Genomic DNA, 288,358 nt, shown 5'->3' on the forward strand with positions numbered 1-288,358 from the left:
ATTGGTTTATTCAGGCTTTCTGCTTTTTTTTATTCAGTTTTTGGAAGATTGTATGTTTCCAGAAATTTTCCATTTCACTCAGGTTGTCAAATTTCTTGTCATGTAGTTGTTCATAATAATTCCTTACAATCCTTTCTATTTCTGTGGTATTGGTTGTGATTTCTCCTTTTTCATTTCTGATTTATTTATTTGGGTCTTCTCTCTATTTTTCTTGATGAATCTGGTTAAAGGCTTGTCAGTTTTGTTTATCTTTTCAAAGAACCAGCTCCTGGTTTTACCGATCCTTTGAATTGTTCTTTTAGTGTCTATGTCATTTACTTCTGCTTTGATCTTGATTATTTCTTTCCCTGCACTTGCTCTGGGCTTTGTTTGTTATTGTTCCTCTAGTTATTGTAGATGTACGGTTAAGTTTAGTTGAGATTCTTCTATTTTTTAATGTAGGCCTGTATTGCTATGAACTTTCCTCTCAGGACTGCCGTCACTGTGTTTCATAGGTTTTGGGCTGTTGTATGTTCATTATCATTTGTTTCCAGAAACTTTGATTTCTTCCTTTATCTCGTCGTTAACCCATTCATTATTTAATAGCATGTTATTTAGTCTCCATGAATTTGAATGTTTTTGGGTTTTTTTTTCCTGGAGATTGGTTTCCAGTTTCAAGCCACTGTGATCTGAGAAGATTCTTGATATAATTTCAATTTTCTTGAATATGTTGAGGCTTGTTTTGTGTCCTAACATGTGGTTTATCTCTGGAAATGTTCCACATGCATTTGAAAAGAATGTGTATTTTTCTTCTTTGGGGTGAAAGGTTCTGTATATGTTAATTAAATCCATTTGATCTAGAGTGTTGTTCAGTACCACAATATCCTTGGTGTTTCTTTGCTTGGAATATCTGTCCATTGTTTACAATGGGGTTTTAAAGTCCCCTACTATAAGTATGTTGCTGTCGATATCCTTCTTGAAATCTTCCAAGATTTTTCACATATATTTGGGTGCTCTTATGTTGGGTGCAAATATGTTTACAAGGGTTACATCTTCTTGATGGATTGTTCTCTTAAGTATTATGAAATGTCCTTCTTTGTCTCTTCTTATGCCCTTTGTTGTGAAATCTGTTTTGTCTGATATAAGTATTGCTAACCCAGCTTTTTTTTTCATGTCTGTTTGCTTGAAATATTTTTTTCTATCTCTTCATTTTCAGTCTGTGTAGATCTTTTGTTCTGAGGTGGGATCTCTTGTAGTCAGCATATATGTGAGTCATGCTTTGTAATCCATTCAGCTACCCTATGTCTTTTGATTGGTGCTTTTAATCCATTTACATTTAAGGTTATTATTGATAGATACTTATTTGTTGCTATTTTTTCCCTTTGTACCTGTATTCCTCTCTGTCTTTCTCTGTTTATTCATCTTCTTAAAGCAGACCCTTTAGCATCTATCGCAATGCTGGGTTGGTGGAGGTGTATTCTTTTAGCCTTTTTTTTTTTTTTTTTGGTCTGGGAAACTCCTTATTTCCCCTTACATTTTGAATAAGAGCCTTGCTGGGTAGAGTAGTCTTGAGTGTAGGCCTTTGTTTTTCAATGCTTGGAATATTTTTTGCCATTCCTTTCTTGCCTGTAGTGTTTCTGTTCGGAAATCTGATGATAGGCTCATCAGAGTTCCCTTCTATGTTATTAGCTGTTTCTCTTTTGCTGCTTTTATGATTCTCTCTTTGTCTTTGAGTTTTGCCATTTTAATTATGATGTGTCTTGGAGTGGGTATGTTTGGGTTCATCTTCTCTGGGACTCTGTGCTTCCTGGACTTGCATGACATTTTCCTCTCATCAAGTTAGGGAAGTTTTCTGTCATTACTTTTTCAATCAGGTTTTCTATCCCTTGCTCCTCTTCTTCTCTTTCTAGTATTCCTATGATACGGATATTATTATGTTTCATGTTGTCCTGTAGCTCTCTTAATTCGTTTTCATTCTTTTTCAGTCTTTTTTTCATTTTGTTTCACTGTCTGCGAATCTTTTTCTACGTTGCCCTCCAGCTCACTGAGCCAAACTTCCGCTTCATCTAGCCTGCTTTTGTTTCCTTCTACTGTGTTCTTCAGTTCAGAAATTTTATTCTTGATTTCTTCCTGGCTCTTGTTGATCGTTTTCATGTCCTTTTTAATGCTTTTTAGTTCTCAGTAAGTTCCTTCTAGCTTCCCTGGAGTTCTTCATAGTTCACCTTGGGTTCTTTGAGTTTTCTTTGAGCTTGCTGAGCTCATTGAGCTTCCCTATAGTCATTATTTTGAATTCCATGTCTGATAGTTTGCTTACCTCTATTTCATTTAGCACTCTTTCTGGGGATTCTTCCTTTCCTTATGATGAAGCATTGTTTCTTTTTCTTTCCATTTTTTTGTGACTCTTTTTGTTTGTTTCTGCTTCTTAAATAGATCTCATTTGACTTCCGGTCTTTGTGTTGTGACCTTCTGTGGTAGGAGACCTGTGGGATTCAGTGGTGCTTTCTCCTTGATCTACTGAACTTTATGCTCTTGGGATGCCCTATATGCTGTTTATTTGGGCTGTCTGGTAGTACTTGGGTTTTAGTTGTTGTGTTGCTCTTTGGTGGGTCCTTCCCTCCAGCTAGCTGACTAAGAGTCACTCCTCCCACCATATCTTTTATACTGTTATAGAGGTGCACTTTCTTTACTTCCTGGATATGCCCCTGGTGGCATCAGATTGTGTCCCAGTCTGGGCCTAGGCAGCCTGTTTGTGTCTACCAGAGATCTACTGCCTTTGTCTGTCTCCTTTAGTTGTTAATCTATGCAATCTGTGATCAGCCATCAGGCTTAAGTACCGATTGTGGGGCAGATTAACCTCTGAAGGTGGGGCTATTCCTTCCCCGCAGGCTGACACCACTTGGATGGGAGTGGTCTGCCTGCATTATGGGGTATGAGTCAGCACTGGGACCCAGTTGGCTGCTCCCTCAGTTCTCTCCTCAAAGGCACTGCTCCAAATTCTCAAGTGTCTCTAGTCCACTCTGCCCTCCTTCTGCTGGAGCCCAGGGTAAGTAGGTGCCAATATATTTTCGTACATGGTCCATTTAAGAGCTCTTTGTCTCCAGCTATTTCTTTCAACTGCAAAAACCCCATGGCTTTTTGCTTTTCACAGCTGGGTGTTATTTTACTTTCCACTCTGTCACTGTGGCTCAGAAGCCTAGCTGGCTGGGGTTTTAGACTCCACCCTTCTCAGTGGTCCCTTTAGCTACCACTTCTGGGAGCCCAGCCAGCACTCTCATGTCTGTGCAATTAAGTTGTAATTCCAGACTGGTCTTGGGAGAAGGTTAGTGTAGCTTCCACTTAACTCCTCTACCATCTTGGATCTCCCTCCATGATAATGTTTTAAAAGGAAGTTCAGTATTCCCTCACTTATCGCAGGTATTACATTCTAGACACCCCTGCGATCGGTGAAAATCTGCGAATTAGGAACCTTACATTTGTTTTAGTATTTATATATATTTTAAGGTTTTATAAACCCTTCCCACACACTTATAACCGTTCCCAGTCCCTTATTAACCTTTTCCACACTTTTATAAACACTACTTATGCTCTTAAACATATTCTACACTCCTAAATCTATGTAACTTTAACAACATACATCACAGCACCACAATCTCCCACGGTATAGCGAAAAATCCGCAGTAAATAATTAAATATAATATTTTTAAAAATCCCGCAATATAGTGAGGCTGCAATAAGTAAATCGCGATATAGAGAGGGACTACTGTATACCATCTATAGCAGCATGATTCTCTAATACTGCTTCTCTAACTTGTCCTAGTTCTTGACTAATGGCAGTGATGGCTTGTGATGTGGCATTCAAAGCTTTTGCCATAGCACGGGCCAGTCTAGTTATTTCTACATTCAAACAGGTTACCATGGCTGGCATTACAAATATAGTCAAAGACACATACTCAGTGGGGCTAAAAAAGTGTAAATCACTGTTACAATCAGGTGCAAGAGAGTTCCCTTTAAGTCCAGGTGGGATGGGGCTTCTGAGGCATAAACACTGTCAGTCTTCCCAGAGAGCATGGTCCCCCAGAACTGTTTGCTGGAACATAGGAATAAGCAGTTCTTCCAGATATTAGAAACCATCCTGCAGGCCATTTAACATGAGCAAAAGCATAAGATACATTTAGGGGTGGTGGTCCAGTTCATCTTCACATCTGCTAAAAGCACAAAAGAATTTGTAGTACAGTTGTCAAAAGTTGCACACTCTCTAGCTGGGGCTACATTAGTGACTGTAAAGGAAAACATTTCCCTGTCCTTTAAAGTTGCCATGGGTCTCCAATTATAAATATCAGAGTAGATCATTTTATTACTGATATGCTCAAACACAGTATAATTTTGAAGGCTTTCCAAGGGAGTACAAACACTACAAGACATTAAGTGAAAGCTTGTTCAACATAAGTTCCTCCTGCAATACAAAAGTCAGAAACATTTAGAACATATTTTGTTAAATATACCCAAACACTTTCATCTTGTTTGAAAGGGAAAGTTGTTCATTACATGGAATTAAAAAAAAAATAATGAAAAGAATATAAGTCATTGTTTTCAAAAAATGACTTTCGGGTCTTCTTGAGGCTCGGTGGTCCATTGCTCCTTCAGTGCTTTCTTTTTTTTTTTTTTTTTTAAGTATATTTTATTGATTATGTTGTTACAGTAGTTCTAACTTTCCCCCCCTTTGCTTCCCTCTGCCCAGTATCCCCCTTCCCTCCAGCAATCTCACCCCCCTTAGTTCATGTCCATGGGTCGTGCATATAAGTTCTTTGGCTTCACCCTTTCCTATATTATTCTTAACATCCCCTTGTCTATTTTGTACCAACCAATTATGCTTCTTAATCCCTGCACTGTTTCCCCACCTATCCCTGCTCCCCCTCCCAGCTGACAACCCTCCAAATCATCCCCATTCTTATGATTCTGTTCCCATTCTGGTTTACTTAGTTGGATTTTGTTCTTATTTTTTAGATTCAGTTGTTGATAGTTGTGAGTTTGTTGTCATTTCAGTGTTCATAATTTTGATCTTCTTTCTCTTAAGTAAGTCCCTTTGACATTTCATATAATAATGGCTTGGTGATGATGAACTCTTTTAGCTTTACCTTGTCTTGGAAGCACTTCATCTGCCCTTCCATTCTAAATGATAGTTTTGCTGGATAGAGTAATCTTTGTTATAGGTCCTTGCTTTTCATCGCATTGAATACTGCTTGCCAGCCAGTCCCTACTTGCCTGCAAATATTCTTTGGAGAGATCATCTGATAGGCTTATAGGCATCTCTTTGTAGGCAACTCTCTGCTTCTCCTCTTGCTGCTTTTAGGATTCTCTCTTTATCTTTCACATTTGGCATTTTAATCATGATGTGTCTTGGTGTGGTCCCCTCTGGGTCCAGCTGCCTGGAACTCTCCATGCTTCCTGGATTTGTATGTCCATTCCCTTCACAAAATTTGGGAAGTTTTCCTCCATTATTTTTACACATGAGTTCCCAATTTCTTGCTCTTCCTCTTCTTCTGTCATCCCTATGATTCGGATGTTGGCACGTTTAGAGTTGTCCCAGAGGTTCCCAAGCCTTTCCTCATTTTTTTCCAATTCCTGTCTCCTCACTCTGCACTGGTTGACTGTTTTTTTCTTCCTTATGTTCCAAATCATTGATTTGAACCCCGGTTTTCTTCCCTTCACCATTGGTTTTGTGTGGATTTTCCTTCATTTCACTTAGCATAGCCTTTACTTCTTCTCTTATGCGTTTGCCGTACTCAAGTATATCTATCAAGCCTGTGAGCATCTTTATCACCAGTGTTTGAAATTCTGCATCTGTTAGGTTGGCTATCTCCTCATCACTCAGTTCTTCCGCTGGAACCCTGATCTGCTCCCTCCTTTGGGCCATACTTCTCTGTCTCCCCAAGCTCCTGTGTTTGTTTGCCTCCATGTCCCAGGTAGAGCTGTCACTCCTATTACATTGCAAGGGGCAGAGCCTTAGGGATTCATCACTACAGGGCAACCTGTTTCACCACGTTCTGGCACTGTATGTGGGGGAGGGGTCTGAGAGGAAACAATGCCGCTTGCCCAGCACTTGCCCCCTTTCCAGGCACTTCTCTCACTTCTGTATGGGACTGGTGCCTCTCTAGCTGCTGCCTTGGCTATTGTTTCCAGAGTGGGTGGGTCTGCATACATTCTAGGACCATGGGGGCCCTTTCAGCAAGTGGACTCTGCTGAGAAACTGGACGTTTTTGCCTCTGCCCCAACCCCCACTGGTTTGCACAGTCAGAAGCAATGAGGTTTGATTTTCCCTGGTGCTGGGACCTTGAACTCTGTGGTCTGGTGAGGAGCTGGGAACGCTCCCCAGCTGTCCCTCCTGACTTTTGAAAACGTGCAATTGTGCTTTCCGCCGGCCTGCTGCTGCTGCCACCGCTGCTGGCACCACCACACCGCATCCTCTCCGCCCCGGCTCGGCCCCTCCTACCTGCCTGGATGAGTATTTCCTTCTTATATCTCTGTTTGCTGGACTTCCATGCAGTTTGATTTTTTGGAACTTCTGGTTGTTTCTAGTTTTGAGTTAGTTGTATTCCTTCTCAGTTGTGGAGGGAGATGCAGCATGTGTCTATGCCTCCATCTTTGCCGGAAGTCTCCCTTCAGTGCTTTCTTTACTCTGGTGTGATGAATTCAAGGTTTTATGTCTTCCAACTTCACCATGATGGTGGTGGTGAGGAGTACATCTCAGGGTTCAGTCCACTTTTCTTCTAGTTGGTTTTCTGATGATCCTGTCTCCAGGTCTTGAGTAGCACCTTATCTTCAGGCTCAAAGGAATGTAGCAAACCTGTAGGGGAGGGGTCTCTAATATAAGCAAGGTTGTTAATTATAGCTAAGGTCTGAGTTTCATGTTGTACATTTTCATTACCTTCACTTCTTGATCTGTATACATATCTCCCACCCCAATCATATCCTGAAATGGTTACCTGTATACAGTTTCATAACTGTTAGATAGCTGAGGTGGCTAAGAAAGGACTGGAGCCAGAAAAGCCCAATTTAAGGGCTTATATTAGAACAGAGAGACCCTGCGATCAGGTGGGCTGAGTCTGAATGGACTGCAACACCAAAGGAAGGGGTGGAGGGATTTTAAGGGTGTGGAGTAGATCCCTAAGGGGCGTGAGTCATCCTGCAGATGTCCAGGGTATAGGTGTTTGCGAAACAACAATGTCCCCTGATTAGGGATGGCTGCCAGATTTATGGTCCTTGTTTCTGGGAAATACTCAAGGGGGAGGGGAAGGGGGAATGGGGGCATAACCCTCTTTGTTTCAGCATAGGCAGTGGCTTAAGTTCTCCAAGTCCCAGTACATTCTAACAATAAGGAATCAAATGAATCCCACTTCAAGGAGCCACCCTTATCCTGAGCAGGGCAATAGGTAAAGCTTGAACACAATGGAGATGAGTTTTTTGGCACAGTTTGGCCAAGATGTGTGTGCTTTGTGCTTTATTCCTTGAAAGGTATACTCATGCCTGCCCCTTTCCTTTCTTCCTCTCTGTTTGGCTGGAACAAGAATCCAGTGGCAAGAGCTGGGCAGCCATTTTGGGCTGTGGGTTGGAAACCTCATGCTCCAGACTGCAGGTTCAGGAGAGTGAAAGATGGAAAGAGAAGGAAGTGGGCTGCCTCCTCCCTTCCAGCCTCCATCTTGGTCATGGCTGTGTCCCCTATCTGAAGCCCCAGCCTGACAAGTGCTGCCCCCGCACAGGGCAGTGCTCTCCGTGTTCCAGTGACATGCCCTCCAGCTATGGCTCCCCTTGTGACCTGAGACAGATAGTTAGAAGCTAAGAAAATTCCTTGGCAAGTGGAACAGGGAAACTGAGCTAGCTGAACACAATGGTCGAGCAATTTTCAGCCAGATATAAGAGGTTACATCCCTAGAGTTAACATTTAGGCCTCAGTTGTGTTTCAGCTCCAGACCCAGAAAAGCAGCAAAACCAGGTGGGCAAAGCAAGAACCAACTGCAAAGCCTAAAGACCCCCGGCCGCTGACCAATCAAAGGAGACCAGGAACCTGAAAGGGCACACCTGGAGAAACTGATGAATATTCTGCTGAAACCCTCCCCTGAGAGACCTCCCCTAAGATTTCTGCCTGAAAATAGAGATTAAAAAACTCAAGACAAAGGACCCAGTTTGCGTGCATGTGCTCTCTCTCTGGGTAGCAGCTGAAGCCATTCCCTTTTCTTTATCCCCCTTCTTCCCCTAATTCTTTCTTCACAAGACAACAGGCAGCTGGCAGGCTTATCCCCTGAACCTGTCCCTAAGGCCCCTTTTCTCTAACTTCCCAGCGAGCTAAGGCAGCCCAGCCTAGGCTCTCTTGTTGCTTCTTCTATGCTAAGCCCTTTTCACCCACCCTCAGCAGACCTGAGAGAATACAGTAGTCCCTCTCTATATCGTGGTTCACTTATCGCGGGATTTTTAAAAATAGTATATTTAATTATTTATAGCAGACTTTTGGCTATGTCGCAGGATTTTGCAGTACTGTATACATATGTTGTTAAAGTTACATAGGTTTAAGAGTATAGAATATTTTTAAGAACATAAGTAGTGTTTATAAAAGTGTGGGAAATGTTAAGGGAGTGGGAAAGGTTAATCAGAGACTGGGATTGGTTTATAAGTGTGTGGGAAGAGTTTATAAAGCCTTAAAATATATATAAATACTAAAATGTAACGTTCCTATTTCGCGGATTTTCACCTATGGTGGGCGTCGGGTGTGTGTGTGTGTGTCCTAGAACGTAATACCCGGAGTGAGAGAATACTGTATATTAATAAAACTCTTACTTATCCACTTTCCTCTCACTGATCTGTAATTCTTTACTGCATCAGTGAGAAGAACCAAGCTTCCAGTAACATATCTGCCCCATGGGTTCCTTTCACCATACTATCCTTGTTTGGGTGCTGCTGGGGGTAACCTAGGTTTCCTCCACCCATCCTGGAAGTCCCAGTTCTGGGACCAACCTCCACCCCCAAGTCTTGCCTTGAGCCCGCTTGAGCTCCCCACTCCCACTTATCTCCCTGCTGCCCCACAGGGCCGCCTCTGGAGAACATGCTAGCCTGCTGGGCTGGCCCCACTGTGTGCTCGGTCTCATTTCTGGACCCTCCGCTCTTAGGTGCTGGAGTGACAGGTTTGTGTCACTCTGTCTTCATTCTGTGGGGGCAGGTATAGTGCCCTGCAGACACATCACGGGTGCTCAGGTGGGAGCTTTTGATAGTTCCAAATGCTCACATGAGGCAGGGAGGCGACATCTGACTCAGGCACAGGGTAGAATTTGGTTAGGTGTAAGTAGAAAGGGAGGACCTGGGGGGATCAGACTCTCTGTTTCAGGTCTACAACCATTGGAGGGGCCTCTGTACAGAGGGCAGGGCGAGCTCCAGCCATGCCCACAGGACCTGCTCCATGTGTGTAGAACCCAGTGGAGAACAAATATGTGGGGACTTTGTCCAGAAATGATTGAGAATTTTAAGACAGCAATAGCAGAGCAATAAACAAAATATGGGGCCCTTCTATTGTGGGCCCCCGAGTAGCTGATTGCATAGATTGTACATGCTTGAGATTGGCCCCAGTGCCAAGCTCAGTTCCTGTCCCAGAGATGGCATTTGTCCCTTTCTCCTTCCCCCCTTCTTCCCTCCCCCATACCCCTTTTCTTATTCACTCACTTTTTCCCTCCCTCCCACCTTCCCTCCCACACTCACTGGTCAGGCATTTTATTAGGAATCCCCTGGAAATCAGACAGAGAGCTAATGCAAGGACACACACACTCCTGCAGCTCATTCCAGTGGGGGGTGGGGGGGAGCAGAGAGCTACTGAGAAGACAAGCAGAACATGTGGTACGTAATCAGCTTGCTGGAGGAGGAGAAGGCAGGGCAGTTCCTGGAGTGGTGGGGTGACTTTAGACAGGGTGGTTGGGAAAGGCTTCATGAATAATGTGGCAGTGGACGTGGGAGAAAGGGCAAAGGCAGGGTGGCCAGCTATGGGGCCAGAGGGAAGTAGAAGCAGAGGTGACAGGATTTACTGCTGGGCCAAGTGCAAATATGGGACCAAGAGAGTGGAGGACGCTGTCCAGCGCTTTGGCCTGAGCAGTAGGAAGGTTGGAGTACCCTGTACTGAGATGAATGAGGCCCAGATGGAGTCAGTGTGGTGGTAGAGATCAGAGCTTGTTTCTAGACGTCAGGTATCCATGTGGCACTGTGGAGGAAGTGGTTAGTTTTCTGGTATGCAGAGTGGCCAAGTATGCAATGTAACAGAATGCATGCACAATCTGCTGCTGGGGCAGAAGTTCCTGAGTGTGTAGGATGGAAAGTCCACAAACATGGGTTTGTATCAGATGACTGGCTCAGCACAGGCTGTTAATGCTGCTCTCTCTGTAGGGCCTGATGTAGTCTTGGATCAGGCAGACAGACAGATGACACCATTCAAAAACATCTGGTTTATTAGGATTAGCTGTGGCGTATTGGTTCCTTTAATAGTTCTCAACTGATACACATTTCCCCTATAACAGCATACATGTAGGTGTATATTGAGTTGCAGTGACAATAGCAAACAGGTGAATTGCTTAGAAAATCTTGTGATCCTAATGGGTTTATGTTAGCAATGGTGAGAGATAGAAAAGGTAGCTCAGAGCCTTGCCACAGGGTGCTGAGCAGAGCCAGGTGGGTGTCCAGACCACCTTTTTGTGCTCTTGCCATGAGCCCCTGTGCCCCCCGAAACTGGGGGAAGCTGGGGTCTCTGCTGGGTGGAAGGGAGGCTGCCCATTCCCTGCAAGGGAATGGGGTCCTTTGGGAGTGGTACCCCCCACACTGGCTGCAAGTGACATCTTTGCCTAGAAAGATTTTCAGGCATGAAACCCATTTCTGTATGGACCAGCATGACCTCTGGGTTATAGGGAGAAGTGTGTTCACATCAGCACTTGGGTTTAGTGCCCTGATGTGCCCATCCCTCCAGGTGGGTTTGGATTGGCTGAGTCTCTGGGGTCTCCTCCCTGGCCAGCCTTTCCCCTCCTCGCACCTCTTCAAGGCCAGGCTGTGTGTGAGACCTAGCGTCCCTTCCAAACCCAGCTCCTCTGCCCTGCTGCCATGGCACCACTTTGAAGCTCCAAATGTCAGTGCAAAGCTTTCAATGTTGAGAATGAACACAATTGTTCATTCACAGTTTTTCTGGAGTACCTCACGTGAGATTCCAGACACAGCTGATGTCTGGCTCCTGTGCTCACTCCTCATTCATTAAAAAAAACTTTTTTCTTTTTAATATAGGCGAGCCTTTAACCACAAGTGTAAATGCGACTGAATTTGTCTCTAGACGTCAGGTATCCATGTGGCACTGTGGAGGAAGTGGTTAGTTTTCTGGTATGCAGAGTGGCCAAGTATGCAATGTAACAGAATAAGAACTTTCATATAAATAAATTCATGCATTTAAAAGATTCCCAGTCAAACCGTGTGCCTGATATTTAATTTGGGAAATGGTATTGCAGTCACCTGCTTATGGGAGAGGTAGGACAGGGATAGGGTGAGTGGGAGGTGTGGGGACTTCGTGTGACATGAGCTATCACAGCTCTGGCAAGAATTCCAGGTCTGGGCTCACGGGGGTCTTGTGGGTTGGGAGTTTGCAGTGTAGTTTCTGCTCTTCTCCAGCTGAGGAGCACAAACATTCACATGGCTGCCCAGCTGCCCACCTTGTCTCTCAGCGCATTTCTTACATTTTTCTTCCTCAAAGAGAAGCCAGAGAAATAAGATGGGGCAATGGAAGTGACTCTCTGTGGGGCACTTGGGGCCCTGCCCCTTAGGGATGGCTGCCTGGGTACTTTGTCTCTCCTGAGGGGCAGGGGCATGAGAACACAAACCCAGGCCCTGGGCAAACAAGCGTGATTGAACTGCCTGTTGGAAGGGGACCAATCCTAGTTCTGCCATGGTGTAGGCAGGTCCCTGGAGGGAGCGCAGAGGTGGGTCCTCTCTCCAAGGACTAGAAAAAGCCCTAGAACAGGGCAGCAGTTCTTCTAGAGGAAGAGGGGTGGGAGACCCAACTCCTAGAGTCAGACGCCCCAGCAGGGCATCTGCTGCCTCTTCTGTAGCCTGGGACTCCTGCCTGCACATCCCACGGGGTTCAGCACTAAGCAACTGCTCCCCAGTGGCTTCCCCCCCGACCAGGTGGTCATAGTTACACTAAGGAGCCTCCTGAGGTTACAGCAAGTCTGATTGAGGGTGAAGATATTCCCACAGTGGTTAGCGATCCTTGTTTATTGCTAGCTAACTGAGGGCCTCAGGTGGAGTTGGCACCTGAGAAAGGCTGGTCATGCACTGTGGGGCCTCAGCAAGGAAAGGTTAGCCCTATCAAGTTAGCCTCACCTGCCCACCCAGCTGCGGGGTCACTGAGTTGGGACTCCCTTCTCCCGCCACCAGAGGTAGCTGTGCTGCCAGCACTGAGCTCCCGGGACAGCTGTGGGCCCAGACAGAGGAGGACCAGGGAAAAACCTGCCACTGCTACTGCTGGTGCTCAGGGGCCTGCCTCTGGGGGCTGTGTCTCGATGCTTTTAGCACAGAGGCCCCAGGCCAGATCTCCCCACTCCTGTATGGAAGGGTTAGACTCTTGTGTCTCCAAGCCCCCTTGGTCCCACCACCCACTCACCCACTTACCAAAATAGTCTCTGCTTTAGAATACACATTATATATTAGACATTCCCTCTTCAATATAATCATCCTCTCATAGTGTCAGGTAAAAATGAGTCATGGAAAGAAAGGCAGCCCCTGAATACACAGCTTTCAGTGGGCAGCCAAAGGCTCCCTGAAGGGGAGGAAGGAGGAGTAGGGTCTCATGCCAATTTATCTCTCTGGGCTAAGTTTCATGCCACCTTAAAGCCCAATACCCACTTACAAGGAGTTGACAAGGGTTGGGGTTGGGGGTGGAGGAATATGCATTCTGAGGAAGTTCCAGGCATTTTCTGGGTCTCAGAGAGGGCATGTGAGTCTTCCCTGGGAAGCTGACACCAATTACCTCATCACACCACAGCCAGAGAAAGGCCAGACTGAGACAAGTGGGAGTGGAGGGGTTGGGGGACTGGAGGGGTGGGCAGGAGGGGGAATTCCTCCAATTATTGCAGTCAGGTGTCCCAGAACACCAGGAATTCCTGGGAGCTAGGAGAGACAGAGCAGAGGCTCTGCTGTGTTTTAAGGACATTCCAACACATTCCATCTCAGGAAAACTGCCTGTGACCCTTCCCTGTTTTTCCATAAAGTATCTACCACTTAAGGTAGATCCAGGGATGGATAACCAAACATATGACAAGAATGTCTTTTTTTTCTTTAGTAAATTATGCTAGGGATTCTTCCAATTTGTGATTATTATTATTGTTTTTTTGCAAGCCACATCTGAGAGGTCAGCTTCGGCCTTTCCTCTGCCCACTTTCCCAACTGTGGGACTGCCTGTTTGGACAGTGCACTCAGGGTGGGGATCCTGTTCTCGCCGCCGCTGTCCTTTGAGAGACCCACATGTTTATTTCATGGAACACAGAGTTGGTTACTTCAGGAAGCTCTTTGTGGAGAACGTGGTAGGCACCTTCGTAAATCTGGAATTAGGAGAGAGAGGAAATCAAGGCTATAGGAAGCTACAGGTGCAGGGAGGGAGGCCATGGGCAGCAGCCAGAGTCCTCCAGACTCTCCCTGTGTCCCCAGGACTCCTGTCATTATGGTACGAATGCCTTTTGATCACATGATGGTTCAAATAAATTAAAATGTCCCAACATGTTCTAGTGCTTCTTTTCTTAAATCAACACATACCTTCCCTTTACTCTGCTTCTCTCTCCAGCTATGGGCCTGGGCTGTGCCTCCATCTCAAAACCATGATTTCCATTTCCTATCTTCACTTACTTGTCTTCCACTTGGGTGTCAGCTGGTCCCAGTCTATTTTTACTTCCACCAACCCACAGCAACTGTTCTTGGCAGGAGCTCCAATGACCTTCATTCGCCGTAGCCAGGGACCATTTGCTCTCATATTATTTGTCTTCCCAACATCATTAGAAAGCTGTTAACCTTCTAGAAATACTTTCCTCTTGTGGTTTCTTTCAATTCTTTCCCCAAATTTCCAACAGACTCTCTAATACATATCTCAAAATAGAACTCTTTGTGTCACCCACCTCAGGGTAGGGGTCACAGTCTCCTCACTGGTGCAGGCCTGAGCTCAGCATTCATTTTTTTTTTTTTTAACTATGCTTTATTGTTTATGCTAGTACAGTTGTCGCAATTTCTTTTCCCTTTGTTCCCCTCCATCCAATGACCCTCCCTCCCTCCAGTTGTCCCCCCGCTTAGCCCATGCCCATTGGTTGTGCATATAGTTCTTCTCAACATCTTCCTATCTACTCCACTCCCTCCTACTATGCTTCTTAATTCCTGTACCATCTCCCTCCCTTTTCCCCATTCCCCATCCCCGCTGACCTCCCCACAAAATGTTCCCCATACCTATAATTCTTTTCCCACTCTTTTGCCTACTTAGTCTGCCTTTGTTTCGGTACCCTAGCTTCTGTTGTTGGTTGTTGTGATACAGTTTTCATTTTAATGTTCATAGTTTTGATCTTCCTTCTCCTAAACAAGTCCCTTTAACATTTCATATAGCAGTGGTTTGGATCTGATGAACTCCTTCTGTTTTACTTTGTCCTGAAAGCACTTTCTCTGCCCTTCTATTCTGAATGACAGCTTTGCTGGATAGAGTAATCATGGTTGTAGGTTTTTGCTTTTCATTACTTTGAATATTTCTTGCCAGTCCCTTCTTGCCTGCAGAGTTTCTTTTGAGAAATCAACTGATAGTCTTATTGGGTTCTCTTTGTACGTAAATCTCTTCTTCTCTGTTGTTGCATTTAAGATTCTCTTTTTATCCTTAATTTTTGACATTTTGATTATAATGTGTCTTGGTGTGGTTCTCCCTGGGTCCAGTTTTTTTGGAACTCTCTGTGCTTCCTGGACCTGTAAGTCTATTTCCTTCCCCAAGTTTGGGAAGTTCTGCTTCATTATTTTTTCACGTAATTTTTCAACTTCTAGTTCTTCTTCTTCACCTTCTGGCAGCCCTGTGATTCGGATGTTGGCCTGCTTATAGCTGTCCAATAAGTTTCTGAGCCTCTCCTCATTTTCGTCACTTCTCATTTACTTTTTCTGCACTGGTTGACTGTTCCTTCCCTGTGTTCCGACTTGTTGATTTGATTCCTGGTTTCTTTTCCCTCGCCACCAGTTTCTTATGTGTTTTCATTCATTTCAGCAGGACAAGCCTTCATTCCTTCCCCGTCTTATTTAAGATCTGCTGTTAGGTCTGTAAGCATTTTTATAACCAAAGCTCTGAACTGAGCTTCAGAAAGATTTCCTATCTGCTGAGCCGTTAGATTAGATATTTGCTGTCTGGTTAGCTGCATCACTGGGATCTCTATCATGATCTGTGCCATCCTGACCATTTTGTGTTTACCTTTGCTTCCTGGGCAAGGCTGTCACACCTCCTATGCTATAGTGGGCGGAGCCCCATGCACTTGTCACAACCGGGCAACCCGTCTCACCACGTTCTGGCATTTTCTGCAGGGGTGGGGGTCCAAGATGGATTCCTGCCATTCACTCTCCTCTGAGAGACCAGGAGCCTCCTCCTCTGTCCCCACCCCCTCCGGGCCTCACAGTCCAAGGCAATGGAGGTCTGCCTTCCCCGGCTTTGGAATTGCAAGCTGACGGGTCTGGTCTGCAGCTGGGGGTACTCCCCAGGTGATTCTCGCCTCCTTCTAAATACAGGTGCCTGTGCTACTGCTGTCCTGCCTCCGTCGCTGCTGCTGCCACGGACAGCACAGCTTGAACTCTCCTCCCCAGATTTGTCCCTCCTACCTGTCTGGATGAGCACCACTTCTTTATAACTTCATACGTTGGACTTCCACTTATTTTCTGGAACTTCTGGTTATTTCTGGTTTTGTGGTAGTTGTATTCCTTCTTAGTTGTGGAGGGAGATGAAGCGTGTCAGTCTAGGCCTCCATCTTGGCTGGAAGTCTCCTCAGCATTCATTCTTAATCACTTGGTCACTATAGTCATGCTCTCTCCAGGTCCGGCCAGGCTGTCCCCAGCCTTTACTGCCACTACCTTATGCCAAGCCCATCCTCTTGGCCTGGGTGACACCACCATTTTCCCATCTGGTGTCTTTGTCTCCATTCTTGTCTCCACATGGCAGCTGAGAGATGCTTTGAGAACTGGATCCAGAGCATGTTGCTCTCCAGCTCAGAATGCTCTGGTGGCTTTTTCATTGCACTAAGAGAAAAATCCCAGACTCTTCCTCTGCAGCCAGGTCCCTCCTCTGTCACATACTACCCCTCACCCTGTTCAGCACACTTCCACCACACTGGTCTCCTGGTTGTGTACACCGATATTTTTGCAATTCAGGTCTTTGCAGTTGCCCTTCCCTTGGTCTGTAATGTTCTTCCACCTTAGGCCTGCCTGTCCATCTGAAGTAGGTGCTTCACCTCTTATCTAGGTCCCCCTGTCCCCATCTCTTGCTTAATTTCCTTTAGGATACTAACACTCTTCATCATCATCATCCTGTCTGGCTTTTTGTTTGTTGCTCATCTGCTAGGACAGACTGCTTGGGAGGGTTGAGACTTTGCCTGTCTTGTTCTCTGGGCTTGGCACAAAGTCAATGCCCAGTCAACACTTGGATCAAATAAATGAATGAATAGAGAGTGAATGAACAAATGAGTGCTCTGCAGGGCCTCCTTTTGTAGGGTCACCAGGGTTCCATTTTGGCAAAGGGAATGATCTGTGAGGTGCCTTTACCTGAACTGCAAAGTGCTCATGGCATTTATACTTTCTAGCATTATAAGGGCCAGTCTTCCTTTTTCTCCTTCTTTCTGTTCATCCAGGAGTCTATATCTGGTAGTTGGTGTGGGCCAGGGTCTGCAATGTGTAATGGTGTGAGGGGAGCAGTTGACAATTTGCAAAGACATGAGAGTCTCTGTCAGTACAGTACAGAATGGAGAGGGTCAGTGCACACGTCAGAGGCTATGAGTTTGAATCCTGACCCTACCGTTCACTAAGTGTAGTATCTGTAATGAGTTGCATGCTCTCTGTGTAATTTAGCAGGAAATGGCCCTGGACTCAGTGCCTCCATGTGTCCACTGCATAGGCAGTAGGGGCATAGCTTGGGGACACATCCATTCATTCTTACACTGGGGCTGTGGTCTTCCCAGTTGACAGCAAATAGCTGCCTTCAGAGTTAACTGACACTTGATAGGTACACAGTAGGTACTTCTCCTCCTCCCATTCCCCCAGCTGGAGCTCTTCCCAATCATTAAGCCAAACAAAAACAGAAATGTTGGGACCCCCAAATCACATTTTTTATCTCTAAAGGCCCTCTGATTAGTTCATTGCAGTCTGTATGTCTGACAGGCCATGTGGTTAAGACACAGGTCCCATCCCCTGTTGCAGATTCACTTGCAGACCAGACTCTGCCATGTCCTAATGTACTGGTACACCCATAGCTTTTGTCAGTGGTGGCTGGTCCCAAGCTGCTGCAGCAAACCAACCTGCAGGGAGACCAGGTTGCCTCACGCCTTTGGACCTTGGACATGGAAAAGTAGGAAACACACTCTTGGAGACCTTTCTTTGCTCTGTGCCCTGTTGTAGGTTTTTTCTTGACCAGGACATCTCTGAATGCTCTCTCTTTATCCCTTTCAAGCTTGTTCATATGAACAATTGGCTAATGGTTTGTGTTCTTGTTTAGAATTAATAACTGCCTTGTATTTCTGGTACTTATTTCCCAGTGGAGCAAGGCTGTCTTCATTTCAAGATGCTTCTACTGGGGGTGGCCTTGGGGAGCCTAGGCAGATGTGCCCAAAGGAACACCACCTTCCCCACCTTGGGGAAGTGAAGGGATTAGGTGCTCACCTTGAGTGTCTTGTCTTGACTTTTGGCGGACTCCATGAGCAAGTAGGCCCCTTTGCTGTCGCATAGGCGGTCAGCAGAGCCCTGGAGCAGCAGGAAGGGCAAGGTCAGCTTGGGGAGGGCCCGTTCTACCCTTGAGACAGCATTGAGCAGCTGGATGCCAAAGCACACTTTCAGTCCTGCTCGGCAGATAAGGGGGTCTGTGTTATAAAGGTCGACCTGAAGGAAAAAGAGAGAGGGTTCTGTCAATTCATGGGTGGGAGACTTTTCTATTTTCTACAGCTGTTCCTTCTTTTTTTAAATCCTCACCCAAGGATATGTTTATTGATTTTAGAGAGAGAAGGAAGGAGAGAGAGACAGACAGACAGACAGATAGACAGACAGAAAGCATTGATTGGTTGCCTCCTGTATGTGCCCCAACAGGGAATCGAACCTGACTGGGGATTGAACCTGCAACCTTTTCTCTTTTTTTGGTGTATGGATGACACTCCAACCAACTGAGCCCTATCCAGCTAGGGCTTTTAGCTTTTCCTTCTGCTTGGCCTGAAGAGCTGATTCCATTCAGTCAGCCTGTTTGGGGCACAGGTGCCAAGAGTCAGCCGTATGGCCAGCCCTTCCATGACCCAGACCTGCACTATTGATGCCTCTCTTCACAGGCTTTGTTCTATGCATTCCACATTCATACATGTACCCGTAGACAGTTTCAAGTATTAATTTCTATATTTTTATATAGGCAGCATTGTATTGTTTACAGATTATTTCACTAAGATATTTTGGTGTTAGTCATCTGGATTTTTCTTTCTCTAAGTGTGTTTGCCCTTACTTAGTGTCCACCTAGTAGAAGTAGATGAGGGGCATATGCAAAATGCAGGGGCAATGGGAGACATGGTGGAAGGCATGGGGCTGGTTTGAGAAGCACTTTGGCAAGGCACCACCACACAGGCTTCCAGAAGAGCAAAGTCCAGGGCAGATCTGGGCTATGGTGGGCTCTAGCCTCCATGTCTTCTGGGCTGAATAAGGCTGTTTGTCACTCTGACAGGGATGCCTGCTGCTTGTCTAGGGGATATTCCCAGAGGCTAGGTCCTTCCTCCTTAGTCATCAAATTGCTCAGGACCTAACTCTGACACTATTCATGCTTATGGCTCAGAATACAACCCAATTCTTCATGGGTATACCCTTATAGCTTGTCCTTGTTCTCTCTGGCTTCACTCCTCCTGCCTCTAAGACAACAGTGAGTTGTCTGCCTACTGTGGTCCAAGATGGGGCACGGCCTCTACAAAATCTAGGTGAGAAGTCTCTCAGGCCCATATGGGTGTGTGTGAAGCCTCAACCATCCCTTATCTCATTTCCCTTATCTTTGCCAGTGGATTATCAGCTGGTTGCAGAAGTGCCACATGGTTTCAGTACTGGGTAAAGGAGCAGAGGGGCTATGGGGACAAGGAACACAGGGATGGCTGGAAGGAAATGTGCTTCTAGCTGCCCTGTGTGAGGTTCCCAGAGTGTCCACTGTGTTCCAATCTGATTCTGCAAGGGCAGGGGCTACACCCCTCTTCTGTTACTGCCCCTACGGGCCCTGACTAGAATTCCAGATTCATGCCAAAACTCAACAAGCTATTCTGGGTCATCCCTGCCATCCTTGATTCCTCTGATGCTGGGGACAGAGCAGGCAAATCAGACCTTTGTGGAAAGCCAGATGAGATGGTTTAGCCACTTCCTGCAGCTGAGCTGGTGTGAATCCTGCAGGGGCAGGCCATTTTGTTTGGGGGCTGAGAGGACAAGAGACTGACAGAAGTAGTGCACAGGCAGTGCATGGCTATAGCAGTTGCTTGTCCAGGGTTTACATGGAGCCCTGTTTGGGAGGAGAGCCTGGGCTTGGAGTCTGTCAAGAACTTAGACTAACAATGAGAGGAATGCTAAATGCAGCACCACTGACTTAACATATACTTTGTACCCAGCACAGTGCTAGGGCATCATGTGCAAGATCTCATTTAGTGAAAAGAAATAAGGATAGCTAATATTTCTGAGTGCTTCTATGTGTGTGTACTAAGTGTTTACCCTGATTAACCTTCATAAGCACCCTGTCTGAGGACTGGCTCTCATGATCCCTGTTTTGTAAAGGAGGAACCTGCCTATTATTCATTGCCCAGTTCCTATCCTCCCCTATAGAACCCTGAATGTTTCCTTTGGAACACAAGCATCCAAAATATAGACTACATTTCCCAGCCTCCCTTGAAATTAGGTGTGGTCATGTGACCACATTCTGGCCAATAAGAAGTGAGCGATAGTGCTCCACGCACTGTTTTGTCAAATGGTTGTCTTATTTATTTCCCTCCTCCCACCTACCAGAACACAAGCAGAGTAGGGAGGCAGTTGAGGCCACAGGGACGAGAGCTGCACTCCAGAAACAGTGAGCAACAAAACACGTTGGAGCAAATGGTGCTGGTGACACTGAGAAGTCACTCTGCAGAGAAATAAGGTGCTCTCCTATTTAAGTCCCCATTGTTGGGGTCTGGGTCTCTGCAGGCTGGCAGCCCTATTAACAGCACTCCATTCATTGCTACTGGGCTCTGGTTGCAATGTGTCCTTATGAGTGCACAGGGCCAGAGCCCACTAGATCACCACCTTCCTGAAATGGCCTGCCACTTTACCCTGCTGTCCTGAGAAATCTGGGCAACATGAGGCCCCTTGGGGAGTCTGTTCCAGGGTCTAATTGCTCTGTCAGCTCAAGCAGCTTCCTGCTTTTGGCTTCATTTTCTATGTCTTGATCACGTAGTCCCTCTTTATACAATGGCTGATTCTGGGCCTGGGGAAGGAGCTGGCAGATATGTCGGGGAAAGGGCAGGCCCCTGGCGTGAGCCACAGCTGGGGCAGCAGGTGAAGGACAGAGGGAAAGTGAGATTTGGAGCAAAAAGGAGGGCCATACCTCATGGGGAAACTGAGGCTCAGAGGGCCCAAACCCTCCCCTCAAGTAACCATTCTGGCCCCATCATGGTGGTCTCTGCTTTCTTGAAAGCTGAAGATGACAAAATGAGAGAAATGGAGAACAAAAATGTGGTTGCCAGGGGTGTGGTAGGAGGAAGTAGGTATGCTATACAAGGGCAACATGAGGGATCTTTGCAGTGATAGGTCGTTCTGTGGTTTGACTGTACCAATGTCAGTTTCCTCATTGTAATGTTGTCCTATAGTTTTGTAAGATGGCAGCATTGAGGGGAACTGGGTAAATAAAGAGTCCATGAGATTCCTCTTTATTATTTCTCACAACTACATGTGAATCACTATTATATCACAGCAAAATGTTTAATTTAAAAACATATAACAAAGACCCAGTCTTTGGCAACATCCTCCACAACCCCTTTCCCACCATTTTTTTTCATTTTCTTAAAAAAAATTTTTTTTTATTGATTATGTTGTTACAGTAGTTCCAATTTTTTCCCCTTTGCTCCCCTCTGACCAGATCGCCCTTCCTTCCAGCAGTCCCACCCCCCTTAGTTCATGTCCATGGGTCATGCATATAAGTTCTTTGGCTTCACCCTTCCCTATATTATTCTGTTTTTATTTTTATTTTTTACAATTTTATTTATTTATTTATTATTTATAGAGAGAGAGGAAAGGAAAAAGAGAGGGAGAGAAACTTCACTGTGTGGTTGCCTCTCACGTGCCCCCAACTGGGGACCTGACGCGCAACCTAGTTATGTGCCCTGACTGGGAATTGAAACAGTGACATATATTATTCTTAACTTCCCCCTGTCTATTTTGTACCAACTGATTATGCTTCTTTTTTTTTTTTTTTTTGATTATGCTTCTTAATCCCTGCACCATTTCCCCATTACCCCCCTTCCCCCTCCCAGCTGATAACCCTCCAGATGATCCCCATACCTATGATTCTGTTTCTATTCTGGTTTGCTTAGTTGGATTTTGTTTTAATTCTTTAGATTCAGTTGTTGATAGTTGTGAGTTTGTTGTCATTTTAGTGTTCATAGTTTTGATCTTCTTTTTCTTAAGTAAGTCCCTTTGACATTTCATATAATAATGGCTTGATGATGATGAACTCTTTTAGCTTTACCTTGTCTGGGAAGCACTTCATTTGCCCTTCCATTCTAAATGACAGCTTTGCTGGATAGAGTAGTCTTGGTTGTAGGTAGCTTTTCATCACATTGAATACTTCTTGCCAGTCCCTTCTTGCCTGCAAAGTGTCTTTTGAGAAATCAGCTGATAGTCTTATAGACACCCCTTTGTAGGCAACTCTCCGCTTCTCTCTTGCTTCTTTTAGGATTCTCTCTTTATCTTTCATCTTTGGCATTTTAATCATGATGTGTCTTGGTGTGGTCCCCTCTGGGTCTAGCTTGTCTGGGACTCTTCATGCTTCCTGGACTTGTATGTCTATTTTATTCGCCAAATTTGGGAAGTTTTCCTTCATTATTTTTTAACATAAGTTTTCAATTTCTTGCTCTTCCTCTTCTCCTTCTGGCAACCCTATTGTTCGGATGTTGGCACATTTAAAGTTGTCTCAGAGGTTCCCAAGCCTTTCCTCATTTTTTCCAATTCCTGTCTCCTCACTCTGCACTGGTTGACTGATTTTTTTCTTCCTTATGTTCCAAATCATTGATTTGAACCCCAGTTTTCTTCCCTTCACCATCTTCATTTCACTTAGCATAGCCTTCACTTATCTTACACGTTTGCCATACTCAAGCATATCTGTCAAGCCTGTGAGCATCTCTATCACCAGTGTTTGGAATTCTGTGTCTGTTAGGTTGGCTACTTCCTCATCTGTTAGGTTGGCTATCTCCTCGTCGCTTAGTTCTCCCACTGGAACCTTGATCCATTCCCCCTTTCGGGCCATACTTCTCTCTCTCTTCATCTCGATAGGCTCCTGTGTTTGTTTGCCTGTGTCTTAGGTAGAGCTGTTGCTCCTGTTATGTTGTAAGGGGCGGAGCCTTAGGGATTCATCAGTACAGGGCAACCTGTTTCACCACATTGTGGCACTGTATGTGGGGGGAGAGGTCTGAGAGGGAACAATGCCACTTGTTCAGTCCTCCCCCCTTTTTCAGACACCTCTCCCACTTCCGTATGGGACTGGAGCCCCTCTAGCTGTTGCCCTGGCTGTCGTTCCCAGAATGGGTGGGTCTGTGGATGTTCTAGAACTGTGGTGTCCCTTTAAACAAGCGGACTCTGCTGAGAGATGACAGTTTCTGCCTCCACTCCAACCCCCACTGGTTTGCACTGTCAGAAGCAATGAGGCTTGATTTTCCCCAGTGCTGGGACCATGAGCTGCTCAGTCTGGTTAGGAGCTGAGAATGTCCCCCAGGTGTCCCTCCTGACTTTTTAAAACGTGTGACTGTGCTTTCTGCTGGCCTGCTGCTGCCGCCGCTGCTGCCACCACCACACTGTGTCCTCTCTGCCCCCGACTCCGCCCCTCCTACCTGTCTGGGTGAGTATTTCTTCTTTATATCTTTGTTTGCTGGAGTTCCATACAGTTCGATTTTCTGGAACTTCTGGTTGTTTCTAGTTTTGAGGTAGTTGTATTCCTTCTTAGTTGTTGAGGGAGACGCAGCATGTCTGTCTACGCCTCTATCGTGGGCAGAAGTCCCACCATTTCTTTTTCTTATTATAATTGTCCCTGCTAACTGAGAACGTGTCAGCTGGGGAGGCTGTGGGTCCAGGTCCAAGTGACCACATCTTTGCCTCAGATGACTGACCTCTGGGGGTGCCTCTACTGGCTGGGATTTGAAGTCTTTTTTTCTTTGAGGGGGGTGTCAACTGATAATATGAAGGAGACCAGAGGGGTGAGGAGCACTCAGCCCTAATATTTCCCAGCCATGATCTGGGCAAGGGTCTTCTCTTATAGACTCAGTTTGCTAATTTATGAAATGGGAGTGATAGTGGAAATGCCTCAGAGGACTCTAGGGGGAATCAATGAGATGATGTAGATACGGTGCCAAGCCCAGGGTCTGGTCCCATGTTGAGGTTGATGTGTAAGGTGCATCTGAATCCGACTCTGGGAACAAGAGGAGGAGAGCCACTCTATATTGGAAGCTTCTCTGCCTCAGAGATCTTGAGCCACATAACCTTAGGTAAAACCTATTCCTTCTGGGCCTCAGTTTTCCCACCAAGGAGACCTCAAAGGTTCCTCTTGGGTTTAAGTTTCACAGGTCGTGAATAATTTCCTGGCCTCCTGTGTGTTTTTAGCGATCCTCTAGTACTTTCACGGTTTTGGGGGGGCTCTGAGAGCTCCCAGCAAGGTTGAACTTGCCAGGCAGTAACATGCCAAGTAGGGCTTTTGATTTTGAACACTGTCTCTGTGGGAAAGAAACTTTGCCCTAAAGCAAAGTAAATCTACAGCTGGGAGTTTTCTTAAACTTTGTTGAGCAAAATCTAGGCACCATCCCTAGAGTCAAATCCCTTGATCTATTTTTTTAAAAATCTGTTCTGTGATGGAATGCAAAATTACATTTTTAATTAAAATAATATTTAAAATAATGAACACATCAAGCCCTTAATTCTGTTCCAGGTGCTGTGTTAAGCACTTATATTTGATCCCTGAATCTCCATGGGAACTCATTGTAAGGACTACTGTTATTATCCTATTTTATACATGAGAAGAGAGGCTCAGAGAGGCTAGGTTATCCACCCAAGGCAAGCAGTGGAGCTAGAATAAGAACCTAGGCAGTTGGGCTCCACAATCAGCATTCTTAACCACTCAGTATGCCATGCTACCTGTCTGGAGAAGAGAAAGTAAAGGTGAGTCCTGTGGACTCATAGGACAGCCAGGAGCTGTGGAGGTGGCACTCCTTAGAAAAGAAAGGGGTGGGCTCCTGGTGAGGACCATAAACATCTAGGCCTGACAGACCGTGAAATGACTTAGTGGTTCCCACAGGTTTCCACCCTTCACAGAAGGGGATGGGGCACCCTTCTGGACACAGGCAGACATGTGCCCTCCTAACATGACATTGTTTACCACTTCACAGAGAAATGTAGCCCAGCAGGTCTAATCTCCTGCAGTTTCCCTTCAGGTATCTACATGTATCTGCAATTGGGTTTTCCTGACCCTTCTTCCCTCCAATCCCTTCCCTTCTCCTGTGGAAGCCTCACTCTTCTACCTGAGCTTTGGAGCCCATCCCAGCATTCCCATCTCCTTCCTCCATTGATCCAATAGATGGATCTTTCTTTCTTTCTTTTTTTAAAGATTTTATTTATTTTAACTTTTAGAGAGAGGGGAAGGGAGGGAGAAAGAGAGGGAGAGAAACACCAATGTGTAGGAGAAATATCAATTGGTTGACTCTTGCAGGTCCCCGACTGGAAACCTGGTCCCGCAACCCAGGCCTGTGCCCTGACAGGGAGTCAAACCGGTGACCTTTTGATCCTCAGGCTGGCCCTCAATCCACTGAGCCACACCAGTCAGGGCTAGATGGATCTTTCTTAATCCATCTATTTTTATCACAGGGAAATCAGATAGCCTTCTGACATTTTGGAGAGAATGTACAACAATTCTACCCAAGTAATTTCTGTGAAATCTAGAGACCCATGAGAACCCTACAATGAATAGTCATGTCTGCAGAGATAATCTCATTTCTTCCTTTTGTTTTTAATGGCAATTTGCTGTGGAAAGACTTGGATGATAGAAAATCCTCTCCTATATAGAGTGGCCTACATTGCCCATCTGAAGTAGTTTTTCCAGCCCCTTGCTCTTAAATTAATCAACATCTACACCTCTTTTGGTCTTCAGCTCAGACTTCACACCTTAAGTAAGGCCTTCTTGACTCCCAGGCTCTTGTGGCTAGCAGCCCTTCTCTGGTCCTGCACTTATTCTTCAAGCAGGTGTTTTTGGACCTGCCTCTCCACTGCAGTGTCAGCCCCTGGTGCAGGGCTCTGTCCTGCTTTTGCTATGTTCTGGCATAGGAGGCCCTCAATAAATACTGGCCAAATGAATTAATGAGCCAAACTTTCTCTAACCAAGCCCAAGAAGCAAACACCTCTGGGCACTGGGAGCCTGGCACAGATCAGATGACAGCTGGGAACCTCTGTATCAGGCTCACTGGTCAACAGATGGTAAAGGGGCTATTCACATTGGAATGATACCCATGGGCTTTAGAAAAAAGGTCCCTTATTAGTTCACTCACCAAAGAATAATTAGGTTTGAGGAAGTAAAATTCCCCAAAGGTAAGCTCTTTGGAGCTGCTTGGTATTGTTTCCCTGTGGCTCACTGGACTGTACTCTCATGAGTTTCAGGTTTGTGGAATATTCTAAATGCAAATAATAATTTAGCATAGAAATTGGCCTAAATACAAAACATACTGAACACTGGAAATAGTCTTGCCTGTGGTATGGCCAGTGCATGCTCTTCTCTTCATGTGATCCCTCCTCTTGCATCTGAGCAATTCTCCCCACAGCTGGTCTGTCCTTGCACACTGGACTCAGATTCTCCCTAGACACCCCTGCCCCTGGGACCCTGCTATGCTTTCCACACACTGCAGGACCAAGTCCAGACTCTTCCTGTGACTTGCAAGGCCACATGGGTCTCCCCTCTGCTTCCTTCCTCAATACTCCTCCCCCTTGCATAGCTGCCCCCTCAGCCTTGGCTTGTAGACTTTCCCTTCTCTTATGACATTTAGCTGAGCTGCTCCTTCCTCCAGGAAGTCCCCCGCCTTCCCCAGGGACACTGTGTGCCATCCCTGCGGGGCTCCCGCTCCTTTCACGTGTTCAGCTTTTGTCCTACAGACTGGGGGCTGCCCCTGACATTTCTAGTGTCCAGAATGCTCCTTTCCCACCCCCTAACTCCTGTCTTCCCGAAAATCCCTGTCTCCTTTCAAGAATTTCCTCCCATGACAGGTACCCAGACACTAGTAGTGAAACTGGTGCCTGTCTCCCCAGGGCTCCTGTAGCTTCGCAGATACTTATTTAAAAACAGCTGTGATAACAACAGCTCCTATCTACCTAGGGTTGATGCTGTGCCAGGCAGCACCCTAGGCCCCCAAGGGAACTGAGGATCAGTGACACTGAGTGTGGTTTCGAAGGTTACACTGTAGCACAAAGAGACAGAGCTAGAGAACTGGGTCCAGACTCAGGCTTTTTCGCTCTTCCCACAAAGCTCTCTGTCTCTTTGTCCTCTTTAACAGAACTGTTGATGTGCCGTTCTCCCCCTCTGACTTTCACCTCAGAAGACAGAGTGACTTATTGGGTGTCCTCGCCTCCATCTTGGGGCCTTGCCTGAAGTGGGATCTCCATTCAAGTTTGTTGACTTTACATGATGCCTGCAGGATGACAAAAGGGAGATAGGGCCCTCCCTGACTTGGCAGAAAGTCTGCCTGGCTCACTTGAGCAAAGCAAGTCCCATTTACCAGGAGGCCTGAGTTCCCCCTATGATGGCTGGAGCAGGCACCCAACTTGGGTGGCAGAAATTTCCATACCAGACAAGAATCATCAGAAATAAGGATGATGCAATTCCATTTTGGATATAAAGAGGATTCACATATATGAATTGCCACTTAGTAATCAAGGACATGTGATTTACCGAATATTTTTTCCCAAGAATTACTTTTTGCTATTAAGGCTTGAACTCCTGAATATCCTGGTAATCCATAGTCCTGGACACATGGGTACAGGTAGTTTGTGTATACCTACCAGAGGGTGCTGGGGCCTCCTTCTGGGGGGCTAAGGGTCTTCACAACCATAAGTGAGGCAGAAAGCAACCTCACATGCTTCTTTAGGTTGGAGGCTCCTGAAGTGCAACCCTTGATCCAGACATAGCTCCTGAGTGGTCACTGAGGTAAGAGGAAGGCAACCATCATGTTCTCTACCCAATTACACCAGTCACGGCTACCTTTTGACTGGCCCACGGATTGAATAAAAAATAAGAGATACATAAAAGAAAAAATTACTTGTAGGACCACTTTCATAACTGCTGATCACAAACAGTAAGAGTGTATGGTCTCAAGTCTTGAAAGGTGTTGACAACTAAGGAAATCAGAAATATTGGCTAGATAGAAAATGATAGGGATATATTGCTACTTTTCCAAAGTGTGATAATGGTATTAGGTTATATGTATGAAAGTCCTTATTCTGGGTTCTTCCTCCTGGGCAGCACAGGCTGAGTTAAGAATCATGGTATCTGCAACTTATTTCCAAAAGGTTCTGCCCTGGCTGGTGTGGCTCAGTGGATTGAGCACTGGCCTGTGCACCAAAGGGTTGCTGGTTGGATTCCTGGTCAGGGTACATGTCTGGGTTGCAGGCCAGGCTCCCTGTTAGGGGTGTGTGAGAGGCAAACGATAGATGTTCCTCTTCCTCTATTTTTCCCTCCCTGCCCCTCTCTCTAAAAAAATAAAATAAAAAATCTTAAAAAAAAAGATTCAGCCAAAACAATGCATCCATTTAATGACATTGAATTAAGCAACAAAAGAAAAAAAAAATTGGATCATATCAAAATGAAAACATTTTGCACATCAAAGAATACTGTCAACAGAGTGAAAAAGCAACCTGCATAATGGGGAAAATATTTACAAATCATATCTCTTATAAGGAGTTTATGTCCAGAATATATAAAGAATTTCCACAACCCAATAACAAAAAAATCAAACAACCCGATTAAAAAATAGACAAAGTACTTGATAGACATTTTTCCAATGAAGATATATGAATGGCCAATAAGCAAATGAAAAGATGCTCAATATCAGTAATCATTAGGAAAATGCAAATCAAAACGATCAGGCAATCCCACTTCTGTGTATAAACTCAAGAGAATTGAAAGCAGGGTCTTGAAGAGATATTACACACCCATGTTCATAGAATCATTATTCATAATTGCCAAGAGGTGGAAACATCCCAGGTGTCCATCAACAGGATGAATGGATAAACAATGTATTCTAGCTTTACGATAGAATATTATTTAGCCTTGAAAAGAAGGGCAACACAGGCTGAGTTAAGAATCATGGTGTCTGCAACTTATAACATGGATGATCTTAGAGGACACTATGCTTAAAGATTTAAAAAAAACAAATACTGTATGATTATACTTATATGAGGTACCTAGAATCGTCAAATTCATAGAAACAGAAAGCAAAATTGTGGTTGTCAGAGGCTGGAGAAGGGGTGGTGGGAAGACCATGTTTAATGGGCACAGAGTTGCATTTTGGGAAGATGAAAAAGTTCTGAAGATGGATGGTGGTGAGGGCTGCACAACAATGTAAATATACTTAATGTCACTGAACTGTACACCTAAAAATGACTAAGATGGCAAATTTTATGTTCTTTATCTTACCACAATACATTTTAAAAGATTTGAAATCAATATCCATATTGATATTTTCATTTTTAAGTATAAATAAAGCATGGCAGAACACTTCCAACTGGTGAATCTTGAAAGGAGTATATGGGTGTGCATTGTACTATTATGTCAACTTATCTATAGATTTGAAAATTTCCATAATTAAATTGGAGGGAAAAGCTGGTGACTGACTTTGACCTCTCCTTTACTGACAATCTCAATTTTTTCATTCTTTATTTTGATTTCCTTTGCCAGGAGGAGCCATGCATCCCTTCGGCAGGCTTGTGGCAGGGAGATCCTGTGGTCAGAGGCCTGTTAGGGGCTTGAATCTGGCTTGGCCACATATTAAAGCCTTGGCAAGTCAGTTGCATTGGATCCTCATGCAAATGGGGGTTTAATTCAATGACACCTTTAAGAGAGCTTTGCCCAGGCTGTGTTCCCACATGAACCTAACCAAGTGCATAGCCTCCTTCTTCTTCAACCATGTGAAGGTATTTGGATGAAAAGCTTAGGTCAGCCTGTGGGGCAGGGAGAATACCTCATTCTGTCTTGGGTGAGGCTGGCAGTCCAGAGAGACTGCCAAGAGTAATCCCAGCTGTCAGCCTGACCCCAAGACCCCTTTCTGCTGCTATTTAAAGTTACTGACTTCAGAGACCTGCCTCTCATTTGGGGGGCTAGGAGCAGGAAACATCTGGAGGAAAGGGCATAAGACCAAGGCAGACCCATTAGTCAGTTGTCCCATATGGAGTTATACCCTCCAAGAAACATTCTAATGATTTGTTATTTTTTTAAGGCATAAGACACACAAGTCTTATGTGGGGAATATGAGATACTGAAACCAAAAGTCAATATTAAAGATGTTTATGTATTAGATCATAGAATCTATAGGTATAGGCTTTAACTAAATGTCTTAATTGCTTTGGTTGTCACATACCCTATACAGCAGTCCCTGTCTATATCGTGGTTCACTTATTGCGGCCTCACTGTATCGTGGCATTGTTTAAAACATTATATTTAATTATTTATTGTGGATTTTTCGTTATATCGTGGGATTTTGTGGTACTGTATACATATGTCGTTAAAGTTACGTAGGTTTAAGAGTGTAGGATGTTTAAGAACATAAGTAGTATTTATAAAAGTGTGGAAAAGGTTAATAAGGGAGCGGGAAAGGTTAATAAGGGACTGGGAATGGTTTATAAGTGTGTGGGAAGGGTTTATAAAGCCTTAAAATATATATAAATACTAACATAAATGTAAGGTTCCTACTTTGCGGATTTTCACCTATTGCCGGGGGTTTGGGGGGTCTAGAATGTAATACCCGCGATAAGTGAGGGAATACTGTAGTCAAACATTAAGAAAGTATGTTAGCCATGTTCTGAAGGGCTGCCGAAAGCAAGTTCTAGGAGAAGTGTTTAAAAGTACACTTTGCTTGATATAATAGAAAAATATAGTTAGTTAAGAACAAAACAATGATAACTTAATAGTGATAGTCACAAGATGTTTAGTTTCTGCTTTTTGCTTTAAAGATAATGTTACTGATGTACAATTATGAGATATTTTGGAGAATCTTGGTTCTTCAATCTGGTACTCTTTGTTCTCACAATATAATTTTGTGTTTTTGATATAATGTTTCTTTGTCAGCAGGAGGAGATAATTCCAGGGCCACAAGGAGAATTTATGAGTTTGTTTTGCAGAAGGAAAGAATGTCTCCAAGGTAGCTGCGACCAGCTGCCGCCGCCCAGAAGTCTGGCTGCACAAAATGTTATCTGTGAATGAAGAAACACAGACTTCTCTCTCAGTTCCCTGAAACTCCCCCTTCCCGACTCCCTAGCTGCATAAAAACTCCCTACTTAAGCTTTTTTGAGGTAGACAGATTTGAAAAATCTTGCTCTCTCGTCCTCTGGCTTTGGCCAGATTGAACAAACCTTTCTCTATCTCCAGCCACTGGTGTCTCAATGTTTTGGCTTACTAGTGCAACAGATATACAACCCTGAATTTTGGGAGATTGATGGAGAGTAACAAAATAAAATCAGCTAATCAAACCAGGAACACTGGAAAGTTAATAACCAGTTCTTGGCAGGGTCTGCTATGGGAGGCTATGTCCTGGGGACAGGGGAAGCTGAGGCCGATCTTTAGTTGTGGTTATAATTAATGAAGAGCCTCAGTGTGGCTGAGCTTTCCAAGTTTGAGGGCCATGGGCAGAGGTGGCCTACTGGCATATGGGTGGAGCCCTGCAGGGAACAGGGGTGCAGGGGGCCTAATCCTTGATACTGTCATATCACAAACACTGGGTGGTGTCTGGAGTGGCACCCTCCTATAGAAATGAAATAAAGTGGCGTTGGCCACTCCTCACAGTTCTCACCATATGGCCTGCCAGCGTGATATAAACACAAGCTAGCATACTCCTGATGGGCATCCTAGATTATTTATAGAGAATAGAGACTTGGTTCTAGAAGACAAAGTACCTCAATATACAAACAGTGCGTTGTTCCCAGTGGAACGGGTGCTCAGAATCACAGCATCTCTTCCTCCCAGCTCACAGGCCAAAGGGCAGAGATTGGAAAGAGAGCAATGCATTCTTTCATGAGTATCTGCGTGGTTAGCAATGGTGTGGTGTGAGGGCAGGAGAGACTCTGAGCAACTCCCCAATCCCTCTGCCCCGCATCCTTGGCTGGACAACTATTAAGACTATCCAAGGCTTTTCAGAGTGGGAGGGATTCATCACATTCCGAGGATGGAATGATTAATATGTCAGTATCCAGTGTTCTGACTAGGGACTCTAAATGTGTAGACAAACAAAAAATGCCTGAGTAGCAATTTTTTTGTTGCCAGGATTTTAGTGCCAAAAGCACTTGGATCAGAGCAGGAGAGCTGGCTCAAATCCTTACTTAGTAGCTGTGTGACCTCAGGTAAGTGACCTGCCTTGTCTGGGCCCAAGCTTCCACAAAAACAAATACTGGTAATAAGAGTGCCTTCTTAGAGTCGTGGGAGACAAGAGGGCTAGTCTGACACGGAAGGGTGAAACCACTGTGCATTGGATTGTGCTGAGACGGTTACTCCTGGGGGCTGCACAGGCCAGGAGAATGTACATCTGAGGGCTGGCAGCTGTGTAGTGATGCTAGCGAAGGGGATCATGCCAACAGTCCTGGGACAGTTATGAGAGCACTTGCCACAGCCAACCCCAAACAAACATCCTGCTTTTGACATTGGAACAGCAGAACCAGCCTGCTTCCCCAGAGACAGCCTTCCAAAGAGTCTACCATCTTCCACCCCCTCAGCCTACACACTCTACCTCCAAGGGCCTGCTTTAGTAAGCTTGTTAGGCAAACATTTTTCTTTTTGTGGCTTTTATAGCTGCAGGGTTCCATGGGAAATATTTTTGCTAAAAGATGTGCCTAAAGACACCCCACATTAAAACATTAGATGGGGAGGTGCCTTTTCTGAGGACATTTCCCTTTGTGTATTTCTCTTTTTAAAGCTCAGCACAAGGATCAAAGGGAGACTCAGAGCTGGACATGTGAGGGGTGAATTCTCTCTGCTGAGCAATGGAAACACTTCCTCCTATTCATTCCGACCAGACTTCAGCCTTTTTGCTGACCAGCCACCAACCACCTTCCTCAAAGTCTTCCTAGCAAGGACATTTATTAGTGTTTATAAAGAATCACTCCATTTACCTGACCACTCAGAAACCTGATACATGAGGGCATGAACCCAGGACCCCAAGAGAGCCTGTGTGCTTTATATTCACACCAGACTCTTATGTGTGTTTAAAGCCTTCAGTGAAATTTTCAAAAATGAGAGAAAACATTTGAGAGTTGCAACTTTTAAACAAAGAGGTTTTGTAATATTTTATTATCTCTTTTTTTCCCTTTCTTTTTGCCCAAGTACTTTCAGATGGTGAGATAAATGATTCAGATTTGCACATGGATGTTTCCTCGAAAATATCTCAAAGGGAGGTCCTTCTCGCTCTATTAACCCATTGTTGTCCAGCACAGCTGCTGCAAAAATAATTGGTTTTGCTAGAGATTGCATATTTGAGCCAGAGCCATTATGGGGGATGCCGGCAGGCGGAGAAGCCTCTGCCCTACAGTGACTCCCATCACAAAGTGAATCCTGCACACAGAGCAATGGCCCCCAGCCACAGGCTGCATGTACCAGTAATTATAAAACAGGAAAAAGAGCTTAATGATCATAAATAATAGTTGGAAGCAGGCACCCAACCATGAACTTCTGAATCAAATGGGGTCAAATCCCAGTTCTGCCTTTGACTGATTGTGCAACTATGGACATTATTTAACCTCTGAGCCTCAGTTTACTAATCTGTGAAATGGGGTTAATGTTGATCTCATTCATGTCAGACTTAAACTAAATAGCATATGTTTGCCTTTGGTTTTTCTGGGTCCTGAAGTTGTACAATTTTTTTCCTTTACTCAAATATTCTTTGACCCTGGTGGGTCAAATTTGGCTCCAAGATGTGAATTTGGGAGGCGCTGTGGATATTAAAAATTAGATTAAACTAAAATTAAATGCAGATGACTTGGGTGGCTATGATACCCTCTGGCTCCCCATAGGCCCCACCACTCCCTAGAGTCTCTCACCAGCCCAATTCATAAGGAGCTGCTGGCCCTGGAAGCCTGGGAGTTTTAATCCCTCATAAAAAATGTCTCTTTTCTACACATTAGGGATGGTTTGCATTTAGTTGCTCACTCTCTGAGTGATTCAGAGTGCTAGGAGATCAAATTAAAGTTTTATTTAATGTTTTGTTTTTTTTTTTGAGAGAGAGAGAAAAACATTGACCTGTTGCTCTACCTATCTAAGCACCTCATTCCACTGTACAGGATCCTTAGGAAGCCACTGCTTTCATGATTTCAAATTTCTAAGGCAAGATGGGAAACCGAGGCAGGTGAGTGGCAAAATGATCTGCTTAATCCTGAAGATAATTCCAGTGTTTCCCAGGTACCCAGGGTTGCTGCCTGTTCACTGTTCACTGATTTGTAAGTCTTCAGGGGGTTGTTGCCCCCACAGACAGAGCAGAGCTGGAAACCACACCCACCCACTTGTGGATGACCCAGACAAGTCGCCTCATCTTCCAGAGCCTCAGTCTGCTCATCTGGGGCTCTTTTGTGTGGGTGAGCGTGCAGCACCCACCTGGCACAGAGCATAATGGCCCAATCAAAAGCAGAGACGGGTGCTGGCCTTTTGATAAACAGGAGGTAGGTTGGTTCACTGAGCAGCATTTTAACAGATGAATCACAATTTCTGGGGGTTTGGACTCTGCTCAGACCCAGTATCTCAGGTACATTGTTGGCCTTGACCTTTTGTCATGCTGACCTTTGTGCTTGGTCCCAGAGGCGATGACATTGACCAATGGCACAACCTCTCAGCTTATCTCCCCCAAAGCCACCTTGCCTCTTCTAAGGTTCTGGTTTTTATTTTTTAATTTATTTTTCTTTTCCTGATTTTGTTTTTATAGAAGGCAATACCATTCTGCTTGGGGACACCGCAACATACTCCTGGCAGGGCAGTGGCTCCTAAGAGATGTGGTTCATGGATTACCTCATGATCTGACCTCAGTTTAGCCCTCACCACTTACCTGCTGCCCTGCATGTGGTCAAAACTAAGTATTGGTGTTCTGCAAGTGAGCTGTCCTCTCTCCACGCCAGGGCTCTTTACTCGTGTAGTCTTCTCCACCCAAACCCTTTTCCTCTGATCCCCCTTCAGCCTGGCACACTCCCACAACCCATGGGACATTTGGCCTGGCCTAAACCCATTCTTCTGTCCTCTGCTACACTATCCTAATTGTGCCCCTCTTCTTGCACTCTCAGTCCATGAGGTTGGGTGGGGTTGACACTGATCCCTTTCCTGGACGAATAACCCAGGCTTGGACAATCAGCCAATAAGAATCAGCCCTGGGAGCTTTCTTGGAAAGAGGTGCTATTTTCCCACTGGGGTTTTTCATGTAAAGCTGCCAGTGGCCATCCTTGTCTCCACTTGGGCAAAGTTTGGTCAGGAATGAAGCTGAACCAGAAGATATGAGATCTGGGGAGAATGAATGGTGAAAAAGATTTTTGAGGCCCTGGATCCACCCATGCCCTAGGCCTTTAGTATATCCACCAATAAATTTGTTTGCTTAATTTCACTTTTAAATATGTTTAAATCATTTTGAGTTAAGTTTCTGTCACAACCAAAAGACTTGGCTGCTATACATACAACTTTATCTGGTTAGCTCCACTGCATGTCTGGAACACAGCTCAGGCACCACCACCACACATCCCTTCCCTCCCCATCCTGAAGCCTGAGGGACAGCTCATGAATCTTCATGTCCCCATCACTTCATGCAGGGCCTCAGCAACAGGGCAGCAAAATGCCAGACAGATCTAAAACTTGGATTTCTCATTAGGGCTGCTGCCTTCACTCCCTCACCAGCCCCAGCTAAACCCACCACACCCCCTAACCCCAGGTTTCAAAAAGACTCTCACCTCTGTCTTATTCCGAGAGAGTACGCTGGCATCAATTGGGCCCAGGGACATGTTTGGCAGGACAAGGTTGAGAACTTTCGCGGCAAGGACCTAGCCAGGGAGGGAAAACAAGGGTATGAATGCAGTGGGATCCATGCCTGGCTCTGCCCACGGGATAGTTTACAGTAAATTAAGAAAAGCGACCCCCAAATTGAACATCAGCAAGGTTTGTTTCCCAAGGCTGAATGTCCCAGAACTCTCCCTGATCTGACTCAGACAGCCTTGAGTTAGTCTGATGCAGATCCCTGTGGGGATTGGGTGAGAGGTGGCTGCCAGGGCTGACAGAGGGAATGCATGTCTATTTTTCTTCTGCTTTGGATTCTGTTTAACAGCTCTCCCCACAATCACTCATCAGTCATGATTTTGAATTATTTTCAGGAGCTGCCTGGCTGAGCTCTTCTGCATGAGCCACTTAGCAGGGAATCCTAAAAAATGACACCACAGGAGCAGAATCACCTACGTCACCTGAGAGTGAAGCCAGACAGCTAAGAAGGCACCAAAGGAAACTGCTCTAATCAGAAAGAATCTGTTGATCATCATGGTTTCCCTTGGAGGGGGAACAAGAACAGTCACCAAACCTGAATAGGAGATGTGTAGCACAGGGAATGAGGTCTGACTTGATTCCTGGCTATGCTGCCTCATGCACATGGACTCGAGAGATGACCATGACCTGTTCCTTTAGCTGCCAAAGGGGACCACTGTATGCAAAAGCACCAGACACAGAGTAGGTGCTTAATATGTGCTCCTTGAACTTGAACCTGACTTTGGTACAGGCCTTCTGCCCCATCCTGTGCCATTTCTCCTGCTGGATCTGGTGTTTACCCAGGAAAAGCATGAACCTGGATCTCATACTTCTGCCTGTAGAGGGGGACTGTTCTCATTGCTGCACTGTGCTTAGACACTCTGGGATGAAAGATGCTATTACAAAAGTGAGCTGTGAAATGCTGAAATTAGAATCACATAGAAGCGGCAAACAGTGAATTCTCAGTGCAGGTTGAGGGTAAATGTCATGGAGCTAAGTGATGTCCCTTCAGTACCCCTGGCAGGGAGGCGGGGCACTAACATCTACTGAGTAACAATCTTTTGAAGCATCGGGCACGGTTGTAGGTGCCCAGTCTTTTAATCTCTACACAATTGCTATGAGGTGAAGGTTTATCCTGATTTAACAGACGAGAAAACAGAGGCTTAGCACCACACCATTTGCTCATCTGGCAAGGGGGCAAGGGTTTGAGTGAGGCTACTCTTTCCCTTTATGCTACCAGCCTTCATTATTCTTTCTCTCCTCTAATATACTCACAAATACAACCAAGATGATCAAGAACAGTTGACACCGATACTCTCCATGGTGACACAATTGCTATACTGCTCAACTTCCCTTTACACTCAGGGCTGTAAAACGTCCTACTTCTTAGGCTGCACAAGCATGATGTAACTCCATACTGCCATGGATCAGACAGAACTTTGCTCACATGCATGCACCTATTCTGAAATTCACATGGTCAGCTCTCCGTTTCTCAGTGCAAGGATGGCAGCCTCCTCCATCTAAGACTATAGTAGGTCATTGCACTCCAAGCCTGATGTCCAGACAAGTAAACCACATGCATATTGATTTGCTGCTATCAATGTGCCAGGCACTATTGCCAAGTTCTGAGCTGACCTGTGATAGCCTAACATAGAAATATAAGGAAATCCAACCTGACCACTAAGTTAGCACTTTAGTTGGTCCACACAATCTGAAACCTCATGGAATGGACATGATCTCAAGAGCCAAGGTAGGCTTATCAACAGCGGGTGGTGAAGGGGACTAGATAGCTGGGAAGGGACTCTTCCTCCAGGAAACAACTACAGGAGAAAAACTTGTTCTGTCCTTTCCCTGAGCCAGTGGTCTTTTCTTCCTCTTAACAGGGTAACTTTCTGCAGCTAAATTACTCTTTTAGGAAAAGAGCTTCATATGTAAAAAGCTTCATATGTAAAAAGAGGAGGATTTCTGGAGAAGTATTTGCTTTGCACAAAATGAACAGTGCAAGGGTTTGATCCCCAGAAGAAACACAACAATTGTTGACCACCTTACTCCCCCTTCCAAGTACTACAAGTCCTGGTAAGGACTCCTATAACTGCCAATGACCTACTGCCAAAGGCACAAACAGGAGCATACATGCATGACAGGAACACATCGTGCTTAGGACTGGAGGTGGCAGGTGGCTGGGCCAGTGGATGTGTGCAGCTGTATGCTTCCCACCACAAAAACTCTCAGCAGGGGGGCCTGGGGCAGCAGCTGTTCTCACACCCTAGAGGAGCTGATGCTGGTGGATTCAGAATGGGTGAATGCCCCTAAAAGGACCAGCTCATGACAACACAATTCCAGTGGCTGAGTGTAATAGAAGATACTGGTGTCCTAGCAATGAGAACTGGTTGTTCAATTACAAATATAGATGAGGGGCCAGTGTGCAGATGTTACTGTCTGCTCTCCATTGTACATAGTTGGGTCCTGTCACTAAACCCTGCAGGATGTCAATACAAGAACAGAAAAGTCTCAGCCCAGAGATGATTACTAAAACCTGTGTGTGAGTTAACACTTGGGAGAATGTGTGCAGAGGCCCCAGGCAGACGTACCCCTCACAGGAGAGGCACCATGAGAAAAAATAATGAAGAAAGTATCTTGAGTCAGGTTGTCCCTTAAAGTGACCTGTGGCTCCCTGTCCTCCCAGTAAGATAGCCCTTTGTTTTGAACATTCTTTTTTCCCCATTTGGTTAGGGTACTGATAGGGAGTGCAGCACACCTATCCAGCAGCCTCCCTTTTCTGATGTTCTATGGCTTCCCTGCTCTAACAATGGCCCTTAGAAAAGCAGCCCCATCAGCTCCTGGAGATGTGGGGCCTATCAGATCAGGATCTGCATTTTCACAGGAGCCCCAAAGCTTTAGTGTGTGCTTTGAAGTTTGAGGAACTGGCAGCTGCTGTCTCTCAAAGAAGCATCACAACCACCTCCGCCCAGATCCCAAAGACAGATTCTGATTGAGTTGGGGCCCTGGCATCAGTTTTTTTTTTTTTTTTTAAGCTCCCTATGTGATTCCAAGGTGCAACCAGAGTAGTGTTCCTGACCCACACTGGTTGGAGGGGAGGGGCACAGATGTCTTGGAAGAGATGTTTGGATGGCCCTGACCCTCACCTCTTTTTATAAATCTGCACAGAAAGTTCCAAACCACATTTCTAACAGGACTTAATTGGGGAGTGACAATTAATGTCACAGTTAAAAAAATTAGTTGTTTAGCTTTTCCCACAAAGATCCAAGAAGGATTCGGGGACACAGATGTTTTGAATATTTGCAAAAGAGAACCCTTGTCCCTGCTGTCCTTTGTGGGTTTGTTTATTCTGATGTCTGATAAAGGAGAAAAGGGTGGGCTGGGGGCAGGAAGAACTAAGCAGAAGCAGTGTTCATTGTGGCAATGAAGGAAGACAGAAGGCCGAGAAGGGGGTCTTGAGGTCTGGTAGTAAGGAAGCAGTGGGGGACGGAAAGAACCTGGAAGACTCCACACCCAGAAGGATCAGTTTTGTCCAGGTCACCTGAGTGGCTGCTGTTGCTTCCTGTCATAAACTCCTTCAGCCTACACTGTCAGCCATGAGAGCCCTGTACCTATGTCCAATGGGAGACAAAGGAAGCTATGACACAGGTGAGGGGGAGGTAGAGTGGCTCACCAGTAAAGACGGTGTAATCCAGGGTACTACCATTCTTGATGCCATTTCGACCAAACTCTTCGGATAATCCTGCATGAGTGTGGAGAAAGACTCAGATACAGCTCAGGAGAGGGATGACCCTGAATGGGTCCCCCTTGAAGTGAGAGACCCCGACCATGACCCCAACAGGCTAAGTCAGGTCTGTCCAACCATAGAGATCTCAGTGACATCAACTCAACAGGGACCCCAGGTCTCACTGCCTGAAAGTAATTTGTGGGCTGAGACCCACAATGGATGAACATACAGTCATTGATAACCAGCCCCAGAAAAGGGAGATGATGAAGTATAGCAATCAGACTCAGAGAGAAGGAGCCAGGCAAATTTGTATCAGACCTCCAGTTCTGTATCCCCAAGAAAGTCTCTTACCCTAATTTCTTCATCTGTAAAAAGGGGATAATAAAATGAACCTTGAATGGTTGCTCGGAATGTTACCTGAGTGAGACCTGATTCCCACAGCACTAGTCCCAAACTGCCCTTCAGGCTTCTGGCCCCAGAAGAATCTCTAGAAATAGGTATTAGTTGATGAAGGAATGAGCACATGCTGGTGTTGTTCAGAGTGGAGACTTCAGAAAAAGTCTGCTGAAGCTTTGCAACAAATGTCATATCACAGCTAAAACCCCAAATTATAAAAAAAATTTACAAAAGAGGACAATTCCCCAGAAACAAGGTCTACTTCATGAAGAGCAAGAGACCAGAATGTGTCCTATGTCCTTGAGGTGTCCTGTGGCATTCCTCGGTTAACTGCAGGCCCATCACTTTAAATACTAGCGACTTGTACAAATGCCTTTATTGATGCAAAAGGTTTTAATGGCCCTCTAAGATCATATTAAAGCTTCTGCCCATGAAAGACTTGACATGAGGGAGGCAATTACAATTGCTATCCTCTAAACTGGTTCCAGCAGGTTGACTGGTACAAAAGGAGGCTAGAATTCCACACCTTCTGTGTGGGTGACATCACTGCAAGGCTCAGAGGCCGGCACAGACTGTCTCAGGAGGGAAAGTGTGCCCTCAAGCAGACACAGAATAGAAAGCACTTACTGCGTGCTCTTTCTAGTAAGTTCTGGGAAAGTACCAAACACTTGCTCGCTGCTGAGGCTCCCCAAAGATACGCTGAGGTGATAACCCCTTCCTCGAGTCCTAAGTGTCTAGAAGTCTGAACGCCCAGCTATTAGACAGCAGGTGCCTACAGGACAGAGGTAACAGTGCCTCCTGGTGCATTGCTGCTGCCAAATTCACAAGCACAGCTAAGTCCCTAAGTCCTGGGTCTGTCTGCACTTGAAATTTGAAAGAGTGGCAATCTCCCATGCCCTCGCCCATTTTCTCTCCAGCACCCACTGCTCCAAGGCCCTTCTGGATGCTGGTGACTAAAACAAATAAGTGACATTCAGTTGGAAAGTGGCCTAAGTCAAGGAAACCTGATTTGGGTGGGTTTTGGGGGAAAGTGAGCATCCTTCCACACTCACTAGCTGAGCTGGTGCTCAAGTTGAACTTGAATGAGACAATTGGCCTCATTTCCTTGTCTGAGAGCTGGAAATAATTCTTCCTCCTTACAGGATGGTGATGGAGAGGATGTCAGCCAAGGAGTGCTAGGTTCATAACGGCCACTCACTTCTCCCTATTTGGCCAGGCGCACTTGTTGGTGGAGAGTGAAAGCATCCTGTATCTGACCCTGGACACCAGAGATGACCTCCAAGCAATAGGCAGGAAGGTCATTTAGAAGTCTAGCCTCCCAGCAGGCAGAGTCCCTGGGAACTCTCAGTGAAAGAAGGTGCTCTGCAGCCTGCTACATATTCCTGTGTGTCCTCCTGGGCAGGTGAGGAGACTTCAGTTTAGCTCAGAGTTTGACATCTTCCTACCTGGGCAGCCAAGGGTTTCCCCTCAGTTCCTGTTGTTACTCCTGCCCTGCCTTCCCCAGGGCATAATCTCCATGAAATAATCTCACTAACAGCTGAGACTGGTCTGATGAATTAAGATTTTTGTTTCTAAATTTCTCCTGCTCTCACTTCCCTTGTGCAACTGATACAGAGAGCTCTGATCAGGTCCCTGGGGAGAAGTAGGAGTTTGCCAAGGCAATGGCAAACAGTCTAGGATGGGACTGGCTGAGAAGCTGAATGCCTCTATAGCCCATGGAAATAAAAAGAGGGAGGGCTCTTGGGCTGGCTTGGGCTCTCTTGCTCCTGGGCAGGCTCTCTCTGGCTCTTAGGCTCTTCTTCCTTGAGAATGCCTGGGTGATTGTGCTGCAGCTGTCTGCATTTCCCAACAGATGATATTTTGGATGGGAAGAAACTCTGGGCACAGCCGAGGATTGGGCTGGGATGGCAGAGGGTGGCAGGTTTATTTTTTGGGTGTTCTAGTGGGGAAGAGCTCTGAGGCAGAAGCCTGCCATTCTTCCAAAATTGTATACCTTTTGTATCTTATGTTGTTTTAGTTTGTAAACTAACCCTATAGAAATAAGATAATTAAAAACAGGGGGAAAATATAGGAGAACCCAGGTGTTAGAGTTTAGCCTTAATTGAGAGGCTTAAGTGATTAAAGCTGTAACTAAAGAGTTAAAAGAGTTTAGCCTAGCCCTGGCTGCTGTGGCTCAGTGGATTGAGCATCGGCCTGCGAGCCAAGTGTCGCTGGTTTGATTCCCAGCCAGGGCACATTACTAGGTTGCATGCCAGGTCCCTAATTGGGGGCATGAGTTAGGGGCAACCACACAGTGATGTTTCTCTCCCTCTCTTTCTCCTTTCCCTCTCTCTAAAAATAAATTAAATAAATAATTAAAAAAAAAAAAAAGAGTTTAGCCTTAATTGCTAGGCCTAAATGACTAATTCTTGTGGAAAGCTGTTATTGCAAAATTGTGAAGCTTTCGAATAAAGAGTCCTTTCCTTTATCGCCAAACCTCTGCCTCTGAAATTTTGCCTAGAGGGTGGTGATGGGCAGCAGGACCTCATTTTTCTGTTTGGTAACACAACCACATTCTTACCAGAGTGTTGGGAGGACAGAAGCCCTGTTCAACCTAGCAAGTTGAAAACAGAGAATCCAGGTAAAAAACCTGAGGTGTGTAGGATTGATGGTAGGGGTAAGGGAGGGAGATCTGGCATTCTTACATTTCAGGGTAGGGGGTGTGGACAGAAAGAGGGGTTCTGTGGAAAGTAACCTCACAGGGTGATCTGATCATGAATTCCTAACTGGGAAGTCATGGTGGGTAGCCATATCCTAGACATATACCTTCTTTACAAAAAGGCTTTGCCTTAAGTTAGCCTGTCCATTGCATGTAGGTTAAATACACCTTTGAAATGCCCCCCATTTACACCCCTTTTTCTCAGATAAAACCACCAAGAGTGCAAATAAACTTAACTATCCTGTAATGTGAACCCAGCCTTGCTTTCTTCTACTTCCATGTAATCGTCCTTAAATTCCCTTGTTAATCTCAAATGCATACAAACTGAAAAACTGTTATTTTTTGGAGAATTTGACATCTTGTTCCCCAGTATATGATGTTAGTTTGGCTCTACTAAATTTATAAGAATTCTCTTCAGGTTTGGACATTTCTTGTGTCAACAGTCTTATGTCAACTTCTACATGACCCTCTGTACGAAAAAGCTTGAGATATCACACTGTCTGCTTTAATAATTTCAAGAACCTCGATAGCAGGAACTCCTGGACATGAAATAAACCTTTGAAAAGTTCTGAGCTGAGCTCTGGGTAAGGAGTCATGAGTCAGGAGGACTCAAGAGGCTCTGCATTCTATGGCCCCCTGACAATGCCACTGACTCAGGGAAAGGTCTGAACCTCAGCTTTTTCAGCAAGAGGTAGTCTATAGGAATCTGTCTACCTTTGGGACCATAAGAGCAATCCACTGTAAATAAATGACCTGAAGGTCAGTCAGTAGGGGCATCACCTAATTCAGAGCCCATCCCACACCAGGACCTCACCTAATCCAGAGCCCATTTTGTACTAGGGCCTCGCCTAACCAGAGCCCATGCTATAGTCAGACCTCTCCTAATTCATATACCATTTTTCATCAGGTTCTCAACTAATCCAGAGCTCATCCTACAGTGGCCCTCTTGTTATTTTGACAGGGAGGAGCAGTAGGAGGGACTGCTCTTGAAGCGACCAAATTCAACCCAAAACTCACAAAAGCTAACTTGCCAACCAAGAGAGAACAATGAAACACTAAGTATAGGGAGAATGTTCCATTTGTATAAAACACAGAGCAAATGGACTGTGTGTGTGTCTCCATAGAAGATGCATCTACTCCCTCTGTAATTCTGGCTGTCCACCTCCAACTGGGAAAGGAGCCTTCCCTCATGCAAATGTATTACATTACAATTTTTAAAAATTAAATTAAAAGATTCAGTGAGACTCTTTCTGGAAGGTTATCTCACAGGACCAGATGTGTGCAGATGTGATCAAGTCATCTGGTATGGGTACACAAATGAATCATAGACTCTATGAGTCAAAACTGCCCAAGAGCCAGGGACAGCAACAGAATTCATGGTGGCGAGGACATGCCCTCATGTCTGAGGGCAATGGGAAATCTAATTCATCTTGGTCAATAAGAAGAGACCTATGTCCCCTCAGGGACAGCTAACCCTAGATTTGAGAAGGTGATCAATTAGCAAAGGGCTTTGAAAAGTCACATTAGTGTGGCCTTACCCAGAAATTCTGTCTCCACCAGTGACTCTGGGAGGAACCCTTGCTGGCTCCACCTCACAGTTCAGCTGCCATGACCCTCGTGCACATCAACTGCAAAACCCCACAGTCATGGCTTTTCTCTAAGGGAAAGCATCCAGTGTTGAATACATCCACTTTTTTTCTCTGGGGAAACACCCTAGATGAGGAGTGAACAGCTCTGGATTCAAATCCATCACAAAAGTTGTGTGATCCTGGCAAGTCACTCATCCAGTCTATGCCTCTGTGTTTCATCCATAAAATGCAGCTCGTGACCTCTCCCTAGGTTGATGACAGGAGTGAGATAATGCACGTATAAGCACAGGACATGCCTGATACTCACTGAGCTGAGTAAATTTTCATGACTCCAAGCACATGAACAGCAGAGGGAACCTCCCTCTTCTCTGTGATCCTGGTCTTGCTTATCCTACTTGGACAAGAGCCCTTGACTGATTTGGCTCACATTTTGCAATTATAGTCATGATGGGAGCTGTCTTAGAGGTTGTGTCCCCTCTTGCACATTTAAATGGCCAAGAAGTAGCCACCTGTGACTCTGTTGATGACCTTGTTTCTTTCTGTGGCAGACTGCTGTCCTACATGGCACTGAAATTTACTAATGATAGTTTCAATAAGGCAGTGGTGATTTCGTTAAAACAGAGTAAAATTAAAAAGAGCTAGCATCTCTCTTCTTCCTCAAATTAAGTAAATTGTTGTTAACTATCAGACAGTTCCAAATTTCTCTTTTGCTCAACCTTTCCTGATTTAAAATTGGTGAAAATTTAGATATCTAACTGAAAGACCAGGTACAGGACCTGCCAGTCCATCTCTAGGGATTAAGTATGTGGCTGTGGGCTATAGGAAACATTTGAGGACATTTTGATAAGGTCTCATTCCCTCTCCTGTGCTCCCCTCTCTGGGTCCTCAGGAGAATACCAAAGGCCTCAGAGCCAAGGCAATGATTTAAATGATCCTGCTGTCATTTGGTAGCTGCCCAGTTCCCCCTGCTCCTGTTACTCACCACCTCACCCTTCCTGCTCTTCTGAGAGTTCTCAGAACTGGCTTAGGAGGCAGCAGTCCACCCTCACTTGGGTAAGATGGAGCGTCCCTTGGAGATACACAGGGTGGGGATTCTCTGCACTCATTAGGTTATTATCTCTCTCAAATCTTCTGCTCCTCAAGGACAGGTTCATCATATATCAACAACTCACATTCACAATTAAGCAGCCCTGCTGAGGACCAGTTTCTTATACTACTTATGGTAGTATTATCGGCTTGTTTGCCTTGGTAAAGGTAGTCAAAGCCCCAGAGCCAAGAGGTGTACACATGTGCCATTGTGTAACACGATAACCAGAAAAACAAAATGATGGCTGGGTTAGAATCAGAGAGGAAAGTGTTCTGGGATGGAGGACAGCTATAGTGAGCAAGACTGTGTTGCAATTACTAATAGCCTGTAATTCCACTTACTGTGTACTTTTGGCTGAAGTTGGAAAATATTCAGTGAAAATCAGCTTGAGCCTTGAATGTGACTTGTGAACAAAGGTTACTTTGCTGGAATCCTAACATGTGTAACCCTTTCTCCTTTTAATGTTCACCAATAAAACACGCACAAACAGGAAGTCATTTTTCCTTTGTCTTTGGGGAAAAAGAGCACCTGATTTAGAAATTAGAGAATGTCAGTGCCAATAATGTTTGAAATTTGTCCAAACCTTAACACAATAGTGTGTTAAGCCCAAGAATGGACTTTGGCCCCTTTCCCCAGACTCTGGCCCTAAATGGAGGTCTTGGGGAAGCTGGAGGAGTTTCATAGAATCAGAAGTCCACTCACCTTGAATGTTGTTGCAGACTCAGGATTGGCCAGAACCAAAGGTGAAATGAGAACCATGCCAGAGAAGTGGCCTGGCCTTTCTGCAGCCGTGAGGATGGTGATAGCACCTCCCTGCAATGCAAAACAAGCAGAGTTGCTGTGTGCCAGGTTCCACCAGCATATATTTTCCAATGAGCTCCATGGATGAGGTCTTCCTAAGCCTGGCCAAAAAGCCCAGAGGAAGTTCACCTTGGAACAGACAACATCGAATGTTGGATAAACTGGGTCTGCAATTATTTTATTATACTTTTTTTTCCAAGAGCAAACATTTCAGAGCAATACAAATAAGGTTCCTGCTTGTGGGCTATAAGTTAAACAATAATACTTTCCTATTTAGCTTCAAACCAAAAGCTGCTGGACATCCAATTGATCCATCCTGTCAGGCTTAATAAGAGGTTTAAAAATATCTGATAATAATAAGAGGTTTCTACACTTCCCCCCAACCCCCAATTCAGTAAAGCTTCAAGAAAACTATTTAGTGAATGTGCGTGGTGCTGAAGATGTGAGGCCTTGTTGTTTGCTGAAGATGCAGGGAATTTGAACCAAAGGTTGAAACTGCAAATGCTTACAGGGGCCAGGCAGGTAAGAGGAATGCAGGTAAGGAGACAGGCTGTGATAAAAGGGGCAGAAACTCTTCCTTAGACTGAAAAGTTTCCCCAAATTGAAAATCAGGCAGTTCAAATTCTATGTCAGCCAACACGTCAGGTTATCAGAGGAAGATCTGCCCTGAGTGCTGGCAGTTTGAGAATCTCCAATTTTAAGACTATACTTGGTTAATATTTACAGGGTTTTATAACTTTAAAAGGTGAAAAGGATTTTGAATGACCATTAAGTAATTGGATCCATGGGGAACCATTGACCCTAGTTCCGATTTGTACTGACAAGCAGGCAGGACTGAAGCGCCATCTCCACTCTGAGAAGTGGCTCTGCAGGGCACAGAAGTGCCCTTGAGAGCCTCACTATGAAATGGCACTGAGGTGAAAACAGGGTTATAAAAACTCAGTTTCCCAAGATGCCCCACACCTGAGTTCCTCAGTAAGGACTGGTGGGCCACCTCCTGGTGCCTTGAGTCCTGGTGGGAAGCAATGGGCCGCTATGAGCTTTTTCTGGGACTGTCTCCAGGACTCTGAACCTGACCTATTTCTTAAGCACTAGATAGCCTGAGAACTCCACATGCAGAGCCTGCAGAGTAGAGTGTGCCAGCCAGGCAGAGAGACAGGGCTGCTCCTTCTTCATTACAGGGTTCTCACACTGCCTACCCACCACAGGCCTGACTTGGACTGGGTCTTCTGTGATCTACTTACCATGGAGTGGCCCAGAAGGAAGACAGGAAGCCCTGGGTAGTCTTTCTGCATGATATCCACATGCTGTAATACATCCCTGATGAAAACGTGGAAGTCGGACACTACCATCCTTTCCCCTTCGCTCTGTCCATGGCCAACTAGAAGGGAATGGGAGATGAGAGAACTGCAGTTACCAGGGGGTTAACTCTTGCCCAAGCTCAGTGGTTTCCTCACCAGTATTACAGCTACTCTATTAAAAACCTGAATGGATCATCACATTGAACATGGGAATAAGTCTCCCCTCCATTGCACATATTAGGAATTTGAGGCAAAGGGTGGTTAGGAACTCGCCCAAGATCACACAGTCAGGAAATGAACCATACTTCAAACCCTGTCCACAAAGCCAGGATGTCTTCCCTGTGGCCATTTCCAAGGAAGAAAGCAATGCAGGTACAAAGAGAACCTCACCAAGCCTGATTTTCTGCAAAGTGGGCAGGAGTAAGACACGAGGCTCAGAATCTTCCTGGGTTTTCCCAGTGCCTTGACCCTCGCAGTTGTGTTCTAATGTTAGCCTTTTACCAGAAAAAGTGTCACCTCATTTTACAGAAGATATGACAAATAAAAATAGTCAGGTGTGCTTGCTAGAAATCTTAACAAAGCAGCAATAAAACCAGGTCAGGTTCTGTCCCTCTGGGATTTTATTGGGTTGGCCAAAAAGTTTGTATGTTTTTCTTCTGTAAAATAAAAGACGCATCTTTCATTTTCACCAATAGCTTTATTGATTTAGATATTTTGAGTATGTTGGCTATCTCCCCTGTGGCATAATGTTGATTTTTCTCAATTAAGGTCTCAATTTGATCGCTATCAACATCAACTGGTTTACCCGACCATGGAGCATTGTCCAGCAAGAAACTTCCAGCGCAAAACTTCGCAAACTACTTTTGACATGTTCGACCAGTCACAGCACCTTTCCCCAACGCGGCGTAAATCTTTTTTTTTAAACTTTTCAGTTGCATTTTTACCTTTCTTGAAATAATAAAGCATAATATGCCAAAATGTTGCTTATTTTATTTTATATTCAATATTAAAATGGCTATCCAAAAAGTCACCAACGTTGATAATTTTTTAAAATGCACATATGACAGCAGTCACAATACAATCTAACAAAATTGTTTTGAATGCATTTAGAAACAACTAAGAGCTATTAGAGCCATGTGATAGAAAAAACCAAATGAACTTTTTGGCCAACACAAAATTATTTATCACATATCTGGACTGTTCATTTCCCCTGTTCTTTTCTTAGGGTATCTCTACTTTTGCCCCCTCAGAAGGACCTAAGTCGCTGTAGAAACATCACACTGACTGTGGCTTCCATATTCAGGCTGAAAGCAACTGATGTGATTGTTTGAAAATTGCAAAAAAGAAAGAGCTCTGAGAGAAAGGGGACTACACAGCAAGAGTATCTGCCCAAAACCTCCCTGCTGCTTCTTTGAGGAAGCTATTACAGTAATAATTATAATTACACTCATTTCACAGATGAGAAGGGTGAGGATTCATCATCGCCTGAAACTGACTGGCTGCTCAGACCTCAGACTCAGAAACACAGTGTGGTCAAACCGTAGACTCTTATTTTCTACGCCCCTGCCCACCTCCCCCATGTATCTCGACTCTCCCTGTGCCCAGCCCCACTGCTTCTCTGACCATTGCATGAAGCCCAGGGCCCACCAGTTCTGTCACCCTTTCAGCAGCACCCTCACTGTCAGAACATGGAGGCAGCTAGAATGCACACCTGGACTTTTGATATATGCTAATCAACCTGGTCTTGGCTGGGGTTCCCAGAGGAAATGCTGATGTACCTAGCACGATATGTTAACCTGATGTGTGTGTGTGTGGGGGGGGGGAATGAGATGTAAATGATCTACTGAATATGTTGATAAGCAAACTCACCCTCACTGAAATGTATGTTTCACAAGTATAAAAAAGGTGCCTGCAGAAGTGCGGGTGGGACTCCTACGGGCCCACAAGGAGGACCCTGAGTTCCCATTCCCCATTCCCCATTCCCTTGCTCCCCATATTCCTTGCTCCTATGGGCCCTTAAGTCAGTCTGGGAGTTGCCTCTCCCCTCCACTCCTTTCCCCCTTTTCCCTCAATAAACCCATTGCCTGATCCCACAGTGGTCTCTGGGTGATTTCTCAGAGCAAGGCTGCCCTGACACTCACTTCCTTTGCCTCTCTGAAGATTTATTTCCCTTTTAAAATTAAAATTTAATTTTGTAATATGGTAAAATATACATAATATTTATACAATCTTAACCATTTTTTTAGTGCACAGTTTAGTAATATTAAGTGCATTCCCTTAGCCTTCAACACCAATCATCATCAGAACTTTTTCATTTTCCCAAACTTACTCCATACTCATTGTTACAGGCTGAATTATGTGCACCACCACTCCCCTGCAATCCATATGTTGAAGTCCTAACCTCCAGTGACTATGTGGAAGCAGGACCCTTGAAGAAGTACTTAAGTTAAAATGAGGTCACTAGGGAGGCCTTAATCCAATAGGACTGGTGTCCTTATACGAAGAGATTAGGACACAGACACACAGAGGGAAGATCATGTGAGGATGCAGGAAGAAGATGGCCATTTGCAAATGAAGGAGAGGCCTCAGTGAAACTACCCCTGCCAATGCCTTGATCTCTGACTTTCAGCTTCTAGAACTGTGAGAGAATAAGTGTTGTGTAAGCCACCCAGTCTGTGGTACTTTGTTGTGGCAGCCTGAGCTGATTAATCCCACCATTAAACATTTACTCCTGGTTCTCCTCCCCACAGCCCTTGGAACCCACCATTCCACTTTCTGTCTCTATGAATTTGACTACCCTAAGAATCTCCTGTAAGTGGAATAATATAATTTTGTCTTTTTGTGACCAGCTTATATCATTTAGCATAATGTCCTCAAGGTTCATTCTTGTTATAGCATGTGTCAGAATTTCCTTCTTTTTTAAAGGCTGAATATTCCATTGTATGCATATACCTACCATATTTTGTTTATCTAGTCAACTGTCAATGGACACTTAGGTTGCTTCTATCTCTTGGCTATTGTGGATAAAGCTGCTATGAACATGAGTGTACAAATATCTGTTCAAGTTACTGCTTTCAGTTCTTTTGGGTGTAGAAACAGAAGTGGGATTGTTGGGTCATATGATGATTCTGTTTACCTTTTTGAGGAATAACCCCTCCAAGTTCTGAGCTGAAAGATCTTTCACTTTAGACTCAGCCCACAGCTGTCCTTTTTCAGTTAATTCTGTGAGGGCTGGATGAACATGAGTTTGTGAGCCAGGCAACACCAGACCTATTGCCTCTTTACCTATATTTGGTTGCCAAACAAATTTGCCTCAGCATCTCCTCCAAATGTCTCTATTACCCTAAAGCCTGTAAACATACCTCCTGACTTTGAGCAGATAATATCACTCTCTTCTTTTTTGAGAATATGGGACCATCCAACATGGCTCTCCTCACCCTTCTCCCCTGAGAAGGTTTCCTTCTTCACCAAGGTAGTCTTCCTGGTCCTAGTCACTACTGGCCCAGCTTTCCTCTCTCTGCTCTCCTCCCTATCTTCTCTCTCCTCTCTCTTTTCCTTTGCCCTCTACTCTCCCTCTTTTCCCCCTATGCCCTCCTTTCTTCTCTCTCTCCCTCTTTCCCTCTTTTCCCTCCCCTCTTCTCCTCCCCCTCCCTCTCTCCTCTCTCCCTCCCTGCTTCATCCTTCAGGCTATGCAACCACCATCTTTTTTTATCCGTTTCTCCTAGTCTTTAAAGAGTGAACTACACTCATTGCCCTTTCCGACCTCATCCTCTTTATAACCTGCTGTAGTTCTACCCTGATGTCAGGAATTGCCAGAGACCCCGGCTGGCCACATGCAATGGCGTTGCCTTTATCTTCATTCTTCCACTCTCATTTATACACTGTACCCCACCCATGCTGTCTTAGTGGACACTGTCACTGGGCTCCAGTGAAAATGAACTTCCTTGGTTTTCTTCCATCTCACTGCTTTTTCTCTGTCTCCTTTCCCTTGCTGACTTGCGTACTACTTCATTCATACATTTTTTTTTAATTAAAAAAATGCATTTTAGAAGAGAATTCATTCACATGGTTCAAAAATCTAAGTGGTAAAAAACAGGTGTACATTGAACACTTTTCTTGCCACTGGATTCTTTCTTCTTCCCCTAAGTTCTTCTCCAAGTATCTCCTGTCTCCTTCCAGTGTTTCTTTATAAGCAAATACAAATATATATTCTGACTTTTGCCCCTTTTAAAAGCATTAAGAAACATATACTATGTATATCCTGATCTGCATCTTGCTTTGTTCACCTGACAATGTCCTAAAGATCTTTCAACATTTCAAATAGAATTTCTCCCCAGTTTTTTCCTCCAGCTTTTCAATACAAAAGTTTTCTAAGACACAGAACATGGGAAGAATATTACAATAAACACCCACAAGCCTATTCTCTTTATTCAACAGTTGTCAACACTGTATTTGCTTTATGCATACATATTTGTAAATTTTAAAATGGCTGAATCATTTAAAGTAAGTTGTAGATTTTAATAATTGGCAAATCTGAGTATAGGATATACAGAGGTTATTTGCAGGATTCTTGCAAACTTCCAGTAAACTGAAATGATTTCTTTTATAAAAGTAAGTCATAACTATCATGACACTCCATCCCTAGACACTTGAGTGTGCATCTTCTAAAACACACATTCCCCTCATAACTACAATGCTACTTTCCCTCCTGTGTAAATTCAGAGTAGCTCCCTAATATCTCATATTCAGTCCAAATTCAAATTTCCCAATTGTCTCTAAGTATTTTATAGTTTTTTTTTAACAACTAGGATACAAAGTTCATAAATTGTATTTGATTGTGTTTCTTTAGTGTCTTAATCTCAAACATTCTCTTTAATTTTAAAGAGGCTAGGCCAGTAGAACGTCCTACATTCTGGATGTGATTGGTTTACTCTCATGGTGCTCCTGTGTTCCTATTATTGGTCAAGCACTTTCTTGCTTTCTGGCATGAGCATCTCTAACTTCCCTAAATTTCCCTGCCCCAGAACTAGAATTAAGCATTTCTCTAAGGAACCCCATTTCTTTTTAGTTGGAATGGTGTTTATTTATTTATTTATTTATTTAGTTAGTTAGTTATTTTAGTGTGAAATCGTGTTTTAATATGAATATTTAAATGCCGGGGTGCTCAGTACCATCAGGATGCCATAGTATCTGTGCCCTCTCAGTGGGCAGAGCTAGGAAACCTAAATTTTTTCAAAATCACAAGTTCATATTGGTATTTTTAGTTAAAAATTAGTGCTCCAGGGTTTTCTTAACTTCTCTGATTTTATATTTTATCTTCTTTTCCTGACACTGAAAATGTTAGTTGCTAACAGCATTAACATATTTACTCAGTTGTGGTATTAACAATATACAGCATAGTTTCAAAGTCATAATATCAATATTACCACCAACAATAACATTTTTTTGCATTTCCTTTTGTCCTTAGAAAATAATTCAATTCTGATATGGCCAGAGTGTTGTGTTTAGAGTTCAATTATAACACATATGCCATAATTATTTTCTGTGTGCTCATGTTACTAATTTGATATACAATTAGGTTCATTAATTTCAAATTAAATTTTTTTCCAATTGTGGGTTTTGCTTTTTTGCTTTTTAACTTAATTTTCTTTTCTGAATATGAAAACTTTACCTGGTACAAAATTCAGAAACAAAATATTTTTGTAAAAGACTCATTCAGTGAAGTCTTTCTCCTACTCCTGTCTCCTCCACCTCTCCCCTCTTGTTCCCTATAGTTAATCATTTTAATTGTTTTTTGGTTTTTCCTCAAAACATTTCTTTTTTCAAAGATAAGGAAATTATCTATCTATCTTTATCTTCATTTCCCCTCCTTTTTTGCATCAAAGGTAGCATGCCACAGTTTATCCTCCTCTATATCAGGTATTTTTAAAAATCATTTTCTGGAGATTACTTCATATCACAAACAGGCCCCAGAGCTTTTCTTCAATCTGTTATACTGTTGCATAGTACTCTTTTGTGTGGGTGATTATATAGTACAAGCAGCCTCTTACTGACAAATAATTTCATTACATCCAATCTCTTGTTTTTAAACATTTAACTCTAATAAATAACCTTGGACTGTTTTCTTTCATTTTTGTGAAGGTGTACCTTCAGGGTATATGCTTAGATGCAGGGCTGCTTGGTTATATATATAATTTTGGTAGATATTGCCAAATTCCCCTTCAGATGGAATGTGCTGTCTCACTTTATCCACAAGGTACAAAAGAGAGAGGGCCTGTTTCTCTTGGCCTTACAAAACATCTTGTTTGCTGTTTAGATTTTGCTCATATAATACAAGAGAAAGAGTAGGTTGAATATCTTCTCATATTTTAAGATCGATTTGCACTTTTTTTTGTACACTGAGAATTCATATCTTTGCTTATTCTACCAGGGTTTTGTATTTCTTCTTGATATTTAAAAGCTCTTTGTATATTAGTCATTTGCCTTTTGACTTTTTCATGTTGTGCATGCAGAAGATTGTTATTTAAAAAAATTTTTTTGTCCTCACCTGAGGACATTTTTCCCTTGCTTTTAGAGAGAGATGAAGGGAGAAAGAGAAAAAAGAAACATCAGCGTGAGAGAGCAACATCGACTGGTAGCCTCCCATTCACCCCAAGCAGGGATCAAAAGCACAACCCTGGCATGTGCCCCAGCTGGAAATCAAACCCACAGCCCTTCAGTATATGGGATGATGCTCCAACCAACTGAGCTACACCTGCCAGGGAGAAGATTGTTATTTTTAAAAAGTAAAATTATCAATCTTTTCTTTTCATGGCTTCTGAATTTTGATTCTTGTTAATAAGGGCCCTGTTTATCCCAGGGTTATAAAGGAATTCAGCCATATTTTCTGTGAGTTCTTTTCTTAATTTCATTTCATTTTTTTGTGCTAACACACATAAAATACAATTTTCCATTAACCATTTTAAAGTGTCCAGTTCAGAGGCATTAAGTACATTTACATTGTTGTACAACCATCACCAGCATCTATCTCCAGATATGGTTTCATTTTTCACATGTTAATCTTTGATCCATTTGGAGTTTATCTTGGTATATGGTGTGAGACAGGGATCTCTTTCCCTATGGTTGTTCTTTTCAAAAATTGAGGTGAAATTCACATAATATAAAATTAACCATTGTAGCCCTGACTGGTGTGGTTCAGTTGGTTGAGTGTCATCCCACAAAGTGAAAGGTTGCTGGTTCGATTCCCGGTCAGGGCATATGTCTAGGTTGTGGGTTTGGTTCCTGGTCGGGGCACATGTGAGAAGCAACTGATTGATGTTTCTCTCTCACATCAATGTTCTTCTCCCTCACTTTCTCCTTCCCTTCCCACTCTCTAAAAAGAAATAAATAAAATCTTAAAAAAATAAATAAAAATCTTTTAAAAAACTATTGTAAAGCATACCAAGAGAGCGGCATTTAGTATATCCACAATGTTGTTTGACTACCACCTCTATCAAGTTCCAAAATGCAGAAGGATCTTAATTGTCTTAACAGAATTTATTTAAAAAGTCCTTCATTACTTAACTGAATTATGAAAGTTACCTTTTCACTATAATCTATTTCGGGATTTCTGCTCAGTTCCACTGGTCTGCTTATTCACAAGTCAGCCCTTATTATTAAGGCATTGTAGTGCCTATCACATCTACAAATTATGTCAGGAGACTGCTGGTCACTCTACAAGCTCTCTCTTGTTCATGTCCACACCTCCCATGCTTTGACTCTCATCCTAAGGTAGATGTCTCCCAGTTTTACTGTCGCTGGCTCTGGATTCTTTCCAGGGCTGAAAATCCACCTTGCCAACCCCAGTCAGAAAGATTCTCTTGGCTGTCCCATGGTTCCTCAAACTGCATCTAAATGGCTCTCCTCTTGGGTCCCATATCATGGTAATGACACTCATCATCCTCTGAATCATTCAGACTCAAAATAGGGCCGCCATTCTTGATTTTAATTCTATCCCTGTGTCCAGCTGGTCCCAAAATTCTTTTGGATTTCTAGATCCACGACCTTTTGAGTCAGTCTCCTTCTTTGCACTCCTATATTACTTGCAGGGGTTGAGACACTTCTAGCATTTTAGCTGGAAATAGCTTCCTAACCAGTCCCTACTCTGCCTCAAGCTCCCCCTGCTCTAACCCACTTTACACTGTCCTGCCTCCTTTCCTCGAAGCTGCTCTGATCTCGCAAGGGTCTGACTGTCCCACTATTTCAAAACTCAGTCCAAGGATTCCAGCCCAACATTTGAGGTCTTCACTAAAGGCTTTTGCTGGTCCCTCTGCCTTGCTAGAAGGCACAATCCCATTCACACATACCTGCCCACTGTTTCTCAAAGCACATCCATACCTTCCTGCCCTGTGTCTCTCATTGAACACCCCTCTGCTATGGTACCCCTCACCCCTGCACCAGACCAGAAGCTAAGTCCTTTAAGGCCCATATCAAATGCTATCACTTCTATGGTGTCAATTCCCTCAACACCGGTGTAAATTTTTTCCTTCCATACCCCAAAGCATTTCTTATCTCTATCACATGTGAGTTGATTGGAGTTCCTCCTTTTTCTCTCTTCTAGCACCACCCCTCCCTTGTGGACTGAGAGTCCAAAGAGCCAGGGTGACAAATAGCTCTAATTACAGAGTGAAGGCACCAAACTGTACTGTGCAGTGGAGGATTCTAAGGTAAGTCTGACTAGGCTGGGCAGAAAAGAGCACTGTGAGCAATTAGTGATGTCTGCCATGTGATTAGTGATGCATACGATGGACTAGAGAAGGAGGTTCAGCACGCGTGTGCCCCATATTTGACAGGACTGTCCTTGAGAGTAAGGATCATGTTTTATTCATCTGCATATTCCTCAAGGCTCCTTGCACAGGTATGGTTTGATAAATGCCTGTTGAAATGAATTGTAGACAGTAGTTTCATCATGGTCACTCACCAAAGAGATTCAGCTCTGTTCCTCCAGCTAGAGCTGATGTGATACATTTCCTTTCCTCCCACGTAAGCCAATCTGCTGAGGAGCAGTTCTGCAAGTGAGGAGGGACACCTCCAAAAAACGGATTTATTTATAAAAAGTTGTGTATTTATTCTTACATGTTTAAACTTCAGTTGCCTTCAAAGTACTCCCCATTTGTTGCAATGCATCTGTTGAGACTTTTTTCCACTGCTCAAACCAGTCTTGAACTCATCAATTTTGGTGCATTTTAGTGCTCCTGCTGTTTTTTTGTTTCACCTTTTCTACATTGGCAAAATATTTCTCTTCGAGGACTTTTTTCATCCAGGTAAACAAAAACAGTTGGTTGGGGTGTGATCCAGTGAGTAGAGATGTTGGGCTATGCGGGGCATGCCATTTTTTGTCAACAACTGCTGAACACTCAGTGCAGGGTGGGCAGGTGTGCTTGTAAAACACCCATCATGAAATGGGCAAATGTATTGAAAGAGTCTTTTAAAAAGTCACTGAAGCCAAACGCAGCCTCTTATGACAATGCCAGCTTGTATGCTGATACAGATGGGTTCCTAGAACACTCACCTAATGGGAAAAACCTGTACTTCAAGGGACTCCAGAAGATACCTTCCAGAAGATAATTCTGGTTTTTTTGGGCGTTCCCCCTTGCATACAATTAAATTCTTCTTTTCCTAGTACTTTTTAAAAGAAGAACCTTAGCCACAGACCTTAATCCAGTGTATTTTCAGTTTCATTTACTCTGCTATGTACTATGTTTTTTAATTTTCTCTATTTCTATGCTTTACCACTTCCCAGGTTTACTATTTCCTGGAGATATGAAAGACTTGCTTGTGAGCTAGCCTTTCAAATGTAAACTGACCAAACCAGAGCTCACACTCCCAAAACACCTCCTCTATGGGCTCTCACACTCGGGGTATTTTCCTGTCCTGATAAACCAGAAGAAGGAACCAGACAACTAGGGACAGCCCTACACTCCAGAGCTTGCTGAAGTGATTCAAACTAGCCCACCCTGAGCCTGCCTTGATGGTTCCTTCATGTAGAAATCACAATTAAGGCTCTTGCCCATGTTCCCCACTCCCTATAACTGACCCTGGTGGTTCCCTGCATGGACCAGCATTGTAAACATGTCTTCTTCCTTCATGACAGTCATTTCTGTGTCTGTGTGTCTTTTTTTTTCAGTATATTTTTTATTGATTATGTTGTTACAGTAGTCCCAATTTTCTTTCCCTTTGCTCCCCTCTGCCCAGTACTCTCGATCCCTCCAGCAATCCCACCCCGCTTCGTTCATGTCCATAGGTCATGCATATAAGTTCTTTGGCTTCACCCTTTCCTATACTATTCTTAACCTCCCTCTGTCTATTTTGCACCAACCAATTGTGCTTCTTAATCCCTGCACCATTTCCCCATTTCTCTCCCTTCCCCCTCCTAGCTGACAGCCCTCCAAACGATCCCCATACCAATGATTCTGTTCCTATTCTGGTTTGCTTAGTTGGATTTCGTTTTGAATTTTTTGATTCAGTTGTTGATAGTTGTGAGTTTGTTGTTATTTTAATATTCATAATTCTGACCTTCTTTTTCTTAAGTGAGTCCATTTGACATTTCATATAATAATGGCTTGGTGATGATGAACTTCTTTAGCTTTACTTGTCTGGGAAGCACTTCATCTGCCCTTCCATTCCAAATGATAGCTTTGCTGGACAGAGTATTCTTGGTTGTAGGTCCTTCCTTTTCATCACATTGAATACTTCTTGCCAGTCCCTTCTTGCCTGCAAAGTTTCTTTTGAGCAAGCAGTTGACAGTCTCTTAGGCACCCCTTTGTAGGTAACTCTCTGCTTCTCTCTTGCTGCTTTTAAGATTCTCTCTTTATCTTTCATTGTTGGCATTTTAATTATGATGTGTGTTGGTGCGGTCCTCTTTGGGTCTAGCTTGTTTGGGACTCCCTGTGCCTCCTGAACTTGTATGTCTATTTCTTTTGCCAAATTTTGGAAGTTTTACTTCATTATTTTTTCACATAAGTTTTCAATTTCTTGCTCTTTCTCTTCTCTTTCTGGCACCCCTATGATTCAGATGTTGGTATGTTTAAAGTTGTTCCAGAACTTCTTAAGCCTCTCCTCATTTATTTCAATTCTTGTTTCCTCATTCTGTACTGGTTGATTGTTTTCTTCTTCCTTATGTTCCAAATTATTGATTTGAACTCCAGTTTCGTTCCCCTTACCATTGGTTTTGTGTGGATTTTCTTTTGTTTCATTTAGCATAGCCTTCACTTCTTCCCTTATGCATTTGCCATACTTAAGTATATCTGTCAAGCCTGTAAGCATCTTTATTACCAGTGTTTTGAACTCTGCATCTGTTAGGTTTGCTATCTCCTTGTCTGTTTGGTTGGCTATTTCCTCATTGTTTAATTCTCCCACTGGAACCTTAATCCATTCCTTCTTTTGGGCCATACTTCTCTGTCTCCTCATCTTGACAGGTTCCTGTGTTTGTTTGCCTCTGTGTCTTAGGTAGAGGTGTCACTCCTGTTATGTTGTAAGGGGCACAGCCTTAGGTATTCATCAGTACCAACAACCCATTTCACCACAATGTGTCACTGTGTATGGGGGTGGGGTCTGAGAGGCAACAGTGCCACCCACCCAGCACTTGCCCCTCCTCCAGGCACTTCTCCTACTTCAACATGGGACTGGCACCTCTCTAGCTCTTGCCCTGGCTGTTGTTCCAGAATGGGCGTGTCTGCAGATGTTCCAGGTCCATGGGAGCTCTTTAAATAAGCAGACTCTGCTGAGAGACCAGCAGTTTCTTGCACAGTCAGAAGCAATGAGGTTTCATTTTCCCCAGAGCTGGGACCATGAGCTATGCAATCTGGTGTGGTTCTTGGAGTGCTCCCAAGGTGTCCCTCTCAACTTTTTAAAACATGTGGTTGTGCTTTCCGCTGGCCTGCCACTGCCACTGCTGCTGCCACGACCACACTGTGTCCTCTCCGCCCCAGTTATGCCTCTCCTACCTGTCTGGATGAGTATTTCTTCTTTACATTTTTGTTTGTTGGACTTCCACACAGTTTGATTTTCTGGAACTTCTGGTTGTCTCTAGTTTTGAGGTAGTTGTATTCCTTCTTAGTCGTGGAGGGAGATGCAGCGTGCTTGTCCAGGCCTCCACCTTGGCTGGAAGTTCTGTCTGTGAGTCTTAACATACCTGATTAAAACAAATCCCCAGCACCCTTAAAATACTCTAGCACTATGTTTGATGCAAAATAAGCACTTAATAATTCTTTCTTGAGTGATTAAATGATCCCAGGCTTGTTCACATACAAGATGTTTCTACCTGAAAATAACTTTCCATGCTACTACCATGTGCAAAGAGAGAGATCACTGGGAAGTCGTCAGCAGCCGTCCGTCTCGAGAGACGATGGTGTAGCTTCTTAAGAGTCTATCTGCACCGCCGAGAATGGCTGTGCAGTCCGACTCGGGAGTGACACGGTATCTGTCTCCTCCCGTGTTGAATCGACATCTTGCGATGACACTGGAGTGTCCTCTCCAGTGAAGCTGAAGCTACAGAGCCTGGGCAGGGTGATATGGAGGGTCTGCTGTTGCCCATGCAGCAGACCCCCCCTCTCTTTGCAGCTGAAGGATCCAAGGGAAAGACGGAGTCAATACAGCTTGGCTTCAGGTGCGCCGCAGGAGTTGCCGGTGTTGACTACAACGTCAAACCGCCTTAGGGACTCCGGCTCCGGATTTTCTGTCGGGGTTTACTCCCTTAGCCTTTCCCCTGAAGAGGTATGCCGCAAGGCAGCGGAGGTTTTTTGGAATCAGAGTTTTCCTTCTCTGATGTGCCCTGACTGGAAGATCGAACCAGCGACACTTAGCTCGCAGGCCGACGCTCAATCCACTGAGCCAAACCAACCAGGTCTATCACTGGGAAGTAAGTATATAGAAAGCTGATAATACTATTAGTACTAGAAGAGGAAGGGATGAATATCCTATTTCCCTTTTCTTAGGGAACTGATTATACTTAGAGTTTCCTTCCTTCCTTCCATGAGATTTTTTATAAGAATTTATTTGAGCCAAACTGATGACATACGCCAGGGAGCAAGATCTCAAATGCTCATTTTCTTAATAGAAGAAAAGGCTGGTAAAATACAGCCTTAAGCAAGACAAAGAGAGATTTAAGCATTCAAAACACAGTAGTAACACCTGATATTTGTGTGGCAGTGTGTAATTTACAAAGCCTCCTTTCCAGAATTTATTTCATTTGATCTTCACAACTCTGTGAATCCAGGATTATTACTCCAAATTTCTAGCTGAGAAAACTGACCCTCAGAGACAGTAGATAGAATTCAGTGAGTTAGATTCTGGACAAGGACTTGAGCGCAGACTTCAGACTACAAATCCAGTGCTTTGACTGTCATAGCTCACTGCAAAACTCAGGCAAGAACAGGAGGCTCAGAGACCAATGGAACCAAAGAAAAGCCCTTTCTAAACATATAAAGAACCTGCTTTGAAAGCACACAGCTGGCACCTTTCCTCTGAGCATGTACCCAGCGCTGCTCACACACAAGGTGAGTCCTGTGAGTGCTTGATGATCTCACACTGAGATGGGCTCACTTGCTATGTGGCTGAGCTCTTTAGCTTCTGAAAATGGTAAAACATGGAGGCTATCAGGAAGCATCATTTGGGAGCCTTCCAAATATTTGAGCGTGGGTGTGGTGGCAACATAAGGGCTGAGCAGAGACTGACACTGGAATTAATACAACAAATAGCAACGTTAGTTCACTGAGGACCATTAGTCTATTAACTTGCTGCTTACTGGTCTCTGGGAGAGTTAGCAACTTCCTGGTCTCCCTGCCCAGGCTCCTTGAGGAAGTGCAGTCTGAGCTGAACTGGTAGAATGGCCGTGTTCAAAGAAGGGGGAGGGAGAGTGAGGCTCAGACTTGGGACAGAGAGAACAAAAATTCTGGTGAGAAGAGTTATGGTGCCTTGGGGTCAGAGCCCACTGTCCAGGGGTGGCCTCTACCTGGAGGGAGAGATGAGGAGTTGAGGAGGGTTTTAGGCACAAGAATGACCTTTGCATTTTTAATAAATAGGCCTCATTGCCTTACACCTAAAAGAACTAGAAAAAGAAGAGCAAATAAAGCCAAAGGTGAGTCTAAGGAAGGAAATAATAAAGATCAGAGGGAAATAAATGAAATAGAGGCTAAAAAATAAGTACAAAAGATCAATGAAACCAAGAGCCAGTTATCTGAAAAGATAAACAAAATTAATAAATGTTTAACTAGATTCATGAACAAAAAAGAGGCCCAAAATAAATAAAATCAAAAAATGAAAGAGGAGAGAAGTGACAACTGACATTACAGAAATACAAAAGATTATAAGAAAATACTACAAACAAGTATGTACCAACAAATCAGACAACCTGGGAAAATGGATAAATTCCTAGAAACAGGCACTCTTTCAAGACTGAATCAGGAAAAAAACAGAAAGTCTGAACAGACTAATAACTACAAACAAAATTAAATCACTAGCCAATAAACTTTCAACAAGTAAAAGTCCTGGACCAGATGGCTTCACAGGTGAAATTTACTAAATATTAAAAAAAAGAATTAGTCCCTGTCCTTATCAAATTAATCTAAAAAATAGGCTTTTTACGAGGCCAGCATTACCCTGATTTGAAAACCAGAGGAAGACATTGCAAAAAAAGAAAATTAGGCACTTCCGCCCAAGATGGAAGCATAGATAGACACACAGCATTTCCCTCCACAATTAAGAAGGAATACAACTACCTCAAAACCAGAGACAACCAGAAGTGCCAGGAAATCAAGCTGCATGGAAGTCTAACAATCAAAGATAAAAAAAAAAAAAAACAAACCTCATCCAGACAGGTAGGAGGAAAGGAGCTGGGGTGGAGAGGACACAGCGTGGTGGCAGAAAGTGCAGTCACACGTTTTAAAAGTCAGAAGGGACACCTGGGGAGCGCTCCCAGCACCAGACCTGTCCGCACAGCTCACGGTTCCAGCGCCAGGGAAAAATCAAGCCTCATTGCTTCTGACTGTGCAAACCAGTGGAAGTGGGGGTGGAGGAAGAAACTGCCGGTCTCTCAGCAGAGCCTGCTTGTTTAAAGGGCCCCCACAGTCCTAGAATGTCTGCAGACCCACCCACTACGGGAACAACAGCCAGGGCAACAGCTAGAGAGGTGCCAGTCCCATATGGGAAGTGGAAAAAGTGCCTGGAAAAGGGGCGAGTGCTGAGCAAGTGGCATTGTTCCCTCTCAGACCCCTCCCCCACATACAGTGCCACAATGTGGTGAAACGGGTCGCCCGTACTGAGGAATACCGAATGATCCACCCTTTACAACATAACAGGTGTGAGATTTCTACCTAAGACACAGAGGCAAACAAACACAGGAACCAGTCAAGATGAGGAGACAGAGAAGTATGGCCCAAAAGGAGGAACAGATCAAGGTTTCAGTGGGAGAACTAAGCAACAAGGAGATAGCCAACCTAACAGATGAGGAGATAGCCAACCTAACAGACATAGAGTTCAAATCACTGGTGATAAAGATGCTCACAGGCTTGACAGATATGCTTAAGTACGGCAAATGCATAAGGGAAGAAGTGAAGGCTATGCTAAATGAAACAAAAGAAAATCCACACAAAACCAATGGTAAAGGGAAGGAAACTGGGATTCAAATCAATAACTGCGAACATAAGGAAGAAAAAAACAGTCAACCAGTACAGAATGAGGAAACAAGAATTAAAAAAAGTGAGGAGAAGCTTAGAAACTCCTGGGACAACTTTAAACATGACAACATCTGAACCATAGGGTTGCCAGAAGGAGAAGAGGAAGAGCAAGAAATTGAAAGCTTATGTGAGAATATAATGAAGGAAAACTCCCCACATTTGGTGAAGGAAATAGACACAGAAGTCCAGGAGGCAAAGAGAATCCCGAACAAGCTAGACCTATAGAGGTCACACCAAGATACATCATAATTAAAATGCCAAAGATGAAAGATAAGGAGAGAATCTTAAAAGCAGCAAGAGAAAAGCAGAGAGTTACCTACAAAGGGATGCCTAAAAGACTGTCAACTGCTTGCTCAAAAGAAACTTTGCAGGCAAGAAGGGGCTGGCAAGAAGTATTCAATGTGATGAAAAGCAAGGACCTACAACCAAGAATACTCTGTCCAGCAAAGCTATCATTTGGAATGGAAGGGCAGATGAAGTGCTTCCCAGACAAGGTAAAGCTAAAGAAGTTCGTCATCACAAGCCAATATTATATGAAATGTCAAAGGAACTTACTTAAGAATAAGAAGCTCCAAACTATGAACATTAAAATGACAACAAACTCACAACTATCAACAACTGAATCAAAAAATTAAAAACAAAATCCAACTAAGCAAACCAGAATAGAACAGAATCATAGGTATGGGGATCATTTGGAGGGTTATCTGCTGGGAGGGGGCAGGGGGAGAAATGGGGAAATGGTGCAGGGACTAAGAAGCATAACCGATTGGTACAAATAGACAGGGGGAAGTTAAGAATAATATAAGAAAGGGTGAAGCAAAGAACTTATATGCATGACCCATGGACATGAGTGAAGGGGGGTGGGATTGTTGGAGGGAAGGGGGGTACTGGGAAAGGGGAGTAACAGGGAAAATATTGGGACTACTGTAACAACATAATCAAATAAATATACTTTAAAAAAAGAAAGATAATTATAGGCCCATATATTTGATGAACATAGATGCAAATATTCTCACAAATATTAGCAAACAAAATTCAGCACTATATTAAAAAGATCATACACCATGATCAAATGGGAAATATTCCTGGGACAAAAGTTTTGTTCAATATCTGCAAATCAATTAATGTAATACACCCCAAAAACAAAATGGGTAAAAATTATATGATCATATTAATGGATAGAGAAAAAACATTGGACAAAATCCATCATCCATTTTTGATAAAGACTTTCAGCAATGTGGGAACAGAGGGAACATACCTCAACATAATAAAGGCCATATATGACAAACCCACAGCTAACATCATACTCAACAGTAAAACAACTAAAAGCATTTTCCTTAGACCAGGAACAAGACAAGGATGTCCATTTTCAACACTTCAACATAGTGTTGGAAGTCTCAGCAGCAGCAGTCAGACAAGAAAAAGAAATGGAAGGCATCCAAATTGGAAAGTAAAATATAAAACTGTTCTTATTTGCAGATGATGTGATACTATATATAGAAAACTCTAAGAAATCCACTGAAAAATTATTCAAACAACAATTAGAACTGATAAATAAATTCAATAAAATACAAACTGAATATTCAGAAACTGGTTACATTTTATATACCAATAGTAAACTATCAGAGAGAGAAATTAAAAAAAGAATACCATTTACCATTTTATTAAATAAATAAAATATCTAGGTATGAACTTAACCAAGGAGGTAAAGGACTTGTCCTCGAAAAACTGTAAGACATTGAAGAAAGAAACTGAAGAAGATACAAATAAATGGAAGCTATACCATGCTCATAGGTAAGAAGAATTAACATCACTAAAATGTCCAAACAACCCAAAGCAATCTACAGAGTCAATGAAATCCCTATGAGAACACCAATGACATGTTTCACAGAACTAGAACAAATAATCCTGATATTTATATGGAACTACAAAAGACCCCAAATATCCATTGCTAGGATTATACCCAAAGAATCCTGAAACACCAATTCAAAAGAACCTATGCACCTCTATGTTCATAGCAGCACTATTTTCAATAGCCAAGTGCTGGAAATAGCCTAAGTGCCCATAAGTGGATAAGTGGATCAAAAAACTGTGGTACATTTATACGATGGAATACTATTCAGTAGAAATAAAGAAGGAACTCCTATGTTTTGTGACAGCATGGATGGAACTGGAGAGTATTATGCTTAGTGAAATAAGCCAGGTGGTGAAAGACAAATACCATATGATCTCACCTAATACAGGAAACTAATGAACAAAAGAAACAAACGAACAAAATAGAACCAGAGCCATGGAAACAAGGAACAGACTGACAGTGATCAGAGCGGTGAGGGGAAAAAGGGGAGAAAGAAGGGGAAGGGTCTAGTAAAGGAACTAGTATAGATGACCCATGGACATGGACAATTAAATGAGGATGGACTGTGGGAGAGGGGGGAGGTGGGCAGTGCAAAGGAGAGCAAAGTGGGGAAAATGGGACAACTGTAATAGAAAAACAATTAAAAGAAAAAAGACTCCAAATAGCCAAAGCAATCTTGAGAAAGAACAAAGTTGGAGGTATCATGTTACATGGTATAAAACTATACTACAAGGCTATAGTAATCAAAACAGCATGATACTGACATAAACACCAATCATAGATCAATGGAACCAAATAGCAAGCCCAGAAATAAAACAAAATGCCTAGATAGTCAATTAATCTATGACTAAGGAGGGAAGACTATACCGTGGGGTAAAGACACTGTTTTCAATAATAGATGTTGGGAAAACTGAAGAGATACATGCAAAAAATGAAACTGACCACCTTCTTACCCCATATACAAGAATAAATTCAGAATGGATTAAAGACTTAAGTGTAAGACCTGAAACCATAAAAAGTTTAGAAAAAAAAAACATAGGGAGTAAACTCTCTGACACTGTTCTTAGTAATATTTTTTTCTGATGTATCTCCTTGAGCAAGGGAAACAAAAGAAAAATAAACAAAAGAAATATAAACAAACTACATGAAACTAAAAAGTTTCTGCACAGGAAAGGAAACGATCAACAAAACAAAAACACACCAATGTATCACCAATGAAACATCCAATAAGGGGTTAATATCCAAAATATATAAAGAACTCATACAACTTAATACCAAAAATACAGACAATCCAATTAAAAAATGGGAAGAGGACTGGAATAGACATTTCTCCAAAGAAGACATACACATGGCCAATGAGATACGGAAAGATGCTTAATGTCACTAATCATCAGAGAAATGCAAATTTAAACCACAATGAAATATCACCTCACACCCATCAGAATAGATATTATCAATAAATCAACAAAAAAGTGTTGGTGAGATTATGGAGAAAAGGAAACCCTTGTGCACTGTTGGTGGGATTGCATATTGGTGCAACCACTATGGAAAACAGTATTGAGGTTTCTTTAAAAAATTAAAAGTAGAACTAACATATGTCCAAGCAATCCCACTTCTGGATAGTTATCCAAAAAAATCCAAAACACTAATTCAAAAAGATATAAGCTTCTTTGTGTTCATTAGAGCAGTATTTACTGAAGTGCCAATTGATTGGTAATTAGATAAAGAATATGTAGTATGTATATACAATGGAATATTACTCAGCCATAAAAAATGAAATTTTGCCATTTGTAACAACATGGATGGACCTAGATGGTATCATTCTAAGTGAAATAAATCAGACAAAGAAGGACAAATACCACAAAATTTCACTTACATGCAGAATTGAAGAAAAAAATGAACAAACAAAACAGAAATAAATTTGTAGATACAGAGCACAAACTGATGATTGCAAAGTAGGAGGGGGTTTGGTGGGGTTGGATGAAAAAGATAAAGAGGTTAAGAAGTACAAATTGGCAGTCACAAAATAGTCACATGGATGTAAAGTCGTCGTCGGCAGCCGTCCGTCTCGAGAGACGATGGTGTAGCTTCTTAAGAGTCTATCTGCACCGCCGAGAATGGCTGTGCAGTCCGACTCGGGAGTGACACGGTATCTGTCTCCTCCCGTGTTGAATCGACATCTTGCGATGACGCTGGAGTGTCCTCTCCAGTGAAGCTGAAGCTACAGAGCCTGGGCAGGGTGATATGGAGGGTCTGCTGTTGCCCATGCAGCAGACCGCCCCCCTCTTCGCAGCTGAAGGATCCAAGGGAAAGACGGAGTCAATACAGCTTGGCTTCAGGTGCGCCGCAGGAGTTGCCGGTGTTGACTACAACGTCAAACCGCCTTAGGGACTCCGGCTCCGGATTTTCTGTCGGGGTTTACTCCCTTAGCCTTTCCCCTGAAGAGGTATGCCGCAAGGCAGCGGAGGTTTTTTGGAATCAGAGTTTTCCTTCTCTAATGTAAAGTACAGCATAAATAATATAGTCAATAATATAATAACTATGTATGGTTTCAGGAAGGTTCTAGACTTACTGGAGAGATCACTTTGCACATTACTTAAACTTGAAATTAATATAATGTTGAAAGTCAACTGTAATTAAAAATAAAAACATTTTTTAATTGACCCCAATTGGATAACTTTTGCCACAAGATCATCATGGAAAGTCTTGTCCAAAGTCCACCAACTATAGCTACACTTGAGTATAGAGAACCCTAAACTGGCCTTTGTTCTGACTACTAGGGGTAAGGAGGGGAGAGCTTTGCCTCTGAGCAAAGGGAGGTAGTTTAGGGTGTAGAGCTATTACCTGGGGTAGGGTGGGGTGAAGATGCAGCCAGTCAGAGAAGATCCGAAATAGGGAAGGACACAGTGATAGCTGAGGAAACCTTCTCTAGCCCCACACAGATAAGTACAACTTATTTTAATTTTTTAAATTTATTTTTAGAGATAGGGGAAGGGAGGGAGAAAGAGAGGGAGAGAAATACCAATGTGAGAGAGAAACATCAATTGGTTGCCTCTCATATGAACCCCAACTGGGGGCCAAATCTGAAACCCAGGCATGTGCCACAACTGGGAATCAAACCAGCAACCTTTTACTATGTACAACCAACTGAGCCACACTGGTGAGGGCAGAAGAGTACAGCCTTTAGCTCAAAGGCTGGCCAGCAGCATCATCTACTTTCCTTGCAGACGAGGAGACTCATCATCTACTTTCCTTGCAGATGAGGAGACTAAGACCCAAAGAAATTGAAAACTGCATGAGGCCTTGCAGTGGTGGGGCTAGATTTGATCTGAGAAAGACTGATTGTGGAGCCCATCCCTTAGCCATTGTGGACTCAACAACTGCCTCTATGTGTTACTAGTTCCCCTCCTAAATCAACCTTGAACATGTCTTACTTTGAAAATGAGGAAAGGATGTAGGCAAATGAATACGTGTTAACATCAGACCAGCACTTTCTATCACCAGCTCCTCTACCTTCTGAAAGTCAGAGAGGCAAGTCTAGAATGATGAGATTGCTCCCACAAGACATCGAGGTGCCTAGCTTCTTTTCCCATCTTCACTATGAAAGCAGTGCCATCACCTCTCTTGATGAAGAGTCTGCAGTGGGGCGCAGAGCTTCAGTTTTTCTAACCCCTAACATACATCCTTGCCACTGGGGGTTTCTGTACAAACAGAAATCTCTCATTTCTCACCTCTGCTCCTTTGGTGGTACCAATCAGATAGTATTTTCTGACCCTCAAAGGTGGCCATGTTCCAAGGCCACATTGGAGTAGTTGCTTAGCCTGTCGAAGGAACCAACTCTGTTAAAGCATAAAAGAACTAACTAGAAAAGGGGCTTTGCCCCAACTCCACAACACCCGGGTAGAGTGATCCAATGCATTATTAGTTCTTTAGCAGGCTGTTGTATTTCTTCACATTAACTGGGAGAGTTCCTCCATTCCTGATTTTCAAGGGGATCTTCCCTCCCACCACTAAGGCAGCCATGGGACATTGTGAGGTCCGAGGCAGAAACTGAGGCTCTGGAGAGCTGGCTTTGGATTTCCTGGGAACATCTGTGGTAAGGGGACAGATACTTCCTTCCACCACAGTTAAGGTACTGGCTCTGCATTCCTGGCCAACCCACAGGAGGTCAGCAAGCCCCAGGAGGAGACTCTTGCAAGACATGCGGTTCAGGTCAAAGAGACAGGCAATCATTGTGTAGCCTTTGGCCTTAAGAATCACATGACTGCCTGGAAACCTATAGTCTTCCCAAACTGAATCAAGAAGAAGCAGAAAGTCTGAATAGACCAATAACAGCTAGTGAAATTGAAGCAGTAATCAAAAAACTCCCAGCACACAAAAGCCCTGGACCGGATGGCTTCACAAGTGAATTCTACAAAACATTTAGGAAAGAACTAACTCCTATCCTTCTCAGACTATTCCAAAAGATACAAGAAGAGGGAAGACTGCCAAACTCATTCTATGAAGCCAGTATAACCCTAATTCCAAAACCAGGTCAAGACACAACAAAGAAAGAAAACTACAGGCCAATATCGCTGATGAACATAGATGCTAAAATCCTCAACAAAATATTGGCAAACCGGATCCAGCAACACATTAGAAAGATCATACACCACGATCAAGTAGGATTCATCCCAGGGATGCAAGGATGGTTTAACATTCGTAAATCAATAAACGTAATACACCACATAAACAAAATGAAAGACAAAAACCACATGATAATATCAATAGATGCAGAAAAAGCATTTGATAAAGTACAACACCCATTTATGATAAAAACTCTCAGCAAAATGGGAATAGAGGGAGCATACCTCAACATAATAAAGGCCATATATGAGAAACCTGAAGCCAACATCATACTCAATGGGCAAAAACTGAGAGCATTCCCCCTGAGATCAGGAACAAGACAAGGATGTCCGCTCTCCCCACTCCTATTCAACATAGTCTTGGAAGTTCTAGCCACCGCAATCAGACAAGAAAGAGAAATAAAAGGCATCCAAATTGGAAAAGAGGAAGTAAAACTGTCATTATTTGCAGATGACATGATAGTGTACATAGAAAACCCTATAGACTCCACAAAAAAACTACTCGACCTAATAAGTGAATTCGGCAAAATAGCAGGATACAAAGTCAATATTAAGAAATCAAAGGCATTTTTATACACCAACAATAAAAACTCAGAGATAGAAACTGAAAGAAAAATTCAATTTACCATAGCAACAAGAAAAATAAAATACCTAGGAATAAACTTAACCAAGGAGGTAAAAGACCTGTACTCAGAAAACTACATAACATTGAAGAAAGAAATTAAAGAAGATACAAATAAATGGAAGCATATACCATGCTCATGGATGGGAAGAATCAACATCATTAAAATGTCCATACTACCCAAAGCAATTTATAGATTCAATGCAATCCCTATTAAAATACCAGCAACATATTTCACAGACCTAGAACAAATACTTCAAAAATTTATATGGAACCAAAAAAGAGCCCGAATAGCCACAGCAATTTTGAGGAAGAAGAACACAGTAGGAGGAATCACAATACCTGATATCAAACTATACTACAAGGCCACGGTAATCAAAACAGTCTGGTACTGGCATAAAAACAGACATATAGATCAATGGAACAGAATAGAGAGCCCAGAAATAAACCCAGGTTCATATGGTCAACTAATATTTGACAAAGGGGGAAAGAACATCAAATGGAGTGAAAAGAGCCTCTTCAACAAATGGTGTTGGGAGAACTGGACAGGGACATGCAAAAAAATGAAACTAGACCACCAACTTACACCATACACCAGAATAAACTCAAAATGGATCAAAGACTTAAATGTAAGCCGTGATACCATAAAAGTCCTAGAGGAAAAAATAGGCAGGAAAATTTCAGATATCCCACGTAGCAACATTTTCACTGATATATCTCCTAAGGCAAGGGAAATAAAGGAAAGAATAAACAAATGGGACTACATCAAACTAAAAAGTTTCTGCTCAGCTAAAGAAAACATCAGCAAGATGAAAAGGAAACCAACCATATGGGAAAATATATTCGCCAATGACATCTCAGACAAGGGATTGATCTCCAAAATATATAAAGAACTCATACGACTCAACACCAAGAAGACAGACAACCCAATTAAAAAATGGGCAAAGGACCTGAACAAACACTTCTCCAAAGAAGACATACAGAGGGCCCATAGACATATGAAAATATGCTCAACATCACTAGCCATCAGAGAGATGCAAATAAAAACCACAATGAGATACCACCTCACACCAGTCAGAATGGCCATAATCAACAAATCAACAAACAACTTGTGCTGGAGAGGGTGCGGAGAAACGGGAACCCTGGTGCATTGCTGGTGGGAATGCAGACTGGTGCAGCCACTATGGAAAACAGTTTGGAATTTCCTCAAAAAACTAAAAATGGAACTGCCTTTTGAACCAGCAATTCCATTACTGGGATTATATCCGAAAAATCCTGAAACACCAATTCAAAAGAACCTATGCACTCCAATGTTCATAGCAGCACTATTTACAATAGCCAAGTGCTGGAAACAACCTAAATGCCCATCTGTAGATGAGTGGATCAAAAAACTGTGGTACATTTACACAATGGAGTTCTATGTAGCAGAAAGAAAGAAGGAACTTCTACCATTTGCAACAACATGGATGGAACTAGAGAGAATTATGCTTAGCGAAATAAGCCAGGCAACGAAAGAAAAATACGTTATGCTGTCACCTATTACAGGAAACTAATGAACAACACAAACAAATGAGCAAAATTGAACCAGAGGGCATAAGCCTATGACCGCATTACCTGAGTGATTGTCTGTACGCATAAGCCTCACTTAATCCTCTCTGCAGCGCTGCCTCCGGAGACTCAACAGTTTGGCTGAACTAAATGGCTGAGTTGGTGAAGAATGGGGTGGTCTGTGGGCTTCACTTTAAAACTGAATTCTCTTTTCTATCCTAATGGCTTGGACAGAAAGGGCCCAGAGGTCTGAGAGGGGGGAAACATAAACTATTTCCCTCAGCCCAAACTAAATAAAATGGGCAAAAGGGTTTTGGACAGGAGAGATGTGCCTAGCACACCTTCCTCCAAAGAAGCCCTTTTTTTTTTTTTTTTTTTTCTCCTAATGTGGAACATTGAAAAATTAATCCCTGCCTTTTGCCACCTAGTAGTTATGGATTGAATGATGCTTTTTAACCCTTTTTGCCAAATCTGTTGCCCCCAGAACACAACAAGGATGCCAGCCTGCTAAACCAAGCATGCCGTTGTCCGGAGACAGCCAACTGACCTGGAGTCTGCATGATCCTTCCCCATGTGGGAAGGCCACCCTCCCCTCCACACCCCCACTCTTATTAGGGATTTCTGGACCCAAGGGTAGGTAGGACGATGACCATGTCCAGCTTGAAGCAGCTAGAGGAGCTTGAGACCTTCGCCCATTGTCCTTTACAAGATTACAAAGGGTCTTAATATCTGAGAGGGAGGGATAGTTATTTTTTACGAACCATGGGTATGGACTTGGAGGGGGATGCTGGGGGAGGGAGATACTGGGTGGAGGGGAGTAAAGGGGAAAAAATTGGAACTACTGTAACAGCATAATCAATAAAATATATTTAAAAAAAAAAAAAAGAATCACATGACTGGATGGGCAGGAGCCAGTTGTGAGAGTCATGGCCACTCACACCCAGAGGGAGAATTGTAGTCACTTGTGGATGAGTACCAGAGTGACGCAAAGCACTGTTAGGATTAAACTTCCACTTCTAAACTTAAAGGGAGTTAAAAACTCATATATGTTACAGAAACTGGTACAACCACTTTGGAATACAATTTGGTGTCTTGTAAGTTTGAAATTCCGTACTTTACAACCCAGAAATTCCACCTTTGGGTATACCTATGCTCAAGAGAAGTTCTTGAACAAGTGTTCCAGAAGACAGGCATAAGATTCTTCATGGCAGCCTACTGTCACAGCTACAGAATGGACACATCATAGCAAAAGGGATTATTCTACAGTAGTGAAAATGAATGAACTAGAGTTGCACTTAGCAAATTAGATGAACTGTAGAAAATATAAAGTATAGAGGACTGCATTAAGTATGCAGTTTAGCCATTTCATATTAAGCTAAAAAAACAAACAAACAACAACAACAAAAACCAGAAGCAAACAGTATGTTTTTCAGTGAGCCATACCTATGTGATAAAAGCATAAAATGAAACACAAATTTTAAGATGGTAGTTAATCCTAGTAACTTTCCCATCTGTAAAACTGGGAGAAATATGCTCATGTCATAAATGTGCCCAGAAAAATAAGTGAAATAGCATAACATACCCAACATACGGGTCTCTCATTTTCTTTTCTCCTATAAATAGTTTCAGAGGAGAAAATTTATAAATTATCATGGTGTTCAGCATGCTTGTCTACCAGAGATTCTTCTATTCATCTAACTTGTGTTTCTCACACTTAAAAGGATTTTCTCTTGTTCAGCTTTCCAAAGAGATGAACAGTAGCTGGTCTGCATCCTCAGTGTAATGATAACTTTATTACCTTTCAGCTCAGGTTCCTTCAAACTAAAAATTGTCAGGTTTAACTTGTAACAGACCTTTTTCCCCCCACTTCAAAAACATAAAATTACTTATGTTGTGTCTTCTAGCAGATTCTAGAAATTCCTGTGCAGTGCTGTCACAGTTGTTTGGAGCTTAGGGTTGGTAAAACATGATAAAAACATAGAAACACTGCAACCCATGTTTAACGTTTACTGGAATTGTAATAAGTGCTACTTTTCAAAAACAAAAGAGCGTGCACACGGTAGAGGGAACTGCTTTAAGAAGAAGTGCAAGTCCATTTCTCTGGTATGTGAAATGTTATGTTTTTAACATTAAGAAGAGGAGCTTTCTGAAATACTTGGGGATGCAGACAACTAAACTCAGCTGAAGTCAGGATCCTGGAGCTCACAGAAATGCTTCAGGGGGGTCAGCATTTCCTCAACTACAGAAGGTAAGGAGATGTGACCAGGCAGAGAAATGGCTCCTTCTGCTCTTGAGAGTTCCAACTTTCCTCTAAGAAAGAGAGCAGCTCCATGCAGTTATGCCCAGTTAGGGCCCTCAGGATGAAGGCCCTTCACACATTATGAATAAGAATGAGTAAACGCCATTGTAAATTTGAATTCAGTAAAGATGTCATGAATGCGAAAAGAGCCTCCTTTGTTAAGCATTTTTAAATTTAAATATTTTATTGTTTATGTTGTTATAGTTGTCCCAATTTTTCCCCCTTTGCTCCCTTCCACCTAGCCCTCCTCTCACTCCCACAGGCAATCCCCACACCGTTGTCCATGTCCATGGATCATTCATACATGTTCTTTAACTAGTCCTTCACCTTCTCTCAACCAGTGCCCCCCTCCCCTCTTACAGCTGTCAGTCTGTTCCATGTTTCTATGCTTCTGGTTCTATTTTGCTCATTAGTTTATCATGAATGTGAAAAGAGACTCATTTGTTAAGCACTTTTTGCATGTCTGACCCTCTGCCAGCTCCCTGGACCTGTGTGTAGTTCTCTTGTTTGATAATAGCCAAACCTGAAGGAAGAAGTCGCTATCTAGTTTAAAGACAGAAGACAAATCCAGAGAATAAAGGGAGTAGAAGACTGGGGTTGAGGGCGAAGGCAGGCTGGTGTGACCCAGGCAGGTGACTCTAACCTCACGTGCAGTAAGAAGCACTCCATAGGGTGCTGCAAGGCTTAAAGGAGGGCATGAGTGAGTGGTGGTTAGCACTGTGTGTGACATGCAGTCAGTACTCAGTACCTGCTCACTGTTTCTATTAGGTTATGATGAAGATGGGGGCTGGGACCCAAAGCAGTCCTGGAACATCTGCTGTGTCATCTGCAATTCCAGGACATCACAGACTGCCTCCAGGACACAGTGAAATAATCTGTTGCTCCTTAAAAGAGGCATTAATCGTGTATTAGCATATGATACATGGTAATATTATGCTAGTACCTGAGAATGTCAAAAGCGCTTGTGATTACTGGAAGTTTGGAAATAATGATCTAGATCTTTCCTGTGGAATCCTCAATTACATGCAGGAGCAAATCATACCCCAGGAAGCACAAACAAGTGATTGTCCCCTGAATCATTTCATAAGGAGCCAGATGGGGGTCCTGAATTATAATGGTGGAGGGTGGAGGCTGGGGGCTGGGGGCTGGAATCAGACCTCAGGCTTTCTCCACCCACTCAATCTTGTCAGAATAAGAAACAAGGGGCAAAAGGGGCCAAAGGCACCCTGTGAGGGTGGACTCAACCCCTCCCAGCCCTGCCCAAGAACAGGTTAGATAGAGACAGCCACCTGGTTCTCTCTGCCCACCACCTGGGCGTGCTGCTCATCTCCCAGTATGGACCTGCGGCCACCAGCTCAACCCCTGTAGGAGTATGCACAGCACAGTAGACCAGATGGGGTGGTGGCCTGACTTCTGCCAAGAGGATGCCAAGTTCTTCTAGGCCATCACGCAGTGTGACTGAGAAATGTGCTGCACCAACTGCACTGTCCAGTATGGTAGCTAAGCACCGGCCCATGTCTCAGTTAAGACTTAAATTTGAATCAATTAAAATGAAAACTATTAAAAACTCAGTTGCTCAGACTCATCAGCACACTTTTAAGTGCTCAGTGACCACATGTGACTGACTGGTAGCTGTCATATTGGGCAGAGCCAAAGCAGAACACACGTATCACCACAGAAAATCCTGTCAAGCAGCGCTGAAAATGGTTTCTGTTCAGGAGGAACTGGGTAGCATGAAGAAAAACACCTGAATCAGTTTGCCTGTATTTGAAACAATACACCCTGATATTTTCTCCGATTATAGAAGTAATACATGTTCAAGGTAGGTATATGGAGAAAACTAGAAAAACATAGAGGCAGCCACTGAGTGTAGGGTTAAGTGGGATGACTCTGGGTTTTAGGCTGCCTCGGATCAAATCCGGCTCCCCTGTGGGAAGGCCTCACACAGGGTTTTCAACTTCTTTGTGCTTCAGTCTCCTCATCTGCTAAGTGGGGATGATAGTCCCTCCATGGATTGTTCGTAATATTAACTGAGAGAATCTGTGTAAAGTGCTCAGATCAGGAGTGGACACAGAGGAAGTGGTCAGTAAATAAGAGTTGTGGAAATGAAAACTTAAAAAAAATGGTAAGCCCTGGCAGGGTGGCTCAGTTGGTTGGAGCACTGTTCTGTAAGCCAAACGGTTGCAGGTTCAATTCATGGTCAGGGCACATACCTAGGCTGCAGGTTCGATCCCTGGTTTGGGTGCATATGGGAGGCCACTGATTGATGTTTCTCTCTCACATCAATGTTTATCTCTCTCTCTCTGCCTTCCTCTCTCTCTAAAAAAATCAACAAGCATATCCTCAGGTGAGGATGTTTTTTAAAAAGAAGATAACATTCCTCTTTCATCAACCAGAAATAAGTACAGGTATCCCTGCTTTTTGAAAGTTCACGATAACACCAAGTGAAGTTAGTACCTGTTTTCACCAAATTCCAAGAAATCCAAAGATGATTTTTACTTTTATGAAAAAAGGTGAAAAGTAAAAACAGTGTTCAGGGTTTGTTTTGTAGCAGCCATTATAGAGGCAGTGGCACCCTGAACAGGGAGACTGGTCCCACCCAAGCTTGTTCCCCAGGAACCATGAGAGCGTCTGCACTTTAACTCCATTTACTCTGTGCGTCGTTAGCAAGATGTGTCCTAATGTACGAGGAAAGCCTAAGAAAGTGTGCTGAGGAGTCATAAGGGTGTTACACTTAGCATGAAACTGGATGTGATTGTTTCAGTTGTGGTGAACAAAAGAAAGACATTGTGCATGTGTTGAAATTAGGGTCTGGGAATGCTCAAAAAATTTTTCTTATAAGTTAATGTTAATTATATCTTCACTTTACACTATTTTGGCTTACAAAAGATTTCATAGGAATGTTCTACTTTCTCATAGCAAAGGAAACATGTATTATTAAAGTGTGGTTTTTTTCCAATGGCATGCCAATGTGAACTATACGAACTGGCCCAGGAAGAACTCCAAGACAAGTTGTTGAAAGAAAAAATTGAAACTGCGAAATGACACCCACATGGCTCACCACTTGTATTTTTAATAAATCCACAAAACCATACTATTTCCTATGGTCCTGGGAGGCCATCTGTCCTGCATATGGCTCTGAACACTTATAGCATGACCAGGACAGGCTGGTGTGGCCTTCTCAGGCTCTTCCCAGACAGCCCAACTTCTCTCAGACAGGACAGAGCCACCTTGTATGCATTACTCTGCCCTTTGTCAGGTCCAAGGCTCATGCTAGGACACCCATGACATGTGTGCTACAAAAGGGCAAAAGGTATAGGTGGAGTGTCATTTGATTTCTTGCTCAGTTGACACCCCATTATCTCATGTTTCTGAGGGGAGGGGTGTATGTTTGGGTACGGCATTGGACACAACGTAAGTCCTCCAATTAGACAAGGCCTTTCTCTATTAGGGCTGCTGCAGGAAGATGATGAAAGTTCTTTGCAACTGAAGAGACATGTCCTAAACACCACTTATGTGTCATATCTTAGCAAGGTACCAAGGGCCTAGAGTTGATTTTTTTAACTTAACATATATAATATATATCACAGGGGAACAATTTTTAACATAATTCCCGTTGAGTTTGATTTTTCAGCTGTTTTAGACTTAAATAGTCATGCTGATTTCAAAACTGCAGTCAGTTTTCCTCTATCACGTCAAGTTTTTCCTGTACAGTTTATCTTAATGCGATCGCTCTAAGCTGGATTAAGCCTGGATCAAGGGAAGCACTAGTGCTCTCCTATTGGCTGAGAGCAAACCTCCCTTGAGTGGGAAGGGATGGGGGATGACCTTGGAGACCAGTGACAGGTTCATACTTGTCTAGGCTATTCAGTTACACATGAGACAGTGTGGTGAGAGGTTGTGTGCTGCTCTATATAGTGAATCATATTCTGAAGTGTAGTCCAAGTTCTTGTCTGTATACAAGGAGTTAGCAGGATTAATTTTTTTATTTACATACGTTCTTATTTCCTTTCCTTCAGATCACATCTGCCTCTGCTATTTCTCGTCGTAAGTGCCCAAACAACCCTGATTCGTTTTGTATTGTATCTGTGGCAGTTTCACCATTCCCAGTCAAAGAACAAACATCAGCGCATTTGTCAGGCAAGCCTATTTTGCATATTTTAAAGTAAAACTTCGTGATCAAGATAAGTCTTGGGCCCCTCACAAGGTGTGCAAGCAGTGTGTGAGAGTTTATGGATGTGGATGAAGGGAACACGTGGTAAATTGCCATTTGGTATACCTATGGTTTAGCGAGAGCCCAGAGATCAGTCAAGTGACTGTTACTTTTACATAGTGAAAACGTCAGGATATAACAAGAAAAATAAATGTAAAATAGAGTATCCTACTCTACCATCAGCTATACGCCCAGTGCCTCATTCAGCTGAAATCCCAGTGCCAGTTTTCATTGAACTACCCTCTTTCGAAAAACAGGAGTATGGTGAAGAACTAAGTGACAGCAATAATGAAGATTTTGAAATTGAAGATGACTCAGTTCAAAAGGGATTCGATCAGCACGAGTTGAGTAATTTGGCATGAGATTTGGGACTATCCAAAAAGGCTTCAGAACTCCTAGCATCAAGACTCCACAAGAAAAACTTGCTTGAAAAAGGAGCGAAGGCATCCTACTTTCGATCAAGAGGAAGTGCATTTCTGCAGTACTTTCGAAGTGATAGTGGTTTTGTGTATTGCCATAACATACATGGTTTAATGGAGGAATTGGAAATTCTAATCTATAACACAACTTAATGGTGACTGTTCATCGAGAGCTCAAAGTGGAACTTGAAGTGCGTCCTCCTCCACAATGGCAATTTATTTGGTGCAGGCCCAATTGGCCGTTCAGTTTGTTTTTGTGAAGAATATGAAGACATAAAGAGGGTCATTGATCTGTTGCAATATCACAGGCACGATTGGATCATCTGTGTTGACCTTAAAATGGTCTGCTTCCTTCTTGGTCGGCAACGTGGATACACCAAGTATCCCTGTTTTCTGTGTATGTGGGACAGCAGAGCTCATGAGAAGCATTGGGTAGAGTCAAATTGGCCTCCAAGATCTGACTTCAAATCTGGTGATCCAAACATTCTACATGAGCCATTTGTTGACAGAAAGAACATTATATTCCCACTGCTGCACATAAAACTGGGTCTCATGAAGCAATTTGTTACAGCTTTGCCAACTGAAGGAGACTGCCTCAAGTATCTCATTTTGGCATTTTCTAACCTGTCGTCTGAAAAGATAAAATACCTTAATATGTACGTTTGGTAGCAGAACTTTACTACTTGCACACAATTTGACTTACAGTAACAATATGTAGCCTTTATATGAATAAAATAACTCTAAATAAACAGTATATTCAGGTAATTTTTTTTCTTTATTTTTCTTTGTATGTACATTTTATATGATTTTGGGGACAAACAGAGGGTACCCTGTACCTTAAAAAGTTGATGTGATAGAGAAAAACTGAAATCATTTTTGGATTCAGATACCAAAAGTTAGTAAAAAACAAGTGTCTGATCTAACTCAACAAAAATTGTGTTCCCCAGTTTTCCTCCACACTGTTACATAATTTGTATTTGTGATTTATATAAAGTGATTGCAAGATAGCTCATCAAGGGATAAAATCAAGACTCATTCAACTACTTTTTATGGTGGGGCACTGAGATTGCCTTCAACCTTTTGCGATAATAAATAATACTAAGGTGAACTTTTTTCTTAACAGATGTATATAAAATTGTTAGGATAAACTTGACAATGTGAGATATCTAAATCAAAATATATGAATATTTTGGGGAGTCTGCATTCAGAGAACCAAAAATGCTTTTAAACTAGATAAATTTCACTGTCCCCAGCAAAGTATGGAAATTTGAGTTTCATCACATCCTTGGCAGCAGACGGAGTTATGTTTTTGTTTTATTACACAGGAGGTGACAAACCTACTTTCTTCCTATTGTGGTACTTGGCTTCCACTTAAAAACGCTACAGAAAACTAATGTTTTGGTCTGAAGAACATGTAGCTCAAGTCATATGTTTTCCTTTATTATTTTTTTAGGACAACCTATTTCTCTACCATTGGTAGGGAGAGAGCCATAGTATATGTCAGTCAAATAGTGGGTCATAAAATTATCCAGGCTTTGGGCTGACTTACTTGGAAATCAAGCAGGATCTGTGTGACTGCTTGAGCCGTATCAAATACACCCACAGTGATGTGACAGAAAACCTGCTCGGTGGCCTTCACTCACCAAGTAACAGTCTCCCAGTTCCAGCAGACTTCCTCGTGATTGGAACAAGGATGCCAGCATCCCCATATTTCCTCTCTAATTTAGGATGCAACATAATTATGCTGTTTAAAATTTAGATATCATGGTTTCAAACCCATTTTCTAATGTAGGTTTTCTGTGCCTTTGTGACATCCAATAGCAGAAATCCCATTAGTGATGGCATTATATACCAAAGTGTAAGGAAATAAGACCAATGACAAGTTAGAAGTAATGAAAATGCATTCTGAAGGATAAAAGGCTATATGTCCATTTGCTGCCAACACAAAAGTATGTTGGGTCATCAGCTGATATCTTCCACTAATGCCAAAAATGTCTTTGTTAGGTTCCAAGAGCAGAGAGTGTGGGAACAAAGGGAGATTCAAAGTCACAGGGCAAAGGGACTACAGAGGTGATTTGACCCAGGTTAGACAAGAACTGCATGCTACCAGGCTTGGGTGTCTGTTCCCTTGCCAGGGCAAGAAATAGCTGTCAGAACATGGATGCAGCTAGAATGCACACATGGACTTTAGCTATATGCTAATCCACATGGCCCTGGATTTAGCCATTCCCAAAGATGCTGATGAATTTAGCAGTTCCCAAAAGATGTGTTGATGGACTGAAACCATTCCAAGGGGAAATGGTAATGAGCCTAGCCCGACATGTAAACTAACCTGGTGGCGGGAGGGGGTGGGGTGGGGGGGTGGCGAGCAATCAGATGTAAATGACTTACTGAGTATATTGATAAGCAAACTCATCCTCACGCAAATGTGTGGTCGACAAGTATAAAAAAGGTGCCTGCAGAAGTGCAGGTGGGACTCCTACGGGCTCACGAGGAGGACCGGGAGTCCCCATTCCCCGTTCCCCATTCCCCTTGCTCCTACAGGCCCTTAAGTTGGTCCTGGAGCTGCCTCTCCTCTCCCTCCCCTTCCTCACCTTTTCCCTCAATAAACCCATTGCCTAATCCCACAGCGGTCTCCCAGTGATTTCTCAGAGCAAGGCTGCCCTGACAATAGCGTATTACCAAGAGGTTCTGCTTCAGTCTCTCCTTCTCTTTTTAAAAAACATGCATATGGCAAAAAGTCCAAGATCACAGCTTGTTAGCCTGGTAGAAGGTTTGTTTCCTGCAACAAAAGCCATTCCTCCTTTCAGTTTGTTGATGGCCTGAGTGTCCATTGCAGACCTTGAAACAACGTATCTTCATCTCCCTAACTACTGCTGCTGCTCTTGATCACCTTCTACCCAAGAAAAACATCTCCCTTTGTAGTTCTCTGCAGCATCCAAGCATACACTTGATCTTACAAAGGACATAAAGACAGAACTTAATCTTTTTACTAATTGACAACAGCCTGAAAAATGTATAAAGATGCCAGAATTCAACATATGGGCTATGGAAACACATTTCAGTTCAGATTTTTCCTTTAAGCTGTTACAATATGCTTTATAATGTAACCCGCTAAAAGGCTGTTAATGGTTTTAGAAATAATGCATTCTTGGGATTTCGTAGAGGGTTTATTTGAAAACATCCTACTCTCCACTGTATAAATAAGAGGAAACAGCATTACAAAAAGTGTCATAACTATGGTTCTTGGCTCTAACAAGATGATCTTCCTTTAGTATCATGCTTTATAGACTGATGATTTGGTTTCAGAAAACTGAGGGAGGTTGGTTCTCGCTGTCTGATAAGCTGTCACCTTCCCACGGGGGCATTTGTCCCATTAATTTTCTGTCTCATAATCTGGTTGGGCTCTGGGCAGTTCTGGGCTAGCCAGAATCATCCAGAAATGCTAGACCTTTCACCCAGATCTTCCTGATAAATATACAGAAACTGATCCTGGTTAATAAACAGGCAGCAGCTGTGGGGTGGGGCGAGGCATTTACTATCAGAGACATCCAGGATGCAATGAGATCAAGGAATAAAAAAATTTGTAACAAAATAACAGGATGCTCTGAAAATTCCATAAATAATGCTTGAGGCAAATTACAGAACACCACGGGATCAGCAATTGTAATGATTAGAAACTTCAGGAAAATGCTTAATACAAAAAGAACTTCCTCTATTTAGAACCAAACAAAGGGGAAAACGTCAAAGGGACAATATGCCAAACTAAACAAATTTCTGACCTAACCTGGATTTTACAGAATATTTACAGAATACTTCATTTGTAAATGACTTTAAGATCATATTTATTTTTGTTAGAAAATAGATTATAGAGACTATGTTTTGACTAATATATTTTCTTTCACACCATAAACCCATGGGCTGGCAGAGTGTCTTGAAGACCCCAGAAAGAACACAGGCTTTGGCATCATATCTGGATTCAAATTCTACTGCTACTTTTTAGCTGTGTAAGTTTGGGCAAACTAATTCACCACTATGATCCTGGTCTTCCCAACTGTTAAAATCAACATCAGGGGCAACTGTATTTAGCTGTCAGGTGGCTGAAAGGTTTATATGAGAAAGCAGGGGACAGCTGATGCCCAGAAAATGTTAGTCTTCCTTCTCCTTTTGTGATCCCAGGAGTAAGAAAGGCTATTTTAGAACCATGGGTCTGTAGCATGGTGTCTGTCTGTCTTCTGCTGCACAGTCCTTCACCTGAGGCCAAACAAGGTTTTACAGTGGCTGTGCCTTGAGCACAACCCGTCGGGCAACAGTTGTCACGAGTTCTCCCTGTGAATGTTACAGAAAGGGGGTGTCCAAAAACCCCCAGAGCTTGCGGCTGGGGGATGGGGAGAAGGAAGCAGCTTTCAGGATGCCTTCACATGCCTGAGGCTGATGGCTGGTGTCTTTCTTATGCAAATGGTTCAATGCATCCAAGGCCTGGGAAGATGGGAGGGGTCTTGGACCAGGGAACGGTTTGGAGAAGCACACAGAGCCTGCGTGAGGTCCTGTGAATGGTCAGAACTGGGTACCATGCTGACTGCGTCACAGGACGCAGTCAGGGATTTAAAAATGAGCTGCAGACATTTTAAACGCACTCACCATGCTGCTTTGAAAAGAAGGGTTCTGCATTCAGTTTGCAAGGAGGGCAGAGGTGCTCTCCATGAGGATTAGAAATGGGGAACACCATGCAGCTTTGAGACACACCTTGCAGCTTGGAGAAGGGGGAATACCTTTGTGGTTTTGGAAAGGAAAGGCTGGGAATTCACGCAGCTCTGGATTAAAAGCTGGTGGACACCATAACAGACAAGGCCTCCCCAATCAGAATCGAATGATTGGCAGCTGCTGGTAAAGCTGAACTGTGTCTAGGAAGTAGGGAAACGGTATCTCTAACTTTTCTAAAACTAGCCTGGTTTGGCAGGGGGGAGGCAAGGATATGTGTTTATGGGTGTTTTAAGGAACATAAAACTTAACGGCAGAAACCCTCAAATAATCTAAATCTATATAACTGTTAAATAAACAATGCTTTTTCTTTTCACTAAACTCTGGTACTGAGAGTTTTAATTCTGGACTAAACAGCCCGTGGGTGCTAGGTTTCAACTGGAGCGGCCCAGGGGTTCTGTAACATGAATGCAGCTGAGAGGATGAAAGGAACAGGCTGAATGAGTTCCAACCTCATACGAGACTGGCTATGAATGTCCAACTTTTGCTCACTGTAACAACAAAAGTGATTTTGAGTTTTCTGAAGGAAAAGCAAAGAACAGAGTTTTAACAGAATGGGAGACACAGATGCCAGGAGCTTGGGAGAGAGGTGGCTCAGGGGGAGATAGTGCATGGGACTGAAAGTGAGAGAAGACTGAGCAATGGCTTCAGCAGGCTGACATGTCAGAGCAAACACTGAACGCTGAAATGAATCAGTCTGGCTGAAATGAGCAAGTCTTCTTGACCCTCCTTCAGGGAAAAAAAATTAAAAACACAAAGCCACTTCCATCAAGTTTTCTAATATGGTAGCTCCACACGTCGCCTGTTCTACATTTCTCCAAGTCTCTCTGAGCCTCTCATCATCCCTGTGCAGATGGTGGCCACTCTCCTTATGCTTGTGAAACTCTCCTGTCCTTTGGATCAGAGATCCATTCATCCTCTGGTCTCATCTGTCCCCATTGTCACTCCCTCCTAACACCCTCCATTCTTTATCCTGTCCCTAGTTTCTCCCCATTCCAGCCCTAGGGTCCCCATCCACACCAAGCACTTGAGTGCCACAGGATGATGCCATGGGGTGATGCCCTCTGCTGCTTTCCTGTTTCATTCAGCTCCCAGGTTCCATAGCAATCTTTCCCACCTGTTTAAAATGAGTCTCTTCAGGTCCTTGCAAGGCTGCACTTCTCATCTTTGATGATGGTGAAATCACAGGATCATTGTTTACCCTTCCCTCTCCCAACTTACTCGATGTGGGTGCATACCCCCTAGGTTCCCTCCTCCCCACTGGTTCACACTCTGCCAGTCCTTTTCCCTACTCCCACCTTACCCTCTACCCTACCACCCCCACTGTTTCTCCATCCCAGGGGGCTCCACAAAGCCCAGCAGGTCTATGGGACTGGGAATAACTCCTCCCTCCTCTTCATCATTTCCCCAGGGATAGGGGGAGCTGTAGACCTGATCAGTCCTAGGCTACATGGCTGGGAAGGAGTCAGGGTATGTTAGAGAGCTTAGAGAGCGCTCTCTCTCTCATGCTTTGACTCTACCACTCAATACCAGAACTGAGATGCTCCTTGGGTCCCTCTCAGCTCCTGTTTTTTCAAGGTCTGGGGTTCCAAGAAGGGACAGCATTCAAGGACACCATCCCAAGCCTCTGCTCCCAGTCTTCTCTGAGGTGCCAGGCACTGTGCTCTGAGCCACTCTTGCATGCTTGTACATCCCTGGACTTTGTACATGCTCTTGCACCATCTGGAACATTCCCCACCACACTCTTGTGGAAGGAACTTCACTCATCTGTCTCATCTTTCCTCCAGGGCACCTACCCTGACTTTTCCCTGTGTGCTCAGAGTTCCTAACTCTAGTGTTAGCACACAAAAGGCTAATTTTAAGGACCTCTGCAATGTGGGACCACTCTCCCAGAGACTGTGTGCTTCTCTGAGGGTGATTTATCTTTGTATCTCCAGCATCTAGAAAGTTCCAGGCTCATAGCAGATTGTTAAGAATAAGAGAAATAATGAGAACCATATATTGCGGTTTATTGGGTCACAAATGAGACATTCACTCCAGGTCAACTAACAGGCTCACTGAGAATTTGGCTACAGGGTCTCAAGTCCAACCCAGCCCCAACTGGGGAGAGTCACGGTAATTTATATTAGGTGGCTGTCCACAGCTTCCACTGTAACACCCACCACTTGAGCAACTGTCCCAAAGGAAATGGAGCCACTCTGATTGGGGTTGGAGTTCACTTCATACCTGGGGTCCCTGGGACTGGCTCACAGACTTCCAGTTCTGCACAAAGAGATAACAGTCACATCATAGGAAGGGAGCTCTCCCCACAGGAGTGGAGTTTGCCTCCGTCCTGCCACTCTGGGACCTGATGTCTAAAACAGGTTAGGCAGGACCAGATGCTCTCTCTTCCTGAGTTCACATGGGATTTCATGAGGGAGGTGGCCACTGTGTCAAAAGCATTACGTAGAGTAAAAAGTAATTAGCAGGAAGATTCAAAGGTATTCTTCAAAATGACAGCTGTTAAAAGTAATTGTAAACAGATATCAAACAACTTTCAGACCATGCTTTGTGGATCTCACTAGTACCATATATGGAGGACAATTTCATTTTTTTTTTCCATAAAAAATATGCCTGCCCACTGTAGCTTCAGATTGGTTTTCCCTCCATATCACAGAAAGGTCTCTGGCATTCACAGGATCATCTGAGTTAAATCCAAGTTCTTCTCGATTCAGGGTTGTAAATATCAATTTGTTGACATTGTTCCTCCCTTGCTACCTCTTAGGAGAAAGCTATAGCCCAGAGCCTTCTTCACCAGTCCTGACTCATTTCCTATTATGGTGCTAGGGGCTAGCTTGTGTTCCCCCAAATTCACATGCTGACATCCTAACCCTCAGTACCTCATATGTGGCTGTATTTGGAGACAGGGCCTTTAAAGAGGTAATTAAGGTAAAGTGAGGTCATATGGGTGGGCCCAAATCCAAATGATGTTCTTATAAGAGGAGGTTAGGACACAGACACACACACAAGAGGGAGGACCATTCGAGGACAAAGGGAGAAAAGAGCCATCTAAACATCAAGGAGACCGGTCTTAGTGGAAAACCAAACCTGCTGACATCACAATCTTGGACTTACAGCCTCCAGGACTATGATACAATACATCTCTGTGTTTAAGCTCCCCAATCTGAGGTATTTGTTATAGCAGCCTGAGCTGCTGACTACTGCACACCTCACTGCTGTGGGACTCTGGTCTTTTGCAAATGTAATTCTCTTTGCTTTTGATGTCACCCTGCTCTGCCCACCTCACAAACTTCTACCCAGCTATCAAAACTCCCTGTATAGGTCACCTCCCCACACCTGGCCTCACCCTCTGTCCTTCCACAAGGAGCTGCTCCCCCCTCTCTGTGTCTACAGCGCTGATTACACTTTGCAACCTGTGTATGGCAATTTGTTGAGATGTCTTTGAGCTTGTGCAGACTCTGAGCCCTGTTACAGGGGTCACAACCATTTTCTTACTGAATAGGACCAAAGAAAATGTTTCATAGATCCTTTTGCTAGAATAACTTGAGAATGTATAAAGTCAGATAAAGTCCATTTTAGAAGGAAAAGTGCATGATGTCCTTCTTTGTTCCTTTATCTCTAGCCTCCTTCATTTCAAATTCCATTCATTTTTTATTCAACCAGAAGTTTCCTGAGCACTTGCCATGTTTAGGGAGGAGGGGCTCAGCAGTCAGCAGTGGACAAGACCAAAGAAGAGACCCCTTCCCACCCCACCCCAAACATTTGTTTTGTCATTTCAGTGGGATCAGACAAGAAATACAGAAAATGCAGAGTAGGTGTGCTGGTCGTCTGGACAAAACAGAGCAAGGGAGTAAGGAGTGCAGGGGTGCATGTGCGTGTGTGTGTATGTGGAGGATATAGTTTAAGAGAAGGTCTTATGAGAAGGTGTTATTTCCATACAGATGAGAAGTAGGTGACAGATATCTGGGGAATAGCAACTGTGGAGGCTCCATTGGGGGCTGGGTAGGTGGGGAGCAAAGAGAAAGAAGACAGAGGACAGGGAGGGGCAGGGCCAGATCATAAAGGAGGGAAGAGTGGCACTCGCAGAATGACATTTCCTGGGGGAACAGATTCTGAGGTAAGGGTGGGGCCAGGAGCCCAGGCTTTCTGTTGAAAAGCTACCATCCGTCCAGTTTGCTTCCTGGTGAAATTCAGGGCTCCTTTTGGGTTTGCTGTAGAAAAGGCATCTGAATGACAATGAGGCCACATGTGGTGGTCTGGACACTGGTGGTCAAGAGTTCCCATTCTGCACCCAACCTTCTGGGTGCCCTTGAGCAAGACTGGACCTTTGCTTCTTTACCTGTGCAGTTAAAGAGAGAGTCTCCAAATTTGCTCCCATCATGCTTCAAAATGCTGTGCTCCCATTTTCCATTTTCAGAAGCAACTTACAAAAAAATAGAAGGAAGTGCAAAAATAAGGGAGTGCACCATTGTGAAGGAAACAGAGAATGCCTGAAACAGTGGGTACAGGACAGACCCCCAAGGGACATGGAGAGAATGTCTGTCTATTATGTTGTCAAAATGACTAGACTCAGTCATTTGCACGCACACACACCATACACATACAACATACACCCATACACATACCCACTCCCAAATACACACCACACACATATCTACATACAAACACATATACACATACATATACACCACACATACACACAAACACATACTACACATATACATACAACACACACAAACACATATACACAAGTACCCACAAAAATATACACACACATGTACACACATACACATACAGCTGAAAGGATATACCACAAAACAGGGTACTGACTATCTCTGAATAATCAGATTCAGGTTATTGAAATTATTTTGTCCTTTTTGTATTTTCCAAAATTTCTACAATGAGCTGGTATTTTGTTACCAGGGGGAAAAATAAAGGCTCTAGTTTAAAAATCACATTTGTACATATGTACAGATACATAAAGCATGAAACAAAATCCCCCAGCTCTGCAATCAGCCTACAATCTTATCTGCTTCTGAGAAATGGTGTAATTGCAGTTAGTGAATTCATGCCCTATGTTGACAAGCCAGAGACCTGGCTAGGTGTTGAGGACATAAAAATGTAGGAGCTGAATGAGGCAGGTGAAGTAAATAATGACTGTTGCGCTGACGAGCCATTTAATAGAGCAGTGAGGCTTCTGCTGTCCTACCCCAGAGCCATAAGATGTTTCCCTTAACCACTACTGAAATGTCCTAGCATAGGAAAAATAATTTTCAAAAGAGCTCCAAGAAACACTTTTCATTCTATTCTGCCAGCCTTTGTCTTATTGGAAACACATCTGCACACTGCAAAAATGGCTGCAATTCTTCCCCCTCTGCAATGTATCTCAAGCTCCTCCCAGCCAGGACTGAATGGGGTCTCAGGCTTATTTTGATTGATGTAGTGCAGTAAAGGTAATGTTCCATCAGGTCTGAGCCCAGGTTCGATGGATCTCACAGCTTCTGGAAACCCTGCTAACATGCTGAATGACAGCGATCGGCCTAGGCACCTCCACACCTCTGTTGCCCCAGCCAACAGCCAGACAATGCCCAGACCAGAGGGGCCTTGCTGACCTGCAGCTGAGCCCAGACTGAACTCACTGACTCACAGGATGGTGAGCTAGATGAATGGCTGCCTTAAGCTTCTCATTTGGGGATGGTTTGTTACACAGCAATAGCTAACTGATTAACTGGGTACTGTCACAATGTCTCCAGGCAAGAAAACTCTGGTTCAATTTAAATTGGCCCTCAGAGAATTTTGTTTTAGACCACGAAGCTCTGGCAGAGAAAACTCTTCTCCTGTGATGATACCTGGGGCTTCCCAGTCCACAGTGGGGCCCTTCAGAGTTCAAGCACTGTGACAGGTGAATAGCCACAAATAACTTGGTCACCAAGCATTTTACCTGTTGATTTACTTATTTTATATTATAGAATACATGAATACAGTCTCATTATTCCCTCAGATTTGCCAAACCTATCACTTTGTCAGGCATTCTTCTAGGCCTTTTCCTACACACTCACACTCACGTGTCTCTACCTCTGTATAATTTTGTGTCATGGTCTGTATAATTTTGTGCTATGGTCTTTTTTTACTTTCCATAAACAGTACTGTACTCTCTTTCCCCTTGACAATATGTCTTGAAAAACTTCTCATAGCCAAAATTATGGCTGTTTCTCCTTATTTTTAACCAGCAATGTATGAGTGTGCCTGAGCTATCAAACAGCTCCTGTGTTGTGGGCATGAAGCTTGTTTCCTAGAAAAAGGCACACACATGCCAGGTCCTTCTGGGGTGGAAACAGAAATGTAGAATCACTGGTCAAGTAAGAATTTTAAAGGGAACACCATGGGATAGGGAGGCTTTCCAAAATCCACAGACCAATGAACGGACAGTTCCTGCAAAACCAGCTCAGCCAAGCTTGCCCTCACTTCCTGGTTCTGTTACCCTCCCTCCTCTCTCAGCCCCTCTCTTCCTTCCCTTTCCATAGCATTTGGTGTGCAAGCACAGGACCATCAGATAGTTTATCTTTCTTCCCTTAACCTAAAAAGCATGTACACAGAAGTCACTATATTTTCTAAGAGGGAGAAACACTGCCCCCTATTTAACAGATGTTGTGCTCGTGATTTTTTTCTGAGTTAATGGTATTTCATGGGAAAAAATAATAATTTTTCTACTGTTGCATTATAAAATAAACACCATTTTCTTAGGGGAAGAAGACTATAAAAGGAATCACCACAAAATGGGAGAGAATATTCACAGGAATAAGTGCAAAAGAAACCCAAAAAGAAAAAAAAGAAGAGAAGAGTCAAGAAGCATGCAGCATGCTTGCCCTCTGTGTTCAGGCGCCTGTCCCACACCTGAAGCCTATCATGTTGAAGATACTGTATCTTTTCCCTAGTGATTTTCTTTGGTTAGGTGTGAGGCTCTTTGCTCCACACAAAATGGCCCAGAGCCAAGCTGGCATGGCTCTTTGTTCCCACAGCCAAATTCCATCAGTTTTCTTGGTATTTGCTGAGAACAGAACATGGGGCAGCTGCTGAACTGGGAGCATTCCCAGCATTGCTGTACTCAGCCACAATCTGATATTTCTGGGCCTGAGTTTGGCTTTGCCATTGGAGAGTCATGTGTAATGCTGTAGCCTTTCTGACCTTCACTTTCCTTGTTGAAAATGGTGGCAATAACAAGGGTAACATGGGGGAGGAAAGTCCCTTCTGCAAGTAAGATGAGGCTCAGAAGCCATCCAATAACCTGACCAAGGCCACATGGCCACAAGATGGCAAAGGCACCTAGTCCATAAGGACATGCAGATCTCAGCATCCCCAGCAGGGCTCTTGACACCTTTTCCTTGACATCCTATTCCTCCCTGCTTCTCTGCCTCTGACTTGGCATGCTAAGTGGACTGGCTGGTACCACACAAGCCCTGTCTTCCCTAGGATGGCACTTTCAGCCACCAGCCACATCGTGGCCTTTGGGGATCTGGGCCCCGGCACTACTCAGCTATTTTCCTTGTTTCTGTCAGCTCTACCTTCCACAGGCTACACTCTCTCGCCTACTCAGGCTCTGAGCTTCCTTATCCTGCTAGTACTTTATTCTCTGAGCTCAACCCATAGCCTGTGAGAGGCCCCCATTGTGACCTCTGATCCCTGTGGCCTGCCAGGTTTGGCTGTCCACACTCTCACCAACTTTACTTTGAGCTCCTCACATCCTCTTGAAAGAAGGAGGTGCCTAGACTAAGGAAGAAAATATCTGCCTTTTAGGGAAGCAGTTCTGCTATCATCCTCACAACTATAAGAGGCAAAACAAGACAAAACTAATATATGTACACACACGCACACACACACACGGCTTCATACCAATGTATTCCAAGTTTGCAAGAAATACTTCACTTCTGCTCCAGTTTTCTCAACCATAAGATGAGAATTCTGAACCTCTTGTTAATGGTTATTGGGAGACTTAGAATATTGTATAACCATCTAGTGTCTCAAACTTTTTACATAACTGGGTTAATTCTCACAACAACCCTTCTTGGCAGAGAGCATTACTGATCCCATTTTAATGAGGTGGAAATTGAGGCACGAAAGGGTGACATGACCAGCAGAACTGAACCCCGCAGCTGGCTGGTTTTGCTCTGACCACCGTAGGCTGTTAGTCCCAGCAGACGCTTAGCAGGTTCCCCTACAGGCCAGGGAAGCAAGGGTCCTGGAGCTCTGGCCTAGGAGGTGAGAGGCAGGCCTGCATCCCATGAGGGCTGGAGTGCCGGCCTGCCTTGGCCTAGGATGCAGGAGAGGCACACGTTTTGTCGTCCCCCAGCCTGTCCTCCGGAGGCTCCCAGATGGCCTCCCCACACTCCCTCCCACTCAGCAGCTGAGGAAAGCAGCAATGGAGAGAAAAAGGGGAATGTCAAAATGAAAGTTTTTGGGGTGTGGGGTGGGGTGGTGGTAAGGCATCTTGTAAGATGTAATTTTAAACATGTATACTCATGTTCACATATCCCACACTATTTGGATGGTAACATTTCCTCAATTTTGTGCATTCTGTTTTAAAACTTCACCTTGAGCCTAAGTGAAGAGATTGCAAAGTAGAAACACAGCATTTTTTGTTTGTTTTTGTACACGTTTTTGGCATCCTCAGACCTTTGGGCAGTGGCACCCAGCTTGAGTTCTTACCCAGCTATGTCGTCCAGGAGGGACTATGATAAAGAAAGGATTGTCAGCTACAGGGTGCTCTCTCAGCCTGCAATCCCTATCTGCTTGGAAAGGCACCCTGCGTGCTGCTCAATCTCAGAGAAAGGCAAAAGATAAATCTTAACTCAAACAATTCCACTTCTTATTAGTCACCACAACCTGGAACAAGGTTCTTTGTGAAAGTGGGGAAAGGCACTTTGCCACCCTTACAGCATCCAGCCTCAATATCCTCTCTTGGTCCAAGATGGCTGCTGGAGTTCCAGCCATTACATCACAATTATGTTTCAGATATCAGAAATGATGCCTACATTCTTATAAAGATTTTTGGGAAGTTCCATTTATCAATTTCTTATATTTCAATAACTAGGACTTAATCACATGACCACACCTGATTATTAGGGAATGTGGAAGATAGATAGATAGAGCGCTTTCTAGATAAAATCAGGTTTAAGTTACTAAAAAGAAGGGAAAGAATGAATATCAAGTAGGCAAACAGCGATCTCTACCAGTTACTCTGTTTATGGAAAGTGATTCTGGCTTTCCATTAAGAGCAGTGATACAAAATGTCTTTATTTAAAATCCTCACCCAATGATATGTTTATTGATTTTAAGGAGAGAAGAAGGGGGTTGGGGGGAGAGAGACAGAGAGAGAGAGAGATGAAAGAGGAACATCAACTGGTTGCCTCTGATACGCACCCTGGCTGGGAATCAAACCCACAACCTAGGTACGGGATGATGATCCAAACAACTGAGCCATCCAGACAGGGCTAGATGGTGTCTTTAATGATTACATTGACATAGGAAAAAGAAGTGAGTCCTTGTATTAAAAAATATATTAGGTACAGATGATGTGTAGCCAGGACAAAATTGTAAAGGTGGTGCCCTGTGACTCGTATAAAAGAGATTGGGGCCACATCAGGTATGATGCACATGCTGGGGCCCACAGTGGGTCTGCTTGCTCTGGTTTCAGAGTAGCAGTGATACACATCCATTTCAAATTCACCAGTGTTGGCTGCACTGAGTCCTGGTGCCGGCTACTGGGCTGTCCTCCTGACCATGTACTGCACTGATGTACCCTAACCAGTATGTGTTCAGAGTCAGGTTTGTCTTCCTTGTGCATTTGTCACAGAGGTATCTTGGTATTCAGTGTTACTCCCATGTGGAGATTTGGGGGGACTTCATTATACAGTTTTATTGTGCAATTGCTGACTGATTCAGTCAGGAAAGTAGCAATCTACAAATATTTTTTTGATTTCTTAGTGTTTGCTAGAAACTGTCCTAGCCATATCCCAATGCCTCTACATAAAAAAATATATATATACACATAATGCAACACATATACACAACCCACACACGCATGAGTTAGTGCAACTAAGAAAGCTGTGATAGTGTTGTAAAGTTGGGTGTACCTGCTAATGAGAGAGCACTCCTTGACTCCAATCAGGGTAAATATGAACCAACCCAAGCTCGCCCTGTCTCAGCTGCATTTAGCCATGGGTCCTTGACACCTTGCAAATGGAGAGCTGACTAATTGCATTCTGATGTCCTAGGAAAGGAATGTTCACATTTGGTTACACTTGTTGAGTGTATAGGTGCCATTATCCCAGCTATGTGGAGCCTTTATTTCTATTTTACAGATGAAAAATTGAGGTTCATTGGGAACCACATTGCCTATTCCTGTCACCTCTCTCTCATCTACCAGTCTCTCCTCTCTTACTGTACCCCATCTCTGGACTGTTCCTCTCATGAGCGAGGCATTCTTCTGCTCCAGGACCTTTGCATTGGCTGTTCCCTCTTACCCCAAATACTGCATGGCTACCCCTCTCCTCCTCTGGGTCTTTGCTCAAGTGCCACTTTATCAGCCTACTTAGAATGGCACCCTGCCCCCACTGCCTTGTCCCTTCTCTGTTTTATTTTTCTCTGTGACATTTATCTCTGAATTATACACTCTAATGTCACTCATTTCTGACAGTACAGAGTCTGACAATTACAGGGATTTTTGTCTGTCTCATTCACAACTATACTGCCTATGCTTAGGACAAGGCCTGACCCATTGCAGGTATTCAATAAGTTATAGAGAAAATAAATGAATGAATGAATGAATGAAGCTTGGAGATATGACAAAACTTGCAAAATGTCAACAGCAAGTTTTCTGAGCATTCTGAGGCTCCTATCTGCCGAGTCTCTTACACAGCCCATGCTGCCTTGTATAATTAAACCTTTGTACTCCCTTGCTAACTCTGAAAGACAAAGTGTCAGTCTCTTTTTGTAACAATTCTGTTGTGTGAAGCAAGAAGAACTGGGGAAGTCACTAACATTTTTCTTTTCTTTCTCTTTAAAAAGGCCTTTAAAAATTAGACATTTTATGAAAAAAACCAGCACACTTACCATGTCAATGACAAGCTATTCCTAAAGGGGAAATACCATTCCAGAAAGTGTGCAGAAATGTACTAGCTGTAAGTTGCAAATGTTATACTTGCAGGTGAGGATGGTCTAGGAGGTTCCTGACAACTAGTCAAACAGTCGCCCTATTTGTGACTTTAGTGGCTGAGACACATGGGGTCAGGCAGGTCTCAAAGCTGTGGCTCTGCTACTAGGTGACTGGCCAATATTTCAAACCTATCTGGACCTGTCTTCACCCCTCCTTTGACCCTGTAACAGACACGAATGTGTGACAAAGCTCCCCAAACACTGCATGGCTACACAGTAGGTGTTCAGTGAAGGTCAGGTTCACCTCCTTTCTTGGTCATGTGCCCAAGGGGGATGTCTGTGTCTACCTGTGGTCATTTAGAAATCTTAGACATGGGCGTGTTCTCACATTTCCTGACACCTTCTCCTGTTGGAGAGGTTTTAGTTGACAGAAATGGTGCCATTTTATCAAGATGCATGTAGCCCAGGGAGCCTGGTAATTTCAGGGGCTCTTAGTTTGGTGGGTCAGCTGGGAGGAAGGAGGGGCCTGACCTGCCTCAGATCAACTCAGCTCCTCCTCCCTCATTCTCCCCAGCAGCTTTGGAATCTATCCCTTGGCCTTTAGATGAAGTGCTGTACATGATTCCTCTCCTTTTTGTTCGGTAAAAGAAAGTTTCCACTAAATAACCCCGCAGAGAGATTTTGTGATTGGATGGCATTGGTACAGTAAGCGGGGAAAGAAATAGCTGCTATTATGGTGACTAAATGATCCAGGACTTCTCCACAATTCTGGGGAAAGAGACAGCTGGCCTCTGCCTCTCTCATGCTCAGTCTTTGCTCTGCCTAGTGGGCTTGGTTTTCGGGTACAGAAGGCTGTCTGATGTGACTGTAACCTTTCAAACAAAAGCAGAGCAGGGCAGAGGAAATGGAAAGAATTATTTGAGCCCCGGAGCCTACATTTATTGCATGCTGAGTTTATTGGGTTCTATGATTTAAAGCTTCTATGGATAGTCTCAGGCCTATCAGACAGATGGGCAAACTGGGGCTCAGAGGGGTAAACTGACTAGTCATGGAGACACAGCCAGAAAAAGTGGACCAGGCCCTGAAGCCCCAGTCCCTCTGCTTCTACCCAGCAGTCTTATGTGAGAATACCCTGGGCTGAGCTTGAGCTGAAAACAGGGATCTAACCTGTTTTCATGGGTTGCAGTTAGCATGGGGTACATGGCATGTCTCCGCCAGTGGGGAAGCTGAGGAATTAATTGGGTGAAGGACTGTGTTCCCACTCCTGGAATCAGCCCTGGCACTGTGTCTGTCCCTTGGCTAGGTTTGCATGCCACCTTTGGGAGTCAGAGCACCTCTGAGCAGAACCTTGGCAGGTGTGCTTGGGAGCTGGCACGCACCCCCAACAAACGGCATGTCCCAAGCAATTCTTGGAGTGGCTATGGCACTTTTTTAAAAAGTATATTTTATTGATTATGCTGTTACAGTTGTTCCACTATCTTTTCCCTTTGATCCCCTCTGTTCAGTACCCCACTTCCCTCTGGCAATCCCATCTCCCTTATTTCATGTCCATGGGTGGTGCATATAAGTTCTTTGACTTCACCCTTTCCTATATTATTCTTAACTTCCCTCTGTCAATTTTGTACCAACCAATTATGCTTCTTAGTCCCTGTACCATTTCCTCATTTCTCCCCCTTCCCCTCCTAGCTGATTATTTATCATCTAGCTGAAGGTTATCATCTGGATAGCCTTCCAGATGATCCCCATACCTATGATTCTGTTCCTATTCTGGTTGTTTGCTTAGTATTTTTTTTTTTTTTTAAGGTTCTGTTGTTGATAGCTGTGGGTTCATTGTCATTTTAATGTTCATAGTGTTGATCCTCTTTTTCTTAAATAAGTCCCTTTAACTTTTCATATAATAAGGGCTTGGTGATGATGAACTCCTTTAGCTTTACATTGTCTGGGAAGTACTTTAGCTGCCCTTTCATTCTAAATGATAGCTTTGCTGGACAGAGCAATCTTGGCTGTAGGTCCTTGCTTTTCATCACCTTGAATACTTCTTGCCAGTCCCTTCTTGCCTGAAAAGTTTCTTTGAGAAATCAGCTGATAGTCTTATAGGCACCCCTTTGTAGGCAACTCTCTTCTTTTTTCTCGCTGCTTTTAAGATTCTCTCTTTATCTTTCACCTTTGGCATTTTAATGATGATGTGTCTTGGTGTGGTCCTCTTTGAGTCCAACTTTTTTGGGACTTTCTGTGCTTCCTGGACTTGTATGTCTATTTCCTTCACCAAATTTGGGAAGTTTTCCGTCATTATTTTTTCCACATAGTTTTCAGTTTCTTGCTCTTCCTCTTCTCCTTCTGGCACCCCTATGATTTGGATGTTGGCATGTTTAAACTTGCCCCAGAGGTTCCTAAGCCTCTCCTCATTTTTTTTCAATTCTTGTTTCTTCATTCAGTATTGGTTGACTGTTTATTTCTTCCTTATGTTCCAAATCATTAATTTGAATCATGCTTTCCTTCCTTTCACCATTGGTTTAATGTGGATTTTCCTTAGTTTCTCTTAGCATAGCTTCAGTTCTTCCCTTCTGCATTTGCCATACTCAAGCATATCTGTCAAGTCTGTGAGCATCTTTATCAGCAGCGTTTTTAACTCTGCGTCTGATAGGTTGGCTATCTCCTCATTGCTTAGTTTCCCACTGGAATCTTTATCTGGTCCCTCTATTGGGACATACTTCTCTGTCTCCTCAACTTGACAGGCTTCTGTGTTTGCCTCTGTGTGTTAGGTAGAGCTGTCGCACCTGTTATGTTGTAAGGGGCAGAGCCTTAGGTATTGCCAGTACAGGGCAACTTGTTTCACCATGTTGTGGTGCTGTATGTGGGGTGGGGTCTGAGGGGGAACAATGCCACTTGCTCAGCACTCATCCTGTTTTGAGGCACTTCTCCCATTTCCCACATGGGATTGGTGCCTCTCTAGCTGTTGCCCTGGTTATATTTCCCAGAGTGGGTGGGTTTGAGGATGTTCTAGGACCATGGGGGCCCTCTAAACAAATAGACTCTGCTGAGAGACTGGCAGTTTCTTCTACTGCCCCAACTCCAACTGGTTTTCACATTCAGAAGCAATGAGGCTTTATTTTCACCAGCGCTGGACCATCAGCTACTTGATCAGGTCTGGGGCTGGAACTGCTCCCCAGGTATACCTTCCAGCTTTTATAATGTGTGATTGCACTTTCCACTGGCTGTCCACAGACACTGTTACTGCTGCCACTGCCTGCACACTGTGTCTTCTCCACCCCTCCTACCTGTCTGGGTGAGTATTTCTTCTTTATATCTTTTTTTGTTGGACTTCCATGCAGCTTGATTTCCTGAAACTTCTGGTTGTCTCCAATTTTAAAGTAGTTGTACTCCTTCTTAGTTATAGAGGGACATGCAGTGTGTCTACCTATGCCTTTCTCTTAGCCGATAGTCCTGCTCTGCCACTTGTATCGGATAATGCAGCAACCCAGGACCACTTGCCTGGGGACTGCGCTCCAAGCCAGCTGCTCATAAGCACACAACGAGAAGTGCATTGCTGGCCAGATAAAGCCCACAGCACCCTACCCCAAAGCAGTTTTTCAAAAGTTAAAATGCTAGTGAGGTGAGAGTGTGGGATGTGAACAGAGCTTTGACATCCCAATGGTTGTGTAGCCTCAGGTAAATCATTCTGCATCTCTGAGCTTGCTTCCTCAATGGGCACACCCTTGCCTCTTCACACTGCTACAAGGATTACATAGGATGATCCATGGGAATAATTCCTAGCAGAGAGATGATGGATAATCCCAGGTGGGAAAGCATTGCCTGATTTTCTTTAACAAGGGACATTCTCCCGTCCAAATTTGTACACACATAAACATGATTCAAGAGTCTGAACTTCGGAAAACCCAGAGAAACCACTGTTTTTAATCAAATGACTTACAGTTCATCAGACATCCAGTGAGCAGCTACAATGTCTAGGTACCAGACAGGATGCAGAGATCAGTAAGCGTGGGGCACTGTTCTGAGGGTGCTTATATATAGTCAGGGGCTGTTTTGTGGCTGAATGTGCTGTGAGAGAGATCTGCGGTATGGGAGGAAGTTCCTGGGGAGGCTGAAGACCAGACCACCCTGCTTTCTGGAGCTCACCAGGCACACCAGCTTCTTTCACGGTGCTGTCTTATTAGAACCACTATGCTGGAGTTGTTGACTTGGCTCAGGATGGGGGTGAGATGCTGCAAGGGAGGGGGTGTTTCTCCAGGGCTCCTCCATCTCCAGCAGGCATCGTCACTTGCTGCCCAGCCTCATCTTAAGGACTAGGGCAAGACCTCACAATGCTTTGGAGGAAGATACATCTGCAGCCACCCTCATGTGGAAGGGCCTGGAGCAGACTGCACAAGGTCTCCATACTGCACTCCAAGTGCTTTCTGTATGTGTCCATGTGTTACGATAAGTTGCTCACAGTAACAGTCTGTGACTGAGGAATTGTCAGTCTCATCATTTAGAGATCAGGAAACTGAGGCCCAGATAGATAGGTGTAGCGCATGGCTCAGGTTGCCTTGGTCCGTGCAGGTCCAGCCCACTCACTTCGCTGACTTGGCATCTAGCAACCCGGCTTGGTTTTGCTCAGCCTTCAAATGTAGAGCTCTTCATTCTTGAATGTCCAAGCAAACATTAGATGTGTGCAGCATCCCAGTACTTGCCAACAAGATCTCCCTGTGCCTGGGTATCATTTCCTTGGGTGGTCTTTTATTTTTCCTTTTACCACTAATAAATGAGAAATCAAGGCACTGGAAAAGCAGTTTCACAGGGCTGTGAGTTGGAATTCTGATCTGGGTTCTCTCATCTGTGAAACAAAGATGATGGCCACTCTACCTGCCTTGGAAGAAACGTTTGAAAATGAAATTAATAAAAGCTATGGAAACACTTGGGAAGGGTGGGTGTCATGCAAGTGTAGCCAATGATTTATGATTTCCAAGTGGTATCATGTACATTTAAAAATTGTCAACAGATGTTTATGAAGCAGCTTGTCTGCCATGAAGAGGTTCATTTTTTCAGTTTGAGGAGGGCCCCACTGGTCTACTCCCCTATCCTGCATTCTCCTGCTGCCCTGGCAGTTTGCAGCACCATAGGCACTTATTTTTAGTTCTCTGTGGGTCAGACATTTCCTGGTCACATGCTGTTTCAGCTCTGACTTCAAAAAGGCTCCAGCTCACAAACAGAGGATGCTCCTCCCTCAGGCAGCCTCCCCCCATTGTAAGCCTAAGTGTTCCCTGCGGGCCGCACAGTCATGCAGCCTTTCCAGGGCACATGTTTAAATGCAGTCAGCCTTGGTGCTACCTGTTTAAAGATTTGAATAGCTCCTTTTCCTAGTCCATCTGTAGGGTTATTTTATTACTTTTTTTGTATTTTATTGTTTTAATCCTCACTTCAGGATTTTTTAAATGATTGATGAGAGAGAGAGAGAGAAAAAGAGAAATATCGTTTTGAAAAAAAAAACATTGATTGATTGCCTCCCAAGTGGGAATTGAACCAGCAACCTTTTGGTATACAGGATGACACTCCAACCAACTGAGCCACCTAGCCAGGGCCAGTTATTTGAAATGTTAATTTACCAAAGGGCAGCAGCAATTTCCAAGCGCGGGAACCATATATGTAGACAGTCCTGGGAAGCAGGAGTCCTGGCCCAAACCTGCCATGGTTGGGGGGACCTAGAATATAGCACTTGCCCCCACACTCTAGAGTGAGAAGACAGGCCTTCCTTGTAGGTTCAGTGTGACTTCCAGCTTGTGGGTGACTAATATGTGATCATAATTATGCTCATATCTTAGCTTCAGTTAGGAGTATGTGTATTAGAATCGGCACCATGTGCTGACATGTTGCTTTTGGCCAGGTCCGGTGTTAAGGGCTTTACAGATGGTAACATCCAAGTATTGTACATCACCACAAAAAGGAAATGGAAGTTCCAGGGTTAGGGTCTTGTCCTGCCTTGTAGCTGGTGAGTGAAGGAGCTGGGATTTGAACCCAGGAGTTTGCTTCCAAATCTGCCTCTCACCCTGGGCAGCCATGTTAGGTCATTCTCCTCCCCTTTGTTTCAACATGTGCTGGAAAAATCTGTGTCACTAGTTCTGACTGGAGACAGAAGCCTAATCCATCCAACTTGAATGTCTTTAGGAAAATAGTCAATATTTGCAGATAGAAAATAATAATCTAGGGTAATTGCTACCTAAGCCAGGTATATAGTGTTTAAATTTAGGAGGTGTCTGACAAATGGCACGGGAGATAGCCTCATGGAGTGGGATGCAGGCCACATGCTGATGCACCCTTAGGGTCTGTTAGGCTTGCCTGCAGTTAAGTCCAGTGTCCAGGAACCCACGTGCCCAACAAGAAAAGGCTCCAGAGAGCACATCATCACCAAAGCAAATTTTTAAGACACCAGTGAGGACATCTGCTGGAGCACCAACTGAGAGTACTATAAATGACCACTGAAAGTGCCAACACTTCTGATACCATGAAGCCACACAAACTAACAACACCTGGGCAGCATCCAGTCATTATGGTGGCATGGGCAACTGGAGCTCAGGGCTGGCTCTGACTCAGCCAGGCCTACAGGCAAACCCAGTAGTGTGCCCTCTGCTTCCCAGAGGCCTATTGCAGCAAGACTGCTTGATTATGGACCCTGTCAACCCAGGTGGGGATCCCTGTCCAGCTACAAGGCCCACCTGTACATGTCCTGCTGCTGACCCAGTCCAGACCCCAGCTGGTGTCAACTTCTTCCCCTGTTCTAAGCTCTGCCACCATGGCCCTGCCCTCTGAGGAGTCTCTTCAAGCTTCCTTCCTTCCCCCTCCTTACCCCTTCTCTCCCTACTATCACTCCCCTGTCCTGAAACTCAGAGCTGAAACCCCTACTGGGGAGGCAAGGATGGACATTGTCCTCAGCAAGCTACTAATCTTATTTATTCCACAGTCATTCTGCCTCTTCTAAGTGAGTGACCAGGACCTCAGCTGTGCTAGGGTACAGGAGAAAAATAACCTTTGGTTCTGATGCTGGAGGACCTACGAGTCTCGATGGGGAAGCAAACACATGAACAGGCAACTGAAGATAAGCTGGGGCTACCAGCTCAGCTGAGTGCGCACTGGCGCACCCCGGTGTTGGAGGCCCGTGCAGGCCCGCAGCCAGCACCAGCGGTGGGCCGGTATCCGCACAAAGCTGTATATTGAGAGTTGACACTCCAGGTTCTCACGGTATCCTCAGCCTCTGTGTGCAATATAAAGGACTTAAAGATGGTAATAGGAATCTAGGAGCTGACTGATGAGACAGTAGCTAATCCCTGCCTCGAAGCCCTGGTCTAGGCTGTCTGTGAGGCTTCCAGCAGCAGCATGTTGCCCCTCCTCCCCAAATGGTTCAATAGTCATCCCCAAACTCCCACTCACACCTGCTCACCAAGCCCCAGGATTTGGCCACCCAACCCGAAGATGTCTTCCCATCCATACCCATCTGGACAGCGCAGGAAATCCAGTGTACCTTTTCTGCCATGTGACCTGACCTTCTGCTTCTCCAAAATTCAATACAGCAGTCCCTTCTTATCTGTGAGGGATGCATTCCAAGACCCCTGGTGGATTCCTGAAGCCACAGATAGTATTGAACCCTATATATACCTGTACTATGGTTTTTTTTCCTATAAATACATACATATAATAAAGTTTAATTTGTAAATTAGGCACAGTGAAGTATTAGCATCAATAACTAATAATAAAATCAAATAATTATAACATAGTAATTATACAATTATATACACTGTAAAAAAGTTATGTGAATGTGGTTTTTTTTCTCCCTCTTTCTGAACGTATCTTTTTTTTTTATCCTCTCTGAATGTATCTTTTTGTACTATGCTAACCTTTTAACTTAAAAGAAGCATTCACAGTTTCTCTTTGACATATACAAATTACCAGTATCACTACTCTTGTGCTTTGGGGCCATTATGAAGTAAAATAAGGATGATTTAAACACAAGCATGGTGCTACTCCAGCAGTTGATCTGATTATGAGATAGCTACTAAGTGACTAATAGGATGGGAGTATATACAGTGTTGAGAAACTGAAAAAGGGATGATTCATATAATGAGTGGGACAGTGGGGATGGCACAAGATTTCATTTAAGTGGTGAGCAATTTAAAACTTATGAATTGTTTATTTCTGGAATTTTCTATTTAATATTTTCAGACCACAGTTGGCTGCTGGTAAGTGAAACCCTGGAAAGTAAAACTGCAGATAAGAAGGAACTACTGTACTCTCACCTTTAAAGTAGAAGACATGCCTATGGTTCATGGTGTCTGGCCCATGACAGGGAAGCTCGGCCCGTGTCTTACCCTTGCCTCCAAGCCTTTGCACACACATTTCTGGGGACCATGATGCCCTTTCTCTCACCCTGCTCTGCCTGGCATGTCTGAGTTACAGTTCAAGACTCAGCTCACATAGTGCCTTCTCTTCTCATTTCTGCAATTTTCGTCCATCCTGGCCATCTTGTAGGCTCCCTCTGCTTCTCCTAGACTTTGTGGCATCACCCAGCCCCATGTGGATGACCTCCATCTCCAATCCCCTCACTGGACCTCCCAGACAGCACCCAAGCTTTTTTGTTGAGGTAACTAAGCACCACCCTCAGGTCAGCTGTCCTCCCCTCTCTTCCCAGTACAAGAACTGCCTCTGGCAGGATAGAGGAAGGACAGAAGAACATGCTTTCCTTTAGGTACATCTGGCCATGAAGCAGACTTCCTGGGCTCCAGAAAGCAGCAAGAGGAAGAGCATCTCTGCTGCCTTTGCAGGGAGGCAGAGAACAGGGGTTCTGGGGCTGCAGAGTTGGAACGGAAGGAACCCAAGCCTGCCTCACCTAATCTGTGTGCCTTCTCTGCTTCCCACTCTGGAGAATGGGCATACAAACATCTAGACCAATGATTTTCAACTCGTTTGCCACAAAAATATTTAAAACACGCAATTATCAAAAAGCTTTTTGTGTGGACATTCAGGGGTACAATAAATATTAATTAAATGGAAATATCTCCCCATGTGAGAACTTATAAATACCCTACAAGACAGGTAATATTACTTCTACTTTTCAAATTTGAAAAACACTAGGTAGTATGAAACTAGAACTAGTGTCAAATTCAGGTGTGTTTCTAAAACCAGTAAGTAGTCACTTCATCATAGCCAATATTTATGGAGTACTTATGCTGCGTCAGGAATTCTATGTGGGTTATCTCACTTAATCCCCCCACTGATCCTATGGACCAGATAAAGACTTTGATTCTTTTCTTGCTGTAGGCGAGAAAACTGAGGTTCAGAGAGGTAGGTAACTTGCCTAGTATCACACAGAAAGAAAGTGGTTGAACTGACTCTAACTAGGTCTTTCGAATGCCAAGGTCTATGTTTTTCTCTACTTCCAAATATAATACATTATAATTAGGTACATTTTTCCAGGTTCCTGAACCATGACAAACAGCACCCTCTTATAGGAAGAATTTCCTTCCCCAGAATTATTCAGGCTTTCTTTTTAACACAGCTTTACATGTAAATAAATGACTTTATTTTCTTCTCCAAAAAGTAGCTATATAAACACTTCAGAAACTGCTTATTCAGGAGACATAAAGTGATTTCTGTTTTCTCCTTATCAGAAAACCTTAAATATTTCCAACCCAGGGGCTACATGAATAATTTTGAAAGAATGTATACACTTGGGGTAAATTCCTTTTGAAAGATAACCAGATGGCAAATTATCAGGCAACTCCAGGTCTGAAACAAGAAAAGATGAACAGGCTGCTTAGGCCAAGACTGGTACATGATCTGACGCCACCAGGGGCAGATCCAGGAAGTGCAGATCAATCTAAGAAGCAGCAACAAACAATAAGAGCCACAAAAATGGAGAGACAGAAAAACAACCCCCCATCAAAAGGAAAGAAAGAATCCTCAGAAAGAGGGCTAAATGACATAGAGGGAAGCAAACTATCAGATATGGATTTCAAAACATGGATTAGGCGGAAGCTCAATGAGCTCAGCGAGTTCAAGAAAAACTACAAAAAACTCCAGGGAAACTACAAAGAACTTACTGAGAATTACACCAGCATGAAAAAGGACATAGAAGCTATCAATAAGAGCCAGGAGGAAATGAAGAATACGATCTCTGAATTGAAGAACACAGTAGAAGGAATTAAAAGCAGGCTAGAGGAGGCAGAAGATTGGCTCAGTGAGCTGGAGGACAATGTAGAAAAATATTCCCAGACAGTGCAACAAAATGAAAAAAGAATGAACAAGAATGAAGAGGTTTTAAGACAGCTGCAGGACAACATGAAATGTAATAATATCCGTATCATAAAAGTTCCAGAAGGAGAAGAAGAGGAGCAAGGTATAGAAAACCTGTTTGAAAAACTAATGACAGAAAACTTCCCTAACATGAGGAGAGAAAGAGTCACACAACTCCAGGAAGCACAGAGGGTCCCAATGAAGATGAACCCCAACAGGCCCACTCCAGGACACAACATAATTAAAATGGCAACATTCAAGGACAAAGAGACAATCCTAAAAGCAGCAAGAGAGAAACAACTAATAACATACAAGGGAGCTCCAATAAGGCTATCATCAGATTTCTCAGCAGAAACACTACAAGCCAGAAGGGAATGCCAAAAAAATATTTCAAGCAATGAAAAACAAAGGCCTACAACCAAGAATACTCTACCCAGCAAGGCTCTCATTCAAAATGGAAGGTGAAATAAAAAGTTTCCAAGACAAAAGAAGGCTAAAAGAATACATCTCCACCAAACCAGCATTGCAAGAGATGCTAAAGGGTCTGCTTTAAGAAGATGAAGAAACAGAGAGAGACAGAGAGGAACACAAGTACAAATGAGGAAAATGACAATGAATAAGTAACTATCGATAATAACCTTAAATGTAAATGGATTAAGTGCTCCAATCAAAAGACATAGGGTAGCTGAATGAATTAGAGAGCATGACCCACATATATGCTCTCTACAAGAGACCCACCTTAGAACAGATGATCTACACAGGCTGAAAGTGAGGGGATGGAAAAAAGTATTTCAAGCAATGGACATGAAAAAAAAGCTGGGTAGCAATACTTATATCAGACAAAACAGATTTCACAGCAAAGGCCATAAAAAGAGACAAAGGAGGACATTTATCAATACTTAAGAGAAAAATTCATCAAGAATATATAACCCTTGTAAACATATATGTACCCAACTTAGGAGCATCCATATATGTAAGGACAATTTTGAAAGACTTCAGGAAGGATATAGATAGCAACACACTTGTAGTAGGGGACTTTAACACCCCATTGTCAACAATGGACAGATCTTCAAAGCAAAGAAACACCAAAGATATTGAGGCATTGAACAACACTCTAGATCAAATGGGCTGAATTCATATATATAGAACTTTTCACCCCAAAGAAGCAAAGTATACATTCTTTTCAAGTGCAAATGGAACATTTTCAAAGATAGAACACACGGTAAGACAGAAACAAGCCTCAACAAATTCAAGAAAATTGAAATTATGTCAAGCATCTTCTCAGATCTCAATGGCTTAAAATTGGAAATCAACCTCAAGGAAAAAACTCGAAAACATTCAAACTCATGAAGAATAAATAACATGCTATTAAATAATGAATGGGTTAACAACAACATCAAGGAAGAAATCAAAAAGTTTCTGGAAACAAATGATAATGAACACACAACAACCCAAAACCTATAGTATACAGTGAAAGCAGTCCTGAGAGGAAAGTTCATAGCAATACAGGCCTACCTAAAAAAGCTAGAAGAATATCTAGTAAAAAATTTAACTCTACAGCTACAAGAACTAGAGGAACAACAACAAACAAAGCCCAGAGCGAGTAGAAGGAAGAAAATCATCAAGATCAGAGCAGAATTAAATTACATAGAGACTAAACAAATAATTCAAAAGAACAAAAGTAGGAGCTGGTTCTTTGAAAAGATAAACAAAATTGACAACCCTTTAACCAGGCTCATCAAGGAAAAAAGAGAGAGAACCCAAATAAATAAAATCAAAAGTGAAAGAGGAGAAATCACAACTGATACCACAGAAATACAAAGGAATGTAAGAAATTACTTTGAACAACTGTATTACAAGAAATTTGACAACCTAGATGAAATGAACAAATTTATGGAAACATATAATCTTCCAAAAGTGTATCATGAAGAAGCAGAAAGCCTAAACAGACCAATAAGAACTAATGAAATTGAAGCAGTAATCAAAAAACGTCTGGCACACAAAAGCCCTGGACTGGATGGCTTCACAGGTGAATTTTACAAAACATTTAGGAAAGAACTAACTTCTATCCTTCTCAGACTATTCCAAAAAAATCCAAGAAGAGGGAAGACTACCAAACTTGTTCTATGAAGCCAATATTACCCTAATTCCAAAACCAGGTCAAGACACAACAAAGAAAGAAAACTACAGGCCAATATCGCTGATTAACATATATGCTGAAATTCTCAACAAAATATTGGCAAACCGGATCCAGCAACACATTAGAAAGATCATACACTACAATCAAGTGGGATTCATCCCAGGGATCAACAATGGTTTAATATTCGCAAATCAATAAACATAATACACCACATAAACAAAACAAAAGACAAAAACCACATGATCATATCAATAGATGCAGAAAAAGCATTTCATAAAGTACAACACCCATTTATGATTAAAACTCTCAGCAAAATGGGAATAGAGGGAGCACACCTCAATATAATAAAGACCATATACGAGAAACCTGAAGCCAACATCATACTCAATGGGCAAAAACTGAGAACATTCTCCCTGAGGTCAGAAACAAGACAAGGATGTCCACTCTCTCCACTCCTATTCAACATAGTGTTGGAAGTTCTAGTCCCAGCAATCAGACAAGAAAGAAAAATGAAAGGCATCCAAATTGGAAAAGAGGAAGTAGAATTGTCATTATTTGCAGATGACATGATAGTGTACATAGAAAACCCTACAGACTCCATGAAAAAACTACTCGACCTAATTAGTGAATTTGGCAAATTAACAGGGTACAAAGTCAATATTCAGAAATCGAAGGCATTTCTGTACACCAACAATAAAATTTTAGAGATATAAACTAAAAGAAAAATCCCATTTACCATAGCAACAAGAAAAATAAAGTACCTAGGAATAAACTTAACCAAAAAAAAGATGGCACTGCGCTTCCAGAAACGTCCATTTGGCTTGCAAAGTCCCTACACTAACTCATGATACAGGATTTAGACTACAAACTTGTCTGTAAATCACGTGCCTGATTCACATGTGAATCACTCAGCACTTTCAGTATATCTTCACAGCAATCACTTTCTAAATATTTATTAAAATGACATCAACAGTTGGTAGAAAGCCAGAGGTGACAACTTCAGAACATCATCAGAGGGAAGCCCCCAGATGCTGATAGAGACTGCTTCTGTGACAGTGACACAAGGCAGAAGTAGCCCCATTGTGGGGCTATGTGCCCAGCGGCTACCACATTCATATAATCCTCACCAGGTAGATACTATGACTCAGGTGGGGAAACTGAGGCTCAGTGAGGATCAATGATTTGTCCAAAGTGACAAGTATCATGTCCTATAAAGATTTTTTGGATGATCACTCCCCATGGGTGACTCAGCCTCTTCTTCTTTTAGTCCCTGTACACTACCACCAGGACATTGTAATAAGCTCCTCTGCTTACTCTTCTTTTAAAGCATGTCTGTCCCCCTCACCCTACTGGGTTCTTGGAAGCAGTACTTGGGTCTGTGTCACTTCCATATTCCCACACTCAGTACAAACCTCCCACATAGTAGGTCCTCATATAATATCTGCTGCAGGAGATGCTGAATCTGCTTATTCCAAATATTAGATGTCCAATTTTGACTACATCTACACTGCACCTTATTTAAATTCTACACAAGAAACACCTGTGGTGACCCCGGCCCCCCTTCTTCTGGGAATTTGCCCAATAGAATCCAACATTCTGAGGTAGGGCTCAGCCATCTGGGTTTCCACAAGCCTTCCTGGGACAGTGAGAACCCTTCTTTCTCCCATTTTATCCCACAACCACGATGTAACTTTTATTATTATCCTCATTTTATAGCTGAGGAAACTGAAAGGCTCATGGAAGTTTCTGCTTTATTCAAAAAAAAAAAAAGAAAAAAAAGAAAAAGAAAAAAGTGACCAAATAAACTCATCTCAGAAGTTTATATCCAAGATGGAAGGTTTGGGTATGCCTAACTGTGAATAACGTAGGAAGCAGGGTGGTGAGGAAGGAAACCACAGAGACCTCAAAGAGAGAGGAGGCACATGCAGCCCCCAAGCCTGAGGCACCTGCAGAGAGTTCACGTACCACAACCCAGGGCTGGGCCTTGTGAAGCATCAAAGGGCCACTCACTCTATTATTTTTACTCTCATATTTACTAAGACAAGAAAAATTGTAAACATAACTTTGAAACATTTCAAACAAAATATATTACTGTAACCAGTGGAAGTGTATTTTAGAATAAATCCAGCAAGGTACCTTGACTCAAATCTGTCTTCCTGTATGGAAAATATACATATATCATCTTTCTCTCCAGAATTTCCTAAATACTGTTCTCTGGAAAGGGTAGTGCCTCTCCCAAATTACTCAGGCATAACTGCCACCCATAAACATTCCCTCAGAACTTCCTCTTCTCACATATCCCATAAGTTTAAAAAAAAAAAACTCTAAAAGAAAACCAATAAAATGCACCTAAGCCATAAAAAAAACCAAACCCAACACAGAAACAAAATAAATTTCCTTTAACACTTTCCCTTAAAGATTTGCAAATAATTAATTCACTGTTAATCAGTTGAGAATGATTCTTTTATACTTTGTAAATAAAGAGAGAGCATCTCCAGCCCTGTCAAAAGCAATTTGAAGTGGGCCACTGCACAGAATTAGGAGGCTGGTTACTGGGAAAGGCGACTGACCAACAGCCTTGTCGCCTGGGGCCTGAACAACATTGTCCTGCCTCCCTCCACCCACATTGCCTGCTTCGCCCCTCTCTCCTGGTTGCACTGCTGCTTTGGTTGCCAGGAAGGCTGAGGGGTTTCCAGTGAGTCACCAAGAGCAGCTGGTGACTGAGGGACCGGCTGGTGAGAGAGCCCCTGTTCTCTCTGTGCTATATTTAGAACGGCACAGAAAATCCCAGCCCTGTGGTTTCCACCTGTTCAGATGTCCCCCACAGCAAATCCACTTCTGCTGACCCACACCTCTTCTTCGCTGGGCCCTGCCCTGAATCCTGTCTCCCGATGGTTCCAAAAGACTGCTGGTGGCCTTCACTGCATTCAACAGCCATCCTATCTTTGCCAGCTTAAATTCCTCCACAAGCTCCAAGTGTCCAAAGGGACTTATTACAGAGCCCTGAGCTTCACCAGCAGGAGCATACCTTCTGTTCCTGTTCCTAAACCTGAGGGTCTAGCTAAACCCTTGTGCCAGGATTTCTACCTGAACAGGACCTAACCATGTGATCTGGTGTATCCATTTTTTTTCCCCATGACCTCTTCTGCTTGGAATGCGGATTCTCAGCCTTGGGTGATTTTAAAAACCATAGTGCTCTGGCTACATCAAAAATACAAGAAGTCAGTCTCTGTGGAGAGAGGGGACCCAGGTATCACTATTTTTAAGACTCCAGTAATTTTCAATAGGCAGCCTCTTTCCACAAGCTGCTACTCACCCAACAAGACCCAGCCACCTTGCCAGCCCTCCAGGCATTGGGAAAGCCCTGTCTGAGGTTCTGTACCCCACCTCTGCTTTAGCCTCCACCCACATTACTATCTAGCTCTACTTGATTGCTACCTCTGCTCTCACCTTGGCCACCAGACTCAGCGTTCCCGTGGCCGCTCTGCTGGGTCCTCCTCACAAGGCTGAGACTCAACAGTGCCCTGCTAATGTGGGTGCTTTCTTTAGCCTTGTGGTTGCAAACATCTCTGGTCTGAGCTATTTTGGTTCATAAACTCCTTCATTCATTCAACAACCACTGGTGATGCCTCTGCTCTCTGTTCAGTCGTGGAACCCACACAGCAGATTAGAAGGTTGCTGGGGTAGAGAGAGAAGCTAATGCACGACACAATAAGACAGTCTTTGCCTGCCAGGAGCTTGTTGCCTCCACCATGAAAGAATATCTACCATTCAGAATAATACTCTAACAAAGCTGAGTGCTTGATAGGGGCTGCTTCATTTTTCTGTTGAAGACAGGTCACTTTACAATGAGGACATCAGTTACTGTTTCTCCTTGTATAACACCTAACCCAGAGCTAATTAGGAACTTAACCACTCCTTACCAATGATGCTAATAATAACTTTTACGTCAAAACTTTATGAAAGAACATAGAGATAGATATGATAGAAAACATATAAGGAAGACATGGTTGAGAAATACGCTATTAAATAAACTTGGAGTGTGGTGTGGCAGAGGACAAGATGGCTACTAGCAACGTACATTCTTTACTTCTCTCTTACTCTCAGCACCCTGTTCTGCTTGGATCAGCAAATATGCAGTTAACAAATCAGATTTTTCTGCCTCCCTTGCCATGTTATGCAGTGCTGGCAAATGAAATGTACCTGGAATATGTCAGGGAGCTCCAAGAAAAATTTGCTTTCCTTATATGAACCTAGCTCCTTCCTCTGTGTTGTTTCTGTGCCTTCTTCCTGCTTCGAACATGAGGACCCTGGGCATGAGAGCCCCAAGCAAAGAACAGCTGAGAAAAATTGCAGGTGGAGCTTTGGGCATTGATGGCATTGTGGCATTCTCACACCTGTTTCAGACTTACTGTAGTATGAGAGAAGAATCAACTTTTATTGTTAAGTTACTACCATCAGATTTCTGTTGCATACAGTCAAACTGCCACTGACTGGTATGTGCTTCGGTGCAATGACAATGGGCTCCCCTGGCTTTACAGCCTCAGCATCCTCACCTCTAAAATGAAGTTATAATATTCATTGTTATTTGAGATTAGAGATAATGTGAAACAGAGCCTGGTGTGCAGTTGGTACTCAATAAATATCAGGAATTGTAATTCTCACTTATGGCAAGCTGCTCATGCCCATGAGGTCAACCTGTACAATTCTAAGGTGAAAATGGAAAACAAAGTTAAATGAGATGATGAGTGCTACTCTGTGCATGCCAGTCTACCAGGCACGTTGAGAAACACAGCCAGACTGACACAATCACAGGGTCTTGAGGTTACTGCCTAAGCAATGAAATTCTGTAATATAAGTGAACAAGATTTAATTTAAAATCCAGTTAGCATCAGACTTATAGAAACCCCTGTTCCTACAATTTGTGTTATAGAAACCAGCAACAAAACCACTGTTAGTGGCTCTGTTCACTTTGTAAAACATTTTCATATCTATCATTTCATTCTGGCTTCACAGCAGCCTCTGTGGACTGACAGGATGACCCAGCTCTGGGGCAGCTACACCAAGACAAGAAGCCAGTGCCCCGGCTCCCAGCCTTAGTTTAGCCGGTCCTGTTCAGAGCACTGGAGTCCCTTGTTTGGGTACACAGCACACCAGCTGGTCTGCATTGTGGGGCGGAGGGGGTCTCAGGGCAGACAGAGTAAAGGGGAAGAAGGTATCTCACTCTGCTGAGCCCTCTACATGCATTATCTCATGACAATCCTTTTTAGGTTATAGCCCTACCTTGCCCATTTGGTAGATGAGAAAATGAAGGCTTGTAATGGTTAAATTAGATCTCCAAGATAGCACAATCCAGTGGGAACTTGGACCCAGGTGTGTTTGTGTCTGAGCCCTTTTGCTGTCTGTGGTAAAGGTTCTGGCAATGTACTACTGACGACACACAGGAGTGCAGGATGACAATGTTTCATTACAGAAAACTCTTCATTTTAAAGACTCTTAGGCAAAAAAGATCAATATTGGGGCCCTTCTCAGCCACGGGGAATGTCATAGAAATGGTTAAGGAACTACATACTGACTTAGTCAATGAACATTACATTTTCATGGTTATTGTGGATTTTGTTACACGACAAAGAACCAAAGACTCAGCCTAGGGACATGTGTGTATGTAAGTGAATAAGTGTATGGATATGTACGTGTGTGCGTGCACGTGTGCATATGTGTTTGGGGTTTTCTTGTGACCAATATGGTCTTTTGAGACTTTTACTAGTCTCCTGGTTTGAAATTCTTTGTAAACCTCTTGTGGTTAAAACAGAGTTTAAACTGTTCTTGCACTGGATGCACCACAGCCATCTGAAGTCCCTTGGGAGGAAACCAGGGCCCAGTTTGTACAGAAGGCACACTATAAATGTAAGAGAGGATAACTTGGCCCAGGGCACATTCTTACATAAACATATTCCCACTTTGGTTTTTTAGTGGAGGTCCCAAACTCAACAGAAATTGCTGGTCAGACATACTTTTTGTTTACATAATGATGTATTTTTTAACTTAGAAACATCCCATGGAGAATATTTCTTCCCAGTTTCACTGCAGGAATCAGAAGAGAATAACTGAGGAAGAAGAAGGAAGAAAGTAAGATGGCCTAGACCATTCCAGACCCCCAAAGTGTCAGGCACTGGCCAGAATCATGGGCCCTGCTCATGTGGCCCTGGGGGTACTCACCGTGGTCATGGGCAAACACCAGCAGCTGCAGGCCCACCAGCATCTGAGCCAGTTCATCATAACGGCCACAGTGCTCCCCGGCTCCATGGGACACAAAGACTAGGGCTCTGCAGGGATGAGAGGGGAGCTGAGTTAGGAAGGCGGCAGATCACTGAGCTGCAGCTTGAGCAGTCTGGAGCTTTCATAACATCAGCAACAAGTCAAAGACGAGGTCACAGGCTAAATGCATCAGTAAGTGAGAGGGGATTGTTCTTAGAATGCTGAGCTTCAGGGTTCCACAGAATGGAGTCCAAATTTTGGCTCTCAGGCACAGTACTCATACCTGAAGCTTCATTTCTTCACCTATAAAATTCTATTAACAATAGCTTTGTCTGGAAAGGGGTGGTGAAGGTCGCAGGTGCTAACTTATACCAACACAGCAGATAGAATACTGGCACATGGCAGGCCCTCCATTGGTGCTGGTTTCCTCCCTAGCCAAGCTGCCCAAGTGGACCAGCCCTAAAGCCAATCAGGGCACTCCGTGATCAGGCCACAGTGACTGGCTCAGGTACAGGTATGTGACTCAAGCCAAGCTGACTGGATCCAATCAAAACTGATCCTAGAGCTTTGGCCTAGATGGTCAGGAGAAGGTATTTTTATTTTCCCACTAGACTGCAGCCTTGGAGGCTGTGGGCCTACAATGGCCCCAGCAGCCTGGCCGAAACTGAACTATGAGTTGACACAACAGAGGAGAACCATGTAAAGGAGGGTCACCAAGTCAGTCTGACTGATAATGAGCTCTGAATCCAGCTGGACCTGAAGCTGGCATTCTCCCCTATCTTGCCTTTTGTTGTTGTTGAGGTCATTGGATTTTCTGTCATTTGAGACGAGAAGAATACTAACTGACATACGGTATTCCCTCACTTATCGCGGGTATTACGTTCTAGACCGCCACCCCCACCCCCGCGATAGGCGAAAATCCGCAAAGTAGGAAACTTACATTTATTTTAGTATTTATATATATTTTAAGGCTTTATAAACCCTTCCCACACAATTATAAACTGTTCCCAGTCCCTTACTAACCTTTCCCACTCCCTTATTAACCTTTTCCACACTTTTATAAATACTGCTTATGTTCTTAAACATATTCTACACTCTTAAACCGACATAAATTTAATGACATATGTATACAGTACCGCAAAATCCTGCGATATAGCAAAAAATGCACGATAAATAATAAAATATACTATTTTTAAAAATCCCGCTATCCAGTGAGGCCGTGATAAGTGAACCGCGATATAGAGGGGGACTACTGTACAACTCTTTCTATTTTTGTGTAGAATAATTGTACTTTCACATTCATTCTTCTACAGGTGGCTGGCATTTGTATTATGTGTGTGACTTTTGTTATCCTCCCCTCTTCCTCCATCTGGCAAACTCCTCCCCTTCCTTCAAGACTAATCCTTAAGGTTCCCCTGTGAAAAAGACTTTCCAGCTTCCAAAAGGCTGTCTTAAGTCTATTCTCTGCTCTGGTCCTCTGTAATGCCTTCGTTACAGGATGGATGACAGCTGCTTTCTACCTACCCCCACCACTGATTACAACCTTCTTGAGGACATGCAGACTTCTGTCTCATTTTTCTTTAGAGGCTAGCATAGCTTTAAGCTCTTGGAGGGAACTCAGCAAATACTATCTGAATGAATAGATGAATGACAAAGGTTGTGAGGTTTTAAAATAAACAGCTATATTTTGCTCCTGTGCAGAAACCTCAGGAGCTAGAAGCTAAGTTTGGCTAGGGTCTCAGTTACCCAGGAAAGCCTTCAATGAGGCACGAGCACTCTGGGATACAAACAATAGTGTCCATTGTGCATAGCTCAGCCCAGCTTCTACACTGGCTGGTGTCAGCCCAGCAGTGGTTGAGTTGTAAGAGGGGATTTAGATTCTTAAATATACAATTGTCGACTCATATTCTTAGCATAAGACCCATAAATGGTTAAGAGTTCCCTCAAGCAAGGAGTGACTGCTGTGATACATACCCATTCAACTTCTGAAGGGGAGGGAGAGAGAGAAGGATAACAGTAGCTGCCATTTTATTGAGCATTTACTATGTGTCAGTTCCTCTATGAACTCCCTATACAAGAGTGCTAATCCTCAAAATCATGTCATTCTTTATCTTTTTTACAGCTGAGAATGAAAATCAGAGAAGTTAATTCCCCAAGTCACAAAGCAAGTCGGTGAAAGGTAGATCAGAGCATATCAGCACCTGACTTACAGGTCTCCAATGGGCTGCCAGTGGACTCAGAATACAAGTCATCTTGTCCCTTGCCTGCCTTGCCACTCCTGGCTATTTCCCCAGTCTACCCACCTGTTCTCATGAGGGGCTTCCAGCCATTTTTTAGCAGCACCCAGTTCTTCCTACCGCAGGGCCTTTGGCCTTGACAACCACCTCTCCCTAGAGTGCTCTCTGCTAGATCTCCCAGGGCTGTTCCTCATGCTTGGGTCTCAGGATAGATGTCACCTCAGAAAGGTCTCTCCTTCATCTCACTTGGGATGGCCTCCCACTGTTGGATCTTTCTGACTTGCACTGGACCCTCACTGCATACCACAATTTGCCATCTGCTTGCTTGCTTCTTGGCTCTCTCCTCCACTTTGAAGTCAGCTCAAGAGGCCAGGATGGCAACATGCCAGAACAGTACTCCAGCCTAGTGGCACTGAGCAGGGACCAGAGAATACATGTTAAGTAAAAAATACTTTTTCAAAAGCTTGTGTTCTTTCTACAACTCCTCTCTGCCAGGTTGTGTACAGGCAAAACAGCACCTTTGTTTGTTTGTTTTTAAGAAATATGTTGTCACTTTAAAAAAAAAATTTTATGTTTTTATTCTTAGAGAGAGGGGAAGGGAGGAGAAATGGAAGGAGAGAAACATCAATGTGTGGTTGCCTCTCGCGCACCCCCAGTTGGGGACCTGGCCTGCAACCCAGGCATGTGCCCTGACTGGGAATGGAACCAGCAACCCTTTGATTCACAGGCCAGCACTCAATCCACTGAGCCACAATGGCCAGGAAACCAGTTTGTTTTACCATGCTATGTGCTTTATTCTTTGAGCAGAACACAAAGTACCAGCATTAACCTCATTTTCCTTTGACACATGTCCTCCCTGCTTTTTTCCTAAAAATACAAGAGAAGCACTTCACACCCTCTTCATTGTTCCATGGAATGCCTAGCCACCTGATTATACCTGCCCACCTGACACTTCTGGGGTCCGCTGACGGCACTCCTCTCTGATCTGCAAAAGGGGCTGGACCTCCAGCAGGAGAAGTTCAGCACTTTAAAATTCTTTAAGAATTGCAGCAACTGCTATATTAACTCAGTCCACAATTAATGCAGAAGGACAAGAGATTAAGCCAGTCATGCAATAGTCAGCCTCTCACTGCATTTCAGTCCAACCCAGTGGAGAACTTTGTCCACAAGCAGTTTCCCAGGTTGGAGCTTATGCCCTGGGGCAGGGGCCTCGGGAAGCAGGCTGGCAGGAGGATTTTCCATTTATTTGCCCTACCCACTTGCCAGTATGGTTGCCTCCCCTTATCAGACCTCCCTGGCTCTCTATCTTCACACCTGCTGTAGGTGAAGCCACCATCTGCTTATGGTCAGATCCTGTGTCTGAAAAACTGACCAGCAGTTAACCAGATCCACCCTAGGTCCTAGCCCCTCCAAGCTCCACTTCTTGTTGCCATGGACACATCCAGCCACATCCTGAGCTCTGTGTCTTTATGTCTGGTCTCTTTGGGGAATGTGAAATACCTCATCTAGGCTTTCTATGGAACTTCCACATTCACATTGGATCCTGGCCTCCTAGAGTTTCATAATCATATTTATGCTCTGAAAACACAGCACTAAGGAACTTAGATGTCATGTAAATAATGCCACATATGCAGGAGGCCATGAACAGAGAGTACAGGCCAGGCAGGGTGGTTTATTCTCAGCACCACCATATGTGGCTCTGGGAAAGTCACCTGGCCACTCTGAGCCCGAAGTCACAGGATGGCAGTGAAAATGGCCCTTTGACTGAGACTGTCCAGAAATACTGACCAAAGCTTATCACATGCCAGGTTCCAGGGACACAAAAGATGGAAAAACAGCATTGTCCCAAACCTTACACAGATGACAGTCTCACAGGAAAGACAGATACTGAGCAAAGAATACATGTATAAGCAGGTATTATGAGAAGTGCCATGAACACAAAAAGAGGGTACCACAGGGGGCCTTACTGAGACTGAAGAGAGTGGACAAGGAAGGCCTTAAAGTATTCAAGGTGAGAACTGAAGGCTGAGAAGAAGAACAGTTATGGGTAGGGATGAGAGCTGTCTGGGTTTAGGGTCCTGTTCAGAATAACACAGGTGCACCTATCCCAGGCACAAAACAAAGGGCTGGGAGAAGGTGCCTTAGATGAGCTCTGAGAGGTGAGGCAGCCAGAACTTTGAGGGCCCTAGAGGCAGCAAGGAGCTGGGGATTCCTCCATCTAGAGGGTGGTACAGAGCAGGTGAATGACCTAACCTGAGTTTTTGAAGTGTGTCTGGCTCTGTGGACAGAGGAGCAGGGAACCTTCATGGCCAGGCCCTTCTATCCTTCCTCCCCTGGCCTTTTGCAACCTCAGTCAACAATAGCAGCAGAAAATTAACAGGGCACTTATGCAGACACAGCAATACCCACAGTGGTAGAAATTAGGTTGCAGAAGAGGCTAGCAAAGCCCATTAGGAGCCAGCTGTTCTGAGGGAAGGCAGTGACTATCAGAGAGGGAAGCCAGGACCCAGGAGCAGATGGCCTGCCTGGCATCCAGCCCTGGGAAGCAGGGAAGCTCCCAATAAGGCATATGCAGCCTTTGAGATGAAAATGTTACAGAATTCCTTAGAGTTTATAAGCTGGGGCCTGCTTACTCATGCCCAGGTGTGACAAATTGAATTTCCCCTCAATCAAAAAATTAATTTTCCCTTTATTCCATTGCTTATTCATTGTTGATGTGATGAACATTTCTGGGCCTCAATTTGCTCACCTGCAAGATGGGGATAATCCAAACAACACCAACCACAGAGGGCAAATGGAGTAAATTAGATGTGTATGGAACACTAAGGGTCTTGCCTGACATAAAGAAAGCACTGCAACTGTCCACTCTGAAGCCCTTTTCTCTGATGACACAGACGGCGCACTTGTAGTCTAGAGGCCTGGGCTTATGCTCCAGCCTCCCCATGAACTGGTTCCTGGGTTTCCGAGGGCCTCAATTTCTCAACCTGGCACCAACTCACTGAGGTTTGGGGTTGAAATGAGGGAATATATGTACAAATACACTAAAGCGCTCTGTTGGCCACGGTTGAGGCCTCTGCCTTCCCAGTCACATGCTCTGCTTTGCTAACCCCTTGAATGGTGAGGGCCATTCATAGACCCAGATGGTGCAGGGACCCTTGGAAGCATAGGCAGGGAAGAGGCCAGCAGCCCTACCAGTACCTTGAAAGACAGAGACCAGTGCTGGGAGGAAAAGAGTTCACTTCCATGAAAGAGGCCCCCACATGGTTCTCATAGGACTTCAAACTTGGATGGGACCTACTCCCCCTACTATCTGCATATCTGTAGAGTGGGGATCACAACCCTCCCTCACAAGGCTCTCAGGAGAATTAAACAAGCACTTAGCATGGCCTAGCACTGAGTAGAGAATGCTAGCCTTCTTCCTGCCTGCCCTTTTCTGAGCTATGCCAGGCTTCATTAATGGGAGAACTGGCTGCCTAACTGAAGAAATGTTCTACAAATTTTACTAAGAAAAGTTTGGAAAACAGAATTTGCTGGAGAAAACAAATGGTCAGAGGGACACAATGGACGTTCCTACCCCTAGGCAGCAGCTCCAATAGCAAGGTGGGGGTATCAGATCCAAACAGTCCTATTGACTTTTATAATGTCCTCAAATGAAGGGGGCAGAAGGGAGTCTGCTTGCCTCCTCTGGGTACTGCATATGCAGTTATCTCTCAATTATTTCCAAGGCACTCCACTCAGGCAGTGCATAGCTCACCTCATAATCCACATCCACCAAATTCCTACTACCATCTTTTATGACCTTAAATATCATAGGAGCTTCTGGTCCTATGACTACATTAAAATAACAACTAAGAGACTTCTGGCCAAGATGGAGTCTCCCTCTACAACTAAGAAGGATTATAGCTAATGCAAAACTAAAAATAATAAGAAGTTCCTGAAAATAAAGCTACATGGAAGTCCAACGTATGAAGTCATAAACAAGTGGTGCTCATCCGGATGGGTAGGAAGTGCGAGCCCGCGGCTGAGAGAGATCGAACTGTGGTGGAGGCGGCAGCCGCAGCGGCAAACGGCAGGACCTGGTGAGCAGATTCCTGTGTTTGGGGGAAGGAGAGAAGCGCCTGGGGGCCAGCCCTGGCTGCAGACCGAATCCTTTGGCTCGCAATTCCAACAGAGGAGAGCGCGGACCCTGTTGGGAGACAGCCCTGTTCGCCAGCGGAGAGTAACAGCGGGAATCCATCTTGGACCCCTGCCCCCACGCAGAGCGCCACAAGGTGGTGAGAAAGGTCGCCAGGTTGTGACAAGCACACGGCGCTCCGCCCAATACAGCATAGGAGGTGTGACAGTGCCCCGCCCAAGAGGGAAAGATAAACAAAACAACATTCAGAATGGCAGAATTAATGATTGAAATACCAATCACACAGCTAATGAAAAAACAAAAGCCTTGACCGAGGAACAAATAGCGATCTTTCGGAAGCTCAGTTTAGAGCCATAGTCATAAGACAGCTTACAGACCTAACAGCGGGGCTGAATCAAGACCGGGAAGGAATGAAGGCTAGCCCTGCTGAAATGAACAAAAATACAAACAAGACAAGTGGTGAGGAAGGGAAAGCCATGGATCAAATCAACAAATCAGAACATAAGGAGGGAACAGACAACCAGTGCAGAAAGGGGAAACGAAGAGTGCGGAATATGACGAGAGGCTCAGAAACCTCTGGGAAGGCTATAAGAGAACGAACATTTGGGTTATCGGATTGCCAGAGGGTGAAGAAGAAGAATTAGAAATTGAAAAATTATGTGAAAAAATAATGAAGCAGAACTTCCTTAACTTGGGGAAGGAGGTGAACTTACAGGTCCAAGAAGCACAGAGAGTTCCGGATAGGCTGGACCCAGGGAGGACCACACTAAGACACATCATCAAAATGTCAAAAATTAAAGATAAAGAGAGAATCTTAAAAGTAGCAAGAGAGAAGAGAAGAATCATGTACAAAGGGGTCGCAATTAGACTATCAGCGGATTTCTCAAAGGAGACTTTACAGGCAAGAAGGGACTGGCAAGAAATATTCAAAGTAATGAAAATCAAAAACCTACAACCATGATTACTCTATCCAGGGAAGCTCTCATTCAGGATAGAAGGGCAGAGAAAGTGTTTCCAGGGCAAAGTAGGACTGAAAGAACCATCATTACTCTATCCAGTGAAGCTCTCATTCAGGATAGAAGGGCAGAGAAAGTGTTTCCAGGACGAAGTAAGACTGAAAGAGTTTGTTAGGTCCAAACCACTGTTATATGAGATGTTAAAGCGACTTGTTTAGAAGACGGAGGATCAGGACAATGAACGTTAAAATGAAAACTGTATTACAACAACCAACAGCAGAAGCTAGCGAACTGAGGTAAGGGCAAACTAAGTAGGCAATGAGAACGGAAAAAGAATTATAGGTAGGGGGAGCATATAGGTAGGGGGAGGTCAGTGGGGAGGGGGTCGGGGGAGAGGGAGGGAGATGGTGCAGGAATTGGGAAGCATAGTGGGAGGGAGTGGAGTGGACAGGAAGATGTTGAAAAGAACTATATGCAGGACCAATGGGCATGGACTAAGGGGGGAGACTACTGGAGGGAGGGGGAAGCAGGGGGGAAGGAAAATTGGGACAACTGTAACAGCATAATCAATAATAAATAAATAAATAATATAAAATAACAACTAAATTACAGAGCAACCATCATTGAGAACCACCTGAAATCTAGCTGAACAGAAGTCCTATATCTGACAATACACACAGAAGAAGCCACATTGAGACTGGTAGGAGGGCTGCAGATGCTGAATGGGCTGGTCCCACAACAAAGTATGGTGGTCAAAACTGGGAGGGATATTTCAGTTGTGGAGGTCCACACTGAGGAGTGAAGAAGGGTCACAACCCTATACCAGTTCCCCCAGTGCCAGGAAAAGAAATCCTCATAATTTCAGCCTGTGAAAATTAGTAGGGATTGTGGCTGAGTGAGAGGAAGGCTTCTGAAGCCCCATTCATTCCCCTTAAAGTAATTGTGCGTGGACTTACTCAGACTTACTCCCTCTGAGCTCCAAAACTGGGGCAGCAGCTTGAAAAGCACCAGGGATATACAGGAGGAACTGAATTCTCTAGCTTTGGAGTGAGGTCTGAAGGGGTGGCTTTCTCCCAGACAGAAGTGCTGGCAGAAGCCATTGTTCTTTTGCTGCGTCCTCCCCATGCCAGTGCAGGCAGGCAGCACGTCTAAGTCTCCTTCAACCTGACTAACACAATTCACTCACACTGGTGATTCCCTGAAACCCAGCTCCCACCCAACTTGTAGGCCCATCTAAGCTGCTTCCAGTGGCCTTTCCTACAAACAGCCTGTCTTGGCTCATGCTTCAGACTTTCCTAAAATCTCTCAAAGACTCACAACTCCAAAACAAGCAGCCTCTGGCCTCAGCATGTCCCATACATCTTGCTAGAGTAGCCCAAGCCCAACACTAGTGGTAGCTAGCCTTAGTTTGCACCTTAGGTCTTTCAGGTACCTCCAAGCTCAGCACAATAGTAGCCATCTATAGACTGCTCTGTAGTTCACTCCAGGTGGCCCTGGGCAGGGATCAGGTGTCAGCTGATACTTCATGAAAATAAAAGTTGGATTATCAATACTTTGGACAAAATAAACTTTAAAACAAAGGTTATAACAAGAGACAAAGAAGGACCCAGCAATTTCACTTCTGAGTACTTATCTGAAGAAATCCAAAAAGATATATGCATCTTTGTGTTCACTGCACCATTATTTACAATAGCCAAGATATGGACGCAATCTAAGTGTCATCAACAGATGAACACATAAAGAAGTTGTGTATATATTCAATGGAATATGACTCAGCCATGAAAAACAATGAAATTTTGCCATCTGCAGCTACATGAATGAACTAAGAGGGTATTGTGCTGAGTGGAATGTCAGGCAGAGAAAGACAAATGGCATATTCTTTCACTTACAAGTGGAATCTATAAAACAAAATAAACAAACAAGAAACACAGAAAGAGGCTCATAGATACAGAGAACATTTTGATGGTAGCAAAATTGGAGGGTGTTTGGGGTGGGTGGGTGAAAAAGATGAAAGGATTAAAAAGTACAAATTGGTAGTTTCAGAATAGTTACAGGAATTTAAATTTTAGCATAAGGAATATAGTCAATGATATTCTAATAACTATGTATGGTGTCAGACAGGTTTTCTTTAAAAACAAAAAAACAAAAAACAAACAAACAAAAACAATACAAGGGAGATGTTTCTGACCATGGATAAATTTGAGGTCATGGTTTTTTCAAGGAGAAATATTTAAACGTATTTAACAATAATTTCCATCAGGGTATTTACAATTGGGAAAGTTAACTCAAATGTCATCAGTTTAATTATTATTTGTTCTTAATTAAAATGTTAATTGAGAACTGCTGGCCAAGATGGAGGCTTAGACAGACATGCTGTGTCTCCCTCCACAACTGAGAATGAATACAACTACCTCAAAACTAGAGACAACCAGAAGTTCCAGAAAATCGAGCTGCGTGGAAGTCCAACAAACAAAGATATAAAGAAGCAATACTCATCCAGACAGGTAGGAGGGGTAGAGATGGGATGGAGAGGATGCAGTGTGGTGGCAGCAGCAGCTGCAGCAGTGGCAGGCCAGTGGAAAGTGCAGTTACCATTTTAAAAAGTAGGGAGGGACACCTGGGGAGCACTCCCAGCACCAGACCAAACCACATAGCTAATGATTCCAGCACCAAGGAAAATAAAGCCTCAGTGCTTCTGACTACGAAAACCAGTGGGGTTTGGGGTGGAGGAAGAAACTGCTGGTCTCTCTGCAGAGTTCACTTGTTTAAAGGGCCTCTATGGTCCTAGAACATCTGCAGACCACCCACTCTGGGAACAATGGCTAAGGCAACAGTTAGAGAGGCACCAGTCCCATACGGAAGTGGGAGAAGTGCCTGGAAAAGGGGGGAGTGCTGAGCAAGTGGCATTGTTCCCTCTCAGACCCCTCCCCCACATACAGTGCCACAGTATGGTGAAACAGGTCGCCTGTACTGAGGAATACCTAAGGTTCCGCCCTTTACAATGTAACAGGTGGGACATTTCTACCTAAGACACAGAAGCAAACAAACACAGGAGCCTGTCAAGATGAGGAGACAGAGAAGTATGGCCCAAAAGAAGGAATGGATCAACATTTGAGTGGGAAAGCTAAGCAACGAGAAGATAGCCAACCTAACAGATGAAGAGTTCAAAACACTGGTGATAAAGATGCTCAAAGACTTGACAGATATGCTTAAGTATGGCAAATGCAGAAAGGAAGAAGTGAAGGTTATGCTAATGAAATGAAAGAAAATCCACACCAAACCAATGGTGAAGGGAAGAAAACCACGGTTCAAATCAATGATTTGGCACATAAGGAAGAAAAAACAGTCAACCAGTACAGAATGAGGAAACAAGAATTGAAAAAAGTGAGGAGAGGATTAGGAACCTCTGGGACAACTTTAAACATGCCAACATCCAAATCATGGGGTTGTCAGAAGGAGAAGAGGAAGAGCAAGAATTGAAAGCTTAAATGAAAAAATAATGAAGGAAAACTTCCAAAATTTGGCAAAGGAAATAGACATACAAGTCCAGGAAGCACAGGAAGTCCCAAACAAGCTAGACCCAAGGAAGACCGCACCAAGACACATCATAATTAAAATGCTAAAGGTTAAGGATAAAGAGAGAATCTGAAAAGCAGTAAGAGAAAAGCAGTGAGTCACCTACAAAGGGGTGCCTATAAGTCTATCAGCTAATTTCTCAAAAGAAACTTTTCAGACAAGAAGGGACTGGCAAGAAGTATTCAATGTGATGAAAAGCAAGGACCTATAACCAAGATTACTCTATCCAGCAAAGCTATAATTTAGAATGGAAGGGCAGATAAAGTGCTTCTCAGACAAGGTTTAGCTAAAGGAGTTCATCATCACCAAGCCATTATTATATGAAATGTCAAAGGGACTTACTTAAGAAACAGAAGATCAAAATTATGAACATTAAAATGACAACAAACTCACAACTATCAACAACTGAATCTAAAAAATAAAAACAATATCCAACTAAGCAAACCACAGTAGGAACAGAATCACAGGTATGCGGATCATTTGCAGGGTTATCAGCTGGGAGGTGGAAGGGGGAGAAATGGGGAAATGGTGCAGGGATTAAGAAGCATAAATGGTTGTTACAAAATAGACAGGGGGATGTTAAGAATAATATAGGAAAGGGTGAAGTCAAAGAACTTATATGCATGACCCATGGACATGAACTAAGGGGGAGTGGGATTGCTGGAGGCAAGGGGAGTAAAGGGAAAAAAAAATTGGAACTACTGTAACAAAGTGATTAATAAAATATATGAAAAACAATAAAATAAAATGTTGAGTATAAAAACATCATCAGGTATGAGTGGGACCCTGAGGCTGAGTTGAACCCCTTTTTCACAACTGAAGCCAGTGCATGACAGGCTCTGTTGGAATCTAAATTTAACTGTTTTCCCTCCTCTTTCAGAGTTCCAGGACAACTTTGTTCCTCCCTTTCTGGCATGGCTCCTGCAGCATGTGACAGGGAAGTAAATAGAACAAAACTCCAAAAGGCATCTAAAATTTCATAGCGGGAACTAGAAATAGAGTTGTCACTTGTAAAACAGATCAATAATGCTGACTTCCCGGGTTCTTTTTGAGCACTGATTGAGAAAATTTATGGAAAAGAACTCAGCAGGACGCTTGCTGCAGAGTTGAGCATTACATACTGGTCAATGTTAGCAGTTGATATCTACTTTGGCCAAATAGTAGTTTAAGTGTGTTACACACTAATTCATTTAACCCTTAAACAACCCTGATGGGTAGATACTGTTATTTCCCCATTTTACAGATGAGAAAAGTGAGGCTCAGAGAGGCTAACCAGGTTGCCCGCGGTCACACAGCTTGTAGGTTTTGAACCCAGCAGAATTTGAACCAATTAGGCTGGCTCGCAAGTCTGTATTCTTACCACTGTGTGATTACACAGTAAGAGGAAGATAAGATACCATGTAATCATGTTTCAGTGAATGGTCAGGTGGGGTCCTGCAGCCCCCATACTTCAACTAGTTTATCCTCTGGCCCTCTGCCTCAGCCCACCCCTTCTATGAACTCTGAAGTCTTTCCCAGCTTCAGGACTGAGTTAGATGCTCCTCCCTGGGGCCCTGTAACACTTTGTTCACATCTCTTTTATCCAGTACTCATCATAACCTAGTGTAAGTAGACCATGAGTTCTTTGGGGACAAGGACCATGTTTTATTTATCCATCCTAGTACCCTGTCCCTAGCAGCCAGAATGGCCTTTGCTCCATGAATGCTAAAAGAATGAATAATGTGACTAAGAGAAGACGGAGACAAGCATGGGCTAAAACAGTAAGGGAAGCATTCCTGGAGGCCTGCAGACTGCTCCTGTAGTTTCTCCAACTATTTTGAATGTACCTGATCCCCCCTTTTTAATCCCCTTTCACTATGCCTGGATAGAGAGATTTCTGTAGTCTTCAACTGATACAGATGCTTCAGTTGAGAGGTTGAGATGGCCACTGAGTCCCCAGGAAGAGAAGAATGAGGACAGGTGAGGAGGCCCTGAAAGGGATGGTCAAGGTGAGTGAGTAAACATAGGAGGTTTGAGGGGTGCCATGTGGACTTGTAAAATTGGCGGGAAAAGACTTGACATGTGAGGGAGTAAAGCTCAGCTGAATGGGGAAGAGGCCCTGGATGCAAGAACAAAATGGTTGATTATATCCTCCAGTCAATTGGAGGTGCTGAAGGATTCTGGGATAGGATGTGACAAGGCAGAGGGACACATCTATGGCTGGAGGAAAATTTAAGATTCAGGAAAACAATAGGAATTAGATTATTTTTGAAACACAACCCAATCTTAGTTTTTTGTTAAAAGGTGGATATTCAATAGGAGCACTTCCCAAGAAGAAAAAAAATATCATAATTTTTAAAGGCCACAGGGAAAGCTTCTTTGGCATTCTTCCATTAACACACCTTTCAAAATGTGTATAAACCAAAACCTAGAACAGCTTTGCATCAAGCATATTTTACCTTAAATGCTGCTGTCTACCCCCAAAATATATATTTTTTTATTATCACTAGAACACTATAAAACAGAATATGTTGGCTAAACCAAGATAAGCCATTTAGTTATGATCATTAAAAGTAAATACACTGAAAGGGTAATCACCCAGATTAACAATAACAGTGCTGACTGATACATATTAAAAACCAGCACCTGTGGGTTGGGGACCTGAAGTCACTCTCTGGACTGGAATCTTGGGTCCATCCTTCCCTAGCTGCAAGCCTCAGAAAAGTGACTCAATCTCTCAGGGTCTCAATTTCCTAATCTGTGATATGGGGGACCAACAATAGCACCTCCTAGAGTTGTGGGGATTATGTTAGTATTGTGAAACACTAAACCAATGCCCAGGAGCCAGTGAGTGCCAGTAAATACTTAACTAGTATTTACTTATTACATGCCATTTTACAAAGTTAGGAAATGAGCATAGAGATGTTAAACATTTAACTCAGATCACACACACGCCAAGCTTTGAAAATTTGATTGAAGAGCCCTCTTTCTTAGTCAGTACACTGAATGCAATCAGGATTCCATGGGAATTATTCAGTGTTTTATAATGACAATTTATTGTCATGTAGTATAAATAGATATGGTTAATAACAGTTTCACCATTTTGGATATTATAATTGGTTTCTTGGTATATATCTTTAATTGATGGCCAACGCACCAAAAAACCTCCGCTGCCTTGCGGCATACCTCTTCAGGGGAAAGGCTAAGGGAGTAAACCCCGACAGAAAATCTGGAGCCGGAGTCCCTAAGGCGGTTTGACGTTGTAGTCAACACCGGCAACTCCTGCGGCGCACCTGAACCCAAGCTGTATTGACTCCGTCTTTCCCTTGGACCCTTCAGCTGCGAAGAGAGGGGGGGTCTGCTGCATGGGCAACAGCAGACCCTCCATATCACCCTGCCCAGGCTCTGTAGCTTCAGCTTCACTGGAGAGGACACTCCAGCGTCATCGCAAGATGTCGATTCAACACGGGAGGAGACAGATACCGTGTCACTCCCGAGTCGGACTGCACAGCCATTCTCGGCGGTGCAGATAGACTCTTAAGAAGCTACACCATCGTCTCTCGAGACGGACGGCTGCCGACGACGACACTGAATGCCTCTTTTGGAGATGGATATAAGGGCAGCTCTTTGTGTTCCATGGAGGTGCGAGAGGGTAGGATGATGGGTTATAAATGGCTTCTGTTTGGGCATGGGTCTTCTTCATAAAGTACACAGTCACTCCCAAATTGACTGGAGATTGCCTATTGAAAGTCTGCTTCTATTCTACAATATGGAAGTAAATATTCTGAGTCATTCATTCATTAATTATTTACTAGACTTACTATGTATCAAATCATGAATGCATCCTAGAATAACCCATAGCACTGCTTCCCCACTCCACCCTCCCCACAGCCTCTTGTCACCCCTCTGAATGCTGTCCTAGTTTCATGTCCCTACTTAGTCCCCTATTTTCCTGCCCACTTCCTGTGTGACCCTGATCTAGGATCCTGGTCCATACATGCTTCCCTATGTCCTCCACTATTCCCCACTTATTCCCAGGGCCCACTGTGGGAGTGTGAACACTGCCTCCTGCTCTGCTGTGACCCAGAGTTTATGCAGCCACAACAGGGTGAGGCCCTGATCCTCCATGCTGCCAGATATTCCCTTCCTCACTATAGAGCTCTTCTGGGTCCCCAAAGTGCAGGTTTAGGGTGTGGAGGCCAGCACCAGGTGAGGCCCATATTCCTATTCCTTTTGATGAAGCACATGCTCCACCCCATACCCAAATTATGAACTTGCTTCGGGATCATTGAAATATCAGAATTCTAGAAGAGTCTAAAAGCTCATCTTGTACATCCCATCTGCCCCAGGCACTAGAAAGCCACTCTTCCTCCCTTATCTCTTGTTTCTTTTTTGTCTGTAAATCCTCCTATTTTAAAGCACTCAGAAGAATCTGCAGCCTCCAGGAAAACCACAGCTCAGCCACAGTTCAAACGTCACATCCTAATTATTTCACACAGTTGCATTTTGTTAATTTTGTGTTTGTTTCTATTCATCTCTTACCTAAAGGGGAGAAATTCTTATTTGTTGAGCTAGGTACTTGACATATGTCATGCTATTGAATGAGCTCCTTGATTTTCACACCCCAGACTCCTCCCAGGACCAGGACCAGGATCAGGACACTTAAATGCCACCGTGAACCACTGATCCCAATGTGGAACTCTTGAGGACAGAAGTTTCTTTCCCATCTTTTATGGAAATTCTTTATGCTGCAAATGGCTCTATTAGCTTTCATTCTGTCCATAAGGAACGGAGAAGTATGGATCCCTTTCCTTTCACATGCATGATGCAGCCCCTAGAGGCCACTCACTAGGTCCAAATCTATATATCTATTGATATATCTCTCTCTGTGAAGATCTATAGTTATCTCTCTGGATTTAGGATACTTGTGTTAAATCAACCCATTTACTTCATTTTTATCTCAAAGGCCTATAATATAGCAGAAAAACATGGCCATAGTTCATAAATGTGTGTCTATAAGATCTGATGAAAAAGGGTTAGAGAAAACCTGAAGCAGTGGGAAAGGGGCAAGCTTTAAAAATCTGCTCTTCCTGGTTTGAGCCCTACCTTTGATATTTGAGAAAGTCACTCACAGCCTCAGGTAAGCACACGTAAAAGAGAAAAATTAACCCCTGCCATGCAGAGGTGTTTTAAAAATTAAACAATGATATTCTCAAAATGTCATGTAATACATGGCTACCTTGTAACCTGTGCATGTCAAGGCTGTGTAAATCAAGCCATGTAGGAACATGCAAAGGATGCTTGCACTTAAAAGGCTGCTCCAGACAACCATTTGGTTATGTGGTAGGTCACTTCCTGGTTTTTTGATCTGTGTATTTGGGTTTTTATGTATCTGATTCACATAAAGCAGGCACATTGGTGCTAAAAATGAACTGGACCGACTCCCACCCAGGGTCATGACATGAAATATTCTCCACTCCCCCTGGCTGTGAGCCAGATGGAACTCTTCCCAGCTCAAATATGGTAAGTAACTACAGTGGCTCCCAGCAGAGAAACATGCAAGCAGAGTTGAAGCAGGTGTGTGGCGGGATGAGAGCCACCCTGGATCTCAGCTGCTTCAGCAGCCCTCAGTGCCACAGTTGGGTCTCGGTGTGCAACCCGTGTGTTTACAGAGGAGGGAGAACCAAGTTTGGCAGAACTGCATAAATTGAGTGGTTTCCAAATCCCACTTAGTATAAGCCAACATTTTTAAAACATTGGAAAAATAGGTAATATGTGTGTATGTAGGTTATAACATAAATATACTTCTGTTTTAAAAATTGTAACAATATATTTTGAGTGCCTCTGTGCCAGGTACTAGGCTAAGTACTCTATATGCACAATTTCATCCTCCTGATTGGAAAAGCTCTAGATCCCGTGGGATCTTTTAAAATGTCAGTTTATCCCTTCCTCATAAGCATCCATTCTTATTTTATAGAAGCCAAGTCTTCATGGACTGTATTGGAAGCTATTGGAAAGTTTCTAAATTTCTTGTATCAGCACAATTTCATAAGATGTTTCTATCTTCAGAAGAATGCCCTGCTTTGGGGATGCTAAGCCTTTTAGATTTCTGGTGGTTTTTCATCTTTTGCTCATCTTTTCAGAAGGGTTGAGATTTGTCCCGTATTAGAAATTGGGAGGTGACTATGAGGGCTCCTGCCCAAATCTCTTATCCCAGATGAGGCAGAAGATTTAGCACTGCTCTAAGAAGCTACTAAGAATTACACTGAGGAGGAGTAATAAATATTCCTGGTGAATATATAAAGTGAAAAATGCGTGCCACCAGCTCTCCATATATATACACATATACATACATATAGTTTTAAAAATTCACACTGCCATGCCCACACACATAGCATATTATGTTTGAAAAAGGAATGTGGGTCATTTTGAAAAATGGAAAAATACAGATGAGCATAAAGAAAACTAAAATCCATACATAATCTCACCACCCATATGGTTCATATACCATTATGAACATTATGGTATATTTTATCCCAGGTTCTTCCTTTCCACATATATTAAAATTTGTTTGTAATTATTTCTGATTTAATTATAAATTTATAATTACAACTTATAACTGTAATTATAATTTATAATGGTAATCTCACCATATGTTTCATTTGGGATCCTGCTTTTGATCCTCTAACATCTTTCCATGAACATTTCCCAGTGGAATAGCACTGCCACTTAATTCCAGAGTTGCTGTGAGAGTGAATAGAGAGGATGTTTGCACAGGGCCCCACACCTGGGAGGTATCTAGGAAATGGTTAGATGACAAACACATGGCACTCAGGCCACTATCCCCACTCCTGAACTCAAAACAAAGATTACTAATCATTCACAGCTCCCTGTTCTGCTGAATCCCAGGAGGTCTCTGAGCACCACATTCTAGATAGCCACATATATTCCTGCACATATATCCCCTGGTTTTGAAAAGGTTACTTCTGAATAGCTTTGAGTCCCAATTTACTTCTAGGACAGTATCTCCACTACTTGCAGCATCAAGCCCCTTGCATGCAATAAATTTACAGTTGGACCTTTACATTTAGCTTGGGCCTTCACTAAAAAGCTCTGTGGAAGGAAACAATGCATTCAGGTGGCCAAAATCAGGGTCTAGCTTCAAAACCTCTAGTTAGGAATCTAGTCAATGAGAGACCTCCCTGTTGCACAATGGTGACAGGGCAGACTTTAGTTTGAGACCTATCCATCTTGATTCTTTGACCATCAAAAGAACAACAATATACTGAAGCTGATGGTGCCCCATTATAAGTGGCACAAGATATCTGGAGTCATCCTGTCTTTTGAGTGCCATTCCTCAGTAAAGCCTGTCCAGTGTAAGAATAATTAGATTCCAAAATGGGCCTGCCCAGAAGTTATTCAACTAGAAAAATATAAGCCATAGCAAAGATGTATTTCCACAAAAATATGCAAAAGCAAATCCAGCATCAACCAGCTTGAAACAAAGGGGTAGACGGTTTGATACATTTAAATACATAATTTATCACATTTCTAACATCTTCCTTTGGGCATTTATAGCATTTCTCTTGGGCCACCTGAATGACTGCCATATTTAGAGGTTCTAGAAGGCGATGTCTTACCCACTCTGCAGGGTCCCATGGGAGCCTGCGGCCAACTGATGTATCTTCAGTCAAGCCTGGCAGGATAGAAGGATGTGATGCCACACTACCATCAGGCACAGGGTGCCCGTCATACTACACACACAAGCTGGTCACTGTGGGCTGGTGACCACGTCAACATTGGCCTACCCCCACCCTCCTACTGTCCTTGTTTTTCTGCAGAGGACATGTCCCAGGGCTGCTCTCCATTCAGCTTCTGAACATTCCTCCCGGCGTCTCTGCCATCCTCTCTCTACTTTGCTGGCTCCTTTCACTTCTCTATTCCATGTGGTTGCCCCTCAAAAGACTGGGCACAGCAGGGCAAGGCTGAGCCTCCTCTAGCTCACAATCTCACTTTTTTCAGTCAAAGAAAACTGTCTTCAAGATGCACAAGAGTACCATGTCTCCTAAATAATATTTCCTCTTGTCCTTTCAAGGCTCAACTTAGTCTTGCCCTGCACATAGTCTATTTTCTGAGCTAGAAGGCCTTTGAAAGCAGAAACCTGGAACCAAAAAGATGAAGACATGGCACAATCCTTTTATTATGCTTGTCTATAATAAAGATTTTACATATTCTGAATATTACTAATATCCTAAAATATTCCAGATTAGAAAAACAACATGAAATTAAAAGTTTTATATAGCACAGGAGAGGGCTCCTAGTGTGTTCCCAAACCTGTCTCCAGCCTCATGCCAGCCTCAACACCAATTACATCAAGGTCAGTGTTGCCAGGTCAGTAAGGCCTAGTGTGATTTCTCATTGTGAATTTATCTGTGCAGGTCAAATAATCATAAGAAGCGGGCACCAATGTACAGAACATCACCAGTATTGTAGAAGCATGTGTGTGCCTCCTTCTCCTAGAAGCACCACTTGCCCTGACTCTGCTTTAGTCACTTTCTGCTTTTCTTCAGCTTAACCACCTATGTATACTCATATAGGTAAACAATGATCTGTTTAGTTTTGCCCTTGTTTGAACCTTTATGTAAATAGACTCATTCTAATGGTTCTTCTGTGTCTTGTTTCTTTTATTCACTATGCGTTGGGGACGCATCCACACAGATATGTGTAGCAGTAGTGTCATTTTCACTACTGCATTGTATTCTACTGTAATATATCATAGAATGGCATATTCTATGATATATTCATCCATCCTCCTATGGATGGACATATGGATTGCTTCCAGTTTTGACATGTTAAAAGTCATGCTGCTATGGATATTCTTGAGTATGTCTCCTAGTGCTCATGAGCAAGAGGGACCCCATTATATATATCAGGTAGCAGAATCACTGGATAGGGCATATAGATTGTTTCAAAAGAGAATGGACAAATTCATGTTCCTGCTAATAGCAGATGAGGATCCCTTTGCCCACGTCCTCCACACCACTTGGTAATGTCAGACTTCAGATTTGCCAATTGAATTGGGTGAAATGGAATCTCATTGTGGTTTTCATTCCCATTTCCCTAATTAATGACAAGGTCGAGGGCCTTCTGCTACATTACGAGCCTTCCAGCCTCTGCCACTCACGGCTGTATTGACACAGTCCCTGCTTTCATGGGGCTGACAGCCAGAGTCACCCAAGGCTCTACTCTTGCCTCTTACTCATTCTCAGGCACTTTGCCCTGCCTCGGGCATCCTGCCCATCCTACTTACCTCTGCCAAATTTCCCATTGTAAGAGGCTCTGCTCTTAAGCCATCCCAGAGTGCTCCAGCTACGGGAGCCCTGGGGCAGGTATAGGTGGTTGGTGTGTCCACAGTGAGCTGAGGCAACAAATGACCTTGCCAAGCCAGAGAGCACTAAGAGAAATCACAGGTGGAGCAGGCTGGGGTGGGAGAGTCCCAAAGATGCTCATAAATAATAAGGGTCAGGATGAGAGAGCAGCAGATTCCCAAAGGAAATGAAGACTTGAAGAAACAGGCAGGGCCACCTGCCCAGCTTCCCTAGATCTATGCCCTCAATGTTCTCCCAGTGCATTCTTGAGACATCATTGAACATGCAAGAGCAAAAGTTCCAAAGAAGACAGAGAGAAACATACACATAGGGAGTGTCCCCTTATCCAAAGACTAATCCATTCTCCCAGAGATTCTTCCTGATTGCTCTTTGACATAAATAACCTTAGCACCAATTTTACAGATGAGGGAACTGGGGCTCAAAGACGGGAGGTTGTTCACTAGCGAAAGAGCTGGAACCAGAATTTGGATACACTTGTTCTTGAATCTGTGTTTTGCCCATTACACTACACAATATGAGAGATCTAGCTCTCAATCCTGGCTCTAGCCCTCACCAGCCATATGATTTCTGCTGCTTATATAACTTCTCTGAACCTACCCTACCTATTTCAGGGTGGGAGAGAAGATGAAAGAGATGATGTGTGTAAATAGCACTTCGCCAATTGTATATTACTACAATTACACTAACTCAACTCCTGAGTCATGTGTAAATAAACGAGAGTGAACGAATAAATGAAATCATGCATCAGTTCTCTTTTACTTGTTTCTATTTCATGGCCAATGTCTCATCTCCAAGCTATATCATAAGCAGACAGTGAATTGGGCTTATTGGGAGCCCCCAAACTGCTCACTACAGAGCTGCTCATCAAAGAAACCCTTAATAATCTTTATTAAATCAATAAATGACCACATGCCTGCATGATAATAATTAAGCTTTATAGCTCTTCCCTTGTGACAGACAAGCATTAACATTCATGGAAGAAGAGATGGTCTTCATGGCAGACTGCAACTTGACTGCCCCAAACCCCATCCTCCCTTTTTTCCATAGTAATAGAATTTTACCCAGACATATGGCTTCCCAGAGACTTCCTTGCAGTGAGGTGTGGTCATATAACTAATTTATGCCAATGGGATATGAGCAGAAGTGGTATACTATGTGATTTCCACAACACCTACTTGAAAACAATGTGTTTGCCTCACACTTACTTTCTCCTTCCTACAATCTGCAACGCAAAAGTGGCAATTACACAGCATCAGATCATATCCTAAGTGGTGGTAGGGCAACAAGATAGAAGGAATCTGGGCCCCTGAATGACTAGACTTCTATCTTATATAAGCTACTAAATTTGGGGAACTCTTTTATACAATGTTCAGCCTATAACTTAACAAATGTGGACTTGCATTAATAACATCCTTCACTTAAGAAGGAGAAAATTGACCTGGATTCAAATTCAGGCTTTGTTACTTCCTATCTCTGGGACTTTGGGCAAGTTGCTGAACTTCTGTTTCCTTATCTGTGAAATAAGGATAACAATAGAACTTTCAGTGAGAATTAAATGACATAGAACACACACAACAAAGCTAACTGTTATTATTCTCATCATATCAAAATGTTTTCCTGCCAGTAGAGCCCCAGCCAGTCTACCCTGTGTCAGTTATATTGTGCTTTTACCTTGATCTATGTGGTTAGCTATTGTCTTCTTGACACAACTGATTTTATTTCCTCATACCCTTTTTAATGCAAAGCCCCTAACAAGTATGCTGGTAAGAACTGCTGAGTAAAGTTCAAATGTGTGCAAGGTTTTATAATATCTCCCAAAGTATCTATTTCCCTTAAATATATATTTAAATTTTACACATTTTCATAAATATGTATAAGTATATATATATATATATTATATACAATTTTTTTCTAGAAAAGATGAAGCCCATGAAAGAGGCAAGAGGACCAGGATTATACTCATAATGTAACATGAAGAAACAGCAAGACTGCCTATCACCAGTCTGATGCTCACCCAGCCCTCAGCTCTTCATTAATAGAGTTTTTGAGCACTTTGGGCCAAGTACTGGTTTATGCTCTGGAGAAATACCTAAATTAGATAAATTTCCTATCCTTATGGAGACTCTAGTCTAGTGCCAGATACAGAATATGTGGCAAATAAACACATGCCAGGTCTTGTTTAGCACTACAGAGAAAAGTAATCAGGGTCAGGGGACAGGGAAATATTTTGCTCTGTCCTTCACAACACAGAATTGCTTCCTACAGTACTAAACATACTAGAGATACTAGATTCAAGACTTTGGTCAGATATTTTTCCGAAGAAGACATACAAATGGCCAACAGGTACATGAAAAGATGCTCAACATCATTAATCATGAGAGAAATACAAATCCAAACCACAGTGAGATAGCACCTCATCATTAATCATGAGAGAAATACAAATCCAAACCACAGTGAGATAGCACCTCACAGCTGTCAGAATGGCTGTTCTCAAAAAAATGCAAGGATGTGGAAAAAAGGGAACCCTGTAAACTGTTGGTGGGAATGGAAATTGATGCAGTCATATAAAAACAGTATAGAGGTTCCTTAAAAAATTAAAAATAAAACTACCATATGATCCAGGTATTCTACTTCTGAGAATATATCCAAAGAAAACAAAAGAACTAAGTCAGAGAGGAAGAAAGATGGCAGAGGAGAGGGGAGGCTCCGCTTGCTTGCTCCCAAGACCTGTCTGTAGTTTAGGCTCATTGTGGACAGAGCATCTCAGTTAACAGCTGGATACTTGCAGGAGTTGAGCCTTGGCACTGCCAGCAGCAGAGGAGACCATCTCGAAGCGACCTGTTTGGTGAGGATTGTGGAGGAGAAAGGGGAGAGATAGGAGTTCTGGCTGACTTGGCTCCCCGAGCTGTGACTGGCAGTGTACAAAGATGTTTTAGTGGTCCTAGGTTTCCCCTGAGAGGAGTCAAGGGTGGAGCGTGAGGCTGTCAGTGGGCAGAGCAAGGAATGGGCCAGGTGGCATCTGGCTCAGAGAGGCAAGGAGTAGTGTTTTTTGTTTGTTTTTTGTGAGTGTCTGTGTGTGTGTGTGTGTGTGTGTGTGTGTGTCTGTGCGCGCGCATGCGCACGCGCATGTTTCTCTCTTCTTTTGGTTGTTTTTTGAGGACCAGGGAGGAAAGTCCAGGGGCAGGGCGAAATTCCTAAGGAATGCATGCGCAGGAGCGCACTCGCCCACTCGCCCACTCGCCCACTCTCTACCCCTCACCCTGGGTCATGCAAGCGCGCAGGAGCGGGACCACCCGGTCCGCCCACCCTGGCGCGCAACCAGCCTGTCCCAGCCACTGTGCATAAGCGCCCACGGTACGCCTGTCCCGGCATGCAACTAGCCTGCACCTGCCAGCCCACAGAAGCACCCGCAGTCCACCTGCCCTGTAGCGCAACAAGTCTGCCCATAGTAGTAGCCGGCCTCCAACTGGTGCTCAGGAGCACGCCTGGTCCACCCACTCTGACGCGCTCGGTCCTGGCCTGTGAGTGGGAGTCCACTCAGCCCTGGCTGAGGTCAAAGGAGGGTGAAGTGAACTAGAGACACTTTGTAAAAGATTTGGCTGCTGCCTCGGTAGGAAGAGCTGGGAAAGCATTGGACTAGATCCCAATGCAGAATCATCCCCAGTGCTATGGGAGAAATCTCTTAAGCAGTCTACTCCCCTCCAAGTGGCACCTGCTGGAGGCAGCAGCGCAAAAACTATATACAATAAGGTCACACCACAAAGGGAGGAAATAAAAACAGGTCAATCTAAGAACAGAAACAAAAAAGAAGAGCCACCTAAAATGGAGAGAAGGAGAAATAACACCCCATCAAAAGGAAGGAGAAATTCCCAGAAGGACGAATAGATGAAACAGGAGCAAGCAGACTATCAAACATGGAATTCAAAATAATGGTATTGAGGAACCTCAATGAACTCAACAAACTCAGAGAAAACTACAAGGAACTCCAGTGGAACTACAAAGAACACCAGGGAAACTACGAAGAACTCCAGGGAAGCTACAAGGAACTTACTGAGAACTATACCAGCATGAAAAAGGACATACAAACTATCAATAAGAGCCAGGAAGAAATGAAGAACACAATTTCTGTACTGAAGAACACAGTAGAAGGAATCAAAAGCAGGCTAAATGAAGCAGATGATTGAATCAGTGAGTTAGAGGACAATGTAGAAAAAAATTCCCATATAGGGCAACAAAATGAAAAAAGACTGAAAAAGAATGGAGAAGGTTTAACAGAGATATAGGACAACATGAAATGCAACAATATCCATATCACAGGGATACCAGAAGGGGAGGAAGAGGAGCAAGGGATAGAAAACCTGATTGAAAAAGTAATGACAGAAAACTTCCTGAACACAAGGAGAGAAAGTCTCATAAGTACAGCAGTAAGCACAAAGGGTCCCAATGATGATGAACCCCAAAAGTTCCACTCAAAGGCACTTCATAATTAAAACGGCAACCTTCAAAGACAAAGACAGAATCCTAAAGGCAGCAAGAGAAAAACAGCTAATAACATACAAGGGAGCTCCAATAAGGCTATAGACCGATTTCTCAACAGAAACGCTACAAGCCAGAAGGGAATGGCCAAAAATATTTCAAGCAATGAAAAACAATGGGCTACAACCAAGAATACTTTACCCATCAAGGCTCTCTTTCAAAATGGAAGGTGAAATAAAGTTTCTCAGACAAAGGAAACTAAAAGAATACATCTCCACCAAACTAGCATTGCAAGAGATGCTAAAGATCCTGCTTTAAGAAGAAGAAAAAGAGAGAGGGAGAGTAACAGTACAAAAGGAAATGAATAAATACCAGACAATAATAACCTTAAATGTAAATGGATTAAATGCACCAATAAAAAGACATAGGGTAGCAGAATGGATATAAAAAGATGACCCAAATGTATGCTGTCTACAAGAGACCCATGTCAAAACAAAAGACCTACACAGACTGAAAGTGAAGGGATGGAAAAAAGTGTTCCAAGCAAATGGACATGAAAAGAACAAAACAGATTTCATAGCAAAGGCCATAATAAGAGATAAAGAAGGACATTTATTAATACTTAAGGGAATAATCCATCAAGAAGATATAACCCTGGTAAACATATATGCACCCAACACAAGAGACCCAAACATATAAGGAAAATATTGGAAGACTACAAAAATGATATCAACAGCAACACACTCATAGCAGGGGACTTTATCACTCCATTGTCAACAATGGACAAATTGTTAAAGCAAAGAAACACCAAGGATATTGAGGCACTGAATAACTCTCTAGATCAAATGGACTTAGTTGATATATATAGAACATTTCACCCCTAAGAAGCAAAATATACATTCTTTTCAAGTGCACATGGAACATTTTCAAAGACCACATGGTAGGACACAAAACAAGCCTCAACAAATTCAAGAAAATTGAAATTATATCAAGCATCTTCTCAGATCTCAATAGCTTGAAATTGAAAATCAACGTCAACAAAAAACTCAAAGACATTCAAACTTATGGAAAAAAAATAACATGCTATTAAATAATGAATGGGTGAACAATGACATCAAGGAAGAAATAAAAAAGTTTCTGGAAACAAATTATAATGACCACACAACAGTCCAAAACCTATGGGACACAACAAAAGCAGACCTAAGAGGAAAGTTCATAGCAATACAGGCATATCTGAAAAGGATAGAAGTATTTCAAATAAAAAATCTAACCCCACAGCTACAAGAACTAGAGGAACAACAACAAACAAAACCCAGAGTGAGTAGAAGAAAGGAAATAACCAAGATCAGAGCAGAATTAAGTGACATAGAGACTAAACAAACAATTCAAAAGATCAATAAAACCAGGAGCTGGTTCTTTGAAAAGATAAACAGAATAGACAAGGCTCCTCAAGAAAAAGAGAGATAGGACCCAAATAAACAAAATCAGAAGTGAAAGAGGAGAAATCACAACTGATACCACAGAAATACAAAAGACTAAGAAATTACTACAAACAACTATATGGCAAGTAATTTGACAACATAGATGAAATGGACAAATTTCTGGAAACATATAATCTTCCAAAACTGAATCAAGAAGAAGCAGAAAGCCTGAGTAGATAAAACTGAAGCAGTAATATAAAAATCCCAGCACACAAAAGCCCTGGACCAGATGGCTTCACAGGAAAATTTTACATAATATTTAGGGAAGAACTAACTCCTATCCTTTGCAAACTATTCCAAAAAGTCCTAAAAGAGGGAAGACTCCCAAACTCTTTCTATGAGGCCGGTATTACCCTGATTCCAAAACCAGGTCAAGACACAACGAAGAAAGAAAACTACAGGCCAATGTCACTGATGAACTTAAATGCTAAAATCCTCAACACAATATTGGCAAACAGGATCCAGCAACACATTAAAAAGATCATAAATCACGATCAAGTGGGATTCATTCCAGGGATGCAAGGATGGTTTAATATTCACAAACCAATAAATGTAATACACCACATAAACAAAATGAAAGACAAAAACCACATGATCATATAATAAATGTTGAAAAAAGCATCTGATAAAGTACAACACCCATTTATGGTGAAAACACTGAGAAAAATGGGATTAGAGGGAGTATACCTCAACATAATAAAGGCCATATATGAGAAACCTAAAGCCAACATCATACTTAATGGACAAAAACTTAAAGCATTCTCCCTAAGATCAGGAACAAGACAAGGATGTCTACATTCTCCACTCCTATTCAGTCTTGGAAGTTCTAGCCACAGCAAGCAGACAAAAAAAAGTAATAAAAGGCATCTAAATTGGAAAAGAGGAAGTAAAACTGTTATTATTTGCAGATGACACGAGAGTGTACATAGAAAACCCTATGGACTCCACAGAAAAGCTACTCTACCTAATAAGTGAATTTGGAAAAATAGCAGGGTACAAAGTCAATATTCAGAAATCAAAGGCATTTCTGTACATGAACAATATTGTAGTGGCCAGTAGACCCCCTAGCCACCCCCCCATTAGCTTTGCTTTTAACCTAGATTTTTCTCTGAGCTCTCTTGTACAGTGTTTCCTGCAATTAATCAAACCCGGGGTTGCACAACGTATGAACTTGGGCCAGGCGAAACCAACTTCCTGTAGTGTGCTGACCACATCTCCTGACTGCAACAGACTTGCTGACTTGCTCAGACCTTCTTCTCATCCCTTCCCCACCCCCACCCTTTAACCCATGAGTATAAAAACCCTGCCTTAATCCCCATGTGGCATCAGTGCTTTGTTTGAGACTTGTTTCTGGGTCTCTGTCCAACCGCCAGCAATAAAACCTCTTGCTTACCCTATCCATTGTCTCCGAGTGGTTAATTCTCGCTGAATCTGCCGTAACATTTGGAGGCCCCAGCAAGATATCCCGGAGTACAGTGCCATCTTCGGCGGACCCCCTGGGGACTCAGTGGACTCCGTGCGGTCCTCAGAACGGAGACGAGACTGTGGCCACATGCTCTGAATTTTGAGAATCCCTCTTGTCTTCGTGGGCTGTATGGGGCCACGGTTTCCTCTGGTGGCCCGGTATAGGGGACAGCAATGGTAGACATCCAGTCTCGATGGACAGGTGAGTATGGGTGAGGGAACAGGTGTCTCTTTAGGATGCCTATCATCAGTGGGCCAGACGCCCCTTGGCATCTGGACGCAGGGTCGGGTTTAGTTTCCCCCTAGTGGAACTTTGATTGATCTGAAATAGGCCATTTAATTATTAAGCTCTTTGGAACTGAGATCTGGCCTGATCACCTGTCAGTCGACATGGAACATCCCAGGGCATAAGTCCGGACTAGGGAGGGAACCAGGGAGTGAATGTGTTAACTGCTGTGTGCATGTGTGAATGAAAGTGGGATGCCGATTGGTTTGCCTCTGGTGCTCCAGTCTGTGGCTCCATGGGTCTGTGCCTACAGAGTCCAAGTGGGACCCAACCTATGATTCCTCGGTCTGTCATATGGCATAACAGCTGGATCTAACCCGGTTTTTACCTGGGCAGCCTTAGCTAAGATGGACTCAAGTCCTCGCGAGAGGAGAGGCTAGGCGGGCATCAGTGTGGCTTCCTCTGCAAAGCACCCTTCCTTTGTCTATCTGTGCTGAGAGGGGGGTCTGTGCCATCCTTGGGTAGGTTTTTTAGGCAACCTTGTGTTCCAAGTCATTTGTATTGTTGGGGCCATACTTTTAGTCACAATGGGAGGCTGTCAGATTCAGACTAAAGCTACAGTCTTGAACTGTACGTTAAAGAACTTCTCTAAGAGTCTCAATCACCAGGGAGAGAGCGATGCCCCAATGAACCCAGGCACCTTGAGGACTCTGTGAATTAGAATGGCCAGCTTTTAGGGTCAGATGGCCCTCAGAGGGAACTCTGGATGTACCCACCATCAGCAAAGTCTGGTGGGTCATTTTTGGAAACCCTGGGCACCCAGATTAGAGTGATTATATCCTTAGGTGGCTCAAACTTGCAGAGGCGCCTCCCTCTTGGCTTTGACAGTGAGCCGGGTCCGAGACTCATCACGTTCTCCTAACCAGACAAACGCAGAATAAGGAACAGGCTCGCAATAAGGATCAGGTTCCTTGACCAACTCCCCTGCCCTTGGCCCCTGATGATGACGATCACCTTCTTCGCCTCCCCCTTACGCCACCAACTTGGGTGAGGAGGGGGACCAGCCTTCCCAGCCTTCCCCTTTTGTCCCAGATTTGACTCACGACTTTCCCTCCCCACTGGCTTCACACTTCAGATCCAGGCAGCTAATTCAGGACCCAGCCAGGGGTCCCAGTGAAGCCCAACCAGCGGTCCCTGTCCTCCCACTGCGGGAGGTTGTTAACCCTGGCCCGGGTGGTCTGAGAACCACCTTTGTATACGTCCCCTTCACTACTAGTGACCTTTATAATTGGAGAGCTCAAAATTCCCCTTTCTCAGAGCAACCCCACGCTCTTACTGGTCTTTTCGAGTCTATCTGTCGGTCACATTGCCAGACCTGGGATGACTGTCAGCAACTTCTCCTGACCCTTTTTTCAGTGGAGGAAAGGGAGCTTATTCTGAAGGCTGCTAGGGAGGATGTGAGAGCCCGAGCTGTAGGGACTGAACAGGAAAAGGAGGTAGCCATTACAGAAGTTCTGCCTGATCTGCCCCCTAACTGGGATCCTAACACTCAGGCTGGGATGGATGCCCTCTGGGCTCATCACCAGGCCCTTCTCCAGGGCATGATCAAGGCAGCCAAAAAGCCCACCTATATGAATAGTCTTGGAGGTCATCCAGGGCTCAACGGAGAGTCCCACTGCATTCCTCAAACGACTCAGAGAGGCATATTGCATGTATATGCCTTTTGACCCTGAGGTCCCTGAGAATGCCCACCTCATCAACACAACCTTTATCACCCAGGCTACTGCTGATATCTGAAGAAAATTACAGAAGTTAGAGGGATTTGGGGGCACAAATATGGCCCAGCTCCTTGAGGTTGCAACCAAGGTCTACCTCAATCGAGATGAGGCTGATAAAAAGAGAGAGATTGTGAAGGAGAAGAGAAAGGCTCGGGTGCTTGCTGCTGCTCTCCGAGAAACCTCGGATTCTCAGCTGCCAGATGCCCAGAAGAAAAATAGAGGCAAGGAAAAGGGAAACAGAAAAAGCCTAGCTTCTGACCAGTGTGCATATTGTAAGGAAAGGGACATTGGAAAAATGAGTGCCCAAAGTGAAAGAAAAAGCCCTCCCTGAAGGTTATGGCTGCAGCAGACATGGACTCGGATTGAAGGGGCCAGGGGTCCTTCTTTCTAGGCCCCCAGGAGCCCCTGGTAACTCTAAATATTGGGAACCACCCTATGACTTTCTTAGTCGATACAGGGGCAGAAATTTTGGTGGTCATCTCTCCGGTTGGACCTGCCACTACAAAATACACCAAGGTTCAAGGGGCCACCGGGAGCATAGCTGAGTACTCCTACTGTGCCTCTCATAAAGTGCAGTTAGGAGAAGCCACCACTACCCACTCGTCCCTACTGGTCCCTGATTGCCCTTTTCCTTTGCTCAGATGGGACCTCCTCCAAAAGCTCAGAGCTCACATCTCCTCTCCAGAGGGCGCTGAGCTGCAGGTGCACCCTCGGATGGTTTTAGCAGTCACTCTCCCCATTGAGGAAGAATATCGGCTCCTCGAATCACCCAAGTCACTGCAAAAATCTATTCCAGAAGACTTAGTGTGAGCCTTTCCTGGGGCGTGGGCGGAGAACAATTCACCCAGTCTAGCTGCCCATATACCACCTGTCACAGTCCAGTTACAGAGCAATGCCATGCCTGTTCGTCTCTGGCAATATCCAATTTCTGGGAAGCTTAGCTAGGGATTAAGCCCCATATAGACTGACTTCTCTGAGAAAGGATCCTCAGAGAGTGCCAATCTGCTTGGAATACTCCCTTTCTGCCTGTCCAGAAGCCGGGGACTATGATTATAGGCCAGTGCAGGACCTGAGTGGGGTATATGCAGTTGTTGAAACCATCCACCCAGCAGTGCCGAACTCCTACACCCTCTTGAGCCTGATGCCACCTGACAGGACATGGTATACTACTCTAGATCTAAAAGATGCCTTCTTTTGCATCCCATTGCACCCCCAGTCCCAAGACATCTTTCCCTTTGAATGGGAAAATCCAGAGACTAATCGTAGGCAACAGCTTATGTGGACTCGATTGCCCCAGGGATTCAAGAACTCCCCCTCCCTGTTTGGGGAGGCCTTGGGACAGGACCTCAGTCCCTTTTCAGAGGCTAACCCTCATCTAACTCTCCTCCAATATGTGGATGATCTGTTACTGGCTGCACAGACTAAGAAAAATTACAGAGAAGGAACGGCCAGTTTATTAGCCTTACTCCAAGAAAAAGGCTATCGAGTCGCACAGCGCAAGGCCCAAATATGTCTGCAAAATGTGAAGTTCCTCAGATTCATTCTTTCCGAGGGTACCAGAAGGCTGTCAGTGGAAAAGAAGGAGGTCATTACGCAAATCCCAACTCCCAGGACAAAGAAAGAAGTCCGCAAATTTCTGGGAATGGCTGGATTCTGTTGCCTATGGATCCCCAACTTTGCAGCTATTGCTAAGCATCTCCACGAGGCAGCTTGAAATCCCAGATCCACATTGGAATGGGGAGAAAAGGAGGAGACAGCTTTCCAGAAATTGAAGGAAGAATTAACCCAGACCCTGGCCTTAGCCCTGCCAGACATAACTAAACCCTTTAATCTTTATATCCATGAAAATAAGGGAGTGGCAAGAGGGGTCCTCACCCAGACGTTAGGCCCTTGGAGGAGGCCGGTTGCATATCTTTCTAAAAGGCTGGATACAGTTTCCCAGGGATGGCCTTCATGTCTCCGGGCAATAGCGGTTACTGCTCTGCTTGTCAAGGAGGCTGACAAGCTCACCTTAGGACAGGACCTCATGGTGAGTGTCCCTCATGTGGTAGAAACTCTTCTTCGGGGAACAGGAAGCAAGTGGCTCACAGGCAGTCGCCTCATGCATTATCAAGCCACCCTGCTTGAAGACCCTCAACAGCGCCTGCAAGCTGTGCAAGCCCTAACCCGGCCTCTCTGCTCCCAGTTGAGGAAGGGACTCCAGAACATGACTGCGAGGAAACAATAGACCAGGTATGTGCCTCTCGGCCTGGCCTAAAAGATGTCCCACTGCAAGACCCCAATGACATTCTGTTCACGGATAGAAGCAACTTTGTCAAGGATGGCATTTGCTATGCAGGAGCAGCGGTGATCACCCTGGACAGAATTGTCCAGGCAGAGCCTTTACCTCAAGGGTGGTCGGCTCAGTGTGCTGAATTAGTTGCCCTCACCTGGGCCTTAGAGGAGGCAATGAACAAGAGAATCACAATCAATATAGACTCCCGCTATGCCTTTGCAACACTGCATGTCCACAGAGCCATCTACAAAGAAAGAGGCTTGCTGACCTCAGAGGGAAAAGCCATTAAAAATGCTGAAGAGATTCTAGCCCTACTGCAAGCTGTGTGGAGACCAGCACAGGTAGCGGTAGTCCACTGCAAAGGCCACCAAAAGGGAAACGGTGACGTGGAAGTTGGAAACTGGCTAGCAGACCAAGCTGCCAAGGAGGAAAACGACAGGTTCCTGTGGGCCCTGTCTTCCCCATACTAGTAATTGCCTCTGAGCCACCACACTACTCCCAAGCAGAAAAGGCTTGGGCCCAGGCCGAGGGGGGTCATGAAAAGAATGGTTGGCTAATCCTCCCAGATGGAAAGATTTTTGTTCTGCATCCTGTAGGCCTTCAGTTAGCTATCGAACTGCACCAAACGTCCCACTTTGGTAAAGGGGTCCTGACTGCTTCTCTAGGAAAGGAATATTATATCCCAAACCTATGGGCTATCTGTGCCTCTGCTGCTAAGCGCTGTAAGTTATCCTGAAAAATAACCCCAAGGCAGGCAAGTCCCAGTCGCTGGCAATCTGCCGGCAAGGTACATCCCTGTATGAAGACATAGAGGTACACCTTACTGAAGTAAGTCCAGCACCAGGAGGCTACCAGTATCTCCTGGTCCTAGTTTGAACTTACTCAGGGTGGACTGAAGCAGTCCCGACCTGCATGGAGAAGGCCCGAGAAGTAGCAAAGACTCTTTTAAACCTAATCGTCCCTCGCTACAGCATGCCTCTCAGCATCAGATCCGACAATGGCCTGGCTTTCATAGCGGAGATTATTCAGGCAGTGGCCCATGCGCTCTACATTAAATGGAACCTCCACGCAGCCTACCGACCTCAGAGCACAGGCCAAGTGGAGAGCATGAATCAGACCCTTAAACAAACTCTCCGTAAATTTCATCAAGAAACTGGGGCTCCATGGACAGAACTCTTGCCTGTCGCGTTGTTCCGGGCCAGATGTACTCTGTATTCAGACAGGCTAACTCCATTTGAAATTATATATGGGAGACTACCCCCACTTACACCTTGAGTTGGGGACCTACAAGTTAAACGGGAATTATCCTTAGTTAGACAATTGCAGTCACTCCAGAAAACCCTGGCAGCCGTTCAGAAACAGGTCCTAGAATGCCACCCTATCCCCATAGTTATACCCATGCATCCCTATAAGCCAGGGGATCAAGTTTTAGTCAAATTATGAAAAAGACAGCCCTTAGGGCCTATGTGGGAGGGATCATTCACTGTTGTCCTTATTACCCCTACAGATTTGAAGGTGTCAGGTGTAGCAACCTGGGTACATCACTCTCGAGTAAAAAAACCTATTCCCTTCCAGACCCAGAACGCTCGCCAGGGGGCCCTGACTCAGACCCCACAGACGAACCCAGCCCAGAGCAGCCTCCCTGCTCACAGCGACTTAAGTCACAATGACTCAGCAGTGCCCCACAGAGTACCTAATCATAGGCAATATCACTATTGCCCTTTTTGCTATAATGCTAGATGCTCTTGCCCCAGATGACTGGAATCTCTGAGAGACAGTAACCTTTGTCTTTCTGTACATCTGTGTATGGGTACTCCTTGAATTAATTCATTGTTTTCTGTAAATGGCCAGGCAGCTGTCATGGATCCCAAGCAGAAGTTTGCCAGCCTCTTCTTTTTCATCTTTCCCACTGTAATGGGGGCCCAATCACTGCTATTCAGTCTGTATCAAACTTATTCTGGCCAATTGCTCAGCTCAGCATGGTGGAATTCCACTGCGGCAAAGGTCTGACTCCATCTAGATATGGGAAAGCTTTTCCCCCACTCTCAAACTAAATATCTCGATTATGCAGGAGGACTCTACTTTTGCTCCCTTAAGGCACCCAGTGAACATTGCTCAGACATTGCTCAATACTACTGCCCATATTGGGGCTGTGAAGACATTGGCTTTTATGCCAGAAATAAATTCTGGAAAAATAATCAGCGATTCCTCCAATTGACCCAGAACTCTGAGTTCAGTTACTACCTGACTATTACAAATCCATTAGACTCTCGGTGGAAGGGCACTGGACACATCTAGGGTCTTTGTATTTTCCGTGCTAGGTATGGTGCCAGTCCTGATCCAGGAACTTTCATTACCATTCAGTCTCAGGCCCCGATCATGCAGCACCACCTCTCCCAGAACCCTAGTTTGCAAAACCATGAACTTGAGGTGCCAGAAACAAGGTCCAGGACACAACTATGGGGAACAGCCCCGAGGCCATTCTCCTTGTCACCAACCCAGACCTCCCACCAGAGAAACCAGCCCCCGTCTAAGAATGAGCCCCCTGGATTTTTTGGGGTAGTTGTGGTAACCCACAAAGCCCTTAATATAAGCCAACCTGAAATAGCTGCTAACTGCTGGTTATGCTTCCAGCCAAGACCACCCTTCTATATGGCAGTAGGATCCCCAGCTCTCCCAACCATCACCCAGTGTAAGGGAGTTGACACTATCCCACTCATCCTTATAGAGGAAATCTTTGGAAATGGGACTTATGTTAAGGTCTAGACCACAAAGGCTGCCCAAGGGACATTTGCTGTTGCAGCTTGCTCTCAAATAACTCAGTTCTCTGGTGACTATCTGCCCCAAGTGGGACGAGGTTCACCTGCCCAATCAACATCACCTCCTGCCTGTTTGAGATAGACTGACCGAAGGACCCAGTATGTTAGCCCAAATTGTTCCCCAAGTTACTGTTTATAATGGACAAGAAGGCAGCCTACTCTTTCTCCCCCCTGAGACATCGCGAGTATGAAGAGTTGTGCCCATTCTCCCCATCCTGGCTGGCACTGCCTTAGCCGGATCCCTCACTACAGGGGCAGCAAGTCTCGTAACTAGCCAAGTCGGACTTGCAGCCCTCTCCACCGCAGTTGATCAGGACCTATTAGCTTTACATGAGACTATTAAAGAGCTTACAGATCAAATAAAGTCCCTTGCAGAAGTAGTCTTCCAGAACAGGAGAGAGTTAGACCTCCTCCTCATGGAGCAAGGGGGGTTATGTGCAGCCTTAGGGGAGGATTGTTGTTTTTATGTTAATCACACAGGAGTCATTAGAAGTACCTTACAAACTGTAAAGAATCGCATAGAGCAGAGGGTACGTGACCGCCAAAAGAACTCTTCCTAGTATCAGAATATATTCAATTGGAGCCCCTGGCTGACTACCCTAGTGACAGGTCTCATTGGACCCCTAATTCTTCTCCTCCTTGCAGTTACCATCCTTCCCTGCATCCTGTGTACCATCATCCAGTGTTTGAGAGCTAGCATAACAGATACCCAGCTCCTTATCTTAACAACAAGGTCCAGGGGTGAGGGGGACTATGCTACTTTAATTTAGACCCTCAGTCTGCCCAACAAGTTAGACTAGGGTCTAGAGGGGGGAATATGTAGTGGCCAGTAGACCCTCTAGCCATCCCCCAATCAGGTTTGCCTTTAACCTAGATTTTTCTCTGAGCTCTCTTGTACAGTGTTTCCTGCAATTAATCAAACCTGGGATTGCACAATGAATAAACTTGGGCCAGGTGATACCAACTTCCTGGAGTGTGCTGACCACATCTCCTGACTGCAACAGACTTGTTGACTTGCTCAGACCCTCTCCTCATCCCTTCCCCCCTTTTTCCCCCCTTTAACCCATGAGTATAAAACCCTGCCTTAAGCCCCATGCGGCATCAGTGTTTTGCTTGAGACTTGCTTCTGGGTCTTTGCTCGACTGCTGGCAATAAAACCTCTTGCTTACCCTATCAATTGTCTCTGAGTGGTTAATTCTCGCTGAATCTGCCATAACAATATAATATCATAAATAGAAACTAGAAAGAAAATCCCATTTACTATAGCAACAAAAAAAAATAAAGTACCTAGGAATAAATTTAACCAAGGAGGTAACAAACCTGTACTAGGAAAAGTACATAACACTGAAGAAGGAAATTAAGGAAGATACAAGTAAATGGAAGCATATACCAGGTTCATCGAAGGGAAGAATCAACATCATTAAAATGTCTATACTACCAAAAGCAATCTATACATTCAACGCAATCCCTATTAAAATACTAATGACATATTTCACAGACCTAAAACAAATACTTCAAAAATTTATGTGGAACCAAAAATGACCCCAAATAGCCACAACAATCTTGAAATACAACACAGTAGGAGGAATCACAATACCTGATATCAAACTATATTACAAGGCCACGGTACTGGCATAAGAACGGACATATAGATCAATGGAACAGAATAGAGAGCTCAGAAATAAACTCAGGTCTATATGGTCAACTAACATTTGACAAAGGGGGAAGAAACATAAAATGGAGTTAGAAGGGCCTCTTCAACAAATGGTGCTGGGAGAACTGGACAGGGACATGTAAAAAAATAAAACTAGACCACCAACTTACACCCTACACCAGAATAAATTCAAGATGGATCAAAGATTTAAATGTAAGCCATGGCACCATAAAAGTCCTAGAGGAAAACACAGGCAGAAGAATTTCAGATCTCCCACGTAGCAATGTTTTCAATGATGTATCTCTTAAGGCAAGGGAAATAAAGAAAAGAAAGGAAAGAATAAACAAATAGGACTACACTACACTAAAGAGTTTCTACTCAGCAAAAGAAAACATCAGCAAGATGAAAAAGGAACCAACCATATGGGAAAACATATTTGCCATTAATACTTCAAACAAGGGATTGATCTCCAAAATATATAAATAACACCAAGAAGACAGACAACCCAATTAAAAAATAGGCAAAGGACCTGAACAAACACTTCTTCAAAGAGGACATACAGAGGGTCCATAGGCATATGAAAGAATGCTCAACATCACTAGCCATCAGAGAGATGCAAATAAAAACCACAACCAGTTACCACTTCACACCAGTCGGAATGGCCATCATCAACAAATCAACAAACAAGAAGTGCTGGCAAGGATGTGGAGAAAAGGGAACCCTACTGCACTGTTGGTGGGAATGCAGACTGGTGCAGCCACTATGGAAAACAGTATGGAATTTCCTCAAAAAACTAAAAATGGAACTGCCTTTTGACCCAGCAATTCCATTGCTAGGATTAAACCCAAAGAATCTTGAAACACCAATTCAAGAAAACCTATGCACCCCTATATTCATAGCAGCGCTATTTACAATAATCAAGTGCTGGTAACAGCCTAAGTGCCCATCTGTAGATGAGTGGATTATAAAACTGTGGTACATTTACACAAGGGAATACTAAGCAGCAGAAAGAAAAAAGGCACTCCTGCCATTTGTGATAACATGGATGGAACTAGAGAGAATTATGCTTAGCAAAATAAGCCAGGCAACAAAAAACAAATACCATATGATATCACCTAATACAGGAAACTAATGAGCAACACAAACAAATGAGCAAAACTGAACCAGAGGCATGTAAACAAAGATCAGATTAACAGTGACCAGGGGGGTTGGGGGAGGGAGAGAAGGAGAGTAAGTAGGGAAAGGTCTACTCAAGGAACTAGTATAAATGACCCACGGACATGGACAATGGGATGGGGATTTACTATGGGAGAAGGGGTGTGCAGGGCAGACAGGGAGAGCAATGCGGGGAAATGTGGGACAACTGTAATAGAAAATAAATAAATAAATATTACATAAGGAATAAAAAAGAGGAAAAGTAAATATAAATGAAGTGAACTTTTCAAATGAAAAAAAAAAAAAAAACTAAGTTAAAGAGATATCTACACCCCTGTGTTCACAGCAGCATTATTTACAATAACCAAGACAAGGAAACAACCTACGTGTCCTTTGATGGGTGAAAAAGTATAAAAGTTGTGATATAAATACACACAATTGAATATTATTTAGTCATAAAAAGGAAGAAAATCCTACAATTTGTTTTATTACTGATGGACCTTGAGGGACTCATGCTATGGGAAATAAGTCAGACAGAGAAAGACAAATACTGTATGATCTCACCCATATGTGGAGTCTTAAGAAAAAGGAAGAAACAAGAAAAACAACACTCATAGAAAAAGAGATCAGATTTGTGGTTACCAGAGGTGATGGGTAGAGGGAGGGGGAATTGGAGGAAAATGGTAAAAACATACAAAGTTCCAGGTGTAAGATAAGTAATTACCAGGGATTTAATGTATGATGACTGTAGCTAACCCTGCTATATGATGTTTATAGGAAAGAGAGTAGATTTTTAAAAAAATATTTTTAAAATTTATTTTTAGAGAGAGAGGGGAAGGGAAGGAAAAAGAGAGGGAAAGAAACATCAATGTGTGGTTGAATCTCGTGCGCCCCAACTGGAGACCTGACCAGCAACCCACACATATGCCTTCATTGGGAATTAAACTGGCGACCCTTTGGTGTCACTCAGTCCACTAAGCCACACCAGCCAGGGTCGAGAGTAGATCTTAAGCGTTACCATCACAAGGAAAAAAATATTATTTTTTTCTTTTTCTTTTTTCTATATCTATATGAGGTGATGGATGGTACATAACCTTATTGTGATAATCATCTCACAAAATATGTATGTCAAATCATGATACTGTGACCTTAAATTCATATAGTGCTGCAGGTCAATTATATCTCAATACAACTGGAAAACAACAATGAAAGGAAATTGGTCAGAGGAATTCACTAACCTAAATGCATACGTTATTGTTGCAAATAAAATGCAAGTATGACTAAATATTGGGGGGGGGGCGGGCATGGGCACTGAGGAACATAGCAGCCTGGCAGTTCCACTGTCCAAACTGCAATAATAAGCAAAAGTGAAATCCTGGATTCCTAATTAGGCTTAATTAGCCTCTCCCACATTTTTTCTTTCTCTTGTGATCTAGTGTATTTCAGTGCAGTGAGATAGACAACTGCCTTACAGAAACTAGGTTAGACACTTAAATGGAATTATTATTACTCCAACATCAAAGATGTCCTGCGTCAACATAATTCCTTATGCTCTGGAGGATGCAACCTCCAGGAATGATTTATGTTTAATCACAGAGCTATTCCATATTGTAAGAAGCCAAGAGATTCGGACCCCTCATTAATATGCATAATCTCTTCCGAGGCATCTCTGGCAGCAGTGGGCTGGCCAGCTTTGGAAAAATTCTCACTCCAAAGGGCTGCTCAGAGGCCACTGTCTAAATCAATATTTGGAACTGGCCTTCTGGGAAATCACTAATGGTCTGTGGAAGATACATGGCATGACTTTTAGGATGGCCCATTAATGAAGCATTTCGCAGCTGTCTCAGGATTCCAGAAAAGGAAAGCCAAGGGCCAGACATTGCTGTGGCTTCATGGCTTCCATGTGAAAGAGTTTTGAGCTCAGTCTTCCAAACTGGAGTTTATTTAATTGCACAGAAAAGGGCCTATACTTGTTCTTGTTCCCAACAGCCGAGTGCCCACTGCTGGGCACCTGAAGGTGCGCGGGGAGTGTTCTGGCCTCTGGCTGCTTCCCTGCACCCTCCCCAGTGCCAACCAGACTTGAAGCGACCTCACTGATGCAAGCAAGCTCACACCATCTGGGTGCTTTTGCTCTGTTGACACATTCCATTGGAAAAGAGAATGGCATGCTCATTTATAGGGTGACTTTTAAGTGGAGAAGTGCATATATATCAGGGCAAAAAAAAAAAAAAAGCTAAATTATCAGATTCTCAGAGGGATAGTGCAAACCCTCAACATTTACTAACATGAATCTTGAGGAAACAGAATTTTCATCTTATAGTTCTCAGGCTGGAAGATTTCCATGATGGTGGTGTTCAGGATGAATTATGCAGTTTCCGTGACACAACATTAAATGACATTGAAGGGCACAGGAGAACATTATTTAATTTCTAGTCCATCGCATTCTCATCTCTGAATATGTAAGGGAGGGTCTCAGTTAGGTGCTGATCCATCTTAAACACCTCTTCAACACTAGTCAATCTCCATTTTCAGGACAGAAAGAGAAGCAGCAGGCTCCAGGTTTGGGGGCAAGACCAGTACAGAGCTGGAATGGTTTTGTTTTCTCCTATGGTCACGTTCTATCAATGGCACCTGATACTGGTTTTCCATTTCTTGAGTTGAATAATGTTTCCTCTTAAAATAAATTTGAAGCGAAATGGGAGTTGAGCTAAAGAAAACTGTGAAGAGATAATATTAAACTCAAATAGCTTCAGTGAAAATCACACAAGTGGCATGTGAACAACCGAGGTGTAAGGAAAACACACTCACAAGGTCTTTGCCTTGTGATGGGTCAAAAAAACTCTGACTGGTAGGGGTCACCAGGCCCTTCTTTCATTATCAGGCTGGTCCCTGTGGCTCTTGGGAAACATTGTTAAGATCAGAGTTGAAATAAATGAAATAGAAATTAAAAAACAGTTGAAAATATCAATAAAACTAAGAGCTGATTCTTTGAAAAGAAAAATAAAATAGACAAACCCTTAGCCAAACTCATCAAGGAAAAAAGAACCCACATAAATACAATCATAAATAAAAAAGACTGAAATCACAAGAACACAAGGAATAATTAAAGAATACTATGAACTATTATATGTCAACAAATTCAACAATCCAAAAAAAAAAAAAAAATGGATACAATTCTAGAAGCATATAACCTTACAAAACTGAATCAGAAAGAAACAGGAAATCTAAACAGACTGATTACTATGAATGAAATTGAAGCAGTAATTTAATTTTTTAAAAATATACTTTATTGATTATGCTGTTACAGTTGTCCCAATTTCTTTTCCCTCTGCTCCCCTCCACCCAGTGGCCCCACTCCCTCCAGTTGTCCCCCACTTTTAGTCCATGTCCATTGGTTGTGCATATAGTTCCTCTCAACCCCTTCCTGTCTATTCCATTCCCTCCTACTATGCTTCTTAATTCCTGTACCATCTCCCTCCCTTTCCCCCTTCCCCCTCCCTGCTGACCTCCCCCCAATATGCTCCCCATACCTATAGTTTTTTTTTCCACTCTAGTTTGCCTTTGTTTTGATTCCCTAGCTTCTGTTGTTGGTTCTTGTGATGCAGTTTTCATTTTAATGTTCATAGTTTTGATCCTCCTTCTAATCCAGTCCCTTTAACATCTCATATAATAGTGGTTTGGATCTAATGAACTTCAGTTTTACTTTGTCCTGGAAGCACTTTCTCTGCCCTTCTATTCTGAATGACAGCTTCGCTGGATAGAGTGTTTGTGGCTGTAGGTTTTTGATTTTCATTACTTTGAATATTTCTTGCCAGTCCCTTCTTGACTACAGGGTCTCTTTTGAGAAATCCGCTGATAGTCTAATTGGAACCCCTTTGTACATAATTATTTTCTTCTCTCTTGCTGTTTTTAAGATTCTCTCTTTACCTTTAATTTTTGACAATTTGATTACAATGTGTCTTGGAGTGGTTCTCCCTGGGTCCAGTTTTTCTGGACCTCTCTGTGCTTCCTGGACCTGTAAGTCTATTTCCTTCCCCAAGTTTGGGAAGTTCTGCTTCATTATTTTTTCGCATAATTTTTTAATTTCTAGTTCTTCTTCGCCCTCTGGCAATCCTATTATCCAGATGTTCGATTGATTATAGCTGTCCCAGAGGTTTCTGATCTTCTCCTCACTTTCCGTAATTTTTGTTTACTCTTTCTTCACTGGTTGTCTGTTTGTTCCTTCCCTATGTTCTGGTTTGTTGATTTGATCTTTGGATTTTATTTCCTTGCCAATTGTCTCGTACGTGTTTTTTGTTCGTTTCAGTATGAGTAGCTTTCGTTCCTTCCCTGTCTTGTTCCAAATCTTTTGTTAATTCTGTAAGCCACCTTATAACTATAGCTCTAAACTGAGTCTCTGAAAGGTTTTTTATTTTTTCCTCTGTCAGGTCTCTCATCTGTTGCCTGGTGAGCTGCATCACCGGGATTTCAATCGTTGTCTGCTTCATTCTAACAGATTTGTGTTTAGCTTTCTTCCCGGGCAGGCTATAGGGGGTGAAGCCCCATGCACTCGTCACTGCCCGACGACTGGCAGCGATTGGTGACCGGTGGTGATTGGTGACCTTTTTTGCTGCTATACAGCACTTTGTGTTGGGGCAGGGGTCCAAGATGGATTCCTGCCATTACTCTCCACCGAGAGACCAGGAGGTTCCTTCCCCATAGTCTCACTGTCCAAGGCAATGGGGGGTCTGCCTTCCCCAGCGTTGGAATCGCGAGCTGCTGGGTCTCGATTGCAGCTGGGATTGCTCCCCTGGCATTTCTCACAGTCCCGCCGCTATTCCCACTGCTACCACGGACAGCTCAGCCCGACCCTTCCATCCCAATTCTGATCTCACCCTCCTACCCGTCCAGACGAGCACCGCTGGTTTATAAGTTCATACGTTGTGCTTACATGTAGCTTTATTTTCTGGAATTTCTAGTTATCTTTTGTTTTGAGGTAGTTATATTCCTTCTTAGTTTTAGAGGGAGAGTGAGCATGTCAGTCTAAGCCTCCATCTTGGCCGAAGTCGAAGCAGTAATTTAAAAAACTCCCTACAAATAAAAGGCCAGGACTGAGGCTTTGCAGGTGAATACTACCAAACTGAAATAATTAATACTTATTCTCAATTAATTAAGAATTAACCCTTAAAGAATTAAAGTATTTCAAAAAATTGAAGAGGAAGGAATAAAGCCATATTCACTTTATGAAGCTACCATTATGCAGATACCAAAGGAACAGACTGACAGTGACCAGAGGGGAGGGAGGAGGGGGAGAAGTGGAGAAAGAAGGGGAAGGATCTAGTCAAGAATCATGCATAAATGATCCATGGACATGGACAGCAGGGTGGGTATTGACTCTTGGAGCAGGCATGGGGGGGCCAGGGCAGGGGAGAGCAACAGGGGAAAAATTGGGACAACTGTAAAAGAAAAAGAAAAATTACACAAAAAAATTACAGGCCTATATCCTTGATGGACATAGATACAAAAGGTCTGAGCAAAATATTGGCAAACCAGGTTCAACAACATATTAAAAGGATTATATACCATGGCTAAGTGGAATGCAAGGATGGGTCAATACCTATAAACCAGTGTGATACAGCACATTAATAAAATAAATAATAACCATATGATCATCTTAATAGATGCAGAAAAAGCATGTGACAAAATTCAACATCCTTTTATGATAAAAACTCTCTCAACAAAGTGGGTATAAAAGGAACATAATAAAGACGTTACATGACAAACCCACAGCCAATACCGCATTGAATGATGAAAAGTTGAAATATTTTCCTCCAAGATCAGGAGCAAGATAAAGATGTCTACTATCACCACTTTTGTTCACCATAGTATTGGAAACCCTAGCCATGACAATGAGACAAGAAAAAGAAATAAAAGGCATCCAAATTGATAAGAACGAAGTAAAACTGTCAACAATATTGTCTCACATGTAGATAACATGATACTATATAGGAAAAACCTTAAAGACTCCACACACAAAAAAACCTATTAAAACTAATAAATAATGTCAGTAAAGTTAAAGAATACAGAATCAATATATAGAAATCTGTTGTGTTTCAATACACCAGTAGAAAATGGTCAGAAGAGGAATTTAAGAAAACAATCTCATTTACAATTGCATCAGAAAGAATAAAGTACCTAGGAATAAAGTTAACCAAAGAGGTGAAAGACCTGTACTCTGAAAACTGTAAGCACTGAAGAAATAAATTGAATAAGGTACAAATAAATGGAAGGATATACCTTGCTCATGAACTGGAAAGATTAATATTATAAAAATGTCTTTACTGTAAAGCAATATACAGATTCAGTGCAATCCCTATTAAAATACCAATGACATTATTCCCAGAATTAGAACAAGTAATCTAAAATTTATATGGAACCAAAGGGACTCTGATAGCTAAAGAAATGTTGAGAAAAAACAAAGTGGGAGGTATCGCCCTGCCTGATATAAAACTATATTTCAAACCTACAGTAATCAAAGCAGCATCGTACTGGCATATATACAGATACATGGAATATAATAGAGAGCCCAGAAATAGACCACCATTTATATGGTTAATTAATCCATGACAAAGGAATTGATGATCTACAATGATGTTGATATTCAATAAGTGGTATTGGCAAACCTGGACAGAAAAATGAAATTAGACCACTTATACCATATGCAAAAATAAACTCAAGATAGATTAAAGACTTAAATGTTATACCTGAAGCCATAAAACTCCTAGAAGAAAACATAAGCAGTAAACTCTTTGACATCTCTCTCAGCAATATCTTTTTGGATATATCTCCTTGAGCAATAGAAACAAAATAAAAAACTAAAAAATTGGACTACATCAAACTAAAAGGTTTTTGCACAGCAAAGCAAACCATCAACAAAACCAAGACAACCTACTGAACGGGAGATGTTCCCAAGTGATACAGCTGATAAAGGGTTAATAGCCAAAATATATGAAGAACTCATACAACTTAACACCAAAAACCCAAACACTCCAATTAAAAAATGGGAAAAGGACCGGGATAGACATTACTCACAAGACATCACTAAGCATCAGGGAAACGCAAATGAAAACCACAATGAGATTTCACCTCACACCTGTCAGAATGGCTATTACCATTAAATCAACAAACAAGTATTCATGAGAACATGGGAAAAAGAGAACCCTTGTTACACTGTTAGTGCAAGTTCCTGGAAAAATTTTAAAATAGAGCCGCTATACAATCTAGCAGTTCCACTCTGGGTATTAAAAAACAAACAAACAAACAAACAAAAAACCCCACCAATTCAAAAAGGTATATGCATCTTTGTTCACTGCAGCATTATAGTAATAGCCAAAATATGGAAGCAACCTAGATGGCCATTGATAGACGAATGGATAAAGAAGATGTGATATAAATATACATATGAATATTATTCAGCAATTAAAAAGATTGAAATCTTGTCCTGACTAATGTGACTGAGTTGGTTGAGCATCGTACTGCAAAGTGAAAGGTTGTTATTTCGATTCCTGGTCAGGGCACATACCTGGGTTGCAGGTTCAGCCCCCAGTTGGAATGTGTACTTTGTGTACTTTGAAGTACAAAAGTTTTAAATTCTGATGAGGTCCAATTTATCAAATATTTTTACTTGTGATTTTGGTGTCATATCTAAGAAACACTGCAAGGTCATGAAGATTTACTCCTCTCTTTTCTTCTAAGAGTTTTATAGTTTTATCTCTTACATTTAGGTGTTTTAGTTTACTTTGGTACATGGTGTGAGAAAGAGGTCCACCTTTATTCTCTGGCATGTAGATATCCAATTGTCCCAGAAGCATTTGTTGAAAAGACTTATTTTCCTATTGAATTACCTTGGCATTTTAGTCAAAATCAATTGATCATAGAAATATGGGGTTTTCTCAATTCTTTTCCACACTTATGCCAGTAGCATTCTGTCTTGATTATTGTTCTGTAGTAAGTTTTGAAATTAGAAAATGTGAGTCCTCCAACTTTATTCTCTTTTTAAAGATTGTTTTGGTTTTTCTGGGCTCCTTGAGTTTCCTCATGAATTTTAGGAGCAGCTTGTCAAATTTTAGAAAAAATCCATGTGGAATTCTAACAGAAATTGTATTAAATCTGTAGATCAACTGGGGAAGTACTGCCATCTTAGCAATATTTATCTTCTATCCATGAACATGGGATGTCTTTCCACTTATCTGGACTTTCTTTAATTTCTCTCAGCAATGTCTTGCACTTTTCAAAATATAACTTCTGCATTTCTTTTGTTAAATTTATTCCTATGTATTTTTATTCTATTTGATGCTCTTGTAAATGGAATTTATTTTAATTTCATTCTCAGATTGTTCACTGCCAGTATATTGAAATACAATTGATTTTTGTATGATTGTCGTGTATCCTGCAATCTCATTGAATTAATTTGTTTTAATAGACTTTTAATAGATTCCTTAGGATTTTCTATATGCAAGCTCATGTCATATGCAAATAAAGACAGTTTTACTCCTTCCTTTTCAAGGTGTATACCTTTTATTTCTTTTTCCTGCCTAACTGCCCTGGCTTGAACTTCCAGGGCAGTAGTAAAATGGGCATCCTTGTCTTGTTCCTGATCTTAGGAGAAAAGCATACAGTCTTTCATCATTAAGAATGTCACCTTAGGACTTCTGGCAAAAACGGAGGCTTAGACAGACACGTCGTGTCTTCCTCCACAACTAAGAAGGAATACAACTACCTCAAAATTAGAAACAAGAAGTTCCAGAAAATCAAACCGCGTGGAAGTCCAACAAACAAAGATATAAAGAAGAAATACTCATCCAGACAGGTAGGAGGGCCAAAGTCGGGGTGGAGAGGACATGGTGTGGTGGTAGTAGCAGCAGCGGCAGGCAGCAGCAGGCCGGTGAAAAGCACAGTTACATGTTTTAAAAAGTCAAGAGGGACACCTGGGGAGCGTCCCCAGCTCCTCACCAGACTGTGCAGCTCATGGTCCCAGCACCTGGGGAAATTCAGCCTCATTGCTTCTGACTGTGCAAACCCAGTGGGGCCTGGAGTGGAGGCAGAAACTGCTGGCCTCTCAGCAGAATCTGCTTGTTTAAAGGGCCCCCATGGTTCTAGAACATCCACAGACCTACCCACTCTGAGAATAATGGCTAGAGGGGCTCCAGTCCCATATGGAAGTGGGAGAAGTGCCTGGAAAATGGGGGAGGGTTGAACAAGTGGCATTGTTCCCTCTCAGACCCTTCCCCCACAACGTGGTGAAACAGGTCACCCTGTACTGATGAATCTCTAAGACTCTGCCCCTTACAATGTAACAGGAGTGACAACTCTACCTAAGACACAGAGGCAAACAAACACAGGAGCCTGTCAACATGAGGAGACAGAGAAGTATGGCCCAAAAGATGGAACGAATCAAGGTTCCAGTGGGAGAACTAAGTAATGAGGAGATAACCAACCTAACAGATGAGAATTTAAAACACTGGTGATAATGATGCTCACAGGCTTGACAGATATGCTTGAGTGTGGCAAACACATAAGAGAAGAAGTGAAGGCTATGCTAAGTGAAACGAAGGAAAACACACACAAGACCAATGGTGAAGGGAAGAAAACCGGGGTTCAAATCAATGATTTGGAACATAAGGAAGAAAAGAAACAGTCAACCAGTACAGAATAAGGAAACAAGGATTGAAAAAATAAGGAGAGGCTTGGAAACCTCTGGGACAACTTTAAATGTGCCAACATCTGAATCATGGGGGTGCCAGAAGGAGAAGGGGAAGAGCAAGAAATTGAAAACTTCTGTGAAAAAATAATGAAGTAAAACTTCCCAAATCTGGCGAAGGAAATAGACATACAAGTCCAGGAAGCACGGAGAGTCACAGGCGAGCTGGATCCAGAGGGGACCACACCAAGACACATCATGATTAAAATGCCAAAGGTGAAAGATAAAGAGAGAATCCTAAAAGCAGCAAGAGAGAAGCGGAGAGTTGCCCACAAAGAGATGCCTATAAGACTATCAGCTGATTTCTCCAAAGAATATTTGCAGGCAAGAAGAGACTGGTTGGCAAGCAGTATTCAATGTGAAGAACAGCAAGTACCTGCAACCAGGATTACTCTTAACCAGCAAAGCTATCATTTAGAATGGAAGGGTAGATGAAGTGCTTCCCAGACAAGGTAAAGCTAAAAGAGTTAATCATCACCAAGCTATTATTATATAAAATGTCAAAGGGACTTACTTAAGAAAAAGAAAATCAACACTATGAACACTAAAATGACAACAAACTCACAACTATCAACAACTAAATCTAAAAAATAAAAACAAAATCCAACTAAGCAAACCGGAATAGGAACAGAATCATAGGTACGGGGATCATTTGAAGGGTTAGCAGCAGGGAGGGGGGAGGGGTAGAAATGCAGAAATGGTGCAGGGATTAAGAAGCATAATCAGTTGTTACAAAATAGACGGGGGGAAGCTAAGAATAATATAGGAAAGGGTGAAGCCAAAGAACTTATATGCACAGCCCGTGGACTTGAACTAAGAGGGTTGGGACCGGTGGAGGGAATGGGGGGTACTAGGCAGAGGAGAGGAAAGGGGAAAAAGAATTGGAACTACTGTAAAATATAATCAATAAAATACACTTTAAAAAAAAGGAATGACACCTTAGCTTGAGTTTTTTTTTGTCATTTCCCTTTATCAGGTTAAAAAAGGTCCCTTCTAGTTTGTTGCATGTTTTATTTTGTTTTTTTACCATGAAAGTGTGTTGGATTTTTTCAAATACTTTTTATGCATACATTGAAATAATTATGTCTGGTTTTATTCTATCAATATGGTGTATTGCAGAAATTTGTTTTCAGATGTTAAACCCCCCTTTCACTCCTGGGATAAATCTCACTTTATTGAGGATTTTTGCTTCAATATTCATAAGAGATATTGAACTGTAGTTTTCTCTCCTGCAATGTTTTTTTTTGCTTTTAGTAGTACTGGCCACTTAGAATAAGTTGACGTATTCCCTCCTCTTTTTAAGAAAAGTTTGTGAATAATTGATATTAATTCTTTACATGTTTGGCATATTTCAACACTATAGCCATCTGGGCCTTGGCTTTTTTGTGGGGGTGTTTTTTTTCTTCCTAATTCAATCTTTTTAAAAAATTTATTTATTTGTTTATTTATTTTATTTTTAGAGAGAGGGGAAAGGAGAAAGAGGGGGAGAGAAACTTCACTGTGTGGTTGCCTCTCACTCGCACCCCCAACTGGGGACCTGACGTGCAACCTAGTAATGTGCCCTGACTGGGAATTGAACCAGCGACACTTGGCTCACAGGCCGACGTTTAATACTTCAATCTTTTTGTTTGTTTTAAGTCTATTCAAATTTTCTATTTCTTCTTAGGTCAGTTTTGGTGGTTTTCATATTTCTAGGAATTTGTCCATTTCATCTAAGTTGTATAATTTATTGACATACAATTATTTATAGTATTCCTTTAGAATCCATTTTATTTAGGAATGGTTTGTAATAGCGTTCCTTCTTGCATTTCTGATTCTAGTAATTTGAGACATCTTCCTTTTTTGCTTGATCAAGTTGGCTAAAGATTTGTCAGGATCTTTTTTACGTTAAAGTTTTTTCAATTAAAGTTGACATTCAATATTATGTTAGTTTCACATGTGAAGCATAGGATCTAGACATTTATATAACTTACAAAGTGATATGCTGGTAAATCTAGTGCCCCCCTGAAACCATACATAGTTTTTACAATATTATTGACTGTATTCTCTATGCTGTAATTTACATCCCAGTGACTATTTTGTAACTGTCAATTTGTACTTTTTAATCCCTTCACCTTTTTACCCAGTTCCGAGACCCCCATCCCATGGGCAACCCTGAGTTTGTTCTCTGTATCTACGAGTCATTTGCTGTTTTGCTTGTTCATTTATTTTGTTCTTTAGATTTCAGATATACATGAAATCATATAGTATTTGTCTTCTTCTCTCTGACATTTTCACTTAGTGCAATACTCACTATGTCCACCCATAATGCTGCAAATGGCAAATTTCATTCCTTTTATGGCAAAGCAACATTCCATTGTATATATGTACAATATCTTCTTTATCCAAGTGTCTATTGACGGATACTTAGGTTGCCTCTATATCTTGACTATTGTAAATAATGGTATAATGAACACAAGGATGCGTATCTTTTTGAATTAGTGTTTTGGACTCCTTGAATAGATACTCAGAAGTGGGACTGCTGAGTCACATGGTAGTTCTATTTTTAATTTTGTGAGAAACCTCCATACTGTTTTCCATAGTAACTGCACCCATATGCAATCCCATGGTCAAAGCACCAGGGTTCCCTTTTCTCTACTTTCTCACAATACTTGTTGTTTAATGATAGGTTGACAATAGCCATTATGACAGGTGTGAGGTGTTATTGTGGTTTTAATTTGCACTTCTCTGATGATTAGTGATGTTGAGCATCTTTTCATGTGTCTATGGGCCATCTGTACATTCTATTTGGAGAAATGTCAATTCAGGTCCTCTTCCCATTTTTAATTGGATTGTTTGTCTTTTTGGGTGTTAAGTTGTATGACTTCTTTACAAATATTGGATATTAACCCCTCATTGGATACATCATTGGTGAATGTCTTCTCCCATTTTGTGCATTCTCTTTTCCTTTTGTTGATGGTTTCCTTTGCTGTGCAAAACCTTTTTAGTTTGTTGTGGTCCCTTTGTTTATTTTTTTCTTTTGTTACCCTTGTCTGAGGAGACATATCCAAATAAATAAATAAATACTAAGAGCAATGTCAGAGAGTTTACTGCCTATGTTTTCTTCTAGGAGTTTCCTGGTTTGAGTCTCACATTTAACTCTTTAATCCACTTTGAGTTTATTCTTATGTGTGATGCAAGTGGTCTAGTTTCATTTTTTCTGCATGTGTCTGCCCAGTTTTTCCAACACCATTTATTGAAGACACTGTCTTTACCCCATTGTATATTCATACCTCCTTAGTCATAGATAAATAGACCATATAGGTGTGGGTTTATTTCTGGGCTCTCTGTTTTGTCCCATTGATTTATGTGTCTGTTTTTATGAAAGTACCATGCTGTTTTGATTACAATAGCCTTATAGTATTGTTTAATATCAGGTGTCATGATATCTCCAAATTTGTTCTTGTTTTTCAAGATTGCTTTGGCTATTCAGGGTCTTTTGTGGTTCCACAGAAATTTTAGGACTGTTTGTTCTAGTTCTGTGAAAAATTCCCTTTTTACTTTGATAGGGACTGCACTGAATTTATAGATTGCTATGGGTAGTACAAAATTTTAACCATATTAATCCTTCCTACCCATGAGCATGGTATATGCTTCCATTTACTTGTATCTTCTTCAACTTTTTTCTTCAATGTCTTATTTTCTAAGTACAGGTCTTTTACCTACTTGGTTACATTTATTCCTAAATATTTTAATTTTTAATTGAATTGTTAAATGGAATTGTTTTTTAAATATCTATTTCTGATAGTTTATTATTGGTGTATAAAAGTGCAACCAATTTCTGAATATTAATTTTGTATGCTGCTACTTTACTGAACACATTTATCAGTAGTAATAGGCTTTTTTTGGTAGACTCTTTAAGGTTCTGTATATATGATACCATGTCTTCTGCAAATAATGACAGTTTTATTACTTCCTTTTCAATTTGGATGTCTTTTTATTTCTTCTTGTCTCACCGCTGTGGCTAGAACTTGCAATAATATGTTGAATAATACAACTGATGAAAGTGGACATCCTTGTCTTGTTCCTGAATTTAAGGAAAATGCTTTTAGCTACCATTGAGTATAATGTTAGATGTGGATTTGTTGTACATAGACTTTATTATGTTGAAGTATGTTCCCTTTATTCCAAATTTGCTGAGATTTTTTAAAATTATAAATGGATGCTAGATTTTACTAAATGATTTTTCTGCATCTATTGATATGACCATTTGATTTTATCCTTTATTTTGCTTATATGATGTATCACATTAAATGATTTGTAGATGTTGGACTAACCTTGCATCCCAAGAATATATCCCTCTAGATCACAATATATGATTTTTTAAATGTATTGTTAAATTTGGTTTGCTAATATTTTGTTGAGGATTTTTGCATCTATGTTCATCAAGAATATTGGTCTATAATTTTCCTTTTTAATAATGTATTTGTCTGGTTTTTTAATCAGGGTAATGCTAGCATTGATAAATGAACATGGGACACTTATCTCCTCAATTTCTGGGAACAGTTTGAGAAGAATATGTGTTAATTCTTGAACGTTTTGTAAAATTCACCTGGGAAGTCACCTGGTAGACTTCTGTGTGTTGGGAATATTTTAATTACTGATTCAGTTCTGTTAGTAGTCATTAATCTGTTCACTTTTTCTGTTTATTCTTGAGTCAGTCTTAGAAGGCTGTATGTTTTTAGAAATTTACCCATTTCTTTCAAGTTGTCCAATTTGTTGGAATATACTTGTTCATAGTATTTTCTTATAATCATTTGCATTTCTGTTGTGTCACTTGTCACTTCTCCTCTTTCATTTCTGATTTTATTTATTTGGGTCCTGTTTCTTTTTTTCTTGGTGAGTCTGATTAAAGACTTATCAATTTTGTTTATCTTTTCAACAAACCAGCTCCTAGTTTCATTGATCTTTTGTATTTTTTAGACTCTATTTTGTTTAACTCTGTTCTGATCTTTATTACTTCCTTCTATTCATTTTGGGCTTCCTTCTTCCTTTTCTAGTTCCTTTAGAGATAAGGTTACATTGCTTACTTGAGATTTCTCTTGTTTCTTGGGGTAGGCCTATATTGCTATGAATTTCTCTCTTATAACTGCTTGGGGTCATTGTGATTTCATTTTCATCTCAGAAATATTTTTGATTTCTCCCTTGATCTCCTTGTTAACGCATTCATTGTTTAGTAGCATGTTATTTAGCCTAATGGGTTTGTGGGTTTTTCAGTTTTCTTCTTGTAACTAATTTCTTTTTTCATACCATTGTGATGGGAGAAGATGCTCGGTATGATTTCAACCTTCTTAAATTTATTGAGACTTGTCTGTGGTGTAACATGTGGTCTACCCTGTAAAATGTCCCAAGTGTGCTTGAAAAGATTTATATTCTGCTGTTTTGAGGTAAAATGTTCTAAAAATACCATTTAAATCCATCTGCTCTAAAATGTTATTTAAGGCTGCTGTTTCTCTGTTAATTTTCTGTCTGGTTGAACTATCCATTGATGTCAAAGTATTTTAAAATCCCCTATTCTGTATATCTGTCAGTCTCTTCCTTGATGTCCATCAATATTTGGTTTATATATTCAGGTATTCCTGTGTTGGGTGTTTATAAGGATTATATCTTCTTGCTGGATTGAGCCCTTTATCATTATACAATGTCTTTCTTTGTCTCTTGTTATATCCTTTGTTTTAAAGTCTGTTTTGTCTGATGTAAGTATTGTCACCCAGTGTTTTTGGTTTCCATTTGCATGAAATATTTTTTTCTTCCCTTCTTTGTGCATATATTTCAATCTGAAGTGCTTCTCTTTAGGCATCACATGGGGGTCTTATTTTCTTATCCATTCAGTCACTCTATGTCTTTTGATTGGAGCATTTAAGCCATTTACATTTAAAGTAATTGTTAATAGATATGTAGTTATTCCCATTTTATTATTCAAAGTTATTTCTATTCTTCTTAAAGAAGCCCACTTAATATTTCTTGTAATACTAGTTTGGTGGTGATGAACTCCTTTAGCTTTTTCTCTTTGATTCTATATGATAGCTTTGCTAAGTATGGTAGTCTTGGTTGTAGGTCCTTACTTTTCATTGCTTTAAATATTTCATGCCAACCCCTTCTGGCCTGAAAGGTTTCTGTTGAGAAATCAGCTGACAGTTTTATGGGCACTCCTTGTAGGTAACTGCTTTTCTCTTACTGCTTTTAAGATTCTCTCTTTTTCTCTACCTTACTCTCTGCACTTTAGTTATTATATAATGTGTCTTGGTGTGGACCTCTTTGGTTCATCTTTTTTGGGACTCTCTGCATTTCGTGAACTTGTATGTCTATTTCCTTTACCAGGTTAGGGAGGGTTTCAGTCATTATTTCTTCATGTAGGTTTTCAATCCCTTGCTCTATCTCTTCTCCTTCTGGTATACTGTGATGCAAATATTGATATGTTTAATGTTGTCCCAGAGGCCCCTTGAACTATTTTGTTATTATTTTTTTGCTGTTCTAATTATGTGTTTTCCACTATCTTATCTTCCAAATCACTATTCAGTCCTTTGTTTCATCTAATCTACTCTCTGTTTTCTCTAATGTAGTCTTTATTTCAGTTAATGTGTTCTTCATTTCTGACTTTTTGTTTTATATCTTTATTTCTATGCTTCCTATTTCTTTGTTGAAGTTCTCACTGAGTTTATCTACTCTTTTCCTAAGTTCATTGAACATCTGTATAATCAGTATTTTGAACTCTTCTGATAGATTGTTTGCCTCCATTTCATTTAGTTCTTTTACTGCTATTTTTCAGTCTTGGTAGGGTAGCCTTATATAGTAGATGTCTGGTGGGGCCCTGTGGCGCAGTCTCCCTGTTACCTGAGCCAAGGAATAGTATCCCTTGTGTGGGTTAGTGTATCTTCCTATGTAGTTGAGCCTTGACTGCTTTTGGTACATCAGTGGGTGTGACTGACCCTCAGGCTAACTGGCTGTAAAAACTGGCCATGACTACAGTGAAGGAGCTGTTGTGCGGGGACTGACTCTGAAGAGTGGGATTCACTGTAGCAGAGCTCTGGTGCCTGCTGTACACTCTTTGGTTTTGTTGTTTGTGGGTGTTGTTGAGTGGTTGTTTGGTGTGGTCTGAAGCTGGCCACCAGAATTGTTGTTTCTGGACCCTCCTGGGAGGGTCTCTGGTGCAGGACAAGATCAGCTCCTACTTGTGCCTGGCCTGGGGACACCTGATAGGAGCTACAAAGTGATCTGTGGTTGGTAGCTGCCTGTTCTGGCATTGGAGGTGCCTGGGAGAGGCTATGCTCCAAACTGAGACCATCTGTCACTGGTGCTGGCCTGGAGGCAGCTTAGCAATAGGTACAGGGCTCTATAAGGCCAGCACTGCTTATTTGGGGTTTGTGGACCTTTAAGAGATTTTAAGGAAGTCCAAAGTTTGGGGGAAGGCCAGCCACTTGTAAGTAACAGCTGCCGAGAGAGGTTCTAGCCTGTGGGTGAGTTGCGTGGGGTAGGTTCTCAGGGAATCACCAGAGTGGAGACTCAGATTTGTGCCTGTCTGTACCTACAGGCCGAGTTAGGGGAGGGTTCAGCAAAGGAACAGTGGTGCTTATCAGCAATTTAGTCCCAGGAAGAATTGACCCTCTAGCCCTTACTCTGAAGTCAGACAATTCAGATCCTCCCCATATTTCCCTGGAGCTTTTCAAGCTGGCACCCCAGGACTGAAGCTCAGAGTGAATGAGTCTGTCAGTGAGTAAGTCCATGGATGGGTCCTTTAAGAGCAACACCTGGGCCTCTAGCCGCCCTCCATCACACCTGGACAGAATACCTGCTGATTTTCACCAGATGTTATGGGGATTCCTCTTTCTAGTACTGGTGATCCAAGCTGGTGAGACTGGCATGGGGCAGGACCCCTCGCTTCTTAGGGGAATCTCTGCAACCAAAATATTCCTCACCGTTCTTAACTGCTACACATGGGCGTGGGACCAGCTCATCGTAAGTCTCCACCCATACTACAAATCTTGATATGGCTTCTTCTTTATTTCCCTAGTTATAGGAGTTCTGTTCATCTAGTCTTCAGGTGGTTCTCAAGGGTGGTTGTTCTATAATTTAGTTGTAATTTTAATGTAGTTGTGGGAGGAGGCAAACACAGCATTTACCTACTCTATCATCCTGACCGAAAGTCAAGTTTAACATTTGTCAGCTTTGTTGATCTTTTCAAACAACCAACTTTTGGATTTATTTATTTTTATATTCTGTATTTCATTGGTTTTTGCCTCTAATCTGTACTATTTCCTTCTTTCTGTTTGCTTTAGGTTTAATTTGCTACTCTTTTTCTGGAGTCTTTAGGTGGAAGACAGGTCTGATAGCCAACCCTGGCTTCAAATGACACTGGGAAATGAGAATGGAATAGTCACATATGACTAAAATCAATCATGAGTCATATTCCTGAGGACAAAAATCAGTAGTAGAGAAGGGGACATGGCTATAGAGAAGCAACTACCAATTATGCACAGTGCCCTGATCCTGCAAAGGCAGAGTTTATCTCTGGCACATTCCCACTCTTGTGTCTGATGCTGTCCTTTGGCCAGCTGGCCCTTGGGGGTTGCTGAGACTAAGGGTCTTAGACATAAAATATCAAGGCAAAGGACACAGCAACTTCAGACAGGCTGGTGCATCTACTATGAAACTAGAGAAGCACAAATGTGAAAAGGCAGGACCCTTATCCAAAGTTATCATGGAAGATTTACCAGTTGTTTTGAATGTATTAGACTGTAAGCAATAACCATCCACCTGACTCATGACTCTATAATGGTTCCCACACAGCCTACAAAATAAGACTCAAATTCTCTAGCATGTCAAATACAGCTGTTATAATTGGAATTGTGTTTCCCCAAATTTATATGTTTAAGCTCTAACCTGCAATATGGCTGTATTTAGAGACACAGCCTTTAAGGAGGTAATTAAGATTAAATGAGGGCATAAGAATGGGGCTCTAATCCAATAAGACTTGTGTTCTTTCAAGAAGAGGAACAGACACCAGGAATGTGTACACATAGAGGAAAACTGCGAAGGTGGCAGTCTACAAGCCAGGAAGAGAACTCTCACCAGAAACCAACCCTGCCAGAACCTTGATCTTGGATTTCCAGCATCCAGAACTGTGAGAAAATTAATTTATGTTGTTTAGGCCACCAAATCTATGGTATTTTTTTTTTTTTTTTTTTTATGGCAGCCTGAGCAGACTAATACAATGGCCATTCAAATTCAGTCCTAAACCAGCTATTTCAAACTCTTTTTCTTCCATGTACTTTGGATTATAGTTTCCAAAGAACTTCCATCATTTTCAGAACATACCTCCATGCCTGTGTCAGTGGTCTCTCCTGCGTAAAATAGAGCCACCTTTAAGAGCCATCTTAAAGTCACCTAAGCTCTTCTCTGAAACCCTAACACAGAATGTATTACCTTCACAAGCAAACTCCACAGTGCTTGGAATTGCCTTCCCAGTAAACGTGCAGAGATGTTTTCTAAGGCAGAGACAGGGATGCTTTCCTCTGTATCTCCAAAACTAGAATGAGATATGGTACTGACAAGGTATTCAGAAATAACTCATGTACCTGGAGGTCTGCTCCCAAAAGGGCCCCAAGTCTCCATGCTGTTTGTGCATCCTTCATTGCTGTCTTGCATGGTGCTGGGTTTACATTTTGAAGCTCAATTAATACCCACTGAATTATCCCCCTACATCAGAAAATGAAGCAGACCTTACCTTCAGGTTCTGGCATCCAAGTTGACTTCTGTACTAAATGAAAAACACTTTTTGTCATCCTGAAGTTTCTACTCATAGATACATTTTCACGTAGAGTATTTTACTTCAAAGTTAAATTGGCTTAAACACCTAGTATCTGAGGGGATTATCTGTAAGAAACATTCTCATTCTAAGTGTTACTCACTCCTTCAATGATTCTTCTGGGTTTAGGTGCTCCATTTCCTGCACAAAATGTTAGGCCCTCTGATCTACACTTAGTAGGAATGCTTCTGCTCTTTTCCTAAAGAACCATGACAAAAGGGCATTTCAGAATCATGTAGCCCAATGATCTCACTCTAAATATGGGAAGTTAATCCATTTATTCGACAAACACGTTTAGATCCCTTATTTTGCACCAGGCATGCAACTCTACAAGGGGCAAGCACTAGAGAAGACAGAATAAAACAAAACATGAAATTTGCCCTGGAGAAGCTCATAGGTTGTATTAACACCATGGGATGCAAACTATCCCAGTTATATAAACTGCAAAACCCTCTGAGAACTTGCTGGAAGGTCTAAGAGATGGTACGCTGTCTAAAGTAACTCAGAGGCAGAGGCAGAGGCAGAAATAAAATTTCAACCCTGGTTTCTCAATTCTTAACACAAACATCTTTTCCCCACCTGGTAGATTTCAAAAATGGCCACAAACTATTCTCTCTTCTCGTCTTTGCTCCTTGGCTGTGTCCTAACATACCTCCTATGGCTGACTTGCTTTGACAGTGAGGCATTTGTAAAAGTTAACACAAGCAGAGACTTGAAAAGCACTAGCATATTGGGATTTACTCTCTTGCTACTCTTAAAGTGTTGCCACCCTAAGAATAAATCTAAGCTAGCCTGATAAAGAATGAAAAACAATGCAAAAAAGAACTGACATGCTCCCACCAATGGCCTGCCAGACATGTGAGTAAACCATCTGAGACCAGCATGGCCCTTGCCTGCCCACCAGAGTCTGCAGAAGCAGCAGCTGACTGCAGACACATGAAGAAGCCCAGCCAAGATCAGCAGAAGAACTTCCCAGCTAAGCCCAATACAAATTGCCAACCCACAGAATTGTGACCTAAATTAATAATGCACCCAGATTGCCCTGCTAACTCTGATGGAGTAAATGGCAGGACAGCATCTGCAGCAACACAGACATTTCCATACCACCCTGATACACAACCAGGACCAAAGGAGAAAGACATGCCAAAGACTGAAGTGACTGCAGACACAGACCACTGAAAACCAAGTGGATGCTTTTATGAAGCTTTGTTTGTAATGACTCCCAGATGTACTCACTAAGGCTGTATTGCGGTTCCCCGCAAGTCAGTAGTCATATCTCAAATATTGTCACAGAGGTTCTATGTAAGGTAAAGTGTCCAATTATGCTAACTGTGTTATTTCAAAAATTGCTTCACTACCATGGCTTCCGCATGGCTTTCTTATTTCATTTTCCTTGTAAACTAAGCACCTAGCATCTATAAAAGTTTATCAGGGAGTTTGAAATCTTACTAAAATGGAACTGAAGTTTAACTATTAAGGGGGCGGGGACGAAATAACTTAAATACTGGGGAAAAGCATGCAGCCTGCTGTCAACAGGGAAAGTGGTAAAGGGGAGTTCACGAAGACCATTATTGTTTTCACTCTAGGTCTTTGCGACTAACGAAGGTGGCAGGAAGTAATGAATAACCCCAACGCACAATCCTCAGAGCCTACAAGATCAACCATGGAAGTAGTCAAGGAGGCCAAACTAAGTGATAAGAGCCAATACACACATGTCATTTACCGTGTGCCAGGGATTGACTCTGACACCTCTATCCTGCATAGCCACCCTGGGGAAAAGGTGCTATTAGTCCCCATTTTTGAAATTAGAAAACCAATGCCCAGACTGGTCAAGGAATGAATCCAGTCTCATGCCTCATCCATATGGACCCGCCCTGGTCCCAGAGGCCCAGCTCCCGAGCCTAAGCTTTTCTCCATGCCACCATTCTGCTTTGCTTCCCAAAAAGAACAGTTTCATCTAAAACATGTCTCTTCAATACCAACTGAATAGGATAAATAGAGCAAAACTTCTAAAATGTCTAAAGGCAGCAATTTCCTAACCAGGGCCTTTCAGCTCTATCCAGGAAGCTGTAAATATCCTGGGGAAACCAACCTGCTTTGGCAAAAAGAGTTAAACAAAGCCTCTGTATGGCCAAATCTGCAGCTTTCTCCTTAACTTCAAGCTTTCTCTCTAACATTCTTTTCTCCCCTGACCCCCTTTTCATTTGAGGACACCTTATTTCCTCTGCCACACTCTTCTCTTATTTTCCTAGAGGGCTCGTGGGCTTCCCACCCCACCTCTTGGTCCTCTAAGTAAACTTCCTGCTGTGTTTCCGAGGTCCATCCATCCCTATCATTCAGCCTCATTGAGTACCACCTGGTGCCCACACACTTCTAACCACTGAAAACAGTCACACAAACAAAAATGTGTCAGATGGCTTCTAGTAGGGGGAGGAAGCTGGCACATTAAGACCTCTTTAATCCCTGCCCCAAACTGGACATGTGTTCAAATCCCTGATGGAAAGGGTTAACTTGTGGTTTGAACCCATAAGAAGAAGGTGTGGGAACAACTCCTGAGAAACAGAATGGAGCAGAAGAAACATGTTGTCAGGAGATTGCCCTTGGTCCTATGCCAGTCCCCTATGTGACCTCATGCTTACCCTCTGAGTTTCAGTCTTTTTCATCTATAAAATAATGTTTGGCACGCAGCACTGGAATTGTGGAGCACACCCATTTTGAGTGGCTCATGGAGTCTGTGATCCATCTTCCTTTCCAGAAAAGTGCATATACCTTCAAACCCATGTCAAAACGTCCACAAAATAAATTCTCCACCACCAACTTCAGAAAGTCCTCATGGTAGGGGTTACTGGTTAATTCTAACAATGCCTTAGTGCTCAAGTCTGAGTTTCTCCACTATAAAAAATCTAGCTGTTAGTAACACGCTCATATGCCCCTTTCCTCTTGCTGTAACAGATTCATTTATTCAACCCATTTATTAAGCTCCTGCAGAGGGCTGGCCACTGTTCTAGACCAAGGACACAACCTGTGCACAAAGAAACAAAACACCAGAGAACTGCATTTTGGTGGGAGGAGCACATCACAATTTCGTAATCTAAGCCTTTCCCTGGGTCATTCATTCCCGACACCTGCTCTCTGGAGGTAGCAATTATAGAGGCACAAGTATCTTAAAGGTAGTGCAGGTGTGCTTATTTCACAAATTAATTCTACCCTTTGGAACCTTCTAAATATTTATGTTTTTGAAAACTTGTTCAAGGAAAGGAAGGTCAAATTTCCCTAACCCTAACATTAACTGAGGATATATTTTTCTAAACCTTCCTTCTGTTCTTCCCCTTTCTCCTTTTCCTTCCTCCTCCTTCTCCCCTCCCACCCTTCTATCCTTTCCTCCCTCCCTTCTTCCTTTCCTTTCCACTAAAACGTTGATAGAGTTGTGACCCCAGGGAAATCAGTGTGGTTGAACCTTTTTGAAAAAGGTGAGACCAGCCTTTTTGTCACTGCACACAGGAGGATTTATTGAGCACCAAGAAATAAATGGTCAGCAGAGCCTGGGAGAGAGGCAAGTTAGGGGATGGCAATGAATGTGAACTTGGGAAGCTGCAAATAAGAGTAAAACGCAGTGCACAGCTTCTCCTGAAGCCCTGCCAGCTACACACAAACCCCTGTTGTAGCTAATCAGGCCTTCAAACACATAGAGAACAACTTCACTCCTAGTGCCACTCAATGACTACCGTCAGCATTCTCACACCCACCCCTGATGAACAAGACTGTGTGAAATGAAAAGAATCTCCTGCCAACAAGAACCTTGGATGACCCTAAAATATGGGACAAGGGTCATGTTGTAATCTCAGCTGTAAAAATTCTCACTGCCAAGGGCTGTTTCCTCCATTTATACAATAATCAATAGTTTGGTTTGCATTCACGGACAAAGTGCATCTGGAATTATGATCCAAACCTAAAAGGTGCTGGTAAATAGACAATGGTGGACAATGGTTGCTATTCAAGAAGCAGCTTATTTTGCTATTTTTTTCTAAGACTCCACTGCAAAACAAAGCCAGATTTGTATTTGCAGAACATTCGTATAGCAACTGGAAGAAATTATCCCTTAACGAAGCTGTTGGAAAGATCAACTGCAAGAATAGCAACCGGCCTTTCCTGTTGCTATCAAAAGATCTTTGCTATTCAAAGAATCTTTAAAAAGAAGCCCAGAAGAGATGACCTATTTAAAAATAAGGCAGTTTATTACACTACAACAAAGGCAGAATCATCAGAGGGAGAAATAATAGCTTCATACAGACAAAAATCTTGGAAATTCTTAAAATAGGCAAAAGAAAATTGAGGCACTATTAAAAGGCAATAATCTGATTAAAAATAATGTGACATTGCTATAAGATGCACAAGTAAGAGTTGCAGTGTAAATTTCATAAAATAATGCTTATAAGTCAAAGGCACTTAATTATTGATTCATCCTTGTGGGGAGACAATGCAACACATGATTCCTTTCTTCCCTTCACCAGAATGAACTTGTCCTTGTCATTTATATTATATCGATGACATTTGAAGTATAATTCAGTTGCTTGGCCATGTTCCCTTGCCTCCATTTTTCCTACTGGTGTATTGCAGGCCTGCTCCAATTAAGTGCCCCACAGCACTGGGTGGTCCCACCTGAACTTACTGTCAGAGAGCAGCCCTGGGAATGCTGGGAAGGAGAAGCCCATGTCCCACATGTGCCCATTACTCAGGAAGACGCTTGAAAGCTTTCCTTTGCTCCCTCCACTGCCCATCATCACTGTATAATGAACTTTCATCTCTCCATCCACTACTACCATGCAGTGTCACCACTATACTGTGACTCAGCCCTCTTCACCTGTCCTCTGGATTACTGCAGACACCTCCAACCAACTGACTGTCCAAGTAACAAGTCTGACTACACCACTGCCTGGCTGAAAACCTGTCCATGCTCCCCTCAACCCTCAAAGGTTCAAGTCCAAGCCTATAGGTTGGCCGGCAGGAACCCCCAGGCCTGGCCCCCTTTCACCTTTCTAGCTTCATTTAGTTTCTGCCAGTGCTCTATGCCCAGTAATGCCATGCTGCTCTGGCTCCTGCTTTTCCACCCCAGCTCCCTGCTTTATCATGTTTTCCTTATGAGAGAAATACCATTCAAGGGTATGAAAGGATGAATAGGAGTTGAAATCCAGCCGACACTCTGCTCATCCAGCCACACACCTGAGCGGCTGTGTCTACCCAGATGGGCTCTGTTTTCTAATTTGCACAAAAGCTCTCCCTGGCTAAGTGGTGGCCCTGTCTCTAGGTACTTGTCACATCATATGCTAATTGTCTATGTGTTCATCTCCCCTCCCACCACTTGTCAAACACAACAGTCTTTGACACTATCCCTGGTGCCCAACACAATGCCTCCAGCATTAAGACTTGTTGACTGGGAGGGTGACTATAGCTGAGCTGGAAGAGCAGGGACACTGGCAGAAGTGAACCCTGGGAGCCTGTCTTGTTAAGATGCTCTGGGGAGCCCAAAAGCTATTCTATCTTCTCCCAACCAGGGAGGAGGGCCAAGGGGCTGGGCTTGGGGGAAACTCAGCTTTCCTTACACCCATGGAGATCAATACAATGGAGTTCAAAATGACTCCTTTTAGGGACAAATAAGGGATGTGACTTGGTGGACCTTGGGGATGTAATAACCAAAGGTAAATGATGCAGTAACGCCTAATCACACAGGAGATAGCAGGGGCTGCACAGGAGGCAGAAACACTCATGGATCTAAGCAGAACCCATGGCACATTGGTTCAGAAAACCGAGCCAACACCTTAGGCTGGGGGAAAGAAATGCACCACATAACAGGCTTACAACCTGATTAGAAAACCTAAGAGGTAGGGGAGGATAGGGAAACATCTGTCTGATCTATAAGAACAAAATTTCCAGAAGGCAGTAGGGATAGAAATTATGTCTAGCCAGATGGTTAGGACTCTGCATCTCCATGGTCTGGATCCAGCTAGCTGGGAGGGGCCCTTATCTTCTGGAGCCACAGGTAATACACCCAAGTGGCTGGTGGCTGAAATGAGGAAGACATTATGAGGGTGGCAAGAAGGGAGAATATTTTTTAGCATTTAAATATACTCGAGCTTCAGGCAATTGCTTTTTCGGTGGGAGGTAGTGTCCTAAGAGGACATTGTCCAAAACTCCAAACACAGCTTGGGAAGGCTTCATGGAGAAAGGGAGCAATGTGACCCAGGAAAGAGCAGTGCAGAGGTAAGGGATGTCAGCTGAGCCCCACTTGGAGGGGAATAAGGAATAAGGAGAGAAGCAGTGGGAGCAGTGATCCTGGGCTTACTGACTCTAGATCCACTGACAAAGATCACCAAAACTGATGCCACATTACTCTTGTATAGTCCACCTCCTGCCGTGTGCCCCAACTCTACATCACCAATAGGAAAATCTGGAAAACCACATCAGCAGTAGACTACCTTGGGGGTATGTCAGACTGTTGGAGCTGAGGAGATAAGAGGCATCCACGTGAGGGTGTGGTTGCAAAGTTTCTGGAGGGAAAAGCCAGGTTATTGAAGTTGGAGGCCAGAAAGGAAAAGAAGGTGAAGCCAACAAAGTCTAGGGCTTATGTTCTGGAAAATCTCTGAAAATGCAGGGGAACTTGAACAAAATGCTAAATAGAACTTTCAAAGATGAGTCATTTGTGATTCTCTAGGAAGGGTGGGAAGGCTCACTTTCCTCGGGGGTTGCATCAGGACATCTGCAAATGGAGGGACAACTGCATGCTAAAACAGCTTCCTCAGTACCTCAGTTGTTCTTGCAAATAGAAGTTACAGAAGCTACATAAAGGAAAGCTTATCAGCTCTTCAGAGTTGAAGCGCTACCCAGAGACAAAGTGCATGTGGCATGAAGGAGATATCAACTTTAAAGATGAAGAGCACTGAAGTATTTATTCAACATGCATTTACTTAACGTCAGGACTCACTGATGAACTAACTGTGCTAGGGGTTGCAGCTGTACAATCATAATTACAGTGTGATCTCCAGGCTTCCTGGTCAAACAGAATCAAAGAAGGACTTCTGGGGAATCGAGTCAGCAACTGAGTATTATTTCAGACCACCCCAGCATCCTCCCCACAATGTTATGCAGTCAGTCATTCACCATTTGGGGCAGAAGCACTTTTCTTTCACTGTCCTGAAAATGACCAAGTAATATTCAGACGTTAATTTAAAGTTATTCTTTAAATGGACTGACAGCTACTTGGTAGACTGAATTCAAAAGTGCTAAACATTACTCAAGAGCACGAGAGCCCACAAAGCAACCCAAACTCCAGCTGAGCCAGTCTGCACTACTCTGCTGACACAATCAGTGCAATTTGTTGAAGAACCATATTTCAAAATTCCAAAGTACTGAAGAATCTCTACAAGGCAGCCAGTCCCTCAAGGCATCATGAGATATTTTGTTTCAGAATGGATACACACCTTTAGTCTATTCCCCACTTTTAATATATTATGAGCAAATGATTAGGGAGAATTAATTATTCTATTCCTCTTTAGTAACAAAAAAAATGTAAGAATTTATCAAGAAGGCACTCCTTATGAAACTATTAAGAAGAGTAATTGACTTGAAGCCAAATAAATCTGAATGACTGCTGGTTGGGTAACTTTGGATCTCTGTTTCTCATCTGTAAAATGGGAATAATAATAATATCTGTCTCACAGTCAATGTAAAAATAAATAAGATCATGTCTGTACAGTCTAGTCTAGACCTCAGAACGTACTTGATAATTAATATGAAATAATTCTGCTATACTTTAAGTCTAATGTTTATTATCATAAATAAATACTACTAGATGAGCATAAACTTGCCTTGGTATTACCAGATGTAGGTTTAAGATCTCTGGTTCATAATGACTAAATCCTAGCTTGCTATATTTAAGACAGCATTGTGCTTGAATATACATTGTAATCACTATTCCAAGAAATACTTGATTCTTTTTCAGAACTGGTATGAGGAGGTTGGCATTTATGAAGACATAATTTGTTCCCATAAGCAAGTTAAGCCCGTTTCCCAGCTATGGCTGACACCTGTGACCCAGTGTTGCTGAGCCACCTGGTCATGGAGCCCAGCAAGTCCCCTGAGGACAAAATGTTCTGGCAGGTGCTCTGGGCAGGCTAAAGGAGCAGGAGGCAACCTGTTGACCAGAAAACCAACCCAAACCAATGTCAATTTAAGGAGGCAGGCACAGACCCCTCTGTTTAAGAAGGCCCTTGGGTGGCTTCTGAGGTCCCACGGAGCTCATGAGAATGATTAAAAACAAAACAAAGAGCAGAGTGAACAAATGGAGAGAAGGTGATGTATGCCTGTTTTCCTCCCAAGCATGAGAGAGTAGGGAAGACCCTGAGCTGAACTGGGGGAAAGGGCCTGGACGAGAGTCCCTGGAGGAAATAGGCTATAGGTGGTGGTGACCTGCGGTGTTCTCCCCATTCCTAAAGGCATCAGGCAGAAATGTTGAAATGCAGCAACAGAGATATCCCAAACCGTGCAAGAGGGCAATCAACCCAGCAACTGGAACAAAGCAGCTGGTCTCAGTTATTAAGAAATGGAGACGTTTTGTACCAGTTGTCACAAATCTCTACCCTGAGGCCCCCACTGCCTATCCATCACTCTAGTTGCCATGATCTCTCCTCCAGTAACCCCTAGCCATACCTAATACGCAGCAAACACAGGGTTAACATCTATCACTGCGGGGGGTGGGGGGGTATCCAGAATTTTCTCTTTGGTCTGGGCTGGTTGTGAAATGTTTTAAAGATCTCAACCCCCAAAGGGAGTTTATTGATCTGCATCATCTACAGAGGGTAGAGACAGAGCTCCTATGGGAGTAGGTCCCAGGTGGGCTCTAGAGCTGAGGCCAGGCCACCTGGGTTAGAGATGCTGTCTCTGTGACCTTGGCTGTCACCTGACCTCACTAGCTACATTTTTTATCCAAAGCCCAAGGCCCAATTTCCTCAACTATCCACCCAATTCTTTATTTCCATCAACATCTGCTCTGATGCCAACAATGACTTCCAAGTGACAGCTCTATTTAAACTATTGGGTTGCTGTCTCTAATAGGAACAAAAGTGAAGCAGCAGAGAGCTCCCCACAATGCAGCATCAGCCTGGAGATTGTGAAAACCACTCATGGCTGCCCAGCCTTTCCTGTCCCACTCACCCACCACCCTGCCCCCATTTGAGGACTTTGAGCCCTCTTTCTTTCACTGAACTCTAACTAGGACAATCTCCCACTTCAACTGAGAAAGCCCCCAAAGTTTGAGACTTGGATATTAAAAATTAACTTCAATTCTTTGTCCCCTTTTTTAATACTGAAAAACAACTCACCATTTACCACTAAGTTGTTAGAAATTAAAACAAAAACATGTAATTCTACAGCCAGCTAGGTCAGAGTGGAGAATAAGTCAGAACATGGCATAAAGATAATGCTTGACAACCCTCTCTCCCTCCCTCCCTCCATCTGACACATGCATATATAGGCATACTCACTCTCCTCTAGAGGAAATCTTTAATAAAGATATTTCCAGAACTGTTAGGAACTGTTAGCAGCCCAGTATGATAGCCAGTTTGTATAGCTGCTTGAAGTTATGAGCTTAAGCCAGATCTTTAAAAAGTCTGTATTTTTGTTTTTTTAATGTGCAGCTACCTGAATTATACACCTTGTTGAAGACATAGGAGATATTTTATAGCTATACTAGGGTTAGGTGATTACTGAAACATAAAGGAAGACCTAATCTCACCACACCATGTCCCCAAGGAGTCAAGAAGGCTAAGAAGAAGTAGGTAAAATGTCTATGGAACAGAAACTATTCACTCATCACTAAGTCAATTGGTTATAACAAATAATTTCTTTTCATGCATAACACAAACAAGCAGGGTTGTCCCTGTTTTATACAAGAGGAGAAAGCAGGAGGAGAACAGCTGTCTTCTTATGTATAGTCCCAATGTCTGTTTCTAATAGCAAGACAACCCTGGATGGAAAATATACAAAGTAACTGAGCTGGCAAGATATCAGAAGGAAATACCCAACCCCTTGCTTAGCTCATAATCAAACAGGAAAAGAGAACAAAGACAACTATATATAAATGTAATTTTGATTTTCTTACCTGGTTATGTGGTTTTCTGTAATTGTTGGGTTTAATTTTAAAGAAATGCCTGTATAACAGGAAATCGACTCCAGTACGAAAAAATTAAGTCATGTGGAATTTTTGAAAACTGCCATATGGTAGAATGCCTATCCCTAGTTGTTATAATGAAAATAGAACTCCTGCTTCTTAACTTAAAAAAAGATAAAGTATAAATCTCTGCTTTGTTAGCCTGGCTGAGCCTAATGTAAAAGTGGCATGTAAAGCAAATCATGGGGACAGGTGGCCCCACAGGAGAGGCAGGTGTGAAGGTCCCAAGCATCTCGGGGAGACTTACTTGGGAGTGCCGGTGGGTTTCCAGTACTTGCAGAAGAGGTACTGTCCATCAGCATTGACCAAATGAGGCAAGTCCTGGTATGGAAGACTCTGTGGAGTCAGCCTGGGAGAACTTTCCTCTGGCATTCTGAAAGGGTCTCCAAGTCCTTGGAAGAAAGGAGGACATATTCCAAATCAGAAACATGGCAAAAACAGAGGAAAACCTTGTCAGTAGCATTAAAAGAAAAAGAACAACAGCAACAACACACACACACACACACACAGAGTTTTAAAAAGCTCCATTTCAAAAATTAGACATGTACATATATTTCTTGCAATCTCCCCAACACTGTAAAATCCCATTTGTTCTTAAGAAAATGCTCACTTTATTTTTTAAGTGCCTCATTACTGCCCCCACTTCCCATCTGTGTTTATTTTAAATTATTTCAGGAAACTTCATCTTAAAGACTATTTTAGCTGTAATCATGTGGAAATTATGGTCAGGTCTGAGGGTATAAAGACACAGCTGCAAGAAAACCCAGCCGTCTTCAAATTTCCCAGGAAGTTTCAAGGGGGGCACGATAATCAGGTGATAATGCTCCCATTAATCCTCCTGCCTGAAATTCCAAAGATGCCGAGTGGACGAACCTGTTTCCATCATGTCCTGGGTTTTGCATTCCACAACCACGACAGCTTGGAGAATCAGAGCCGGACAGATAAGGGGTGGTCCCTCATCGTTACTGTCACAACGCGGCATCAAGGAGCGGGAGCCCCTGTTCCCTACCCCGCGCCCTGCCCCCAGATCCTCCCTTCTGGGCTTTAGGGGTGCTGAGCCCGGCAGCCTGTTTCCAAGCTCTCACTGACTAGCTCTAGTTCATGTCATCACTTTTCCTGAGCAAATCGCCGAAGGGACTCGGAAAAGGGAGGGGCCGGGAGCCCAGCATTCCCTGCCTGAGAAACTGGGAAACGCTCAACGCACACCGAGGCAGCGCGCACACCGAGGCAGCTCGCACTCAAACAAATGCGGGTACCCGAAGTAAAGTTACCCCCGCAGCTCCTGAAAAACTTTGTTTCCTGCCTGTATCCGACAGTGCAGGTAATGGAGTCCAGCAGTTGTCACTGGAAATGCCACGGGAAACCCTGGCGACTTCGCCCCGGTTTCTGCGCGGGGTCTCCGGAGAATGGGTAGTGGAGTTGATGCGGACAAGTTGTTTGCGGGGCTGGTGCGAGGGAGAGGGGAGGGCACCCGCAGAAGAAGGTGTAGGAGCCCAACCCCAGCGGGCCAGGAACCCCGAAGCTGCTCCCCACCCCTGGTGACGGCACTTGCAGGCTGGGGCGGGGACCGAGAGGCAGTTACCGGGGACACGAGCGCCGCTGTCGCGTTCCGGATTGCCGCGGGTCCTAGTCTGCTGAGGGTCAGGATCGGGCTGAGCTTCGTGCCACCGACTCCGTGGCGACAGGGCGCGGTGCCTGAGCCGCCACTTTATCCCGGGCCTGGTTCGCGGCGGGGGCGGTCCATGGTGGGTGGGGACGCGGGAGACTGGCGGGCGGCGCGGGGAGGCGGTGCCCAGGGCCCACGTGTGCCTGGCCCGCGGGGAGGAGCGGGGGCTCAGCCCGTGGACTCGGCCACACGCTCCTCCCGCCTGCCTCGTGGGCTTCCGCGTCCCACGGTAGCCGCTGGGGGACTGTCACAGGTCCCCGAATGGAGCTAAACTCTCAGGAGCCTCAGAGCTGGAGGACACGCCACACCCATGCACGCGCACAGACCCACACACATAGGGAGACACACACACAGGCTATGTGCATACAGATAAACACATGTGCAGGCACACAGAGATCACAAGTACAGGCACAGACAACACACTGGGACACACATACACACACTAATGTACACTGAGACACGGCCATCAGAGACACACAGACCTCCCTACAGATACAAAGATGTGTACACTATCCACATACAGACACAGACACAGAATACAGCACACAAAGAGACAGCACATACACAAGATAGACATGTGACATCCACAGAGACACAAACCCACATAGACACATAGAGAGGAACATGGATGCAGAGGAACACTCTCAGAGACACCCCACACAGATAAGCAGAGACACACATATATAGATCCAGGCATATACATATGTCACACACATGGGCAAATACTCACATCACACACACACAGAGTTACACACAGTCTGATACACAAGTAAAAAGCTGTTATGTGTTGGGGTGGCACAAATCCCTAGGAAGTAGGGCAGAGGCACCCCCACTCTCAAGAACTCTCCTGATACCCCAGGTGTCGGGCCCCCAAACAAAATCTCTAGTGCGTCTACACTGACCAGGGAAAGGTCTGAAGGTCTGAAGGTCTGAAGGACAACTGGCAATGTAGCTTGAAGAGGTACAGAAAGGAGCACTGGACTTAAGAGTCCAGATCACCTGGGTTCACATTTGCCCTGTGAGCATAAATCTCTTTGCCTGCAACTCAGGAGTGACACTACTTATTGTCCCCAAGGAGTGTAACACACAGCCCCTGCTCACACTGACCTTAGCAGGCCTTTGTTTCCTTCTTTCTTTCACAAAATACTTTACACCATAGTAGTGTTGAAAAGAACTGCTGTCCTCCAGAAACTGCTGGCTCAATATCACACTGTGTGGGAAGGCCCAGACTTAGAGCCTGTGATCTAATTTGATAAATAAAACAATAGCCTTTGAGAAGTAGCTTAGAACATTTTCAGCCATTATTTCTTCAAGTACTTTTTCAGCCCCACCATCTTTTCTCTTCTTTTGAACTCTAATGATAGAAATGTTAGAACTTTCATTATAGCTCCATAGGTCCCTGAGGCTCTGTTCATTTCCAAATCTATTTTCTCTCTGTTGTCCAGATTGGATAATTTCTAGTGTCCTGTCTTCCAGGTTACTGATTTTTTCCTCTGTCCACACCACCCTGCTTTTGAAACCCTCCACTGAGCTTTTAATTCAATTATATTTTTCAGCTCTAAAATTTCCATTTGGGTCATCTTTAGCTTTTCTCTTCCTCTGCTGAGACTTCCTATTTTTTCTTAGTTTCAATGTTCACAATTTCTCATGAAGCATTTTTATCATGGCTGCTTTGAAATCTCTGCCCTTTCTGTTGGCATCTATTCATTTTTAAAAATTCAATTTAGATCTCTCTGGTTCTTAGTAAGAGGTGTGATTTTCTGTTGAAACCTGGGTATTTTTTTGTTATGTTATGAGACTCTGAATCTTATTTAAAACTTCTGTTTTAGCTGGACTCCTCTGCTCCAGGCCTGGAGTTGGGGGACTGGATGGGGGTGGAGCTGCTTCAATCCTTCCAGGTCGAGGTAGAATCCTAGATCTCCCATCCAACCTATGTGGGTATGGGCCCTGTGATGTTTGGTGCAGAAAAGTTAATACCTGTAAGTTTTCTGTCTCATTCAGCTTTCCCTCTTCCTGTCCTTTGGCTGGAAAGAGTAGGCTTTTGTTGGACATTCTTTGTTCTGTCCCTATGGCATTTCTAGGTTGCTGGCTTCTTCATCTCCAAGTCTGAGGCAAAATAAAACCCAGGGAACTCACCACCATATCATTTCTTGGGTCCCAAGTTCCCAGATTGGTCTGCATTTTCTCTCTAACTTGAAAAGTCTCCTTATGTTTGTTTTAATATAATGTCCAGGGCTTTTAGTTGTACTTAGCAAGAGTAATAGGGACAAGCAAATCTCTGCCCATGCAGATGCAGAAGTTTGGCTATTTATTTCAGTGCTCCGCTGACTAACTGTATAACTTTCCAGAGAGATACTCTACCTGGCTGACCTGCCTCCTTGCCTGACAGAGGGGACTATGACCACCCCTCCAGACCTGGGCCAAGATCAATTGAGACCATGTCTATGGGGCACTCAGCACACCTCTGGGCGGCAGCCAGCTCGCACCAAGTCAGGGTGGCAGCTTGGTGGGCGTAATGTCAAAACTGACCCAAGAGAAAGTACTTCTTGCCTGATAAAATTTTAATGTGAATCCTAAAAATTGGCAATTTTACATGCAAATCAAGATTCTTAGCTTTTCTTGAATTGCAAGGGGGTACAGTCACCCAATGCCATGGTGTCAATTGTGTTGAGCATGAGGTGCCTGTAGAGAAGAATGTATTTGTGGGTCTGTAACCAAAGAGAGAAGTCAGGCTGGAGATGTAGGAGTTGGCCCAGAAATGGTCTCTGCATCTGTGGCAGAGGGTGCCCTCACCCCAGGAGAGTGGGCAGGTAGAGGTATGGCCTGGCAACCTGTGTACTGCATCTGGCCAGTGGGAGGTTTAGCTAGGCCTACACAGTGCTTTCTAAATAAGTGCATCAGTAGGCAACATTTATAAATCAGGGCATTTCATGTAACAGTGCTGGTTTCCTCATTTCCTCTGAAAGGACAAAGGCCTGGGAATGAGGGGCCACTTTTGTGCTTGACACTGGTCTGCACTGTGGTTGGGTGGAGGCTGCCCCCTTCAGGTGCTATCTGCATTTGCTCATCTGCCTTCATGTCTGCTGTGCCACCTCCAAAGTGCTAATCCTTGGGATTCTGGTTTGCTTTACTGGGTTGGAACAGGAAGGGGGAGGAGCAGGTTTTGATGGTGGTGGGTAGAGTGTGACGTGTAATTCTAGGCTTTCTGAGTTCTCTGGGACATCCAGGTAGAGACATGGTGGGCAGTAGCAGGTGCAATGTGAGACTAAAGATGGAGATGAAAATTGGGAAGTAATAGGTGATTGACATCATGGGAAGGAATTAGATTGCCCAGGCAGGACATGGGTCTAGAAGAGATCCTTGTGAGGAAAAAGGGAAGGAGGAAATAAAAGGGGAAATGAGTTTTCAAAGTTGTTGAAGACAAAGAAGACCTGGAAGGTGTGACTTCAGTAATCCAAAGGCACAGCATGTTGTAATAAAAAGGACCAACAAAGTCTAATACTATCCAGAAGTCAAACAAGAGGACTAAGATTTAAGAGGTCCAATAGATTTAATAACAAGGAGATTATTTGTGACCTTGGGGAGGACCCAGTTTATGGATTAATCAGGGCAGATGACAACCTGCTCTGAGTTACAAAGTGAGTGGAAAATAAGTGGCAACAGCAAGCTGACACGTCTTCAAGCCATTTTCTGTGAACAGGAGACAGTAGAGCACATTGCCAAAGTTTATGGATTTTGGAGCAAGGCAGCCTTCATTCAAATTCTGGCTCTGCTAACTGCAACTCCACAATCTTAGGCAATTGATGTACCCTCTTTATGCCTCTATAGCACAGGTTAATTACGTAGCACAATGCCTGGCACCTACTCGGTAGGAAGCAATAGAATCTCACCATTATTATTATTATTCTTTTCCTCAGGAGAGAGCATGAACACAGTCTCCCACTACCACAAAGTATGCAGTCAAGTTTCCCACATTTGGGGAAACTGCAGGGGTCAGCACATCCAGAGTGCAATGGATAAGCCTCACCCTGGGAAAACCACCTTTGTGATCATGGTATCTCCCCTGCCAAGTAAGTATCACCATTATTTAAAAAAAAATTTTTTTTAATTGTTTTCTATAACAGTTGTCCCAGGTCTCCCCCTTCGCTCCCCTGCTCTGCCCACCTCCCCCCTCAACCACAGTCAATCCCCATTTAGTTGTTCATGTCCATGGGTCATTTATACTAGTTCCTTGACTAGACCCTTCCCCTTATTTCCCCCTTTATCTCTCACCCCCCACCCCTCTGGTCACTGTCAGTCTGTTCCTTGTTTCCATGCCTCTGGTTCTATTTTGCTCATTTATTTCTTTTGTTCATTAGTTTCCTGTATTAGGTGAGATCATATAGTGTTTGTCTTTCACTGCCTGGCTTATTTCACTAAGCATAATACTCTGTAGTTCCATCCATATTGTCACAAAAGGTAGGAGTTCCTTCTTTCATAATGTTGAATAGTATTCCATTGTGTAAATATACCACAATTAGGCTATTTCAAACATTTGACTGTTGTAAATAGTGCTGCTATGAACATAGAGGTGCATAGGTTCTTCTGAATTAGTGTTTGAGGATTATTCAGGTATAATCTAGCAGTGGAATTGCTGGATCAAAAGGCAGTTCCATTTTTATTTTTTTGAGGAAATTCCATACTGTTTTCACACTGACTGCACCAGTCTACATTCCCACCAACAATGCTCTAGAGTTCTCTTTCTCCACATCCTCCACAATACTTATTTGTTGATTTGTTAATGATGGCCGTTCTGACCCATGTGAGGTAGTATCTCATTGTGGTTTTAATTTGCATCTCTCCAATGGCAAGTGATGTTTAACATTTTTTTATATGCCTATGATCCCTCTGTATATCCTCCTTGGAGAAGTGTCTATTCAGGTCCTTTGCCCATTTGATATTGGACTATTTGTCTTCCTGGTGTTGAGTCACTTAAGTTCTCTATATACTTTAGAGATCAATTCCTTGTCCAAGGTGTCATTGGCAAATACGTTTTCCTATACAGTAGGTTCCCTTTTCATCTTGCTGATATTTTCTTTCACTGAGCAGAAACCTTTTAGTTTGATGTAGTCCCTTTTTTTTTCCTTTACTTCCCTTGCCCTGAGAGATATATCAACAAAAATATTGCTGTGTGGGATATCTGAAAATTTCCTACCTATGTTTTTCTCTATGACTTTTATGGTTCACGGCTTACATTTACATCTTTTATCCATCTTAAGTTTATCCTGGTGTATGGTGTAAGTTGTTGATCTAGTTTCATTTTTTCACATGTCCTTGTCCAGTTCTCCCGACACCATATGTTGAAGAGGCTATTTTTACTCCGTTTTAAGCTTATACCCATTTTGCCAAATATTAATTGACCATAGAGACCTGGGTTTATTTCTGGGTTCTCTATTCTGTTCCATTGCTCTATAAGTCTGTTCTTATGCCAGTACCAGAGTGCTTTGATTACCACGGCCTTGTAATATAGTTTGATATCAGATATTGTGATTCCTCCTACTTTGTTCTTCTTTCTCAAGATCACAGAGGCTACTTGGGGTCCTTTTTATTATAGTTCCATATAAATTTGTGAAGTATTTGTTCTAGGTCTGTGAAATATGTCATTGGTATTGTAATAGGGATTGCACTGAATCTATAAATTGCTTTGGGTAGTATGGACATTTTAATGATGTTAATTCTTCCCATTCATGAATATGGTATATGCTTCCATTTATTTGTATCTTCCTTAATTTCTTTCTTTATTTTTCTGTAGTTTTCCAATACAGGTCTTTTACCTCCTTCGTTAAGTTTATTTCTAAGTAGTTTATTTTTCTTGTTGCTATAGTAAATGGGATTTTTTGTCTAGTTTCTAAATGTTTTGTAAAATTTGCATGTGAAGCCGTCCAGTTTGGGGCTTTTGTTTGGCAGGAGTTTTTTGATTACTGCTTCAATGTCAGTTGTTATCTTTTTTTTTCTTTTCTTTTCAGGTTCTACTTTGTCTTGATTTAGTTTTGGGAGATTATATGTTTCCAGAAATTCATCCATTTCACCCAGGTTGTCAAATTTCATGTCATATAATTGCTCATAGTAATTTCTTACAACCCTTGGTATTTCTGTGGTGTTAGTTTTGGTTCCTCCTCTTTCATTTCTGATTTTATTTATTCTCTTTTTCTTGATGAGTCTGGTTAAAGGCTTGTCAATTTGTTTATCTTTTCAAAGAACCAGTTCCTGGTTTTATCGATCCTTTGAATTGTTCTTTTAGTTTCCATGTCATTTAATTCTACTCTGATCTTGATTATTTCCTTCCTTGTACTCACTCTGGGCTTTGTTTGTTGTTGTTCCTCTAGTTATTATTGCTGTAGGGTTATATTTTTCATTTGAGACTATTCTATCCTTTTTAGTTAGGCCTGTATTGCTATGAACTTTCCTCTCAGGACTGTCTTCACTGTGTTCCATAGGTTTTGGGCTATTGTGTGTTTCTTTTCATTTGTTTCCAAAAAATTTTTGATTTCTTCCTCGATGTCATTGTTAACCCATTCATTATTTAATAGCATGTTATTCTGTCTCCATATCTTTGAATGTTTTTCAGTTTTTTTTTTTTTTTTTTTGTGGTTGATTTCTGGTTTCAAGCTATTGTGATCTGAGAAGATGCTTGATATAATTTCAATTTTCTTGAATTTTTTGAGGCTTGTCTTGTGTTCTGTGTGGTATATCTTTGAAAATCTTCCAAGTGCATTTGAAAAGAATGTATATTTTGCTTCTTTGGGGTGAAAGGTTCTGTATATACTAATTAAATCCGTTTGATCTAGAGTGCTGTTCAGTGCCACAATATCCTTGCTATTTATTTGCTTGGAAGATCTGTCCATTGTTGACAATGGGGTATTAATGTCCCCTACTATAAGTGTATTGCTGTCAATATCCTTCTTGTAGTCTTCCAAGATTTTCCTTATTTAGTTGGGTGCTCTTATATTGGGTGCTTATATGTTTACAAGGGTTATATCTTCTTGATGGATTGTTCCCTTAAGTATTATAAAATATCCTTCTTTGTCTCTTTTTATGGCCTTTGTTGTGAAATCTGTTTTGTTTGATATAAATATTGCTACCTTCAGCTCTTTTTTCTTGTCCATTTGCTTTAAATAGATTTTTCTATCCCTTCACTTTCAGTCAGTGTAGATCTTTTGTTCTGGTGGGCCTCTTGTAGACAGAATATATGTGGGTCATGTTTTCATATTCATTCAGCCACCCTATGTCTTTTGATTGCTGCATTTAATCCATTTACATTTAAGGTTATTATTGATAGGAACTTATTCACTGTCTTTCACCCCTTTGTACCTGTGTTCCTGTTTCTCTCTGTTTCTTCATCTTCTTAAAGCAGACCCTTTAGCATTTCTTGCAATGCTGGTTTGGTGGAGCTGTATTCTTTTAGCCTTCTTTTATCTTGGAAACTCCTTATTTCACCTTCCCTTTTGAATGAGAGCCATGCTGGGTAGAGTAGTCTTGGTTGTAGTTCTTTGTTTTTTATTGCTTGGAATATTTTCTGCCATTCCCTTCTGGCTTATAGTGTTTCTTTTGGGAAATCAGCTGATAGCCTTATTGGAGCTCCCTTGTATGTTATTAGCTGCTTTTCTTTTGCTGCCTTTAAGAGTCTCTCTTTGTCTTTGAATGTTGTCATTTTAATTATGATGTGTCTTGGAATGAGCCTTTTTGGATTCATTTTCACTGGGACCCTCTGTACTTCCTGGATTTGTGTGATATTTTCCCTTGTCAAGTTAAGGAAGTTTTCTGTCATATTTTTTGAACTGGTTTTCTATCCTTTGCTCCTCTTCTTCTCCTTCTATCCCTATTATATGGACATTATTATATTTCCTCTTTCTCTCTTAACACCTCTTCATTTTGTTTTGAGCCTAAACTCTTAATTTTGTTGTTCTGCCTGGGACTTTTTTTCTCCAGCTTACTGATTTGATCCTCTGCTTCACCTAGCCTGCTTTTAATTCCTTCTACTGTGTTCTTCATTTCAGCAATTGTATTCTTCATTTCCTCTTCGCTTTCATTGATAGTTTCTATGTCCTTTTTCATGCTGGTATAGTTGGCAGTAAGTTCCTTGTAGCTTCCCTGGAGTTCTTTGTAGTTTCCTTGGAGCCTTTGTAGTTCTCACTAAGTTCATTAAGCTTCTTTATAATCAATATTTTGAACTCAAAGTCTGATAGTTTGCCTACCTCAATTTCATTTAGCAGTCTTCCTGGGGATTCCTCCTTTTCTTTTGATTGGTGGTTATTTCTTTGTCTCCCCATTTTAGGTGACTCTTCTTTTTTGCTTCTTATATTAGCTTGATCTGCTTTGCCTCCCTGTCTTTGTGATGTGACCTCTGTGTTAGGAGAACTGTGGGACTCAGTCATATAGTTCCTTTGAGTTCTTGAGCTTGATGCTCTTGGGCTGCCTTTTATGCTGTTTATGTGGGCTCTTTGGTTGTGATTGAATTTTAATTGTTGTTGGGTCATGCTTTGGTGGGTCCTTTTCTCTGGCTGGCTGGTTGAAGTTTACTCTGCCCACTGAGAGAAAAGTGATTTTGTAAGGGCAGAGGGAAAAGGAAAAAGAGTGGGGAATAGAGATGAGGCACAGAAAAAATGGTAAAATTTACCATACAGTAAAAAAGGGAGGAAGGAAAGTGGAATGGAGTAAGAGAAGGGAAGCATATAGTATTAGGTTTAAGCCTAAATTAAAAATAATAATTGTTATTATATATATAATAGGAGAAAAAGAAGAAAAAAGAATAAAATAAAGAACAATAAAAAATTATATATATAACAAGTGATAGGGATCTAACTGGGGAAAAAGGTCCCTCCCAACACTATCAACAACAAATGATCTCAGATTTATATAGGTGGGTTGGGGATGAGAGGGAGGAGAGAGTAGAAGGAGAGGGAGTACTGAAAGTGAGGAATGAAACCCAGGCTAAGAGAGGGAAAAATTTACATTTAAAACAAAAAATAGAAAGGGCAAGAGCAAGGCAAGATGGAGTAGGAGAGGAGAGTGATTAGATTTGAGATTTAAAATACAAAAACAGTGACTATCTAGATATGAGTTTGGAGAAATGTATTGATAAACATCTTATCCACAACTACCAAGTAAGACTAATAAAGGTGGGTGCCAAGGTTGCCTTTGCTCCAAGAAATCACTCAGAGAACAGTCTAAGATTTTATACCAGGTTTATTGAAGGAAGGGAGGCAAAGGGGCTAGAGGTAAGAAGAAAACTCCTGGACCAACTTGAGGGTCTTTTGGAGCAAAGGAAAGGGAAGGAGGGAAGGAGAAGAAGGAAAGAAAAAGAGGGCAAGGGGAAAGGGGGAGGGAAGGAGGAAGGGGGAGGGAAGGGGGAAGGGGGAGGGAAGGGAGAGTGGAGACTCCCGATCATCCATGCAGGCCCATAGCAATTGCTTGCCTGTGTGACTGCAGATGCTGACTCCACACTTTTCCAAACATATATTTCGGTTAGAGTGACTTTACCCATCAACACATTCAGCAGGTCATTTACATATCCCTGCTCTTTCCCCACCAGGCCAGTCAATATACTGTGCTAGGTCCATCAACATTTCTTCTGGGAACGCGAAAAGTCCATTTTTATTTCCAATGGGAGAGGCTGGGACCAGGTTCATTTGCATATGGTTCATTTGCATATGTCAAAAGTCTGGGTGGGCAGTCCAACTGCCGCCATGTTCTGACAGTGGGCAGCAAATATGGGTATTTTAAGAACAGGAAAAAGAATTTAGGATAGCTAATGAAAATAGCAAATGGTTTTGAGAGACTGGAGGTGGGGGAGTAGTAAGAGTGTGGAATGGAAACAAGTCATAGCTAGAGATAAATAGAATTTAAATCCAAGATAAGAAGAGAAAGGAAGATTGATAAAATGGGGTAAGAGAAAGGAGGGGGCAATATATGAGGTTTGACATAAACTATGATATAAAACCTGGTGATGTATTAGGCTCTAGTTTGACGGGCAATATATGGCTGTTTAAAAGCTATGCAAGGGGGAGGTTTGCGCCTTGTTAGCCTGAGGAACTCTGTAACTCCTGGTGCCTGGTGAAGGGCCTTTTCAGAGCTTTTTCTTCTTTCCCCTGCAGAAATATTCCCAGCAGGATAATCGTGCATTCAGTTTCTGCCTCCCAGTCCTGAGCTTGCTGTTCTCTCACTGGTGGCTTTGTCAAATTCAAATTCTCTCTGACCAGCCCTTTGCTCTGAGCTGGAGTGAGTTGGGTCCCACCCCCTGGTCCTACTGTGCACAGTGTCCCCCAGAGTTTTTGTTTAGCAAAGCTACTGTGCCTGCACACAGGTGTGCGAGCCCTGGATCTCTGCTCAGTTTCGGGTCTTGCCTTGGCTCCCCTTTTAAAAGAGTCTCTGTGTGGTCCTCTCATCACAGTACCAGTCCCTGGGTGCTTCATTCTCCGTGCACTCCCTCCCTAAAAATCAGTTTCTCATGGTCATGGCTGGCCTCCGCTTTCCCAAGCCTCCAACTGTTTAATAGAGTTTGCAACTGGATCTTTCCCGGGTGGCATAGTGCCAGGGAGAGCCCTGTGGTGACTAAGTAACACAGGGCAGTGGTGGAATCCTGGCCCTGTTCCCTTTAGCGATCTTCCATCTGGGGTGGGCAGTTTCTAGAGCCTGTACCTCCTAGGCCTTTTCTCTCTGCCCTGGTAGCTCATGGCTCCTGAGCTGATCTGCAGTTTTCTCTACACTGTGCAGCCAGAAGCACTGTGCTGGGCAGCAATGGTAGGCCCCTGCTTAGGAAGCACAGGCTGCTGGCTTCCGGGAACCCTGCATACACCGGTTTTGGGCTGCTCCTGCTCAGTCTCCACACTCATGCTCTGTTGCCACCACTCTCCTTCACTTTCTGTCCTGTGTTTTCACTCTAAGTCTGGTTCAGGATGGGAGCAAGTGGACAGGGCTGCTAGCTACTCTGCTGCCATCTTTTGGGGTCTATTTTTTTTTAAATTATTTATTTGTTTGTGTGTTTGTTTATTTATTTTGTTTTAGAGAGAGGGGAAAGGAGAAACAGAGGGAGAGAAACATCACTGTGAGGTTGCCTCTCACTCGCACCCCCAACTGGGGACCTGACGTGTAACCTAGTTATGTGCCCTGACTGGGAATCGAACCAGCAACACTTGGTTCACAGGCCGACGCTCTATTTTTTTAAAACATGCTTTATTGATTATGCTGTTACAGTTGTCCCAATTTCTTTTCCCTTTCTTCCCCTCCACTCAGTGACCCCCCTCCCTCCAGTTGTCCCCCCGCCTCAGTCCATGCCCATTGGTTGTGCATATGGTTCTCAAAATCTTCCTATCTACTCCACTCCCTCCTACTATGCTTCTTAATTCCTGCACCATCTCCCTCTCTTTCCCCTGTTCCCCCTCCCTGCTGAGCTCCCCACAAAATGTTCCCCATACCTATCATTCTTTTCCCACTCTTTTGCCTACTTAGTCTGCCTTTGTTTCGGTTCCCTAGCTTCTGTTGTTGGTTGTTGTAATACAGTTTTCATTTTAATGTTCATAGTTTTGATCCTCTTTCTCCTAAACAAGTTCCTTTAACATTTCATATAACAGTGGTTGGATCTGATGAACTCCTTCATTTTTACTCTTTCCTGGAAGCACGTTCTCTGCCCTTCTGTTCTGAATGACAGTTTTGCTGGATAGAGCAATCGTGGTTGTAGGTTTTTGCTTTTCATTACTTTGAATATTTCTTGCCAGTCCCTTCTTGCTTGCAGAGTTTCTTTTGAGAAATCAGCCAATAGTTTTATTGGGACCTCCTTGTACATAATTTTCTTCTTCTCTCTTGCTGCTTTTAAGATTCTGTCTTTAGCCTTAACTTTTGACATTTTATTATAACGTGTTTTGGTGTGGTTCTCCCAGGGTCCAGTTTTTTTTGGAACTCTCTGTGCTTCCTGGACCTGTAAGTCTATTTCCTTCCCCAAGTTAGGGAAGTTCTGCTTCATTATTTTTTCACATAATTTTTCAATTTCTAGTTTTTCTTCTTTACCTTCTGGCAACCCTATGATTTGGATGTTGGCCTGCTTATAGCTGTCCCATAGGTTTCTGAGCCTCTCCTCATTATCCTCACTTTTTGTTTCCTCTTTCTGCACTGGTTGACTGTTTGTTCCTTCCCTATGTTCCAATTTGTTGATTTGATCCCTGGTTTTCTTTCCCTCGCCATTAGTTTCATATGTGTTTTTGCTCATTTCAGCAGGACTAGTCTTCATTCTTTCCCTGTCTTGCTTAAATCTGCTGTTATGTCTGTAAGCATTTTTATAACCAAAGCTCTGAAATGTGCCTCAGAAAGATTTCCTATCTGCTGAGCCGTTAGATTAGATATTTGTTGTCAGCTGCGTGATTGGGATCTCTATCATGATCTGTGCCATCCTGACAGTTTTATGTTTACCTTTGCTTCCTGGGCAGGGCTGTCACACCTCCTACACTATAGGGGGTGGAGCCCCGTGCACTTGTCACAACCAGGCGACCCTTCTCACTACGCTGTGGTGTTTTGTGTGGGGGCGGGGGTCCAAGATGGATTCCTGCCATTCACTCTCCACTGAGAGACCGGGAGCCTCCTCCTTCATCCCCTCCGGGCCTCATAGTCCAAGGCAATGGAGGTCTGCCTTTCCCGGCATTGGAATCGCAAACTGACAGGTCTGGTCTGCAGCTGGGGGTGCTCCCCAGGTGCTTCTTGCCTCCCCTTAAGTATGAGTGTCTGTGCTTACCGCCGTCCTGCCACCATTGCCACAATTGCCCCTGCCAGCACACTTGACCTCTCCGCCCCGTTTGCCCCTCCTACCCGTCCGGATGAGCACCACTTCTTTATAACTTTGTACGTTGGAGTTCCATTTATTTTCTGGAACGTCTGGTTATTTCTGGTTTTACAGTAGTTCTATTCTTTCTTAGTTGTGGAGAGAGACAGAGCATGTCAGTCTAGGCCTCCATCTTGGCCAGAAGTCCTGAGGTTCTATTTTTAAAGCATACCAAAATCTCACCATTATTAACTTAATGTATACATGTATTCATACCCTGGCTGGTTTGGCTCAGTGGATTGAGCGTCGGCCTGTGAGCTAAATGTCGCTGGTTCGATCTTCCAGTCAGGGCACATCAGAGAAGGAAAACTCTGACTCCAAAAAACCTCCGCTGCCTTGCGGCATACCTCTTCAGGGGAAAGGCTAAGGGAGTAAACCCCAACAGAAAATCCGGAGCCGGAGTCCCTAAGGCGGTTTGACGTTGTAGTCAACACCGGCAACTCCTGCGGCGCACCTGAAACCAAGCTGTATTGACTCCGTCTTTCCCTTGGACCCTTCAGCTGCGAAGAGAGGGGGGGTCTGCTGCATGGGCAACAGCAGACCCTCCGTATCACCCTGCCCAGGCTCTGTAGCTTCAGCTTCACTGGAGAGGACACTCCAGCATCATCGCAAGATGTCGATTCAACATGGGAGGAGACAGATACCGTGTCACTCCCGAGTCGGACTGCACAACCATTCTCGGCGGTGCAGATAGACTCTTAAGAAGCTACACCATCGTCTCTCGAGACGGACGGCTGCCGACGACGACGACATGTATTCAAAATTCCAATGAGAACTAAAAAGTTAATAATGAATTGTTAACTGTTCACAGCCCTCGTTACTGTCCACAGCCCAAAGGGTTCTTGTATCGCCTTCCAGAGCTGCTCTGAGGTTTGTTGTGTCAATGGCATTAGTGAATGTCCTATCTGTCCCTGTGCCTTTTGCATTGTGCTTTTGCAGCACTTTCCATCAAGAGATGGAGTCTACTTTCCCATCTTGGATCTGGGTTGGCCTGGTGACCTGCTCTGGCTAATAGAATTTGGTGGAAATGACACTATGCCCAGTCCAAGCCTAGGCGTCTAACACCTGACATGCTTCCTCTCACTCTCACTTTCCTCTGCTACATGAACCAGCCTGACAAGCCTGATGGAGCAATGATTGAGGCATGAGGAGGTTGAGACAAATGGAGGAATCCGAAGTTTCCCAGCAGACAAGAAGCCAACCTCCATGTACTCTGCTAACATGTAGTTGCCAGCAGATGCCTGAAGGTGTCCAGTTGAGACAGGAAGAACCACCCAGTTGAGCCCAGCCCGAAACTGCTGACCCACAGCATCATGAGCTAAATAAATGGTGGTTGTTTTAAGATACTCAGTTTTGGGGTGGCCTATTATGTAGCAATAGTTAATTGATGCAGCAGGCTACCATTACATTGCCATCTTCCAACTTCAACTTATCCTTTCTCCAAAATCATTGTGTGGCCTGGCAGAAAGGATGCAAAGTTCAAAATCTAAACATTTTTTTAATTACTGATAATTTGGATAGGAAAAGAAAGGAAAATGAAAGCACTTTGGATTATATACTATCCACAAAAAAGAATTTACAAATGATAGGATGAACCCAATGCTGTTACTAAAATGGTCAGAAATATTCTTAATGTTGCTATGATAGGATATATTGATTCTGTTGTTTTATCTTATTGAAATATGTTTCTAATTCCCCACCAAGTCATTTCTGCCTTGTCCCCTTTTCCTTATTTTTCTCATAGAGTCTTGAATTTCTTCTTTGTGGTTCCTTCCTGCATAGGAGATTTGGGGCTGACTACTAATGCTCATGACTGAGAAAGAAGGGCTGGGTATTAAATTCAAGTATAAGTTCTAAAATGTGTGTGGGTGCAGAAAAGTTACTGAGAGTTGACTCATCCCTCCCCTTGACTCTTCCGTAAGAACACAGTTGTAAAAGTCATTGGAAGTAATTGTACCAAAAGGGCAGTTGTCAAAGCACCAGTGGTATACAGGAGGGAGCTGAATTGTCTGGCATCAAGGCAGGAGCTAGGAGACAGCTTTCTCCGAGATAGAAAAATGAGCAGAGGACCATTTTCCTTTTCTGAATCCTCTCCCTACAGAGCCACAAAGCCACAGAGCTGGCAGGTGGGTGCCATATCTAAGACTCCATCAACCTGGCTAACACTGTTTGTCCCACCCTGGAGATCCCCTGAGACTCCATTCAACCTAATTTATGGGTCCACCCAAGCTGTTAACAGAGACTTTTCCATATGAATGACTTGTCTTGGCTCATGCTTTACACCATGCTAAATCTTATCAAACAAATAACAGCCAACCTCAGTAAGCTCCCAGCCCCTTTACCTCTTGCTAAGTGGCCCCAGGCCCAGCACTAGCAGCAGCCAGCCTGGATTCACAGCTTGGCTTCACCTGAGAAACTCCAAGCCCAGCACAAGTAGCAGCCATCTCAGATTGCTTTCGAGCTCAGGCAGGGTGGCCCCGGGCAATATACAGGTCAGAGCTGACTTTGGCCTGCACCACCCAGGAAACCCCAGAGCCTATACACCCATTGGACAGCTACAGACCACACTGGAGCACCACCACCCTGCCCCTGCACAGCTGATTCTCCACAGAGGGAAGAGGTTGGTGGTCATTGGTCACAGCCAGTCCTTGCAGCTGACTGGCCTGGGTAAATATCTCCCATTCACCTGTCAACAGCAATCAAAACTCAACTACAAGAAGAGGGTGTACTCAGCCCACATGAAGGATGCACCTGGAGTATCCAGCTTGGGTGACAAGGGAGGCTGTGTCATTGGACCCTACAGGACACCTAATACATTAGGCCATACTACCAAGACAGGGAATCATAACAGCTCTATTTAATACATAGAAACAAACACAGGGAGGCTGCAAAAATGAGGAGACAAATAAACATGGCCTAAATGAAAAAAACAGATCAAAACTCCAGAAAAAGAACTAAACAAAATGGAGATAAGCAATCTATCAAATGCAGAGTTCAAATTACTGGTTATAAGGATGCTCAAGGAACTTAGTGAGGACCTCAACAGCATAGAGAAGATCCAGTCAGAAATGAAGTTTACACTAATTGAAATAAAAAACAATTTACAAGGAAACAACAGTAGAGCGGATGAAGCTGAGAATCAAATCAATGATTGGAATATAAGGAAGCAAAGAACAAGCAACCAGAACAAGAAAAAAAAAATTCAGAAACAAAAAACAAAAAACAGTGAGGATAGTATAAGCAGCCTCTGAGACAACTTCAAGCATTCCAACATTCATATCACAGGGGTCCCAGAAGGAGAAGAGAACGAGCAAGAAATTGGAAATCTATTTGATAAAATATTGAAAGAAAACTTCCCTAATTTGATGAAGTAAATGCAAGTCCAGGAAGCACAGAAAATCCCAAACAAGAGGGATGCAAAGAGGCCCACTGCAAAACACATTATCATTAAAATATCAAAGGTTAAAGATAGAAAGGAAATCTTAAAAGAAGCAAGAGAAGTGCAGTTAGTTACATACAGGGGAGTTCCCATAAGACTGTCAGCTGATTTCTCAAAAGAAACTTTGCAGGATAGAAGGAATTGGCAAGAAATATTCAGTCATAAAAGCAGGTACCTACAACCAAGATTGATCTATCCAGCAAAGATGTCATTTAGAATAGAAAGGCAGATAGAGTTTCCCGGACAAGAGGAAATTAAAGGAGTTCATCATCACTAAATCATTATTATATGAAATGTTAAAGTGACTTAAGAAAAAGAAGAACAAAACTATGAACAATAAAATGGCAATAAATACATATCTATCAGCAATTCAACCTAAAAAAAAAACTAAGAAAACAAGAACAGAGACAGAATCATGGATATTGAGAGGGTTTTAGTTGGGTGAGAGGTGTGAGGGGATTAAGAAGTACAAATTGGTAGTTACAGAATAGCCATGAGTATGTAAAGTATAGTATAGGAAACTCAATAGCCAAAGAACATATATGCATGACCCATAGACATGAACAGTGGTGTGGGGATTGCCTGAGGGAGTGGGGGGGTGCTTGGTGGAGGTGGGCAAAGGGGAATATTTTGAGACAAATGTAATAGCATAATCAATGAAATATAATTTTAAAAAATAATAAAATAAGAAAAAAAAGATATTTAAAAAATTCTCACCTGAGAATATATTTTTATTGATTTTAGAGAGGAAAGGAGAGACAGAGAGAGAAAAAAAGAGAAACATCAATGTGAGAGAGATACATCAATTGATTGCTTCCCACATGCACCCTGACCTGGGACTGAAATTGCAACCTAGGTATATGCCCTGACCAGGAATCAAACTCGCAAAATTTTTGTGTACTGGACGATGGCCCAACCAACTGAGTCCCCCGACCAGGGCTCATTTCCTATTTTAAAAAACCTTTTAAAATAAAGAATTAAAGTTTAAAACATGGGTTAAAGAAAGAGATTAAGCAAATAACAGATTATATGGGATATTGATCTGGTAAAGGCATAATGTCAGTGGGGTGGCCATAAATGGGGTTGGGGACATGTAGGGGGTGGGGGTAGGTGGGAGAAGTGAGCATAAGCCTGCCTTCCTGCTCCCTCCCCGCCCCCCCCCCCCCATCCTGAGGCAGAACTTTCCAGGTCAGGCTCTTTCCACTCCAGCTGATGCTTCGCTTCAGGATTTCAGCTTTCTGTGGATCAAGAAAAGGACTGGCCCAGATGGTCTTCCAGGGTCCTTTCAGCTCTCAGAAAAAGTCACTCCGTGGGTGACTATTTTTGCTATGTAGTCAAGCACCAGGACCAGGCCTGTTGGGAAAGGCCATTAAGTACAATCAAATCCACAAAGATGAAAACACAGGTTCCCACCCACGTACCACCTTCTTTAAATGCTTTTGGCAAATTCAGAATGTCACCACTTAGTAACTAGGCCCAATCGCTCATTAGTACAGGAAAAATTCTTCCACTGTCTTGGTTAATGGAGTAGTTAAAGGTTATACACCCTAAAAAATACTCCATTGGGGTCATTGTAAGTGCAAATAAAATGAACTCTGCTAGCAAGTAGCAGTGGCGGGTCACAGGTGTATCTTTCTGTTTTACTTTTTGAAAAACATTTTTTTGGACTTGTCTTAAAATAGGTGCACTGACCTAATACTAGAGCTTGACTTTTGAAGGCAAATAAGACAGTGGTTATGTTTAGGCAGAAAAAATCCAATGAGGGTTGAGAAACAATGCAGAAACTGCTGCATATGTATAGACATTTCCAGATAATCTAGGCAAGGTTGGGATGGGAGTATCGAGCACAGCTTTTCTAACCAATAGCATTTTTTTCTGGTCCTCTTTTATTTGGCTGATCTGGGTCAGAGATGCCATCTCTTGTGCTCATTAAGGGAACAGACCCAGGAGTCTGGAATCAGCTCTTTGACTTAAAAGCTCTGTGACCTTGAGCAAGTTACTTAGGCTCTCTGTGCCTCAGTTTCCTCATCAGTAAAATGGAGGCAATAATAGTATTTATGTCATAGTATTGTGCTGATAACTAAATGAATTAACGTATTAAAGTGCTTAGAACAATGCTTAGCATACAGCAAATAATTTATGTGTGAGCTATATTATTATGATTATTTGTAAAACAGCCATCAACTCTCCCTTCCAAATTGCCTTTGTCAATACCACACACCTGTTAACCTGTGTCTTATGAGATCATGTTCCCTTATACAATGTTAAATGTACATTTCTCTGTACATGAAGCAAAATTGTCAAGGCTTAGGGAGAATTCCACAGCTGGAAGGTGTCCTAGACATCATCTAGTCTAAAGTCATCATTTTGTAGTAGAAGCAACCAACACCAGAGAGGTGAAGTGACTTGCCCAAGGTTGCACAGTAAGTGGGTTATGAAAACTGAATTAGAAAATAGTCCTTGCCTCTATTTTTGCATCGCCAGTACTATTCTCATCATTTCTTTTCATTCCCACTGGGTTTGAAGTGTTTCAGGTATAAAAAGCAATTGAAAACCAGGGATTGGGATGCTTGGGATCTCTTACCCATACCCTGCCACAGACCTGTGTCACATTTTCTTCTTTCAAATTCCGGAGAGGTCTCTGTGGATATTTGTTTTCTTTAATTTGTTTTTGTTTTAATTTATTTTTTATTGTTTTTCTATTATAGTTGTCCAATTTTTCCCCCTTTGCTCTCCCCTGCTCCACCTACCTCCTCCCTTTCCCACAGCCAATCCCCATTTAGCTGTTCATGTCCATGGGTCATTCATATTAGTTACTTGACTAGACCCTTCCCCTCTTTCTTCCTTTTCCCCCTACTCCCTCTCCTTTGGTCACTATCAGTCTGTTCCTTGTTTACACGCCTCTGGTTCTATTTCACTCATTTCTTTGTTTTGTTCATTAGTTTCCTGTATTAGGTGAGATAATATAATACTTGTTTTTGCCGCTTGGCTTATTTCACTTAGCATAATATTCTCAAGTTCCATCCATGCTGTAGCAAAAGGTAGGAATTCTTTCTTTCTTTCTGCTGCATAGAATTCCATTGTGTAAATGTACCACAGTTTTTTGATCCACTCACCCACTGATGGGCACTTAGGCTGTTGAAAATAGGGCTGCTATGAACACAGGGGTGCGTAGGTTCTTTTGAATTGGTGTTTCAGGATTCTTTGGGTATAATCCCAAAAGGATGAAATTGCTGGATCAAAAGACAGTTCCATTTATAATTTCTGGAGGGAATTTCAAACTGTTTTCCATAGTGGCTGCACCAGTCTGCACTCCCATCAACAGTGCACTAGGGTTCCCTTTTCTCCACATCCTTGTCAGCACTTGTTTGTTGATTTGTTAATGATGGCCATTCTGAGCTCGGTGAGGTAGTATCTCATTGTGATTTTTTTTGCTGTTCTCTGATGGCTACTGATGTTGAGCATTCTTTCATGTGCCTATGGGCCCTCTGTACGTCTTCCCTGGAGAAGTGTCTGTACAGAAACTTTGCCCATTTTTAATTGGATTATCTGTCTTCTAGGTGTTGAGTCATATAAGTTCTCTCTATGTTTTGGAAATAAAACCCTTGTCTGAGGTATCATTGGCAAATATATTCTCCCATTCAATTGGTTCCCATTTCATCTTGCTGATGTTTTCTTTCACTGAGCAGAAACTCTTTACTTTGATGTAATCCCATTTGTTTATTCTTTCCATTATTTCCCTTGCCCTAGGAGATGTATCAGTGAAAATATTACTACCCGGGATATTTGAAATTTTATTGACTATGTTTTTCTCTAGGGCTTTCATGGTGTCATGACGTACATTTAAGTCTTTACCCATCTTGAGTTTATTCTGGTGTATGGTGTAAGATGATAGTCTAGTTCCATTTTTTCCATGTCCCTGTCCAGTTCTCTCAGCATCATTTGTTGAAGAGGCCATTTTCACGCCATTTTATGCTCCTCCCGACCTTTATCAACTATTAATTGACCATAGAGACCTCAGTTTATTTCTGGGCTTTCTATTCTGTTTCATTGATCTATAAGTCTGTTCTGATGCCAGTACCAGACTGTTTTGATTACATTGGCCTTTTAATATAGGTTGATATCAGGTATTGTAATTCTTTCTAATGTGTTCTTCTTCCTCAAGATTACTGAGGCTATTTGGGCTCCTTTTTGGTTCCATATAAATTTTTGAAGTATTTGTTCTAGGTCTGTGAAATATACCATTGGTATTTTAATAAGGAATACATTGAATCTATAAATTGCTTTGGGTAGTATAGACATTTTAATGATGTTAATTTTTCCCATCCATGAACATGGTATATGCCTCTATTTATTTGTATCTTCCTTAATTTCTTTCTTTATTTTTCAATAGTTTTCCAATACAGGTCTTTTAACTCCTTGGTTAAGTTTATTTTTAAGTAGTTTATTTTTCTTGTTGCTATCGTTAATAGGACTTTTTTCTAATTTCTATTTCTAATATTTTATTGTTGGTGTACAGAAATGCCTTTGATTTCTGAATATTGACTTTGTACCCTGCTATTTTTTCAAATTCACTTACTAGGTCGAGTAGTTTTTTGGTGGAGTGTACAGGGTTTTTCTATGTACACTATCATGCCGTCTGCAAATAATGACAGTTTTGCTTCCTCTTTTTCAATTTGGATGCCTTTTTTTTTCTTCTTTGATTGCTGTGGCTAGAACTTCCAACACTACATTGAATAGGAGCAGAGAGAGTGGACATTTTTGTCTGGTTCCTGACCTCAGGGGGAAAGCTTTCAGTTTTTGCCCATTGAATATGATGTTGGCTGCAGGTTTCTCATATATGACCTTTATTATGTTGAGGTATGCTCCCACTACTCCCACTTAGCTGAGTGTTTTTATCATAAATTGGTGTTTTACTTTATCAAATGCTTTTTCTGCATCTATTGATATGATCATGTGATTTTTGTCTTCCATTTTGTTTATGTGGTGCATTATGTTTATTGATTTACAAATGTTAAACCATCCTTGCATCCTTGGGATGAATACCACTTGATCATGGTGTATGATCTTTTCAATGTGTTGCTGGATCTGGTTTGCCAATATTTTGTTGAGGTTTTTAGCATCTATGTTCATCAGCTACTCTGACCTGTAGTTTTCTTTCCCTGTTGTGTCTTGACCTGGTTTTGGAATTCGGATAATAATAGCCTCATAAAAAGAGTTTGGTAGTCTTCCCTCTTTTTGGATTTTTTGGAATCATTTGAGAAAGATAGGAGTTAGTTATTTCCTAAATGTTTGGTAAAATTCTCCTGTAAAGTCACCCACATGGGGGCTTTTGTGTGCTGAGATGTTTTAGATTACTGCTTCAATTTCACTAGTTGTCATCAGTCTGTTCACGCTTTCTGCTTCTTGATTCAGTTTTTGAAGATAATAGTTTCCAAAAATTTGTCCATTTCCCCCAGATTGTCAAATTTATTTCATACAGTTGTTCATAGTAATTTCTTACAATCCTTTGTATTTCTGTGCTATCAGCTGTGATTTCTCCTCTTTTGTTTCTGATTTTATTTATTTGAGTCCTCTCTCTTTTTTTCTTGATGAGCCTGGTTAAAGGCTTGACAATTTTGTTCATCTTTTCAAAGAACCAATTCCTGGTTTTATTGATCTTTTGACTTATTTGATTAGTTTCTATGTTATTTAATTCTGCTCTAACCTTGATGATTTTCTTCCTTCTACTTGCGCTAGACTTTGTTATTTTCCTATCCTTTTTAGGTAGGCCTGTATTCTTATCAACTTCCTTTTTAGGACTGCCTTCGCTGTGTTCCATAGGTTTAGGCTGTTACGTGTTCATTATTATTCTTTTCTAGAAACTTTTTAATTTTTCTCTTGGTGTCATTGTTTACCCATTTGTTATTTAATACCATGTTATTCATTCTCCATGAATTTGAATGTTTTTGAATTTTTTCCTTCAGGTCGGTTTCTAGTTTTAAAGCATTGTGACCTGAGAAGATACTTGATATAATTTCAATCTTCTTCAATTTTTTAAGGCTTGTTTTGTGTCATATCATGTGGTCTGTCTTTGAAGATGTTCCATGTACATTTGAAAATAATGTATATTTTGCTTCTTTTGGGTGAAAGGTTCTCTATATATCAATTAAGTCCATTTGATCTAGAGTGTTGTTCAATGCCACAATATCCTTGGTATTTATTTCCTTGGAAGATCTATCCATTGTTGGCAATGGAGTGTTAAAGTCCCTTCTATAAGTGGATTGCTGTCAATATCCTTCTTGAAGTCCTCCAAGATTTTCTTTATATATTTGGGTGCTCCTATGTTTGTGCATATATTTTTATAAGGGTTGTATATTCTTGATGGAGTGTCCCTTAAGTATTATGAAGTGTCCTTTTTTATGGCCTTTGTTGTGAAATCTATTTTGTCTAAGTATTGCTACCCCCACTTTTTTTCATCTCCGTTTGTTTGAAATACTTTTTTTCTAACTTTTAACTTTCGGTCTGTATAGATCTTTTGTTCTGAGGTAGGTCTCTTGTAGATAGAATATATGTGGGTCATGTCTTCTTATCCATTCAGCTACTCTATGCCTTTTTATTGAAGCATTTAATCCATTTACATTTAAGGTTATTATTGATAGGTACTTATTCATTTTGATTTTTTCCTTTTATACCTGTGTCCTCTCTCTCTCTTTTTCTTCATCTTCTTAAAGCAGACCCTTTAGCATATTTTGAAATGCTGGTTTGGTGGAGGTGTATCCTTTAAGTCTTCTTTTGTCTGGAATACTCTTTATTTCACTATTCATTTTGAATGAGAGCCTTGCTGTGTTGAGTAGTCTTAGTTGTAGGCCTTTGTTTTTCATTGCTTGGAATATTTTTTGCCATTCCCTTCTGGCTTGTAGTGTTTCTGTTGAGAAATCAGCTGTTAACCTTATCAGAGCTCCCTTGTATGTTATTAGCTGTTTCCCTCTTGCTGCCTTTAGGATTCTCTCTTTGTCTTTGAATATTGCCATTGTAATTATGATGTGTCTTGGAGTGCGCCTCCTTGGATTCATCTTTATTGAGACCCTCTGTTCTTCCTGTACTTGTGAGACTTTTTCTCTCATGATGTTTGGAAAGTTTTTGTCATTACTTTTTCAATCAGGTTTCTATCCCCTGTACCTCTTCTTCTCCTTCTTGTATCCCTATGATACAGAATTATTACATTTCATGTTGTCCTGCAGCTCTCTCAAACCCTCTTCATTTTTTTTTTTTTTTTTTAGTCTTCTTTCATTTCATTGTACTCTCTGGGTATTTCTTACTACATTGTCCTCTAACTCACTGATCCATCCTCTGCTTCATTTACCCTGCTTTTGACTACTTATAATGTGTTCTTCAGTTCAGAAATTATATTCTTCATTTCCTCCTGGCTCTTACTGATAGTTTCTATGTCCTTTTTAATGCTGGTGTATTTCTCAGTAAGTTCCTTGTAGCTTTCCTGGAGTTCTTTGTAGTTTCCCTGGGGTTCTTTTTAGTTCCCTTGGAGTTCACTGTGGGTTTCTCTGAGTTGGTTGAGTTCATTGAGCTTCCTTATAACCATCTTCTGAATTCCATGTCTGATAGTTTGCTTGCTTCTATTTCATTTATACCTCCTTCTGGAAATTCCCTCTTTCCTTTTTATGGGGTGTTGTTTCTTCATCTCTCCATTTTATATGGCTCTTCTTGTTTGTTTCTGCTTCTTAGATTGATCTACTTTAACTTCCTGCATTTCTGTTGTAATTTTCTATGATAGAAGTTCTCTGGGAATCCTTGATTTCCTGAACTTGATGCTCATAGGATACCCTTTATTTGGGCTCTCTCATAAAATTTTGGTTTTGCTTGTTCTTTTGTTGCTCTTTGGTGGGTCCTTCCCTCAAACTAGCCTACTGAGAGTCACTCAGCCCACTTCATTTTGTAAACACTTGTTGAACTGCTGCTAAAAAAGCCATTTGCCCGGGAAAGAACCCCACACCCACAAAGTTATCACCCACACTCAATCACCATATCAACTGCTAATGGGCCACAATTAACCAGGTTGAAATGAGATTGAGACTATTATAAGGAAGGAATAACAAATAAGAGTTGACTAAGTGATTTTAGAGGGGAGGGGAAAGAGCAATAATAGTAGCGAGTAGAGACAAGGCAATGAACGAAAGTAAAATTTATATCATATATTAAAAAGGGAGGGAAGAAGGTGGAATGAATTAAGAGAGGAGAAAACGTGTACTTTTACATTTAAACAGAAGTTGTAAAAAATGTATGTATAGTGTAAATATGTATAGTCTGTGAGAGAACCAATACAACAAACACACACAGAAAAAAATAATAGGAAGATGAATAAAAAGAGAGCAAAGAAGAATGAATAACATGCTATTAAATAATAAATGGGTTAATAATGACATCAAGGAAGAAATCAAAAAGTTTCTGGAAACAAATGATAATGAACACACAACAACCCCAAACCTATGGGATACAGCGAAAGCAGTCCTGAGAGGAAAGTTCATAGCAATACAGGCATATCTGAAAAGGACAAAAGAATCTCTAATAAAAAATTTAACCCTACACCCACAAGAACTAGAGGGAGAACAACAAACAAAGCCCAGAGTGAATAGAAGGAAGGAAATCATCAAGATCAGAGCAGAATTAAATGACATAGAGACTAAACAAACAATTCAAAAAATCAACAAAAGTAGGAGCTGGTTCTTTGAAAAGATAAACAAATAGGCAAGCCTTTAAGTAGGCTCATCAAGAAAAAAAGAGAGGATGCACATAAATAAAATCAGAAATGAAAGAGAAGAAATCACAACTGATACCACAGAAATACAAAGGATTGTAAGAAATTATTGTGAACAACACTATGGCAAGAAATTTGACAACCTAGATGAAATGGACAAATTTCTGGAAACATATAATCTTCCAAAACTGAATCAAGAAGAAGTAGAAAGCTTGAACAGACCAATAAAAGCTAGTGGAATTGAAGCAGTAATCAAAAAACTCCTGGCACATAAAAGCCCTGGGCCGGATGGCTTCACAGGTAAATTTTACAAAACATTTAGGAAAGAACTAACTCCTATCCTTCTCAGACTACTCCAAAAAATCCAAGAAGAGGGAAGACTCCAAAAACTCTTTCTGTGAAGCCAGTATTACCCTAATTCCAAAACCAGGTAAAGAAACAACAAAGAAAGAAAACTACAGGCCAATATTGCTGATTAACATAGATGCTAAAATCCTCAACAAAATATTGGTGAACAGGATCCAGCAACACGTTACAAAGATCATACACCACGATCAAGTGGGAGTCATCCCCGGGATACAAGTGTGTTTTAATATTCACAAATCAATAAACGTAATACACCACATAAACAAAATGAAAGAAAAAAAATCACATGGTAATATCAATAGATGCAGAAAAAGCATTTGATAAAGTACAACACCTGTTTATGATGAAAACACTCAGCAAAATGGAAATAGAGGGAGCATACCTCAACATAATAAAGGCTATATGTGAGAAACCTAAAGCCAACATCATACTCAATGGCCAAAAACTGAAAACATTCCCCCTGAGATCAGGAACAAGACAAGAATGTCCACTCTCTCCACTCCTATTCAACATAGTCTTAGAAGTTCTAGCCACAGCAATCAGACAAGAAAGAGAAATAAAAGGCATCCAATTTGGAAATGAGGAAGTAAAACTGTCATTATTTGCAGATGACATGATAGTGTACATAAAAAACCCTATAGACTCCACAAAAAAACTACTCGACCTAATAAGTGAATTCGGCAAAATAGCAGGGTACAAAGTCAATATTCAGAAATTGAAGGCATTTCTGTACACCAACAATAAAATTTTAGAGATATAAACTAAAAGAAAAATCCCATTTACCATAGCAACAAGAAAAATAAAGTATCTAGGAATAAACTTAACCAAGGAGGTAAAAGACTTGTACTCAGAAAAGTATATAACACTGAAGAAATAAATTAAGGATGATATGAATAAATGGAAGCATATACCATGTTCATGGGTGGGAAAAATCAACATCATTAAAATGTCCATACTACACAAAGCAATTTATAGATTCAATGTAATCCCTATTAAAATGCCAATGACATATTTCACAGACCTAGAACAAATACTTCAAAAATGTATATGGAACCAAAAAAGAGCCCAAATAGCCACAGCAATCTTGAGGAAGAAGAACACAGTAGGAGGAATCACAATACCTGGTATCAAAGTATGCTACAAGGCCACGGTAATCAAAACAGTCTGGTACTGGCATAAGAACAGATATATAGATGAATGGAACAGAATAGAAAACCCAGAAATAAACCCAGGTCTATTTGGTCAACTAATATTTGACAAAAGGGTAAGAACATAAAATTGAGTGAGAAGAGCCTCTTCAACAAATGGTGTTGGAAGAATTGGACAAGGACATGCAAAAAAAATGAAACTAGACCACCAACTTACACCTCACACCAGAAGAAACTCAAGATGGATCAAAGACTTAAATGTAAGCCCTGACACCATAAAAGTCCTAGAGGAAAACACAGGCAGGAAAATTTCAGATATCCCATGTAGCAGCATTTTCACTGATATATCTCCTAAAGCAAGGGAAATAAAGGAAAGACTAAAATGGGACTAATTCGAACCAAAGAGTTTCTGCTTAGCAAAAGAAAACATTAGCAAGATGAAAAGGGAACCAACCGTATGGAAAACTATATTTGCCAATGATACCTCAGACAAGGGATTGATCTCCAAAATATATAAAGAACTTATACAACTCAACACCAAGAAGACAGACAACTCAATTAAAAAATGGGCAAAGAACCTAAACAAACACTTCTCCAAAGAGGACATATGGAGCATCCATAGACATATGAAAGCATGCTCAACATCACTAGCCATCAGAGAGATGCAAATAAAAACCACAATGAAATACCACCTCACACCAGTCAGAATGGCCATCATCAACAAACAACTTGTGTGGCGAGGATACAGAGAAAAGGGAACCCTGGTGCACTGCTGGTGGGAATGCAGAATGGTGCAGCCATTATGAAAAACAGTTTGGAATTTCCTCAAAAAACTAAAAATGGAACTGCCTTTTGAACAAGCAATTCCATTGCTAGGATTATATCAGAAAAATCCTGAAACACCAATTCAAAAGAACCTATACACCCCTATGTTCATAGGAGCACTATTTACAATAGCCAAGTGCTGGAAACAACCTAAGTGCCCATCTGTAGATGAGTGGATCAAAAAACAGTGGTACACTTACACAATGGAATACTATGTAGCAGAAAGAAAGAAGGAACTCCTGCCATTTGCGACAACATGGATGGAACTAGAAAGAATTATGCTTAGTGAAATAAGCCAGGCAACGAAAGCAAAATACCTCGTGCTATCACCTATTAGAGGAGACTAATGAAGAACACAAACAAATGAGCAAAATTGAACCAGAGATATGTAAACAAGGAGCAGACTAACAGTGACAAGGGGGGAGGGGGGAGGGAGAGATGGGGGTAAGAAGGGGAAGGATATAGTCAAAGAACATGTATAAATGACATGGACATGGACAACTGGGTGCGGACTGACTGTGGAGAAGGGGTGGGCAGGGTGCAGGGAAGAAATAGGGAAAAAAAGTGGGACAACTGTAATGTAAAAATGAACAAAAATATTTTTAGTTGGGGGAAAAAGGAAATATAAAGAATGGAAATGCAGTTTTAGTGAATATTAGAAGGACAAGGATTTTCCTTCACACTGTATATTTTTCTACCTATCGGATCCCTCCAGATTTGGCATTCTGAAGAAGTAAGTAATGATGTAAGTTTCTTTGCATAAAACTAATAAGACCAGTTGTTAATAGAGGTTTTTTTTGAGCAAGACTTTGACTGGAATGTCATGCCTAAAGGAGACATGCTTGGGCTCTGGTTGTTACCAAAAAGTCCCGAGGAACTAGCATTGACTTTTGAAGGTTATAAAAATCCACGAGAAAAAAGGCCTGGTACCTTGGTTGGTTGTGCGGGTCCATGGCAATCTTTCCAGGGAAGGAATGAAGGTTGTTTTCCTGAAAGATGACTAGAAGTGTCCTTAAGGCACAATGGAAAACCTGAAGGACTTGGAAAAGACAGGTGTTTACTGGCAAGGCTGAATGGCAGGTATGTGGCTCAGCTTCTGTGCCCTGAAGGGCAGAATGAAGGTCACCCTAAATGTTCTTTGTGTAAGTTCTAGCAAAGCAGAACTAAAGATCATAAGTGATCATTTGCTGCTCTTGTTGTGTTTATGCAAATGAACAGGATAAATTAAAAATGGACTTAATGCAGTCCCTTTACTGAAAAGAAGGGTAATCTTAAGGAGAAAAATCGTGATTCAAGGAAAATCTCAATGCTCAGTGGTAGACTACAAAGTAGTTCAGCTAACTGTCTTTAAAGTTTCTTTTTACATTTGAAAGTTAAACTATGTCTGTGGCATCATCAAAGATGTTTAATTTATAGGCAAGAAGAATGTCAAATGCCTTGTAATTGAATGTCTTTCCAATAAAACAGTCTTACAGATTTAGAGACTTGTTTGTCGGTTATGTTACATAAATTATCATGTGTTTTTTGTTTTCAAAGGGCATAAGCCTATGATCTAATTACCTGAGTGATTATCTGTTCCTATAGGCCTCACGTAATCCTGTCTGCATTGCTGCCTCCTGAGACTCAATGGTTTGGCTGAACTAAGTGGCTGGGTTGATGAAGAACAGGGTGGTCTGAGGGCTTCACTTTAAAACTGGTTTCTCTTTTCTGTCCTAATGGGCTGGACAGAAAGGGCCCAGAGGTCTGAGAGGGGGGAAACCTAAACTATTTCCCTCAGACCAGACTAAGTATAGTGGGCAAAAGGGTTTTGGACAGGTGAGACGTGCCTGGCACACCTTCCTCCGAAGAAGCCCTTTTTTTCCCTAATGTGGAACATTGAAAAATTAATCCCTGCCTTTTGTCATCTAGTGGTTATGAATTGAATGATGTTTTTTAACACTGTTGCCAAATCTGCTGCCCCCAGAGTACAACAAGCATGCCCAGGCTGTTAAACCAAGCATGCCATTATCCGGGGACAGCGGACTGACCTGGAGTCTGCGAGATCCTTCACCATGTGGGAAAGCCACTCTCCCCTCCACACCCCCACTCTTATTATGCATTTCTGGACCAAAGGGTAGGTAGGATGACGACCATGCCCAGCTTGAAGTAGCTAGAGGAGCTCGAGACCTTCACCCATTGTTCTTTATAAGATTATAAAGGGTCTTAAGTCTCCGAGGGGGGGATTTTAATTTTTTATTGTTAAAATAATTAATTAATTAATTTAAAAAAAGAATAATATAAGAAAGGGTGAAGCCAGAGAACTTGTATGTATGACCCATGGGCATGGACTGGGGGAGGACAGCATTGCTGGAGGAGAGCTGGTGCTGGGCAGAGGGGGGCAAAGGGGAAAAAAATGGAACTATTGTAACAATATAATCAATAGAATAAACTTAAAAAAAGGAAAAAAAAAGAGAAAAAAGAAAAACTATAGGCCACAGATTAGAGAAGAACTTCACCAGAGCACTAACAGTAACGTATGAGCTAAGATTAATGTAAATGTGATGGGAGTAAGAGGTAAAAAAGGAAGAGAAGCTTAAGAGATGTCTGGAGGAAAGGGAAGTGATTTTGAGATGTTAAGAGGGACGAGGTATACTTAGAGTGAGTAATGAAAACCATGCTAAGACAGGGAAAAATGAATTTTAAAGCGAAAGAAGGAAAGAGCTAGAGGAAGGTGGATTAGGAGAGGGGAATGATAAGATTTGAGATTTGAAATACCAGACTAGTGAAGATATATGAATAAAGTTCCAGATATGTCACTGATTGATTAAGGTGGAGAGAGAGTAAGTGTATTTTATGATGGGAAGAAGAAGAGGCTGGAGAGGTGAGAAAAAATGAGTGCAGATTGGAAACGAGTGGTAGTAAGAGAAAATATAGAATTTAAAACAAAAATAAGAGGAGGAAATTGAACAGTAAAATTGATTGGGAAAAGGAGGAGTAAAATATGAGACTTAAAATAAAGTATAGTATAAAGACTATTTACTTATGTGGGCCCTGGCTGGTTTAGCTCAGTGGATTGAGCGTCGGCCTGCGAGCTAAGTGTCGCTGGTTCGATCTTCCAGTCAGGGCACATCAGAGAAGGAAAACTCTGACTCCAAAAAACCTCCGCTGCCTTGTGGCATACCTCTTCAGGGGAAAGGCTAAGGGAGTAAACCCCGACAGAAAATCCGGAGCTGGAGTCCCTAAGGCGGTTTGACGTTGTAGTCAACACCGACAACTCCTGCGGCGCACCTGAACCCAAGCTGTATTGACTCCGTCTTTCCCTTGGACCCTTCAGCTGCAAAGAGAGGGGGGTTCTGCTGCATGGGCAACAGCAGACCCTCCATATCACCCTGCCCAGGCTCTGTAGCTTCAGCGTCATCGCAAGATGTCAATTCAACACGGGAGGAGACAGATACGATGTCACTCCCGAGTCGGACTGCACAGCCATTCTCGGCGGTGCAGATAGACTCTTAAGAAGCTACACCATCGTCTCTCGAGACGGACGGCTGCCGACGACTTATAATGTATAGACTGGACAAAGAATGACTATTAAAAGAATATGTAGGAGGCAACGAACTCCTTATAGAAGGTCACATCGGAATTTTTCTCTGTAGTTTCTGCATTTTTTTCCACTTTCTTCTCTTTCTGTAACTGCCGTATTGATTTCAGTTTGTGTCCAAATCTGGATCTAGGCAGCCTAATCTCAACTATAGGTTCTCTTCTGCCAGGGTCTCTCTTTCACTGTTTAGTAACTCTGAAATCCGCAATCAGGCTGAAGCACCATGGGGCGGGTCCAGAGTACTTTCTTCAGGCAGAGCTACTGCTTCCTGTCCAGCTGTTGCCACCAGGAAGGGAACGATCTCCTTAAACAATTTCTCCCTCAGCACTCAAAGTCTGCAGTCTACCTCACGCCCTCATAGGAGCCCGGAGCAAGCATGCGAGCCAGCTCCCCTTAAGAATCTCGCTGCACCTCCAGCTATTCCTCCTGGGTTGGCAAAAACAAATGAACAAAACAAAAACGTTGCTTTATGCATCTTAGAGCCAGACCCCTCCTGGCGTACTCTCAGCTCTGCCATTAGACCCAACCTGAGTTTCAGCCCCCAAACCTCTCAAGGAAAAATTTCCAGGCGCTGTAAAAATCTCTCTGCGCATGGAGCCGCCATCTGCTGGTGCCAGGCCAGCAACGCTGGGTTCCTGCTCTAGTCTCTTCTGCAATCTGCACCCAACAGGTTGCTAGGAAACAACCCCCTGCATCTGCCCACGGCCACTAACCTCAACTCCAGGCAGTGTCCAGTAGTCCTACCTATGATTTCTCAACAATTAAGCCAAGATCCAGACCCAGGAGAAGGCCAGCACACCTGCTCATTGAGTCCCTCCTGGGTATCACTGGACAGGGTGTCCACGGCAGGAACACAGCTTCCAGGCCTCTGCACTTCCCAGCCTTCACTCTTCACCCCCTTGAATCTTTGCTACTGAGTTGATCAGCCAGCGTCCCTTCCCAGTGCAGTCTGAGGTGCTGGGCTAGGGTGGGGGTACGGGTGGCTCATCTTAGAAAGACAAGTGAAGTTCCTTCTCTCTCCCACGCTGTTCCCAGGCTTCTTCTGTTCCTATTTGCCCTATCTGAAAGCCGCTCTCACCCATTCTCTGCTCTCTGTCCTCCAAGTCTCCTCCGCAATAGGAGCACACCCAGCAGGCTGCTGACTACCCTGCCGCCATTTTCCTCTTCCCATGAATAACTTTTTAGTGTAACTATGTTCCAAATATTTCATGGGACATAATTATACTAAAAACTAATTTATTGTTTATCTGCAATTTGAATTTAACTGGGCATCCTGTATCTTTATTTGCTAAATCTGGCAACTCTTGTCTACCAAGACCCAGGTGTTGCTTTACAACATCTAAAAGAGTTTGAAACTATTAAAACAAATGGCTTAACTAAGAAGAACAAAAAACAGAAGGAGTGACTTAAATTTAAGGACATGTATACAATTGTAATATTTTCAACCCAGATATGAATAGAGTTGAATCACCAATTTCTCCCCACAAGAGAGTAAGAACCAAAAGTGGCAGAGATTTCAGTAAATAGTGCTGGAAAAATAAAGCTGAATCTCTACCCAACATGACATGGATAATAGACCCAAAAGTGAAAGAGAAACTTGGAAGTTAATAGAAGAAAATGCAAGAGAATATTTCTGTTACTCAAGTAAAGGAAAAACATCTTAAATTTTAAAAAGGGAAACCATAAGGAAAGAAAAGAAAGGATTTGATTACACCAAAATAAATGATTTCTTTTCAGCAAAGGACACCGAACCAAACAGGGGAAGACAGAGAAAGGGTGAAGATATTGTGAGAAACGCTCACAATAAAAACTGGGACACAGGACTTGAGCAGTAAAACGAGGCCTTTATTCACGAGTCTGCAGAGCCGGGCGCACCCTCACAGCCAGGAGAATGTGCGCCCCAAGTAGACAAAGGAAACTGGTTTTATAGTCTTAGCTTCCCCACCCTGAAATTGCCACCCTAAAGTGATTATCTTTTCCATCCTGAAATTGCCACCCTAAAGTGATTATCTTCTTTGCCCTAAAGTGAGAGCGATTAGCTTCCCCGCCCTAACGCAATTAGCTCCCCCTCCCCACTCCTTCTTCCCCGTTTCTCCATTACTGGTTACTCTGGAGTTACAATCTAACACGGTTATCTAAATGCCCCTTCTGTGGTTTGTAGATATGCCAGTGATGTCAGCTCCCTTCTCAGAGACCCTCTAATTACATTTGCCCTTAAGACCCTTTAATTACATTTGCCCTTGGTTACTAATGACTTTTCACTGGTTTGAGAGTCACTATGTCCTTGTTTCTAACAATTCCCCCCTGTCTCTTTTGGAAAATTGACTACTCAAACCATTCTATTTATCCCTTCAAATTTAAGGAGGATTTCTCAACTTTCTTCCTTATAGTTAGGATTCCCTTTGGTCTCTTGGAGGAGGAGATTATGAAAAGTTGCTGGCATTTGTTTAGTTAGTGCAGTCTCAATTAGCCTTTGAACCAAACCTCTGACGCATGGAATAATACAACAGCCTAAAGCTGTGAGGACACCTGCTACCACTATGAGGGATACCAGAGCTGATGAGATCATTCCTTTCCAGTTGCCAAACCAGTTTTCTAACCATCCTGTTGTGGGATTATCAATACCTGAGTTTTCTGCCAGCTTATTTGCTAAGATAGTTAGTCCCTGCAGGGCCTTAGTGATAGATCCATCAGGGGCTGTATTATTAGGGATAAAGGTGCAACACTGCCCCCCAAGCATTACACATACACCTCCCTTTTCTGCCAGCATCATATCCAGTGCCATCCTGTTCTCCCAAGCCATTCAACTGGTGACATCTAATTGTTGAGCGATTCCTTCTATAGTATTCCTAGTATAATTGATAAACCTCTGTTGGTTATAATAAATATAGTTTATCTAATCAACAGAAGAGCACTGACTCAAACCCTGCTGCTATCTGATTTCTAGGTTTAAACTCATCTGGAACTCCTCTGGGGACTCCAATGGTGTCACTATAGATATGAGGATTATAGGATTCACCAGGCGCCACTGACCTTTTTTTTTTTTTCCTAACAGGGGCAGTCTGGATCGGTTTTGGAAATGCTAGGGTAAATGGGATAGCCAATTGAACAGGGCACAGGTTCCACTCCACCCGTTAGGCAGGATTTTCCAGAGACTCCTCTGCCCACAATACCACCAGACATCTGTTCTGGGGATTCGGAGGGGAATATAGTTGCCTGCCCCACTGAGAAGGTGGCTCGCATTTCTGGTATGAGTGCATATTAGGAGTTCTTCCACAGGGGTACCCAAATTCGCTTCCCACCTAGAGAGGCAAGAAGAGTAATTCATGGGCCCCACTGAGTATGAAGGGAGTGACTGAGTTCCATTACTCCTTATAGAGGGAAAGAGGAGAGACAAGCTTCTGCAAGTCTCATTTCCCCATGCATTCTCATCCTGGTAGAGAGCGAGCATACAGGCCATTCCCAAGGGGTCAGAGTCCCAGCCTAGTGGAAATGGTACAACCTGTGCCTGGGGTCTTCCTGTGGTACAAGCATAACAGTTGCTTTTATTCAGGGATTTAACAGCAAATTTGACCCATTCTACCCAAGCATTTGCATCCCCATATCCAGTCTCTATCTCTAAGGTCTGTCTGAGGTTTAATACCTTAAAAACTTTTACCTTGGCTGGATTATTCTGGGGTCTTTTCTGAGGTGTTTCTGAGATCTAGCTGAGAGAAGTTAGATTTTCTAGGGAAGGAGGAGTTGTCACTAAGTGAAGACCTAGCCATCCTACTGGATCTATGCCAGATATATCCACTCCTAAGCCATAAACTCTGGTAGCCACATGGGGTTTCTGACTTAAGGCCTGTGGCTGGTTAAGTGTTAGAAGAGGGTTGCACTGGAGAGGCTGGCAGTTTGGGGAAGGAGCTTCTTTGCTTAAAGTTATTTTAGGCAAAGGAGACCAGTTTAAAATGAAGCCCATTGACCAACCCATACTTCGCCAACCCAACCACTTAGTTCAGCCAAACTGTTGAATCTCAGGAGGCAGCAATGCAGATGGGCTTCTTAAGTGTGGCTTGTGTGTACAGACAACCACTCAGGAAATTAGATCATAGGCTTATGCCCTATGAAAACAGAAAGACACACACATGTTAATTCACACAACACAATTCACAAACCAATCTTTAAATTTGCAAGACTGTCTTATTGGGAAGATATCCAGTTGCAAGGCATTTGATATTCTTCTTGCCTGTAAATTAAGCATTATTGATAATGTCACAGACCTGGTTTAACTTTTGAATGAAAACAAACTTTTAATTAAAATAAACTTTATAGACACAGCTGCACTAGTTTATAGTCTACCACTGATCATTGTGATTTTCCTCAAATCACGATTTTTCTCCCTAAGATTACCCTCCTCGTTATTAAAGGGACTGCATTAAGTCCAGTTTTAATTTAGCCTGTTCATTTGCATAAATACAACAAGAGCAGCCATTGATAGCATAAATCTTTTAAGTCTGCTTTGCTGGAACTTACACAAGGAACCTTCAGAATTACCTTTAGTCTGCCCTCTGGGCACAGAAGCTGAGCCACATACCTGCCATCTGGCCTTGCCTGTAAAACCCATGCTTTTTACAAATTCTTCAAGCTTTCCATTGTGCCTAAAGTTTCCTCCTAGCCATTTATCAGGGAAGCAACCTTTGTTTCTTCCCTAGAAAGATTGCCATGGACCGCACAACCACCCAAGGTGCTAGGTCTTTCCCTCATGGGCTTGCATTAGCCTAGGCATGCCTCCTTCAGGCATGACATTCCAGTCAAAGCCTCGGCTGACATTACCACCATTAGCAACTGGTCTTATTAGTTTTATGCAAAGGAACCTTATGTCACTTCTTACTTCTTTACAATGCCAAATACTGGAGGGTTCCGGTAGGGAGAAAAATATAAAGGCGTGAAGGAAAATCCTTGTCCTTCAAAACTGCATTTCCATGCATTATACCTTCTATTACTAAAACCATACAATTTCTTCTCAAAACCTTCATAAATTTCTAACAAATTTTTCATTTACATGCTTTACACTTCTTTTGGTTCCCTTTCTTTCATGTGAAGTTTTAAAATTTCCCTGGGAAACCTCAATTTTTCCTTTCAGAGCATAAACAGAACACAAGCAGCTAAGGTTTTCTTTTCCCAGGTTTAAAGCTTCCATAACTTTCTTTCTTTTTTATAATTACAACTTTCCTCAGACCTTCTGCAACATTCACAAACTTTCTAAATACCCTTTACTGCTTTAGATTTAACCATAACATGCTTCCAATCCTTGTTCTTTTCCACACGGCGAAGAACTGTACTTAAACTCGGTATCTGGCAGCTAAAAGTTCCTAGATTTGCAGAGATATTCTGCAGCTTTTTGAAGTTCCTGCTTCTCCTCCTCTCTTCTAACATACACTTTCTGAGCTTTCCTAAGGAGTTTTTCAGTTGCTTTATTTGGCCCATTCATTTACTTTTTGCAATTTCTTACAAATATTTGGCCAGTTTCTGTTACAATGGTGACTTTTAAGAGTCCCTGTCCCACAGCATTCTCTGGATTTAGACCAGAATACTCCCTCATTTTGTCCCTGAGCTTCTGCAGGGATCTGATGGAGCTGTATTTCGAATGCCTTGGAGACATTCTGTGCATGGGGAACGGACTCCTTGATTTCCCTGATGATGAAGCTCCTAATGTCTTTCATTTGAGCCCTAGCCTCCGGCCTGTTATCCCAGTCAGGGTCTATACTGGGAAACTTCTGTTAGGCCGGGACAATTTCCTGACCGGGGGGATGTTCCCTTTCCCATATCCTCATAGCAGCCCGTCTGATCACTCCCTTCTCTTCCCCACTGAAGATGTCTAGTATAGACATTAATTCTGTCCACATGTATATGCTGGGTCCGGGGAACTGATCTAATTATTCTGCCAGTCCAAGGGGGTCCTTTACCAAGCGCTTCATATTGCGTTTGAAGTTTCTAACTTCAGTGCTTGTTGAAGGAGCATTTGACATATCTAATATGTCCTGGACCCATGGAGACCTCCCTAAGGGGAAACCGGCTGCTCTGAGGGAACGGGGAAGTTCTTTAGGTCTTGATTACATTGTTTCAATTCCTTTCTTAATTTAGATAAGTTGCCACCAGCGCCATAGGTGTCATGGGGGCGGATACTGGTGGGGTATCTGCTAGGTGTTCCTGGCCTCTTCCGTCTGTACTGTCCGTCCACGGTGCCTCTGCCCAGTTGGCTGCCAGCTGGCCAGGGCTATAAGGCAATGGGAGACAGGACAGAGGGTCCCAGGCCTTATCTTTTTCTTTTTTACAGGGAAGAGACCTGCAGATCTGCTGGTAGGTGGTGATCAGCAGAGAGTATATTCCCTCTCTTCCTTAAAGGCTGATGCCTGGCCCTGGCTGTTGTGACCCAGTGGACCAAGCACCAGCCCGCGAACCAAGTGTCGCCGGTTCAACTCCCAGTCAGGGCACACGACCAGGCCACACGCCAGGTCCCCAACTGGGGGCACGAGTGAGAGGCAACCACACAGCGATGCCCCTCTCTTCTTTCTCCAAAAACAAACAAACAAACAAACAATCCAAAAAAGCTGAACACACATATAAGACCAGGGCTTGACAAACCCAACATTCATCAGACCCAAATCGGGGCTAGGAGACAGATTTCCCCTAAATGGGTTCCTTTGGCCAAAGGAAACAACAATAATTTACCATTGTCTGTTCTTCCTTACTTTTGGTCCCCACCCCTAGGCCTAAAATTTCCATTTCCCATCCTCAGCTGATTCCCGTGGCTGAATCCGGCTGTGTTCTCAACCTAACGGACCCAGCAGAGGGGCACTCCACACTCGCTTACTTGCACACAGACCGAGATGCTTCGTTCATCTCTGGCCGCTTCCCTCACAGGACAATGGACCCAGCGGAGGTGCACTCCGGCCGTTCCCTCACGGGAGAACGGACCCAGCGGAGGTGCACTCCGGCCATTTCCTCACAGGACAACGGACCCAGCGGAGGAGCACTCCGGCCGTTCCCTCACAGGAGAATGGACCCAGCGGAGGTGCACTCCGGCCGTTTCCTTCACGGGACAACGGACCCAGCGGAGGTGCATTCCGGCCATTCCCTAACGGGAGAATGGACCCAGCGGAGAAGCACTCCAGCCGTTTCCCTCACGGGAGGACGGACCCAGCGGAGATGCACTCCGGCCGTTTCCCTCACGGGACAACGGACCCAGCGGAGGTGCACTCCGGCCGTCTCCCTCACGGGACAGCGGACCCAGCGGAGAGGCACGCCACACTCGTACCAGCCACACACACAACTCGTACCAGCCACACGCACAATCAGCTTCCCGAGGATGCCCAACCACCAAGGCAGTACTTAAGTCCAATTTTCCTACCTTGGCCCGTGCACGAGGTTGCCTGGTTGCCGAGGTGTTTGCTTTTGTTTCTCCCTGCGTCGATCCACTGCTGTCCCAACAAGAAGTCTCGGGTCGTTTCCGGACACTGAGGCGGGTGGGCCCTGGGTCAAGCGGGCCACCCAAAAGCGGGTAGGACGCATCTCCCCATCTTGGCTCAGAGCCCTTCCCACACACAGGCGGAGGATCCCGGACGAGCCCCCAAATTGTGAGAAATGCTCACAATAAAAACTGGGACACAGGACTTGAGCAGTAAAACGAGGCCTTTATTCACGAGTCTGAAGAGCCGGGCGCACCCTCACAGCCAGGAGAATGTGCGCCCCAAGTAGACAAAGGAAACTGGTTTTATAGTCTTAGCTTCCCCACCCTGAAATTGCCACCCTAAAGTGATTATCTTTTCCATCCTGAAATTGCCACCCTAAAGTGATTATCTTCTTTGCCCTAAAGTGAGAGCGATTAGCTTCCCCGCCCTAACGCAATTAGCTCCCCCTCCCCGCTCCTTCTTCCCCGTTTCTCCATTACTGGTTACTCCAGAGTTACAATCTAACACGGTTATCTAAATGCCCCTTCTGTGGTTTGTAGATATGCCAGTGATGTCAGCTCCCTTCTCAGAGACCCTCTAATTACATTTGCCCTTAAGACCCTTTAATTACATTTGCCCTTTGTTACTAATGACTTTTCACTGGTTTGAGAGTCACTATGTCCTTGTTTCTAACAATATTTACCAAAGACAAATTAGGGATTGATTTATAAAAAATGCAAGTAACTCTTGAAATCAACAGGAAAAAGATAACTGTATTAATAGAAAAAAGAATGGGCAAAGCATATAATGAGGAAATTTACTGAAGCAGAAATTCAAAAAGCTATTAAGCACATTGAGAAGATGCCTAAAACCATTAGTAATCAAACAATGAACAATTAAATAACATCAATACATCACTTTGTAATGACTATATTAGCTTGGCCACAAGGGATATTTGAGTCATGGGAAGTAGTGACAGGAATGGAGCTGTAGGCAAGTTCCTACCTCACTGGAGGTAGTGGACAGCTGTTACAGAAATGGGTGTCTGAAAACCCCCAGAGCTTGCAGCTGGGGGATGGGGAGAAGGAAGCAGCTTTCAGGATGCCTTCACATGCTTGAGGCTAGGGGCTAGTGTCTTTGTTATGCAAAATGGCTTTAATGCATCCAAGGCCTCAGGTAGATGGGAGGGGTCTTGGGCCATGGGATAGTATGGAAAAAGCACACAGAGCCTGCATGAGGTTGTGAATGGTCAGTACTGAGTGCCATGCCCACTGCATCACAGGACGCAGTCAGGGATTTAAAAATGGGGGGACAGACATTTTAACTGTGTACTCCATGCAGATTACAAGGGGGGGAAACACCATGCTGCTTTGAGAAGGGAAAACTCCATGTAGCTCACAAGGAGGCTGGGAATTCATGAGGTTCTGGATTAAAAGCTGGCGAGCACCTTAACACAGGCATCCCCAATCATAATTGGATGATTGGCAGCTACTGGTAAAGCTGAACTGTGTTTAGAAAGTAGGGAAACAGTATCTCTAACTTTTCTAAAACTAGCCTGGTCTGGTAGGGGAGAGACAAGGATATGTGTTTATGGGTGTTTTAAAGAACATAAGACAGAAATCCGCAAATAATTAGATCTTCTTCTTCTTCGGCAGCCGTCCGTCTCGAGAGACGACGGTGTAGCTTCTTAAGAGTCTATCTGCACCGCCGAGAATGGTTGTGCAGTCTGACTCGGGAGTGACACGGTATCTGTCTCCTCCCGTGTTGAATCGACATCTTGCGATGACGCTGGAGTGTCCTCTCCGGTGAAGCTGAAGCTACAGAGCCTGGGCAGGGTGATATGGAGGGTCTGCTGTTGCCCATGCAGCAGAACCCCCCTCTCTTCGCAGCTGAAGGGTCCAAGGGAAAGACGGAGTCAATACAGCTTGGTTTCAGGTGCGCCGCAGGAGTTGCCGGTGTTGACTACAACGTCAAACCGCCTTAGGGACTCTGGCTCCGGATTTTCTGTCGGGGTTTACTCCCTTAGCCTTTCCCCTGAAGAGGTATGCCGCAAGGCAGCGGAGGTTTTTTGGAGTCAGAGTTTTCCTTCTCTGATGTGCCCTGACTGGAAGATCGAACCAGCGACACTTAGCTCGCAGGCCGACGCTCAATCCACTGAGCCAAACCAGCCAGGGTTAATTAGATCTATATAACTGTTAAATAAACAATTCTTTTTCTTTTCACTAAACCCTGGTATCGAGAGTTATAATTTTGGCGGTGGGCTATCGGGCCCCTAACTAAACAGCCCATGGGTTTGTTTCATTTGGAGCAAACCAGGGGTTCTGTAACCCAGCCACTGTCCTGTAACTGTGTGCACCCCCATGGCCAATTTCTTGCAATGCCATCCTCACTTGGGTCCAGAGGGGCATCACAATCTTGTGGAGAGGTGTCCTTTAATCCTGAGCAACCATCACTGGGGCAGTGAACATACAATGGAAAGTCATGCAGAATTCAAAGAAATGATCTTGCAGAGCACATAGTAAATAAAGTAAAAACAGAATGAAACCTATAACACACTTCCATTTATATGTATTTTAAAACATAGGCACCCCAAACAAAACATATTAAAAACATGAACCCTACACAGAAGAGTTGTATTATCTTGGAAGGACAATAGCAGAGGGATGTGGAGATGCAGAAAATAATAAACAAAAAGTGATAATATAAACTAATAAGTAGCAGACATTAAAAATAAGTAAGAAATGAAAAAAAATAAAAGAAGAACCAACCATGATAAAGTGATATAAAATGAGAAGGCTCAGCTCTCTGTACCAGAAGTACAAAAATAAACATGTAAATATAGAAATAAGTAACAACAGGTGTCAACAGTCACTGTCCTGGTCCCCTTCAGGGCTCACCATAGGTTCTCATGTTCCTAGCACTTCAGAGCCAAGCCTCCCAGACCTAGTGCTCAGCCCTGCTTGCCTCCAGGTCTGTTGGCCAAGGCTGGTGACCCTTTTTCAGTCCTGACTTTCTGCGCTTTGCACATGCATTCCCTTCTTCCCACACTGAAAGGTCGTTCTTACCTGGATCTCTTGGGGAAATGCAATTATGCACAGGTGATCACCCAATTGCTCTGCCCAGCCTCACTCTTTCTGACTCATGGATGTGAGCAGCTCACATTGCAGGTCTTCATTTTTATTTTGATCAAAGAAGCAGAGAGCCACCAAATCTCTTCTCTTTCCCTGGCATTTTCCTCTGACCTTGGATGGGGGAGAGGGGTCTCAACATCTTTTTTTGTTTTAATCCTCCCCTGAGGACCTGCTCATTGATTTTAGAGAGAGGGGAAGGGAGGGAGAGAGGGAGAGAAACATCGGTGTGAGAGAGAAACATTGATTGGTTGCTTTTTGTATGTGCCCCAAATAAGGACCAAATCTGAAATCTAGGCATATGCCCTGACTGTGAATAAAACATGTGACCTTTTGGTTTGTGGGACAATGCCCAACCAACTAAGCCACAATAATCAGGGCAAGTCTCAGCATCTTTATTTGATAATATTTCTTAAGTGGCTCTTAGAAACTTCACAGGTTGAGAAATACTGATGTTCAAAAAAAAAAAACCTGTGAGATAGCAGGACATAACATTAGCATATAGAAATCAATAGCTTTTAAAATATACATACATAAATGATTTATATATGTACATTTGTAAAAGTAGAGAAAATCTTTTTTACAATAACAAGATAAGATAAAATATAAACTTAACAAGAAATATACAAACCACCTTTTAAACACCTCTGAAAAATGGGGAAAAATGTGAACAAGTGAAAAGACATTCTTTGTTCTTGGATAGGGTAACAACATGATAATTACATCAGTTTTCCTTATATTAATTTATAAAATTTAAAGAATCCCAGTAGAAGTAGCAACAAGCTTCTTTGTGGAGGTAGACAGTTGATACTAAAATCTTATTTTTCAGAATGCCTTGCTGGGCATTAAAGCATACCTTTTGAAACAGCGTGTTAACTGGCACACAAATAGATGAATGGATTGTGGAAAAGAACAGAAAGTCTAAAAATAGACCAGGACACATGTAGCAGTGTGCCATTTGATAAACATGGCATCTCAAACCACTGGGACAAAGTTGAACTTAAAAAAATAAAAAAATTTAGTTTATTTTTAGAGAGAGGGAAAGGGAGGGAGAAAGAGAGAGAGAGAACATCAATGTGTACTTGCCTCTCACATGCCCCCAAATGGGGACTTGGCCTGCAACCCAGGCATATGCCCTGACTGGGGATCAAACCAACGACCCTTTGGTTTACAGGCCAGTGCTCAATCCATGGAGCCACACCGGCCAGGGCCAAAGTGAACTTTTTAATATACAGCCCTAGACAGCTGGTTAGTTGTTTAAAAAGATAACATTAGATCCACACCTCACACCTTACCCAAGAACAAATTCAAAATGGATTGGGGATCTAGATGTAAAATAGAAACCATACAACTACTACAAAACCAACAGTATCAAGGACCTCTCCTATCCCTTCCACCTCTCAGGTACTGTGGATTAAAAAAGACTATGGCAAAGAAACGTAAGGCAAAGTGTTCCCCTAAGAACAAATATATCCCTGGCTCATCTACCTGTGCAGCATAAGGCAAAAGTGTGATTTACACGATGGAGTAAAGACATTTGTAGCAGGGTGGTTGGGATGTGGATTGCTCTCTCTTCTCCTCAGGGGCATACTGCCAGTCTACATTTCTCAGACAACTTTGAGTTCTGGCCAGTGGAATGTGGAGGAAACCTCCCGCCCACTCTATCTCTCCGTCCCTGTCTCCCCCACCCTCCAATCTGTCAACCAGGTAAAGAGTGGAGAGTTCCTAAAATATGGCCATCCAGGTTTCTGCATGACTACATGGAGGAGAGAAACCCCAACAACTTGCATTGAACTGTGAAGCAAATATCTCTTACAGTAGCTAGCATTACTTGCTATGGCTAATATGGTGTTTGAACTGTTGCCATTCCAGCAGGAAACTTTTAAAATCTTTAATTTTCTCCTGCCTCCATATATATGTGATATGTCAACAAAAGAACACACAGATTTGAAGCTAAGTAGAGGGGTTACTGCCCCTCTGTGCTCGGAAGACATAAGATGAGAGGAAGGACCTGGACATGTGACAAAGGAGAACAAAAATTCTGAAAGAGACAAAACTCTTTCAATTCTGGCACCTGAAGCAGATCATGAAAACCAAGTACAAAAATCTTGGAAATAATGTGTGGTTCTACCTCTAAGTTAAAACAGTCCTTTGTTTATTTAGAAATTAAACCAGAACAGTGGTGAGCATTACTGTAGTGCCAAAAATAGTACTGTAATGAAGCAGCACAGACATGTCAAATCATTAAGAAGCAGCAGCCTTGGTAGAAAGGAAGACACTATTAGGCAGAGCTATTACAGGGAATAGCACCATTTAGAATTTCTTCTGGGGGTTTAAAAGGAGTTGTTTTCATATAGCTAGAGTCCCTACACTTGTTGTAATTGGAACATTGTGTTCCTCCCATTCAGATCAGGGGAGTACATGACCTGGTAACATCTTAAACCACTGAAATAAAATACATATTTAACCAACATTCATCAAGCTTCTACCATCTCCAAACCCAAACACTTTTTCTTTCTTGAGAGTGATGAGCATGACTTGGCTGACAACCTGAGGACAAATTAGAACTTGCTCAGCATCAGGAGGTGGGAGGTGGTCATACACACAGACCTCCAACCCTAGAAAGCCAGGAGCAAGCTCAGGGATTATGGAGCTGACAGGAAAGGGCACTGTAAGAGAGGTGTTGGGAAAGGAGGGGGGAAGGAGTGACTGAAATGTATCTATAACATACTGGGGAAGTCTATAGATGGCAATGGAAGACGTGGCTGCAGAAAGTCAGCCTCTTAAGATTGCATGCTCCAGCCCACAAGTGCCCACTGATGCTCACTTGATGCACAGCGTTGGGGAAGCCTCTATTGGTAGCTGTTCTAGGGAGCACTACAAATGCCAAGGAGTGTTCAAAGAGTGTGGGGGCCTAAGTTGATTGACAGCATGAAGAACAGCTGCTTAAAAGGAAGGACAAAACTCTCCAAATGTCTGATCCTGGAGAAAAGCTGATAATGCATTTATAAACACTCTTTTTAAGCAGGATTATGATATGTGCTCACCCTGGCTGGTTTGGCTCAGTGGATTGAGCGTCGGCCTGCGAGCTAAGTGTCGCTGGTTCGATCTTCCAGTCAGGGCACATCAGAGAAGGAAAACTCTGACTCCAAAAAACCTCCGCTGCTTTGCGGCATACCTCTTCAGGGGAAAGGCTAAGGGAGTAAACCCCGACAGAAAATCCGGAGCCGGAGTCCCTAAGGCGGTTTGACGTTGTAGTCAACACCGACAACTCCTGCGGCGCACCTGAAGCCAAGCTGTATTGACTCCGTCTTTCCCTTGGACCCTTCAGCTGCGAAGAGAGGGGGGTTCTGCTGCATGGGCAACAGCAGACCCTCCATATCACCCTGCCCAGGCTCTGTAGCTTCATCGCAAGATGTCGATTCAACACGGGAGGAGACAGATACCGTGTCACTCCCGAGTCGGACTGCACAGCCATTCTCGGCGGTGCAGATAGACTCTTAAGAAGCTACACCATCGTCTCTCGAGACGGACGGCTGCCGACGACGACCGACGATGATATGTGCCAAATAAAGATATTCAAAAGGCATGCTAGTGACATCTTGCAGGGAGAAAGTGCCTTTAAGTGGGTGTGTTGGCCTGTGATGGCCTCCAAACTCCAGACACAGTGCCCCTGTGTCCAGAGCATGGTAGATTCATGGCAGTCACTGTTAAAAGTGAAGACATGCTAAAATTACATTTAAAGTGTTAAGGTCCTAAAACAAATCAGTGAAAGACTTTTAGGATTTTTACCCTTTAACAAGGAAGAAAATAGACCCCACCTAAGAAACATGAGCATAGATTCATGTCCTCCAAAGACAATTTATGTGCATGGTAGGCCAGACTCCTGACCTGGACTGCAAGGTTCCATCAGGTACGGCCACAGCCCTAATGTCTCTGAATTCATATCTCCCATCCTCACCCTTTTAGGTACCACTCTGGGTCCTGACCCAGGGCCTTTGCTCTTGCTGGGTTCTCTACCTAAAAAGCTCATTCTTCCACCTTAGAATGGTTCTTTCCCTCACTTCCTTCAGTCTCTGCTCAAGCTTCAGCTCTACAGAGGCCTGCTCTGACCACCCATGCCAAATAGCTCCTTATCCTCTATCATTTGTCCTATTTTACCTTTCTTCATAATACTCTTACTATTTTGAGTACTTCTTAATATGTCACAATACTCACTACTAAAATTATATTATTTACAGGTATATTTATTATATATTACATCTTTGTTTACTGTTTATTGTCTAGAATGATGCCATCTAATATGGTAGCCACTAGCCACACATGACTATTATTGAGCACTTGGAATATAGCTAGTCTGAACTGAGCTATGCTGTAAGTATAAAATAAATACACACAGGGTTTTGAGGAATTAACATAAAGAAGGAAAAGTATTCATGAATAATTTTTATGTTGCTTACACATTGAAACAATATTATGGATTAACCCAATATATTAAATTTCACATACAGCTTGCATTTGTGATTTTCATTCTGTTTCCATTAGACAGTGGTGATCTAGGATGAACATGCCATAAGAATAGGGATTTTATTTTGTCCTAGCATCTTGAAGAACACAGGCTTCATAAACATTGGTTAAATAGGACTCTTTGTTCATTGAAAACTTAGGTCTATTCAGCCTCTCCCTCTGCCCTCAGTGTCTTGCTCCTTCTTCCTCTCTCCCCCTCCCTCTCCCTCTCTCTCTGTCAAGTCATTGCCCCTGATATCATTGTTACATAAGAAATGGAGAGCCTTCTTTGTCTTCTTACTTAAGACTGTGTCCTGATTTGGCCTTTTCTAAGATAGAGTTTAAAACATGTTTTTAAAACACTATTTTCTGAAATAATGACCTTAAATTAAAATAATCTTATTTTTTTCCAAAATAGTTATTGCATTTTGAATAACGCATTTATGGACAAAATAACTATTCTAATTAACCTGAGAGAACACTTGGAGAATGCAAAATGAAAACAAACAAACAAAAACAAACAAACATGCATTATATAGGGGAGACAGCGGGGCAAGGCAGCTGAAAAAGAGCAAAGGCCTGAGGTCAGAAGGGTGTCACATGCCTGACAAGAAAAGGATAAGGAGTGAAAACATTGGGGTGGGGGGACAGCAGGGAGCACTGAGAACAGGTCTCTGCTTCTTTAATTATTTCAGGCATGTCTCTCTGAGAGCAACTGACTCATGCAGCAAATACAAAAAGAGACACAACCATTCAGCCATTGCACAGATTTACTGAGCCCCTTCTATGCGCCAGGTGCTGGGAATAAGAGCAAAAACGAAACAAACAAGATAACTGTCTTAATGGGGCTTTTGTTCTGTTTGGAAGGGACAAGATATGAGTGCATGAGCACACTATCCTACGCGTATTTTATATACTTTATTATTGCATGCTCAGAGAAGGGAACCCAGGCTCTCAAATATTTTGTTAAATCCACAGCTTGGTGGATGAAGTCAGTCAGCAGAGATTTTTAAGGAGAATGATTTTAGCATTTTTACAAATTAAGGGTATTTAACATAAATCTTTACAAAAAATAAAACCCAGATTAGATATGGGACACAGAGTTCACCATCTAAAGCTGCATTCAGAATGGATGTTGGTTCAGTCCCGTTGGACAACCTCAAGACTTGCCACACACATTGCATGTTGAAACCTAGGAACTGCTAAAATTATATTTCTAGATAGGAAAAAAACATGTTTTAATACCAGTATTAGTATAAGTACAAAAGTAGTACAACATGTATCTACAGTGTTGCTAGAGTTGGTATGATATTGGCACAGAATGAAAGGAAAGCAAAACATGACACCCACTGAAACAACATGCCAGCCTGAAAGTCCTCGAACTCTAAAATGTTCACGGGTAAGACAAAGCACCTGTCTCTTTGTTAGCTTTGAGCATGTCCGAGCATTTTCTGGAAACTGCTAATACTGCAGCCTAGGTCATCTGCTTTAAACTGAAAAGAGACCAAAACAAACTGAGCCAAGGCATTAATTTAGAATTCTGCAGTCACCCAGTCCCAGGGTGGGGAGCCTGTTTATAGAATTGCTTCACTTGGGAGACTGACAAATCTACAATGCAAGCTTTCAGGTCATATATAATCAGTCCCCTGGTTTATAAATTATATAACAGTAAATTGATGCTCACTGAATTTCTGCAGGAGAAATGATATTCACACATGGCATCTTAGTAAAGAAGGAAACATTTCTTTAAGAATGAGAATTTGTATGGGTACACATGTAATTATATCATCTGTGTTCATTCGTTCACCAGAGTTCTATTTGTGACTTTTACAAATTTAGTATTGGGGATGCAAAAATGAATAAAATGTGGTCCCTGACCTTAAGAAAACAACAATGTACTTCAAGAGATCAACATGTAAGCAAATAATTACGGTACCACATGGTCAGAGCTAATAGAGGTTTGGACACCTTATTATGGAGTCAGTGAAGAGAAGATAATGGGGAGAGATGGGAGTCAGGGAAGGCTCCTGGAGGAGTGGATATTTGAGTGGAGTATCATAGGTTGAGTAGGAGTTTACCAGGCAGAGATGAGTAGGGAGAGAGTATTCAGGCGGAGGAAGCAGCATATATAAAACATATAAGTAAACACATGTGTGTGGAAGTACAGGGTCTTGTTAGAGAACTGAAGTATGAAAGGAGGAAGGAAACCAGGGGTAAGATAAAGGTGACTGTGGCCTTGGGTGTTAGTTTGGACATGGGCTCAGCTGCACACACACACACAAAATGTCCTCAAATAAATATAAAGATGTTTATTTCTCCCTCACATAATACTATGGACATGAGCATTTGAGGGCTGGCAGGAAGTCTTCTCAGTGTCAGAGACCTAATCTCCTTCTATTTTAGAGCTTCATCATGCTGGAGTTTGGCCCTTGTTCACATGGTCCAAGAAACTCACTCCTGCACATCTACATTCTACTTTTACCACCTCTCTTACTCACCATGTCTAGTCACAATGCACTATCTCTTCTCCATTATTACTTTTATTTTTATTTTTATAATTTTATTTATTTATTTTATTTTTAGAGAGAGGGGAAAGGAGAAAGAGAGGGAGAGAAACATCACTGTGTGGTTGCCTCTCACTCATGCCTCCAACTGGGGACCTGACGTGCAACCTAGTCATGTGCCCCAACTGGGAATCGAACCAGTGACACTTGGTTCACAGGCCGACGCTCAATCCACTGAGCCACAGCAGCCAGGGCTACTCCATTATTACTTTTATACATTCATAGTCTGTATTCTTGATGGAAGGGGGAAGGGGTGAACAAGCCTCTTCCCTCTAAGAATACAACACTAACGTGGTGTACTGACTTGGGAGAACCTAAATGCGGGGAAGCCTGGGAAATGTAGTTCTTGTTCCAACCTGCTGGCTTGAGAGTGATTTTTTGATTTCTCAAAACTAGAATGGTCAGGATGTGAGATTCATTAATTGCCAGAAAGTAATAAATGAGTGCTGACCCAATCATATGTGCTCTGTAAGCACAAATTCTGACATTGTTATAAAGGACAGTTTCTAACATTTCTGGTCTGCAGAAGTTTTAAGAACTCCACTGCACCCATTGCCCACACTTAAAGAAGCAAGTCATGAGTACATTAGCACTGCCCCAGAGTAAGGAGACAGGAACAGGCTTCTAGGCATGGAAGGGCTGAGAAATAAGGCAGATGTCAACTTTACACTGTCTTGGGTCTGCATCTCAGTATATTGTTTAGGGTGTTACTTGGGACAAATAACTTATATTTCTTGATTTCAACTACCCTTTCTGTAAAGTGCAGATAATGATGACTCTTGGCATAATTTAATGAGATGCTACATGTGAGCCACAGAAGGAGTTCAACAAATGTTTGTTTTCTCCTTAATTCAGGACATGGACTATTAGTTATGATGTCCACAACACTTGGATAGAAACTATACTCCAAGAAAGGATTTAAAAACCTGGTTTCCAGCAAAGAGATTTTTGCAAGGAGAATAATACTTTAAAAAGTCATTAATATTCTCAAAAAGATAAAAAAAGATACTGCAACCATGAAACAAACAAGATGTAATAAAAATAACATTCAGAAAACAAAAGAGAATTCTTGGAAAATAAAGTTATGATAGCTGAATAAGCTTAATAGGTTTAGAAGATAAAAGTAAGAACAAAAAGTAAAAAAAAAAAAAAAAAGAGTTGAAAAACAAATGAGAAAAGTTAAGAAAAATCAAAGGACTGCTCCAAGAGACTCAGTATCCAAATAGTAATAGAAGTTTGGAAAAAATAGAACAGAGAAAGGAGAAGATGAGTGAGACAAATGTAGGAGAAGTCTAAGAAACTCCCCGGAAGTTCAGTGTCCACATTGTAAGGACCCATCAAGCACCCACTGAGGCAAGCCATCCTGAAACTTTAGGATGCTGGAGACAGAAAGGATCCTACAAGCTTCCAGAGACAGAAAGAGTAAGAAGATTAAGATCAGCCCTGGCTGGGTGGCTCAGCTAGTTAAAGTATGCTCCCTTTCCCCAAAAGGTTGGGGTTCAATTCCTAATCAGGGCACATACCTAGGTTGCAGGTTTGATACCTGGAAAGGGTGCATATAGGAGGCAACTGATCAATGTTTCTTTCTCATGTTGATGTTTCTCTTTCTCCCTTTCTCACTCTCTCTCAAATCAATAAACATATTTTAAAACTTAAAAAGAAAACAACCAGACTGACAGAATAACATTTGTGTTAGTTTCTCATCCTGCTATAAAAATAGCCACAAATTTAATGGATTATAAAAATATAAATTTAGTATCTTACAGTTCTGGAGGTGAGAAATCCCAAATGGTTCTTACTGGGCTAAAGTCAAGGTATAGACTTATCTCTGTTCCTTCTGGAGGCTCAGGAAGAGAATCGGTTTCTTGGCTTTTCCCACCTTTATAGAGCTGCCTGCTTTCCTTGGCTTATGGTCTCTCTACCTTCAAAGCCAGTAGCGTAGCACTTTCAAGTCTCTCTCTCTTCCTTCTCTCTGCTCCCCTATCCCATCCTTTGTTTCCACTTTCACATTTCCTTCTCTGACTCTGACCTTCTGCCTCCCTCTTATACAAGGACCCTATAGTTACATAGGACCCACCAGGATAATCTCTCTATTTAACATCCTTAATTTAATGACACCTATGTAAAGTAACATGTTCATAGGTTCCAAGGATCATGACCTGCGTGTCTTTGGGGTGGGGGCATTATAATGCCCACCACAACATTGGACTTCTAAAGAGCAACATTGGGAACCTAACCAGCAGTGAAGCAACCCTCTCTATTCTGCATGGCAATTATTTCTCCTGTAAGACTTCTTTCCTCAGCCAAATGATCAATTAAGTGTAAGGGTAAAATAAAGACATTTTCATATGTAAATTCTCAAAAAGTTTCCTCCCACACATTCTTTCTCAAGAAGCTCCTGGAGGATGTTCTCAAACAAAGAACTTAACCAAGAAAGGAAAGGCATTGGGAATATAAGAGTAGGTCCGATATAGGGATGAAGAAAAGGGTATCAGCAAGATAATGATGATGAGATGTTCAGAAGATTACAGAAGAGATTTCCTCAGGAGGATGAACTGAGTGTGTATCTGATGCGTGTACCTTATTGTAAGGAAATGTAGACAATGGGTGAGGAGCTTGGGATTGAATTAACAATATGTTCATGGAAAACCAAGCACACAAAAATAAAATAAAAGACAATTAGTAACCCAAGGAAAACAAAAGTTGTGCAGGAAAAGTTAATCATAGTTTACTATGCTCGGCAGTTTCATAGATGCGAAAGTTATTTCATAGCCATGATAATGTGAATACTGATCATCAGTTTAACCAAAATCAAGCTAAAACAACAGTGAGAAGATGAGGGATGGACAGAGGGGATAGCAGGGCCGACCATGTGTTTCTGAGTGGGAATCAGTAGATAAAAAAGGAAAGAAGAAAAAGCAGGAAAGAGTGACACAAGAATGTTATTTAGGAACCTGGAGGCACATATCAGAGCGATCATTTTGAAGAGGTGAAGGTAAAGGGAAATTGGGATGGATGAAGAGAAATGGGGCTGTCCAGTACAAAGTTGGCAAACCTTTTCTGCAAAGAGTCAGATAGTAAACATCTACAATGTAAAACAAATATGAATTCTTTTTCTAGCCTGCATAACAAATCATCACAAAGTTAGTGGCTTAAAACAGCACATGTTTTTTATTTCTCAGCTCTGTAGGTCAGAAATCTGGCAGGATTCTCTGTTTAGGGTGTCACATACCTGAAATCAAGGTGTCAGCTGGCCCCTCTCATATGCAGTCTCTGGTAAAGAAACTGCTTCCAGCTTATCTGGGACGCTGGCAGAATCCCACTACTTGTGGTTATTGGAGCAAGAGCCTATTTCCAGCTATATGGCTCCCTCTACCTTCAAACCCTCTTGTGTTTTGAATCTCTCTCCTTTTCTCTTCTATTTTTTTTCCTAATTGAGGTATAATTGACTTAAAGCATTATGGTAATTTCAAGTGTACAATGTAACGATATGTATTTGTATAATTTGTGAAATGATCACAATAAGTCTAGTTAACACCCACCATCATACACAGTTACACATTTCTTCCTTGTGATAAGAGCTTTCAAGATCCACTTGAAAGTGAATTCACTTCCTCTTCTGCTTTTAAAGGCCCAGGTGTTTACATTGGGCCAATCCAAGATAACGTCCTTATTTAAGGTCAACTGATTAGTAACCTTAATTATATGTAGATATCCCTTTTGCCAAGCAAAGTAACATATTCATAGTGTAACACAAGGTGGTGAAGGTAACATGGCTTTGGGAGCCATACAGTTTCTGTCACATGTACTCAATTCTTCCACTCTAGTGCCAAAGCAAACATCTACAATATGTAAATGAATATATGCATATATAAATGCTTAGAAAAAGAACTGGAAAAATGCATCCCAAATCCTTAACTGTTATCACCTTTAGAGGGGGGAGTGGGGACACATGGGATTTGTTCACATTTTATTCTGCACACTCACCTATATTCTGATGATATCATTATGTACTGATTAAGCCATAAAAATTTAAATATATGTGTATATCAATATTAAAGTATCATATGTATATAGAAAAACTCAACCAATTATGATTATATCTTTAAAGAGGAAGTATAATAAATTTTCTCTTTCCAAATTACTGTAGTCTTTGATTTTTTTGTTACAATGAGCTTTTATTGCTGTGGTGAACACAAAATATATATACTTTTAATTTTACTGATGTTTATGAAAAGTTTAAGTAAAGAGCTAGATAGTAAATATGCACAATAGTTATCTATTATGAACAAGTGCTCATGTTGCAACTTTAAGTTAAAAGTGCAACATAAGAGTGTATCCAGAAAATAAATCCAGATATACTAACTATTCATAGAAAATGACTGGAAGGAAATCCACTAAAATGTTAACAGTGGGTGTTCGAGGTAGTGAAATCATGGATAATTATTTCTTCCTTTCTAGTTTTTAATACTTCTGAATTTTCTATTATAAGCATGTATTTTTTATAATTGAAAAAATAAACATTATTTTTTAAAACTAACTGTAATTGCCAAATATAGTGCAGTATTCATGTCAGTGGGTTGCCAAATTTTCTTTCCTGCAGAGAAGTCTGCTTAGAAAACAGTAAAAATCAGAGTTGATCTTGGTAAATATGACTTCTAAAGAAAAATAAACTGAGGATGCATGGTGAGAATTCAGAAATCATGTCCTTTTATGTTGCAGTTGGGGTGACTCCTGCGAAGTTACTGGAACACACAGGGGTATTGAAAATGCCACTACCACCCCTACTCCATACTTGGCACATTCTAATGAGCTGCCATTTTCTATGTAGATCAGATTTCTGATTCCCATATTCCTAACAACACCTCTTTCAACACCCCATGTGATACTCTCAGCAGGTGGCTTTCTGCATGTTCCTGAGATGGCTTCCTCTGCAGATTGATGATATGCTTTGTTAGTGGGTATTCTTACAGCTCAGGAGAGCAAGAACATGCCTGAAATGCAGTGCTCCCCAGCCCTTTCTGAATAGGCCCTTCCCCAGACAAATATTTGTGGTACTTCAGCCCTCTCCACACCTATCCTCAGTCCTTGCCTCGACAACTCGGAACTTCTGTTTCCTAAAATGTGCTGTGGGAGACCTGAGGATTCAAAGGGTAGGGCACCTGCCCTCAGAGGTGCTCATGGCCAATGAGATATAAAATGTGGCCACAAAATAAAACCATAGAGGGAGAATGGTAAGTATCCTAAGAAAGGTCAAGGTGAAGTGCCTTGTGAAATAAGACATTCAGTGGGCACAGGGAACGTAATGGGTATGGGGGAATCCCAAGTTAGTAATCTGGAAAATAAAATCAAATAAGTCTCCCATGATTTAGAACAAAAATACTGAGATGAAAAACATGAGAGAAAAAATGAAGTGACATAAAAGATAGATTCAAAATCCAATATTCAACTATTAGAAATTCCAGAAGAAAGGGAAAGAAACAATGACAAAGAAAGTAATTTTCAAAATAATAACTGCATATGCTGTTTAGCCCTTGGCTACCTTTTTGGACATGAGAGAGCTAACTGAGTCAGTGTCATCATTAAAATATAGACTCTGTGGAGATGTGTTTCTTATATAGTAATTTATTACTAGGATCAACATAATTTGGATCTTTTGTTTATTATAATTGTTCATATAGCTATAAAATCGGTGTGGCTAGACCTACCTGGGTTAAGTCCATCTTCATATAAAACTATTTTTTTTTTTGGAGTTATCAAAATAACCCATATGCAATCCCAAGCTTGCTTATTTTATGAAAGACAATTTGTTTTATGGAAATTGAAGGTCCTTTGATTAAGAAAAAGAATGTTAATGACAGAAAAAGATGTGCTAAATCAAGAAAATAAGTACACTAAAGAGAGTCTCTCAAACTGGGGGAAATGCTGTATTGTAATTTTTCTTTTGGCCTAGAGCAGGGGTGTGCAGAATAAGGTTTTCAGACCAAATTCAGCTCTGTTTGTTTTTGTATAGCCTGCAAGGTATAAATGATTTTTCAATATCTGAAAAAAATCAAAATAGTATTTAGTGACATGTGAAAAATATATGAAAGTCATATTTCAGTGCCCACAAATGAAGATTTATTGGGATGTAGGCATGGCCCTGCATTCAGATTTTGCTCTGGCTGCTTTTGTGCTACAAAGGTGGAGTTGAGCAGTTGTAACAGAGGCCCTCTGGCCAGCAATTTGTCAGGCAAAGCCTAAAATACTCACTATCACTATCAATCTATTCCTTGTTTCCATGCCGCTGGTTCTATTTTGCTTGTTTGTTTTGTTCATTAGGTTCTTGTGTTAGATGAGATTACATGGTATTTGTCTTTTGCCGCGTGGCTTATTTCACTAAGCAAAGTACTCTTCAGTTCCAACCATGTTGTCTCATGGTCTTTCTTTCTGACTGACAGTGACCAGGGGGGAGGGGAGAAATGGAAGAAAGAAGGGGAAGGGTCTAGTCAAGGAACTAGTGCAAATGACCCATGGACATGGACAACAGGGTGGGGATTGACTGTGGGAGAAGGGGAAGGTGGGCAGGGTAGGGGAGAGCAATGGGGGGGGGTGGGACAACTGTAATAGAAAACAATAATAAAAATAGAAAATAAATAAAAATAAAAATATAATTCTCATTTTCTTAGAAAAATTTTACCAATCTATGGCAAAGAGAATGTGGCAGCATTACAACCTTGTCTTTGGCCAGCACTCTAAAGATGATGAACTCCTTCACACTAAAAATGCTGAGGGACAGGCAGAATTTCTTTATTTATGGAAATTCACACACAGATCCTGGTGAAAATTCAAAACAAAAAGATAAAGAAAAGATTCTAAAAAACCTCAGAGAGAGAGAAGAGGCTTTCTAGAAGGTGAGGGGATTATAATTTTCCACCAAACTTTTCATGGGCAGATAACAAGCCATTTTTCAAAGTTTTGGGGTGAAGAATTTGGAACCTAGAATGCTAGACCCCCATACACCTTATCAAATGTGAAGGTAAGAGAAAGAAATCTAAAAAAATAAGAACTCAAAGATTATTGTTTACATGTTCTGTTTAAAAAAATTTACCTGAGGCATTATAGCTAAACAAAACAAAAAAGAGCTCTAATTGAAAGACTGTAGAAGCTGTATGTGACCCAGAAGAAAGAAAAGCAGCCAGAATAAAAATATAAAGGATCTAACAAAATGATGTTTCTCGACCATTAACATGTAAAAGAATAACATTTAGTGCACATTAAAACTGCAAATTTCCATGAGGGGTTTGGGGTAGGAAGCCATATTTTATTTTATTTTTTTAATTATATTTTATTTTTATGCTACTACAGTTGTCCCAGTTTTTGCCCCTTTAGCCCTCTCTACCCAGCAACCCCCATGTCCAGGGTCATGCATATATATTCTTTGGCTGCTCTAGTCTCTATGGTGTACTTTAAATCCCCATGACTATTCTGTAACTACCAGACGCCATATTTTAAATGAACTCTCTTTAAGATCCTGAGCTAGATTCTGACCTCCCTCTAGCAACTGTTTTCATGACAAAGAATTAACATTTTCTTCTCTATGGCCGCTCTCATACTATTTAGTATTTTTACTTATTCAACAAATGCTATTAAAATATTTATTAAACGCCTACTATGTACCAAAGGACTGCTCTCTTTTAGAATTTTGGACTCGTCGGCAGCCGTCCGTCTCGAGAGACGATGGTGTAGCTTCTTAAGAGTCTATCTGCACCGCCGAGAATGGCTGTGCAGTCCGACTCGGGAGTGACATGGTATCTGTCTCCTTCCGTGTTGAATCGACATCTTGCGATGACGCTGAAGCTACAGAGCCTGGGCAGGGTAATATGGAGGGTCTGCTGTTGCCCATGCAGCAGACCCCCCCTCTCTTCGCAGCTGAAGGATCCAAGGGAAATTTTGGACTACATCCATGTTAAGACAGATGAAGATCCCTGCCCTTGGAGCTTTTTCTTAGTGACAGAAGGAATACTTACAAAATCATCATAAGGTAAATGACGTGTATTGGTCCTTTATTTTTTAAGTATATTTTACTGATTATGCTATTACAGTTGTCCCAGTCTTTTCTCCTTTGCTCTCCCCTGCCTGGTACCTCCCTTCCCTCCAGCAATCCCCCCTTAGTTTATGTCCATGGGTCATGCATATAAGTTCTTAGGCTTCTCCATTTACTTTAGTATTCTTAACATCCCCCTGTCTATTTTGTGCCTACCAGTTATGCTTCATGATCCCTGCACCTTTTCCCACATTCTCCCACTCCTCCACACACTGATAACCCTCCATATGATCTCCCTATCTATGGTTCTCTTTTTGTTCTAGTTGTTTGCTTATTTGTTTATTTATTTATTTATTTAGATTAATTTGTTGATAGTTGTGAGTTTGTTGTCATTTTACTATTCATAGTTTTGATATTCTTCTTTTCCTTAAATAAGTCCCTTTAAGGGCTTGGTGATGAACTCCTTTAGCTTTTTCTTATCTGGGAAGCACTTCATCCGCCCTTTCATTCTAAATGATAGCTTTGCTGGATAGAGTAATCTTGGTTGTAGGTCCTTGCTTTTCATCATATTGAATACTTCTAGCCAATCTCTTCTTGCCTGCAAAGTTTCTTTTGAGAATCAGCTGACAGTCTTTTGGGAATTCCTTTGTAGGTAACCCTTTTCTTTTCTCTTGCTGCTTTTAAGATTCTCTCTTTAGCCTTGAGCGTTTTAATTATGATGTGTCTTGGTGTGCTCCTTGGTCCTAGCTTGTTTGAGACTCTCTGTGCTTTCTGGACCTGTATGTCTATTTCCTTGGCCAAATCAGGGAAGTTTTCCTTTATTATTTTTTCACATAAACTTTCAATTTTTTTGTTTTTCTTCTCTTTCTGGCACCCTTATGATTTAGATGTTGGCACGTTTAAAGTTGTCCCAGAGGTTCCTAAGCCTCTCCTCATTTTTTAAAATTCTTGTTTCTTCATTCCGTACTGGTTGACTGCTGATTTCTTTCTTATGTTCCAATTTATTGATTTGAACCATGGCTTACTTCCTGTCACTATTGGTTTCCTGTGGCTTTTTCTTCATTTCACTTAACATAGCCTTCACTTCTTCCCTTATGCATTTGCCATGCTCAATCATTTCGGTGAGCATCATTATCGCCAGTGTTTTGAACTCTGTATCTGTTAAGTTGGCTATCACCTCCTTACTTAGTTTTCCCTCTGGACCCTTGATCTGCTTCCTCTTTTGGGCCATACTTCTATGTCTCCTCAACTTGACAGCCTCCTGCATTTCCCTTTGAGTATTAGGTTAAGCTGTCACACCTGTTACATTATAAGGGGCAAAGCCTTAAGTATTCATCAGTGCTGGATGACCTTTTTCACTGCCTTGTGGTGCTGTATGTGGGGAGGGGTCAGAGAGGGAACAATGCCACTTGCTCGGCTCTCGCCCCTATTCCAGTCACTTCCCCTGTTACCTGTATGTGACTGGCGACCCCTAGCTGTTGCCCTGGTGGTGATTTCCAGAGTGGATGAGTTTGCATACATTCTAGGACCATGGAGGCCCTCCTAAAAGACTCTTCTGAGAGTCAGACAGTTTCTTCCACCTCCCCAACCCCCTACTGGTTTTCATAGTCAGAAACAACGAGGCTTTATTTTCCCAGTGCTGGAACCATGAGTTGTATGGTCTGGCCTGGGACTGGGATCACTCCTTAGGTGTCCCTTCTGACTTTTATAATGTGTGACTTCTCTTTCCACCAGCCGCAGCCACTGCCTTGCTGCCACCACTGCCACCACACTGTGTCCTTTCTGCCCTGGTCCCTAAACCACCCCCCCTCACCATCTGAATAAGTATTACTTCTTTATATCTTTGCTGAACTTCCTTGAAGTTCAATTTTCTGGTATTTCTGGTTGTTTTTTGTTTTGAGGTAGATGTAATCTTTCTTTTTGTTATTTTTTTATATTTTTTTAAGTATGTTTTATTGATTATATTGTTACAATAGTTTCAATTTTTTCCCCTTTACTCTCCTCCGCCCAGCACCTCCCCTCCCCCAACAATCCCCACCACCCTAGTCCATGCCCATGGGTCATATATACAAGCTCTCCTGCCTCACCTTTTCATATATTCTTCTTTTTTAAAAATTAATTAATTAATTAATTAATTTTTTTAACAATAAAAAATAACAATCCCTCCTTCTCAGACTTAAGACCCTTTATAATCCTATAAAGGACAATGGGCGAAGGTCCCGAGCTCCTCTAGCTGCTTCAAGCTGGACATGGCCGTCGTCCTACATACCCTTGGGTCCAGAAATCCATAATAAGAGTGGGGATGTGAAGGGGAGGGTGGTCTTCCTACATGGGGAAGTATCGTGCAGACTCCAGGTCAGCTGGCTGTCCCCAGACAATGGCATGCTTGATTTAACAGGCTGGCATTTTTGTTGTATTCTGGAGGCAACAGATTTGGCAACAGGGTTAAAGGACATCATTCAATCCATAACCACTAGATGACAAAAGATAAGTATTAAATTTTCAATGTCCCACATTAGGGAAAAGAAGGGCTTCCTTGGAGGAAGGTGTGCCAGGTACATCTCACCTGTCCAAAACCCTTTGGCCCATTATACTTAGTTTTGACTGAGGGAAATATTTTAGGTTTCCCCCCTCTCAGGCCTCTGGGCTCTTTCTGTCCAAGCCTTTAGGACAGAAAAGAGAAACCAGTTTTAAAGTGAAGCCCACAGACCACCACATTCTTCACCAACCCAGCTACTTAGTTCAGTCAAACCATTGAGTTTCAGGAGGCAGTGCTGCAGACAGGATTAAGTGAGACCTATACATACAGAAAATCACTCAGGCAATGAGATCGTAGCTTATGTCCTTTGAAAACAGAAAACACATGTTAATTTATGTAACATAACCCACATACAAGTCTCTAAATCTGTAGGACTGTCTTATCGGAAAGACATCCAGTTGCAAGGCACTTGACATTCTTCTTGCCTGTAAATTAAACATCCTTGATAATGCCACAGACATAGTTTAACTTTCAAATGAAAACAAATTTTAAATGAAAAGAAACCTTAAAGATGGTTAGCTGCACTACTTTACAGTCCACCACTGAGCATTGTGATTTTCCTTGAATCGCGATTTTTCTCCCTAAGATTACCCTCCTTGTCATTAAAGGGACTGCATTAAGTCCATTTTTAATTTATCCTGTTCATTTGCATAAACACAACAAGAGCAGAAAATGATCGCTTATGATCTTTAGTTCCACTTCGCTGGAACTTACGCAAGGAACATTTAGGGTGACCTTCAGTCTGCCCTTCAAGGCCCAGAAGCAGAACCACATACCTGGCATTCAGCCTTGCCTGTAAACACCTGTCTTTTCCAAGTCCTTCTAGTTTTCCATTGTGCCTTAATTTCCCATCTAGTCATCTTTTGGGAAAACAATCTTTATTCCTTCCCTGGAAAGATTGCCATGGACCGTGCACCCAGCCAAGGTACCAGGCCTTTTATCTCATGGACTTTTATTACCTTTGAAAGTCAATCCCAGTTCCTCAGGGCTTTTTGGTAACAACCAAAGCCCAAGCATGTCTCTTTCAGGCATGACTTTCCAGTCAAAGTCTTAGTTAAAAAACAAAAAACAAAACAAAAAAAACCTCTGTTAACAACTGGTTTTATTAGTTTTATGAAAAGAAACCTATGTCATTACTTACTTCTCTAGAATGACAAACTCTGGAGGGGTCAGATAGGGAGAAAAATATACAGTGTGAAGGAAAATCTTTGTCCTTCTAATAGTCACTGAACTTGCATTTCCATTCTTTATATTTTCATTTTTTCCCCTACTAAAATTTTTTTTGTTTGTTTTTCCATTACAGTTGTCCCACTTTTTTCTCCCTCTTGCTTCCCTGCACCCTGCCCTCTCCTTCTCCCACATTCAGTCCCCACCCAGTTGTCCATGTCCATGGGTCATTTATACATGTTCTTCGACTAGACCCTTCCCCTTCTTACCCCTTTCTCTCCCTCCCATTTCCTCCTTTGTTACTGTTAGTTTATTCCTTGTTTACATACCTCTGGTTCAATTTGGCTCATTTGTTTGTGTTGTTCATTAGTTTCCCGTAATAGGTGATAGCATAAGGTATTTTTCTTTCGTTGCTTGGCTTATTTCGCTAAGCATAATTCTCTCTAGTTCCATCCATGTTGTTGCAAATGGTAGAAGTTCCTTCTTTCTTTCAGTACTTATTCATTGTCATTTTCCCCCTTTGTACTCGTGTTCCTCTCTGTCTCTTCATCTTCTTAAAGCACACCCTTTAGCATCTTTTGCAATGCTGGTTTGGTGGAGATGTATTTTTAGCCTTCTTTTGTCTTGGAAACTCTTTCTTTCACCTTCCATTTTGAATGAGAGCCTTGCTGGGTAGAGTACTCTTGGTTGTGGGACTTTGTTTTTCATTGCTTGGAATATTTTTTGCCATTCCCTTCTGGCTTGTAGTGTTTCTACTGAGAAATCTGATGATAGCCTTATTTGGAGCTCCCTTGTATGTTATTAGTTGTTTCTCTCTTGCTGCTTTTAGGATTCTCTCTTTGTCTTTGAATGTTGCTATTTTAATTATGATGTGTCTTGAAGTGGGCCTGTTGGGGTTCATCTTCATTGGGACCCTCTGTGCTTCCTGGACTTGCGTGACTCTCTCTCCTCATGTTAGGGGAGTTTTCTGTCATTAGTTTTTCAAAGAGGTTTTCTATCCCTTGCTCTTCTTCTTCTCCTTCTGGAATTCCTATGATACGGATATTATTACATGTCATGTTATCCTGCAACTGTCTTAGAGCCTCTTCAGTCTTGTTCAGTCTTTTTTCATTTTGTTGCGCTCTCTTGGAGTTTTTGTCTAAGTTGTCCTCCAGCTCACTGATCCGATCTTCTGCTTCCTCTAGCCTGCTTTTAATTCCTTCTTCTGTGTTCTTCAATTCAGAGATCGTATTCTTCATTTCCTCCTGGCTCTTATTGATAGCTTCCATGTCCTTTTTCATGCTGGTGTAATTCTCAGTAAGTTCCTTGTAGTTTTTCTGGAGTTCTTTGTAGTTTCTGCTGAGTCATTGAGCTTCTCTATAATCCATGTTTTGAATTCTATATCTGATAGTTTGCTCCCCTCTATTTCATTTAGCACTCTTTCTGGAGGTTCTACCTTTCCTTTCAATGGAGGGTTGTTTCTCTCTCTCCCCATTTTTGTGACTCCTATTGTTTGTTGGTGCTTCTTAGAATGATCTGCACTTCCTGGATCTGCCCCTGGTGGCGTCAGATCCTGTACCAGTCTGGGCCTAGACAGCCTGTTGCAGACTTGCAGGGATCTACTGCCTTTGTCTGGCTTCTTCAGTTGTTAATCTATTCAATCTGTGATTAGCTGTCAGGCTTAAGGACCGTGGATTGGCAGCTTAATTCCTGTAGGCAGGGCTTTTATTTCCCCTCAGGCTGATGCCACTCAGAGGGGAATGGTCTGCCTGCAGCACTGGGCATGAGTCAGCACTGGGACCCGGTCGGCTGCTCCCCCAGTTCTCCCCTCAAAGCCACCACACCAAACTCCCCAAGCGTCTCTAGTCCTCTCTGCCTTCTCTCCGCTCAAGCCCAGGGTAAGTGGGGGCCAAAATATTTTCATATGTGATACGCTTAAGAGTTCTTTTTCTCTTGCTGTTTCTCTCCGGCTAGCAAGAAACCCTGTGGCTTTTCGCTTTTCTCAGCTGGATACTATTTTACTTTCCACTCTGTTGCTGTAGGCTGGGAAGCTCAGCTGGGGGTTTAGACCCTGTCCTTCTCAGGGGGAATCCCCTGCTTCTGAGCTGTTTCTCAGTCCCTTCGGCTGCCACCCGGGTGAGCCCAGCCAGCCCTTCCGCATCTCCGCAATCCCTACCGGTCACGTTGTGATGTAGCGGCCTTTCCTGTCTCTCCGTGGTTATAAGACTTCTCTCCAGCTAGTGTTCAGTTGGTTATTCCAGATGATTTCTCCAAAATTAAGTTGTAAATCCAGACTAGTTCTGGGAGGAGGTTAGTGTAGCTTCCACTTACTCCTCTGCCATCTTGTTTCTCCCCTAGATGTAATCTTTCTTATGGTTGTGGGAGGAGGTGAAGCATGTCTACCTATGCCTCCATCTTGGCCAGAAGTCTCGATCTCTATTTTATAATCAAAGCATGGAAGACTTATCCACAATTATAAAACAGTTGTAAATAATATAAACCTTAGCAGCCTAATAATAATAATATTTATACAAAATTATGTGATAAGTGGAGGTGAGGCTGAGCTGCCTCCAACAGGTCCTGGCTTGGTTTCTCTCCCAGTCGTTTAAAACAACTGGAAGGGCTCGGAGTGCTGAATGACCAATTCTTATTTTGCACATCCCCAGACAAGTCAAGAATTATACACTATTCCTTCATTTATTGCAGGTATTACTTTCTAGACCGCCCCGCGATAGGTGAAAATCCGCAAACTAGGAACCTTACATTTATTTTAGTATTTATATTTATTTTAAGACTTTATAAACCCTTCCCACACACTTATAAACCATTCCCAGTCCCTTATTAACCTTTCCCACACTTTTATAAACACTACTTATGTTCTTAAACCTATTCTACACTCTTAAACGTACGTAACTTTAACAACATATGTATACAGTACCGCAAAATCCCGCAGTATAGTGAAAAATCCATGATATATAATTAAATATAATATTTTTAAAAATCCCGCTATCCAGTGAGGCCGCGATAAGTGAGGGACTAGTGTATTACTGTGAATGGAATTCCCTACAAGGCCCCTACACATCTTGGGGATTGACCCCAGACATCTCTGCTAGGTCCCAACTCACATAAGGACACCTGAGAATTCAGGGCAGAGGGAGGAAGTGACTGTTATCTTTGGGGCTTGGTCATCGCCAGAGCCCTCATATAAATCCTATTTCTGGCCTAAAGCTTCTCTCGCTTTCCTTAAATCCTATTCGGGGGGAGACACCACGGAGTTGGGCAGTGAATGCTTGTGACTGTGTTCCTGATGTTGCACAGACGTTAACTTGCAGCTGGCGGGAGCCTAGTGCTCTAACCAGGTCCATGAACCACCTTATCTTTTCCCAGGAGTCTTACAAATAACAAGCACCCTATCGGCATACATGTGCTTGTCCTGTGCCCATAAGATTATGGCAATTTATTGAATGAGAGAAGCCAAAATGGTCCTTTAGTAAGTGAGAGGAAACAAAGGTGAAACCGAAACCCCCGCCCAGTGAGTGTGGTGGAAAGAAAAGTCCTCCCTCCCCTAACTTAACCACATAGGCAGCCTTTTCCTGAAAGAGCCTGTGGGCTGCAAGCCCTTACCATGGGCAAAGGTGCCAAAATTCCTGTCCATGCAGTGTGGTTGTCCGTGGTCAGGCTCTTGGCCCCATAGCTGTTCCAGGTGTCACTTCTCTTGAATTCCCCTCATCCAGGTGCCTGTTGAGGCTGAACTGCCTCCAGTGCCCCATCTCAGTTCGAAACTACGCTATTCAGCAAAGATTTCATGACCACAGTTGAACAAATTTATCCAGGACACTGTATTTTGTCTGGGGGGAAAAGGAGATGGCTGTTCCCTCTAGTGAAGAAAGTGCAAGACCTCTGTCCCTCATGTTTTTTATTGAGAAGGGTACACATGGGAGATACAAGGTCAAAATTCAGAAATAATCAATTAGCTTTTAGGTGCGTGAATTACAGTTGACAGTTACTGATTATAGATATCAATATAGAGGGCACAGTGACCAGTCTGTGTTAAGGTCTATTAAGCATCTTTTTTAAAAAAATATGCTTTATTGATTATGCTGTTACAGTTGTCCCAATTTCTTTTCCCTTTGTTCCCCTCCACCCAGTGACCCCCATCCCTCCAGTTGTCCCGCCCCCCCGCTTAGTCCATGCCCATTGGTTGTGCATATAGTTCTTCTCAACCTCTTCCTGTCTACTCCACTCCCTCCTACTGTGCTTAATTCCTGTACCATCACCCTCTCTTTCCCTCCTTCCCCCTCCCTGCTGACTTCCCCCCATAATATTTCCCATACCTATAATTCTTTTCACATTTTCGTTGCCTACTTAGTTTGCCTTTGTTTCGATTCCCTAGCTTCTGTTGTTGGTTGTTGTGATGCAGTTTTCATTTTAATGTTCATAGTTTTGATCCTCCTTCTAAACCAGTCCCTTTAACATCTCATATAACAGTGGTCTGGATCTAATGAACTCCTTCAGTTTTACTTTGTCCTGGAAGCACTTTCTCTGCCCTTCTATTCTGAATGACAGCTTCACTGGATAGAGTAATCGTGGCTGTAGGTTTTTGCTTTTCATCACTTTGAATATTTCTTGCCAGTCCCTTCTTGCCTGCAGAGTCTCCTTTGAGAAATCAGCTGACAGCCTAATTGGGACCCCTTTGTACACAATTCTATTCTTCTCTCTTGCTACTTTTAACATTCCCTCTTTATCTTTAATAATTGAGATTTTGATTATAATGTGTCTTGGTGTGTTTCTCGCTGGGCCCAGTTTTTTTTTTTAACTCTCTGTGCTTCCCGGACCTGTAATTCCATTTCCTTTCCCAAGTTTGGGAATTTCTGCTTCATTATTTTTTCACATAATTTTTCAATTTCTAGTTTTTCTTCTTCACCTTCTGACAACCCTGTGATTTGGATGTTGGCCTGCTTATAGCTGTCCCATAGATTTCTGAGCCTCTCCTCATTTTATTCACTTTTTGTTTCCTCTTTCTGCACTGGTTGACTGTTTGTTTCTCCCCTATGTTCCGATTTGTTGATTTGATCCCTGGTTTTCTTTTCCTCACCACTAGTTTCGTATGTGTTTTCATTCATTTAGCAGGGCTAGCCTTCATTCCTTCCCTGTTTTGTTTAAGATCTGATGTTAGGGTAAGCATTCGTATAACCAAAGCTCTGAACTGTGCCTCAGAAAGATTTCCTATCTGCTGAGCCGTTAGATTAGATATTTGCTGTCTGGTCAGCTGCATGATTGGGATCTCTATCATGATCTGTGCCATCCTGACAGTTTTGTGTTTACCTTTGCTTCCTGGGTAGGGCTGTCACACCTTCTACGCTATACGGGGTGGAGTCCCATGCACTTGTCACAACCAGGCGACCCTTCTCACCGCGCTGTGGCATTTTGCATGGAGGCAGGGGTCCAAGATGGATTCCTGCCGTTCACTCTCCACTGAGACCAGAAGCCTCCTCCTCTGTCCCCATTCCCTCCAGGCCTCACAGTCAAGGCAATGGGGGTCTGTCTTCCCCAGCACTGGAATCATAAGCTGATGGGTCTGGTCTGCAGCTGGGGGTGCTCCCCAGGCGCTTCTCACCTCCCCTTAAATACGGGTGTCTGTGCTTACCGCCGTCCCACCGCTGTCGCCGCTGCTGCTGCCGCCAGCACATCTTGACCTCTCTGCCCCGGCTTCACCCTCCTACGCATCCAGATGAGCACCACTTCTTTATAATTTCATACATTGGGCTTCCATTTATTTTCAGGAACTTCTGGTTATTTCTGGTTTTGCGGTAGTTGTAGTCCTTCTTAGTTGTGGTGGGAGATGGAGCGTGTCAGTCTAGGCCTCCACGTTGGTCAGAAGTCTCCCTATTAAACATCTTGATGCCACACTGGCATTAGGTGCAAGGTTTCATACATTCTTTGCCAGAGAGTGTTTATAGTTAACTGAGAGATAAGAAAAGCAGAACAAGCTCCAAAGCGTAATAAGCATTCTTTAAATCCAATCCCCATGGAAACCCTCTGAGTGGCCTTTGGTTCTGTTTACCTCAGAGCCTCCCAGTGTTCTTTTGAGACTTAGAAGCTTACCGAGGGGGGTGCACAATGTGACTCACAGCTGGGGCTACAATTCCTGAAATGACAAGGAACAGTTCCCCACATGGAGGGAAATAAGTAAGAATATAAATGTCTTCATCTCATGGTGGGCAGTCAGTGGGGTTTGGTAAGATAAATTTTATGGAATGATAGAGGAGAAGTTCTCAATTTTTATGTACAATGCTGCAATATTTTTGTACAATATTTAATTATTCCTTTAGAATAAATTCCTAAAAGTAAAATTATTTGTTACAAGGATCTGTGTATTTTTAAGGCTTTGATACAATATAATGCCCATTACCTGAAAGTTCATCTACCTTAGCTTTTATCCTAATTTTAAAATTAATTTTTAAAAATTCCCACTTCATACATGGAAATACTCTTGATATCCCACAGTTCTAAAATTGCATTTATTTGTCTACAAGCAAAATCAAATATTTGCTTAATTTTTGACTGCTTTGTTTTTTACTTTTGTGACTAATTCATTTTCTAATTCTAGTTCTCATATATAGTAAAGATATTAGTTCCATGTATATATGAAATTGGCAATTTTTCTTTAGTTTGCATTTGATTTTTAAAATTATAAGTAGTCAATTTTATCACCATTTTTGTTTATTTTCTCTTCTTTAGGTATCATGAAAAAGGTCTTCCTTACCCAGAAATCACTTTCAATTTTTTCTTCTTATGTTTTTTCTTTTAGTTTTCCTTTTTAAACTCTTTAATTTTTAAGTATTCATGACTTATGTTACATGTTGAGATAGTGTTTTAACTTATTCTTCTAATATCGAGAATTTTTTTCTAACAAAATTTATTAAATAATCTCATTGATTTAATATGCTATATCTAAGAGACAAAAAGTTCCAATGAAATGTGAGTCATTTTACATACTCCATTTTGTCCCAATAAAATAGCTACCTATTCTCCCTTCAGTACCACATTGTTTTAATTTATGTAGCGCATTACAATGTTTAAATATTTGATAGAGGGAGTCACATTTGTTCACTGCTGTCTTTTTAAAATTTTACTGACTATTCTCATATTTATTTCAAAAAACCCAAAATTTTTAAGTTTATTTTTAAATTGTTATTCTGTTACAGTTACCACAATTTTTCTGCTGTTGCTTTCCACTTCCTCACCCAGTACTCCCACAGTCAATCCCCATCCTGTTGTCCATGTCCATGGGTCATTTATACTAGTTCCTTGACTAGACTCTTCTCCTTCTTCCCCCACTTCTTCCCCTCCCTTCTCCCCTCTGGTCACTATCAGTCTGCTCCTTGTGTCCATGCCTCTGGTTCTATTTTGCTCATTGGTTTTGCTGGTTAGGTTTCTCTTACAGGTGAGATCATATGGTATTTGTCTTTCACCACCTGGCTTATTTCAGTCTACAGCTCCATCCATGCTGTCATGAAAGATAGGCATTCCTTCTTTCTTTCTTCTGTGTAGTATTCCATTGTATAAATGTACCACAGTTTTTTGATACACTCATCTACTGATGGGCACTTAGGCTGTCTCCAGCACCTGGCTATTGTAAATAGCGCTGCTGTGAACATAGGGGTGCATAGGTTCTTTTGAATTGGTGTTTCAGGACTCTTTGGGTATAATCCCAGCAGTGGAATTGCTGGATCAATGGAGGTTCCATTTTTAGTTTTTTGAGGAAATTTTATACTGTTTTCCATAGTAGCTGCACCAGTCTGCATTCCGAACAGTGCACTAGGGTTCCCTTTTCTCTACATTCTTGCCAGCACTTGCTTGTTGATTTGTTAATGATGGTGTCATGTCAGGGTGACCGTAGCAAGGATCCCTGCCTCCACATGCATATATTTTTATTTTCCTAGGTCACCCTTATCTAAGAGAATTTCTTAGTATGAAAGTGTCCTGCTATCACACAGCTCAGGTTGACTACACGCCACCTTTGTTAACTTCAAGCCCCCGCTGTTCAGGTGGCATGAATGATTTTGGCTCCCATGTCCTCCTTGCCTGCCACTATGAGACTAGAAGGCAGATCCTGTTCCTGTTCTTGCCTGCTGCTGTGAGACTTAAGGCAGATGGTCTTGGCTTCTGTGACTCTTGTGTCTTCCTTACCAGCTGCTGTAAGATGAAAATGAAGGTGGATGATCCTTTGGCTTCTGTTCTCACTCTCTGCAGAGAGAATTGAAAGGCAAATTTGGTTCCTGTCCTCACCTGCTACTGTGAGATTAAATTGGTATGAAATTCCCTCTCCAATGCTCTGTTGTCATTTTTGGTCTCACCAAATCCAAAATAAACATGCCTGGAGTTGAACTCCTGATCTACAATTTATGTCACGAACAGGATTCACTACAGACCAGAACTATGGAGCAGAGGTCGGCTATAGCCATGTATGTGTGGCTTGTAGTGATGACTCTGTTGAAGGCTTTGGCACCCACACAGGATTGGGAGGGTATAGAAGAGACACCTGAGGCAGTAGAGAAGGCTCTGCTGAAGAGAGGGGGCTCTCTAGAAAAGAGAAGAACTGGGGAGAAAGCACACGCTATGCATTGGCTATTTCTCACTGTTTTACCTAAAGCAGTTAGAGATTTGCTTGCATTGGAGGCATAGATCTAAGAGTAGAAAGAAGATCTGTGCTGTGAGCATGAGATGAAAACTGCCTGGGAGAAGACACAAGAGTTCTTAGAGGCAGAAGGGGCCACTCTGAGGGCCCAAATTAGAACCAGTTCTGTTAAGGGATCAGAGATACAGGTTGTAGACTCCTCAGAGGACAAGGATGATAGGGAGAGCCAGATCCTGCCCCTGTTTCAGGCATGACAGGTGGTGATGCAGAAGATTAAGATTGGGCATTCCTGAATGGCTGCGTGCCAAGCCCAGCCCTCGTGGTGAGTCTCCGAGTATTCCACAATGCTTCCATATTCACAAGCGGAAGCCAATTCTGGCAAAGGTGCCAGAGTCCTTAGCGGCTTGGTTGCTAAGATTATGGGATTTAGGGGTGGATGGCATTTTGCTTTCTGGCCAGGAAATGAGTAAGCTTGCATCCATCACCGCACACCTGGTGCTGAGACAGCAGCTCCAAAATGCACACCAAACTCCAGGTAACCATTCCCTGTTAGATTGGATTATGGCAGCCACTGGCATTATGAAGCCAAACCCAGGAAATTTGCCATCTATAACTGGTAGGTGGCAGTCATATACTGAGTTACAGCAGATGTTGCAAAAGCTGGGAACTTGTCATTATATTGATGATATGCTGACTTCTGACTTTCTTACAGGTTTAGAATCTACTGCATTTGCTTTGCTGAAGGGTTTGCAGCAGTGAGGATGCGCAGTAAACATGAACAAGATACAAGGCCCTGGTTTATCTGTAAAGTTCTTGGGGGTTGTCTGGTTGCGTATGATGAAGGTAGTGTCAGAGGCAGTAATTGATAAAGTACAGGCATTTCCAACCCCCACAATGGTCAAGCAGTTACAGGAATTCTTGGGTGTGTCAGGCTATTGGAGAGTGCTTATTCCACAATTGGCACAAATTTTGAAATCTATGTACCACTTAGAATGGAAAGAAGTCAGGTGGGACTAGGAACACGAGCATGAGATGGATTTTGCTGAAGCTAAATGGACCATAAAAACAGTACAGGCTTTGAGTGTTTTGGATCCAACACAACCCTGTGAGTTGGATGTCCATGTCACCCCCAAAGAGTATAGTTGGGGTCTATGGCAATGTTTGATTCTCTGGTTGCCCATGTGGCTAGAATCTGGATGGATGGTGGCTTCTAGGTCCTTGTGGGGCCAAACCATATAGCAAGGTCTATGGACATTAAGACAGCAGAAACAGGCAACCCTGTATCAGGTTACTGGACATGCCCCATTGGCCCAACCTGGAAATGATGAGGCAGATACCCTTGCTTGGGTACAGTGGCTAGAAGAAGCTCTGGACTCAGATGTGACTGCATGGCTCCATAGGTGACTCCTTCACACAGGTCAGTGCACTATGTGGATAGTTGGTGAAACAACGGGGATTGCCCATGACCTTTTTAAAAAATTGTTTTTCTATTACAGTTGCCCCATTTCCCCCTGTTGCTCTCCCCTACCCTGCCTCCCCCTCCCACAGTCAACCCCCACCCTGTTGTCCATGTCTGTGGATCATTTATACTAGTTCCTTGACCCTTGACCTTTGATACAGTGGTACAGGCATGCCAAAAGTGTGTGGTTGGCTCCAAGTGCCAACTATGTCGGGTTACCTGAGAAAGAGGTCACATAGCCCAGGGTGCATTGCCACTGGTAAGATGGCAAGTAGATTACATTGGTCCCTTACCAATTTTGGAAGGTATCTGATATGCTTTGACCTGTGTGGGTACTGCAATAGGTTTTTTGGTGGCATTCTCCATCAGGCACATTGATCAGCAGACCACCAAGAAGCACTTAGAAAAACTGTTTGCCACCTATAGCAGCCCCCTAATTATAGCAAGTAACCAAGGAACTCATTTTACTGGAAAAGGGTTGCATGCCTGGATAAATATCTGGGCATCCAATAGAAGTTTCATGTTCTATATACTCCACAGGGGGCTGGCATCATTGAAGGGTATAACAGTTTGTTAAAAAGAGACTTATGGTGGAGACAAGCTCTAGGAAGGGGTGGACCTCGCATTATGGACTGTATCACGCATCCTCAATGAGTGACCAAGGTAAGGAGTGCTCTCCTCTATTGACTCTTTGCTCCAACTAGCCTCGGCTGCCATACAGCTGCAAGTGCACACCGAAGATGATATGTTGAAGCCTGGTTTTGGAAGATAAAATAACATTCTTTTACCCATGCCAACAGCCTTGAATAGGGGTGACAGTACAATGGACCTGGCCTTGGGAATTTTACCACATAAATCAATGATAGTTATGTTAGTGGTCCCTGGGACCAAGGTATTCAAGCCAACTTGATATGTATACCTTGGGTTATAGCCATGTAGCCTCCTCAGGTCATGATGACATACCTGAAGTGTGTAGAGGCTACAAGCATCCTGTGGTGCAGTTTTGTTCTTTCATTATGGCCACTGCATGCCACTCCAATAGCCTAACACATTGACTCAACAGTGACACCCTGGGGAAGGGAGTAAAGGTTTAGTATACAAAGCCAGGGATGGACTCTATACCTGCTACTGTGTTATTTCAAGATTCCTCTTTCGCATGTATCCTACTGGACAGGTAGGACTTATCTTTGTTAGTACCACTAAAACATATATTTTATCACCCTTAAGGTTGGTCTATAGAAATGTATATGTGGATTGGGCATCACCTTTGTTGATGTGGCAAATGCCTCTGCATGCTAGGTCTGCACAGGGATGCCAAGCAGCACTGTCACTAACGTACTGTGGAGAGTACAACCTGCCAATGACTCTGCATGACAGTTGCTGCTCCATTGGACTGATGCTGACCTGCTGGGGGCCCAATGGGCCTCCCTAGCCTCTGGATAGTGTACAGTTTTAATTATAGCTCTATGCATTGTAGTTAGTATTTTTTTTTCTGTTTTTATAGCTTGTATTGTTACTGTGGGATTTGGATACAGTACTCGTTTTCTCAAACCGGGTCCCATGTGGAAGAATCCTGTCTCAGATTGTGAGATGAGAATCCTGGAGGGGTGGAGTGTTGTGTCAAGGTGACTGTAGCCAGGATCCCTGCCTCCATGCACATGTATTTTCATATCCCTAGGTCACCCTTATCTAAGAGAATTTCTTAGTGTGTAAGTGTTATGCTATCATACAGCTCAGCTCGCTCTACAGATAGCCATTCTGAAAGACATGAATGGGTATTTCATTGTGGTTTTAATTTGCATCCCTCTGATGACTAGTTATGTTGAGTATCCTTTCATATGGCTATGGGCCCTCTGTATGTCCTCCTTGGAGAAATGGCTGTTCAGGTCCTTTGCCCATTTTTTAATTGGATTGTATGTCTTCCTGGTATTGAGCCATAGAAGTTCTTTAAATATTTTGGAGATCAAACCCTTGTCTGAGGTGTTATTGGCAAATATGTTTTCCTATACTAATGGGTCCCTTTTCATTTGATGATGTTTTCTTTAGCAAAGCAGAAGCTTTTTAGTTTGATGTAGTCTCATTGGTTTACTCTTTCTTTTATTTCCCTTGCCCTAAGAGATATATCAGTGAAAATATTGGCATATCAGAAATTTTCCTGCCTATGTTTTCCTCTAGGACTTTTATGGTGTCAAGTGTTTTATCCATCTCGAGTTTATTCTGGTGTATGGTGTAAGTTGGTGGTATAATTTCATTGTTTTGTATGTACCATTCCAATTCTCCCAATACCATTTGTTGAAGAGGTTATTTTCACTCCATTTTATGCTTTTGCCCTCTTTGTCAAATATTAGTTGACCATAGAGACCTGGGTTTATTTCTGGGCTCTCTATTCTGTTCCATTGATCTATGTCTGTTCTTATGCCAATATCAGACTGTTTTGATTACAGTGACTTTATAGTATAGTTTGATATCAGGTATTGGGATTCTTCCTACTTTTTCTTCTTTCTCAAGATTGCTAAGGCTATTTAGGGTCATTTTTTGTTCCATATAAATTTTTGAAATATTTGTTCCAGATCTGTGAAGTATTTCATTGGTATTTTAATAGTAATTGTGTTGAATCTATAAATTACTTAGGGAAGTATGGAGATTTTAATGGCTGGTTTGGCTCAGTGGATTGAGCGTCGGCCTGCGAGCTAAGTGTCGCTGGTTCGATCTTCCAGTCAGGGCACATCAGAGAAGGAAAACTCTGACTCCAAAAAACCTCCGCTGCCTTGCGGCATACCTCTTCAGGGGAAAGGCTAAGGGAGTAAACCCCGACAGAAAATCTGGAGCCAGAGTCCCTAAGGCGGTTTGACGTTGTAGTCAACACCTGCAACTCCTGCGGCGCACCTGAAACCGAGCTGTATTGACTCCGTCTTTCCCTCGGACCCTTCAGCTGCGAAGAGAGGGGGGTTCTGCTGCATGGGCAACAGCAGATCCTCCATATCACCCTGCCCAGGCTCTGTAGCTTCAGCTTCACTGGAGAGGACACTCCAGCATCATCGCAAGATGTCGATTCAACACGGGAGGAGACAGATACCGTGTCACTCCCGAGTCGGACTGCACAACCATTCTCGGCGGTGCAGATAGACTCTTAAGAAGCTACACCATCATCTCTTGAGACGGACGGCTGCCGATTAATTATTCCAGTAAATAAAGACAGTATATGCTTCCATTCATCTGTATCTTCCTTATCAAAAATATTAAATTTTTATCAATTGAAAAATAAATATAATTTATTTTCATTTTTAAGTATATTTTATTGATTATGTTGTTACAGTAGTCTCAGTTTTTTTCCCATTGCTCCTCTCTGCCCAGTACCCCCCTTCCCTCCAGCAATCCCAACCCCCTTAGTTCATGCCCATGGGTTGTGCATATATGTTCTTTGGCTTCACCTTTTCCTATATTATTCTTAACACCCCCCTGTCTATTTTGTACCAACCGATTATGCTTCTCAGTCCCTGCATCATTTCCCCATTTCTCCCCCTCCCCCCTCCCAGCTGATAACCCTCCATAGCTATGATTCTGTTCCTATTCTGGTTTGCTTGGGTTGATTTTGTTTTTATTTTTTAGATTCAGTTATTGATAGTTGTGAGTTTGTTGTCATTTTAGTGTTCATAGTTTTGATCTTCTTTTTTTTAAGTAAGTCCCTTTGACATTTCATATAATAATGGCTTGGTGATGATGAACTCCTTTAGCTTCACCTTGCCTGGGAAGCACTTCATCTACCCTTCCATTCTAAATGATAACTTTGCTGAACAGAGTAATCTTGGTTGCAGGTTGCTTTTCATCACATTGAATACTTCTCGCCAGTTCCTTTCTGCCTGCAAAGTGTCCTCTGAGAAATCAGCTGATAGTCCTATAGGCACCCCCCCAGTTGGCAACTCTCTGCCTCTCTCATGCTGACCCCAAAACTCCGTCTTTATCTTTGACCTTTGGCATCTCAGTCATGATGCATCCTGGTGTGGTCCCCTCTGGGTCCAGCTTGCCAAGGACCCTCCATGCTTCCCAAAACTGTATGTCCATCTCCTCTGCAAAATCTGGGAAGTTTTCCTCATTTTCCTCAACCTTTGCTTCCTCATTCTGCACTGGTTGACTGCTTTTATCTTCCTTATGTTCCAAATCATTGATTGGAACCCCAGTTTTCTTCCCTTCACCATTGGTTTTGCGTGAATTTTCCTTCGTTTCACTTAGCATAGTTTTCACTTCTCTCATGCGCTTGCTGTACTCGAGCATATCTGTCAAGCCTGTGAGCATCTTTATCACCAGCCTTTTGAATTCTGCATCTGCTGGTTGTCCATCTCCTCATCAGTTAGGTTGGCTAGCTCCTTGTCGCTTAGTTCTCCCACTGGAACCTTGATCTGTTTCCCCTTTTTGGCCATACTTCTCTGTCTCCTCATTCTGACAGGCTCCTGTGTTTGTTTGCCTCTGCAACCCAGGTAGAGCTGTCGCTCCTGTCTGGATGAGTATTTCTTCTTTATATCTTTGTTTGCTGGACTTCCATGCAGTTTGATTTTCTGGGATTTCTGGTTGTTTCTAGTTTTGAGGTAGTTGTGTCTGTTCTTAGTTGTGGAAGGAAATGCAGCGTGTCTGGCTACACTTCCATCTTGGGCAGAAGTCCAAGATAAAAAAATTTTAAGAAATACAGAAAAAAATCTTAAAAGAAAAAAAAATAATCCCAAGCAGGAAAACAAAAGTTTTATTTTTTATTTTATTTTTTTTAATTTTATTTTTTAGAATTTCAATTACAGTTGTCCTATTGTTTACTCATTGCTCTCTCCAACCCAGCCCACACCTCCTCCAACAATCATATCCCTCCCCGTTGTCCATGTCCATGAGTCATTTATATACATTCCTTAACTAAACCCTTCCTTTACTTATCCCTCTTCTCTCCCCCCTCTCCCCCCCTATTAACTGTTATTCTCCTCCTTGTTTTATTTAGTGCATTTGTTTATGTTGTTCATTAGTTTCTTGTATTAGCTGATATCATAAGGTATTTTTCTTTTGTTGCCTGGCTTATTTCACTAAGCATAATTCTCTCTAGTTCCATCCATGTTGTTGCAAATGGCAGGAGTTCCTTCTTTCTCTCTGCCACATAGTATTCCATTGTGTAAATGTACAACAGTTTTTTGATCCACTCATCTACAAATGGGCACTTAGGCTCTTTCCAGCACTTAGCTATTGTAAACAGGGCTGCTATGAACATAGGGGTGCATAAGTTCTTTTGAATTAGGGTTTTAGGATTTTTCAGATATAATCCTAGCAGTGCAATCGCCAGTTCAAAAGGCAGTTCCATTTTTAGTTTTTTGAGGTAATTCCATACTGTTTTCCATAGTGGCTGCACCAGTCTGCATTCCCACCAACAGTGCAGTAGGGTTCCCATTTCTCTACATCCTCACCAGCACTTGTTGTTTGTTGATTTGTTGATGATGGCCATTCTGACAGCTGTAAACTGGTATCTCATTGTGGTTTTTATTTGCATCTCTCTGATGGCTAGTGACGTTGAGCATTTGTTCTTGTGTCTATGACCCCTCTGTATTTCCTCTTCAGAGAAGTGTTTGTTCAGGTTCTTTGCCCAATTTTTAATTGGGTTGTCTGTTTTCTTGATATTAAGTCATATAAGCTCTTTATATATTTTGCAGATCAGTCCCCTGTCTGAGATATCATTGGCAAATATGTTTTCCCATATGGTTGGGTTTTTTTTTTTATCTTGCTGATGTCTTATTTAGCTGAGCAGAATCTCTTTAGTCTGATGTAGTCCCATTTGTTTATTTTTTCCTTTATTTCTCTTGCCTTAGGAGATGTATCTGGGAATATATTGTTAGGTGGGATATCTGAAATTTTCCTGCCTATGTTTTCCTATAGGACTTTTATGGTGTCATGGCTTACATTTAAGTCTTTGATCCATATTGAGTTTATTCTCATGTGTGGTATAAGTTGGTAGTTTAGTTTCATTTTTTTGCACGTCCCTGTCCAGTTCTCCCAGCATCATTTGTTGTAGAGGCTCTTCTCACTCTATTTTATGTTCCTTCCTCCTTTATCAAATATTAATTGACTGTATAGTCCTGGATTTATTTCTGGACTCTCTATTCTGTTCCATTGATTTATATGTCTGTTCTTATGCCAGTACCAGACTGTTTTGATCACAATGGCTTTGTAGTAATGTTTGATGTCTGGTATTGTGATTCCTTCTGCTGTGTTCTTCTATCTCAAGATTGCTTTGGTTATTCGGGGTCTTTTTTGGTTCCATATGAATTTTTGAAGTATTTGTTCTAGGTCTCTGAAATATGTCATTGGTATTTTAATAAGGATTGCATTGATTCTGCAAATTGCTTTGAGTAGTACGGCCATTTTGATGATGTTGATTCTTCTTGTCCAAGAACATGGTATTTGCTTCCATTTATTTATATCTTCCTTAATTTCTTTCTTCAATGTTACATAATCTTCAGAGTACAGGTCTTTTATCTCTTTGGTTAAGTTTATTCCTAGGTACTTTATTTTTCTTGTTGATATAGCAAATGGTATTTTCTTTTTTGTTTCTGTCTCTGATATTTTATTGTTGGTGTACAGAAATGCCTTAGATTTCTGTATATTTATTTTGTACCCTGCTATTTTGCCAAATTCGCTTATTATTTTGAGTAGTTTTTTAGTGAAGTTTATAGGGTTTTCTATGTATACTATCATTTCATCTGCATATAATGATAGTTTTATTTCTTATTTTTCAATTTGGATGCATTTTATTTCTTTTTATTGTCTGATTGCTGTGGCTAGGACTTCCAACACTATGTTTAATAGGAGTGGAGAGAGTGGACATCCTTGTTTTGTTCCTGATTTTAGGGGGAATGCTTTCAGTTTTTGTCCATTAAGTATGATGTTGGCTTCAGGTTTCTCATATAGAGCCTTAATTATGTTAAGGTATGCTCCCTCTAGTCCCATTTTGCTGAGTATTTCATCATAAATCAGTGTTGTACTTTATCAAATGCTTTTTCTCCATCTATTGATATGATCATGTGGTTTTTTGTCTTTCATTTTGTTTAGGTGATCTATTATATTTATTGATTTGCGAATATTAAACCGTCCTTGTATTTCTGGGATGAATCCGACTTGATCATGGTGTATGATCTTTTTAATGTATTGCTGGACCCAGTTTGCCAATATTTTGTTGAGGATTTTAGCATCTATGTTCATCAGAGATATTGGCCTCTAGTTTTCTTTCTTTGTTGTGTCTTGACCTGCTTTTGGAATTAGGGTAATACTGGCTTCATAGAAAGAGTTTGGGATTTTCCCCTCTTATTAGATTTTTTGGAATAGTTTGAGGAGGTTAGGCATTAGTTCTTCCCTGAATGTTTTGTAAAATTCACCTGTGAACTCATCCAGTCCAGGGTTTTTGTGTGCCAGGAGATTTTTGATTACTGTTTCTATTTCTCTCTTTGTTATTGGTCTGTTGAGACTTTCTACTTTTTCTTGATTCACTTTTGAAAGGTTATATGTTTCTAGAAATTTGTCCATTTTTTCTAGGCTGTCAAATTTCTTGCCATATCGTTGTGTAGTAATTTCTTACAATCCTTTGTATTTCTGTGGTATCAGTCGTGAATTCTCCTCTTTCATTTCTGATTTTGTTTTTTGGGTCTTCTCTCTTTTTTTCTTGATGAGCCCGACTATAGGCTTATCGATTTTGTTTATTTTTTTAAAAGATCAGCTCCTACTTTTGTTGATCTTTTGAATTGTTTGTTTAGTCTCTATGTTATTTAATTCTGCTCTGATCTTGATGATTTCCTTCCTTCTTCTTGCCCTAGGCTTTGTTTGTTGTTGTTGTTCTAGTTCTTGTAGCTTTAGGGTTAGATTTTTTTTTGAGATTATTCTATCCTTTTCAGATATGCCTGTATTGCTATGAATTCCCCTCTTAGGACTGCTTTTGCTGTGTCCCAAAAGTTTTGGGCTGTTGTGTGTTCATTATCGTTAGTTTCCAGCAATTTCTTGATTTCTTCTTTGATATCATTGTTAACCCATTCATTATTTAATAGCATGTTATTCATCCTCCATGAGTTGGGTTGTCTTTGACTTTTTTCTTTGAGGTTGATTTCTAGTTTGATGCTTAATATAACTTCAATTTTTTTGAATTTGTTGAGGCTTGTTTTGTGTCCTATCATGTGGTCTATCTTTGAAAATGTCCCATGTGCACTTGAAAAGAAAGTATATTTTGCTTCTTTGGGGTGAAAAGTTCTATATATTATATATCAGTTAAGTCCATGTAGTTTAGTGTGTTGTTCAATGCCTGTATATCCTTGGTGTTTCTTTGCTTTGAAGATCTGTCTATCATTGATAATGGAGTGTTAAAGTCCCCTACTATGAGTGTGTTGCTGTTAATATTCTTCTTGTGGTCTTCTAGTATTTTCTTTATGTACTTGGGTGCTCCTATTTTGGGTGCATATGTGTTTATCAGTGTTATATCTTCTTGATGGATTGTTCCTTTAAGTATTATGAAATGTTCTTCTTTGTCTCTCTTTATTGCCCTTGCTTTGAAATCCATTTTGTCTGATATGAGTACTGCTACCCCAGGTTTTTTTTCATGTCCATTTGCTTGGAATATATTTTTGTATCCCCTTACTTTCAGTCTGTGTAAATCTTTTGTCTTGAGGTGTGTTTCTTGTATACAGCATATATGTGGGTCCTGTTTTCATATCCATTCCATTACCCTATGTCTTTTAATTGGAGCATTTAATCCATTTACGTTTAAGGTTATTATTGACATGTATTTATTCATTTCCCTTTGTACCTGTGTTCCTCTCCTCTTTGTTTCTTCATCTTCTCAAAGCATTCCCTTTAGCATCTCTTGCAATGCTGGTTTGGTGGAGATATATTATTTTAGTCTTCCTTTCTCTGAGAAACTCCTTATTTCACCTTCCCTTTTGAATGAGAGCCTTGCTGGGTAGAGTATTCTTGGCTGTAGGCCTTTGTTTTTCATTGCTTGAAGTATTTTTGATGATTCCCTTCTGGCTTGTGTTTCTGTTGAGAAATCGGTCGATAACCTTATCGGAGCTCCCTTGTATGTTATTTGCTGTTTTTCTCTTGCTGCTTCTAGGATTCTCTCTTTGTCTTTGAATGTTGCCATTTTAATTATGATGTGCCTTGGAGTGGGCCTTTTGGGGTTCCTCTTCATTGGGATTCTCTGTGCTTCTTGAAGTTGCATGACTTTTTCTCTCATCAGGTTAGGAAATTTTCTCCTGTCAGCTTCTCTATTCCTTGTTCCTCTTCTCTTCCCTCTTTTATCCCGATGATCCGGATATTATTTTGTCTCATGTTATCTTATAATTCCCTTAGATCTTCTTCATACTTTTTCAATATTTTTTCATCTTGCTGTATTGTCTGGGAATTCTTTTCTACATTGTCCTCTAACTCACTGGTTCAATCCTCTGCTTCATTTAGCCTGCTTTTGATTGATTCTACTGTGTTTTTAGTTCAGAGATTGTATTCTTCATTTCTTCCTCGTTCTTATTGATAGTTTCTATGTCCTTTTTTATGCTGGTGTAGTTCTCCGTAAGTTCCCTGTAATTTTCTTGGAGCTGTTGGTAACTTCCTTAGAGGTTGTGATAGTTGTTTTTGAGGTTGTTGAGTATATTGAGCTTCTTCAACACCATTATTTTGAATTCCATGTATGACATTTGGCTATGTATATTCCATCTACCTCTCTTTCTGGGGATTCCTCTTTTTTTTTTTCATTGGAAAGTTGTGTCTGCATCTTACCATGTTGGATTCTTCTTGTTTTTGTTTTTTGGATTTGTCTGCTTTGACTTCCTATCTTTGTGGTATGAGATTCTTTATAGGAGATCTGGGGGTTTCAGTGGTGCAGTCTCTTTGATCTCCTGAGCCTGATGTTCTTGGGATACTCTTTATGTTATTTGTTTATGCTGTCTGGCTATATTTCAGATGCTTTGTGGTAGGATCTTCCCTCTGGCTAGTTGATTAAGAGTCACTCTTTCCACTTTGTCTTGAGTTCCTTTGTGGAGTTGCTGTTAAAAACATAAACACACAGCCCGGGCAGGAAACCCACACCCTCAAAAATATCCCCCACCCTCTATCCCACCATCATCAGCAAATGAGCCAGTATTAACATAAATGTAGAGAGGTTAGGGCTTTTATACTATAGGAAGAATAGATAAGAGTTGTTTTTAATGAGGAAAAATATGATTTTTGAGAGGGGATGATAGATTAATAATAGTAGCAAGTAGTGTCGAGACTATGCAAAACAGTAAGTAATATTTACACTGTATGTTAATAATAATAAAAGAAAAAGAGGGAAGAATGCCAAATATAGTAAGAAAGTGGAATTGTATAGTATTAGATTTATATAGTAGTTATATGCTATATATTTATTGTGAAAGGGAGGCTAAACAAAAGAGACAAATAAACCAAAACTGAAGAGGAAGGATGAGAAGGAGAGATAGTCGGCAGCCGTCCGTCTCGAGAGACGATGGTGTAGCTTCTTAAGAGTCTAACTGCACCGCCGAGAATGGTTGTGCAGTCCTACTCGGGAGTGACACGGTATCTGTCTCCTCCCGTGTTGAATCGACATCTTGCGATGACGCTGGAGTGTCCTCTCCAGTGAAGCTGAAGCTACAGAGCCTGGGCAGGGTGATATGGAGGGTCTGCTGTTTAATTAAAATTAAAAATAAGAAATTTAAAAAATTAAAATAAAATTAAATACAAATAAAAAAACTAAAATAGAAATTTTTTTTTTAAAGGTAGTTTTTAATCAGTTCAGCCTTTGTGTACCATCTTCTTGTTCTGGATCCACAGCTGGTCTGTTGAGGCAGGCCAGAGGTTCCTGATCCTGGCGGCAGCGGTGTGCGCCTGTGTGCGGTGTTGTTCTCGCACCCGGGTAATACCTGCGCGCCCGCGGTGGCCAGCACGTTCATTTGGCGCCTGTTGGAGTCAGCCAGGGTGCTGCGTGCTAGCCTCAGGCCTGCGGTGCCATGCCCTGGGAGTCGATCTCTCACCACTTGGGGAGGGGTCCCGGACACTTGTGCGTGGTGGAAGTGGGTATCTGTGAGTCGCCACCGCCCACTGTTCCCTTGCCACAGCAGCCTGCTATTCCTGCACCTGCGTGGGTGGGCAGGAGTAGAGCTTGTGCAAGTGGGTTGTGCGCCGGCCTGGCGCTTATTGGGCCAAAACAGTTTTAAACATGGGATGAATAACATTCTAGACATCTGTCTATAGATATATACAAATTATAATATTTATATTTAATATTTGACTTTGACAGAAGAATAAAAATGTGTGAAATTGAAGGAATTGTTGAACTGAAGTCTTTTTTTCATGTGTGTCTAAAAGATTTCTATAAGGTTATAAAACAATTAGAAAATTGGATTTATTACATGTATTTATCTGCATGTTTCAATTTGGAATAAAAACTATTGATTTCCTGCTATAAAATATGAGATTTGTATTCTTCAACTTCTTTTTCTACTAACAGTTTGTTGGTTATATTTTTATTTTTATTTTGTTAGGTGTTACAATCTTGACATTATATCTGTAAACATTTCCCAGTTGTTTAGCTTTATAGTCTGTTTATGGAGATTTAACACATAATATTGACCTTTCTATTTTTTAGGATGTAAAATTTTAAAAATTAATAATTCTCATCATTGGTTATATTTATTTACAAGAAGTGCCATATACAATATTTCTTGAATTATTTCATGTGTTAGTGTGACTTCCTGTGTTATGTCTACTTAACTCTTTGACTGGTTATGATTACCTTGGTCCTGCTTTCTTCCCCTCAGAACATCATCAATATTTCTTCCCTGCAATGTTTACTGGCAATGCTGCTGTGAAGAAATTCAAGGCTGAGTCCCTCCATCATAAACAATTTGTTTATCCATCTCATGCCTGAAGAATTATGTCTTATTCATAAAGTTCAATAACTTAACAAAGCCTAAGGTAATTGTTCTGTATAAATTTCCCTCTAAACACTATGTGCCCCTATAAGCAGAATATTTCATTGTTCCTTTACAGGATTCTTTTACTCTATTATATTTTTGAATATTCTTTGTACTTACTATCCTCCAAAAAACCTCCACTGCCTTGCAGCATACCTCTTCAGGGGAAAGGCTAAGGGAGTAAACCCCGACAGAAAATCCGGAGCCGGAGTCCCTAAGGCGGTTTGACGTTGTAGTCAACACCGGCAACTCCTGCGGCGCACCTGAAGCCAAGCTGTATTGACTCCGTCTTTCCCTTGGACCCTTCAGCTGCGAAGAGAGGGGGGGTCTGCTGCATGGGCAACAGCAGACCCTCCGTATCACCCTGCCCAGGCTCTGTAGCTTCAGCTTCACTGGAGAGGACACTCCAGCGTCATCGCAAGATGTCGATTCAACACGGGAGGAGACAGATACCGTGTCACTCCCGAGTCGGACTGCACAACCATTCTCGGCGGTGCAGATAGACTCTTAAGAAGCTACACCATCGTCTCTCGAGACGGACGGCTGCCGCCGCCGCCGACGACTATCCTGTGTCCTGTATTTAAGGAACTATAGTTATCCTTGTGTTGGTTCACTTCGTAATTCTTTCAAATTTATCACCTCTTTAGCTCTGTTAGTCTTTTTTTATTTTTCCTCTGAAATTACTGTATCTCAAACCTTTTTTGTATATCAGTAATTTTATTTCCAAACATGTCTATTCAATTTCTTGTTCTTCTCAAATTACTAATTAGACCTATGATAGTATTTGTTGTCTCATTGTTTTTCCTTATCATCATTGTTTTTCATTTTCATCTGTTTGTTACCTTATTGCCTAAGCATTGAGATAGTGTTTTTTTGTTTTTTGTTTTTGGCTCTTAAGTCTTTTTTAAAAGACTTACTTAATTCTTGTGCCTACTGTACAGAATACTGCCTCTAGCTGGATTTCTGAATTCTGAGTTGCTAACACTGCAATCCAGACAGGGTTCAACCCTGCATCTTACACACCTGCAATACAGGACTTAAACACATAATCCAAGAATTTCTTACACTAATTTATACATTTTTAATTGTTTGCATATATTAACATGTACTATAAGATTCTTTTCTAAGAAGCATTACATAATAAATGGATACTGTAAAAAGATCTGATTAGTTAAACGTAACAAGCATTAACAGATACATACAAAACTCAGCCTGATCAGACTGGATGTGAGCCTGTAATGAAGCATGGGGCACCAGCCTTCCCAATGATAGCCTTCACAAGAGGTGGGTGGGGATGGGGTAAAAAGATCACAAGACCATTAAAAATTCAGATAACTAATTAGACAGATTAACCAGTAAACAGTTCTTTCTCCCTGGTGGACAAAAAGAATAAACTTCCAATGCCAACTCTACACCAGAACAATTTCTACAGCTGGCCCATCCTGCTGCCACATGAGGACTGATGTAGTGGGTGGGGGAGCCCTGGTGGAGCCATCACGTTCCTGTGCTGCTGGAGTCTGTCTGCTCATGTCAGATCTGTATGTGGAGGGGTGAGTGAGTTTGGTGGGGTTTCTTTTGGCAGCTGGATATGAGAGATCACTTCATGTTTTGTCTGAAAGAGGAGAGGGGGTTTGTGTTGAAAGGCCTAAGTGTGCTCTGCTCTCACTGCCCATTCAGCAACTGCAGCTTTCTGCGGAGGTTTTGGCTCGGTCATTCTTGTCCAGTTTGATGGGTTCAGGAAATTCATTGTACAGCTCCACCTCCGTTTCCTGTTTAAGTGCATTCCGTGCAATTGTCTGGAACGTCTGCTCCACGTTGATGGCCTCCTTGGCACTGGTTTCGAAGTAGGGAATGTTGTTTTTGCTGTAGCACCAGGCCTATGCTCGTTTCGTGGCCATTTGTCTGTTTTCAAGATCAATCTTGTTTCCCAACACCACGAAAGGAAAGTTTTCAGGATCCCGGGGACTGGCCTGGATGAGAAACTCATCTCTCCAACTATCAAGCATTTTGAATGTGTTGGGGGCAGTCACATCAAATACCAGAACACAGCAGTCTGCACCTCCCTAGAAAGCCACACCAAGAGACTGGAACCATTCCTGTCCTGCTGTGTCCCAGATCTGCATCGTAACTAATCTGTCACCCACCATCACCTTCTTTGTCAGAAAGTCTGCTCCTATTGTGGATTTGTATTGATTACTGAATTTCTTATTCACATACTGGTTCATGAGTGATGTCTTACTGACTCCAGAATCTCCCAGGATGATGCCTTTCAGCAACACTTTCTTCCTAGAGGTCATCCTTCAAACTCGGCTGCTCCTCTGGGGGCACTGGAGGAGATGCAAGAGAGGCAGGGACAGAGAAGTCCAAGCTCTGATTCCAGCAGCTTCTTCGGCACTAACACCCCAGCTCCAATGCAGTCGCCGCCTCGGGCTTTATGGCCAAGTCTCCGGCTCTGCTCCCACTTCCGCCACCACCACTGCCCTGAGCAGAAGTCGAGATAGTTTTATTGAGTTCATAGCTTCCATATCACGGAACACACTTAAAAGTTTTCTTCTGTTTCTTGGATTATGTTTTCCTCCAGACTGGGCTCTTAGACTGTTATTTCTATGTACTATTTTATGCATTTTGGTTGTTATAGATTTGCATAGCTTCACATCATTTCTTTTCATCTTACATATACTTTGTGATGGTACCCACCTGCCCATATCTTCTATTTGCTCTACTACCATGTGGATAAATACCTTTTGATATTTATTCTGCCTGACCTGACATTCGTTTGTCTTTCCCTCTGAGCCACAACCTGAAGTCTGAGTTGCTTTATACTAAATTCTGTGTGACTTGAGGGCATGTGGTGTGGGATGGGGAAAAATGCTGAGCCAGCTGCAATTGTTTGAATCCCTTATCAAGACACGTACACTGCTCTCTCATCTGTGTTTTCATTTCGTGTCTTGTGTTGGAGGCAGTCACCTTCACAGAGATGTGTCCCACTTCAATGGACATTGAGTCATTTTCTTCATACAGCAAAGCCTAGAAAATGGCTCCTATGGCCTCTCCTATAATCTGGTGATGTGTAAGATTCCCTAGTCACAAAGGTTTTCTTCTCCCTTCCCTGAGACTGCATAGCTATAGTCTCCATTAATTTTTCTTCAAACTGGAGGATGTTAGTAAGAATTTTCTGTATTTCCTTATTTGGAAGTAGGTGAAGAGGAAGATACTATTCATTTAATATCCCTTTCCAGTATAGAAAAATATCATAGTGGACATTTGATATGTCAAAAGTTAGACCTCAGAGACTAGCCTACACTGGAGAAAAACTTACAGATGAGAGAGTATTGGGACTGCAGCAAGATAAAAGGGAGATGAGAAAACATTAAAAGCAGAAAGGAGGAGACTTCCAGTCAAGATGGCAGCATAGGTAAACATGGCTCACCTCCTGGCAGAACCACATCAAAATTACAACTAAACTACAGAACAATCATCATTCAGAATGTCCAGAAATTGAGCTGAATGGAAGTTCTACAATGAAAAAATTAAAGAAGAAAAAAACACATCAACACTAATAGGAGGTACAGAGATGCAGAATGGGCTGATCCCACACCTATGTATGTTGGATAAAAATTGGAAGGGATATCTCAGGAGTGAGGGGTCTCAGCCCCACAGGTTTCCAGTGTTGGGAAGAGAAGTCCCCATAATTTCTGGCTATAAAAGTCAATGGGGATTGAGGCTGTGGAAGACAGAAACTTCTAGAGTCTCAGGCAGTTCCTCTTAAAGGGCCCCCCACACAGACTTACTTAGACTTACTCCCTCTGAGCTTCAGCATGTGGGCAGCAGATGATAGAAACCAGAGATATATGGGGAGGCTGAATTATTTGGCATCAGGGCGAGAATTAGGGGACAGATTGCTCACAGACAGAAGTGCTGGCAGGGGCCATTGTTCTTTTTCTAAACTCTCACCTCACAGAGCCAGCAAGCAAATGCCATATTTGAGACCCCATCAACATGGTTCACACTGTTTGCACCATCCTGGTGATTCCCTGAGGCCCCGCCTCAACCAACTTTTAGATCCACCCAAGCTGTTTCCAGTGGTTTTTCCATATGAATGACTTGTCTTGGCACATGCTGTGGATTTTCCTAAATTCTCTCAAACAAGCAGCATCAGGCCTCAGTAAGCCCATACCTTTCACTAAGTGGCCTCAGGACAGGCACTAGCAGCAGCCAGCCGTGGTACATAGCTTGGCCTCATCTGGGCAGCTCCAAGCCCTACACAAGTAACAGCCACCTGCAAATTTCTTTGTATCTTGTGCTAGGAGCCCCAGACAGAACATTGGCAGTGGCTGAACTTGTATATGCCTAAAGCAATCAAGGCTCAACTGCAGGATGAGTGTGTGCATAGTCCACATGTTGGATACACCTCAAGTACTCAGCTTGGGTAATAGCGGATGCTGTGCCACTGGACCCTACAAGATACCTACTACATTAGGTCATTCTCCAAAGCCTGGGAGATGTAGCAGCTCTCCCTAATACATAGAAACAAACACAAGGAGGCTGCCAAAATAAGGAAACAAAGAAACATGGCCCAAGTGAAAGAACAGAACAAAACTCCAGCAAAAGAACTAAACAAATTGGAGATAAGCAACCTACTAGACATAGAGTTCAAAACACTGGTTATAAGGACACTCAATGAACTTAGTGAAAACCTCAAAAGCATAAAAATCCAGTCAGAAATGAAGGATAACTAATTGAAATAGAGAATAAATTGCACCAAATCAACAGCAGAGTAGATGAAGCAAAGAATCAAATGAGCAATTTGAAATATATATCAGGAAACACCCAATTAGAACAGCAAGAAAAATAAGGATTCAAAAAAATGAGATAGTGTAAGGACAACTTCAAGCATATCAACGTTTGCTCCATGGGGCTGCTGGAGGAAGAAGAAAGAGAAATATATTGAAAACCTATTTGAAAAATAATGACGAAAATTTTCTTAACCCAGTGAAGGAAGTAGACATACAAGTCCAGGAAGCACAGAGTCCCAAACAAGATAAACCCAAAGAGGCCCTCACCAAAACACATAATAATTAAAATGCCAAAGGTAAAGACAAAGAGCGAATTTTAAAAGAAGAAAAAAGCAGTTAGTTCCTACGAGAGAACTTCCATAAGACTGTCAGCTGATTTCCCAACAGAAACATTGCCAGCAAAAAGGGATTAGCATGAAATACTCAAAGCAATGGAAAGCAAGGACCTATAACCAAGATTACTCAAGCCAGCAAAGCTATCATTTAGAATCAAAAGACAGAATAAATGACAAGACAAGACCCTTACATGACGTGTCTACAAGAGAGTTACTTCACATCGAAAGATGCACACAGACTGATAGTATAGGGATGGAAAAAGATATTTCATGAAAATGGAAACAAAATAAAACAAAAAAAGTTGGGGTAGCAATACTTAGACCAGAGAAAATTGACTAAAAATGCTATAACAAGAGTCAAAGAAGGACCACACAACTCCACTGCTGAGTATTTATCTGAAGAAACCCAAAACACTAAATTGAAAAGGCATATTCATCCATATGTTTACTGCAGCATTATTTACAATAGTCAAGATATGGAACCAAGCTAAGTGTTCATCAATAAATGGATGGGTAAAGAAGTGGTACATATATTCAATGGAATATGATTCAGAAAAAAAGAAAAGATTGACATCTTGCCATCTGCAACATGAATAGACTTAGAGGGTATTATGCTAAGTGCAATAAGTCATGCATAGAAAAACAATACCAGATAATTTCATTTATATGTGGAATCTATAAAACAAAATAAACAAAAAAGCAGAACAGAAACAGACTCATAGATACAGGGAACATTTTGATTATTGCCAGCTGGGAGAGGGTTTTATGGTATGGCTGAAAAAGTGAAGGGATTTAGACAAATTGATAATTACAGAATAGTCATAAGAATGTAAAATATAGTTAGCATGGAGAATATAGTCAATAATATTAAAATAACTTTGTATGATGTTAGATGGGTACTAGACTTATTGGAGTGATAACTTAGTTACTTAAATGTCTAATCACAAGGTTGTATACTTGAAGCTAATATAATATCATATGTCAACTGTAATTTTTAAATAAAAAAGAATAAAAATACTTTTTAAAGTTAAAAATTTTCTTTGAAACAACTTTGGTCACATCCATGTTCTCCTACTTTTGATACATGGAATTATAGTTATTAATGCTTCCTAAACTACTAATGTGGGATCTACATTAGGACACTAAAGAGCCATGGCCAGTGTGGCTCAGTTGGGTGAAGCATTGTCCCATGAACCAAAAGGTTGTGTTTGATTCCTGGTCAGGGCACGTGCCTGGGTTGTGGGTTTGTTCCCACTCAGGATGCATGGGAGAGGCAGCCGATTGATGTTACCAACTGATGTTTCTCTCTCACATCAATGTTTCTCTCCATCTCTATGTCTCCCTCCCTTCCCACTCTCTCTCTCTCTCTCTGGAAAAAAAAAAAACTTCTAAAGACCTTTCATATGTAAATATTAGATGAAATGATTACTTTGGTGGCATTTTGTATTTTTTAATAAGTAAAATTTAATACAGTAAAATGAACAGATCTTTGTATGCAATACATTTTGAAAAATATCCACATCCATGTAAACAATACTCAGTCAAGGCAGCAAGTTTAGTTGCGTGGAGACCACAGCTGTTCCCTGTCAGTGGAGGTAGTGTCGATAGAAGCAGTGGAGATGACTTGAGGTGGTGGCGAGGAGAAGAAACGTTCAGACTTCCAGCCAAGATGGAGGCCTAGACAGACACGCTGCATCTCCCTCCACAAGGAAGAAGCAATACAACTACAGTAGTCCCTCTCTGCATCATGGTTCCTTATCACAGCCTCACTGTATCGCAGGATTTTTAAAAATATTTTCTTTAATTATTTATCGCGGATTTTTCGCTATATCGCGGGATTTTGCAGTACTGTATATGTATGCTGTTAAAGTTACATAAGTTTAAGAGTGTAGAATAAATGTAAGGTTCGTACTTCCCAGGGGGGTCTAGAACATAATACTCACGGTAATTGAGGTAATATTGTACCTCAAAAATAGAGACAACCAGAAGTTCCAGAAAACTGAGCTGGATGGAAGTCCAACAAACAAAGATATAAAGAAGAAATACTCATCCAGACAGGTAGGAGGGGCGGAGCTGGGGTGGAAGGGATGCAGTGTGGTGGCAGGAGTGGTGGCAGCGGCAGCAGTAGGCCGGTGGAAAGCACAGTCACACATTTTAAAAAGTCAGAAGGGACACCTGGGGAGTGCTCCCAGCACCAGACCAGATAATGCAGCTCCCAGTCCCAGCACCAGAGAAAATAAAGCCTTATTACTTTTGACTGTGCAAACCAGTGTGGGTTGAGGCGGAGGAAAAAACTGCCAGAAGAATCCACCTGTTTAAATGGCCCCACAGCCCTATGACGTCCATAGACCAACCCACTCTGAGAATGACAGCCAGGGCAAAAGCTAGAGAGGTGCCAGTCCCATATGAAGTAGGAGAAGTGCCTGGAAAAGAAAGCAAGTGCTGAGCAAGTGGCATTGTTCCCTCTCAGACCCTTCCCCCACACAGCGTCATAATGTGGTGAAACAGGTAGCCCTGTACTGATGAATACCTAAGACTCCTCCCCTTATAATGTAACAAGAGCAACAGCTCTACCTAAGACACAGAGGCAAACAAACACAGGAGTCTGTCAAGATGAGAAGACAGAGAAGTATGGCCCAAAAGGGGAAACAGATCAAGGTTCCAGTGGGAGAAGTAAGCGATGAGGAGATAGTCAACCTAACAAACGAGGAGATAGCCAACCTAACAGATGAAGAATTCAAAACACTGGTGATAAGGATGCTTACAGGCTTGACAGATATGCTTGAGTATGGCAAATGCATAAGGGAAGAAGTGAAGGCTATAGTAAATGAAATGAAGGAAAATCCACACAAAACCAATGATGAAGGGAAGAAAACTGAGGTTCCAATCAATGATTTGGAACATAAGGAAGATAAAAGCAGTCAACCAGTACAGAATAAGGAAACAAGGATTGAAAAAATAAGGAGAGGCTTGGAGAGAAGAGGAAAACCAAGAAATTGAAAACTTATGGGAGAAAATAATGAAGGGAAAATCCCCAAATTTGGCAAAGGAAATAGACATACAGGTCCAGGAAGCACAGAGAATCCCAAACAAGCTAGACCCAAAAAGGACCACACCAAGACGTCGTCGTCGTCGTCGTCGGCAGCCGTCCGTCTCGAGAGACGATGGCGTAGCTTCTTGAGAGTCTATCTGCACCGCCGAGAATGGCTGTGCAGTCCGATTCGGGAGTGACAATCCCTGCCGCACTTGGTACAGGTGAAGGCAGATGGCCGTTGTTGCTGCTGTTGACGCTGCTTCCGCCTTGATCTTTTCTGGACCGCCTCCTCGTTGCGCGCAGCCTCTGCACGTGACGTACCTTGCCTGACCGCGAGCCTCCAGGCTAGGCGGTCGTCTGCTTGAACTTCCCATGTGTTGAGATTGATGGAGCATTGTGTCATGTCCTTTTTGCAGATGTCTTTGAACCACAGTTTTGGGCGCCCTGTCATCCTCTTGCCTTCTGCTAGCTCGCCGTAGAGGAGGTCTTTGGGGATACGGCCTGCATCCATTCTTTTGACATGGCCGAGCCACCTGAGGCGTCTCTCACTAAGAACTGCATGCAAACTGCTCATATTGGCTCGCTTCAGCACCTCGGTGTTGGGGACCTTATCCTGCCAGGCGACATGCAGGACGCGTCGCAGGCACCTCATGTGGAAGCTGTTGAGTTTCCTTTCGTGCCTTGCGTAGGTGGCCCACGTCTCGCTGCCATAGAGGAGAGTGCTGAGTACGCAGGCTTGGTAGATGCGCAGTCTGGTTTTCTCAGTGAGGCTGGAATTGTTCCACGCTCGCCGGTTCAGTCTGGCCATAACTGTGGCTGCCCTGGCGATTCTCCGGTTGACCTCCAAGTCGACTGACAGAGAGCTCGAGATGGTGGACCCGAGGTAAGTGAAGTCGTTGACAACCTCCAGGGTGTATCCGTCGATGGTGATGCATGGGGGAGTCCCCGTGCCTTGAGCCATAACATTCGTCTTCGTCAGGCTGATGGCTAGTCCGAACTCCTTGCATGCATGGGAAAGGCAAGTGACTAGCTGCTGGAGTCCCTCTTCGGAGTGTGATGTCAAAGCTGCGTCGTCGGCGAAGAGCATCTCACGGATGAGCACCTCTTTGACTTTGGTCTTGGCTCGTAGACGGGCCAGGTTGTAGAGCTTGCCATCGGATCTGGTGTGAATGAAGACACCCTCGCTGCAGTCCTTAAAGGCGTATTGGAGGAGCATGGAGAAGAAGATTCCGAACAGCGTAGGCGCGAGGACGCAGCCCTGCTTTACTCCGTTGCTGACTGGGAAGGCCTCAGAGGTTGCGCCGTTGTAGGACACCGTGCTGTGCATGTTGTCGTGAAAGGACATGACCACAGCAAGCAGATGTGGTGGACAGCCAATCTTCCGTAGCAAGCTGAAGAGTCCGCTTCGACTGACCAGATCAAATGCCTTCGTGAGGTCAATAAAGGCGAGGTAGAGTGGTTTATGCTGCTCGTGACACTTCTCCTGCAGCTGGCGTAGGGAGAAGATCATGTCCACTGTTGACCGGCCAGCTCTGAAGCCACACTGGGACTCTGGGTAGACGCGGGAAGCAAGGGTCTGCAGGCGGGCAAGAGCAACCCGGGCGAATACTTTGCCGACGACGCTGAGGAGAGAGATGCCCTGGTAGTTGTTGCAGTCACTGCGGTCTCCTTTGTTCTTGTACATGGTGATAATGTTGGCGTCTCTCATATCCTGGGGGATGTAACCCTCCTTCCAGCAGCGACAGAGTAGATGGTGGAGCGGCTGTAGCAGGACTGGTTTCCCGCTCTTTAGGATTTCTGGAGGGATTCCGTCGCTTCCTGGTGCTTTCCCAGAAGCAAGGCGGTCGATGGCTTTGCCGAGCTCTGCCGCAGTAGGTGGGGTGTCTAGCTCCTCCATGACTGGTAGGTCTGGGATGGCTTTAAGAGCAGTGTCTGTTACGGTGTTCTTCGTTGCATACAGCTCGAGGTAGTGCTCGGTCCACCGCCGCATTTGCTGTTCCTGGTCAGTGAGGACCTCACCTGTCTTGGACTTAAGGGGGGCGATCTTGGAGGGGATTGGGCCTGTTGCCTTCTTGATACCCTCATACATTCCTCGTGCGTTGCCTATATCGGCGGCTTCCTGAATGCTTCTGCACAGGTTTAGCCAGTAGGTGTTGGCACAGTGGCGGGCGGTCTTCTGGACTTTGTTCCTGGCAGCCCGTAAAGCTTGAAGTGTACTGGGAGTGGGCGTGACCTTGTAAGCCAGTAGGGCCTTCCTCTTAGCCTCGATCACGGGTTCCATTTCTTCCCAGTGAGCCTCGTACCAGTCAGCGTTCTTCCGCTCTTTCTTCCCGTAAGCAATAATGGCGAAGTTGTATATGGCGTCGCGGAGACGTGGCCAATTGGATTCGGTAATGTCATCTGCCGCCACTCCCTCGCTGAGTGCATCTTCCATCTTGTTGATGAATTGCTGGGTCTTAACTGGGTTGCTGGCACAACTGGTGTTGATGCGTGGGCGACCCTTCATCTTGGAGTGGTGCAACCTCTTCGGCATTATGCGCACCTTGCTTACCACGAGGGCATGGTCCGTGTCGCAGTCTGCACTGTGGTAGCTGCGGGTGAGGAGGGTGCTGCCAATATCCGTTCTTCTGGTGATGACGAGGTCAAGCTGGTGCCAATGGTGGGAGCGGGGGTGCCTCCATGACACCTGGTGGATCTCTTTGCACTTGAAGAATGTGTTTGTCACACACAGGCCGTGGTGACACAAGAGCTCAAGCAGTCGCTGACCATTCTCATTGATCTTTCCTCTCCCAAAGTTTCCAAGGCAGGTGGGCCAGGCCATGTGGTCGGCTCCTACTCTTGCGTTGAAGTCTCCAAGGAGATAGAGAGCGTTACTTCTGGGAATCTTGGATAACGCTTCATCCAGTGCATGGTAGAACTGTTCTTTCTCTTCGGTGGTGGCGCAGAGGGTTGGGGCATACGCGCTAAGAATGCTGACTGGGCCGAAAGTTGTTGACAATCGGAGGGTAAGTAATCTCTCTGTGCCTCCTGTGGGTGGCTCTATGGAGTTAACAAGCGTGTTCTTCACAGCGAACCCAACACCGTGCTGTCTTGGTTGGTCCGGAGACTTCCCTTGCCAGTAGAAGGTGTAGTTGGTTTCTCTGATAGTTCCGTTGTCGGCCAACCGGGTCTCCTGTAGAGCCGCAATGTCGATGTTTAGTCGTGCCAGTTCCCTATCGATGACAGCGGTTTTCCTGGCACCCTTGATCCACGGAAGGTCTGCAGTAAGTCCGGGGCACATGGTCCTGATGTTCCAGCTAGCGAGGCGAAGAGCCGGAGGCTTCTTTCTTGTTGTTTGCTTGGAATTAACTGGTGCGGGTGTTTTGTGGCCCACTTTTCGAGAGGCGCCTCTCTGATCCCCACGCACCCAGTGGGGCAGGCGAGCCATGGCGAGACGGTAGCTGTCCAGTGAGGCGCGATGACCTCTCCCACCGTCAGAGGAGACCCCTGGCGCTCGTTTCCTTCACCAATCGGATGAGCTTATAACCGGTATCTGTCTCCTCCCGTGTTGAGTCGACATCTTGCGATGATGCTGGAGTGTCCTCTCAAGTGAAACTGAAGCTACAGAGCCTGGGCAGGGTGATATGGAGGGTCTGCTGTTGCCCATGCAGCAGACCCCCCCTCTCTTCGCAGCTGAAGGGTCCAAGGGAAAGACAAAGTCAATACAGCTTGGCTTCAGGTGCGCCGCAGGAGTTGCCGGTGTTGACTACAACGTCAAACCGCCTTAGGGACTCCGGCTCCGGATTTTCTGTCGGGGTTTACTCCCTTAGCCTTTCCCCTGAAGAGGTATGCCGCAAGGCAGCAGAGGTTTTTTGGAGTCAGAGTTTTCCTTCTCTGATTTTAGAGATGTCCTTCCTCTTTCCTCCTTTACAGTCTTGAGGGCAGCATTTACAGGCTAAAATAGAAAACTGGCAGTGTAACCTTCTAAGCAGATACTACCAATACCCTGCTTGGGTATACTCACCCAACAATAAACATCTCTTAAATGTCCTCCAAGTGCCATGCCTCGAATTAGTAAATGGCAGTGCAATGGCAGCCAAACATTTGGATCAGTTTCACTAAGTAAACCACCAACACAAGTAGGTTTTTAAAACAATAGAATAGTGTCTCATTTTATTAAAAATAATAACTATTTTTAAGCAACTTACCAGCAACACTGAATAAAAACCTGGCTGTGTTTCCCACTGTTTCAACTGCTCCTCAGCTGGCTTTAACACAGCAGTATCCTGACTGGTGGCCTGAGTTAAGACTTGAAGAACAACAGTGCTGGCACTATTGAGATCCATGGAAACCAATTGGCTCAGTCCGAATAGCCCGGCTCTCCAGCTTCCACTGTCCAACACGAAGTGGCGTCGGTTGGTCCCGCGCCCCACGCTTGCAAGTCCACGCGCCGCCGCCCACTGATGCCGAAAGCGGCTTCTAGGAACGCGCCATGTTCTGAGTCACAGCTCTAAACGATGCGGACGCTAGAATATCGCGTCACAGACATCCACAGCAATAAAAAAGATCAAAATACTGATACACAAAACAACACAAATGAATCTCAAAAAGCATTATGCTAAGTGAAAGAAGCAAAGCATAAAAGTCTACATGAAGTTCTTGAAAATGCAAAATTATAGAGACAGAAAGTAGATCACTGGTTGCCTTGGGCTATGGGGCTAGAGGAAAGGATGATACAACAAGACACAGGATAATTTTTAGGGAGATGGAAATGCTTTAATCTTGATTCAATAGTAGTTATGCTACCGAAAAGCAATTTGGGGTCCTGCTGCCTGCCGCCACCCTCTAGGCAAAATTCCAGAAGCAAAGGTTTGGTGATAAAGAAAGTTTATCCAGTCACAGCTTCAATTACTTAAGCCTATCAATTAAGGCTAAACTCTAACACCTGGGCCCTGCTATCATTTCCCCCTGTTTTAATCACCTTATTTCTATAGGGCTAGTTACAAACTAAAACAGCATAAAATACAAAAACTACACAACTTTGGAAGAATGACAGGCTTCTGCCTCATAGCCTGTTCACTCTAGAACACCCAAAGAATAAACCAGGGACCCTCTGCCAGGCCAGCCCAATCCTTTAGAAAAATAGGAAGCCCCACACTTTGTTCTTCCACAGAGACACGAACTTAACAATATACTGTCTAAAAACGCTTTAAGAGAACTCCAGAAACCAGTTAAAAAGTCATAATATCCCAGGAAAGTGCAAAGCCAAAACCAGCTACATTAAAATGGTTAAAAAAATTATTTCACCCATGAGAGCCCCTCCCCTAAGCCAGCACAGAAACAACCTTAAAGAAATGAAGACCTAATAATTATGAGACAAAAATAAAAACGACCATCTTAAATAAGTTCAATGAACTTCGAGAGAAAACAGACAACTAAGGAAAATCAGGAAAATGATGCATGAACAAAATGAAAATATCTTAAAAAACAGAACTTCAGGAATTGAAGAACATAATAATTCAATTAAAATATTCACTAGGAGGACTTCTGGCCAAGATGGAGGCATAGACAGACATGCGGCGTCTCCCTCCACAACTAAGAAGGAATACAACTACCTCAAAACTAGAAACAACCATAAGTTCCAGAAAATCAAAGTGCATGGAAGTCCAGCAAACAAAGATATAACCTGCAACCAGGACCACCCTATTCAGCTGCACGTTTACATACTACATAAAACATAAAATGAACTCACACAGCATGTACTCTTTCATTTCTAACTTCTTTTGCTTGTCATGATATTTTTGAGATTCATTCATGCTCTTGTACATATCAGTAGCTTGTTTCTCTTTTATTGGTGCTAGTATTTCATTGTATAGGAATGCTGCAAATTGTTTATTCTCTTGTTTCAAGACATTTATATTGTTTCCAATTTTTTACTAATGTTTCTGTGTGTCTTCTTGTGAACATATATATTTTGTTTCATTTGTGTAAAACCTACAAATGGAATTTCTGTGCGAGTGTATACTTAACTTTATAGGGAAATACTAGTTTTTAAAGTGGTTGTAATATTTTATACTCCCACAAGTAATATGTGGGAATATGCTCCACATTCTTGTCTACACTTGATATTGTCAATCTTTTTAATGTTAGCCATTCTATTGGGCATAAAATTGGCCCTAGTTTTGGTTTCAAGTTGCATTTTTCTGGTGACCGACATGTGAGCATCTCTTCATGTGCTTATGACTATTTGTATTTCTTTTCTATGAAGTGTCTAAGTCTTTTGCCCATTTTTAAAAATTGGATTCCAGTGCCATTTGCTGAAAAATAAATTGTGACTATGTGTGAGTCTGTTTCTTTACTCTCAGCTCTAGTCCAGTGATCCACTTGTGCATTCTGATGCCATGATGTTTCTTGATTACTTTAGCTTTAGAGTAAGTCCTGAAATCAGACTGCATGAGTCTTTCAGCTTTGCTGCACTTTTTAAAGATTGTTTTGGCTACTCTATGTTCCTTGCACTTCATATAAGTTTTAGAATTCACTCATCAATTTTTGCCCAGTGTCTGCTGGGATTTTTTTATTGGGACCAGAGTAAACCTTTATGTAAATTTGAGGAGATTTTACATTTTAACTAAATCAAGTCTTCCAATTTATAAGCAGGGTATATTTCTCCACTTACTAAGTATTTAATTTCTCCCAGCAATGCTTCTTATGTAAACATATGTATATACATAAAAATGTGAATTATTTATATCCAAATAGTCAAAATTTATGAATGTGTGATTTTTAAAAATTCTGAAGTTCTAAATGAACTGATATAAGACCTAACACGGAGGGAGGAAAGCACTCAGTAAACACTATATTGATAAAAGTCACTAGACACTCAGAATATTTAAGTACTATAATAATAATGATTTCATTTTTAAGCACAGTAAGAACTCTTAATGCAGAAAAAATGATACTGGAAACAAGACTTTAGTCTGGCTGCAGTCTTGTCTAAAACATCCTATGCAACCTTACTTCCCATGGCTTGTTTTGATGCTTGCTATCTGTTCTATTCAGAAGTCTCTCTTGTTTGTGCACCAAGGCTGTTCCCTTGCTTCTAACTGACCACCACTGCCTGGGGTCAGGCACTAGGGTCATACCGTTAAAATAATGTTCTAACTTATGTGTGTGCTTTCAGGTTTTCAGCTGTCATTCACTCCCACATGGTAGGCTCCAAAACATTTAATACATGTTTGTTATTTTTGCTAAACAAAATGGTTCAGATACATTAGTTGTTTTTCTTTAATAAGACATAACAAGTATACTCCATATATATGTGGTTATTCTGTTAAATTAGAAATTAGAAATTTCCTAGTAAATAAATTACGGGTATGCTTTTAATAATTTGATTAAGTTAATATTCATGAATCACCACTCATGTTTCTTATTTAGTTATAAAATTATTAATCTGAAAACATAAAGTTAAAATACTGCATTAAAACAGAATACACCACTCTGACTGCTGTGGCTTAAAGGGTTGGGCATTGTTGTGTGAACTGAAGAGCTGCTGGTTCAATTCCCAGTGAGGGCACATGCCTGGTTTGTGGGCCAGCTTCCTGGTTGGGGCATGCAAGAGGCAACCAATCAATGTTTCTTTCACACATCAATGTTTCCTCCTTTTCTTCCTTCCTCCCTCCCTATCTGTCTAAAAATAAAAAAGTAAAATCTTTAAAGAAAAACAGAATATACCTTCTACCTCTGTGAAAAACGTTAACTTACCACCAAACCAAACTGCTAGACTGCACCCTTTGCAGATGAACAAACAGCAAATGAGTCTCCTTGATTAATGATTTGAGTTGTCTTCCTGACTGCAAAATAGATCATGATTTAAAATGTGATTAGCACTGGCTCAATGTAAATAAAAATCCACACTACCTGGAAGCCATATATTCAGAGATGGATAGTTTGCCATCATGTAAATATGACCATGTGTAATTTTCAAAAAATATATAAGCAACTGGAAATTTCTATCCAGTAGAATGATAGGTTTGTGCCTAAAAGTGATATATCCACTTTATTTTCATTATCAATAACTCTACATTCCATTCCACCAACTTAACAAAATTATGTAAAAATATATATATAAAACAAAAAGATGTGGTATGCTGTTGCATTTCTGCTTGCCAAATTGGAAGAGAAGAAAAAGAGTGATTATGCCATTTTGCTCTACTATTGCATTCCAGCAGTTTTAATTGAAAAACATCATCCATCGTGCTTTGCAGGACAATTTTTCTTTGCCATTTTCTCCCAGCTCATCATAACATAATTTTGTTCCATCTTCTTCAATCTGGGGTCTGTATTTTGTTTCATACAGGACAACACCTGCAAAGTTCAACCTTGATGCCTCCTCAAAATGGTGAAATGTGTTTGTTTTTTGTTTCAGTCTTGGCAATTTCAGTTTTTACACTTCTGCTTGACAAATTTACTTGCTGCCAAAAAAAAAAAAAAAAAAAAAGAAAGCACACAGCCCTGAAACTTTAATAGGACTGTACAAAGGGGCTTCCAGGTACTTAGTACTTGTCTGTACTGTAATTTATCCTTGAGCTAGGTTGTTTTGGAAATCATATGTTGAGAAGACTAATGCTGCTCTCATTCTTTTTATAGCTTTGTAATTGCTAAAGGAGAATTGTCTTTGTTTCCAACTCATTTGAACATGTTAACCCTTCTTTCTGTTTATATCTACTCATGTATACTTTCATCAATGCTTTCTGAGAATTGGGAACATCAGGCCAGAACTTTGTCAGTAAAAATCCTATGCCTCATGGCAAAAATTCTAAGCTTTGGTATTAATGTTAATAGTAGAGATTAATTTTTTAAAGTATATTTTATTGATTATATTGTTACAGTAGTCCCAATTTTTTCCCATTTGCTCCCCTCTGCCCAGTACTCCCCTTCCCACAGCAATCGCATCCCCCTTAGTTCATGTCCATGGGTTGTGCATATAAGTTCTTTGGCTTCACCATTGTCTATATTATTCTTAACTTCCCCCTGTCTATTTTGTACCAAACAATTATGCTTCTTAATCCCTGCACCATTTCCCCATTTCTCCCCCTTCCCCCTCCCAGCTGACAACCCTCCAAATCATCCCCATACCTATGATTCTGTTCCTATTCTGGTTTCCTTAGTTTGGATTTTGTTTTTATTTTTATAGATTCAGTTGTTGATAGTTGTGACTTTGTTGTCATTCTGATGTTCATAATTTTGATCTCCTTTTTCTTAAGTAAGTCCCTTTAACATTTCATATGATAATAGCTTGGCGATAATGAGCTCCTTTAGCTTTACCTTGTCTGGGAAGCACTTCATCTGCCCTTCCATTCTAAATGATAGCTTTGCTGGTTACAGTAATCTTGGTTGTAGGTCCTTGCTTTTCATTACATTGAATACTTCTTGCCAGTCCCTTCTTGTCTGCAAATATTCTTTTGAGAAATCAGCTGACAGTCTTATAGGCACCCCCTTTGTAGGTAACTCTCTGCTTCTCTCTTGCTGCTTTTAAGATTCTCTCTTTAAGCCCTGGTTGCTGTGGCTCAGTGGATTGAGCGTTGGTCTGCGAGCCAAGTTTCGCTGGTTTGATTCCCAGTCAGGGCACATGACTAGGTTGCACGCCAGATCCCCAGTTGAGGGCGCAAGTGAGAGGCAACCACACAGTGATGTTTCTCTCCCTCTCTTTCTCCTTTCCCCTCTCTCTAAAAAATAAATAAGTAAACAAACAAATAAATCAATAAATTATATATTTTTTAAAAAGCTTCTCTCTTTATCTTGAACCTTTGGCATTTTAATTATGACGTGTCTCGGTGTGGTTCTTTTTGGGTCTAGCTTGTTTGAGACACTCTGTGCTTCCTGGACTTGTATGTCTATTTCCTTCGCCAAGTTTGGGAAGTTTTCCTTCATTATTTTTTCACATAAGCTTTCAATTTCTTGCTCTTCCTTTTCTCCTTCTGGCATCCATCCCTGTGATTCGGATGTTGGTGGATTTAAAGTTGTCCCAGAGGTTTCTAAGCTTCTAATTTTTTTCAATTCTTGTTTCCTCATTCTTTACTGGTTGACTGTTTTTTTTCTTCCCTGCGTTCCAAATCATTGATTTGAACCCTGGTTTCCTTCGCTTCACCATTGGTTCTGTGTGAATTTTTTATAGTCAAGCATATCTGTCAAGGCTGTGAGCATATTTATCACCAGTGTTTTGAATTCTGCATCTGTTAGGTTGGCTATCTCCTCGTCTGTTAGGTTGGCTCTCTCCTTGTCACTTAGTTCTCCCATTGGAACCTTGACCCAGTCCCCCTTTTGGGCCACGCTACTCTGTCTCCTCATCTTGACAGACTCCTGTGTTTGTTTGCCTCTGTGTCTTAGATAGAGTTGCTGCTCCTGTTATGTTTGTAAGGGGAGGAGCCTTAGGTATTCGTCAGTACAGGGTGACCTGTTTCACCACGTTGTGGTGCTGTATATGGGGGAGGGGTCAGAGAGGGAACAATGCCGCTTGCTCAGCACTTGCCCCTTTTCCAGGCACTTCTCCCACTTTTGAATGGTACTGGCACCTCTCCAGCTGCCGCTCTGGCCATTGTTCCCAGAATGGGTGGGTCTGCAGACATTCTAGGACCATGGGAGCCCTTCAAACAAGCAGACACTGCTGAGAGAAGTGTAGTTTCTTCCTCTGCCCCAACCCCCACTGATCAACACTATCAGAAGCAATGAGGCTTGATTTTCCCTGGCGCTGGGACCATGAGCTGCGCGGTCTGGTCAGGAGCTGGGAATGCTCCCCAGGTGTCCCTCCCCACTTTTAAAAACATGTGACTGCACTTTCCACCACCGCCGTTGCCACCACACTTCGTCCTCTCCACCCAGGCTCTGCTCCTCCTCTGTCTAGTTGAGTATTTCTTTTTCATACCTTTGTTTGCTGGACTTCCAGCTTGATTTTATCAAACTTCTGGTTGTCTATAGTTTTGAGGTAGTTGTTTTCTTCTTAGTTGTGGAGGGAGACCAGTGTGTCTGTCTAGGCCTCCATCTTGGCCGTAAGTCAGAGACTAGTTTTTGAGCATTACTTTGTAATAGACTTTGTTTCAAATGTTTTATGTGAGATATCCAATTTATTTATCCCCAAAGTCATGAGGTAGATGCTACTATTATTCTCATTTTTCAGAGAAGGAAAAAGAGGCCAGAAGGGATTAGAGAAACTTGCTTGAGAGCACACAGCAAATGTAGTTGAGCCAGAGTTAAATTCGGGCAGCCAGATTCCAAATTACATCACATTGCTCTTCTACCTCCTACAGTAGTCATCACCTGCTCCAAAATACCCAGGAAGCCCACATCTTCAACCTTTCTTCCCTTCCAGGAGAGTCCTCAGCTCATTCCTCAGGAAGTGGAGTATTGATATTAAAAACCTGGTAGACAGTCAAAGACCGTTTGTATCTTATACACTGCAGGCCTTGTTGAAATTTCTCTTCCTAATTTTATAGATTTTAAATCACTCTGGTCCTGGTTGCACACCTTTTATCTGAGTGTTAACAGTTTACTTTCACCTGTAAGTGCTGATATTGAATAGGAAATGCAGAGATTCACAAAGTGACAGTGAATAGAGCTTCAGTGACCATATAAGAAGGCTGACTACATTGAGACTGTCATGCTAGAAGCACCACTTGTGGAAATATTAGAGACAGAGACAAAGAGATGCCTGGGGAGCCTCACCTGTTTAATCTTCCCAGCCTAGATGCTAGATATGTGACCTATGAGACTTTTAAGAAAAACTCCAGCTCCAGTCATCAACTGCCTACAAACTCCTAAAAGACTCTAAGCAAAAACTACTCAGCTGGCCCACTCAAGCCCCAGACTCATGAATAAAAAAAATGGTTGCTACTTCTGAGAACATTGTTTTGGGGTGGTTTATTATGCAGCCTTAGGTAACTGAAGCACCATGTAGAACAACAGAGAACATCCAGGGAGAATAAATCTAGCACATTCATGATTTAACCAGACATTTGCAGAAAGACACACCATTATTATCTTATATGTATAACATCTGCTGTATGGATGCTGTGGGTAGGCATTGTTTTCTGTTGGACTTGTACCTTGTGGACTGGGTCTTACTTAGAGATAGAAACAATTTATGTGTCAGTTATTAAAGTTTCCCTTGTCCTCTGGGAACTTAAAAGAGTCTATCAATCCAGAAAGAAGATTCAGGTGGAAAGGCCTTAAAGGAAGATAAAGTAGAATCATTCTCTTGGCCAGGCAACTAGTGATTCACTATGCTTGAGTGGCCAAGGCTGTGAGCTGCTAGTGCGGCCCCATGTGGACATGGGCCAGGAGCAGGGAAATAATAACTCATGCCAAGAGTCTGTCTGGCTATATTAAACTCTGGGAACACAGGAGGAAAGAAATGACAGGCACCAGGCCTGTGTATCAAGTAAGGTTATTAAACTAAGATCTTTTATGAGCTGAACTATTTTTATGCTTCCTATATATTCATGGTTTTCTCTTTTGTTTTCCCTGATATTTAATAAGGTCTTTTAGAAAACTATCCTTCTTTGGCTATGTTATGGGATATTACACTTGGGCCATAGCTTTAAAAGAGAAGTAAAAAGTCTTAAAGAAACATCTGCATCCATGTTCATTGTAACATTATGCACAATAGGCAAGATGTGAAAACAATGTAAGTGCCCATCAACAAATGAATGGATAAAGAAGATGTGATTAGATATATAACCATATACACTGAAATGTAATTCAGCCATGAGACAGAAGGAAATCCTGACACTGGTGACAACTTGGGTGGAACTAAAGGACATTATGCTAAGTAAAATATGTCAGACATAGAAAGATAAGTGATGTATAACCTCACATATATGTGGAGTCTAAAAACCCAGAATTCAAAGACACAGAGAATGGAGTGATGGTTATAAGGGGCTGAGGGATGAATAAAATAGGGAGATATTGGTCAAGGGTACACACTTCCAGCTATAAAATTTAAAAGTTCTGGGGATCTAATATACATGGTGACTATTGTTAACAATACTGTATTATATACTTGAATTTTTGTTAAGAGAATGGATCTTAAATGTTCTCAACACAGAAAAAAAAAAGTAAATTATATGAAGAAACGAAGGTGTTAGCTAACTGCTATGGTGGTAATTACTTTGCAGTATGTAAGTGTATCAAATCAACATACAGTGTACCTTAAACTTATACAATGTTGTATGTCAATTATATCCCAATAAAACTCAGGAAAAAAAGAATTACTTTATAATCTGCTTCACATTTTTATGAGGCAAAATAAATTTCCAAAAGGTTTAGCATATGTAAAAGTTTTTAATATTTAATAAAAAGTATAATATTGAAAAAAAGATGAACAATAATTGTCTGGGGGCTGGATTGGGGTAGCAGCATTATAAAAAAGAAGAACACTACTTCATACCCATTAAGAAAACAGAAAATAACAAGTGTTGGGGAGGATGTGGAGATATCAAAACCCTTGTGCATTGCTGGTGGTAATGAACAATAGTATAGCTACTGTTTAAAACACTTTGACAGTTCCTCCAAAAGTTAAGCAGATGACCTAACAATTCCACTTGTTGGTGTACACTCAAAAGAAAGAAAACCATGTACTCAAACAGATAACTTATACACCAATGTTCATAGCAGCATTATTCACAGCAGCCAAAAGGTATATACATGCAAATATGTTTATATCCTCTCAGTCTTAAAAGAGAATATAATTCTGACACATGCTACAGCATGGATGAACCTTGAAAACATATTAAATGAAATAAACCAGAGCTAAAGGATAAATATTATATGATTCTGCTAATATGGGGTACTGAACCTACACAAGTTAATAGAGATAGAAAGCAGAATAGTGGTTGCCAGGGGTTGGGGGAGAAGGAATGGGGAGTTAGTATTTAATGGAGGCAGAGTTTCATATTGGGAAACTGAAAAAGTTCTGGAGTGGATGATGGTGAAGGTTGCACAATACTGTCAATGTACTTAAACCATTGAACTGTACACTTTTAAATGGTTAAAAAGTGAGGGGGGAAGATGGTGGAGGGGTGAGTGGAGGCTGAGCTTGCTTACTCCTGAGACCAGTCTGGAGTTTTGGCTAATCGTGGAGAAAGCATCTCAGTTATCATATGGGTACTGCCTGGAGTTGGGCCTTGGGGCTGCTGGCATCAGAGAAGGCCACCTCAAAGTGACCTATCTGGTGAGGATTGCGGAGGAAATGTGGGAGAGATGTGAGTACTGGCTGGCTGTGCAGAGAGATTATTCAATGCCCCTAGGTTTCCCCTGAGAGGAGTTGGGGGTGGAGATCGAAGCTGTGCTCACTAGCAGAGCTGAATTAGGCAGGTGGTATCTGGCTCTAAGAGGCAAAGAGCAGTGTATTTGTGTGTGTGTGTGTGTGTGTGTGTGTGTGTGCGTGTGTTTAATTTTTTTGTTTGTTTTTTTGCTGATGGGAGGAAAAGCTGGAGGTGGGGCGAGATTCTTGAGGAGTGCATTCAACCTGCTTGCCCTGGGCTGCAGATGGAACCACATTCACCCTGCTTGACCTGGGCTGGAGCTGAAGGGGATTGAAGTGAACTAGAGTTGCTTTGGGAAAGTTTTAGGCACTGGCTTTGGAGAAAGAACTGGGGGAGCAGTGGACTGGATCCCATTGCAGACTTATCCCCAGGGCTATGGGAGAAATCTCTTAAGCAGACTACTCCCCTCCAAATGGCATCAGCCAGAGAGTGAGCAGTAGCCCCTCCCAGAGGAATTACTGGGCCCTGCCCCCATGGTGCTTAAGCCTGACTGTAGATTACAGAGTGACTAGAGCAAAAAACAACCAAAAGAGACAGACACCAGCAGTAGAATGCTAGTAGGTTGGAATAGGCTGCCTAGATCCATACTGGGACATCAGGGGCAAATCCAAAATGAGAAGAAAGTGGAAAAAGACCAGATACTATGGAAACCAATTCCACTGAGATCTTCCACAGGAGTTTTCTGTCTCCTGCATATCCTTTTAAAAGCCACTTATGTCTCACAGTCTATGCATTATAAATAACTAGTCTTTATATTATAGATTATTTCAAATCTCATAGTTTTCTCCTCCCTTTTCTCAATCATTTATACCATCTGATTTTGATTTTCTCCTATTTTTGTTTTAAATTTTATATTTTCTCTGGATATGACTCATTTCCAATCTACACTCATTATTTCTCATCTCTCCAGCCTCTCTATACCATTTTTCTTATCATTAGTCACTTCACATTTTTTTTTCCATCATAAAAGACCCTCTCTTTCCAACTTGATTAATCAGTGTCCATTGAGTGGGAGAGGGAGGTAGTAGTGACATTCCTTCAAAGTTATTCATAGATCTTCACTATTCTGATATTTCATATTTCAAATATTATTATCCCCCTCTCCTACTCCATCCATACCGTCCTCTAGCCCTTTCCTTCTTTCATTTTAAATTTCAATTTTTCCTGTCTTAGCCTGGTTTTCATTTCTCACTCTTAGTATTCCTTCTTCATCTATTATCTCAAAATCACTTCCCTCTTTCCTCCAAACATCTCTTAAGCTTGTCT

The 288,358-nt window shown here is 42.4% G+C and overlaps 2 protein-coding genes, 1 non-coding gene and 2 pseudogenes across 8 annotated transcripts; 1 reads left to right on the plus strand and 4 right to left on the minus strand.

Annotated features, from left to right (window-relative positions):
- Positions 1-3,736: 3,736 nt before the first annotated feature.
- LOC150002997 (uncharacterized) lies at positions 3,737-4,502 on the minus strand (annotated as a pseudogene).
- An 8,167-nt stretch (positions 4,503-12,669) lies between these two features.
- Positions 12,670-182,338, minus strand: MGLL (monoglyceride lipase). Of its 6 annotated transcripts, none has more exons than XM_090285904.1 (9): positions 182,176-182,338; positions 180,841-180,985; positions 113,150-113,256; positions 47,247-47,383; positions 45,904-46,014; positions 39,378-39,446; positions 35,644-35,733; positions 17,911-18,126; positions 12,670-13,583 (listed from the first exon to the last, which is right to left on the minus strand). In XM_090285904.1, the coding sequence occupies exons 2-9, from the start codon at positions 180,963-180,965 to the stop codon at positions 13,458-13,460; spliced, it is 981 nt and encodes a 326-aa protein (XP_090142030.1). In that variant the 5' UTR covers positions 180,966-180,985; positions 182,176-182,338; the 3' UTR covers positions 12,670-13,457. The 6 variants fall into 6 exon arrangements, with proteins under 6 accessions (XP_090142030.1, XP_090142028.1, XP_090142029.1 ...); XM_090285902.1 differs by lacking the exon at positions 182,176-182,338 and adding an exon at positions 181,467-182,146; XM_090285903.1 differs by lacking the exons at positions 39,378-39,446; positions 182,176-182,338 and adding an exon at positions 181,467-182,141.
- LOC150002999 (uncharacterized) lies at positions 181,695-211,852 on the plus strand. The gene is made up of 3 exons (XM_090285012.1): positions 181,695-181,914; positions 186,177-186,329; positions 211,600-211,852. The coding sequence occupies exons 1-3, from the start codon at positions 181,695-181,697 to the stop codon at positions 211,755-211,757; spliced, it is 531 nt and encodes a 176-aa protein (XP_090141138.1). The 3' UTR covers positions 211,758-211,852.
- LOC150003000 (U1 spliceosomal RNA) lies at positions 186,174-186,337 on the minus strand. Its single transcript, XR_016512902.1, has one exon. It is a non-coding gene; the product is annotated as a U1 spliceosomal RNA (small nuclear RNA).
- A 54,434-nt stretch (positions 211,853-266,286) lies between the features above and the next one.
- Positions 266,287-266,952, minus strand: LOC150003001 (ras-related protein Rab-7a pseudogene; annotated as a pseudogene).
- Positions 266,953-288,358: the final 21,406 nt, after the last annotated feature.

Source organism: Furipterus horrens, unplaced genomic scaffold (assembly GCF_987537825.1).
Source record: "Furipterus horrens unplaced genomic scaffold, mFurHor1.1.pri manual_scaffold_8, whole genome shotgun sequence".
In the NCBI taxonomy this organism is placed as follows: domain Eukaryota; kingdom Metazoa; phylum Chordata; class Mammalia; order Chiroptera; family Furipteridae; genus Furipterus; species Furipterus horrens.

Coding starts and splice junctions, on each gene's coding strand:
- MGLL (XM_090285902.1), bottom strand. CDS start 181,575: ATGCCGCGTTGTGACAGTAACGATGAGGGACCACCCCTTATCTGTCCG. Junction 39,447..45,903: donor AGTCTGCAACAACATTCAAG/GTGAGTGGACTT, acceptor ACACTCATGCAG/GATTATCCGAAGAGTTTGGT. Junction 13,584..17,910: donor GTCAAGACAAGACACTCAAG/GTGAGCACCTAA, acceptor TCCTAATTCCAG/ATTTACGAAGGTGCCTACCA.
- LOC150002999 (XM_090285012.1), top strand. CDS start 181,695: ATGTCATCACTTTTCCTGAGCAAATCGCCGAAGGGACTCGGAAAAGGG. Junction 181,915..186,176: donor GCCTGTATCCGACAGTGCAG/GTAATGGAGTCC, acceptor TCTTTTCCTCAG/GAGAGAGCATGAACACAGTC. Junction 186,330..211,599: donor CATGGTATCTCCCCTGCCAA/GTAAGTATCACC, acceptor TGCTGCCCCCAG/AGTACAACAAGCATGCCCAG.